The 256,244-nt window shown below is 39.9% G+C and overlaps 2 protein-coding genes and 1 long non-coding RNA gene across 5 annotated transcripts; 1 reads left to right on the forward strand and 2 right to left on the reverse strand.

Annotated features, from left to right (window-relative positions):
- Positions 1 to 8,619: 8,619 nt before the first annotated feature.
- CEP55 (centrosomal protein 55) lies at positions 8,620 to 43,535 on the reverse strand. 2 transcript variants are annotated; one of them, XM_067552974.1, is made up of 9 exons: positions 43,474 to 43,535; positions 40,271 to 40,465; positions 38,176 to 38,460; positions 26,560 to 26,625; positions 23,266 to 23,407; positions 16,937 to 17,253; positions 15,273 to 15,344; positions 11,706 to 11,831; positions 8,620 to 9,787 (listed from the first exon to the last, which is right to left on the reverse strand). In XM_067552974.1, exons 2-9 carry the CDS (start codon positions 40,451 to 40,453, stop codon positions 9,581 to 9,583), a joined length of 1,398 nt encoding a protein of 465 aa, XP_067409075.1. In that variant the 5' UTR covers positions 40,454 to 40,465; positions 43,474 to 43,535; the 3' UTR covers positions 8,620 to 9,580. The 2 variants fall into 2 exon arrangements, with proteins under 2 accessions (XP_067409075.1, XP_067409076.1); XM_067552975.1 differs by lacking the exon at positions 43,474 to 43,535 and adding an exon at positions 43,002 to 43,460.
- A 2,835-nt stretch (positions 43,536 to 46,370) lies between these two features.
- On the forward strand, positions 46,371 to 163,624 carry MYOF (myoferlin). 2 transcript variants are annotated; one of them, XM_067552858.1, is made up of 54 exons: positions 46,371 to 46,539; positions 67,470 to 67,525; positions 69,719 to 69,810; positions 89,481 to 89,589; positions 91,223 to 91,313; positions 95,873 to 96,033; positions 96,660 to 96,788; positions 98,517 to 98,579; positions 98,707 to 98,757; positions 101,175 to 101,205; positions 101,772 to 101,887; positions 102,938 to 103,064; positions 104,098 to 104,201; positions 105,631 to 105,699; positions 105,821 to 105,864; positions 106,797 to 106,879; positions 109,094 to 109,132; positions 113,810 to 113,934; positions 115,436 to 115,552; positions 115,984 to 116,161; positions 117,042 to 117,166; positions 117,714 to 117,820; positions 120,710 to 120,902; positions 122,206 to 122,361; positions 123,800 to 123,931; positions 125,939 to 126,102; positions 128,407 to 128,521; positions 128,901 to 129,006; positions 131,926 to 132,068; positions 132,397 to 132,573; positions 134,007 to 134,118; positions 135,955 to 136,032; positions 139,023 to 139,204; positions 139,301 to 139,459; positions 139,598 to 139,696; positions 139,982 to 140,143; positions 140,686 to 140,851; positions 141,904 to 141,980; positions 147,234 to 147,245; positions 148,487 to 148,585; positions 149,708 to 149,833; positions 151,097 to 151,252; positions 151,346 to 151,437; positions 153,158 to 153,328; positions 153,900 to 154,048; positions 154,324 to 154,463; positions 156,379 to 156,467; positions 156,555 to 156,650; positions 158,100 to 158,241; positions 158,643 to 158,742; positions 159,975 to 160,168; positions 161,429 to 161,538; positions 161,908 to 162,055; positions 162,569 to 163,624. In XM_067552858.1, exons 1-54 carry the CDS (start codon positions 46,452 to 46,454, stop codon positions 162,602 to 162,604), a joined length of 6,186 nt encoding a protein of 2,061 aa, XP_067408959.1. In that variant the 5' UTR covers positions 46,371 to 46,451; the 3' UTR covers positions 162,605 to 163,624. The 2 variants fall into 2 exon arrangements, with proteins under 2 accessions (XP_067408959.1, XP_067408960.1); XM_067552859.1 differs by lacking the exon at positions 109,094 to 109,132.
- LOC137156153 (uncharacterized) lies at positions 161,060 to 214,158 on the reverse strand. The gene is made up of 3 exons (XR_010920677.1): positions 214,063 to 214,158; positions 162,656 to 162,723; positions 161,060 to 161,530 (listed from the first exon to the last, which is right to left on the reverse strand). It is a non-coding gene; the product is annotated as an uncharacterized lncRNA (long non-coding RNA).
- Between the last annotated feature and the right edge of the window lie 42,086 nt (positions 214,159 to 256,244).

Here is a 256,244-nt window from a genome sequence, read left to right on the forward strand (position 1 = left end):
TGTGTTTTTGTTTTGAACATAAATTGTCTTGTGTTCACACACATTTTCCTCTTTATTCTTCATCTTATTCTTCATTAATGAATATGCTTTGGCAGTGACATAACTATTTTGTAAGGAGTTATACTGCTGTAAGGTTTGTTTGAATGCAGCCCCATTCTGAATTAACTACACTGCTTTAGATAGTCCTCCACTGCTGTCTCCCAGTGCATTGCTTCACATCTGGATTGGCCGGTCTGGGTACCTGTGTACTCTCCACTACACTGGGATTATCTTGACCAGATGTCCCCCTTCTGTGTAAATGCTGGCACACTGCCAAGCATATCTGTTTGCAACTCCAGCATGTAGCAAGCTCACAGGCACCAAGTCCATTAGAGCCACCATGCTTCCATGTGACTGTGTCAGGAGATCCTGAACTTTCTTGCATTCTGGGGAGAGGAGCATGTTCACTTCTATCTTTCCAGTAGCCACTGGAATGCCAAGCTCTACTGGTGGCTAGGGGAGCAAATGAAGGAGAAGGCGAACTCTTGGGACACAGGTCAGTACCAGTGCAAGGCCAAGTAGCTGCAGCAGAATGACAAAATTGTCCAAGAGCTCTGGTAAAGTTCCCAGTACATGTGCTTACTATGAGGCACTGGACTGGATTTTTGCCTGAGAGGCCCTCGCAGACCCTTGGCATATGTTTGACAGTTTGGCCGTGGCTCACGATGTGGCAGATATGCCTTCGAAAACCACAGAGGCAGCAACAGTCTCTGACCTGGAGGAAATTCCCTCGGACAGCCAAGATCTCTTGTAATGGCCACAGCTGGGATGGAAGGGATCTCAGGAGGTCATCTGGTCTAACTCCATGCTCAAAGCAGGACCAGCTCTAACTAAACCATCCCAGCCAGGGCTTTGTCAAGCCACACCTTAAAAACCTAGAGCATCATATGTCAGCTCAGATCATTAGTTGGGTGCTCAATGAATATCAGAAAGCGAGTTTAATGTTGCAGGTCTGAATCATGCACCATGGGATCAAAGAATTGAGGTGAAAACAAGGGTTGGATAGGCAGGTGATGAGTAGGGGATTTAACATCCTGCATGCTCTCTCTTGCACACACCAGCCTCAATGGATCAATTTATGATCTAGGATACAGCTGCTCATCAATGATTCATAATGGACAAGAAAAGGGCATTCACTACCCAGCTTTGCTGCTGGTGTGGTGCATGATGGCACAGCTTCTTTATTGCGTAGGGCTCCATGTGGCAATTCATTGTCCCTTCTCCCCACCTAAAGCCCCAGCTCCTGGAGCCATGTGATTACATCAGAATCTAAACTTTTGTCCTGATTGTTGGGAAGAAAGCCTTGAAAATGTGACCCACGGATAACCAGTGCTCAGGCAGCACCTTAGCTCGCAAGCTGCCTGAAACAATAGCTCTAAAATGGGAAACTGCCCAGTGGAGGTGTTAACTCCAAGCCCCGCTTCTCTAGGAGGTCCTGCCAACAATGCCTCATACATGACTGTGTGTGTGGCAGGAGAAGAGTGCTGGATGCCTGTCTAATAACCCCAGCAGATATGTCTTAACTGCTGGTATAAGTACAGGAGGCTTCCCCCTCACCCCCGCCGCTCCTTTGTGGAAAGTGTTACCTGCTGCCATTTCTATTGATGGAAGGGAGCCCCAGGCCTCTGCCTCTTTGAGAAGGGAGGGAAAAGACACCTGCCACCACTAGTTCCAAATGGGTGATGGGGTAGGGAGGTGAAGTAAGGGCCTACACTGCTGAGTTTAGGGGAGGAGCCCTTTAAACCTCATCTGCCTGGGAACTGTAGAGATGCTTTTGCATGATGCTGTGCGGTCAGAGGCCCTGTATGAGTGAGGTTACATGAGTTGTGGCTTGCTAGGGGTCCTAAAAGGAGTATATGGGTGAAAGGATGATGGTTTTGGGCTATATGGGGGCACAGGGAGGGATGGCAAATCTTGGAGTTTGGGACAGAGAGGAAAAAGGTGGGCATAGAAGCCCAAAATGACTTAGTCTGTGGCCCTTGAAGGTGACTCACCCTGACATTTCTGATTTATGGGAGTTTGATAAATGCTTATCACCTCCCACGAGCTGTCTGGCCTCAGAACTTCAAATGTGACACTCACATCTGAGCTTGAATGAGTGCCTTTTTCCATTTGCTCTTGTGGCTACTGATGGTGGAAGTTAAGCACTTCTGAATTAGATGCCTCACTCATCTGTTCGAGCTTATAGGGTCTGGAAGAGCCCCTTAATCCTGCAAATAAGGATTTATGTGTGCTGGAGAGTAGCTCTTCAGTGCAGCAATGTGCACCAGTGCAGTCTACTCCATTTTCAAGCAGGGCTAAACTACACTAGTGCAAATTATTGCTCAAAGTGGCTTTGCCTGTCCAGACGAGAAGTTTGTCGTCAGGGTAGCTATGTGAGCTCAGATCATCACTGGCTGACATCAGCCAGTTTGCAGCTTTAGAGCAATACAAAATAAACCATGAGACTCACTCCTGGTGTCATCACAGTTAATTTTGCATATGGTGAAATGATCACATCCATATGTGATTCAAAATAGCCAGGGAGGGATGGAATAAAATAGTATAGAATGGTTTGTTACCTATGGTTAACCTTGCTTTTTTGTTGGTTTAGGTCAGATGTAATATTATTTTAGTGAAATATATATGCTGTATACAGTACATATTTTTATATCCATATGTACTGTAAGTAAGAGGAAGGTCCATGCAGATACCAAAACTATACTGGTGAGCTTTATTTCAGCGGAGGGGGTAAAAGTCCCATTTTAGAGGCCCTTGTGCATAAAAGTAGTTTGTGTTGACATATAAGGTTGGCGCCTTAATTTATATTTACTATGTGGCTAAGTTAGATTCATAGACGTTACGGTCTGAAGGGACTATCATGATCATCTTAGTTTGACTTTCTGCACGTTGCAAACCACAGACCGTCACCCACCCATGCCTGTAATAGACTTCTAACCTCTGGCTGAGTTACTGATGTCCACATTTCATGGTTTTAAGTTTTACTGAGAATTCACCATTTAAAACCTGCAAGTGATTCATGCCCCATGCTGCAGAATAAGGCAAAAAAAACCCAAGGTCTCTGACAATCTGACTCAGCGGAAAATTCCTTCCCGATCCCAAATATGGCAATCAGGGAGACCCTGAGCATGTGGGCAAGACCAGCAGCCAGACACCTGGGAAAGAATTCTCTGTAATAAGAACCCACCCCATCTAATATCCCATTACAGGCTACGGACATATTTATCGCTAGTAGTCAAAGCTCAGTTAATTGCCAAATTAGGCTGTCCCATCATATCATCCCCTCCATAAACTTATCAAGCTCAGTCTTGAAGCCAGCTAGGTTTTTTGCCCCCACTGTTTCCCTTGGAAGGCTATTCCAGAACTTCACTCCTCTGATGGTTAGAAACCTTCATCTAATTTCAAGCCTAAACTTGTTGATGGCCAGTTTATATCCATTTGTTCTTGTGTCTACATTGGCACTTAACTTAAATAACTCCTCTCCCTCCCTGGTATTTATCCCTATGATTAGGGCCCTACCAATTTCACAGCTGTGAAAAATGTGTCACAGCCCATGAAATAAGCCCTTCCCTGTGAAATCTGATCTCTCCCATGCTGCTGACAGTGCTCCAGCTGGGGTCTTCTAGCTGCTATCCCAGGCCGGGCTGGAGAGAAACAGGACTTATCCTTCACTTGCACGCTGCTTTCAGTGGGGAGATCAGACCCTCCTCCAGGGGCAGTGCAGAAGTGGGGGTGGTACATCCTTACTTCTGTGCTGCAGCAGCCCCAGAGCTGGGCTTGTGGCTTCTGCCCCAAGGCTTCTGCAGGGGCTCAGGGCTTTCACCCTCTGCAGCTCCAGCTGGGGCTTGTGTTGTCCGGGCTTGGAGCGTCTGGGCTTGGAACTTCCACCCTGCAGCTCCAGCCGGGGCTCAGGGCATCTGGGCTCGGGGCTTCCATCCTGTGGCTCCCGATGGAGCTTGGGTTGTCTGGGCTTGGAGCTTCCGCCCTGCGTCTCCAGCCAGGCCTCAGGACACCTGGACTCTGGGCTTCAGCTGGGGATCAGAGTGCTCATTTTCCAGGTACCCCCAAATTGGCTGGGGCCCCGGGCATTGGCCAGGACTAGCAGTTAGGAGCTCTCGGCTGGGGCGCTCCCTGCAGCATGGGGAGATCAGACTCACTTCCACATCCGGGAGCCTCTTTCAGCTGCAGGAAGCTCCGCGGCTGCTGCCTTCAGATCTCAGCTCTAAAGACAGTAGTCAAATGAGGGTGGCAATCTTGTAAAACTTCTCTCCCTTCCCCCCGATCCCTTTTTGGTTCGGGACCCCCACGGTTACAACACCATGACATTTCAGATCTCAAATTGATGACAAGGTTCCGTGAATGTGGTAGGACCCTACCTGTGATGTATTTATAGACAGTATATCCCCCATAGCCTTCTATTGGTTAGGCTAAACAAGCCCAGGTCTTTGAATCTCCTCTCATAAGGCAGGTTTTTCCATTCTTTGGATCATCCTGATAGCCCTTTTCTGTACCTGTTCCAGTTTGAATTAATCTTTCTTAAACATGGGAGAACTGAATTGCACACCGTATTCCTGATGAGGTCTCATCAGTGCTTTTATAATGGCATCAACACTTCCCTGTCTCTACTGGAAATGCCTTGCCTAATGTATCCTAGGGCTGCATTAGCTTTATTCACAGCCACATCATATTGGTGGCTCATAGTCATCCTGTGATCAACCAATACACACAGGTCGTTCTCCTCCTCCTGTCACTTGCAATATATATGCCCCCCACTTATAATAAAAATTCTTATTATTAGTCCCTAACTGCATGACCTCACACTCTTAAATTTTATCCTATTTCTATTACTCCAGTTTACAAGGTCATCTAGATCCTCTTGTATGATATTCCAGTCCTCATCCATATTGGCAATACCTCCCAACTTTGTGTCATCTGCAAATTTTATTAGCACACTCTCACTGTTTGTGCCAAGGTCAGTAATAATAATGTTAAATAAGATTGGTCCCAAGACCGATCCCTGAGGAATTCCACTAGCAACCTCCCTCGAGCCTGGCAGCTCACCTTTCAGTATGACCCATTGTAGTCTCCCTGTTAACCAGTTCCTGTATCCGCCTTTCAGTTCTCCTCTGAATCCCCATCTTCTCCATTTTAATTAATAATTTCCCATGTGGAACTGGGTCAAATGCCTTACTGAAGTCCAGGTAGATTAGATCTACTGCATTTTCTTTGTCTAAAGTATCAGTTATTTTCTCATAGGAAGAGCTCAGGTTGGTCTGGCATGATCTACCTTTTGTAAAACCATGCTGTATTTTATCCCAATCATCATTAATCTCTATGTCCTTAACTACTATTTTTTTCAGAAATTGTTCCAAGACCTTGCATACAATTGAGGTCAAACTAACAGGCCTGTAGTTTCCCAGATCACTTTTTTCCCTTTCTTAAAAGTAGGTACTAGCAGTATCAGCAGTACTCCAGTCAGTTTACAGATTCATTAAAATCCTTGCTATGGGGCTTGCAATTTAATGTGACAATTCCTTTAATATTCTTGGATGGAGATCATCCAGGCCCCCTGATTTTGTCCCATTAAACTGTTTTGAGTTTTACCTCAGATGTGGTATTTTCTACCTCCATATCTTTGTTCCCGTTAGCCACTTGCCCCAACCCTAAAATCTTCATTAGTCTCATTAAAATCTGAGGCAAAATATTTGTTTAGGTGCCTAGATTATTTTTAATCTCCACCCCATTGCTTTTTGGCAATTCTCACTTTATCCCTACTCTTTCTGACCTCCAAGAGGTTGTTTTCCTTGCTGATCCCTCCCATCTTCTATTCCTTGTAGGCTTTCTACTTTCTCTTAATCACCTGTTTTAGATACTTGCTCATCCAGTTTGGTCTGCAACCCTTACCTATGAATTTTTTCCCCGGGATGGAATCAGGCTTCAGATAATTTCTGCAACTTCCATTTAAAGCCTCCTCCACATTCAGATCCTTGTTTTTTCAGTTCAGCTCACTTTCCTAGCTAATTCCCTTAATTATTTAGTTAGCCCTTTTGAAATCAAGGACCCTCATTAGTTGGTGTGGAACCATAACTTTGAATAAGGTAAAAATCTCAAGTTTTAGAATGTGATCACGTAGTAGCTTGTTACCACATCCTTTAATTTTATTCAGTCCAAACTGGCTGAGTAGATTTGAAAGCTCTTAAGTTATATCAAAACAGGATGTGACAATGTAAATCAGTTTATAGCATGCGACAGGTCAATATTGAAATACTTTTTACCTCAGCTCTGTTGGCACATTTTCATTGTGTAATCCTCCATGCCTCTATTGCTACATTTTAGAGGGAGAATCTGTTTTCCGTATATCCCTTGAAGAGCACTGTGTTCTTTATTTCCACGATTCTTTTCAGGTAAGCGGTGATGCATGACCACCTCTAAATATGTGTGTGGTTCAATTTGATAGTTTTCCTCACACATACAGTTAAACAGTCAATATTACTGGATTTAAATTGAATAGTTGTGTACAGATTGTTTATTGCATTCCTTGCATGAAGACATTTATAAAAGTCTTATTTGCACATGACAAATAAAGCAGCTAGGTAACACCCACAGAAGGTTTTAGCAAAGAAACGGAGATAAGAATACGGAATTCAAAGACGGACTCACATGAGCAAGCAGATGGTTAGAAGATGATATGGTGGTTTTTGTAGGCTGAATATCTTGGTATTTAAAAATAGCTGTAACTGAAGGGTTACTATGTAACTATTTCATTAAAGAAAAAAAATCTGTTCTTACCTATTATGAATGACAATATAATCATTGGGCCAGGGAAAGTGAGCGAGAATGACTCTATAGCCCGGTAGCTATGACACTTACCTAGGATAAGGAAGCCTAAGTTCAAGTCCCTACTTCAATGGACTGATTATAAAAAGTGGAACAGCTTCAAGAGGAGTGTGAGAAACTCTCATGCCAGAATATCCCATAGCCCAGTGGTTAGGGCACTCTCCTGCAGTGTGGGAGACCCAAGTTCAAACTCCTGCTACATAGTGGAGAGGGGGAAATAACTGGGGTCTTCCACATCCCACCTGAATGCTCTAACTACTAAGCTAAAGCTTGTAAGGGAGGCCCTCTCTCCCGCACCTTCATTCTGAAAATCCTGCTTCCTCTGCTTTTGTGAAAACGCAAAACAAAATATTTCATTTCAACACTGCTGAAACAGCTGGATTAGTCTTCACTCAAACTCTCAACTGATCACTGAAAAATGTCATTTTCAGTTTGACCTAAAATATTTTTTTGATTTTTCAGAATAGCCAGCAAATCAAACACACCATTATTCACCTAGCTCTACTTCAGAAGGACTTAAGCAAAGTAGGTGAATGAGCAGCATGATGACAGATGAAATGCAGTATTGATAGATACAAAGTAACAGACTGGAGGGGAAAAATGAATATGCTTACTGGTTTTTAAATTAATTATCAACTCAGGAAAGATACCTGGGCCCCAGGACAACTTGATGAAATCTTCTGCTCAATGCTTAGCTGTAGTTAAAAAACCAAACTGGATGTTAGGATGTATAAGGAATGGAATGGAGAATACTATGGAAAATAGTATTTATGCCATTACATAAATTGATTGTATGCACTCAACTAGAATAATGTGTGCCTTTCTGGTCCCCCCATCTCAAAAAGGTTATTGCAGAAATAAAAGGGATTCAGAGAAGGGCACCAATCAATTAGGGGCATGGAAAAACTCATGAAGGAGGAGAAATGGGATTGTTTGCTGTAGAAAGGAGACATGATACAAGTATATAAAATAACAAATGATGGAGAGGGGAGATCAGGAGCGTTGGTTCTCCCTGTCTCATCACACAAACAAGGGGACACTCAGTGACATTCAAATGTAACAAATTCAACACGGATAAGAAAATACTTTTTCACTTAGTGTGTAATTGGACTGTAGAATTAAACCACAGAGAACATCATTGAGGTCAAGAACTTGGTAAAATTTCAAAGGGATGGATAATGGTATCATCCAGCATTATAACAGTAAATGCAACCCAGATTTTGGAGAGACCAAAACCTCTTAGTCTTCAGGATTTAAGACAAATCTCTAACCATTAAAATGAGACCTTCATTGGGGTAGATTATCCTGCATCTCCCACTATGGAGGTCTTGCACCTGCTCTGAAGCATCTGGAACTGGCCACTGTCAGAGACAGGATACTGGACAAGATGGACCATGGCATTTCATCCATTATGGCAATTCCTATGTTCCTAAGTACTCATAGGTATATAGTAAGAAGTTAATCTTTTTATAAAAACCCACTGTTCAAGACAAACAATCCTAAAAAAGTTTAAGATGAATCTAGCGTTTAAGCACTAACTATTAGTTAGAAATTTCTAATTATATATATATATATATATATATTATATATATATATATATCCATTGCAAGTTCAAATAGAGCAAAACACTAATAATAGAGACACTTTTGCAAAGGGCAAATTTGCCATAGAGTTACTGACCAGCGTGCAAGACTTCATTAGTTTTTCTTATTATTTAAAAAAAAAAGTACAGTGACTTCAGAATGAGAAACCCAACTGCATTTTATTAGTATTAGAAAACTATTTCATTTTCAAAACAGGGACCCATAAAAACCCTCACAGAAGTAAAACAGGTTTTCTGGTAAGTTACATTTCCCAACTTTAAGCAGTAGGATAGAGAAGTGCAAACAGGAGTGTGCTTCAATATAATAAATTGACATTTTAGCTTCCAAAAAGGGGCCTGGATGCTCTCCTAAACTGGGGCTTCCTATTTTTCAGTAGACTAATATTTGCTGGGAAGAAGTTTGTTTTCAAGACTTAATATTGGTTTAAGAAGAGTTTGCACGTTGACAGCCGTTTCCATAACAGCCCTAACTCATGCCAAATTGTTTGATACAAAGGAGTGAGTGATGACTAGGACACGTGAAAACACCACCCATCAGTAGGAAAAAACATCTTGACTCCTTTTGCAAAATGGTTTATGGTATCAAGATGTTGAACATATTCTCTGGTGCAATGCAATTATTATATTAGGGCCAAAATCAAATTTACATAGAACCACCATAACCGAGAATGGCTATCTGAGAGGCCCTAGAAGTATGTCACTCTTCATGTTGAGGCCTTTTTATGTGGTGCAAGGTACAGAGGAAGACAGTTTATGGGAGTTAGCTGTGTATTTTTACTGGTCCCAATACATATCTGTAATAGTGCAAAAACAAAGTCAGTAGTTTACAATTTAAAAATATTCCTATTTCTGATAAATTCTCATTCACTGAATTTGTGGCTCCAGATAACTTTTCAAAAAAACGCCAGAGTGAAATATTTATATAAAGCCAAATAAATTACAATAATTTTCTTGTTAAATTGGAATATGAAACAGATAGACTAGTCTTTTATACAACCTTAAAAAAAGAAAAGGAGTTTAAAAAGCCATTATTTCCTTTTGTGGGATAGAATCCTGGCTGCATTTAAAATGCAGTATACAAATGGCAATTCCATTTGGAGCTTAATCAACACAGAAATCAATATGAGCAAGTAACTCTCTATGCTGACTTGTTGGATACTGTACTTTACATTTGGGACACTCAAGGAAGCTTTCATCAAGTAGATTTGAATGTTTCAGTGAGGGATTTTTGTCATTTATTGTCAACATCTCTTCAAATGCTGCTTGCAAACCATGTGATGGTTCTACACGTCCAAATTCTTGGAGTTTCTGGGAAAAAAAAAGTTTTCAATTGAAGCAATTAAATTCACACAAATTCAGGCAGCCTTAAAATGTAATATAGAGGGTGCATTTGACAGCACAGTTGCATCCAACAGGTCAAGTCCTACACACGCAGCATTTGGGGAGAGAATATTTAAAAACAGCAATGCAATTAGCTGTAAAACCACAAATATTACTAACAGGATCTGGGTGCAGTTGTAGTTCCTAACATTTCTTTTAACTCTTTTTGAATTTCAAGTTTGTGTCCCTTTAAATTACCGTGTATATCAATTTGTGGGGGAACAAGGAAAGTTTAGCACAGCCCAAGAGTATGCACCAAAGATGGCTGAACTATTAGTACCTTGTTCTGAAGAGCTTCTAGCACATAGACGTTCACAGCAGCTGGCTCGCAAACTACATTTATGTTGAAGTACAAAGTTGCAGGAATGTGGCAGCCCAACATTCTGCAGCGAGCAAGTTTCAGGCTGATTAGTAGTCTGCTGCCGTGCATCTAGCAGTACTACTGCGCTAGGTGCATTGAACACTAGACTCTCTGACAGCAGCTCCATTCCTCACTATGTGTCAGAAGTGACCTCTGTTCCTGTTAAAGCTGAGAGGCACTGGGGTATCAAAGACACGAATAGTTCTTCCCCACCCACCAAACAGTATACAGGTAACTGCTGTTTTTAGGGCAAGACCTGCTCTTTTAACCGAGACAACAAGAGCGTGGCCTGCAGGAGCATGGAAGAAATATAGCATTCGGGATAAGATACCACAGAAATACTGTTTCTCTTGCCCTTTCTTGTGAAGTGTCCTTTTCTACCATTTGGCAAGGGGGTTGGAAGTGAAGGAGTGAACATCTTTGAAAAAAAATCAAACACTTTTATTCTAGTGCCACTTGCCTGCAGCACCAGTTTTTTGCATGACTGCAGAGGCCATGGTATTAGTCTCTGAAACTGGCTTAAGATAAAACTACTCCAGTGCTCTCGATCAAGTGGCTTTGGGGGAGAGCAGGCAAAATAAAGAACAGATCAGTTTCTGACAAAGGACACATCACACATTGCTATTTACCTTAGGGTTATGCAGCCACTCATCACCCACTGAATTAGAAAGCAGCAGCCAGCTAAGAAAGACCATGATCTAAACTAACTAAACTAATGAAGAGAAAGATGCACAAAACCATGACAAATAAGCAGCTTCAAAAAATGTTAGTCTAGGACACACAATGAGGGGAGGGAGCACTTCAGGAATATCATGTAGCCAGGGGTTTACTAAGTTACTCTTACCTATTCCTCAGTTTCATATTGAATAATCTACAGCAGGGATGTCAAACTCATTTGCTATGGTGGGCCAGATTTGAATTAAATGTACTTCAAATGGGCCATACATACCATAAATCGAAATACTAGGCACAACCATTTTTATGTAGTATTGTATTTTATTTGCTAGATATCAGCGATATAAAAACTGCAGTAAATTCACTTCTACAACTACTACTATTTTACGATTAAAAGAATCGATCAATGATTAAGAATTATAGTACTGTGCAATGCCCCAAGACCACACTGTCCCTCTCCCGCCTTTTGGAGTGCTGTGTCTTGTGCACAGAGTACACAGATCTCGTGGCAGTATGTGATGCCGTGACATCTCGCGGCGTTGTACCCCCTGGCGGCAGCGTGCGACGCCGCAAGATGTCACAGCAGCGCGCACTACCGCCAGGGGCCGGACCAAAAAGGTTGGTGGGCCGTATCTAACCCGGGGGCCAGATGTTTGACTCTCCTGATCTATAGGCTTTGGGGTTTATTCTCCAACTGATGAATACAAGCAGCTCCATCACCTACAGGAGTTCCTTGCATATGTACAGGAAATCAGACCCCTGAGGTGAAGCAGACTGCTTGAATTCACCTGTTAGTCATTCAGCACTCACCAAGGGCTCCAGTCGTGTTATTTGCTCCCTTGCCTTGCGCAGCTCCTTAAGAACTTTATTCAACTGATGCTGCAAGTTCTGGCGATCAAGTTTTTCATTCTCAAAATCTGTAGTACACATTTGGATCTGGAAATCCAAAGAGAAAAAATGAGAAGTTACATAGCTAGACCTATACAGTAAAAATTCCATGGAGATAAATTTCAATTTTTGACTGTGGTTGCACATTAATCTATTCATTTTAAACTGCAGCACTATGCAGAGGAAGGCGAAAACCCCCCAGACACTCTGCCAATCTGCCCTGGAGGAAAATTCCTTCCTGACCCCAAATATGGCGATCAGCTAAATCCTGAGCATGTGGGCAAAACTCACCAGCCAGACAGCTGTAGGAGAGTAAAGAGTTAAAAGCTAGACAAACAGTCAGGACTAAGTTACAGGGAACGGGGTCATGGCATGGGCAAACCTTGTTTCTGCTAAATGGTATGAATTCTAGTTAGTCTGTTATCTCTCTTTTTTCCCTCCCTTCCTAGCCATTTGTGCAGGGGATGAGGCTAACAAAATAACTATCTCCCCTCCTGCTCAAGGCCTTTGGTGGGAAGAGGGCATTGTCTTCCTTCCCCCCTGGCGTACCTTTACTTCAAAAAAATGTTAATGTAAAATTAATAGGTTTTAAGGTGATGTATCTGCCCTCTGTATAGTAACCCTATAAACAACGTACAGGGGCGGGTATAATTGTATTCATCATGTAGTTGTTAATATTCATTTTATAGGTGTCAATGTAACCAAATAAGGGTCTATGGGGAGTTGCTGAAAATGTATACATTTACATACTGTTATAAATAAAAGAATTGTAAAGTAACCCCCTCGTTGCTCACTCACAGCATCGAGGTGGAATGAGCAGGCAATAAAGGGTTCCGTCTCCCCAATCCGCCCCAGGGACAACCTGTTTGATTATTTCTAACAACACCCAAGAAAGAATTCTCTGTAGTAAGTCAGAACCCCCCCATCGAACATCCCATCACAGGCCACGGACATATTTACCACTAGTAGTCAAAGATCAGTTGATTGCCAAATTAGGCTGTCCCATCATACCATCCCCTCCATAAACTTATCAAGCTCAGTCTTGAAGCCAGCTAGGTTTTTTGCCCCCACTGTTCCACTTGGAAGACTATTCCAGAACTTCACTCCTCTGATGGTTAGAAACCTGCATCTAACTTTAAGTCTAAACTTCTTCATGGCCAGTTTATATCCATTAGTTTTGTGTCCACACTGGTGCTGAACTTAAATAATTCCTTTCCCTCCCTGGTATTTATCTCTCTGATGTATTATAGAAAGCAATCATATCTCCACTTAGCCTTCTTTTGCTTAAGTTAAACAAACCACACTCTTTGAGTCTCTCTCATAGGGCAGGATTTCCATTCCTTGATTCAACCTAGTAGCCCTTCTCTGCACCTGTTCCAGTTTGAATTTATCTTTCTTAAACATGGGAGACCAGAACTGCACACAGCATTCTAGATGAGGTCTCACCAGCGCCTTGTATAACGGTACTAATATCACCCTCTCTCTACTGGAAATACCTCACTTGATGCATCCTAGGACTGCATTGGCTTTTTCCATGGCCACATCACATTGTCATGGTCACTCATGGTCATCCTGTGATCAACCAATACACCCAGGTCCTTCTCCTCAGTCACTTCCAACTGTTGCATCCCCAGCTTATAGCAAAAATTCTTATTAGTCCTTAAATGCATGACCTTGCACTTTCCACTATTAAATTTCATCCTATTTCTATTACTCCAGTTTATAAGGTCATCCAGGATCTTCTTGTATGATATCCTGGTCCTTCTCTGTATTAGCAATACCTCCCAACTTTGTGTCATCTGCATACTTAATTAGCACATTCCCAGTTTTTGTGCCAAGATCAGTAATAAAAAGGTTAAATAAGATTGGTCCCAAGACCGATTCCTGAGGAACTCCATTAATAACCTCCCTCCAGCCTGACAGTTCACCTTTCAGTATGATGCGTGGTAGTTCTCCCCTTTAACCAGCTCCTTATTCACCTTTCAATTTTCATATTAAATTCCCGTCTTTTCCAATTTAACTAATAATTCCCCATGTGGAACCTATCAAATGCCTTACTGAAATCTAGGTAAATTAGATCGACTGCATTCCCTTTGTCTAAAAAGCAAAACAAAAAAAATCTGTTATCTTCTCAAAGAAGGAGATCATGTTTGTCTGGCATGATCTACCTTTTGTAAAATGTGTTGTATTTTGTCCCAATTACTGTTACCCTCGATGTCCTTAACTACTTTCTCTTTCAATTTTTTCCCAAGACTTTGCATACTACTGAGGTCAAATTAACAGGCCTGTAGTTACCCGAATCACTTTTTTCCCTTTCTTATAAATAGGAACTGTGTTAGCAATTCTCCGGTCATGTAGTATAGCTTCTGAGTTTACAGATTCATTAAAAATCCTTGCTAATGGGCTTTCAATTTCATGTGTCAGTTCCTTTAATATTCTTGTAAGGAGATTATCCGGGCCCCCCGATTTAGTCCCATTAAGCTGTTTGAGTTTGGCTTCTACGTCGGATGTGGTAATTTCTACCTCCATATCCTCATTCCCATTAGCCACCTTGCCACTGTCCCTAAGCTCTTCATTAGCCTCATTAAAAACTGAGGCAAAGTATTTGTTTAGATATTTAGCCATGTCTATATTATCCTTAACTTCTATCCCATCCTCAGTGAAAAGAACACACATTTTAGTTTGTCTGTTCTTAGAGAGTGTTGAAGTTAGTTGATGTTTTAAAGATAGAATATTAGATTTTCATTTTAACTGACATAGTAGAGTTCACATGTTTATAGTTGACTATTAATTATATAGACACGGTAACATCTGCTTAAGTTACTGTATTAAGTTTCTCTAGTTCCTTGTTAAAAATTTGCTTTGACAAAATAATTCAGTGATGTAAACAGTCAGAACAAAAGCTTATTTCTTTAAATAGGTTGGAAGGAGAGGTTGTCTATTGAAATAGTTTGTTTATAAAACAGCATAGATTTAAGATTGTAAGGAAGTGTCCATATGATTTCAGAACAGCTTTAAAGCAAAATTGATTTTATCCAAAACCTGTGTATAATCGGTAAACCTGCAATTAGACTAATATTACCACCAATAATGTTGTACTACAGAGCAAAGCAATACTAGGGAAGGCAAAGATTATTTTCCTCCATGTGGGGAAATCTACTACAACAGCACTTTGACAAGGGTTAACTGGGGAACTAAAAATTCATATAGAATTTTTGCAGCCTCCTGTCAGAGAAGTCTCACATGTATATTTGAACTTTGTTCTCACAGACATTATACTGAGAACGCTCCAAAGTTAAAATATGAATGAATTGCTGCTTTTATCAGCCATCAACTACCAATTCTTAACTTGCACTCTGTAGACATCATATTTTAAAAACCCTTGTACATAACCCAATACGTGCATAATACAATTTAAAGATTTTAAGAGTCACAGGCATTAATATACCTTATTAAACGAACTAGAACTTTAGAAATGTAATTTGGTACCTGTTGTTCCAACAAAGCTATCCTTGTGTGTTCCTCTTGTTGTTTTAACAAAGACTTATGAAGAAGTTGGACCTGTAATGTGGAGAGAAGGCATGCAGTAAAACATGGAAGGCATTTGTAACAATAACTTCCACATATAGCAATTATTAAATCTCTAAGAATGACTAAAAAATTTTTTTTTATAACAACAGGATTGACTAGAAGTTTACATATTCCACTGCCACAGGAAATCTCTCTTACATAGTACCCAGGCCAGATTAACTTCCCTCCACTCCTCTTCAGTGAAATGAAGTTCCACTGACGGGAAACATGTTTCCTGAAAGTTTTTCTAGATGATTAGGATTCAAATCAATATCCACTGAAGTCAATGGAAAGTGTATTGACTTCAATGGGCTTTAGATCAGGCCTTTGGAATCCAAGAAATTAACTCCATGTTGCCATGTGCAAATATTCCTCTCATCCAAGGACCTGAGTCTGAAGCATTAGGTCTCTTCCTTCTCCTAGTTGCAGCCCTGTCTTAGTGGGGTACCCCTCAGAAACAGCAAAACATAGATATTGTTGCATTTCCCCTGAGGGAATGTTAGATGTTATGTGGTCATACTATCTAGCTACATGCAGAAGGAGGGGCAGGAAGCAGCAAAATCTTCAGCAGAAAAACCACTTTGCACAGGGTGGGTGGTTGTGTCACAATCTTCAAACTCCTCCACGCAGGGGAAGAGACTGCAGAATCTTCATGAATGCAAAAAACAAGGGGCAGGCAGTAGAATTTTTTAAGACAACCATACAGGAGAAAAACATGGTAATATCTTCCCCCATGATGGTGGTGGGGAGTAGGGAGTGAAGAGGAAGAGGGAAATAAGTCATAGGGTTCAAGAAAAAGGAGGAAGAATTAAGGTATCCATGATTTTTGTGAACACAATGAATTGCTCCTACTGCTTTAGCCAGCGTTTGGGATATAAAGGTACAGTGTACTACCACATGCATAAGTGAAAAATGGGGATGCGGGTGGTAATAGACACAAGCAGCAGCAGATAACAACAAACAGTTTTACTCCAGTAACTCTTACAGCATTAGAAAATTAGCTAAACTCTATAGAGTTCCCTTGGCTCCACAGAATCCTGCAGCCCTCATGGCATCTGTTGCCAACTGCTTGTCCAGACGCACACCCAGATTCCAGGTCAATATCCAGATGTGCCTCCCTTTGGCCTCTATATATAGTTTGCATCAGGTCCATATTCCTGCTGACCTAAGGTCCAAAGGGAGTCCAGCTTTGAGCAGTCAAGTAGTACAAATAGCACTGTGTGTCCTGTACAAGAAACCAATTTACAGTACCTAAAATCTGATACTGATGACAGTGTTTCAACAGGGCTGGCCAAAGCATAATCTGGTGGATTTTTAAAGATTCTAATAATTGGTGATGGTGGTGAAGAAAGCGCTAGAGGAGATTTCTAATGCTGTCTACACTGTGAATTAAGTTGGTTTAAATGCTTTTCTCAGCAGATGTGGATTCCTAGTGTAGACCAGGCCTAAATGTTTACGGAAAGCAGATGATGTTTAACAGAGTAAAACAGTTTAACCATTATGACACTCTTTTGTACTTAAGGAGTTGAAATTATATTTAACTCTTTGCTAATGTATATAAACTCTCATACTGGATCCATTACCTGAGATAAAAGATCTTCAGTCTTCTTCTTTTCTTCTTTGAGCTTTTCTCTGGTAGTTTCATTCTCTTGCTTTAACTTTTGTATTTTATCTCCTTTGATTTTATTTTCATCTTCTAGAGTCTGCATAGCAACATTGCGTTGTGACTGCAATACGCTATTTAAACTTATTACTTCTCGTTTTGTTTCTTCATATTTCTTTTTGAATTCGTTAAGTTCAGATGTCAGCTGGCTTATAGTTTGTCGCTCAGTATCAAGATCATTTTTGGCAGTCAGTAAGAGCTGGTCATAATATTTTTGTTTTTCTTCTTGAAGGTAACCTTCACAAGACAGAAATAAGAAAACAGTGTATTTTCTAAACCATTGTTTCTTTGATGACACTGGACTAGATTCTGTGTCATACCTTAGGGTAGCTTTATGCAATTTATATGATCTCTGGATTCTGGAATGCTGCAAGGGCCAGATCATCCCGCAGCATAAATTAGAATAGATTATGATGTTGCTTTAATTTATGGTAGCATCCTAAGAGCCGCATAGAGTGTAGCAACCCAGACCCCCTATAATGCTCAGTGCTACAGGCACATCCCCAACAACTCTTACATGGCAAGGCTTGTGAGGGAAGACTGCATTTGGACTGCTTATGTTGACCCCATGTGACTCTAGTGCTGGAGGAATTCTCCCCCAGACCCTTGAGGCTCTTGTATGGCTCCTATACACTAACACATTGGTATATAGAGGGTGGAGTGGTCCCCATCCTCCACACAGGATTCTCAGTTCTGGATTTAGGCTTCAGAATACAGAGGTTGCAGAACTCCTACAGTTCAGGATTTTGTTAAGTCAGCATGAACAGGGTAGAGTGTGAGCAGGCCGCCTACTGGCTATCACATGCCACCCTCTTCAGATTATACAGCATCAGTTTCTCCTTGACATGAGCTGAAGGATCTTGTGCTTTTGTGATCTGCACTGCTGCAGCTCAGAATACACCCTTTGATTGTAAGTGCCAGCTTCCTAGCCAATGACTATTGCTTAAGTCAGGGCTTGAAAAGTGTACCAGACACTAATAGCCCAAGAACAAGGCTTACTACCCAGGGTGAAAACACCAGTGTAGCCACACACTTTCCCTTGAAAGTCATATCCTCTGTAACTGAAAAGGAATGAAGAGAGTTGTGTAGTTTCTTGTACACTATATTTACCTATAACATCAGCTTTCTATTTAATAACTGTTTTAAAAATGTAACTTACTATTCAGGCTAATCACACTGTAGAAACAATGTTTGTTGATCATATTTAACAAATCCCACAGCATTAATCTAATCTGTTTACTGAACTGTGTTTGACCTCTTGGCTTTTAAAAGGGCAAAGGTTTTCTTCTGCTTTACACATGCTGCTATGATGGGAGGAAATTTGTCTCCAGTATCCTAAACTTCCCTCAGCTTTTTGGCTGCTTCAAGGGAGGATTCCTGCTACTCCACCTCTCCTTCACAGGCTCCATTTGGAGATCCCTTCCTAGAATATTCCCAGTGCCTTCCTCTGCTGTGGCTCATGAAGTTGACCTGACTGTAAATTTCAGTGCTGCCCTCAAGGATCTATAAAACCAGCAATGGAAACTTACATCTTCAGCATGTCAGCTGGAACTTTTGGAAGCTCAGTAGCAGCACTAAAGCTGTCTGCCTGCAGCCTGAAGAGCAGAGCATTGGATTGGTTCAGCTTTGGAAGGCTCTCATGGTGCATAAAGGCTAGAAGACTTTCTTATTTAAAATCAGTTTCTGCAGCAAATGACATCACCCTGCTAAGTTTCCTATTTGCCTGGAATGAGGATTTTTCAGTTCCTATCTTAAGTTTGTTTTGGGCAGGCTACCTGCTTCAGCAATACAGAAAGAGGGAGGGATGGGGGGGCTTTTTTTTTTTTTTTTTTTTTTTTTTAAACAAAGACACTGTTCCTGGATTCTGTTTGGGGGCTCTATCATATCCACCTCTGACTTGTATAGTAGGAATCTTATAAAAGTGAAACTCGACTCCTCTCTAGTTGTTTTTTCCCCTAATCCAGAGCCTCGTCGTTACTGAAGAGAGACGGGGGATTTTGCTACACTGACTTTTCAGATTCTCTTCTCCAGTGAATAGATCCAGTATGCCTGGGTCTAATGCTGCACTTAGTTTTTCAAGCAGCAGCACAGTGAATAGTGGCATACCCAGCGGGGGTTGGAAGGCCAGGCCCCTGGGTGCCGGTCTGTGGGGGGGAGGCACTGGGCCGGCCCTTCATGATGTGTAGGGTGCAGGAGGCTCTGAGGGGCACAGAGCCTCCTGTGCCTCCCACCCTCCCCCGACTTGAAGGGCTGGCCTAGAGCACACTTACCCACCACTCCAGCCCTGCAGCTGGCTCAGATGGGATGGCCTCACTCCCCAGCCTGGGAGGGTTGGGCAGGCCCTTCATGACATGCAGGGGGGGGGGGGGGCCGAAGCGGGAGCAGCTGCCCCTTTGCTTCCAGCGCTCAACAACACCCCCCCCCCCCCCATGAGGCCACCCCATCCAAGCCAGCACCGGGCTGCGGGGCTGCAGTGACGGATAAGTGTGGGGGGACACGCCAGGCCGGCCCTTTGCAATAGGTGGGGGATGGGGAGCGCAGGAGGCGCTGAGGGACGCCTCTGAGCGCCTCCCCCCCCACTGTGTCATGAAGGGCCAGCCCAGCCCTTCTCCCCGGTCCGAGCCGGCGCTGGACTGCGGGGCTGCAGTGGGAGAGGTGGGCGCCAGTAGTGTGTAGTGCTGATAGACCTCCCAACCACTTTTAAGGAGCCAAGTGAATTCAGGGGGTCTAACCAAGGTGCTTTTCATAAATACTCCAGTCAGCCCTGTGACTCTGCTTGGCCCCTCATAAAAAACCTGAATTTCTTTTTGACAGGCACCATTTGTTCAATCTATTAGCAATGTAACTACTTTATCCAATGCCAAGCATTCAAATACAGGTGTACTGTTTTTTGGAACAGATTGCCACTATTTACTGGTATCTGAACTGCTGGTTAATATTTAAAGGACCTGAATCAATATGCAAGTATTTTAAAAAGCAAAACTGCCTTTTGCTTAACTAGGTTATGGAGCAGTATAGGTTAGTGACAGACCCTAATAATATTCCACTGATGATTTGAAGAAGCTATTATATTTTCATTTTAAGAGTTAAAGTTCACATTTCAGTTATGCTAGAAAAATAGGCTAGGTGCAAACATATAGAAAGACCATGATCTCTCTCTGACAGTGGCTTTGCTTTTAAGGAGCTTGCTTTGTAATATTAAGGGTCAATAAGAACATCTGTTTGAAGCAATAGCAATATAGAGCTCTCCTGTGATGCTGCCTTTAATCTGGACTCTGTACTCGAACACACCACAGGGAGCCTAAGCAAGAGTAAAGGTGCAGTCTGAAAGCTTACCCGGGCAGGTTAACATCCAGGAGCAGATTTGTTTGTTTGTTTTTTTTATACCAAGGAAAAGGCAACCCTGAAATGCATAGTTAAGGAGAATCATGGCAAAGCAATTTCTTAGTTTTGCTTGGTTATTTGATAAATGAGAGAGAATGGTGCATGCAAGCATGTGGAAAATAGGCGGAGAACTTTCTAGTGACCCTTGGTCCCAAATAATTTTTGGCAACCCAATTCCATGTCAAATTTGAGATAAATTGGAAGATGCACAACACCTGTCTCTGGCCCATTCTCTTGCATCAGCACCAATTTACTTCTCTAAATAATCAGCACTCAACAATTGATATCAGTTAACTATTGTTTGAAACAGTGCTATGCTCTTAGCACTCCTCCTGCCCTTTAGTTTATCAAGTATCTGGTCACTTCTTGCAAGATAGCTAATCTTACTGCTTCCCAACAAAACAGTTCCTACAAACAATGAGTGAACCAGTCAGAAAAGCTATTCATGCAGAAAAGCTATCCTAACAAAATAAAGTTTTTATAGTTATGTCACTTGTAGACTATAATTCCTTGACTTTTATTTCTTCTTGTATTTCCCTCTCCGATATGTTTGTCAACTGATTTGTTCATGTGGTTCTACATCCAAATCATGACCACATATTTCATCCCATTCATTACTACTTTTTCATTCAGGTAGAGCCCCTTAGAAAGAGGGGCCTCCTCATCTTGGTGAGGGACAGCTTGTTTATCAAGTGCATAATCGCTGATGTCCACAATATTCATTTCTGTAGCCAATCTGGCTGGAAGTACCCAATGCAGCGCCTCAAAAACGAGGTCAGTTTGTCTGCTATTTACTTGTTGCACCTTCACACACTTTTTCCTGCCACGGAGCGGTAACGCAAGACAGACATGTGGATAATCTAAATCAGACTGAATGAGATCTATCATGGATACCCTGTTCACTTTTACTCCACTTCTTTCCCCAAAAAGCAGGTGTACTGTCTTGGTTTCTCTAAAATCTGTAGTAATGCAATTCTGCAACTCCCAATGTTCAAATATAGATACTAGGACAAGTGCTGCTTCCAGCAAAAGCTTACCAAATTTATACCAGTCCATGTCCTTAACTCATCTAGCCAAGAGAGCATCCTGGGATAGCAGTTCCCAAAAAACAAGTGTACAGAGTGGAACTCTCATCAAGTGGCAGTGTGTATCCTGGGATATCTAATTTCAGTTAAAGGAAGGAATAGCTTAACCAGTTACAGCAGTGTGGTTAGAAAAAATGTCGGGGATACAACACTTGTTCTGTGGGAAGGGCCAGACTTTCTTTTATTAGAAGGTGCAGTGGCTACAGTATGTTTATGACTATACAAGCACAGCAGATTTCCAATTGATGTCAATGGGATGTTAAGATCAAAAGGTGAAGTGTGGCATCATTGATTCAGTTGATTTAGCCATTAGTATCATTCACTAGGAAGATACACTCTCCTAGAGGACCACCATTATTTTTTGTTCTTTATTTCTCTTGCTACACTATCTTTGGAGTCTTTACTCTTTTCTTGCCTCCAGCACTTCCTAATTCCCAGCTCTATGGGTTTTACTCAAATTCTTCCTTATTCCATCCACAAAAACAATCAATGCAATAATATTAACATTTTAAATGTCATGAGGCTTTTGGGTCAACCTCTTAGTGAGCTTAATTGGAGGGAAAATAAAGGAAAGTTGACATCACACCTGCATTGTTTCAAGCTGCCTGCAAAGTCAGGAGAAAGCAGTACAACAGTTAAACTGGGTTCATATTTTAGTGTTTTCTTTGCAACAATGAGGTCTAGAAACTTGCTTCACCCCTGCAGATTCTGAATACACAATATAGGCAAAAAATCCATTCAGTGGGCTTGGTATTTGGCATACACTTTAATTCCTGTGGCAGGTTGGGTTAGAAGTATCTGACTTGGTTGCTAGAAGAGGTGGCACATGGTTCAGTGTCATCAATCATCAAAAAATCTGGTACATGAACACAAACCAAGGTTTTAGCCAATGATCAAGATGCCCTGGTTTGAGGCATGGTCCACCCTTGCTTTTTATAGGTCCAGATCAGGCAGCTGTCAGTGAATGGGAGATGGTCAACACCATTTTACAGAACTTTTCTTGTGCTGTAAAAATTGTTTGTTCTTAGATATGCAAACTCTTCGTACGAGTCATCTTTTACAGTGTGTATTTTGGAAAAATAAATCCACAACTAGGCAACACTGGTCAGGAGTGTAATGCACAGGATGAGTGGCAAATTGATGTTTGCTTAAAAGAGCACTATTTCTGCGAACAGAATGCCAAGTTAATGTCAAGAAAAAGTCCACCTAGAAGTTTGATTGCTGACTTTTTATGGTGAGTTTAGCACTGAGCAATAAAAAGTGTTTTCTTGGCACATGCTGAAGCAGATATGAATAGCAAGAAATTCGGGGGATTCAGTTTTCAGTATAGCAAGGTAGCAATAAACTCTTGAAAGTCTGGTACGTACAACCTTTCCCCTTCATCTTTCAGCATGAAGGAATTGAAAGGATTAAGCAATGCTTAAATTCTAGCATTAAATTAAGGATTTTTTTTTGTTTCTCAGACTTATTCTATCAAATGTCACAATATAATTTGAGAGACAAGGTGGGTGAGGTAAAATCTTTTATTGGACCAAATTCTGCTAGTGAAAGACAAGCTTTCGAGCTCCACAGAGCTCTTCTTCATGTCTGGTAAGAAGAGCTTTGTGGAGTGTGAATCTTGTCTCTTTCCCCAACAGAAGTTGGTCCAATAAAAGACATTACCTCACACATCCGCCTTTTGTCTCTCATATCCTGGGACCAACACTGCTACAACAATACTGCAAACAATAATATAACTCATGATTTTTGTGCACTTCTAAAGGAAAGTTTAAATTAATACCTTCTGCAGTGGCTTCTTTTGCTTGCTGTTGGTTAACTGTTTCTGACTGCTGCTCAAGTTCAAAGATCCTTGCCAACAGTCCCCTGACATATGCTTCACGCTGCTGGTCATATAACAGCCACTGCTGGTTTTTCTCCAGAGCCTTCATGGAGGGGAAACACAGTATTAGTCACATTTTTAGAACCTTACCAACCCATTTTCTTTCCAATACTCAAAAATACAGCCAAGGAAAGCTAGTTAATTTCTAGTCTGCAAGATCTAGTAAATTTGTTGCATTAAGTAATTTCAGTTTTATATTCACATCTCTGCTGCCATATGGAAAATGTTAAGTGAGTTTGCTGAAGTTCTTAATATTAGATTATAGTTTTCCACTGCAGCAGTTTGAATTTATCTACATCTGTACTTGTTCTGCTAGTACAGATTAGTTTATCTATTAAAGTAGGAAAGGCTACTTAAAGCCAGGTACTGAGGAGTTAATTTGAAATGAAAGAATAATTACCTAATACTTTTTGGAGAGTTTGATTTAAATAACAGTCCCTAAGGACAGAATAAACCAAAGCTAAAGTTTACATGGTCATTTTTGAACAGATTGTTCCACTTAAAAAAAAAAAAAAAAAAAAAAGTAGTTTGCAAAAGTGAAAACTTTGGATTTTTCAAGCTGTAATATATAAAATGCACCTTGTCTAATCAGTCCCCAAACATTCAGGAAGTATTTTCCTCTAAGAGGAGGTTATACATGAAAAATTAGTAGTAAATTAAAAGCTGAGCATATCTCAAACTCAAGCGAACAGCAGAAGGCTACTCACAAATTTAACTATGGAAAGAGTAATATTTCCATAATGTAAATTGAGATCCCCAAACATTGTGTTATCAAATTATATCATATACCAACACATCCAATCTTCAAGGTTTCTCTCGCCCATAGATTTAACAATATGTGTTTAATGAAAACTGTATTTGCTTTTTGATGCACTAAATATTGATATGCAACATCTCCCATTTACTAATTTCTTTAAGTGAAAAGTCTGTACTGTAAATATTGCAATATAGGGTGAAGAGCAAGAATACTGAAACTTCAGGATGTAAGTTTCCCTAAATGTACATCTCTGCCATAAAGAAAATTTTCTCTGTTTACATAGTTATCTCCCACAGAAACTGGTCTGCCAATACTGAAACCAATATTTCAATGTAATAAACAGTCCTCTGAATAGATAAGTGGGAAACATTTCACTAGATTTTGGAAAATTGTGTAATTTATGACACAGAATATGATAAACTTCAACTGAAAACATATTAAGCTACAGCTTCAGAGGGGACGTGGAAACATTCATATGTTTGATTATTGAATGTCCCAATTAGAGAGGACTCAAGTTTTAGTAATTCAGTATGTTAATATGCATCCTACCCTGTCCAAGATTTGGTCATAGTCCAGTTTGTTAGTCCTCAAGTAGAAAACAAAAAGTTAATTTTTTTACTTAGTCTTTTCCACTCAATGCCAAAAGGAATGTGTAAACATGGGTGCATAGTTTGAGATTTAAGTTAGCTATTGTTAAATAATGAAATTTTGTTAGTCAGGAAACCCTGTAAAATTAGGATGAGAGTATACTCGCCATCTGTTAGGAACAGTTGGCAGGGATTTCTGGCACAGATTTTAACTAATATAATATTTAGAAGTGTGTGTTAACAAAACTCAGTTGTCTAGATCCTAAGCTTACACTGATCAGCTGCTTGTTGGTAATACTGTATAGCTACATATATACAAAATTATCCAAACAAATTTAAATAGGAGATATAATGTTCCAGGATTAAGATAGCCAGGGTAAACTGCTATAGCCAGTTCAGACAAGTTTCTCTGTCAAGATCAGCCAAGGGTTGCTTATTTTATAGTGCAGTTTATAACAATGCATATTAAATGTCAAAAGGGGAAGTTTAATGTGTGCATGACATTATTTCAATACATAAAGATTATAAAATTAGTTACAAGGGTGCATGCATCACTATTGACTAAGATCTCAGATAAGATATCCTGGGAAAGTCCCAATGTTTTAACTCTAGTATATTTTGGAAATGCTAAATGAAGTCATAACAGATATAAGACCACACCTATTTTACTGTTTTAAAAAGCAGCAACAGCACAGTACTTTTTGGGGAGGAGAAGGGTATAAACTTACCTCCATTTTATTCATGGGAAAGGGAAGCAGAGCTGTGAAATTGACAAGAATGACAGCCAACAGCCGATGTCTACACAGACACTGCATCACCCTAACTACACTGACATAAACCTACGCCTCTCGTTGAGGTGGTTTTATTATGTCAGCATAGCAGGGGAGTTACATCGGTGGGAGGAGCATTTCAGTGTGTATGCATCCACTGTTTTGTTGACAAAACTATGTAGTGTAGACAAGGCCTAAGACCATATGAGCCGCAGCAGAGCCAATTTCTTGCTTTTAACCCAATGCTCAAACTTAGAGACAACACAAGCAATGTGGTCTCAGTTAATGGGTTTTCATATTTAGATCTGAACTTCCCCATTTCTGAACTTTAAGTAGGAGTTAAACATTGTATTTGAAAGTGCTTCCACTCCTCACCTTCCTTGTTAGCATGTAAGATTCCAAGATGGAATGCTTCCAAGGACCTGTCAGCAGATTCCATAAGTTTTTAGCAAGTTTGTCTTTGATTTGTGAGAAGGCAATGATTTTCTTAGTTCCTTCATAATGGATCACTGTCAACTTGATTTTTTCTTTAAGTGGGCTCATAGCTATTTTCTGATGGGCACTCTTATATGCCTGCATTTTTTTTAAATAAAGAGTAATTTAAATTGTATATGGGTTTGTTCTGCTCCACTAGTGATGTATTTTGGACAGGGCTGAAATCAACACAATGTGTTCAGGCTCCCCCTTTTTTCATTTGCACTCCTTGGTTCTCAGTTTTAGTGTAGCTATTACTGGCAAATACCCATTGACCAGGCCTGGAAAGAACACATGAGAGCAGTGGCATCCTAATAGTGCAGGAAACCTGAAGTACAATTGCAGGACAAAACTAATGAAACTGACTATATGCATAATGTTGTCAAAGGCACAGAGTAAAACTGCAAAAATAGCATACTATTCTTACGCCTTGCAGTTGTAGTAACCTCAAGGATTACTTTTAACAATTGTAGGTTTGATATTTTCAGTTGGAAATAGGTCTTTCAACTTTCATTTCAAGTGTGCTATGGATTGTTTACATTCTCATGCATCTTGAGATACTTACAATAGTGAATATACAATTTAGAATGTTATAAAAGAAACTTACATCTTTCAATTGTTTTTCAACTTCATTAAGATTACTTGGCGATGCAATGCAGTTCATTACAGCTTTCTGCAGACAAATAAGAATGTGTTAATCTGTTTTTCCTCTAGAAAAGTGTACTCTGTCAACTAATCTTATAGTCTTGTAAGACAGAAGCACTTCCAGTCACAGATAAAAACCAACACACATAATTCTGATGTCAGGAGGATGCCCAAAATACTCCTATAACCACAAATGTATTCCAAGTAGCAAACATTTTGATTCACATGCTTGTATTTGTCTGCAAAATGGACTTAAATTCTGTGGTGGAACCCTGGTTTCATAGATTTTAAGGCCATTCTAGTCCAACCTCCTAAAAGACACTGACCATAGCATTTTGCTTCAATTCCTTCATCATGACCATAACTTCTGGTTGAGTTAGCATATATATTAGAAAGACATCCAATTTTTGTTTCTGTGGCACTGCTGTGTTGTGCTGTAGCTTGTGATAAGGTAAGAAAATTGAGGGCTAGTTTAATATCAAAGTCAGTAAAGTATTTCTTGTTATGTTCAATTTTGTTCAGTTCTAGAGTTGTCACTGTGTTGCAGATTTTTTTTACTGATAATTCAGAACTGCTGGGGGAAGGTGGAGGTTTCAACAGCTATGAGAGGCTTTTTAGCACATTGGAAGGCACGGGAGCCAGTATGGGATTGTGGGAATGAGAGGGACAAAAGGCAAGGGAGGAAGGACATAATTAGCTAGGTGTTTCTGTAAAAATGATCAGCAGTAAAGTAGCACTGACATTTAAGCAGTCTGAGAGTTTCAGGGCTGAGACCCAACTATGACCCAACAGCAGTTTCATAGTTTATAGGCATCAATGAATTAGTTTACACTGTTCATATTTTGAAGAACCTTCCAACTGACATATACTAGAAGTTATTTTTTTAAAAAGATACAGGGGAGATTGTCAGAGGCAAAATATGTGAGCAGGACACCTAAATCCAATTTATATACATGAAGCATAAAATATTAAATCCTGAATACTTGTTACAGAGGTATTTTGATTAAAAACTTCTTGTTTCTATAAATATTAGAACTCAGTATCAATGACATCTGGACACAAGTATTTCCTCATTTTTTCCTAATGTTATACCTGCTACTCTTACACCACCTAGCAGTTGTAAGAAGCATTACAATACATATTTTCAAGCTTTTGAAGACATCCAATCAAAAAGTTTGTCTTTTATAAATGAAGTGCAGAAAAGGTAATTTGAAAGGAGAAGACTTCTATTAACACAAAATTATTTTGGTAATGAGTCTGCTCCACAGATAAAACAATCCCGTGTTTTTGCAACAATTGCTTCTGTGGTAGTTAGTCTGTTTCCATTCGGAATAACTAGCCAAGAACATGTGGGGTATTGTTTTAAGATTTCTGACAGAAAAAAGTAATCTAGTGGATAGGATATTATTCCACTCTTATCTGCCCTCTGGTACTTCGTATTTAAGATTAGGTAGGAATCCTTCAGATAACTGACTGCTAAGTGGATCTCTCAGCTATGGTTCTGCAGGAAAACTAGCACAGACTAGCAACAGAATAATTCTTGGGTCTATGACACAGCTGTAAAGACACTAAAAACTGGCTGCTGTAGGCACAAAAATTCTTTGCCCTGGCTCTCCAATGGATGTTTACTTAGGATTTGCCATCCTCAGCAGATCAGGCTTGTTGTTAAATAGGATAGCTCCTTACAGGGACAAAGTCTATTGCTAGTTATTTCCACTGAAGATTTATGCTGCACACAATGTAGCATGAGTTTGTTAAACAAGACCAATGCAAAAATAGTATCTTTCCTGCAGGCAGGCAGAAAACGCCACCTTCTTCTTTCAATCCTTCCCATTTTGTTGCAGAAATGCTAACTAGAGTTTAACACTGAAACCAGAGATATTTGGATCCATTGTCACATTATCCAGAAGAAAGGAAGCAGGCTACTGCATTTAACCATAGCCTTAAGCTGTGCACTTACCCCTGAGAATATCATGTTGCAGCTGCCGAACCTGGAGGGCATGAAGATGTATGACTATAGCCAAGTTATGACACAGAATGAAGTACAAGCTCCTGGCCAGCTGTGAATTGAAAGCTGCATTTTTGGAAACAGTGGCCAAGTATTCAGTAAGGAATCCTTAAGGATCCCGAAACTATGAACTGTGCTAGGTAACGGCAGCTTTCCTCAGTAGGTCACACTAAGATAATGGTTACTATTCAAAATACTATTTTTCTTCCCGCTGATTTTGCTCTGATTCACATTGTCAGTTACTTTTAATCCAGGAGCTGATCTGAGTTAGGCGCATAGATATTTGGTAGTGCAATTTTTACTTTGGAAGTAACTGAGAACTGGGCACTGTCAGTGTCTTGCCTGGCCTCAGAGAACATTGTAGGTATGTTGCACTGCAATGTAAGCCCAGGCTTATTGTCAGCAGACCCTGGGCTAGAGAACCCAGGGCTTAAGCATCTACACTGATTGTTAAATTTACATTAAGAATTTTCTCACATGGCCTCAAACCTGAGGCTCCAGTGTCCACAGTGCAGCAAACAGACCCAAGTCAAACCAACCATATCTGACTCCCTAGCACCCTCTCAAAATGTGGCCACTCTAGCACTTTGACCATGGCGCAGTGTGGGAAAACTTGACTGTACACCCTGCATGTTACAGGAAACTTGAACAGCCCACCAACACATCCTGCTGAGCAGTCATTTCGGTCTGTGCACTCCCAGCTACCAGAGCCAACAATATGGAGGAGGCGCCTTTTGAAGAACTCCTGTTGCTTGGGCTTTCACTCCTGTGTCTGGGAACAGGCAGAGCTTCTGTGAGATGCTGGTGGATATTTCAGACACACAAAAGGCACCTGACAGAGCTTATTATGGAGGACAATGACAAAACAGACTTGAACTAGGTGATGCTGCTCATGACATGCAGTACAACCACTGATGCCCCGCTGTAGGTAAGTGATTCTGGAGTAGTGCCACAAGCACAGACTGATGGGATCACAGAGTCATGAAGATCTGGGATGACCAGCAGTGGGTCCAGAACTTTCACATAAAAAAGCTACATTTCTGCAGCTTTGTGAGTAGTTTGCCCTGACCCTCCAGTGTAAAGACATGAATGATAGCAGCCATCACAATCTAGAAGTGAGTTGCTATAACGCTCTGGAAGCTAGCTACCCCACACTTCTAAAGGTGGGTAAAGTGATGGTAGAGGTCTCGGAGGCAATCAGGCATGTGGCTTACACCAAGGTGGCAGACATAAAAGATATTCCTGAACTATTGGCTTTGAGAGAATGGGATTTCTGTATTGCACCAGGGCCCCTGATGGGACTCACATGCCCATAGTTTGCCGTCTTCAAGGAGCAATACATAAACTGCAACGGCTACTGCTCCATTGTTATGCAGGCTCTTGGGGACCATAGACGTGGTTTTATGAATCTCGACATGGGTTGCTCTGGGAAAACTCATGGATGCCAGGGTTTTTCCACAATGCAGGAGTCTATATTCGTGGACAGGCTCAGACACTATTCCCACCAACTGACATTGTCATAAACAGAGTTACTATCCCCACCATTATTCTGGGAACCCCACGTACATCTTTGCCTTAGCCCATTAAACTGTATCCTGCTTTCAGAAGCCCTGGCAAAAGACAGTTTAATGACACTCAGCAGGTGTAGAATGTGGTGCTGGCAGATTGAAATCCTATTGGCGATGTCTACAGACACATTTGGATTCCAGTGTCAGTGCACATTACTGGGGCTTGCTTTACTCCTCACAATTTTTGTGAAGCCACAAGTGAACCATTTCCCCCCATATTGACCTATGACAGCAAGGGGCTGCTGAATCTGTACACATGGCCAGCAAGTGTACCACAGCTGGATGCACCCAGGCAACAAGTCAGGGCTGCTCCATGCTCCCACATGATGGGCTTGCATGGCCCAATGGAAAGAGGGAGACCAGTATGTTTATGTATGTGCTTGGGTGGGGATCGGACTCGTTGATTGTGGGGTGATTGCCATGCAAATACTTATGAATGACACGACCACTTATCAATAGGAGGGTAGGGGAGAGGATCAATTCACAGTATGGATTGATGTAGACAACTGTATTGAGAAATAATGTTTGCATACAAATTCCTAGTTGGCCTTAATCACGTATTATTATTATTTTAAGTACATACTGTATGAAGTGATACAGCGATAGCAGTAACCTTTCTTGATACAATAGAAAGCTTATTTATAAACATGTATTAGAAAAGTACAACATTAACCCATTGGCAGGCAGACCAACTGCCATTACCACACCAAAGCACCAGTAACAAACTTAAAAAAAAAAAAAAAAGGGGGGGGGGGAGGCGGGGGGCATGAACAAGAGCAAAGCTATGTAGAAGATAGAAACCCTGTACAGGGGTATATCCCATCCCCTGCCCTGGCATTTTCATTTCCCTTCTTCCGTTTGCTGCACACTTGGCACAGGGGTGGAGGCACCCACGGAGAGGGGGTCAATATGGAGGAATGCTTTGGTAGAACAATTTTCCTCCAATCTGCTTAAGAAGAGTTTCTTTATAATATTAGGGAGCCCACACTAAGTTCAGGGGCAAGTTCAAAGTGGTATGGCATCAGAAAGATAGGATATATACAGAGTATTATTCAGAACACAAAGCTTCCTTTGAAATCAAGAGTTGGGACTGATATTTGTGTTCTTATTCAAGGATTTGGCACAAGCCAAGTTTCCAAGAGTTATTCAGCTAAAACGTTACAAATTTAGGGTGAACAGCGCCATCTATTGAACAAGAGATGGAAAAAAGTCTTCCATCCCCATTCCCACTGTGATATATCAAGGGCAGAGGGTGGCAGGAGAGTGTGCGAAGGGAGGTATATCAGCCCCAGGATGATCAGGGCTTTATTCCCTGCAGCCTAATGGGAGTCATGAGGGGGCAATTAGGAGCCAGCTGGGGCCAGTTAGTAATCAGCCAGGTGCTCCATAAAAGGGCTCCGCCCCCAAACACTCAGTGCACAAGGTGGAGGAAGCAGAGGTGTTGTGCTGTGTGGAGCGGAATAGCAGACCGAAGTAGCGAAGTGTGGGAGAGCGGAGGAACCCTGAAGCGAGGTACTGAGCCCAGCAAGGGGCGGTAAGGACATAGGGCTGGAGAGGCTAGAAAGACTGAGTGGGGAAAGTAGCCCAGGGGAAGAGACTGCGGCTTCAAAGTACAGAGCCAGCAGTATACCGCTGCGGTTCATAGGGCCCCTGGGCTGGGACCCGGAGGAGCGGGTGGGCCCGGGTCCCTACCCTCTCTCCCCCAGGGAAGACGGGGTGACAGGCACTTTCCTGGCCCCCCCAACAGGAGCGAAGCACGAGATCCACTAGAGGGAAGCCGGCCATTGGCCACACCACCAAGACTCAAAGCACACTGACAATGTTGATGGCTGAGTTTTGCCAACTGTATGTGCATGCACTTCTTAGTTTGTACACATGCTTTTCCAATAGTGCAGACATGACAGGAATGGGAACAAAATACAAGGGGACTACCTGCTTTTATAAAGCTATCTGGACACACACTAGTTATTAACCATTCTAAAAGTAAGCAACAACTCACCATGGCATCCCTGCTATCCACAGCTCTAAAGGGAAGGAGAAAACTGGCCCTTAGCATAAGATTTTCAACAGTAATTACCAGGCCTAATACACAGAGCATTAATCAAAACCTGGACCCAGTTTTCAAATTAAATGTGGATATACAAAACATAAGAATTCCACTCTTCAAGGTGAAGAGTGGAAATCTCCTAAATTCAGATGCGAGATGGCTGCCACTTCACCGTAACTGTGATGTACCTTTAAGAAGTCCCCCTGTGGCCCAGCAGCATACGATTTTGCTGGACTTGAGGGATCAGTTTTGTTGGTTTGTGAAGGGAGTAAAGCTCGGAAGGAAGGAATAATGTTAAGTATTAATGCATCAACTAGGGCTTGGAAACAACAGTGAAGTGTTGCTGGGGAGGAGAGAAGACAGTTACCGTAAGAGGCTATTTCAGAAGTGCGGATGGAGCTTCCCCCCTGTTGGAATGAGCACTGCAGGATAGGAAGAAGAGTTGGATATTATCTCCCTTGTGCCAGGGTTAGAATTTCAGCAGAGTAGGGCTTTACTTGGAGGAGGGGGAAATGGACCTCTTATCCCTACAAGTTACATAGGAAGGAGTAAATAATTTGAAAAACAGAGTGAGAACCTCCGAGTTGACTGGAAGAGGGTGGACAGAGATAGAATGTGGGCTTCACATACACAAGGTGCAACAGAGTCAAGGATTGTGGAAGGTCTAGAGACTTTTTTCCACAGTCCTAGTGGAGTGATAGTGATATAAGAGAGAAGGAGCAATAGCAATGGTCCATAAAACTAGGTTTAGGAGGAGATGACTTATGTCTCATAGGGAAGGTGAACAGAGTTTTGAAGTGAGAGGCGCCTTTGGATTCAGAGAGGGATCATTAATGGATCTGTTTAAGGATTTCTAGCCTTGGCAAGGATCTTAAGATTAGTTACCACATTCCCCCTCCTCCCCCCATTTCATATATTTTTACTAATGGATCTAACTGCTAGAGTGTATAAAGCATTGATGTTTAAGCTCTAATAGTTCTCACAATACTGTAGTCACTTGTAAACCAAAGAGGAGGCAATGGCAGCACAATCAAATTGATAAAAAAAATTTCCAATCCTATATCAGGTACCCTACCTGAGCTATATATGCTTTACACTTTGAAAAGGTGATGTTTTTGTTTGTTTTTACTGGGAAGTCAAAGCTCTTAGAATGCAATCTCTGAAAAAAAATGATTTCCAGTTTAGTCCTTTGGGAGTTGTTCTTTACATTAGATTGAAAAGATATAGCTGTTTAGCTAAAGTCATTTAATCCTTCAGCTGCATTCACTATAAGAAGCAGCTCTGTTCTTCAAAAAAAAAAAAAAAAAAAAAAAACATTGCTGTATACATCCAACTGTAGAACATTGCCCATAGCCCCCTCCCCCCCTTGCAGATTGAAGAGGATTGGCCTGTCTTCTTCAGTTAGCACAGAATAGTCACAAACTGTTTGTGTGGCTTATATCACATACCACAGGTGACCAGTTCTCAGAATTGGATCAGCAATAAATAAGAATTCTTAAGAAATGGGGGAACTCAAAATATGTTTGTTTTTGTGACCACAACAGGGTCAGGTGGGAATTAGCATTTCTTTAAAAGGCAGTGAGAGATTGTGCTGCCCCTCTAACAATCTGGGAGCATGTGTAATTCTATGGGCAAATTAACAATAAAAAGGTAAAGGAAGGTGTCATTTGATTCGTAAAAATCTACAGAATCATAATTTCAATGGTGTCACTCTGAGTGGCATGGGCGGGGATGGGGTGGGTGTGACTTGCCACCCTGCCTGCCCCTTTCCCCGGCTCCCAGCTCCAGGTCCTCCAGTTGGTGGAAATTTTGATAATACATCATTGGAAATGAGCCATGTTTGGTACCAGTGTATTTAAATGATACCCAACATGGCAAACCTCTAGAACAATTATGCAAGTAAATGCCAATGTTTTTTAATTATACTTTAGAGGCATGCCCTCACAAACTTAAATTAGGACAGCACTGTCTTATCTGTTAATGCTCAGAACGATACCCAATTAATTTAACATTACAGATTAGTGTAAATGGCAGGGGAGCTTTGAGCTGATTTGCCATCATTGGCAAAAAAAGCAGCAATTCAGTGGAATTGATGATCAGCTTTGTTTATTATATCAAAAGAAAGTTCTAATAAGACACTGGTTAAGATATCACCATCCAGCCAGAATTACTGGAATTCATCCACAAACGGCACGCACACAGAGTATAGAACAGCGGTTCTCAACCGGTGGTACGCGTACCACCGGTGGTACTTCGAAGAAGGCTGGGTGGTACGCGAGCCGTACCGTGCCGCCGCATCGACCGCCGAAAGTCCCCCCCCCTCCACCGCCGCGAAACCCCGCCACCGCCGAAAGTCCCCCCACCCCAGCGAAACCCTGCTGCCGAAAAGGAGCAAACGGCAGCAGGGTTTCAGCGGAGGGCATTGTTCCCCTCATGTAACCCCACTGCCGCGGAAAGTCCCCCCTCCCCCTGCGCCACCGCCACAAAACCCCACCGAAAGTCCCCCCCCTTTTTTTTCCCCGAGTGGTACTTGGGTCAGGTACAGTCAGGTCAAGTGGTACTTTTGTGCACAATAGAGAGCTACAATATCACAGAATGGATCAAGCAATTTGATGAGGTTGAATCGACAGAGCAGCCAACTTTTGGGATTGCACGGCGATACATGAAGTTGGTTGAGTGTTTGCTACTCTTTAAATTGATCTGTCAGGACTGCTAATTGGAATTTGTACCTCACAGCACTGGAAGACTTCATAAAAAATTTTTTTGCTTTAGATTTAAGCAACTGTTCTGCAATGATTGCCTGGTATCTTGCTGAAATCAGAGATTAGAAAAATCTGACTGACATATGGGAGGAATTTCAAAAAGAAAATTGGGTTGGTACAAGGTTGCCCATTCCCTCCTATGCATTTGGTTCAGACCAAGGCTTAAAACCTGAAAAGAGCAAGGAAAATTATTGGGGGGCAGGTGGGCATAGAAGCATCCAAATGCTCTTTCCTAGTTTTTCTTAAGTAACCGGGCACCATTTAGACTCATATATACTGTCAAATGCCAAGAAGGGGCAATTTTAAAGCTACAGAATGAGCTTACTTGCACTTTCAACTCATTTGCGTATGTTCACTGATATTATGACGAAAGCACTCTTCAGTGATGAGATAGCTAAAGATGTCATTTGAATGAATACTTGGGGATGGATCATGACTTGTATGAAGAATTCAGAACCCAAAGAATTTCCAAGGCTCTGTCAATCCATGGTTTTCAAACAAGAAGAAAAGATTAAATCTGTGCTCAAATGCAAAGAAAGTCAGAGTGAAGCTGGGAGGGACTATTACAAAGCTAACTGCAGACAGATCATTCTTTGCTCATCTCCTTGTCATGTCCAGATCTCAGCTTGATACTGATCTACGTGAGACTCTGGGAAAGTACAAGTTCTCCATGGTACCACGACTGCTTTTCGCTTGGCACATAATCATTGTTCTGTCACATTTGAACTTCAATCTAATGAATATCTTGCATAGTCTTCCTAAATTAGTACCTACTGATAACATGACTGGTACCTTTTGCCCCCAGAAGTCTTTCAGAGATTTGGCTGATCAATTCATTATGAGGCTACAGAGAAAAATATTGGACTTATGACAAAGTTCACCTTGTATTTGATATATGCAGAGGAATTAAAAATATTACCAGAAAGAAAGACTGTGATAATGCACCTGTCCAGTACAAAAAATCATTGACTCCACATGTCTCCAGTGTCACAATGAAAAATCTGACTTGATACTTGCATGAAAATATTGTAGACAGGAATGTAGGCAGTCGGATCTTGTCAGAGCACTTGTGGCCAGGCCTAGCAGTCAGGAACTGGAGTCTGGAACAAGGCAGGAGGGCAGGAACCAGGAACAGGAAGGCAGGGCTCAGGAGTCAGGGAAGAAGGCAAGGTCCAATGTAGCAACTAGTCAGGGATTCACCTAGTTGCTCAAACAACTTCTTGTGCATCCTTCTGGCTTAGATAATGAATGACATCGCCTCCAATTGGGAGCTTTGTGGTGGTGCCTATGGTGAGCAAAGGTCCGCCAGCCCACACTCCCTGCTGATACCAGTGGGAGTGGCTGCAGGCTGGGAGTGGCTGCAGGCTGCCTGGGGACCTAGATTCCAGACCCACAGCCCCTCACAAAAGGATGAGTTAATTGCATACTTTGCTGTGAAAATGCTCCAGCATGTGAAATTCTTCCAGCAATTGTTCCTGATCCCATGGAGTAATGAAGCTGCTGACTTGCACAGTTCAGTGGAATTTCTTTGTAGTTCCCATGAGAAGGTTGACACTAAAATTACTAAAAATACTAAGATTATCTTGCATGCCATCAATGCCACAGAGACAGATGCTACTATATTCTGGATTTTTGCACAAGACACTGATGTTCTAGTGCTCTGAGACTCTGCCTATGACTTCCATAAGCTTTTGGTTTTGTGTTTGCTGCTGAGAAAAAGGATTGCTGTATATCCCTCAGATATGTGTTCTTATCACTCAGACCACTGAAAGCTGCCACACTGGTCAGGTCTCCATGTCCTTTCAGGATGTGACATTATTGGAAGGATGTCCGGAAAAAAGACTAGATTAATTTACTGGAAGGCATTTTATTCAGCCTCCCAAGAAGCTCTCCTCGCTCTGAAGGTGCTTGAACAGCTGGGCCAGTCACTGGTGAGGTCATAAATGCACTGGAGGAGTTTATATGCTGATCTTACCATTTGAAAGCAACATTACAACATTTGCAGAATTACATTGATGGACATTTTCCAAGAAGCAGATAAAAAGAGAAATTGCCACTGACAAGGGGTGAATTTATACCTTTTAGCAAGAGGGCAAATGATCAAGAAATGGAAAGGCTCCGGGATGATCAAGCATATCCAAAACTATCATCTCCTATAGAGCATGGCTAGGTCTTGGAGGATGGACTGATCAGTAATGTGTGAAATACCATGCACTCCAGAATCATTTGATGAATGAATACTTTCAGTCCTACATGTCAGGGGCAGCTTCCTTAGGATTACCAAAACAATTAATTTTTAAACATTTTTCTCAAATATTTATCTACATAATTATTCTAGGGTTCTCACATTTGATACCATTGTGTTCATGAGACAAAGGCATCATTCCAAAACCCTAACTCTACTCATTTGTGATGGCAACATGTTATCAACATTTCCACCAACCAGACGACTTGGAGCCAGAAGCCGGGGGGGGAGACAGTGAATCCTCCTGGCCATAGCTGCAGAGGGTAACACCATTGAACGTAGGATTCTGTAGATTTTTTTACATATCAAGTGACACCTCCCTTACCCTTCTATCGCTAATTTGCCCACTGAATGAGATTTTATTACATTACCCTCCCAGACTAAAGAGGCATAACACAGAAGTTCAGTGAGAGGGGAGCCAACGTGGCTTTGTCACCTTTGTGGCCTGGGGATTCCAGGCTGCTCAAACACTTCCTGATCAGTGTCTCAATTATGACCACCTCCCTTGACTGCCCTATGAATTTCAGACATGCCAGAATGGCAGATGTGGCATCCACTACAACCACAGCCCCTCACTCCCTCTGATGCCTTCAGCCACACACTCATATCACAGGGCAGTGTAAGCTGCCTTGCTCAAAGCCTGTGCTGGGGAACTCCTCAGATAGATATGGAGCTCTTAGAGACCTTTATAAGTTGCTATGGCAGCACAGAAGTACTGCTTGAGAGAGGAGACTCCAAATGGAGCTGGATTACTCCACTTACTGCTATAGTACAGTGTTCATACTGCCCTGTGTCCCTTTATATCTTATGTTGTAGTATTGTCATAAGACCTTTTAGAGAAAGGGAAGTAGTATATCCGTGCATCTGGCTACAGAATGGATTTCAGTGCTTAACAATAAAAAATTCTAAAGTAAACTTAAATGAGTAGGGTATTTGTTCAACATGTACCTGGGATAACTGGAAGGTGCTGGCTCTGTTTTCAAGTTCAGAGCATCTTGCAGTAACTGTAGATAAATTGTACTTCAAACGGTCCATCTCTTCTGACAGGGCATTAACTAGTTGTTCTCTCCTCTCTGCTTCCTTTGTTTTCTCTTCAAGTTGACCAAGTAGTGAAGTGACATCACTACTTTTATTTCTGGTTTTAAGCTGGTCTTTTAGGTTTTGGATTTCTTTTTCCTTTACCCCAAATTGGTGGATATATTTTTCCTTTTCAGTTTCAAGGGCAAGTATTTTCTACATGGAGCAAAATGAGAGTATAACTACAGATAATCCAATAAAAAATTACTACACAGAAATGTGATGGGAAGTCCACAAGAGTCCAAACTGATATTCACTTCTGAACGTTGAAAGACCAACTTTTAGTCAGTTGAGAATATTAGTTTTACTCTAAATAGAGAAGGCTACAGAGGTTACCTGAACATTTAACACATATGCAAAAATTTAAGTAAAAAAATTAGTGTTACCACTCAAGACAAGCTAGAATATAGCTACAGAATGTGAAAAAACACAGATACTGATTGAGTCTCCAGCAGATGTAACCATGGAAATGACATGAGCAATAAAATCTCATTAACTTGGCAGGTACCCATACTCCTATTATTCAAGTATAAGGCACAGAAGAAATTGAAAAAATTATTCTTCTAAATTATATAAATTTTAAAGCATGTATACCATGAAAACTGCAGAAATCTTTGGGGGTGAAGCATTTTTCATTGGCACATTTCTTGTCATCATAGCTACTGCATCCAGTAGCATTTTAGAGGCTGAGAAGCTCTTTTCAAGGGTTTCAATTTCAATAGAACACAGTAAATGGAGCCTTTCCATGTGGCAATTTAGCTTGCCAAAAACCCCAACACACGAACAAAAAGCATCTCCAAAACTACGCCAAAATAAATTAACAATAAAAATTGGTAAATAATGTCAGTGAAGAACAGCTGAGAGTGTGACTCTTAAATCTTGTATCCAGAGTTTGGTTTTTCAGCTTTAAACTTTGCTTCCCTCAACACTATCTTTAATTGTTGATGACTGACATTAGATATTATAAATGCACTTGAATGGGTTTTACTCTGTGCGTGTGCATCATTTCACTTTTGTACAGGTTTCTGTTTATTAGAAGCAAAGGTTCAAGCCCAGATACTTGAAACTATCAAGCCACTGAAAAACTGAAGCAGAAGTGGAGAGAGTGTAGAGGAGTGGGAACTTTAAGGTGGCTCACTCAAAGAGAGACACTGGTGAAGCTCACACACATGAAGCACCTATTGGGATCATGTTCTTTCACAACAAAAAGGACACCCATTATATTTCAGTCAGAGACATTGTGCCACACAGGAGGGACATAGCTTGCAGCTGATGGACTGTTCTTCTGGTTCAAGCTAGCAAAGAGGGCTTGAATGGAGCAGGGAATGGTTCAATGGAGCCACAAGGCTAAAAAGCAAGAAGGTCAAAAAGCCTAGCTGTACCTAACAAAAATAGCACAAACTATTTAAGCTAGTTAATAAAACTGAAATAGATCAGCAGGAGCAGCAATTGGCATCCCCAAGTTCCTGCTCTCTGCCTATGGTGGCACAAAGACATTTTATGGTGGTTGAGGCTGCATTCCCTTAGGTGAATCTGAATGGGAGCAGAGGAGCACAAAAATACAAACTAGGTGCATGGACATGCTATCCAGCAAGTTCTCATCTCACTCATCAAGGATGCTTATATCACCCAGAATAGGGATCTCCACAGGCAATGCTCAAATTAGTGACTTTTTTGATTACTGAAACAGTATTAAGACACAACAGGACACGTTTTATTGGGCTACTAATTGAGGCTCTGGGTATTTAACCACTTTGTAAAATAACCTGGAATTTATTAGTGCAGGCACAACTGACAAATACTTAAGAATGGGTGTACTGCATTAAGACTCTATGGTTTAAAAATAATTTTAAAGTTACAGGAAGAATAATCATGTGTTTTATAATATTTTATCTGTTGAGAAATGCAGTCCTTGAGCAAATATGGCACCATAGACAACAAGCCTGAAAGTCAGTGTGCTCATTACCTCTAAAAGTCTATTCCTTTCTGCATCTGTCATTTTGCTTTTCCCTTTAATAATTTCCTCCATTGACTTTTTGAGGGCTGCATTTTCTCTCTTATACTTCTCCAATTCAGTCTCAGATTTGGAATTACCAGATTTGAATCCCCACTTGCCAATAATTATATCTTTAGTGGCCTTTGATGTCATCTTCCAAGTGTTCTGTGAAAAACAAACAAAATAATCCTGTAAACAGTGGTCCCTTCCTGTGTTGAAAATTAAAGATTCCAGAGACCTAGCAAAAATAACTCTTTATACAAGTTTCATAAAACATGGTCTAGTGGTTAAAATTCAGGACTAAATCAGATTGTGTTTTATTCCTGGGTGACATTTTAGCACAGATTGAATGAACCGGTTTCCCTATTTGCAAAATGAAGATAATACTGGTTTTATCTACCTCACAAATGTTGAGAAGCTTCACAAACATTAGAGAGTTAAGTGCAGAGTTTCCCAAATACAAGGTACTATAGAAGAGAAAGGCATTTTTAATATCAGCTATTTTTCTATAGGTTATCATTGATAGCAGGACCTAAAAATCCACATCTCCCAGTGAGAGAGAGGACCCAATACATCAGCTTCTTCAGATTAAGCTTTGATTTCATTATTAAGTTTTTTGCCCTTATGATTGTAGAGGTAACCTTTCACATGTGAAAGGAGTGAGAAGTGATGCAGTGCTTTGGTCTTGAATCTTTGTCTGCCACCAAAGGCCAGCTATAAGTTCATCTTGTTGTAGCAAAAATCCTAAATGCGGCACAACCTGGATTCAGGCCAAGACATGAGATGAAAACAGTTTTTGTGGCCATGAGGGATGATCTCCTGCTATCAAAGCATGTTTGGCAGACTTCCAGTCTCAATTTTCAGACCTTTCTGCAGTGGATATTGTCACTTCTTTCAGGTGAGACAACAAGGGTCCAGGGGACTATGCTAAAATGGTTTAAGTCCTTCCTGGAGGGATACATTCCAGAAGTAGTGACAGGAAACAGCACCTCCATCATTAGAGGTCTCATTCATGCAGTCCCTCAAGAATCAATTCTCTCTGGTCTTGTTCAACATCTACATGCAGTCACTAGGTATATTGATAAGATGATGAACTTAAGTGCTAGCAATATGCATATGACACACAGCTCTACTTATCCTTCATATATGACAGTACCACTACCACCAAGATACACCAATGCTTGGATGAGATCAGGTAAAAGTTGCATAGCAGCTAGCTGCAACTGAACTCAAGCAAGACAGAGGTTATACTGGTGGGCATAGGAAAGCACTTGGAAGAGTTTGCATCTGTGGTGCAGTCTCTTTTGGTTGAAGGCAAACATCCACATTTGGTACTTTTAGAGTTGTTTCTGGATTCCTCACAGACACTAAATACTTACATAGCAGCACCTGCGAGTAATGCTTTCTATCAACTCTGGTAGGCTTGTATAACTGTTCCATCCTGGTGGACAATGATCTGGTCTCAGTTATACACACCTTTGTCACCTCTCATCTGGACTACTGCAATGGAGTATACCTGGGGATGAAGCCATCAGCCCTCAAGAAGCTTCAACAGCTACAGAACGCTTCAGCATATTTCCTCAGCAACACAGGCTACCATGAGCACAAGATTGTCCTTCACTCTCTACACTGGATTCCCATTGAATATCCAATTAAATTCAAGGTCTTCTTTCTTCTCTTTAAGGCCTTAATCGCCCAGGGCCAACATGCGAAACAGAACTCCATGATAAAGACCATAATCAACAACCGTGCTCCACAGACACAATGGAGCTTTCTACTGTAAGGGTAAAGCTCATATGTGCAGCAGACAGAGCTTTTGCAGGGCTGGTGTAAGACTACAAAACAAACTCCTACAGAAACTAAGGAACATCATAAACTTCTGCTCAGAGTGAAAGACACACTTCTTCAACCTTGCCTCTCCTAAGGGTTTATCTACACTTACAGCCCTGCAGTGGTGCAGGCGCACCGCTTTAGTGCTTAGTGAAGATGCAACCTATGCAGATGGAGTACCTAATGCTGACGGGAGAAACTCTCCCATCTCCAAGAGAGGCAGCAGCTATATCAATGGGAGAAGCTCTCCTGTTGACATAGTGCTGTCTACACCAGGAGTTAGGTCAGTATAATTGCATTGCTCAAGTGTGTATTTGCCATACCCCTGAGCAATATAGTCCTACTAACAATTTTGTGGTATAGGCCAGGGCTCACACACACACAGCAGCATGTACATTTAAAAAAACCCACAAAGCAGAACCAAAATATTACACTTGCACATACACACTTCTACCCCAGGGATTGCATAAGAGGGCAAATCAAAACATGCAGCAATGTTAGTCACATCACTTAATATACCACTATCACAGATACTATTGTGATGAAAGCAGGATATTTAGATTTCAAGTTCTTTTGGGCACAGACTGTCCTTTTGTTCTGTGTTTGTTCAGCACCTAGCACAACAGGCTCTTGGTCTATGACTGGGGCACTACAGTAACAGGTTAAGCTTTTGAGCTGGTCTCTTTCACTAGTAGAAGTTGATCCAATAATAGATACAGGGCCAACCTTGTCTCTTTAATACCCTGGGGCCAACACAGCTACCACGACCAGTTAACCCAGGATAAGCAGAGCCGCCTATGCCACATCTACACCAGTGGCAGCTTTTGTAGCCCACTGCTGAACACCGGATGAGCCCTTAGTGTGGCCGCACCTAGGGTGTCTACAACCCTCGCAGTTTCCCGCCTCCGCTCGCCGCAGGCTCCTGCGCCTCTTCCCCTGCGCCCGCCTCTTCGCCGATGCTCAGTGTTCGCTACAGGAGAGCGAGACCCGAGCCGGGACGTGTCCTTCCGAGCAACAGCGAGCCGGACCGCGGCGCGTTAGTTTTGCTCGGGGAGCGATGGGCGGGGGTGGTCCCTAGCCACAGTTTCGTACCCAGGGACCACTGGGGGAGGGGGGAAGGAGGTCTTAGCGGAAGCTCAGGGCGCTGCGGGGGGATGGTGAAGTTGGCCCCGCTCACAGGGGAAGCCGCCTGCACCGGGATCGGCAGTTCGCCGCGCGTCTGCCACCAGCAGTGCGGGCCCGGAGCCGCGCCGGGAGAGCTCTGGGCGCTGGGCCGCCGCCGCCGCTGCTGCCCCGCGGGTTCATGCCAGCAGCAGCAGCAGCACCGGGACACCCCCACCTACCTGAGCAGCAGCGGCGGCAAGAGACCGCTACTCTTCAACTCTCATCCCAGTCCTCTCCACTCAACCACCCCTCCCTCCACTTCCGGGAGTTTGAATCCCGCGCTCCAGTAACGTCATTTCCGCCCAGGACTCTTCACTACCGGAAGCGAGCTACGGGGTCTCTAAAGGGTCGACCGAGGAGGACGACGTGGAGGGCTGGGGCGGGCAGGCGGAACGTGGGAGTAGGCGAGGCTGAGGAGAGGAGGCAGGAGGGAGGCGAGGGGATGGGGCCGTGGGCGAAGAGCAGGGGCTGGAAGAAAGGGAGGCACGGTCACGGGACTGGCCGGGCCGAGCCGGGCCTGGAAGAAAGGGAAGGAGGGACGGGACGGGACGGGACGGGGCTGGGGGCGAGGAGCAGGGGAAGAGGAAGAGGATGGAAGCTGCTCTAGCTATCCCATTTCTCTGGTAGCGGGTGAAGAGCAGGGTGTAGAGGCCTGAGGTGAAATCCGCTCTTTGGCCAGCGAGACCAGCCCACTTGTTTCTTTACAATCCCTTCTTAGCAGCTGCAGGGTGTCCCGTGTGAATAATAAATCCATGTTACCACAACCTGCCTCCTTGGAGGTTTATTGAATGCCCATCACCCTGGCATCTGGGCGCTATGTCAGCCTGAAAAATGAATAGCTGCGACATAGCAAAGTGAGCACCCCCCACTCTGGACCGGGTGCCTGCGTTTATACGCCCCCAAGCTGTGGGGAGAAATGTCCGAGCCACCAATAATACCATACAAATAAGAGAAACGAGGTGACAAGCTGTGTATCCAACATGCTATTTGATGCAAAGGATTTTAATCCCTTCTTAAATGTCTAAAATTTTGCTTTGGAGATTTCTCTTTCTGACCCTTGAAATTACTTTTTAAAACTGCAAACAAACATGTTCCTTTGTGCACTGAGATTTCAAATCAAATTTCACTCTGGAGTGAATTTCTGTTTTGGAGTTAAATAAATTTCAGTTTATAAAATGTGGGTTTATATTAATTGAATAAACCATCTCATTTCACTGTAAGTAAATATCCTTATATTGTAAAAGTGTTTAATAAAATCCCTCCCCTCCCATCAAAAAGGTAAGATTGTTTGGGCAGCAGCCAAGGTTGGTGATGTTATGCATAAATATTGCTGTTTTTGGGGAGCCCACTCAAACTTGCATTGACTTCATTGGGAATTGAATCAGGCCTATGGTACAGACTGCAATGTGTAAGTATAATAGGGGGAAGTATATAAGGAATAACTCAGAGTTTACTTTCTTTTCTAGGAAATTTGGACCCTCAGTTATTTTAAAACTCATGTTTTCTGTTACATTTTTTTGCTTATGTATGCTACACACTCCATTCTTACTTGCATGCTTTTAAAAATTGTTGCCATGATTAGTGATGTGATTTTATCATGGGAAATTTTAGCTTAAAGCTATAGAAGCAGAGGTATTTCATCCTATCAGAGGTTGTATATCTGTCATGTAAATTAAGCCCAGCTGGAAAAAAACCACTTTCATTGGTTCTTGGAACCCTCTTACTGGCCTACTCTGGATTAGAATGCTCCTGCTTAAATCCCATGCACCCCTTGATCTTGCATTCTGGACAATTACATTAAGAAATCTGTATTTACACCAGCATCTTTCCACATGGATACAATTAAATTTGTCTGTGCTTCCCACCAGATGGTAACCAAGTAGGACAAGAGACTAAGGAAATGAACAGTCACTTTCTTTGTTAGCCTGTCCCATAATGCAAGTACTAGGGATAACATGATGAATGGCCAGTACATGTAGACCAAGTGAAATAAAATACTAACTTCATAAAACCTATAGTTAATATACAGAATGCACTACATCAGAAGATTAGCAGATACAATATGATGGCTTGCACAATTTTATGACTGTCAATAATATTTGCAGTTAACACATGCTAAAAATAATAACCTCTGAGGTTCCAGGTTATAATTTGATTTTTGCAGAGGTCAGGATGAAATTTATCTCCATGTACGTTTATTGTTCAAATAGGTATATTGTGTAGTTTTGGATTGGTTTTTTCCCCTCTGAAACATCAGACAGGAAACAGGACCGAACAGACTAATGGTTTGAACCGGTATATCCAATTCTTTGTTCTTATGCTTCAGCAGTTCTGGCTGGTTTCATTTTGGTGGATTCCACTCCCTAGTTTTCTCTAGTTAAGAGCAATCATTTATAGGTTACTGAGCAATAGACGAGGTCTTTTCTCCTTTTGGGTTAAAAACTTTCCTTCACACTCCATATTACATACTTTGTTTTTTATCATTGCCCCTAAAGGGGCTGAACTAATGTTTATATAACAGTGCAATTATTAAATGCAAACTATAGAATAGGAGAGGTTTATTAAAAACATTGTTCCTGAGCCCTACGGAATGGGGAGTACTTACACTGTTTTGAAGAGTAGATATTTTGTGGATGCACAAAACAGGAAAGAAACATGGAAAATGTATTAAACATGACATACTGAAAGCAAAGATGAGAAAACACCATAAAGCTCAATGACATGGTATATTCAGAAGCATAGCTAAAAGAGGGAGCTGTAGTGTGTCTGACTATTAGAGTTGTGTTTAATTTTTGCCGGCTATGTACTCATCTTTCCCTGATTACTTACTTGAGATTCATATACTCAGGCTTTTTTTTTTTTTTTTTTACTGTTTGCATTGTACATTTTTCTTTTCACATTATCAGACTTCACAGGTTAGTGCTTGCTTTACACAGGAATTATGGTGTCAGTTTACAGGTACTGTTTTTTTTCTCTATAGTCTTTAGTAACTAGCCCGTCATAGATCCACCCATCAGCTCTTTTTCACTGTAAGCAAACTATTCCTCCTCCTCCTCCTCTTAGCATTGCAGTCTGGAGGCAGTCAGAGGGCATCTGAAGTACAGACTTCCTTAAGTTTCTTTTCTGACAGCTGTGGTTTAATACAAGATTTGCAACAATGCTTCGGGTGATTGTGGAATCTGCTATCAATATCCCTAAAACTAAATTTGGAAAACCGGATCCTATTGTTACTGTTATTTTTAAAGGTAAGGAAAACTAACAAATGTACTCTATCAGATTTCTGTTTGGATATTTTTGTAGCTGTGAGGACAAAGTGTTCTATATTGGTATATTAAATTATGAAATACTGAAGTTTCACAAAATTGAATCGCACCATAACATTAGCAAAGACGTTTTTCACCAGAAAGACTGAAGTTACCGGCACAGGGCATGAAATGGGTGGAGTATGTTTGTGGGTGTAATTTTTTTTGTTGGCCTTCAGGGCTGCTTTCCCAAGACTCAGTTTCAAAGCTCCTGTAAGGATTTATTCCTCTGCTTTTTACTTATAAATCGATTTTTAGTTATAGTATTTATTAAAGCCTAAATTGTGCAACTGAGTTGCAATCCAGCACCTTAACCTGTGTTGTTCATGCTGAAAATCTTTCATCTTTAGTTTCTTTGTGATTTGGCATAGCAGTTGCTGCTCAGTGCCGATTTTGCTGCTGCAGAAGTTTCCCTTTAATTGTGATTATTTTATTAAAGTATTTTTTGCATTTTTTTAATGTTATTAATAGTGTTTGTTTTACTTGTTAGCTTACAGTTTTATTTTTGCTTTTTTTTTTTTTTTTTTTTTTTTACTTTTAAAGGAAACCTAACTTTCCATATCATACCATTTTCAGGGTTATCTACTGGTTGTTTAAGGGTGAAAGAGAAAACACATTAACTAATATTTATATGTAAGATTGAATGTTAATTTCATTTTGATACAGGTTTTGTAAGTCAGTGTTTCTCAACAACCAGCACCAGTCTCTGAGATCTCCCTGATGCAGTTTAGGAAGGCAGCAAACTGATCCCTGGTATCAAAAAGGTTGAGAGAGGTTTTTAAGTTTCTGTTGCTTCTTCTTCCTCCTCCTCCAGTACCAAGATAGATTCAGTTACAAGTTTAGTGTTATTAGCAAGATGTGCAGGACCCAGACAATCTTGTATCATGCAGTCCAGCAAACAACTGTGGCCAACAGTTAAATTTACTCCTGAGAGGAGTATTGCTTCAATATAAGATGAACTGGAAACAAAGTTTTCAGAGGATAAAAACAGTTGCTGAGATTTGGTACCTCATCAGAGTAAACACAAAATGGGGACTACATTGTGATGGTTCCGGAAGGGTGGTCCATTCCCTGAGAATATCTGAAAATATTGTTGCAATCTGGAAGCATTTTATTGCTAAAAAGATGTGCACCCTTTCCTCCCCTCTTTCGTAGGCCATGTCTATACTGCCGAGTGAAGTCGACTTACTTTAAGTTGACTTTCAGCAGCTGATTTTTAGAAGTTGCAGCAGCATGTATACACTACACTGTTTGCGCAGGTCTCCTGCGTTTACACTGAGCACTCTTAATTTGAATTGCAAAGCAGTGCAACGTGGGTAGCTATCCTATAGTGCAACTAGCCGCAGTGGCTGTTGGGATGAGTGTCATCGTCCCATGATGCAACGCTGCTTCCCCCCTCTTCTTCCCCCTCCCCCCCAAAACAAACAAACAGGAAAAGTATTTTCGCGCCCTTTTTTTTACTCCCGGAGCTCACCATTGCTGCAGAGACATGAAGCCAGCTCAACTCTGCACTATTATTGTGAGCATTACAAATACATCGTGGCTTATCATCGAGTATTTCCGAAGTAGAGCAAGAAGCCGAAGCACAGGCAACAGCGATGCCACCGAGGCTGCCCCGCTACAAGCCATAGAGCAGAACAATTCCCGATTGCTGCAGGCTGTAACGAATCATCTGCATTCCGTGGAGCACTGGTTCTGGTGCAGGGAAACAAGCACAGACTGGTGGGACTGCATCGTTATGCAGCTGTGGGATAATGATCAGTGGCTGCAAAAAGTTGCGAAAGGCAACTTTCCTGGAACTGTGCTTGGAGCTGGCCCCGTCCCTGAAGTGCGTGAATACTCGCTTGAGACAAGCTCTGACAGTGGAGAAGAGAGTCACCCATCGCTCTGTGGAAGCTGGCAACCCCAGACTGTTACTGCTCGGTTTGGAATCAATTCGGAGTCGGTAAATCTATAGTGAGCACCGCCATGATTCAAGTATGCAGGGCCATCAATAGACTTCTTCCACGAAGGATAGTGACTTTGGGAAATGTGCAGGAGGGGTTTGCCACGATGAGGTTCTCAAACTGGGGGGGGGCCATTGATGGGACTCACATCCCTATCTTAGCGCCTGCCCACCTAGCAACCGAGTACATAAACCGCAAGGGATACTTTTCCATGGTCCTGCAGGGGCTTGTGGATCACAGGGGTCATTTCACAGACATCTATGTGGGGTGGTCTGGGAAGGTGCATGACGCACACGTAATTCGGGGCTGTTCTCTAATATGCAGGTGGGCACTTTTTTTCCCCAGACCAAAAAATTCAAATTGCGAGTATGGAAATGCCCATAGTGATCCTGGGGGATCCTGCTTACCCCTTGCTCCCTTGGCTAATGAAGCCGTACACTGGTCACCTTGACAGTGACAAGGAGTGTTTTAATAAGAGGTTAAGCAGTTGCAGAATGGTTGTAGAATGTGCCTTTGAGCGTTTAAAGAGTAGATGGAGGAGTCTTCTCACTAGGCTGGACATGACTGAGAAGAACCTCCCTTCTGTGATATCTGCATGCTGTGTCCTTCATAATGTGTGTGAAGCAAGGGTGAGAGGTTCCCCCAGGGTTGGGCTGTGGAGGCAGAAAGACTGGCTGCCAATTATGAGCAGCCAGATGCCAGCACTATGCTGAGAGCTAACTGTGTAGCGCTTTGCATTAGGGAAGCTTTGAAAACCAGGTTCTGCAATGAGATGCAAGACTGATTTCTGTTCCTGTATGTTGTTTGACTTTGGTGAAACAAAAACCTCCCCCCCCCACCCCCCCATCAATATCTGTACCCGCAAAATCCCTCCAGAACAAGATATGATTTAATAAAGAAATGTGTTGAAATGATGCTTAACTTTATTTATGAACATTCAAGTCATGGGGAAAGGAGGGCGAGTGTTCATTCACTGTCTCAAGGGGTAAGGTGGTAGCTTCCTGGTCAGCTGTCAGCATGGCTGCTGCTACTTTCTGCTCGCCTCCACCAGGGTGTAGGCAAGCGTGTGCTGCAGCCTGGCCATTCTCCTCAGAGACCAGTTGGGGGCAGGCATCAAAGCCCTCGGTGGAGGAGCATTATAGAGGGGCTGCAGCGTGACTTTGTCCTTCCTCCACTCCTCATGAAGCTCCAAAAGCCTCCACAGCATGTCTGCCTGGTCCCACATGATTCATAGCATCTCCTGCGTGGTACTGCAATCATGGTCCAGCATTTCTCTGTGAGTCTCCCTGTCCATGTCCATATTCTGGGACAAGGTGAGCCACCATGCTCTTTGCTCTGTCTCTGTCTCTGTGGCTCGCAAAACATGTCATCTCGTTTGTTTTTCCTCTTTCTAATCTGCGATAGTCTTTCCGCAGCGATTCTTGAGGGTGGGGCCAAGGCCAAGGGGTCTACAGAATGAAAAAAAAAATAACAAGGTAGCTAACAACACTTTTAGCATAGTGAAGAAAATGGTACAACTACAACAATGTAGACAATAATCCCCTGCAACAATGTAGATAATAATCCCCATGCAGAACACAGGGCAAACACTGAGCCTCATTCCATTCCTGACGTCCCAGAAGGGTTTGCTCACTGTGCCCTTACAGAGAAGATCTGAGGACAGCGTGGTGCGGTGGGGGAGTCTCTGCTGGTATTTTAAACCCTTACAGAGAGGAACTGCAGAGAGCATGGGGGGGGAGGGGAGAGGGGGAAGTCTCTGCTTAAAACAAAGATTTGCTGGACCCAGGGGGCCAGCAGTGTTCCGCCATGATGCAGGCTCCCTTGATTGCATAAAAGTATCCTACCGTGGAGGGAGGAACAAGGCAGCCCTCCCCTGAAAACTTGTGTGAAGGATAACAGATTACATACATGAAAGTTTCTGTGAGATATCAACTGATGATAAACGTAGCATTTCTCATCACATAAATAAACTGTTCCCTGGGTAACCCCCGTACAGTCACCGAAACGCCTGAAATCCCTGGCATGCCCCCCCACCCAATGTAAAAGGACAACTGCTAAGAAGAAGGAAAAAACTCACCAGATGTGCCTTCCCCGGAATCATTAGTGCTGTCCTGTATGCTGCTGGACTGCTCTGGGGTCAGGAATGGATCCTGACTTTCAGTGAGAATAGACACCCCGCTCTCATGCATCCTGCTCTCCTCAGCCTCCTCCTCATCCATGGAGTCCTCATCATTGTCCATGGACTGTGACCTAGCGGAGGTATCGATGTTGTGGGGCGGCACCGTGGTGGGATCGCCACCGAGAATTGCATGCACCTCATCATAGAAGTGGTATGTTTTGGGCGAGGAGCCAGAATGGCTGTTAACTTCCCTGGCTTTCTGATATGACTGATGCAGCTCCTTGATCTTCCCACGGCACTGCTGAGTGTCCGTCTTGTGTCCCTTCTCCAGCATGCCCTGGGATATCTTTCCCATAAATGTCCAGATTCCTTTTGCTGGCTCTGAGCTGAGCCAGAACGGACTCCTCACCCCACAGCCTGATGAGATCTAAGACCTCTGGTCGATTCCATGCTGGAGCGCGTTTGGGCTTTGCAGTAGCTATGCAGAGAACAGTGATAAAGCTCTGTCCACACTGGCAGCACAGGAAATGAACATTCAAATCTTCCCGGGGCTTGAGGGGAGGGAACATTTCCTTGTAGCGTGACCACAGAGCAGCACAACGTGACCGTCCAGAGTGGTCAAAACAGGACATTGTGGGATACCTCCTGGAGATCAATTAATTCGATTTAAGTGAAGTTGTGTCTACACTGACACTAAATCGAATTAACAAATTCGATTTAGGTGCTACGCCACTTGCAGAGGTGGTCTTATTAAGTCGATTTTCAAGGTGACTTAATTCGAATTAACAGAGGTGCCAGTGTAGATGCAGGTGTACGTAGGTCGACATAAGTGATGTAAGTCGCCAGTGTAGACCAGGCCTTATGTTTTCAGGTGATTAAGCACTTCCTCAAAGCCCCTGTATTTCCTAATACCTGAATCAAGTCTTTCTGCATGGAACTTACAAGTGCTTTTTTAGCAGGATGGATTTTTCTCCCCATTTTCCCTTTGCCTCCTCTTCTCTTCTTTTTATTGCTTTTTCTCTCATTTCCTTTCTCTTCTCTCTCTTTGCTTTTCTCCCTAGTTATTTCTTCTTCCTACACTGTCTCTGTTCCCTTAGTCCCCATTTTTTCACTTCTCAGGGCTTGTCTTCACTTACCTCTGAGATTCTGCAGCAGTCGACCAGAGTTACACAAGCTACGCAAAAAACCTGCGTAACTCCCATCGACTTCTCTGCTTCTGTTCTGTGCCCCGTCTTCACTGCACTGCGCCACTTGAGAAGGTGGTCTTAATATGTCGATTTCTGGATTGACTGAGCGGGTCTTCACTGACCACTCAGTCGATCCAGAGAAGCCAATCTGACAGAGGCGAATTTGTTCTCCCCTTTATGCCCTTTACTGATTGATTTTGCTATCCTTTGATCTCTCTGCTTCCCTGATTTGGCACTACTTTTCATGACCAAGTCTATTCCTCCTTCCTGACCACATCCTGCTATCAATGCAAATGATCTTACTCCACTGAGTAAGAGCTCTCCTTATGCTGCTTCCACACTGCTAGATTTGCTTCTCAAGCTTGCAGCGTCGGAAATGGAACACCAGTGACAGACATTTAAGGAAGAAAGTTTGTATGTGTGAGTTGCATGTTAAAAACTATATAAACTGATGCTCACAGGCATCATCTACCATTTTCTTTAATGCAAGTTCATCCTGATTAATTTTTTTAGTAGAATATGTCATTTTTTAATTTTATACTGCATTCATTCTTATACAACTACATTACACATTATGGGCCAGATTCTATTTTTGCAGTCTGGTCAGCGTAGTGCAAGGGGCCAGAAAACAGCAGGATCTTGTCAAGTGTGGAGGAGGAGCCAGCTAGTTCACAATCTGACTTTCCAGTGGTGAGGGTGTGTCGGGGCATGTCTGGAGTGTGCTGACTGGCTGTGTTTCATATGGAGCCCATTTTTTCCCAGCATGTTCCATAATCTAAATTAATGTTATTGTTGGAAGGTGTAAGCCAATGGAGTGGCAACACCTTTATTCTACTAAATTTGTTCCAGACCCCCATATAGAAATAATAAATACAATTGGGAGAGTATACTCCAAAATGAAACAAGCCAAAACAAAAATAAACAAAATAAACTGTCAGCCACACTTAGACCCGTTTTGCAGGGTGTGTGGCTTTTTTTTTGTTTGGTTGGGTTTTTGAGATTTTGTTTTGTTTTGTTTTTGCAGGATTAGGGCCTAAGTGTACTTGTGCTCATGCTTAAAACTGTGTGCACCTGGATATTCCTACTGAAGTGATTGAGTGCAACACTGAATTGTAAAAATGTAATTTTATGATAGACTCATGGTATTCCAATCAATAATATTTTCTAACTTAAATTAGTCATTTAAAACTCACGTACTGGTCCTTTGAAGCATCAGGCATATGTAACCTTTATTGATTTCAGTATATGGTTAAGTTCTATGCGAAGACTTCAGTGGGAGTTGTGTGTACTCAGTACCTCTGAGGATCAGGCCTTTAGACATGCCAGTTATGAAAAACATTTATCAGTTTAGACCCTGATCCTGCAAACACTTATACACATGAGTATCTTTACAGATAAGCAAACTCAGTGTGACTATTCACATAAGCATTTGCAGGATCATGGCCTTAGCTTCTTTTCATTAGCTTCTGATGTGTGTATCAGATATAAAAAATAGAATTTTATCTACATCTTCAATAAACTTCATTAATATTTACATAGTAATGTATATCTTGTATAATTAACATACACCACCGTATTAAGTAAATTTTATCATGAGATATGCACAAACCCCTATAGACTTTATCTGCAGGAGTTTTTCTTTCCCCTCCCCTCTTCCCCCCCAAGAACTTTTATTCTAAGCTCTGTGAGCTTGACCTCTGTGTTTTATTTACATAAGGAACAGCTCACCATTTAAAGAGAATTACACACCCAAATGTAAACTAATGCTGCAAACACAGAGGCTGTAATAGAATTCTGAGCTTGTCATAATATTGCATAAAATGAAAGCATTATTGAAATGGATAAGTGTGAAAACATGCCAAAATGGCATTAAACACTAGAAGTTAAGGCAATAAAACATTTTTTTTCATGTGACAGATAGTAAACTAGAAAAAAATAAACTGAAACTTCTTTTAAATGTAATAGAAGACATATTTGCTTATATGTGTAATCAATAACATGACGTTTATTGACTTGCAGCTTCCTTTTAACATGTCTGTGTGGCATTCAATTCTCACTTAAAATATGATTTGGAGCTATAACATTAAAGTTGGGTTTTTAAAGTATATTTTGATAAGAAAGTGTTTTAGCCCTTATGATACCACTATTATGATTTCAAAAATGTTAGGTGATCAGGGTTTTCTAATGCCATCTGGTGCCTATTTCTGCTATTTTGCAATCCACTGAAGTCAAGAATGATGAATTATAATAATGTGAGTTCTGAGTGTGGGTTGATAGCAGTATGATTACTATTTTTAAGGATGGAACTGGTCATCCTAAACAAAATTCATATCTACTTTGAAATTCGGGTTATCATTCACATCTCACCTCCTATCAAGAATACTGACAAACATTCACACTAAACATGAATTACTATTTTCAATACAAAGTATTGGAAAATTATAGCCAGTAATAGTTGTCACACTGCCTGGAGTGGCTCACAGCCATGAATGCCTGCCTCAAAGCAGACTGTCAAAAACAGAGCAGATACCTCAAACTGGTGGTGTGTTCTAATATTAGATTTCACCAAGTCTGTAACAAACTGAACTCCTGGCTCAATGTAAAAGTCTCACCATGGAGTCACAGATAGTTCCCTGAGACTCTCCAGTCTATCTGGCAACCCAGGCAAACTGGACTAAGTGATAAATGATCATTTAAACCAATAATCACAAAATAGTCAGGTTGCTTCCTGTCCTAAGAGACCAGTCACTTACCCCAGTTCAATTTGTATCTTAGATCTCACACCAATGACAATGCCAGTCGCCAATCCTGTAATAAAACTAATTTAAAGATTTTTAACTAGGAAAAATAAATGGGAGTTATTTACATGTTAAAGGAAGGAAACATATACACAATCTAAATCTTAAGAGAAACAGAGATGTAGTGATCTGTCAATTCAAAGTGTCTTTCAGGGCAGACCCAGAGGCAACCTCTATGGATCTCTGGCTTCAGTTTGGTATCTCTGGCCCAGGGAGAGTTCACACAGCAAAGGGATGGAAAATTTCCCTGTCTTTGTTTTATTTCCTTCATTCTCCCTACAAGTCCATAGGACAACTTCCTTGCACATGGCGTTTTCAAGGTGTGATAGGGCCATTCACCAACTGATGTTCCTTGATGGCCCGTTTGATTTTGATAGTTCTTCTGGATGAACAGGGGGGAAACACTTTTTCCATTTGAATTCACAAGTTTAGATCAAACATTTTCTAAGTTATAAAGCAAAACGTACATATATCCTTATAGCATGGAATTCAGACATTACAAATAAGATTAATGCATGCAGCAACTTCCAGACATTCTATCAAATCTATACACTAAATACATTCTTATAAGACTAATACCTATTTTGAGTGACACTAGCACATAATTGAACTGGTCTGGTCTCCAGGTATGAGTTTGTCAGTTCTTAGCTAATGCCTGCAGTCTTGGCAAGAGCTGGCAACTGGCCTGCCAGCATCACTCCCCCAATTCAAAACTGGTTATAAGAAGGGGTGTCACTGATGCTCCTAAATACACTTCAGGATCTCCCCATTCTTGATAGGGCACCAGCTGCTACATTTTGCTTTCCCTTGATCTGAACTATTCCCATATGAAATTCCTGTAAAGCTAGACTCCAAAGTAATCTAGAATTGGTTCCCTTAGCTCGGTGCAACCATGTCTAAGGGGCGTGATCTGTCAAAATCTGAATTTTTTTATTAAACAAATAAGCTAATGGGCAGCTAATGAGAGTTTTGCAAGGGAGTTCTCCAGCTGAAGGAGGAGCAGCTACGTGATTCTTGGGGTGATTTTGGTGTCTGTAGTGTGGGTGTTTGTGGTATGCTTGCTGCTTGACTGAAGTATATCATGTGGTCTGTTTGTTTGGGGGACCGATTGCTGAGCCTAGCGGCCGCCTAGGCAACACTGAGAGCTTCTTAATGAGGCTTTGATCCCCAAACCCCTTTAGCACCCATCAACCCTTAACCAGGGGTTGGGCTACTCAGGGAGAACCACCGTTTAAAAAGCCCACCCCTAAGTGACCAGAGGAGCTAGCCTAAAGGGGAGTTTTGAGAAGGAATGGAGGAAGGGGTAGATACACTTCATTAACATCCTATAAACTAAAGACAATACCCCCCCCCCCAATAAAAAAACAAACAACAATAAAAGAAAGAACTGCAGGATTAAAAAGAGAATGCAGGCAGAAGTCTAGCGACAGAGTAGGGGCTATCCAATTTATTGCGCTAAATGTAATGTGATTACCTATCCTATGGGCGAGTGGCGTATGTATGCATTCGATGTGAGGAGCAACTGGCCCTGAGAGCCCACATACGGGCTTTGGAGGCCAGGGTGGCTGAACTGGAGGAGCTAAGGGAGACAGGTATGTAGTTGAGACTTTCCAGGACAAAGTAGAAAGGTCCTATCCCTGGTATGACAGCCTCTGTACTGTTGAGGAGGATGAAAATCTCAGGGAAGGAGAACATCAAACTGGAGTGCAGGGAAATGACCCCATAGTTGGGACACTTCTTCCAGATGATGTCATGGTATCCTCTTGCACTGAGGATACTTCTCTGGGGGAGGGAACTCCAGTTATTAGGAAAAGAAAGGTAATAGTGAGCTTGATCATCAGAAACATAGATAGCTGGGTTTGTGATAAATGGGAGAACTGCATAGTGACTTGCCTGCCAAGTGCAAAGGTTGCAGATCCCTCGAGACATCTAGACAGACTTATGTGTATGCTGGGGAGGAGTCGGTGGTCGTGGTACATGTAGGTACTAATGACATAGGGAAGATCAGGACACAGGTCCTGAAGGTCAAATTTAGGCTGCTAGGTAAGAGATTGAAGTCCAGACCTCCATGGTAGCAATCTCTGAAATGCTTCCAGTTCCATGCATAGGGACAGTTAGACAGGCAGAACTGCAAGCTCTTAATGCATGAATGAGACAATGGTGTAGGGAGGAGGGTTTAGATTTATTAGGAACTAGGGAACCTTTTGGGAAAGGGGGAGCCTATACAGGAAAGCTCCACCTAAACCAAAATAGAACTGGATCACTGGCATATAAAATTAAAAAGGTCATTAAAGCAGTTTTTAGGTCTGAGGGAAAGCCAACAAGTGCAGAGGAACACTTGGTTCAGATAGAGACATCCCTTAGGGGAGGATCTATTAATGGAGATTATCTATATCCTAGTGAGGAGAGGATGGAACAGGATATGGGTAGGATCTGATGAGAAACAGTCAAATGAAAAAGAGTCCCATTCAATTACATCACATAATGGCAGACAGCTAAAACATGACAATTTTTTAGGTGCTTATATACAAATGCTAGAAGTCTAAATACTAAGATGGGTGAACTTGACCGCCTTGTATTAAATGAGGATATTGATATAATAAGCATCACAGAAACTTGGTGGAATGAGGATAATCAATAGGACACAGTAATACCAGGGTACAAAATATATCGGAAGGACAGATTAGGTCGTACTGGTGGGGTACTGACACTATGTGAAAAAAAGCATAGAGGCAAATGAAATAAAATTCTTAAATGAACTAAACTGTGCCATAGAATCTCTATGGATAGTAATTCCATGCTTGAATAATAAAAATATAGCAGTAGGGATATACTACTGACCACCTGACCAGGATGGTGATATTGACTGTGAAATGCTCAGGGAGATTAGAGAGGCTATGCAAATAAAAATCTCAATAATAATGGGGGATTTCAACTATCCCCATAATGACTGTACATGTCACCTCAGGACAGGATGCAGAGATAAAGATTCTTGACACCTTAAATGACTGCTTCTTGGAGTAGCTAGTCCTGGAACCCACACGAGGAGAGGCAATTCTTGATTTAGTCCTAAATGGAGCACAGGAGCTGGTCCAAGAGGTGAATACAGCTGAACTACTTGGTAATAGTGACCATAACATAATAAAATTTAGCATCTCTGTGAGGGGTAGGGGGTAACCCCAAAGCAGCCCACCACAGTACCATTTAATTTCAGAAAGAGGTACTATAGAAAAATGAGGAAGATATTGATATATTGGACTTGGAAAAGGTGCAGAAAGGGTCACTAAAATGATTAGGGGTATGGAAAAGCTTCCATGTGAGGAGAGATTAAGAAGAGTGGGACCTGTCAGCTTGGAAAGGAGATGACTAAAGGAGGCTATAATAGAGGTCTATAAAACCATGAATAGTGTGGCAAAAGTAAATAAGGAAGTGTTATTTACTCCTTCTCATAACACAAAAACTAGGGGTCATCAAATGAAATTAATAAGAAGCAGGTTTAAAATGAACTAAAGGAAGTATTTCTTCACACAACGCAGTCAACTTGTAGAACTCCTTGCCAGAGGATGTTGTGAAGGCCAAGACTATAATGGGGTTCAAAAAAACCCCCACAAACTAGATAAGTTCATGGAGGATAGGTCCATCAAGGGCTATTAGCCAGAATAGGCAGGGATTGCCGTTTGCCAGAGGCTGAGAATGGCCGATGGGATGGATCAGTTGATGATTACAAGTTCTATTCATTCCTCCGAAGCACATGGCATTGGCAACTGTCGGAAGACGGAATACTGGGCTAGATGGACCATTATGACCCCGTAAGGCTGCTCTTATGTTCTTAAAGGTTACGTTGCCTAACAGCCCAAACGATGGCATAGCATTACTGCTTGATGACAGCATAGTTCTGTTCAGTATTGTTAGTTTTTTAACTCAAAAAGTCAATGGGATGCATCTTGTTTCTCACCCCATTCTGCATTAGGACGACACCTAACCACGTTAGAAGCATCAGTGCACAGCATAAATGGTTTGCTGAAATCAGGGCAGGCCAAAACATGCTCTTTAGACAAAGCCTCTTTTATGTTTTGAAAGCCTTTTTCACAGGCCTCTGTCCATACCACCTGGTCTTGTTTTCTCTTTTTTGTAAGATCTGTTGGGTGGGGCCACAATGTCACTAAATCCCTTTACAAATCTCTGGTAATAGTTGGTCAGACCAATAAAGGATTGGACCTGCTTCTGGATTCGTGAGGCAGGCCAGCTCCTAATAGCTTCTACTTTTAAAGGATCAGGGCAAACAAAACCTCTGCCCGCCCTGTGTCCTAGGTAGGATACCTCTGCAGCCCCCATTTTGCATTTGGAGACCTTGACAGTGAGGTTGACTTCTTTGAGCCTTTATAACACAATTCCCATGATTCGAGTGATCTTGGCAGAAGCTTCTGAAAATAGCCAAGTCATCTATAGAAGCCGTGGCAAATGTTTGTAACCCCTGCAGCACCTCATTGACAAGCCTCTGAAAGATAGTTTCTGCTTTGATTAATCAGAAAGACATATCCTTACATTCATATAAGCCAGATTCCATTATAAACGCTGATTTTTCTTGTGCATGAGCATCTAAGGGAATTTGCCAGTACCCATGAGTCAAATCCAGCGTGCTTATGAATTTTGCACAGAATAGAGCAATAGAGCCAGTTGGTCCTCTATTGGGGAGTGGGGTATGGGTCAGGTTAGGTGATAACTTTAGCTCTTTAATGTCCACACAAAACCTCATGGTTTTATCCTTTTTAGGTACTATCACAATAGGAGATACCCAGAGGCTTTTTGTCTTAGTAATTGCCCCCATTTCCAGCATGCTATTTACCTCTTCCTGGATCTGCATTTCCTTTTGCTGCATTTCCCCTTTAGCATGGTATACCTCGCTAGGGGCAGGTTGGGCTGTGCAATTTCAATGGAATGTACAATCATGTCAGTTAAACCTGGCCAGCTGGAAAATACCTGTTTGTGGTGCTTCAAAGGGGCCAGCATTACCTGCTTTTGGGTTGGATCCAAACCCTCCCTGAACTCAGTGCTCTCCAGGGGCGTTTCTTCCTGAACAAATCAATCAAAGGAGCATTAAACATTCCTTCATCAGCACAACAAATCACATTCACTGCCATCTCCCTTTTGTGGTAAACTTTTAATCTATTGACAGGTAATGTTTGCACAGCTCCCATGCCAGGGGGTTTCCTTGTGTCATAAGTGACCTCATTCAGTCTCTCACCTCATCAGGTCCTTCCCAACAATCCTGCGTTTTGTTTTTCCTCGCTGGAATTAGCACTAATACCAAATCACCAATGTCAAACTATCTTTCTTCAGTACTCTTATTATACTAAGCTTTTGCGATTCCTGACTTTCTTCAAAGTTCTGCTGCATTAATTGCATCATAGCCTGTAAATTCTCCTTAAAATAAGTGACATACTCTCCTGCAGGTTTTCCTGTCTCCTCAGTATTGCCCTCCCAAGAGCCTCAAATCAAATCTCGGAGTCCCCTCATCTGTCTCCCATACAGGAACTCAAAGGGGGCAAAGCCAGTATATTCTCAGGGAACACTTCTGTATGCATAGAGCAAATACTCATTCTCACCACTGGTGACATACGTTTTCAGCATCATTTTCAAAGTCCCACTAAATCTTAGAAACCATTAGTTTCTGGATGGTAGGAGACAGTTGTTAGATGCCTTACTCCACATAATTCCCATAACATTTTAAAGACTACACGCTACAGACATGAAGTTTGCACCACAATCTGTCAAGATCTCTCTGGGAAAAATCTACTCTGCTAAAAATGGTGAATAAAGCTGTAGCCACACACTCAGCTTGTAGTGCTGTGGCAGAATCATATATTTCTTTCCATTCCTGGGAGGTTCAGTGAAGGGGACCACAAACATGCACAATATGGCCCTTCAATCTCTTATACTTCTGACATAAGTCACAACTCTTACTGTCTCGAACATCTGTGGCCAATAGAAATTCTGTTTAAGCCTGTCACAGGTTCTCTCCACTCCTGTATGTCCTGTGAATAGACAATCATGAGCTAAAGGGAGAAGTTCTCTCCTGTATTTCTCAGGCACAACTGCCTGCTTGCAAACCTCACCCTCGGAACTTCGCTTTTTCCCTATAGGAGTCTCCCTATACAAAAATCTACCTTTTCCTCCCCCAGCTGGGGTATTGTTTTGAGTTGCAACCCCTCCCCTTGTCCAGAGAAGGGTCATCTTGTTGAGCTTTCACAAACTCCTGCACCTCACTTAAGTTTAGAGCTGACTCTGGCACAGCAGAAGAATCCTCAAATTCCTCCTTAGAAGCTACCATTCTCAATAGACAAAGGACTGAGGGCATTCCCCCTGCCCCCACAATTTTCCCTACTGTCCACAGACAGAGCAGGTGAGTCAGAGCCATACTCTCTCTGGCTGCATGTTATAACATGAACCTGCTTAGATGTGGCTAAAATGTTAGAGGAAAGCAAATTTTTTATGCCTACCCTTAAAATACTGCCACTCAATGTGGACTTTAGCCAGGGGCACAGTCACAGAAAATTCAGCCAAAGCTAAAATATTTAGACTTCTGCCAGGAAATCTGTCTTCTTCCCTTACCAAACTTTTCTTAACCAAAGTGACCTGGGATGCTGTGTCCCTCCAGCCTGGACATTCAATGGCATTCATTCTAGCACACTTTTCATAAATTCTTCACTACCTTACCAAGACTCAGTCCTAATATACTTTATGAGGCCATCCACCTCCGGTAGTTTCCTCTGGAACCATGATGGTTTGGGGTGCAGATTATGGGATGATTTTAAATTTGGGGCAATTTGGTTTTATATGGCCAGCCAAGGCTCCCACATGGGGGGGGGGAAGGGTACACTTTACCGGGCCCAGGCTGCAACCCCCATTACCACGAGGAAAAAAATGTTAATGGCTCATGAAATTGTGTGTATGGGATGAGGGATTATGGTATGTGTGGGAGGGGGCCTGTGTAACAAGTTTGTACTGGACCTGAAAAAATTATGCTTGGGCCCTGTGGCCAGGTGTCCCACAGTGACGGCAGTCTACCTGCTTTCCCTTAGGGTAAGAGGTTTTTAAAATCTGGGCTCCCTTTACAGTTTTTAACAAAAGTGGGGTTAAGTTTATTCCTAGACCCCTCCTCCCTCTTAGCTTGGAGAGCAGGAGCATTTCCCTTCCCCTGTGGTTTGTGCCCGCCATGAGCCCTTGGCTCAATATATTTATCAGTGATTTCTGCTGCCTCCAAAGCTGTGGAAGGCTTTGTGTCACAGACGGAAGCTTTTACCTCATCAGTTACTGTCTACAACAATTGTTCTTGAACCAGTTCTGCTGCAATGGTCTCTATGGCATCTTGGGAAGCGGGATGCTCAGACCCTCCTCTTTGCTCAAAGTCTATGAGCGAAGCACTCAGTTCCTGATCTCAGGCTTTCTTTTTTATGGGATAATCCCCTATTTTTATATAATTTTTCAAGGTTATTTGTGTCAACACTCTCTTATGACTGTGATTCACTCATTGTGACTAATCTTTAACCTTTGAAAACTCTCAATAGCAAATGTAACAGTGCTCAGGGATATGATCTATAAACCCAATTGACTTGTGGCATGTGAATCCTGCCAAGAATATACCAATTGCTACACTGTCTCGAGTGGCTCATGACTGTGTGGAGTGGCTCATGCCCTTGAGTGCCTACCTCAGGGCAGACTGTCAAAAACAGCGCAAGCACCCCAAACTGACAGTATATTCTGTAATTAGATTTCACCAAGCCAGGAACAAATGTGAACTCCTGGATCACAACAACAGTTTCACCATCGAGTCACACACAGTCCCCTTAGACTCTCCAGTCTTTCTTGCTACCCAGGCAAGCAGGACATAGTGATAAATGACAAAATATTCTGGTTGCTTCCTGTCCCAAGAGACGAATCACTTACCCCAGATCAATTTAAGACAACACCTGTAGCCAATCCTGTATTAAACTAACAAACATTTATTAACTAGGAAAAAGAAATGAGAGAGTTATTTACAGGTTAAAGCAAGGAAACATATATACAAGTGAGTTACAAACTAAATCTTAAAAGTGACAGAGTTGTTGTTATCTGCCAATTCAAAGTGTCTTTCAGGGTGGACCCAGGGGTAATCCCTGGAGATCTTTGGCTTCAGTTTGGTGTCTCTGGTCCTGGGAGAGTTCAAAGAGCAAAAGGATAGAAAATTTTCCTGCGTCTTTGCTTTATTTCCTTGAGTCCTTCAGTCCTTCAGCCTCCAAATCCATAGGACAAACTTCCAAGGTGCATGCGAGCCATTCACCAATCCTTTGTATTGCTGTGTTCTTTGATGGCTCATCTGATTTTGATAGTTCTTCTGGGTGGGCGGGGGGAAACACTCTTCCCATCTGAGTTCACAAGTTTAGAGCAAACATTTTCTAAGTTATAAAGCAAAATGCATACATTTCCTTATAACATGGGATTTAGCCTTACAAATAAGATTAATGCATGCAGCCACTTCGAGACATTCTATCGAGTCTAAACACTAAATACATTCTTATAACAATATTTTGAGCGACACTAACACATAAGTGAACTGGTCTGGTCTCCAGGTATGAATTTGTCAGTTCTTGGCTAATGCCTGCAGCCTTGGCAAGAGCTGGCACCTGACCTGCCAGCATCACAGTAGTACAATATCTCCATTTATAAACTGAAAGTAACAAAGAGAAAGCAGGGGCGATATAACCTGTCTTTATGTCTGGCATCTGTAAGTTAAGTTTGCTTTGTTATCAAAGAAAGAAATGTAAATAATATGCTATATTCTGTTCTTATCATTCCTTACCTAAAGGTGAGGCCAAAAGAAAAATAATGGATGGCCCACTGGCCCTATTGTGCAATTTATCCAGTTTTGATCCTCATCAAATTATATGATTTTGAATCTTGGTTTTCATGGCTGGGTTCCCAGCCAGTCAGGGAGGGAGTACCTGACATCCAAGCAACCCTAGTGGCTGAAGAATGGGTGCTGCTGAAGGGCTCCAAAGGGAATCCTCTTAGCCAAGAAATGTTGCTGTAGCTTGGTCCTAGGTGGGAAGGGAAAGTCCTTTGCTGCGGGTTCAGAAACATACAGTAAAATTAATGCCATTAAAGGTATAATAAAATAGACCAGTGTTTCTCAACCTTTTAGGTAGCAAGTACCCCTAACGTCTGAAAATTTTAATAAGTACCCCCTCCCAACATTCAATTTTCCACGGATCTTGTGTTTACAGACTAATGTAAGCTATATGTTGGCAGAAGGGCTGAGTATATAAGGCCATGATATGACAGATGTCAGATTTAGTGTGGGTAGGGTTACCATCTTTACACCAGGGGTGCACAACTCAAGTATGTACCTGGGCTAGAGGTGATGCTGGCGAAAGCTAGGAGGCTTTGAATGGCATGCCAATGGTGGAGAACATAAAGTGCCCCACCAAATTTTTTGCCATAGATTTGAGAGGAGGAAGGGGTGAGAGAGAGACAGGAAAAGAGGGTAACTGGTGAAATCTGGGGTTGTCATAGTTGTCAATTTCACTGCTCAGCTAGAGCAATGAAATTGACAAGTTTTCTGGGCACTGGGCTTTGTGCCAGGGAGGGAGGCTGTCATCTGGGCAAGTTGCAGGTGGCTGCCCCCCACCTCCCAGCTGGGAGCTGTGACTGGGCGGGAAGCTGTTTTTCCCCAGGCACCCCCTGCCTATGTCTCCTGTACCACAGATTGAGAAACTATGAAATAGACTAATACAAAGAAGAAACATAAAATGAAGAGAATAAACACTAAAAATCAACCTTGTGTGTTAACTCCACACATAGATTGACTCAAATTATGTATGATTGTTAACAAAATCCTGCTAATTTAACTCACACTCCCCAAAAGCCTTCTCATTACTCTCAAATATATGACATAAAATATTTTTTTCTCAGCATATACCCTATAGTACAGGATAAATCGAACCATGGATCTTATTTTTATTTTTATTTTACTATTATTTTTTAGTAACTAATACTAGGTAGTCAAGAATGAGCTCTCCCCCTTGTCAAGAATGATCTTAGCCAGTGTTTGCACTACACGGTCCCGCACATTACAGGATTGTGACTGAGAGGTGTTAGCTGGCTTGAGTGGGGATTGTAGTGCTTTTATCTATCAGTTCAGCCAGGATTGTCTCTAGGGTACAATTTCTCCATTACGAGGAACTGCCACTAGGAATGAGAGTATCCTTTCCCTGAGAACTCCACCTTCTGCTGTCCAGGAGCCCAGGAATCTCAAGATCTGTCCTGAACTCCAGATTTTCCACATAGTCAAGCTCAGCAGAGCATCATTTTTTATTAGATCACCTCAATACACAGGATTGTGAATAGAGCTGTGGGAATCATTGATTTTTCCGTTTGCTGGCATTTCTGTAAAATCAAAAAATAAAATAAAATAAAAAATAATAAAAATTTGTTCTGGGTCAAAAGGAAAGAGAAATATTTCAAAATTTTTGATCAACTAAAAATTGAAAAAAAATCATTTCTGTTTTGATTTTGAGCTTTTTAATATTTAATATAAAATTGAAGGAAATTTCTAAACACAAAGCCATTTCAAATTGAAAAAATCGAAACATTTAGATTTTTTTCAGAATGTTTGTCTTTGGTTTTCTTTTTTGACCAGCTCTAACTAGGAAGTGGAACTCAGGCTGATTATATGAGAATTAGTTCTTTGTTCTGCAAAACATGAGTTAACAGCACCATGGATTATAAATGCTGTTTCCTTTGTGGTATGATGTGAGTCAGTATCCTGCATAATTTGTAGCTAATTCCTGTTACAGAAATGTGAGTCAGTTCCTTGCAATGTACATTATGGGCTAATTTTTCAGTGCCTTCTACTTTTATCCAATAGAAAGAGCCACCAAAACCAACCACCCGAATAATGTGTAAACTGACTTTATATTGCCTCACAGACCTTCACGAAGTTTTACTGACAATGTATAATTGTAACTTGCAAATGACAATGTGCACTTGTAATATTGCTTCCCTAAAGGAGTGAAGTGAAGGCAAGGAATAAATCTGTAACTGTCATCTTTCTAGTGATGTCTCTGTATTCAATAACTGAACAATTAGTTCATTTAGTGAGAATGGACATGATAATGAGTAAGGCTAATATATTCTAGATGTGGTTTTACTTGTGTGGCACACTTCCCCATATAAATTTGTATGTGTTCAGTGAGTGTACTGTATTTTATGCTGCCAAGTGTCAAGCAAGAGACAATGTTTTCCTTCCCCCATACATATTTATATATATAGTCTTAAAATTAAACATAAAAGTCAAGAAAAAGTTAAGACACCAAGGATCAAAATGTTAGCCGATGTAGACTTGTTATACCGGTGGAATCCTCTTGGATTCTGTTCTCTGTATGGGTGAAATTCACACAGGTCTGAAGGGTTTTGTAAGGGTCTCCACACCACTTAAGCCTCATTGTGCCTCTGAAGAGGAGGAGCTTGGGTAGAATGACCATGCCAGACATAATCTACCCTCCTTGTGTACCGGGGATTTACCCCAGGTGAAATACGCTGGTTTACATTGATGTAGAGCCAGTGGCTGGGAGCCTCCACTTAGGGGATGTAACTATTGCAGTTGATATGCTGAAATGGCTGCCAGTGCGGTGATGCATTGCAGCACTGCAAACTACCTGCAAGTTGAGAGTAAGAATTCCATACACCTGACTCCCTAGAAACCTCTGCATGGAGCTTATTTACTCAAAGGAGTGAATTTCCCCTTATGTGCATGTGTAATTCTCATTATTATCACTATCTGCACATATGAAGCAGAGAACTTTTTACATTTTAACTCTACATTCCTCTGCCTAGACTTTTTTTTTTTTTTAATTGCTAGAAGAAGCTTATAAATATTAAGCAACAAGAATCCAGGAATACAAACAAGGGATTCAACAAAATGAATGATATGTTCTTATGAACAGAATCTGTTATATTGGGGCCACTATTAAGGCTGTTAATCTGGCCCCTTTCATCAACACTCAACTCACATCAAAAGAAAAAGGACTAAGACATATAAAGATTATTAGGGGAAAGGAGCTGATCCAGTCCACAGGAAACATTTGTTATGTGTAACCTAAATAAATGCAAACAAGTTACTGTGCAGTTAAACCAACTAAAAACCCTCCAAAGGAATTTTTCAGCAACAAAAAATACAGATACTGGATGGGCCCAGGCCCACTGACTACAATTCCGGGCCCCAGGGAAGAACAGTCAATGGCCCTCCTAGAAAGGGAGGGCTGAGGTCTAAGTGCGCTTCCCTGGGATATTTTTTCTTATTTATTATGTGCCATGCAGGTTTCCAGGTGGCAGAGGAAGCGGTATCTGCTACTCAGCTTCCTGGATCCCTTGGACTCCCCTTGGAGATTACTGATGAACCCAGGAAGCAGAGTAGCAGATACACCTCCTCAGCTGCCCAGGAACCTGAAAGACATATAATAAATAAGCTCCACTCAGGGGAGGGGTAGAGAGTGTGAGTGGTGGGGGCCTCAGAGGAAGGGGGTGTGTGGAGGAGAGGATACATATCTATCCTCACATCCTCCCAGGACCTTTTAAATAGCCGGGTCCCTGGGCAATTGCTCCCCTTTCCTTCCCCCTCCACTCCCCTTTGATGGGCCTGGATAGGCCAAAAAGAGTTCGATCATATTAAGCTTTTTTTTAAAAATCTCTGTATGAAAGAAAATGGAAAGATTCTATTATTATTTTACTTAATATTTTAATGTTTAAATAGTAGCAAACAATCACATTTTATTTTTATTTGCAGATGATAAAAAGAAAACAAAGAAAATTGATAGTGAACTCAACCCTATTTGGAACGAGGTGATCTATTCTCATAACATGTTTTGTTTTTAGTATACGGTACAGTGCATTATGTCTACAAAATTGGTATATCAGTATATTAGTCACTGCAGCTATGAATCTGAGATACAAATAGGAGTTAAAGTAAAATACTTTGCTATAAGGTGACAGTAAACGTGATTTGCAGCTGAATAAACAAAGTGGGATGGATGATCCAAGTGTACTTGGACTTTCAGAAAGCTTTTGACAAGGTCCCTCACCAAAGGCTTATAAGCAAAGTAAGGAGTCATGGGATAAGTGGAAGGTCCTTTCATGGATCAGTAACTGGTTAAAAGATACGAAACAAAGTGTAGGAATAAATGCACTGTGAAAACTGAGGAGAGAGGTAAATAGCAGGGTTCCCCAAAGATCTGTACCAGAACCTGTGGTGTTTAACATAGTCATAAATGATCTGGGAAAAGGGGTAAACAGTAAGGTGGCAAAGTTTCCAGATAAAGCAAAATTACTCAGGTTAATTAAGTCCAAAGCAGACTGCAAAATATTACAAATATATCCCACAAACTTAGTTACTGGGTAAGAAAATGGCACATGAAATTCAGTGTTGATCATTGCAAAGTAATGCACATTGGAAAACATAATCCCAAGTATACATACAAAATGGTATGGTCTAAATTAGCTGTTACCACTCAAGAAAGAGATTTGGGAGTCAACGTGGATAGCTCTGTAAAAAGACCTGCTCAATGTGCAGCAGCAGTCAAAAAAGCTAACAGAATGTTAGGAACGATTGGGAAAGGGATAATAAGACAGAAAATATCATTGTGCCACTATTTAAAGGCATGGTACACCCAAACCTTGAATACTGTGTGCTGTTCTGATGGCCCTATTTCAAAAAAGATATATTACAAGTGGAAAAAGTACAGAGAAGGGCAACAAAAATGATTAGGGGTATGGAACAACTTCCATATGAGAGATTTAAAATAATGGGACTGTTGAGCTTAGAAAAGAGATGACTAAGGGGGCATATGACAGATGTCTATAAAATCATGAGTGGTTTGGAAAAAGTGAATAACGAAGTATCATTTACCCCTTCACTAACACAAGAACCAGGGGGTCACTCAATGAAATTAATAAGTAGCAGGTTTAATACAAACATGAGGAAGGAATTCATCACACAACTCATAGTCAACCTGTTGAACTTGTTGCCTATAGATGTTGTGAAAGAGAAAAGTTTAACTGGGTTAAAAAATGGGTTAAATAAGCTCATGGAGGATACATCCATCAACGGCTATTAGCCAACGTGGTCAGGGATGCAACGTGAAGTCTGGGTGTCCCTAAACCTCCAACTATCAAAAGCTAGGGTTGGGACTTGATCATCTTCTCTGTACTGTTCTTTTTCTCTGAAGCATCTGGCACCAGCCACTGTCAGAAGACAGGATACAGGGCTAGACAGATCATTGGTCTGACCCAATATGGCCATTCTTATGTTTTTATGAGCTGTGACAATGGAGTCTTGTCTCAATTTAAGTACATTTCTAGTTTGTTTGGGGCCTGCTTATGTTGCCATTGAAGTCAAAGGAAGTTTTGGCATTGATATTAATAGTGGCATGATTGAGACTCTCATATGAGCACTGCCACTATGATAATTAAGTGTACACCAAGATTAATGAGAAATGGTAATGCAAGTTAGGGAGAGGCGTCTAGGGGAGTGCTATGAAGGTCAGTTTTAGCTCTAGACATGTTTAGCATTCGCTTTAATGAGCTAGACAAGAGATTAAACTGCATAGTCATGAAAGTCATGGGTCATCACTACTTACAAATGAGAAAAGGGTGTAGAAACACAAAGGCCTGAAATTGTTGGCAACCCATTTCTCCCCATGACTGCAATGGGAATAGGCCAGGTCTTATGAAGAAAAATAAGTTATTCATATTAGTACAAGGGAGGAGAACAAGTAGTACTGTAATATGGCACTATTAAGAAATTCTCCTTTTTAATTGTGATGTACCAATAACAAGTCAAAATGTACTACAGACATGTTCTGAAGTTTTTCACTTCATTTTCCATATATGCAGATAGTAAGATCAGTCAGGTTTGACTGTGTTACTAAATGTAGTGTTCATTCATGAAAAGTTTTATTGTTTGCCTTCATATTGTTAAGGTATTTTATATTTTAGCTGTATTGATCAGTTGTTTTTGCTCCATTTCTCTTTGTACAGGTTCTTGAATTTGATTTGAAAGGGATCGCACTGGATATATCATCATCCCTGACGATTATTGTGAAAGATTTTGAAACAATTGGACAAAACAAGTATGTACTTTTTTTCATTGTTAAACTCATCTAATTTTCAATGCAATTTAAAAGGCCAAACAAAAACTGTGAATCTGATATTTCACTTTAAAACAAATAATTGCTGTTATTAGATTGGTTGGTTGATTGAATTGGCTGACATTTTATTATTTTATTGTGCTCTAATGATTCTCTATACGTTTTAGGCCTGTGGGTTTCTCTTTGCTCACTGTGGCCCCTTACCAGTGTTTCCGTGTTGTTGCTCTGGAGGGAGACTTCAGCCTTCTCCATTCACTTGACCTTGTGTATATGTCTCCTCCTTTTTCTACCCCCCTTGAGAGACCAGAGATTGAGCTTCATCCACACAATTGATTTTCATGGGTTTTGGATAAAGGTGGATCAAATGCATCAGACAAAAACTCTTCCAGATAGCAGTCAGACACCCAGTTCTAGTTAGTTTCAACAAAATCAGTGTTCATAGGTAATTGTACAGATTTAGAAAATAAATGAAAGATAGTTAAACTCATTCATGCCTGGGTGACTATTTCAGAAAGCACTGATAGACTGACATTAAACTAAAAATTATAGGCTACTGAAAGATGGTCTTATAGAGCATTTATCTGGTCTCTCCCTCAGTGGAAGATATTTCAGAATGAGTGTGTCTGTGTGGTTTTTTTTACTGTTAATGGTATTGAAGAAATAGTCATGTTGTATAAAGGCAAGCTATCTTTAGATGAATGGGAAAAGACATAACTAAAAGGTCAGGTGGTAATGCAATGTTCTTTGTTTTTAGTGCTGGAAGTTCTGTATCCAAGAGTTTTTGTTTTTATCCTTACATTTTTATAAAATGTCAAGTAATAGAATGAGGGAGACAATACTGCAAACACCTAATAGAATAACTATCAAGCATAAACGCATCAGAAGTATTTAGTTCCCTGAATTGTTTAAAAAGGCAACCAATATATTTTTTAAAAACAAATATTTGAAAGCTAAAATTAAATAGAACATCTCAGTTCCTGTAAATGAAGTTGGTCAGTATAATTAAGACAAGTAAAATGCCACTGCACGGAACACTTACTAAAAAATCCAGAGAATCATTGTTCCCAGGGGGACAATGCAGTTCCTGGAACACAAAACGTTCATGTTTCGGATCTATGGTTATAAGCACCTTCCTAGACACGTAACTAAGATTTGCTATGTTGCAAAATGTATTTTGCATAAAACTATACATTATGCATGGAAAGGTTTCACTGCAATTAAATCATGGCCTTCTTAGTTACAGTGTATAGAGAACTCTGCAGTATGGATATTCATTGTTTTGTCAAAATTATTTATATTGCCATAGTGTGCATGAGCTCTAGTCATAGACCAGGACCTCATTGTGTTAGGCACTGATCAAATACAGAACATGTGTTCCAACATGTTTTTCATGGTTCTGAATGGCATGATAGGGCAATTAGTATAATCAAGGCTAGGGGCAAAATACAGATGTGTTGTTTTTGTATGATTAAAGCTTTAATGTGTCCTTAATATCAGAACTGAAAGTGTGTAGGATACCTGAAAGCAACGTGTATAGGCACACTCTATAAGAGGATATTTAACTTACAGAAAGTGAAAGTATTCATGATGGTTTAGTAACCTCTCATAGTATGCTAGTTATTTTGTGATTCATCATTCCCTGCAGCTAATAAGAAGGAAAGTTTCTTTGGAGAACGAGCTGGAAAGATATAATTTGTGCATAATATTTTTGTCTCGTTTTATATAGAGAGTAAGGAAGTGTGTACATTTGGGGCCCAGTCCTGCTCCCACTGAACTCAGTGGCAAAACTTCCATTGATCTCACTGGGGCCAGCATTTCATCCTTTATAATCATAAAAAGAGGAATCTTCATGTCTATACAGCATTTCTAGTCTTCTGCATTCACCAGTACCCTATTCATATAAGCCAAATACTGCACTCACTATAGATTCATTAGGGTAAGAAAATATATTTTATATGTTTTTATTTTAAGACTCTTAACACACATTTTCTGAGTCTCTGAGGTAAATCCTGTTCCTTGCACACACTCTAAATAAATGGGCTTTTTGCAGAGGTGTTCTGGGGTTGTTGTATATTGGAGCCAGTGGAGAATCCAAAACCTTTGCTTCAACATTTCTGCCTCTACAGCTGCTGCATTTCTGTGTTACAGGGCAGGTTTAGCCAGTGGATCCATACAGCATAGGCACTTTCCTTGATCCACCCAATGCTCCCTATGCCAGGGCAGATGGGATCCCTGCAGAGCATAAATGTATTATCTGTGCAGGCTGTCCAGTGACAATCTCTGCATTGCCCAGTGGAACCACTCAGTTCCCATAGTGTTCAGGGTCTTCTGCTGGATACTACTTGGGCCAAAGGATTTGTCTGTAAACGTTTGAGTGAACTGTCAAAGGAAAAAAAGGGGCCGAGTTTACTTCTAACCTCCCTATTGAAAACCAGAACATCCTTCAAAATCTTTAAAAACAAAACAAAACAAAACAAAACCCACAAAACACCAGAACAACTAGTCCAAAATGGGGAGCTATCTCCCCACCTCTTTCTATAAAGTGATTGAATGTTAATTAAGATCCATGCCACTATTGTTGGTCTTTCCTCTCCAGTATGGCTGATATTGTGGAGCCGTAACAAGCTGTGTCATAGCTCTATTGATTGCTCGCATTCTGTGGGAGGAGGCATAAAGTGAACATGTATGAAACACCCCCATAGTGCTAATGACAAGCAGTGGTATCACATGCAAGTGACATACCTCTTCCCCTCCTTTAATAGGGGTGCTGAGTGTTGCTATCAAAAGATGTCTGAGATTACAGAGCCTATTTTTATCTTATTTTCAGTTCAGGTACAGGGCTCTTATGATACTGAATATTGTGTAAATTCTGCATTGAGTGATAGTAGTTCCATTTTCACAGTGAACCTTTGTTCGCTTCTTTTTCCTCCTCTGCTATCCAAATGACACTCCATCATGGTATCCGTGGTAGGCCAGTTGTTGTAATCAAATCTCACATCTTCTGGAGGTTCACCAAAGTCAGAGGGGCCCAGAATACACTGCATGCCTCTGATCTCAAGGAAACCCCAGTAAGCATGATACTGGAAGAAAGAAATTGACACAGGAAAGTCTGCCAGCCTTGCTGAGTTCTTGAGATGGATTTTGCATAATATCACCAAAGGATGGGAGAATTCTTATCTGAACCTTTGACCAGGATCAGCTCAATATCTGGGCTAAGGTTCCAATTGATTTTTATTTTTTCCAAACCAGGTAATCCATCCCTCATCTAAAGTCATATTTGCAAACATCAGCTGTGTGTTATCATTTCTCATAAGCATGATCAAGGGCTGATCATTACAAATATTGACTTTTTTTGTTTATGGATGGGAGTTGGCTCACAGTTTTGTATTCTATGTACACATAAAAATGGAACAAAGACCCCGTGGGAAAGTGACGTGCCCTATATGGAGCTACAAAAAGCATATTTATGCAAAGTAAATAGGAGGAGGTGAAATAATTATTTCACAGTCACTAACTGCTTAAGGATCATGCACTAATGCTCATTTGATATGTGCACGTGGTACCCATTAATTTAAAAATAGCCACCATCATTTCCAAAGGAAAAAAAAGCATAAAACAGATTTAGAACAAGAGTCACTAGAGTTTCACACCATAGTCACCATAGGATGTCACAACATCAGTCTTTCACAACATCTATTTTTTTAGCACCATTTCATATTAAATAGTCCATATTTTATGTAAATAAGTAAATTTTTTTTAAAAATGTCCACTCACAATCAATAATATGGAAAAAATGCATTCCAAACATTCAGGAGATGTTAAATGTTGATATAAATTGCATTGTGGGCTTCCATGTTTATTGCATCTCAGTGATTCCAGGTGAAATCCATTTAATTTACAAATAATGAGATTATTTTCTTACTTGCCAGGCCAAGTATTTTCTTACTTACTCAAGATGGAATTTGAAAGTCACTCTGTGTTCTGTCTCATGCCTTATTGACCTACCTGAAATGTATTATGTGTGTAGTTAAAGTGGACAACTTGAGGTAAAAAAATCTTCAGCTGGAACATAAGCATTCTGCTGATATGCGAAACAATAATATTATGTGTTGGCATTACTGTAGCATCAAGATCCCATTGTGGTAGGTGCTGTACAAACACAGAATAAAGGGATGGTTCCTGCCCCAAGGAGTTAATAAGTAGATGACAGAGTTCACTCTCCAATAGGTGTGCTGGATCTATAGTGCTAACATGCATAAAGAGCACAGTTAAGAGATCTTTCAAAACAGTTACACGTGTAGTTCTTCTATGTTTTAAAGAAAACCAGTGCCTCACATTCAACAGCAACAGTACAGGGGTAGTGAAATGCAGGTTTTTGCTTCTTGAAATGCTCCACTACTGTGTAACTAGACCTGACTTTTTGCAGGCAGTTATGCACACTCACTCACAGTCAGGAACAGCTCGGGTGTAAGTTTTTTTCTTTGTAAGGTGTTAGTGGTATATTCCTAAAATGATTGAGACCTTTTTTTTTTCCCCTCCACAAAAAGCTCCCATGGGCAAAGCTCCCATTAACATCCATGGAATGAGGAATTGACCTCTATGCATAAATAGTCAGGGAACTATTTAGAAATTCTCCAGGGGTTTGCAGAAGTACTGAACGAACTCTACAGATCACACAATTCTGATAATTCTGCCTATTTCCTGTTTCTTTTTTAAATCTCTTTGTGAATCAGGCCAAAGAATAGGTTTTTAATTGTGAATGATTTTGTTTCTCCACAAGGTGAGCAGCCAAAATAATGTACAGAATCCTCCTGGCATGTTTCTTCTAATGCACCTCAGTCCTGAACTGCAACGTCGCAGAATTCCCAAGTGATACTCAATAGTAGAGGAGATGGCAGAACAGGCTGCATTAAGCTAACACATATGGCAGTTTTGGGATATGTGCAAACACGGTACAGTGCCTAGCACTGGCCTCTAGGCACGACTAATACAAACAAATAACCACAATGGAGAATAGGAGGAGATCATCACATTCACTTTGACCCAGAAAACTTGTCATGATTTGGACTCAAGCCTGCAAAGGTGAAAACCTCATATTGCACATACCCACTGTGGGCCATATCCTGTTCACCTTACTCACGAGTAGTTGTGTTAGCCTCAGGACGACTTTGAAATGAATGGAACTAGTCCAAACGAGTAAGGCAAACAGGATTTGTCCCTGTGCCAATATTCCCCCAGGCCCAAGGGTTTACATTATTATTCACTATTTATTTTGTTGTCTGATGGGGCAGTTTTTAGGCTGAACTTTAAGAATGGGGGAGTTTTCTTGCAAAAGTCTCATTTCTCTTGTGCTGGAGTAAGGTGGTTTATATCACCTGTTTTCAGGGTGCAACTTACTCCCCATCTGGCATTCAGCCAGTTCTGCTGGCTGGCACACAAGATAGAAGTGGAACCACAGGTCTCTCCAATCACCATCCCTCCCAACCCACTCACTTACAGGGAGTGTTATCAGGCACACAGCCCTAGCTCTGCTCCTCCATCCCTGGAGCAAAGATCTGGGTAGCTGCTATAGAACAAGGGCACAGTCCCCCAAAAACTTATACAGTAATTCACATAGGCCAGTATTACACAGTGCAGGAGAATGAGTGCAGTACAAGTTCCCTTGCTTTTACACTCTGCCAAAGCACTACTCATTGCTCTGGTATGTTTCTGCAATTTAGGCTAATGTGAACATTATGCATATTTTTCCAGAATTTACTACTATCTGCAGCAGCATTACTGTTAGAGCACCCTAATATTAAATGAAGACTAACGATTAAATATCATCATGACACAAAGCTTGACCCACTGGAAACGTAGTTACATAAAAAATCCCCAAACAAGATTACAGGGATAGACAAAAAGAGCTTTCACGTGACAAAGTGCAGAGCTGGCTTTTCCCATATAAAAATGTCTCAGAAAAGAACACATCTGTTTTCCTCTCTGTTGTTAGCTTAGTGTTTAAAATCTCTCCTTCCACTAGGAAAATGAATCTTTACACAGTTTAAAGAAAATGTAACATTTACAATGGTGTCAGCAACTGAAGTACAAAGGGTAGATTACAAAGTCACAAATACCACAGTCTACAGGAAGTTACAGTGTGGTTTGAGTGAAGTGATTTTATTCCATGTGTAGGAGGGCAAGTCACTCGTTGTACACATTTTTCCAGGATGAGTAGTTAGTAACCTGGCAACACAGAGGAAAAACAGGCTGGGCACACCCTTCTGTTTGGTGAAGAATGGAGTCCCAAATCTACAGCAGGAAAGGTTAACTGCAGCTCACTTTTGAGATACGGTTAGATTTGTAATTATAACTGTTTAATCCATTTCTTAACCTGGCACCAAAAATATTTAGACCCTCCTCCTACAATTGGATCTGTGCGGGGGGGAGGAGGGGACCTGTGTGCCTGACAATGGGGCAGTACACAGCTGTAGGGGTCCACCTGCATAGAACTGAATGCAGGTTTGGAGTCTTACATATTAAAATATCTTCTATTTTCCCCTGAAGATTTCGCTGTTGTAGATGATGTGCATGACATTTTTCTTTTCAAATCTATGCGCCAGCAAAAAGCAGTATCAAATAATGAAGATTAAAATAGTACTATTTCTGTTTGAACAAATATGTTTAGCAGCAAGAGGGAATATTAGAAAATGGAGGTTGAGGGTCTAGGATCGACTTTATCATGTAACAGATACAGCTAGCAAGAATGTCTGGATGTAGCCATTATAATTTATGCAGGAGGAGCAAAGCCTGACAAGGTGGGACTAAGGAGGGTCAGGTGACAGATTAATGGACACATGGGCATTATAAAAGGACCAAGTGTGAGCCCCCTCAGCTGGTGGAATCCCAGGTGTGCAGTATGCTCTGAGCCACGGCATGTAAGGAAAAGTGTTTTCCAGAGGGAAACAACATTATTAATTATTATTAATGATTATTAATGATCTGGAGGATGGGGTAGATTGCACCCTCAGCAAGTTTGCGGACGACACTAAGCTGGGGGGAGTGGTAGATACCCTGCAAGATAGGGATAGGATACAGAGTGACCTAAACAAACTGGAGGATTGGGCCAAAAGAAATCTAATGAGGTTCAACAAAGATAAGTGCAGAGTCCTCCACTTAGGAAGGAAGAATCCCATGCACAGCTATAGACTGGGGACCGACGAGCTAGGCAGCAGCTCTGCAGAAAGGGACCTGGGGGTAACGGTGGATAAAAAGCTGGATATGAGACAGCAGTGTGCCCTGGTTGTCAAGAAGGCTAATGGCATATTGGGCTGCATTAGGAGGGGCATTGCCAGCAGGTCACGGGAAGTGATTATTCCCCTCTATTCGGCATTGGTGAGGCCGCATTTAGAATATTGTGTCCAGTTTTGGGCCCCCCACTACAAAAAGGATGTGGACAAGTTGGAGAGAGTGCAGCGGAGGGCAACAAAAATGATTAGGGGGCTGGAGCACAGGACTTCTGAGGAGAGGCTGAGGGAACTGGGCTTGTTTAGTCTGCAAAAGAGAAGAGTGAGGGGGGATTTGATAGTGGCCTTTAACTACCTGAAAGGGGATTCCAGGGAGGATGGGGCTAGGCTGTTCTCGGTGGTGGCAGATGACAGAACAAGGAGCAACGGTCTCAAGTTGCAGGGCGGGAGGTCTAGGTTGGACATTAGGAAAAAGTTTTTTACTAGGAGGGTGGTGAAGCACTGGAATAGGTTACCTAGGGAGGTGGTGGAATCTCCATCTTTAGAGGTTTTTAAGATGAGGCTTGACAAAGCCCTGGTTGGGATGATATAACTGAGGTTAGTCCTGCTTTGAGCAGGGGGTTGGACTAGATGACCTCCTGAGGTCCCTTCCAACTCTAATATTCTATGATTCTAACATGGGGACCCAGGGCTCTACACCAGAACTGGGTAAGATAATGAGGCACAGACAGAACCCAGAAAGGGTTATGAGCAGGGCCCAGAGGGTGAGCTGAAGAGAAGCCTCAAAGGGCAGAGTGACCTTTTTGTGTGGTGGGGACTTCTTAGTTTGGACTCTTGCTACCCTGGAAGGGATTATATTTGTTGTGACTTAGCTAGAGGGCTGAGCCATAGCTCCAGCACAGATTTGTGTGTTAAAAGCGGAGTAGACTTACCTTGTGGAGGGAAACTGAGGAAGACAGCGCTGGCAGAGCTATGTTTGGCCATCAGGTGATGCTATGAAGGAGCCACATCTTTGAGATACTCCAGTTTACAGTAGGTGAGGATCTGGCAATCTCAGGAATACTATATAGAGGACTAACTTCATACTACAATAAAGAGAAATGTAAGCTTGTTAGTTAGTGCTGTGAATTAGGATTTCCTGATACCAACCATGGATGTGAAGTTTCAATTCTACTGGTATTTGGGCTTCTACCAGCAAGTATTAAGCACAGTACCAATGGATTAATTAGCTGTGCCGAAAGTACAAGGCTGTGTTTAACAGTTGCATACCTGTAGTTTAGGGATTTAATGTTGAGAAATAATTCTACATTTGTGATATAGGGGAAATATTACAGGCCTAACACAGATATCAAAAACACTTGAAATTGTGGATTTATCTTTTGAAATCAGCATGAGATTCAATTTAAACCTCAAAAGCTAAATCTGATTATACAAGAAAGTGTTTATACTGCTCAAATTGTACTCCTGGAGGTTTCCTATTGTGCTGTTTGAAACTTACAGCATATTCAAATGAGTGCACCACTGCAATTTTGTTTAGTCAGGGTAGGTAGGTATGAGGAAATGCAAGTTTAAATTAGAAAATTTCAAAACCATCGTGATTATATAGCTATTGTTGAACTAGTGTCATGGAATGCAAGGGTGTGGTTGATGAGACCAATCCAAATAATATGTGAGTCCAATCTTGTTATTTGGTTTTGTAAATTCTCTGAGGAGTGTACACACTTACTTACAGTGAATGGTTCAGGTAGCCTACCATTTCAAAAAAATAATTCCCAGCCTCATTAAGTCAAACCAGCAAAATGATATTTTTCAACAAGTAGACAAAAAAAAAAAAATCACTCCTGGTAAAGCCGCCGTTTCCCCTCAGAATCCGAGTTCACTTTATCATTTGTGGGCAGGCCTGTTTAATTTATTCCCCCCACGTGGGAGTCCCCAAACATACCAATTCCACTATGCACAGGGCTGGCGTCAGGATTTGAGGTTAACAAGATGATGGTTTGGAATACATCCCACATTTAACGGATTGATTTTTACATTAAAAATGCACGGAGATATCTTTAGGTCTCCTTTAGCCTTCTGCTGTAGAAGTGAAACTTGGTTATGAGTTCTTTTCAACCCCAGTGAGTCGTTTACATTTGTTAATATTGATCTTTAAGTTTTCAGGACTATCTTAATGAGGAAAGAGCTAGAAACCTATGTAAAAAAAAAGAGAAAATAGATGAATTTCTTCTATAGATTTCTAGCTCCCTTGAATTAGAGGGCTCCACAGCTTTGGGAATCACCGGCCAATGGGCAAATCCTCTCCGTCTATTTTTCTTTCCAACTTTGTCCAAGAGTTTCAGTGATTGTCTTCAGGACAGCTGATCTTCACATGGAAAAGATGGCTTGGATCCCTTTAGGGTTCTTGTTTAGTGAAAGCAAACCTAATCTAGCCAGCTCCATGAGAAACAGTTTGGCCAGTTACACTGGTGGGTGTGGTTTGGACACACTTCAGTAGCCAATTTTTCTCCTCAATGTGAAATGTCAAGCAAATATGGTCCCAGCTTGTTGCATCAACTTGTGAGATGCTGAAGCCACAGAAGCAACAAATTTTGTCTTTTTCTGTGGTAAACCATCTGTTGTCTCTTAGGCTGGGCCTATGCTAATATTTGAAGCCATGATTGACAGCACTTATGATCAACCACCATTACCAAATTTTGGTAACACAAATTTTAGCATAATTTGGCCCTCTCTTCTTAGTAGCCAAAACACAGTTGAAGGGACAGGTGGCAACCAGAAATACAACAGACCTTCTAGTACAATATATTCTGTGCATTCATTAAATATCTCTTTGTGGTTTTTCCTAATCTTGCTTTACCCAGAAGTGAAAGTTAACACAGATGTTTAAGGTATCTGTCTTCTGGTAAACTATGTTGTGTATGTCTACCTTCCTTGGTTTAAAAGACAGATGAGAGATTTCTGATTTACAGTAACAGTGAACCAGAAGTTACTCCACAACTGCTTGCTGAGTACTGAATGTCCATTTCAATGTCCAATGTCACTTTCTCTTAACTATCATGACCAATATTGCCCTCCTACATGTTTCACTTGCCACCTCAGCTATTGTTGAATATGCGTGCTGTTCTCTAACAGGTACAGCTAAGAATACAGCATGCTTACTCCTATAACATATAATATAGATATCACTTCCTAGTCCCATCCTCCAGCACATTCCTTAACAGCCTGATGAAGACATCTATGTTTTTAAAAAGTTGAAAGTAAACCTGTTCCAGTGAGATTTCCAGTCCAATTTTGCAGCCCTCTGTCTGAAGTTTAAATAGTATAATTCAGATCAAATCTGGATTAGCATCTGAACTTTCAGGTGTTTGTATGTACTGACTCCCTAATTCTTTGAGGTTTTGCCCATCGTTTGTTGTTATCAATAGCAATATTAAATAATACTGCAATATGAGAAATTAAATAATACACCGAGGCTGGGAGGGGGGAGATGGCATAGGGATCATCTAGGCTAGCTTTATACCAGCTGAGAGCTCTGCTGGGGAAATATTCAGCTGGACAGTATCTGGTTCCTTTGTACAGCTTGAGTGCTGCTTAGGTGTCAGACCAGGGAGAGAATCTGGCTCATAAATTATATTTCATAGTGTAACTGAGATGTATACACCCTGCCCATGTCATGCACCCTATCCATATGTTATTTAACAAGAATTGCCTTTAACATCCATCAAGCAATATCATAATACATCATCTCCTTCCCTTTAAACCCCATATATAACACAAGATAGATATTTAAAGTGATGATGTTACGTTTTAAATACAGATGAATGTAGTATGTTTTGCTACAACAAATTATTGTACCTTCAAGGTCTCTGACCGAGTATTGTCCTGATTGGTGGTCCAGCAATTTAGATTACTACAAAAATGCCTGTATTTATGGAGAATCCATTCCATTATCTGTGCTGGTCTTTTACAGCACTAGGTCATATAAATCCATTCCAGGTTTTGGTTTGCACTACTGAGAGTTTAGTTAGCTACAAAGAGAGCAGGAAAGCATCAACGTGAGCTCCACCCTGAGTCAAGTTACATAAGAACGGTCACACCATGTGGGTCTATGCTGCTGTAAATGACTCAGTTTTGGCATTTCTTCAGCTGCAGAAATATTTCAAAACACCATACATAAGGTCCTAGTTGGAATCCCTAGAGTTTTTAATGTGAGTGACGATATATTAATGTTTGGCTTTACATCTGAAAAGCATGATACTCAACTAGCAGCTATTTTTGAATGAGTACAGGAGCAGAATCTCATGTTAAACCCAGACAAATGTGAGTACAATAAACTCACATTAGAATTTTTTGGATACACATTCTCCAAAGATGGCGTCTCAGCAGATTCTAAGAAAATGAAGGAGAGTCACAATGCCACTGTGCCCAGGGACCCATCTGAAGTTTATAGCTGCTAGGGCTTGCAAAGCAGATTCATTCTGAGGTTAGCCGCTATCACACAGACTCAGAGACTTAACCAGGAAAGATTAAGTATGGGTTTGGTCAGATGAACCTCAGAAAAAATTTGAGGAACTAAAAAAATCCCTTACCCCTGTTGTAGTCATGTCATATTTGGATTCCAGTAAGAGAGCTGCACTTCTAATAGATGCCAGTCCTGTTGGATTAGGAGCAGTCCTCACAGAGATTGATCAATGTGGTCAAATTTACACCATTGCTTATGTCGGAAAGTCTTTCACCCACTGAACAATGATACTCTCAGACAGAAAGAGAAGCTCTTGCTATAGCATGGGGATGTTCCCATTTTTATTCATTCAGCGTTTATAGATGTCATTTCATGATTCTGACTGATCACAAGCCCCTTGAACTTATGTTTAATAATCCCTCTTTTCACCCACCAGCTCACACTGAGCGGTGGATGCTCAAACTACAAGCTTGTGACTACAAAGTTATCTATTGGCCTGGAAAGGATAACCATGCTGACTACTTCTCCAGGCACCCTATTCTTGAAACACTTAACAATCACAACACTACAGAGAAAGCAGAAGTACCTGTAAACTTCCTCCTCTTACACACCATTCCCAAAGCTCTCGTTACAACAAATAGAAACAGCCATGGAGTCTCTAAATGACCATCAAAACTATTTGAAGTGATCACTGTACAGAACTTCTGCATAACCTACAACATTTGACTTCTGAAATACAAGCTGCTCTATGATCATTTGCCCATGAGAAAGGTGAACTTACTGTCATGGATGATGACCTTCTACTCCAAGATACAAGACATGTTATTCTGCATTCATTGTGGGATCACACATTTGATTTGGTTCACAAAGGTCACCAGGAATCAGTAAAAACAAAATCCTTGCTCAGAGAAAAAGTCTTGTTCCCCAGAATTGATAACCTGCCTGAAACTCAGACTATAGTCCCTCAGACTATGCCAGGCATCAGTTCTGGAAAACCACATTCCTCCTCTACATGTCTCCTCTGCCTGCATCCCCATGGATGGACTTTAGCATGAATTTTTGTGATTTCCCTAATGGGAAACATTTACTGGGTGTTAGAAACTACTGTTCTCATTACCCAAAAGTTGAAGTGACCAGCACTACTTCTGCCAGTGCAGTTATACTCAAACTAGACAAGATTTTGTCAGCCTATTGCATACCTGCTTTCCTAAAACTGACAGTGCTCCTCCCATTTAAGGCTCACAGTTTGCTCAATTTGCAGAGTATCTTGGTTTCAAACATTGTAAATTTACTCTGCACTGACCGCAAGCCAATGGAGAAGTTGAGAGGTTTATGCAAACACTCAAGAAAGCACTATGAACTGCTGCAGCTGATGGATTGGATGTGAAACAGGAGTTATTTCATTTGCTCCACAGTTATCAAATCACTCTCCACTGTTCAACTAGCATGGCGCCAGCAACTGTTTTGTTCGGGAAACAAAGAACAAAACTGCCACAGGTTGAATTGGGTTGGAATTTCCAGATCTTCACCTGGCGGTTATAATAGAACTGTTGGGCCGCCTGTGCTTGCTCTTGGTGCTCTTGTACTATAGGGGTAACCCAAGCGATCCGGTCCCTCATCTGCATCACATGCTCAACTACGTTCTTCCCCAGTTGGGCTGCTCCTCCCATTCCTCTTTAGCGATGTCTAGAATGCCACGGGGGTGGCGGCTGTATAGCAGCTTGAATGGGGAGAACCCTGTGGATGCCTGGGGAACTTCCTGTATGGCAAACATTAGGTAAGGGAGGCAGTGCATCCCAGTCCTTCCCATCCTGACTTACCACCTTCTTTATCATGTTCTTTAGCGTTTTATTGAAGTGTTCCACCAGGCCGTTGGTCTGGGGGTGGCAGATTGAGGTTCGTATGGACCTGACGTGCAGCAGTGTACATAAGTCCTTCATCAGGTTCAACACAAACGGGGTTCCTTGGTCTGTTACGATTTCCTTGGGTATGCCGCACGAAGATCGGGAGCAACTCTTTTGCTATCACCTTGGATGTCGTGCTCCAGGCACAGCCCCTGGGTATCTAGTGGCATAGTCCAAGACGACGAGTGTGTGTGTTGATGGCCCCTGGCTGACTTCTCTAGGGGGCCCACGAGGTCCATAGCTATCCACTCAAATGGGACCTCTATGATATGCAGTGGCACGAGGGGAGCCCTCAGGTGGGATTGGGGGCTGTGTAGTTGACACTCTGGGCAGGAGGCGCAGTAGCACCGGACCTCAGCATGTATTCCTGGCCAAAAGAAATGTTGTAGGACCCGATCCAGGGTTTTCTTCACCCCTAGGTGCCCCCCAAAAAGATGGCTATGTGCCAGCTCTAATACTGCCCTCTGTTGCTTCTGAGGCACCAGGAGCTGTCTTACCTCTTGCCCTTGTACCTGCTCTACTCTGTAGAGTAGGTCCCACCTTATTATGAAGTAGGGCCCTGCGCCCTTGGTTCTTCCTTCTACTGCTACCTCATTCACTTCAAAGACTGCCTTCCTGGCATTGTCATATCGGGGATCATTCGACTGGTCTCTGCCAAACGTCTCTTGGGCGGGTCTGACCAGGCCAAGCCCTAGGGGGCCTGCTTCAGCTCCACCCCTGAGCTCAGTGTTGCTGGGGCCGGGACTAGCCTCTGGCTCACCCTGACCTTGAGCGGGTTCCCCTTCCTCAGCCCTAGCCTCTCTTCCCATGAGGATGGCTTGCTGGTGCTGGGCCAAGATTTTGGTCCCTAAGGCCTTGTCTGCCCTCCTCTGTCACCTGGTTTGCCAGGATTTCCCAGAGGTAGAAAACAACTCTGAGGAAAATTCTTCAAAAACAGGGTCTGGTTACCTGTGGTGGTGGTTATGGTGGTTCCGGGATTCCCCCCCTTTCCTCCAGTGGGAGGAGGCTTCCGAACCTAGGGAAAGTTTCAGCCTATGAAGACAGGGTAGAGGAGCCATGGGACCACTGCAGCTGCCACCTTGGTAGTGTTCCCCAGGACTGCAATCTGGATCTGGATGGTTGGGTAGTAACTAACGGACCCATGCATGCATGTGATCCTGGTGCACTTGGCCTGAGCTAGCTGGTGTTGTTTTACTGGTTGCCCAGAGACCAGCGTGACCACACTCCCCGACTGTCTCCACCCTGTTCAGCCTGACTGGTCAGGTGTACCTGTGGGGAGTCAGTGCAACCCCCACCAAGTGGATCAGGGCACACGGGCCTGTATGCTCTCCCAGACTACATTGCATGGGCTCTCCATGTTAGGACATTGGGCAGAGATGTGTCCTAGCTCCCCACATGTATAGCACCTATACTTTGCTCTAGGTGTGTCCCTAACTTTTGGGATGCTTGGCCAGCTCCTCCAGCCTTCCCCACCCAGGTCCCTCAGTCCCTTCATGGCATCTGGCTGCTCCTTGGCATCTTTGTTACCCAGCCGTGTTCAGCTAGTGTTCTCAGATGGCCAGGCCCTTGGGGTCAGGATGGGTCTTGGGAAGCAACAGGGTTCATCCCGGGGAGGTCATGAGAGTTCTCTGGCCATGAGTCGCCTTTCCACCAGCACAACCAATTCATCATAGGAGGGGCCATTCTGGCCTACCCAAGCTCGCAGGTCCAGGGACAGCCCACTCATGTACTGATCCATTACCAAGAGTTCTAGTATCTGCTCCATGTTATGGGTCTCCGGCTGCAGCCATTTCCACGTGAGGTGGATCAGGTCAAACAGCTGGGATCATGAGGGGTTGGCTTCCTAGGACCTCCAGTCGTGGAATTTTGGGGCCCTCATGGCTGTCATTATTCTGGATCTGGCCAAAATCTCATCTTTCAGCTGAGTGTAGTCAGTGGCTGCTTTGACGGCCATGTCCAAATACCCCTTCTGGGTCATGCCGCTCAAGAAAAGAGCGAGGATACTGGCCTACTGGTCTTGGGGCCAGGCCTCCCGTACGGCCGTCCGCTCAAATGCTAGGAGGTATACCTCTACGTCATCTCCCTCAGTCATCTTCTGGAGGTAGCTTGTGGCCCTCAGGGCATGCAACCTGTCATGGGTCTGGGCCCCTGTGGTCAGGGCCTTCAGCTGGGCCCCTACCTCCTGTAGTACAAATCGGTTCTGAGCGACCTGATCATTAGCAGTTGGTTCATCTCTTGCTGGGCGGCTGCCTGGATCAAGGCCTTGACCACGTCCTCCATGTGGAAATGCAAGCAGGCTGGCCACTGCACTGATGAGATCCCTCTCCTGACACCAATTGTGGTGTGGTGCTTGATGGGGCATCCACCCGGCACCCCTGGGTCCAGCGCTTCTCTAGGTGGTCACCCCTCGCCATAGCCTATAGCCCCAGCTAGGGCCTGTGGGGACTTCACCTCTTCTCTGGGGGGAACTTTGGCCATCCCAGCTGTGGCCAGTGGGGGATGTCCAAGCCCACCCTCTACTTCAGACACCATTCCAGGGACACTGATGGCAGCAGTCTCCCACTGCTGGCTCACCTAAACTGCTACAATCTTTTCCCTGAGCTGCTTTCCCACGCTGCCCTTCCTGGGCTTTAGTAGCCATCCTCCTGGTACTGGCAACTTTCCTCTACCGTGGTTCTGCCCCCTAGTCCACTTCTGGTTCCTTCAGCTTCTTGTTCTCATAGCTCCAAACTCTCTCAGCCATCTGACTGGTGCAAGAGCTTTTAATAGGTCTTAGGGGGCCCTTAATTAGCCCCAGGTGGTCTCATTAACCTAAGGCTACCCTTCCCAGCTGGCTGGGAACAGGGCTCTGACCAATCTGAGGCTTATGTATCTGCCTTCAGTGACTCTCTCATAGCCACTTGGCCATACCTTATCACAACATGTTGATCAATTATTGCTTCATTTACTCTATGCTTGTTGTATTTTATTCATTAAGTGTATGTATTTCAAAGTGGTAAATTTAATAATTGTTGTTAATTTAAAGTTTGTGGAAAAAAGGAAGGATGTTGTATTTATGGAGAATCCATTTCATAATCCGAACCGGTCTTTTAGAGTATCAAGTATAGCAGCTGGGGTCACATTAGTCCATTCCAGGTTTTGATTTGGATTGGAGAGTTGAGTTAGCTACAAACAAGGAAGCTGCATGTTGTGTTCAGTGAGCTACAGGATTCAACCAGTGGTCTGTGGAATCTTACTTTACTGCTTCTGTGTGATTCATTCCTGAAGCTCCTAATCAGTTAGCACACAACACATTTTGCATGAGTTCTGTTTGAAATGTGTTGGAGAAATGCTAGAGCTGCTGGGAAGAGCTTGGAGATACTTTTGCAACTAATAAACTGTACTGTAAATCATCTCTTATGCACAGGACAATTCCAAATACCTCCAATTCTGCAGCTTTTATTAAAATTAGTACATTGCTTTCTACAAAACAAATGAATCAGGTGTTAGTAATGTTAAACTTGGATTGTAAAAGATGTAATAAACTAGGACTGGGATTTTCAGAAGAACCTCAGGGAGCTAAGGCACCCAGCTGCCTCTGACTTTCACCCCTCCTCCCCCCTTCCAGGCTTGTGAGTTCAAGCCCCAGCCTAAACCCCTATGTTTACACAGCTGTTTTTAGTGCATAGCATAAGTCCAAGTCTGTAGACCCAAGCTCTTAGACTGCCACAGTTTTAAAATGCAATATAGACATAGCTGGGTGTTCAAGCTCCTGGCCCCTTCTGAAGCCTACAAGTACTGTAGGAAGTAAGCATTCTTAAGCTCTGAGGGATTGTTCCTGAAAAGTGCAGAGTGCAGCTCCTGTTGATTTCAAAGGGGCACTCAGCACTCTTCAGGAGGTGCTCAGTACCTTGGAGGATGGTGCATGTTCTGTTTTAATCATAGCATACAGTACTGAGATGCCTGGTTTTATAAATTACAGTGCTCATTGTCCACGATACAGACCTAGGTATAGTACTCCTAAAGGCCATTTCCAAATCTATGACATCAGTGCTCTCCTGAGAATACGGATTGGTTGCTTGCACTGCCATGAGGGACATCAAGATTTGATTCTTGGGCTTGCTCTCTTGCACCCCAGGTAGGATGTGACTGAGCTAGTTGTAGAGGCTGCATGATCAGCCCATGGGAAGAGTGAATGTACTTCATGTGCTGTTTCCCTTCGTCTAACAAGTCATTCAGGCTGAAAGTATACAGAAAAATATAAATCATGAATGGACTGGAGCAATCTATAATGTATATTTACATTGAATATTTAGTACATAATGAATCCGCAAGCACTTTGCAAACAATAAGCTAGGTGCTTATGACATACTTTACTAAGGCACAGAACAATGGCTCGGATATTAGATTTGCCCCTTGAATTTGAAAAGTCTATGGAATCCTTAGCTTCTGCCTGAAAAGCTGCCAATGGCTGTCCATAGAGATCGCAATTTAAGCTCTCAAATAAAGGATTTTTCTTACAATTTGGCAATTATACTGGAGTGTTCTTTAAAAAGTGTGTTATGTCTAACGTTTGCACAGTAAACTTAGCCAGGTTTATCTCATCTGTAGAAATCTCAGTTATTCTAGTAATCTACTTCACACTTTGAGCAAACCATCATGACATATGCAGAGTATAATTTCAGTTAGGAAATGCCTTGTTTTTTACATTTACAGCTAGGTTGCACTACCAAGGCTTGTATATTGTATTATCCATCTGTAAACACCTCATTATGTTCTTAGGATCAAATACATCAAATCTATTAATAAGACTTGATTTAGCCGTAGGATACAACAACTTCTTCCAGCATATCACAGGACTGTGAGCCCCAAGCGGTAGAATTCTGCCTGAAGGGAGGTTTGCACTGGCACAAAGTGTTCACAGCTGTCTTCTTCTGAGGGGGCTGGAGATGGTCAGTGGGCAAAGCTGGCTTTGGAGAGGGCATGAGCTAGCAAACTTCCTGGGCAGCTTCTCCTGGCAGGGCATGTGTTGAGCCACAGTCTAAAGCTGCCCTCAGAACACAAAGGAGGGTAGAGGGGCCTGATCAAGGGCATAGTCTATGCAGTTATTAGGTAGGTAGATTCATTCTGTGAATTCATTCAAGTGAATCAACTATAGTCATCTGTTTTTTTTCTTTCTTCTTCATATATACAAAGCTTTGAACCTAGCTCTGATGTAGTGCTTTTCATCTGTAGAGCTCAAAATGCTTTCCAAAGGAAAGTAAGTATTATCTCCGGTTAAACAACGGGAACTCTGTGGCTTGGGGTATGTCTACATGACTGCGGCAGCAGGGATGATGTAGCAGCATTGATCGAGCAAGTCTGTGTAGACCCATGCAGTTGATCGGAGAGCACTCTCCGGTCGATTCAATTAGTCCACTTCCTTGAAAGAAGTAAGGCTGCATTAGTGGGAGGGTGTCTCCAGTCGACGCAGCGCTGCGAAGACACCACAGTACGTCACCGTAAATACATCGCCATTATGTAGCTTGCATATCTCCTGCCGACTGCTGCCGCCAATGTAGAGCAGCCCTCAGACAGGTGAACTGATTTACCCCAGATATATAGCTATACACACAAGTTACACACACACGTTTTACTCTGTGCTGTACATTAAAACATTAATTAATAATATTTACAGAACTAATAAGTGCCTGTGCCTACACTGTGAAATGCATTTTCCTATAGCTGTAAACCTCATCCTCTCATATCCGATTTCCTCCCCGCTGTTTGCCAGCCTCACTCATTTAAGTCTTAAATTGAGACGATAAACTCTTTCAGATAGGAGTTGTCTTCAGTGAAACAAAAAGCACATTATGGGGTGCAAAATAAAAAATGAATAGTTAGTAGTCTATAATTGGAGAATATTTGCAATATGTTAGTTGCTTTTATTTGCTTTGAAGTCTTTACATGCTCTACTCTTTTGGACTCATTTGGTTATGTAAGGGACAGCAGGCCTTACCTGGCTACAGATAACAAGATGCTTCTGTCTCCATAAAACACAGAATATATGGTAATGTAATATCTTTTCCACTTTTCTTTCAGATTAATTGGCACAGCATCAGTAGCACTTAAGGAACTTGTAGGCAACCAGAGTAGATCTCTTCCCTTCAAGCTTACTCCCTTGCTAGATGAAAGGGGACAGAACATTGGAGTGAGTGATTTCCTTATCTCTGTTTTACTGTTTTATTGAATTAAATGCTCTAACAAGAGGGTTTAATATGAAACAAAAACATTTCAGAATCATATGTTTGCTTTGTAGATAAGATGATTAGTGATTTTATAGGCAAAAGTACTGAGTGGAGAGACAACCGTAATGTATAACTACATCAACACCATTTAAATGTTGTGCAGCACGGACAAGAACATTTTAATTAAACATGTTAGTTTTCAATAACATGTAGTAAGATATAGAGCATATTGTTAATGAGAATCAACCTACCATTAGATATTTGGAGAAAAAAATGGCATTTACTTGCTTAATTGCCAATTTGAGTTCCCACATGCAGATTTTGCTGTATACTTTGTGAAAATCAGTAACTGTGATGGCCTGGCTTCTGGAAAACACTCAATAGACATGTTTAAGTCCATGCCTGTTCAGAACCGTACTAATATTTTGACTTAAGCATGTGCTTAAAGATAGGCCTGTGGTTAATTGCTGTCCTGAACAGGGATGCTTTCCTGCATAAGGACCACAGTACGTGAATGCACAGTAGCTGAGTTAAGATACCCGGCAATACATGCTTATGTGCACAAGGGCAAGAGCAAGGCTTTAGTGCGGGGGTGTGCAAACTATGGCCCACAGGCTGCATATGGCCTTTCTGAGCTTTTCATCAGGCCCTCCAGCTCTATCGGTGGTCTGTGGAAAGGTTGCAGAACAAGTTTTGCAGCGTGGCAGTGGCCACTCTCCCTCCCAATCCTGCATCTTCCCCCCCATCCTGGCCTCGCACCTTCCCCCACCCCCCCCTTCTCCCACCATGTGGGCCCAGTAGCGCCCTGACTGGAGCCACTCCTGTCCCCAAGCAGCGCTGGCACAGCCACTCCCCCTGCAAAGCCCCGCCCCTTCTCTTCCACCCCTCTGAATGGGCCGCCATACAATTTCTATATGTAGATGTGGCCCTAAGGCCAAAAAGTTTGCCCACCCCTGCCTTAGTGACAATTTCAGGTACCTTCTCTGAAACAATTCAGAGTCATCTGTATTTTGTCATGTACAGTTTTGTTGACTCTTTGTTATAGCCTGTTAATACTTTAGTGTTGAAAAGTGCAATGAAGTGCTGCAGATCACTATACAATCAGTATTGTAATGAAAATGGAAAAGGACACAGTGCTCATGTATAGGGTTGAAGCATGGCCTGCAAGTTAGGAGAGCTGTATTCTACCTCCAGCTCAGAGTTGGTATCACATTGAGCGGTCACTCTCTCTCTGCCTGAAGTTTTCCATCTGTAAAATTGGGATAATACTGCTCACCTAGCCTGCATGGGTATTATGAGGCTTTAACTAATTATTTAAGGTTTATAGAGTACTGTTAAATAATTGGATCTCATTATGATTGTAGTCAATACACTTTCAGATTAGTTGCAACGTGTGTGGCCTGTAGTCTTTGTATGTATATGCTAATGTAGCAGGGGATAATGCCAATTTATTTATTTATATTTTTCAACAGGCTGAAGTTGTCATTGTAAAATGTAGTACAACTACTTGTTTGCTGTTAATATTGACTTGTAGGACCACTTGTTTACCCCGCTTTAAGTCAATTATTGCATATTTAACTGTACATTTCTATGCAGGCAACGATTAATTTGGTGATAGGATATGAGCCACCAGCTGGGCCTGCAAATCCAAATGATCCAGGGGGGACCGCTGCACAAGGCACAGCAGGTAGGTCATATTTCTTCAGACTATTATATCCAAAAGGTCATGCAAGGGAAAGATAGCATTGTTCATCAGAAAGAATGGAAAGTAACTGACAAGCAAGCATGTTTAAACAGGTTTATGGTAACGTGTTCAGACTGTAGATGCTTCAGAACTGAAGAACTGAAACTTTATTTCCTGTTAAAATACGTTCTATCTGAGGGCCTTATCTGACACCATTGTCTTCAATGGGAACAGTATAACTTAGGATAGTTTAGATCAAAAGCGTTTTAAAGGCTGATATGCAATATTTCTTTTAAGAAAGAAACTTTATTCCAACACACAGAAAAACTGCAATAAAGATATGTAATGCTGTAGTGAAGGCCAACAAAAACAAGGAAATGCATAGCTAGGGAGAATATACCCTAAATCCTTCACTACCAAGACACATTGGGAAAAAAACATCAAAGCCTCATCCACAGTAGACTAGGTTATTGGAGGATACTATTGTGTCATGTTAGGCCCCAGATTTGACTAGCTATAATTTTTATAAACTAGTGGGGAAAAGTCTTTGAACTCTAAATAGTTAATAAATATATTTTAATCGATCTCCTCCTGAGAATGTTTTTTAAAAATCCTCCAGTGTTGCAGACAGCAAAAGAAAAATGTGAAATTTGTTGCTACCTTTTTTGCAACAGCCAATTAACTAACAACCCCAGTACCCAGGTCCATGCTAACAGTGTGCACATAAGTGATGTTAGTGCACAAGCAAAGAAGGAAATTAAAAAAAAAGTTAAATAGTAGAAGGACATTGTTAGCAGGTATGATATAATCCACTAAAAGTTATGGCAAGAGTTCCATTTTATTTGAAGGTTTATGTTCACTTGTAGTTTGTCTATGAGGAGAAAGGCCTTTCTATTTTCTGTATTACCAAATATCAGTTAGATGAAATAAAGTCGCTGCCAAGTTTTTTCAATAAGACATTCAATAGTGTGGCACTTGTAAAAGCAATTGAGGCTCTCTTTTATTTAATAAAGGACTAAATTAAGAGAGAAGGTGGTGCTTTATTGATCTTTATTAACTTTAAATCATTAATCTGACATGCTTTGAGCTGTGTTTTATTTGGCAACAAAGCATTATACATGTGCTAATACAGATTTGATGACAGGAGGGTTTGTTTGTTTTTTTGTTAAATCATTCATACCTGCCATTTACACCTTGTGTGGATATTTTTACTTTGCTTATCTCAGGCAGTATTATTCAAAATCATGTATTATGTTTATGTTTTAGCTTCTTCCACCCCCTTGTTAATTTCTCTTGTGTATCATTGTCAGATTTTATTTATATACAAGCAGTACAAGCAGAGTCTGGCAGAGATTCATTGAAGAATATACAATATACTTAGTAAATGAAGAAAGCAACATCTATGTTATTTGTGTATGGTCATAATTACTGAGGGAGAGAATGACCTCTAAATTTCACAGCATTACGTGGGAGTTCATCTGTGTGACTCCCACTAATTTTAGTATAAATTATGGAGCTAAAACTGAAGGGTTGGGGTAAGTGGACAAGCAATTATTTTGTTTAGTTTTACCAGATACCATATCTAAATAGTAAGTAATAAGGGATATCCACTATAGCCAGTGTCCAAAGAGACTAACTGGTACGAGGCAGAGCAACAGGACCCTGACACTGTATTTGCAGCATTAAATATTTCCATAAGTTGAGGTGCCCCTAAGATCCAGACTTATTAGAAATTCCCCCACGCCACAAAATCAGAGGTCAGCAAGTTAACTGAACCTGTTCTCTGTGGATCAAATCCTCCCCTTACCTGTGTAGAAGCAGAGGGCCCTTCAAAGCAGAATCTGTGTGGTTCTGATGTTCAGTGAGAGAGCAGGATTTGGGAGAGGCATGTACTGTGCCCACATACCGATTCTGGACCTTTTCATAGCCTGAAAATATTACTTTTAATGAACTGGTAGTTTCCCAAGGAAACATGCAAAATTTTAAGATATTGCATATTTTTCTGTTAAAATTGATTGATGTAATATCATTTTGCTAATCTCCACAGTTTTTTCCCAGATTGGTCCTGTTTTCAAATTAAGTAAAGATGAAAGTATATGAAGCTATTGTTAGAGAGTTTTTGGATCTCTGGATTCTAGATATTAGTCCCCCAAGGCATCAGTTATGCTCTCTTTTCACTAATCTTAGTACTGAGTGGTTGCTCATCAGTCCTTAACGAGCCCTGCTGGATGTCTTTCACCTCATGCTGTAGCTCATTCTGAAACCTACTTATGCCTGAAACGAACTACTTCACTGTGGTGTTCAGCAGATACTGCTGAAGGTGCTTAATGTTGTGGTTTTGAAATCTCTTAAACCTTACTGAAATTCAATTGTTATTTCCCTGAAAGCCTGTTGCATAGTCTGCAGTATGCTGATAGGGATTTAGTGTACAGGTGAGAAGGGAGAGTGTTCTATGTAAAATATATACTTAGAGGCCAAGGCGTAACCTTTCCCCACAGTTACCAAAACCTGTTCCTCTAGTTTGTCTCTAGGGATGTGTTACCTGTAATCTTTGGATTGCATTGTAAAAAGTGAATGAAAGTTAGGCCTTTACCTGTTGACAGAGCATAACAAATACGGAAATTAAAATGATAGATTTCTTAGGTGAGGTCCTGGCCTCATTGAAGTCAATGGGAGTTTTGCCTTGAGGGGTGGGAAGTAGATACCATAAATTAACAAAGATTTTGGTGAACATTTCTAAAATTCAAAATAGCACTATGCAACCTTTGACTTGAACCACAAAAGTACTAATCAACATAAGTATGTATGACTATTTTAGATAGATAAATACACTTAAATGCAGTTACTTCTGATGTGATACAGAAATTCTAACAGTGTTCAGCAACTCAATATAAAACCTAGTTCAGCAAAAACAAGTTACCAAACACAACTTTGTTAGTTAACTTTTTCATATATTCAGTTTATTTCCCATAGCTGTGAAGTCAAGTTGACTGCCATGGTCCAGTCTCAGAAATGCAAGTGTAATCATAAATAGAGCTATGTAACCAGTCAGTTGCATAGCAAGTGTGGGAGATAGATCATTACAAAGATGTCAGCAAGATGGAACTGCATTGTTGAAATGTATAGATATGTTTAGTATATGGTACTTCACCACTAGGGACATTCCCAAGACATGATTAATTTTTTTCATTGACACACTAGGCTGGCAAATTACACACAGAAGTTCAGTAGAGGATAATTATGAATGCCAGCATATATAACTTTATCTTTCATAAAGTTTGTTTCTCTCTTGCTAAACTTCAGCCGTTTACCTGGAACAGTACTTTTCAACATCCCTGACTCCAGGTTCTTGGCAACTGATGGCTCTACTTGCCAAACTTCCATCATTTCAACCAAAATGAATCTCAGGCTCTCCTCAAGGACCCTTCCTTTAGCTAATAAATGTACAAGGCTCAGCAGCTGAACTATCTTTATGTAGTGCCCTTGTGACTCCAGATTCAAATATTACTCTCTGTAGAAAGAGGATATCAAGGTAATACCATATCACCTCATGTCCAGTGGGAAAATGGAGGGAGAGTTATGATACATACCTAAGGATTACAGAGCAATTTCTTGGCTGCACAATATACTGGTACTGGTCCAAGTTTTTCCCAAGTTCTCAAATAGTGTTGTCATTCAGGACAATTAAAAACCTTAATTGCACTCAATACCTTTAACCTCAGTCTGCAGTTTTGTAACTGTTTAATACCATCTAGGCAGTTCCATCACTCCTGTAAAGCTTATAGCATACACTATTCCTTAATCAACAAAAGAAGGTAAAAATGCTGTGGGAAACATGATTTTGTGGCTCAGGTTCTTGTGGAAGTTTTGCCAGAGTGGGCTATTAGTGGATGGACCACTGTCATAGTGCCAAATTTAATTAATTTAGAAGATTGATATTTAACTGATCTATACAGAAACCTTCCCAGATTCTTAAGTTAAATATTACAGGGACACCATCAGAATTTCATTAGATACAAAGATGAATGCACTAAGATGCACTTTGTGCACTGAATGCCCAAAGAAGAATGCACTAATTTCCAGGGGCAAGTGGGAAAGCCCATTTTCACATCTATTTAGAACAGGAGCCTGCAGTAAAAAGTTGCGCTATGTTAGGGCCCGATTTACTCCCATGAAAATTAACTTCCACTGGAGCAGAACCGGTCCCCTAGCATGCAGCTACTAGTCATGAACTGGTGTGGTCATGGTACTGCCTGGATTCTGCTTTGCCAACAGATTTTGGCAGTGGATTTGATAGATTGCAAGGGGACTCCCTTAGATAGTCTACATCCCGGAGGGGACATATACATAGTCATTGCATTTAAAATATAGAATTAGCTGCAGGTGGCCCAACTCCACTAGCTTTCAAGAAGGAAGGAGGCATGTTGATTTGAAAAATTAATTGTTATAATGAAGTAGCATGAATATGTTTTCTGTGCAAGTCTTTGATCTCATGCTTTTATTACTGTAATTTTAAGATTAAACTATTTGTTTACTAGTTGTGCTGCTTTTCCCTATTTTAGATGGAGAAGAAGATGGGGGTTATGAGGATGGGACTGATGGTACAGTTGGTGGCATTGCCCCAGCAGTTTCAAGTGATAGAAAAGAAGCCCAGCTTGCTCAGCGTATCACTAGAGGAAAGAAAACACGAAGAATCCTTTCTAACAAACCCCAAGACTTCCAGGTAGCTGAGTTTTAAATACTGTACTTTTTCTTTTCCTGTACAACCTGACATAATTATCTTTATGAGTATTTTCAAGATAACCTGAATGTCAGAAACAAGACAAGCTAATGCATTATTAAGGAATTCAGATTAGTATTACAGAATTGACTGCAAGTCCATCTTTCAAGTGTGTTTTTTCAAGCACCTCTGTTATTGTGTAAATATTCACAAAGTGAAATTTGGGAATTTTGCACAATTCTTCCTGAAATGTAGGGAGAAACTTATGTATTGTGTAACTATTGAGTTCAAACCAAAACAATAAAGATTTCAAATATAATTGTGGTAAGAGCAAGTCCAAAACGCAAGATGTTATCCTGAGAAAGTTGTGTTCCAGAGTTCTCTGGAGAATATTTTGTAAAATTAAGGTACAGGACAAGTGAGGAATTAAAACTAGAGTTGTAATTATTGTAGTTGGAAGGTCTGAAATGGCTAGTCATTCTAAATCTGCTAGCTGCTTTGGTGTTAACTTATTTTGGTGGGATAGTAGAAAGGAGAAATACTGTTGGTGTTAGCATGATCAGACAGGCAGACAGAAACGCAATGTAAAGTATCAGCTACTGCATGCTATCTGTATTTAATTTTTTCAGATTCGTGTTAGGGTCATCGAAGGTCGTCAGTTGTCTGGAAATAACATAAAACCAGTAGTCAAAGTTCATGTTTGTGGACAGACACATCGAACAAGAATCAAAAGAGGAAACAATCCATATTTTGATGAGGTGAGTATTTAGAAAATACACATTTAATTATATCTGAAAATCAGTTAGCTGACACTATCAAATCAACAAAAATCTGTTATTTCAGAAGGGATAGAGGGATCCGGTTCATAATGAAGCACCCCCAATCTGCTTAACAAATAAGCATTTGCTAACATTTTAAAGGTAATTCTGATTAATGTGCAAAGTTAATTACCTATTTTTTAAAAAAAAACCATTTGTTCACATCATAAAACCCATACCACAATTAACACCATTTCTGGCAGTCCCAGTATGACAAGAATCAGGGGCCCAATCAACCTCCCATTAAAGTGGCTAGGAGCCATCCTTTGACACAGCTGGTCATGTGAGATAATGACGATTTGGATAGACCCAATCACATGAATGGTCTGTTCTCCTAAGAGAAAAGAGAGAGTGTGGTGTTGAGCAATTGTTCATCTCTTGAGCTCAACCAGGTTCTATTCTGTCACCCTTCCTGCTCAACATGCATATGAGGTTTTGCAGGGATTGTGAGACAGTTTGGACTGTAATACCACCATATGGGGATAAGATGCAGCTCCTCTGTCTCCTTTTTGTCAAATCCAGGTGATGTGGTCTCTTTGCTTTCCCAGTGGCTGGCAAAGCCTGGGCTTGGATGAGAGTGAATTGGGAGAGGTGTAGCTCAGAATATCTGGAAAGTGATTCGAATCCTGGATGTAGGAGAGAATCTGTCCCACAGACTTTATATTGAGAGGGAAAGGTTGAATGTATATGGAAGTATTTAGTATAGGGAATCCACATAATTAATATTAACGACACGAGTGGCATTCCTTTTTGTTATTACAGTTTAAGAGAATAGGGACTAAACTCTGGCTTCTTGCACTACTCTGATGCAACAAAGGGGCCAAAAAGATGGATTAGCTAACCAGCTAAAGATTCTCCCAGCATGATAGAATCCCCAGCTTCTTGTCCTACACCACACCTATCACATTGCAGCCCCCAGCACAGGTGATATGTCAGTGCGCAGACAGGAAAATGGTGTATCTGGAGTACTGGTGAATTCCATCCATCCCTGCCTGATGTACTGGCCCCGTGAAAGCCATTACTAGCAAGTGCAAATGGCACGGTGGTTAGAACCACCCATTGTCCAGCCTCAGCAAGCATCAGTAAGCAAGCTAAAGGCAGAGTACAGTCACTTCTTTGCATCCTTCCCTGCCACTTGGTAACGTGCTGAGCAGAGCTTGGTTGTGCCTGCAGGTAAAGCCTGGTGTTTTTTGGTTAAGCATATTTGTGCAAATCTGTGCTACCAAAATCAATCTGTTTCACTTATGTGGAAATAACTATGAAATTTTTAGTGTATGTATCATCCTAGTTGGCACCAATTGTCATCCTTGCTGATAATTGCAGCAGAGAGGCTAAAGATTGATTGGACATGCAGACTGAACCATCCCCATCAGCTCTAGAAGAGGTTCTGCCAGAGCAGGGTTAAGGCATATTAGCAGGGCAATGCTGGGAAACTTGCAGTGTAACTGCCTGTGTTATACCTGTTCTATGGATATACAGCGGATTTCACTTTTCAGGGCAGTGCGTTAATGAGTGCTAAATTCACATGTAAAACATCCAAACAGGAAGCAGACAAAATGTCTATCAACAGATATATGCCTGGCAAGCTACTTAAATAATCATTTCATGCTGTCTGTAGCTGCAAATCATGACGTTAACATTCTAAATCAGTTTGTTTCATCTTCACAGATATTTTTCTACAATGTCCACATGGCCCCGTTAGAGCTGCTTGATGAAACCATAAGCATTCGGGTAAGGAAAAAAGGTGTTATGTTAGAAAAGCTCACTGGATGCACATGATGCTGTCTAACCATTGTCTAACCATAAAAATTGGAAGGGATTTCATTCCTTTTTTTTTTTCTTTTTTTTTCCCTTTTAGGTGTATAATTCTTTTTCTTTACGAGCAGACTCTGTGTTGGGAGAATTTAAGGTGCGTATGAGCAATCTTCCCATATTCTGCCTACATTTAGGGGTTCAAAGGAAGATTAGAGGAATAGTTAAAGCATCTGTTTTAAACGTATTAATACATACTGTGTTTGAAAAGGGACAAAAACTTACCCTTATAATGTTTTGCTTTTAATGCTAGAGAACATTTGCCTCTACCAGTAGCTTTAGGACAGTCAGTCCTATTGTTTTAGGTAGAAAACAATGTTATAATTATTAGTTGTTCATGAGAGGTATGTCTGTTATTCAGACCAAGTAACTTAACTCGCATTTTGCATTTAGTTATACCAATGTAAATATGGAGTAGCTCCCCTCGACTTCATTGAGTTAGTTCTCTTAACTGTGCTGGCTCTGCTACGCTAGCAGGCACAGACAGTGGTAAAAACCTCCATGTTACTGAAGTCAGGAGCTGTGACTGATTAAACAGGGAACAGATCTATTAAGTAAGATGGTGCCATTTTCACATAATCACTTTTCAGAATAATGTGCATTTATTGCCTTGCATCAAGTGCCTTCACAATCTTTTATGGAGATACTTGGGTGGTCAGCTCACACACTGTGAATCTCATAGACTCAGAGATTTTAAGGCCAGAAGGGACCATCATGATCAGCTAGTCTGACCTCTTGCAATTGCTGGCCACAGAATCTCACCCACGCACTCCTGTAATAGACCCCTAACCTGTGGCTGAGTTACTGATGTCCTCAAATCATGATTTAAAGACTTCAAGTTAGAGAATCTACCTTTTAATCTAGTTTAAATCTGCATGTGACCCAGGCCTCATGCTGCAGAGGAAGGTGAAAAACCCCCGAGGTTTCTGCCACTCTGGCCCAGGGGAAAATTCCTACCCAACCCCAAAAATGGCAGTAGTTAGATCTTGAGTATGTGGACAAGACCCATCAGTCAGATACTTGGGAAAGAATTGTCTGTAGTAACTCAGAGCTCTCCCCATCTAGTGTCCCATCACCAGCCATTGGAGTTATTTGCTGCTAGCAGTCGCAGATCAGCTACACGCCATTGTAGACAGTCTCATCATACCATCCCCTCCATAAGCTTATCAAGCTCAGTCTTTAAACCAGTTTTTGCCCCAGTTTTTACCGTTCTCTGTGCCTGCTAGCACTGCAGATCCAGCACAGTTAAGAGAACTAACTCAATAAGATCAAGAGGAGTTACTCCATATTTACACTCGAGTAACAAAATGCAAGTAAACTTACTAGTCTGTGTAACATACGTGCCTTTCATGAACAACTAATAATTATAAAATTATTTTCTACCTAAAACAATAGGACTGTCTGTCCAAAAGCTACTAGTCCAAGAAAAGAAAAAAATATTTTCAGTCTCTGAAGGGTAAAACAACTGCTCTGGAAAGTCTATCAGTTGTTCTGCATCACCTGGGTCTTGAAGGAGGAATTCAAACTGCCATTGGTTCAGAATATTATCGTATATTGCATGATGACATTCAGAATCTCAAAAGTACAGAGAAAGGTGTCCCTTTGATTAAATAGGCTTGTGTAGTAAAAGAGAGGTGGGTTGGGCAGCCCCTTAGTTGTGTAAATTGTCTTAGCTCCCTTCAAGTCAATGAAGCTGTGAGAATTTACACCTGCTGCGGATCCGCCCCAGGAAGTGGAGATGCATACGACAGGTGTTTGTATCCAAAACAATGTAGAAAAAATGTCAAACAGTTGTAATTCCTACTGGTAAAAAGCCACTCTTATAACTTCCTCAAGGTCAGCATTGGTATATATTTCACCTTTGCCAGTTGCATGCAGTAAATGCTGGTGGGGTAAATTAAATAGTCTTTGGAACAATTTAATTTGTATATTTATGTGTTTGCAGGTAGGTTACTTCTTGGAATATTTTATTTAGATAGAAGAGAATGCTTTTCTAAATGAATCAATACATCTCCTTCATCCAGTCCTGCTGAGGTTGCGTCCCATCCCTCCACTCAGTGGCACATTCTCCACCATCTTTCTAGAGCATCACTTAGCAGCATACTGCACAAATCAGTCCCCTTCTCTTCCCTCTGTTCTCTTTCTAGCCCTCACAGGAGCCAGGATTTTATTTTTCATAACATAGAAACAATGTAACAACAGTATGAAAAACTGAAGGGAATTAAGACCTAACCCCATACATGATTTCTGATGATAAGGGTAGGTAAACACTAAAATAGGTTACTAAGGGAGGTTGTGGAATCCCCATCATTGGAGATTTTTAAGAACAGATCAGACAAACACTTGTCAGGGGTGGTCTATACTTGGTCCTGCTTCAGGGGAGATGAACTAGATGGCCTCTTGAGGTTTCTTCCAGCCCTAAGTTTCTCAGAGTCTATGATTAAAGCCAAACACATATATTTGTGACTCTATTTTGCTACTTCTTATGATATAATATTTTAATCTTTATTTCAGGTTGACATTGGCTATGTTTATGATGAAGCTGGTAAGTAACAATCTCCTCAAAGCCTGGGTTTCCACTTTTCCTTTGGCTTGAGATTCCAAATTAAAATGACTGTGACTTTCAGCTGTGTTTCTAATGTAGAAAAACATGTCTAAACACATATGGATACAAAATTATTGAGATAGATGCTTCAGACCTTAATGCAGATGCAGACAGATGCAGCATCTTAATCAAAAAAGGCCACAGGCATTTAGCTCTTCAGTCGTCCCCAAATGCAACATAAGTATCTTACAATTTTTTCTCCAAAGGGATTTTAATTTTGGTATAATTAACTTAAAAACAAGAATTATTAAGTATGAAAAGTCATGCAAAAACATTGTGAGGGAATGGTGTGCCTGAGTTAGTATGCCACTCTGCATTTTAACATTATTGCACAGCTTCTTGTGGGTAGTGCTGCTGGCCTTAAGATAGAAGGAATTTTTTAATACTTTTTTTTTTTTTAGGGTAGACTCTACTTTCAGACAATTGGCCTTGATTGTATGACTTTCACTTTTACTTCTTGTGTAAAGGAGAAGGCTGATTGATGGATTGATTGTGCTTTATTTCAGGCCATGCAGTCATGAGAAAATGGCTTCTTTTGAGTGACCCTGAAGACACAAATTCAGGAGCTAAAGGCTATCTGAAAGTCAGCATGTTCATCCTGGGGGCAGGAGATGAGCCACCAGTATGTTTAGTTTGCAGATTTGTTTGTCTTCTAGTCATGTATCCAAATCCTTCTTTCTTAGACACTATTTGCTTCATGCTGGTTAATTCACTTTGTGAGCAATGCCAGGAACTAAGGCCAAGATTTTCAAAATAACTAGTGATTTTGGGTGCCTAACTCAAGGCACCTTAAAGGAGCCTGATTTCCCTTTGAGGTGTCTCAGGTTTGACAACAAAAACTCGAGGCATCCAAAATCATTAGTTACTTTTTGAAAATCTTAACCTTAACTATGTGGTACTAGCCAGAAACAGCTAAAAATATACGCCTCCTTACACTATGTTTCTTTCCCTGACTTCTTCTCACTCCACTACTGTCTTCAGTCCAAATACTGCCATACTACCTTTCACATTGCTGACATGCAGGCCTCTGTTAAAACCCCTCCCTGATGCCTCCTTGCTCCCATTGCTGCCTTCCCTCCCAATATCCCAGTGTTATCTCCTTCTGGTTCCCACTGCTACCTTCCCCTTCTCTGTCCTGGTGATTCTTGCAATCACAAGGATGTTTGTGGGAATTTGACAGTTTCCTATTTGTTTTAAAAGGGAAAGTTGTAAATTCTCCCAAATTACTTCACTGTTGTACACAGTTTCCAGCCACAGTAACATGCTTTGTCAGGAGACCTTGTGATGGGTGTATAAATTTCATACAGTCACCACTGCACAAGTGCAAAAAAGCATCAGAAACCTATAAACATCATATCTTCATAGTTTATGTTCATTATTTAAAAATAGCTATACAGAGGGCTAAGAAAAAAAGATAGAGGTTGCTCCCATTTAATACTGATGAGGCTGAAACTGAAAACAACACATTTCAAGCAGAACAAATTTTTATGGTTTTATAATTTTATAAATCCTAAAAAAAACCCTAATTTGTGCAAGTGCAGATAGATTTGAACCTGTGGTGGGACTAAAGGATGCTACTATAACCAATTATATGGCATTATACATGATTGTCTAGCATATGATGCCTTTGTTATATGGAGGTTGGTAATATATACCAATATATCTCCAACAGATAGAAAAAAGAGAGCGAGATAATGAAAACGATGATGTGGAGAGTAATCTTTTACTGCCAGCTGGAACTTCACTTCGATGGATCACTTTTCTTCTTAAAATCTACAGAGCCGAGGACATTCCCCAGAGTATATAGCTTCCTATTACTGGATTGGACATCCCTGCAATCGATAACCTGTAGAAATATCTGTGCTAACTGATAAAAAATAATTCCCATACATAAAACAAGCAATAATGTGGATTATTGCATAGTTTGAGCCCATAATTCTGTGATGATTTAAGCAGCCCATTTCTTTTTTCAATACTCAGTGAAATCTACATAACGTTGTAATGGGTAATGCAATATTATCTCAGATAATCTGAAATTTTATTATAAATGGCCATGATGTATTATTTGACCAACTAGTGTCCCTTTGTTCCTCAAACAGAGATTCAAGATGATAATTCAACTGAGTAGGGAGTCTGTATTTTTAATCCATCCTTTTATTCTAAATCGTGTCTCTGTTTAATTATTCTATGCTTTCTCCCAACCCCAAGTCAAAGGTTGTTGAGGAAAGTCCAGTACCCAAAAGGTCAAACAAATTGTTCCTAAACAAAGTTATTAAAGCCCATAATTTTTTCAAACTTATTCTAATTGCAAATGACACAAAATGAATACTAATCATAGTCTATAGATACTGGCTTCATAATGGGAGAAGGGAAGCAGTACCTGTGTGCAATACACACAATATTGTGTCTACCTGAAAATTCATTATACCTTAGACATTTGTGGTAACAGAATATGTCTGGCTTTTATATATTAGTTCTCTCTCTTTCACTGCACCCTTCCTATGGCTGGGATGACAAGCAGGCCACCTTCAAGACTGCTGATCTATTGCTACTTGCTGGAGGGTGTGAAAGGATTGCATAAACTCCTGTTTCCCCAGCTCTAGGCTAACATCAAAACTCACTGTGATCTTCTCAGGACCAAGATTTTAGAAGTTGTTTCTAAAGCTCAATTATTTTTTCATCCATTTTTTAAAACTGAATACATAGGGCTAGATCCTGACCTTAGTTATATTTATGCAGCTGCATTGACTTAAATAAGATTGGTAAGAAGTTACTGAGACAATCTTTAAGAAAAGGGTAGAAGTTAATTTTTGCCTTATAATTTCTCCTCAGTGGATGATGCTTTTGCACAGACTGTCAAGGAAATATTTGGAGGTGATGCAGACAAGAAAAACTTAGTAGATCCATTTGTGGAAGTTTGCTTTGCTGGGAAAAAGGTATTTGTCTGAGTTAATATTTAAATTCTTGCATTCTAGTCATATGTTTGAAAACTGTATTCACATGTCTAAGTATATTTTTAAGATGTTTGACACTGCGTTCACAGTGCACTGTCAACAAGAGACAATGACTTTCAGCATATCTAGTTCAACACTTGGCAAAAATGGGTAAGTATTGGTGGAGCTAAAATATAGGATCACACATGGAATATTAAAAAAATTAAGTCATGGGAAACTTCAGTTGATAGAAACTAAAGGTATTCATCTGTGTAAGGATTTACAGGACTTGAATAAAGCATATTCAATAGACTGAGGACATACCATAACAACCGTAGAAAGGGTGTTTAAAGCTGTGCTAATGACTCTAATTAAAAGAATCTAAGATCTAGGGGCTTGCCCACTTCAGTTTACCTGTTTATTGAGTGTTCCTTGTTGCTTTATATACCTGGTTGCATGGATTTACTGGGATGGACAAATACACAGATGTTCACACATCTGTGAGGAAGGGCACAGTTGCACATCCCGTGTATGTTAGTTGGCCATAATGACTTGCTTTCATTAAAAAACAAACACCACCCACACATCAATTCCATGTTATGGTTAGCAGTTAGATTATTGCTGGGTTTAGGCATAAGTGGTATAGATAGCTGCATACGATGCCACAGCAATGGGGCCTCTAGTAGGCATCAATAATAAAGGGAAACTGGTTGCCCGTACAATATATCTTTCATCCATTCCAACATGTAGACAAACTGAGCATGAATTCACCAGGTCTGATCATGCTTTTTTTTTGTTGTTTTTATTGCTGTTGTTCAATCATATCCGGGTGTGACTGTGGTAGCACTTTATTTGGCGTGGAGGAGTTGATGAGCTTTTTTTCCCCTAAGTTAGAAGCTCCAGTTCTGAGAACCATGGCCCAGACTATGGTGGAATAGTTTTGTCTCTTGCATTTATGTTGCATAAACAGATTAGCTCAGCAAAAATTACCAACCTAAAGCTAATGCCTCAAAAAAGCATGGAAAAGTGAATATTAAGTTAATACTTAGCTCACAAAGACAAAATCACGACCACCATAAATTGAATTCACAATCTTGATGGATTCATTTGTACAAAGCAATATCTAATGAGACAAATTTCTGATGGCCCTACTACTGTAGCTCAGCTGTTACTTCAATATGGAATGGAGGGCCTAAAGTAGGGCCTAAAAATAGGAGGGCCTAAAGCTATAGCCTTATTAGCCTATGGGTTAATCCGGCCCTGATATTAATCATTAGCTACTGTAGGAGCCCATGATGGCATACCATTTGACCAGCCTGAATACAATTTATCCTAAATTGTGTCTGGGTCTATGTTTTTTTGTCTGCTTTTTGAGCGTGAGCTGCTATAAAATGTGTTTCATTTTGGGTGTTTTTTGTTTTGTTTTTTGCAGGTTTGCACAAATATAATTGAGAAAAATGCTAATCCAGAGTGGAATCAAGTTGTGAATCTTCAAATCAAGGTTAGGCTTCCTGTTGCTTCTTTAAAAATCCATCATAAACTACTTATTTTTTTATTCAGAACATTATTTTTTAAAGTGAAAGATAATACTGAATAATTTTATTTTCTCTACTTTTTTCCAGTTTCCCTCAATGTGTGAAAAAATAAGACTAACAGTTTTAGACTGGTGAGTTTTGACTTTTTTGTATAAAGCATCAGACAAAATAAAATTGTGTTGAGTGGAATAAATTCTGCTTCTTTACAATTCACAGGTGTTTTGGAACCTTAAGCCCTGATTGTGTAAAGCACTTAAGCAAGTGCTTAATTACTCTTCCCAAATAGTGATGCTTTCCTTAATTGGGACCATAAATAGCATGGCATTGGAGCACCATCAGTTTCTGTGCACTGTACAATCAGCATTAGAGTGGATTAAATAATACTTGTAGAATAATTTTCTAATCAATTGTTTTACAATTCTTCCCCATTATTTGGCCAACTTATAGAGAGGTAGGCAAATACATACATGAATTCCAGAATATGTTTATTTCCAAAATGTAAATTACTATTTTTGTAATTATTTGCTTAACTCTAATCAGCAATGTATGTTATATTGATTAACAGGAAACTGGATGATATTCAGTATATCAAGCATATGTACAATTTTTGGAAAAGTGGGGCAAATATTAATATGCTTAAGTTATAAGTTCTATTATTCTTATTGTGAGTGTGATCGTGCCCGTTAGGCATAGTCCTAGGCTGGGGATGGAGCCACCCAACCCCTGGGAGCAGAGCAGACTACCCCTTAGAGTTCCCATGTGTGCAGAGGTTGCACACCTCTGGCTACTACACACCATTATGGGATGCAACTCACTTCCTCTAGCTGGGCTGCCAGTTCTGAGACTGAAATTCTGCCTGACCCTTACATGAACACTGCAACACTGGAAGAAGCTTCTTATGCTCTCCCCTCATATACACACAGCTATGTAAGCGCCAGACATCATCTGGTGTTTTCTTAATAAAACATGCCAGGTGGTCTAATCATATATATACTATAAATACATTTAGTCATTTGTAGGATGACCAGTGTTGCATTTAATTACAATCTTACATTTCATACAGGGATCGTCTTACAAAAAATGATGTAGTTGGAACAACATATTTAAGTCTCTCCAAAATTGCTGCATCTGGTGGAGAAGTAGAAGGTGAGTTATTCAGTATCACACAATTCAGCAAGTACTTTCTGTGTATGTAAGAGAAATAGCAAGAGAGTGTAGGGAAGTTTGTTTTGCTGGATTTCCCTGTGTTATACCAGTTCTGTGGCTAAAAGAAGAACTTCTGTTTTTAGTGCTTTCAAATTGGCCACTTTCCAGAACAGTAACTTTACTTTTAAAAAAATCTTATGGTGCTGAAGTATTAGTATTTAGTTCACAAAATTGAGAAAGTATTCTGTATATACTAGATAATTCAAAACTCAGTTTTCTGATACATATAGAAAATATTAATGAATATTTCAAACTCCACATAACTGATGACACTTCAGTCATCATAGTCCAGAGTGCTACAAGATGTTTTTAGTGCCTGCGGTGTTTATGAAAGGGGCCAATCTGAAGTTCACTATTTCAGAACCAGTATGGGATGGGGAGCTAGCAAACGTGACCTTGCCCTTCCCTTCTTTGTCACTGTGCTCAAACCCTGGTTTTGGAGAAACAGTCTAAAGTCAAGAGAGGAATAGCCAGTCTTCCTGATGAGACTGCCTATAAGATGCCAGTTGTGATGTGAACACCAATCTGGTAAGAAGTGGTCTGAGATCACCAACTCATTTCACCTATGCCACTAAACTTGTGGTCAAATGGCAACGACTCTCTTGGTTACTACTCAGACCAGTGATCTAAAAGAGACGGGCTCTGTATTTCATTACCTCAGCCCATCTAAACCCCAAATCACTGGATTCATTTGATAGTTTTCAATTAAATTATTTGTTGAAGTGGGCCCAAGCATAGGTCAAAGCTTTTCATTCAGTTCAGTCAACTGACTCTGCTACTTACTGGGAAAACGAAAAAGCTGAACTGATGATGGCTGCAAGAAAACTAATCTAGGTAGGCAGGGTTCCCATCCTCCTGAGATATTTTCTCTCTTAGGGCTTGTGTGATCTGTGAACTTATTGAAATATTGCAAGAAATATATACTCCAACAGGATTATTCTTCCCATTGATAGTTAAGGAAAGACAAAATTGAGATTTCCTTCCTGTTTCTGTTATGCTATGTTTATAACTATTTCAATATAGTCTAACCTAATGATTGATATATAATTAATTTCATATTCTTCTGATAGCAGGATCCCATTTATAGGTGGGCCAACTCCCTGCCAAGTGTTTTGTCATAAAAGTTTTACAGCATATTAACTGTCCCCATAGAATAGTTCACAGTAAATCATGCTTGATATTTATATAGCTGCCTACTGTAACAAGTAAGGTGAGTTAGCCTGAAGGAAGCTGGCCCCAAATAATTTCCATAATTTGAATTAGTATTTTTCTCTGATGTACGTAATGAAACATCCATATAGTTGTTGTCTAAGAACGGCCCTGCTTGTCCAGAAATAAGCTGCCAGATAAATAGTTTTAAGAAACAAAATTATATTGGCCCCAAGACTTGAGCATGTATTTAACTACATACATGTGGAGAACTACTACTGGTTTGAGAACCATAAAGTTAAACCTATGCAGAAATCTTTGCAGGATCAGGGCTTATGATTGTTCTGCCTTCTCCTCTGTTACAAAGTTATTTAATTTCTTCTGTGTTTCTGATTTGAAATCTGGGTGTTTAGTTACTGGAAAGTCTTGCTCAGATTACCATCTCTTCTGAAAATTGCTATTCCAGTGTCAGATCTTCAATATAAGATCCCAACTCTTCTCCCCTTGTGGTCAATGGCAAAACTCCCACTGATTTCAAGGGTGCAGGATTGGGTTCCAAGAGGCCAACTGATTAGAGCTAGTCTAATTATTCCAGTAAATGAAAGTATGCTAATATGCAATCTGTAGCATGGTTGTTTCCTTAAATGAAAAGCACTGTAGCTTTAAACAAAAACCAAAAAACTAGTTTGTATTATTTTAGTTTTTAAGATGGTAGTTAAAAGTATTTAAATAAAAATCTTATATGTGGGGCTCATACAAAGCTACTGAAACTGACAGACCACAAAATTGTATTTTGATGTCAGCGCTAGGCATGTCTTTCTCTGTTTAGAATGTATAAAACTAGGGAAATACCACACCCCATTTTATTCAAGCAGCAAAACTCCAGGCCACTACAGAGTTCACTTCAGCTTTGATTTAGTTTTAAAGCAGATTGCACTTTGACATGTTTAATTTTTAAGTTCTATAATTTCTTGTCATGTAACCTGTTGTCTTTTCATAATGTAGAATTTTCATCTTCGGGAACTGGGGCTTCAACATATGAAGGTTTATATCTTGGTCTGTAATTTGATTTTGCTGTCCAGTGCCCAAGCTGAGTAATGTCGTCTCAAAACAAAACGAAGCTGTTTTTAAAACTTTTTTTTTTTTTAATTAAAGCTAGTGATTTAAAAAATATTTTAAAGGATAAAATGCTACATTTGGAGACTATTAAATATGATTTTACCATTTAAATCAGTTTTGGCACTGGAACTGGTTTGCAAATATTCCTGTTTGGCTGATGTGTGGGGATGCAGTTTAGAGCTAAGCATGTAGTTGTTTCAGTTATTAACCACTTTGACAAATGGCTTGCAATTCTTCAGTTAGTGATGAAAGGCTCAATCATGTGTGCTGCTGCAGAACTCCCTATAAATAAATAACTGCCTAAAAGATTTCACAGCTGTTTTGCTTATGCTTAATTGGGTGGATAAATAGGTCCAAAAAATGAAACCAGACTTACTCTAACTATGGACAAATTGGTCTTTGCTAGAGTTGTTTCTGAAAATCATTAAGTTAAAATTGCATTTATTTTTATTCAATAAATGCAGATTAAATTTAAATACTGTTGAAATGTAGCTGAATGTTAATAAATTTATCCACCCAAATGCTTTGTTTTCTTATCTGAGATCCAGAAGTGCAGCATAGCTCACCAAGCATGGCTTAATGAAAAATAGGATAATAATGAATAAAAGCTGAAATCATTTTTCTGAAGCACTTTCAAGCATCTGTGATAATCAGCTCTTTAAACATACCTCCTTTAAAAAAAACAACATTGATTTCTTTACAAATGCGCTTCCGTTTGAACTTAGCAACAGCATGCAGCAGACATATTAATTCAATATAGAAATCTATTTTTAGAAAGAAGGGGTGTTTTTATTATTACTCCTATGTTTGCTTCTAATATCAGAGGCAAGTGTACCTGGGTCATTTAGCAATCAGTGGAAGATGATTGCAGTGGTATTAAGATGTAAGGCAGAAGAAACAAAGGATTGAAAGAAAAGTTTCTACTCCAGCTAAAATTTCTCACCTTAAGTCTGGATGCTTTTAGCCCTTTGCACAGAGCTGAATTTTCTCCACACTAAAGATTTACGCTGCTTCCATTCAATTTTAAAATACAGAGCATCCACAATGTTAACCAAAATTATGACTGTAGAGACATTCATTTAGAAAACCAGGTGCTTCATTTCCCCAAATATAGGTGATTAGTTTGCTGAAGCAAACTCATTTTAGCACTATATAGAATATATATAAATAAGACCCTACTTGAATTGCGGGAGGATTATCAAAAAATTGTGGCTGAATTGCAGACCAGCCATGGAAAATTGCAGAAAAGTAATAATGAAAAAATAAAGTCCATTATTACTTTTCTGTGATTTTTCCACTGTCAGCTGCCGAGGGCTGACAGTAGCTGCCGGCTGCTTACAGCGTCTACACAGGGTTGACAGTGGAGGCTCCTGCTCTCTGTCCTAGGGTGGCCAGAGCTCCCACTGTCAAAACTGCAGCAGAACCTAGGATTGCTGAATCTGCAATTTCTACAATATCGCAAGTTAAGTTGGACCTTATATATCAGCAATATACAAATTTTTACAGGACCATGCGTTTACCATTAATCTTTCCCAACAACATTATCCCTGTACATCTGCAACAATCAGGGCAAAAGTCAATGCTCAAATTAGATTATAGTAGTATTCCATTGTCAGGAAAGATGTAAATATGGGCCAAATTCTGTCTTCAGTTACATCTGTGCAACCACAATGAACTCTGAGGACTTTATACATAAGAAGAGCTGGGGCACTTAATTACCTTTCCTTATGCTCAATTATTCCTACATAAAAAGGTCATCAAGTCAGTTCCAGATTTTTTTTCCCAACAGTAAATTCATTTAATGTAATATAAAGACCTATTACTGAATCTCTCTGTGGTCCAAATCCAACTAAAAAGAAAACAGCTACATAATCTGAATGTAACATGAGCTATCCAGATGAATATTAAACTGAAAAAGCATTTAGGAGTCATGTGGCCCCATCCAGTCTCTATATAGTGTAGACATGAGAGAATCTGAACCACTCAAAACATTGACAAAATGGACAACGTTTACTATCCTGGAAGCTGATAAATCACAAGGCACAGAACCACCATCCTTTATTTTACATTCTGCAACGTTGACACAACTGCATTTGTTTTGCCAATAAGAAACATCAGGACATTCATATTTCCTCTTATTATCCATCTAGCTTTACATATTGCTCATAAGTCAGTGAGGGTCAGTGAAAGACTTGCATGATTTACCTCTTTATCTTCACATTCCTCTGTCTTTATCCTAACGGTAAATCCATCATTTTGTGCTACAGATTGCGCAAAGTAGTTTCTGAGAAAACTGATAGGTGTTGATGAAAGATCTGGAGCCTAATTCCGATCTCATTTACTCCAGTACAGATGAGGAATACCTCCATTAAAGACAATGGAGGTACTCCATGGTAAAGCTGAAGGGAGTTCAGAATCTTGCCCCGACTCAAGCACAGCTCCAAAAGTGGAGGATTTCTCCGCATGTATGTGGCTGACTTATTTCTAATTTTCTTTGTACTATTTATATGTTCATCTACCAATAACCTTAAGAGCACTTTTAGGGGATATATTCAAATGTTGCATAAAGGCACAATTAACTCCCTTAAATCCAGAGCTAATTAGAGAACAAAAGCCTGCTTCCCTTTACAGCCGTTTCAGTTTAATCAGTATCCTGTTTAATTCAATAAATTCAAGCCTGACTATAATTCATGTTGCAGTACATACGTACAAAACCAAATGGTAATAGGAATAAGATGAGTAATACGATTATCTAGAAATGCTTTTTATACAAAACATAAAATTTTAAAAAATTAGAGCAGTACTCAAATTAGAGAGGTAATATTGATATAGGTAAGGAACTGTAAATGTAAATTAGAAACACCTTTTCTTGTCTTTGTAGCATGGTGCTTTGAAATAGCACTGGGGTTTGGCACACATATTCTAAACCCATACTTTAAAACAAAAGGATTTAAATTATTTTGGCCATTTTGATTAAGAAAATGACAAATCCTTATGGATTCATTTTTGGTTTTTAGCTTTACAGTAAAATTGGTATGGAAATTGTATTGTACTGTATTCAGAATGATCAAAAATAATAATAACAAACAAACATTCATCTATGAAAAATAAGTGAACGTGTGGACTTTCACTCTTGAGTAAAATTTGAGTCCACTCAAAAAGAGTTCATAATATACAGGCTGAGCATCCCTTCACTAAAGAGGCAGTAATGGGAGCGACTAAGTTGCAAATTTTGAGTCTTATCGTGCATTCCTTTCTCAGGAAAAATTATTGAAATCTAGGCATTCTGTCATGGCAGAAATTCAATTTTAATTTTTTTTTTATAATTTTGACGGATAAAATTGATGTTTATTTTAAAACATTTTTTCTATTGACATACATTTACATTTTCACAGTTGTGCAAAAGTATGGGTTTTAAGCATTTTTTTCTATTTAAATTTTCACAGTTATGAGAAATTATGTGTTGGGGGAATCAGATATCTTTTTAATGACAGTAGATGCTGAGATTCAAAAAGTTAAAGCTTTAGAAACTGTTAAAACACAAATTGCCGACATTACATGTCAAAATATACAAAGTAAATATCCTTCAGTCAACAGATCATAGTTGTTTTTACTGTTCATTTATTAGTCCATTTGTAACAAGACTAATTCAAAAGTCTAAATCATTGGATTTTGACAGCTAAGTTCTCAAGCAGCAGCTTTCTGACTTTGCCTATCTGTATGTTTCTATTATAGATGGAAATATTTTTTCGTCAGTTTTCAGGGTACGATAAAATAAACATGATTGACATTTACTAATAAAAATCTAATCCTTCCAAGCCTAGTTATGCTCCAATTTCAGTCAATGGGAATTTCATCATTGACTTCAATGGGAGCAGGATTGGGACCTAAGAATACAGCAGTTCTTTTAATTATTGTGGCATAATGGAAAACCTTTTTTAGGTTAGTGCCCCCAAACCTCCTTTTCCCCCCTATTTTGCACAAAAAATACATTCTGTTCTTCATCCAGGTATGGTGAATAGGCTACATAATAGTGTTATATACTGTGGTATACTTTAATAGTTCTCTTTCTGCTAGTCCTTCTACTAACAGACATGAGCCACTTCAGCAGCACACTAAAAACAGTAGGATTAATTTAGCATATTCTGTGATGCTGACCACTAACCTTCCAGCTACTGTGTACATCTTTATTGTATCTGGTTAGCTAGAATATAATCCTTGGTACATTTAAGTGAAAGACAGTGGTATCTGGTATTCAGTTTAATCTATTTGTGAAAAGATGTTTTGACATTAAAAGTTTTACATTATTTTAAAATTGTATGGTCTTTCACATAAATGAAATTTTGTTGGTGGGAATGTAGCATAAGGTCAATTCATTCTGTGGGGTTTTTACTGCATAAAATATTATCTGATTTAAAAACCTTACAGCCATAGTTATTTTAAATACATATTACTGGGATACACCCATACAATAAAGTGTTCTTACTTTACTAACAATTACTATCTAACATTTATTTTATACTGCATCTGGATTTAAAGTTCACTGCTCCATAGCTCTAAAAGATGGTTAGTTAATTTCTAATGATGATGTTTGCCTATTAGTAAACACCGGGGAAACAGAGGTGGGCTTTTTACCAACATTTGGGCCCTGTTACCTAAACCTTTATGGAAGCCCAAGAGAATACACTGGATTCCCGGATCCATATGATGAACTAAACTCTGGAAAGGTTAGTTTCCCTTTTATAATACAAACAGCTCAAAACAACTGTTATCAGTAAGTGTAAACTATAAATGTGTTTTAATTATTAAGTTTAAGATAAATGTAAAGAAAGAACTTTTTTATTTTTGTTTTTGCAAAATAACATATGTTTAGGATGATGTCACTACTTAATAAATAGAATAGGAATATTTTTTCCATTTGTGGAAGTTTCAATTTTATATACCCTTTTAAAGAGAGAGATTTTATATACGTTTTTAAAGAGAAAGAGAGCTGGGGATCAGAGGGAGGGGGACACTGAGCCCTGTTCTACCCAGATGCCTCAAGATCAATGAGATTTTCCTATGGATCTTGATACATCTGCAAGTTTGGATGGCAGAGTCCCCTGCCCACTCCCAAGAAAAAATGCTTCAAATGCCATATATCATCCACCAGATTTTCCCCACACATGGAATGAAAGGAACAGAAAATATCTCCAAAATCTGCCACAGAGCTAGGTGTGAGCCAACATGGTTTCATCCTACCATCCTGCTTCCTATCCACAGAGCCTATATACACAAGCTATGCCCAATTGGACATCTGGGTTTTTGGAAAGGGGATTATGACTAGGCATGGCTGGGGGTAGCCACTCTTTTGACATTATCCCTTGGCAAACCAATGAGGTTTTCTCATATAAGTAAAAATACTGACACTACAGCCAACCATCGAGAATGATTTGGGACCAGGTGCAATGGCATAGTGATCCTGGCATGGGATCCCTTGCAAATTCTCCAGACATCTTGTATGCTCCAAGAGCTGTGGGATTTCCTTATGGATCTCAAGATATCTGCAGGTGGGGAGGACCATGGCCATTGCTTTCTCTGCACAGCAGTCAGTATTACTGCTGAAGCTCTGTAGTTGTTTAAAATAGGAGGGACGCACTATCCTAATAGCTAATATAGAAAAGCCTCAGCAGAAGGCAGCTGATTCTGCAGATCATTTAAGATTAAAATGCAACTTTGGAAGGATTAATGACTGTATGTAGGCTGAAGGATATAATTTATAGGAAAACCTATCTACCTTGGGCTGACAATGTGATCTCCAGTGGGCACTAATTACCTGTTTGATGCTTGCAGCATATATGTCCCATTGTCAGCACCTTTTTCAGCATAAGGGGCAGTAGTTTTCAATTACTCTACAAATCCATATATATAATATTTGTTTAATACAAATCGTTTTGATGCTGTTCAGAATAAAATACATAAAAATATTGCAGCTGTAATTTACTGTTTCTTATTTCTTAAATATATTTGCTCTTCATTTATAATAGAAATTAAAGCCCATTATTATTTTACATTTGTTCAAATATGTAAGTTTATTTACTATATTGGTGCAATTCTGACCCCATTAAAGTGAATGGGAGATTTGCCATTAACTTCAATGGAGCCAGGCTTCCAACTCCAATTTTGTTGGCCAGCAAAAGAGTATGTTTCATTAGCAATTAGATATAGAATTGTGTGATTGTCTTACAGGAGGAAGGAGTTGCTTATAGAGGCAGAATCCTAGTTGAATTATCTACAGAACTTGACAGCAAACCTGTTAATAAAAAGATAGAGGCGATCTCCAGTGATGATATACTGGTTGTTGAGGTAATTCCTCGTCCACTTGTCAATATGAATAGATGTGAAATGCTTAGTTTTACTCCTTTTGGAGAATTACATGACATAGTAAAATTGCAATAATTAAATCCTTTGTTTATTCAGTTCATTGATAATACAATCAGAAACCTCCACACAAAAACTACTGATTATATGGCTACAAAAATTACCTTTTCCGTTCCTCTCAGTATTGGAATTGTGATTTAAAAAATCTTTACTATTTCAAATGTATTATTTTATTACACAGTCCTATTTTTTCCTTTGCTTACTTGAATTTTATGTGTGTGTGTGAGTTTCATAGAAATTTGTAAAAGTAGTAAGGTAAATGTTGTTTCCATGTAGATACTGCTATTTTCTTCTACCCCTTTACCATTATATACAACTAATTAATTAAAACAAAAAAACCTTATAATACTCTACAGAGATATCAGCGCAGACGAAAGTTCAGCCTGTCTGCTGTGTTTCATACTGCTACTATGCTGCAAGATATTGGTGAGGCTATCCAGTTTGAGGTTAGCATTGGCAATTATGGAAACAAGTTTGACACCACCTGTAAGCCTTTGGCGTCAACAACTCAGTACAGCCGGGCTGTATTTGATGGTAAGTATGCTACAAAAGTGTGGCTATAAAGATACAGAATTTTCTTTTGGAAAACAAATCTGTTTACTGTTAAAATTTTAAATTCACAACCATCCTTGATTTGTTGAAACAATACTGAAGATATAACTGAAAGTGATATGTAATTTGTATTTGCTCTTAATATCTTCTGATATATTGTAGTTAGCTACACATGAAATCTGTCCAATTTGGGGTTGATACAAATCCCATTAAAGTCAACAGGCTCTGGGCGTCAATAAAAAAATTATAAACACATGCACACAAAAACTAGGGATATGAAAGAGGAAAATATCCTTTTGAACTTCCTGTGCATCCAGTGCTTAGACAACAAGGTGATTGGCATCTTAAAAGCAGACAGATTAGACTGATTAGTAACAAATATATAATACTTTTAATTTTTACTTTTAGTTATTGTACATTTTAGGCTGTTTTCAATTTTTTTATTTACTTGACAAAGCAAATAATTTTGCCCTCATAAAATGATTCTAAAACATTTTTATTCCAAGGAATATATATATATATATAAAACTACTTTCACACGTGAATTACTAGAGAGAATATTGTAAAAATGTTATCAGATGATTAAAAATACCTATTGGCTTTCTAAATGATTCCATTCAAATGCTTATTCTTCAAGGGGCACTACTTTACCTGAAGAATATAAATCCTTTAGATAAATTAGGGCAGGATTCTGCCACCTTCTCACTGAATCCTGCCTGTCTGAATGGGCCAACTGAAATCAATGGAGCTACTCACAGAGTAAGAGACTGCTCAATGGAACTAAGGATGACATGTCAAGTGCTTAATAAGAATGCATTCAGACCCATAAAAACGACTCTAACACATGAACATTTCACATCAGGTAACTACTACTATTACTTGCCATGGGTGAACACAAAGCCTGTAGTGACACTGACTTCCTTTTGGGAGGACATAAGTCATAGACTGGATCCCGTGAACCTAATCCTAACCATGGTTGAAAGACTGGTAAGTGACTCAGGACCTTTTTTAAATTTTATTTTCATGTTTTCCATCTAAATTATTTCTGTGAATTTAAAATTTAGGGATGAGGTGGAAAGGAGGGCTTTCAGAGGAAATTATGGAACCAAAGTCTGGGACACACGTTGTGCTCTCCTGAATAGACATATTAATGCTGCCAAAGCAGAGTTAGTTGTGTCTGTATTCTGGGAACTGAAGTTACAACCCCCTTCCTGCAGGGTGTTCCTGCCAGAAGGAGGAGTAAACTATACAGCAGGGATGCATAGGGCCACAGAAGTACATTTTAATTGGTAGGTAGGTGCAATATAATGTACTGTTAAGCATACTGGGCCTAATCCTGCACTCCTTTCTCAGCAGTTTTTCAAGGAGTGCAGGATCAGGCCTATTAAATATGAATTATGTCTTTATGGTCTTTGTGGGGGTTTTTTAAACAAAATAAATATTTTTTTTGCTGAGTGTAGGAGTGAAACTCACATTAAAACTAATAACAGAATGTAAGTGTATATGTGCTGTTCCTTTTCTTTACACCATCCAGCAATCCAACATAGCTGCCCTAAAGTCAGGAATACAGGCTAAAGTTTCTGAAAACCGCTTGGCAGAGATATGGCTGAAGCTGATTGATGAACTTGTAGAAGATACCAGGTAAACGTTATTGGATAACTCATCATTCTAGAGCTACCCAAAAAATTCACTGTTTTTTTTTTTTTTTTGCTGTGGCATCAGGCAAGTTCCAGTGCTTGCAGAACTGGTTACGCTTATAAGATGGCCTGAAAACTGAAATTCCCAAAGCCCATGAAGATAATACGACAGCGTGAAAATCACCTTAGAACCCATTTCTCTTGCCTTTATCATTCTATTTTACATTAATAATTAACAATAATGAAACAGCATCTTTTTAAAAAAAAGAATCTGTTGAGAGGACCATTCTTGAAATTGTCGGTGCTTAGAGCCCTTTGTCCTCTCCACACATTCACAATCACACTCGCAATCTCCCATTCTGAAAGTGTAATTTGGTTTCTGTGGCGTTATACATTCTGCTGTTGCCTACTAGGGATGTTCTGTTGATCTGGAATATCAGTGTCTTCTGTATGAGCTCAGACAGTTTGTAAAAATGTAGTTGAAGGATATTTTTTTTGTACACATTAGGACAAAATGCTGAAAGCAAATCAAACTGCTGAAAGCAAATACTGTTTAGTGCCTGGTTGCTGAAATTCATCAATTATCTATGTGGCTACACATGTTTTGACATAACTTCAGAGACTAAGATTTTCAAAAGTGCCTGAAGAAATTAGGTGTTTAAATCCCATTGAAAGACAATGGAATTTGGGTGCCTAACTCCATTAGACTCCTTTGAAAATTCTAGCCTGCTCTTCTCTCCAAGGGGCTGAGTTTTTAGGGGTGACATCACAGCACCAGCAAATCAGTATTTACTGAGAAGCGGTCCAGCAGAGCTGACGCTGAGTAGGTGGTTGGAATTTAGCTTGTTCAACCTGGTTAGACACTACACCAGGAGGGAGAAGAATCTTCTCTACCTGGCCTACCCAAGGGGAGGGGAGAGAAAAACTCAGTCTCTCCTCGGAGAACCAGGACATGAAAAATCTGTTCAAAAGTTTCTATGATGGAAAGGAATGAATGTGAGTCAATATGTTGTGTGTGTTTAGACAGAGCAATAGATGACAGTGCTGGAGTATGTTGGAGGAGAATAAGGATGAGGAGAGGAATGGGGGGGAGAATTGGAGAAGAAAGGAGAGAGATATTAATTGGCAGTATGAGAGAGAAGAGAGACTGAGCTGGAGGAGAGAGATTGAAAAATCATGGGTAAAGTGGATGAGAAAACAACATAAAACACAGGAAGAAGAAGAGTGGAAAAGAGGGAACAATTTTAGTCTAGAAAAATTGGAGAGAAAACATAAAAAGGGAGGAAAACGTTCACCAGGATATACAGCAAATGGAGAGAAAATCATAAGAAAGGGAAGGGAAAGAGCATAAAGTGCTGGCACAATATAGATCTAGAGACAGTTTGGCAAGAAACCAGGAATAGGAAGTTTAATTCCTAAATTAAATTTAATGACCCAGTAAAATGTTTAATAAGGACAGGACAGAATGGATGGCAGACATATTGACATATTGAAATTCATTTAGGACAGCACACTGTATAGGGTCAACCCTAGTCTCATGTCATAAAAGCCACATGAAAAGTGTGGGCACATCCACTTTTTATATATATAAAATCTCTCTCTCACTCACATGCACACACATTTTCTTTCAAACAATTCCTATAGCTTTATTAAATGCATTATTAAAATTTTTATTGTGGTTAACACCCAGGGGCCTTATGTAGTTAGTGTCCCATTGTGCTAGGCACTGTAACAAACATATAGTACATGACAGTCACCAAAGACTCTACAATAAACTTTTGAATTGCATTAAGAAAATGTAATTCCATACATTGTAAAAGAATTTTCCTTGGCACATTATATTTTAGATGAATAGAAATCTGCAACAGACTTTAAGGCCCTTTATGAACCTGAAATCTGAAGCAGCTTTCAGAAGGTAGCTGGTGTAGCCTGAGTTCTATTATATTTAGGCCCAATCCCACAAATGCTTATTACCGAGTGAAATAATAACATTCAAGGCAACAGGACTACTTATGGTAGTATGTAATACAGCTGGTGTTAAGGTTTTGCAGGGTCAGAGATTTTGTGAGCACCTGGTTTCTGTTTACATGGTTCAGAAAGTAGTAAGTCTTTTCATGCTCACCAACTGCTCAGGAAAATGCTGTGAAAAAGAGCTTCTTCTAATGCCATATTAAATGCACCTTAATGAACTGAGTGGCAAGGAGCTCCTATAAAAGGAATACATTTTAAAACCTCTGAAAAAGTTATCTATTGCTTTAACAAATCAGTACAATCACTTTTTCCCCAGGGTATGATGCTGTACTATTTCCCAGTTACATTAATTGCTTATAGCTACTTTGATGACTCACCAATTTCTATGCAGTGGATTTTTTATGCAAATTTAGATACCTAACTTCATAGCTAGATACTTAAATAAGCGGTTTACCTTTCAGAACTGCCGAGCACTCTCAACTTCCAGTCAATGAAAGGAACCTAAATGTAGTTTGAAACTGTTGATTTCACCTTTGAAATCCATTCCTAGATATGAATGTTCTAGAATAATGTGATATGTAGAAAAACTGAAAAGTGTAGCAAAAGAAATTACATCTAAATAAGGCTGTATTATGGTAGTGCTTATTATAAGCCTAGGCCTGCACTCAGTGGGATTAAACTGTAGTAAGCATGAGTCCCAGTAGGGAGTGTCTGCAGGACTGTACACTATAGCACTATTCTGATGGATTTCTGTTATTTTTGTCGCCATGAGGAAATACTAGTGATGTTACATAATATTATAGGGCTTAGTCTAATTTTTTTCTTTAAGTATGATAGCAATGCTTCTCAAATATCTGTTTAATGAAATTAGATGCTAAGAGGGAAGATGTATATTATTAAAAGTTTTTGTTTCTCTTTTCAGTAAACCATTTCCCCTCTTAGAAGGCAAATCCAATGTCACAGTCCTTGACACACAGATCCAAAAACTGCGCCTCAAGTCCCTAAAACTCATTCAAGAGGCAGCAATAAAGATGAGAAATGAAGCTACCGATGTGAAGGCCACTTTGGCAGAAATTGAAGACTGGTTAGATAAATTAGTGCAATTGACTGAAGAGGTCAGTACTTGAAAATACATATGATTCAGCTGGTTTAAAAAGACAGTTTCAGCAAAATAACTAAGATGCCTGCATATATAGCAATTTCAAGCTGATATATTGCACGGTACTTAAAAGAAACCTTCATCCATTCTTCTTTAATTTTAAAATTCAGAAGGTGAAAAATACTTCTTTCCAGGAATGTGTTTTAAATGTATTTTAATGTAAAGTTTTTCATTGCTATTGACTTCATTGAGAATTTTTTTAGGTAAAGATAGCAAGACCTAAAGACTTAATTCTAATTTAGAGGGCCAGCACTGTCTGCCTACTGAGCCTATCTGGAGTCCTCTTAAAGGGGGAGAATATTTTACTTTCATCCCAGAATTGCACTTTTCTTTAGTGGTTTGTGGGCTCCAGAATGCATCCAGAATTTCTGTGGGCCAGCAACTATAGAATCCAATTTAAATTGGGTTTAGACCCAGTTATTCTAATTTGTTTTAATCTCTTGATTAACTTTAGACCATAATAAATCCCTGTTCTCACATAGTCTCTTTTAATTTATTTTCATATCGTCTCCAATGATATTCATCTTCTCTTTGCCATTGCTAATTTTAAAAATCACTGATAAAAAACCATGATAACCAGTTTGAGACTTGCAATAAGCACACATTCAATGGATGTGTATAAGGGGCAGCATGGAGCAGGCAGGCTGTATACTTAGCATCTGCTAAAGTTCTTGTTGTAATTATTTCATCTTTAAAGGCTTGATTTAGGAAAGCACCTAAGTATATCCTTAAGTCCTTTGAGCAGGGGGTTGGACTAGATGACCTCCTGAGGTCCTTTCCAACCCTAATCTATGATTCTAAGTCCATCCTTATTCAGGAAAGCCTTTAAGTGTGTACTTAAATCCTACTGACTTTAAGCTCTTTGCAGGCCAAGAATTCCTCATTGGTGGAGCAGTACAAAAGGGACATAATGGGCCAAAGAATCTAACCTAGCATATTCATTATAGACCATCTGTGACTGAAAATGTTCTTAGAAAACCTCCACCTTTTTGTCAAATCTTTTTATAAGAATTATTTGGCTTTCCAGATACCTGATATTTTTTTTCTAATTATCATTTCAGAACAGCATAACATTTATTTGCAAATGAATAATTCCTCCCATATATTAGTATCATGAATCCATATTTCTGTTTTGTCTGAAATAAGTCCCTGAAAGATGCCTGCTTTTTGGTTTTGCTCTCCAAACACTGGATTAGTTTGCAATTCTGCTAACTGCAGAATATCGTTTTGATTCTTTTTTCCCCTTAAAAAAAAACCAGTCACAAAACAGTATGCCTGATGTGATCATCTGGATGATCCGGGGGGAGAAGAGACTAGCTTATGCCCGCATTCCTGCACACCAGGTGTTGTATTCTACCACAAGTCCTGAAGCATCTGGTAAATACTGTGGAAAGACCCAGACCATCTTTCTAAAGGTACTGTGATATATCACTGTGGAACTTTAAACAATAAAGCTTGAATTTAGAAACAATGTGCTATTTTTGTTAACATCGGAATTTTTCCTTTAGCTAATTTTATGTAAAGTTAACTCCATGAACGGCGTACGTACCTCCATTAAGATTCATAGGGCCATACTGTACCCTCCAATCCATAGCATGGAGAAAAGGCATTTTTAGTACAACTTTCTACAAAACAAGGCAGAAAAACTCATGGGTGGGTGACATCAGCCTAGTAGCTTGCTGCTGGCAGGATTTATAGTATGGCACAGACTGACAGCAGCACCGGAGAGGTGTAAGAATTCTGAAGTGGTGGAGTGATAAGACTCAAGCTGGGAGGTCAGCAAACTGCATATGCTTTCCCCAAAACAGCACCCGGCTCATGATGGGAAAGTCCATTGTAAGAGAGAATTAGAATCAACTTCTGGTCCATGGCTCAGAACCTTATTCAAGAGCTCAGAAGTGTGATCCAGTTGTTCTGTCAATGTGTGGGTTGGTGCTGCTAGCAGGCATGTGGAGGGATGTCGTGGGTAGAGACTCTTACTGGATGGGATTAGGGTAATTCAGAGAAGCTGCAGATAAATATTTAAACTTTTGGATGTTAATCTGACCCTAATACTTATGTCTTGTTTATATGAGGATATTTCCCAGCATAGCTATACCAGTATAATTAGACTGTTATCATTATACTAGTATAACTCTCTGGATGCACACCCTTATTCCAGTATTAGAGTGACTTTTTCTGGTTAAGTTTGTCTTTTTGAAAGTGATATAAATTAAACCAGAAAAGGGCACTCTTATTCCAGGATAAAAATATCCACTCAGAGAGTTATAGTTATACTGTTATAGTTACACTGGTATATCAGTATAGTTATGCTGGGACATTTCCCAGAGTAGACAAGCCCTTACCTTAAAACTTCCATTGTGTGTCCATCTGAGTACTGTGTATAGCCCTTCCCTTCTACTGGAGTGAAACATTCTTTCCGAACTCTGCTTTTCAAGCCTCTCAAGACAAAGAAATACTAATACCAACATTGAATTGTGAAGTTATAATAGTTCTCAGTGCTGGGCAGAGGGAAACTCATTAGTGAGTGAGACTTTGGAAAGGAAACACAGGAAAGGAGTTAAGCAACAACCTTATGATGTTTGGCTCTTACATGCCAGTAAATCAAGGGTTGGGTTCTACTTATAGGATGTTTTTCCGTGGTAGTGAACTCTTTTACTGCTGTCAAGCCCCAGGGGTTTTGTTGATAGAGACATTTTGAAATAATCACTGAAACAGAAAACTGCAATGCAGGAGTTTTTGGATAAGCCATGTATTATTTTCTATATGTCTGAGCTATTATGTACATTTATTCAGAACCTACAATTACTGTCTAAGATAACAGAGGATAACTATTCTTTTTACATATTCCAGTACCCACAGGACAAGAACAAAGGTGCCAAAATTCCAGTGCAGTTGCGAGTTAACATTTGGCTTGGGTTGACTGCAGTTGAAAAGAAGTTCAATAGCTTTGCAGAAGGAACATTCAGTGTTTTTGCAGAAATGGTATGCCTGCTGATATTAAATATATTATTCTTACATGAAACTTTGTCACTTACTCTGGAAATGTACTGAAACCCTGACATGAGATACTGATGTCATTTTACACTCATTTTGCACAGGTAAAAATGATTAGATTAGGTGCAAGTTAGTGGAGAGTCAGATATAACATCTCTTCCAGATTGACAAACTCATAAAACCAGATTCTGATCTTGGCTAGATAGGCAGAAATCTGGAGCAACATTACTGACTTCGGTACAGTGATTCTATTTTTATACTAGCACAATTAAGATTAAAATCTAGCCCATAGCATGTTGCAGTGTGAAGAACCTTTTTATTTTAATTGCTTGTTCATATCGGAGCAGAGAATAGATGTACATAGACTATATTGGTGAGTAATGGTTAATCCACAGGAGCAGAAAGATTCACTGGAACAAACATTACAGAAAAATTGGAGCAAACCCAGTGAATTCCAATTGATAAGAGAATATACCATAACATGGCAATATTAAGAGTTACCATGTGTAATGGGATGGTGAAAATTAGGTGAATAGTATTTAAAATAGCCTCCTTGGTATTCTGTAATTGCAGAGGCCATAATATTAGAAGAATCTAGACTAATCTAAGAAACAATTTTATTCTTCTGTTAATGATAAGCTATAGGCAGCCTTTACATGGCCTACCTACCAATGGACACTGAACCAATAATGGACACCAACATCTATATAGTTGCTGAACTGCTGCTCACATGACATCACTACAGCAGCTTGTGTAGCCATCACCCCTACAGTTAGATGAGTTGGTAGTACCCAGGCACCCGTAGTAAAAGTACTTTAAAATAAAAGGTGAATATCAAAATCCATAATTTTTGAAGTACAAAATATGAATGGTTATGGGACAGAGTTTTTGATGTTGTACAGTAATCCAAACATTTTCTAGAAACTTTACAAAGGGATTTAAAAAAACAAAACCAATCTGGGACCAAATTCTGATTCAACATACACCAGTGTAAATCAGGAATAATTCCATTAAAGACAATAGAAGCATGCCAGTGTGAAATAGTGCCTGCCCCCAATCAATTTGTAATCTGATTTTACATGTGATTCAACAAGAGGAAGAGGGGGACATGGTGAAGGACAAGGTTTACAGTAACAGGATCATGCAGTTATTCATTTATAGTACATGTTCTCATTATAATGATTCCATGGAATTTATTTACCAAAAGGTAAAGCTGTCTTTTGTAGGCAGCATGGAAGCAGTCAGTTTGTAGATCTGAATGAAGAAAGGATGTCGTTTAGATGGGGATTCACTGCATATAGGGCAGCATTGAAGAGGCACCAAGATGAGGGAGGGAAGAAGAAATGAAGGGATCATTGAACTCGTCAGTGGCAGAGTAGTGGTGATGAGGAAATGAGGTCCGAGATGGAGACAGCAGATATAGAGGAGACAGCCCCACTTGTTTCTGTCTGGAGTATGAAACAGTCTGAAGCTATGGTCCTCCAAAGGATTTACTAAGAGCCGTCCCTCAAGCATGAAAAGTAGGCTGTTAGTTACATGAAAAGTTGTATTTTAGGTCAATGGGGCAAACTTCTTAACATCATGTGCTGAAGCACCATCTTTAGCTTTTGCCAGTCACTAGTTCTGATACCATCATTCTAAGTGCCACTTTGCGAGGTTAGTAATGAATAATGACATGAAATAGAGTGGTGCCCAGCTGTTTGAAGGAACAAATATTTTGCCTGATTGACTTGTCTGGATTTGAACATGGCCAGACTTGGTAAATCAGTGTGACCCATCTCTGCTTACATGGTGCACCATAAATGGCGTGACATAGTGTTTGTAAGGCTATCTTACCCATACTTTTTATCTGGTCAGTTGGTTCTTTGATTTCAGATATGGGCCACATACGGTAGAATGTTTGAATTGTAATAATTATATAAATATATGCTTATATTTCCCTAAGAGCTTTCCTTTGGACCCTAAAGCGCTCTTTTATTCTTCTCTCTCAAACAGTATGAAAATCAGGCTCTTATGTTTGGAAAGTGGGGCACCTCAGGACTAGTGGGTCGCCACAAGTTTTCTGATGTCACAGGAAAAATCAAACTGAAAAGAGAGTTCTTTTTGCCCCCAAAGGGCTGGGAGTGGGAAGGAGAATGGATGGTTGCTCCTGAAAGAAGGTCAGATTTCTGATTCCTATACAGTTAAACAGTAATAAGGGGTTTGCACTGTTTCCTAGTTATTTAATTTCAGAATGTACAGAATAAACTCATCTGTTGGGTTTGTGTGTGGTTGGGCAGGTTTTAAACAGAATTTTTGTAGAAGGAGAGTAAATTAGCTTGTCAGCCAAAGCTATTTATTAACAGTACAATCAGTATTTACATCATTAGAAAGACGTATGAGCCTTCTGCTGTGAACATGCAGAAAGGATTTCCAGTGATTAGAAGACGAGTCTGGGACACTAAAGACATCAGTGCAATTTTTCAATTCCCTGCTCTGCAATAGACTTACTGTGTGACCGTGGGCAAGTTACTTAGACTCTCTGTGCCTCAGTTCTCCATCTGTAACATGGAGGTACAATCGAGGTGTTGAGAGGATAACACTAAAGATACACTGCAGACTGGGAAGGGCTCAGATTACTATAGTGATGTGGCTGTCAGTTTAACAAAAGCTTCTTCAGATTTTAGTTTACTTGGAGTCCATTATAAACCTCCAATTCACATCATATCAACACAGTATACAAATCTCCATCTAGATGGGGAGATCATCTGATGGATTTTTTAATTTGTATTTATTTGTTTTGTGTTTTTCTCTATATGCTAAGAGCTTCTGTGCCCTGTATTAAATGCTTATCACAGTGGAGTTAAAAGATTGAGATTGACTCTCAGTCATAGCTCATAATCCTTGGTTTATCATTTGCTAATGTAAATTCCAGGCCAGAAACTTTCTCCAGGTTCATTCTGAATTTTAAAGGTTTTACTTGGGATGTAGTCTAATAACAGTGCGTGGTCGCATACACAGGAATAGAATGAACTAAACTGTAATAGTTACTAGTGGTGACAATCTGGCCAAAAATTTCCATTCATTTCAGTGGGGCCAAGAAGTTCACTCTGGTGTTTTCTTCTGAAGTGAGCAAGCACAGAAGGACTGCTACTGTACAACAGGAAGATACCTGCTGTTGGGTCCTTCTTAACATTTAGCAATTAAATCTTCCTGTAGATGGATTGATTTTCAAGATTATTTTTTTCAGTTGATGGTCTATGACATGTGGAAAAGCAATAAGTATACATTTGGGAACAGTTCAGAAGATAAAGGAAAAATCTCCAGTACAAATATGAAATAAATACATTTATGCCTCATCTATTCCACTAGACAGAAAATAACCTGCACAGTTTGATTTGACCAGTAGATGGCATTAGAGAACAGATTTCAACTCTTTCTGAAATCAAATCTGACAGGCAATTAAAACAGGAGAAATTTATTTTTTTGGAAATAATTAGTAATCTTTTAATTATCATGTTTACAGTTTAAAATATATATCAGCCAAATATTTGACTTGCTTTTTAAACACCCAGTCACACCTTGGAGGTGGAGAAAATCAAGTTGGTCCAAATTCACAGTCAGCTAACATTTTTTGAAAAATGGGAACATTTGAGTACTGTATTGTAGATGAAAAAGTTTGATATTGGATGCACTTCAGCAACATTTTAATGAACAAATAAACTACCTGTGACAAAAGAATCAGCTGGCGGCCTATTTAATTGTCTTTCCCCTCTTTATCCTAAGTTAGCTGATGAGTAATCATGTGTAGCTTGTATGTAGTCTTGCTGATTTTTATTTTATGACTATCAATCTTTCAACTATAACAGTGATTCAGCTATTGTACTTAGTGCAGTTTAAGTGGACAAAATAGGCTAGAAAAACACCTGTAATTTATACAGAATAAATGAAAGTTCTGATCTGAGACTTGTTTATATTTTATGCATGTGTATATCTGATATACATGTGTACACATATGATATACATCAGTGTTTTATATATACATATACACTTTTTGAGAGAGTTCAAAGCAGATTTAGACAACACGGTAGTTAAGACTCAGTTGCTTCTTCTCTACATTTAAGTTCCCACTGTTGCTACCACTGATGGAATGCCCTGGAGGTAGCAATTGTGGGAAATTCTAGTAAAATAAGTCTTATACTGAACACTCTGGATATTTGGAACTTCATGGTGACAGTGCAATGAAACTCAGATCTTTGTGCTACAAAAGCACAGGCATCTGCTAATGTGGCTAAAGGAACATCTCCATTAGCTAATAGCAATAAGGCTTTGGCACACAGAATCAGATCTACTCAGCTATCAGGTGGAGGATGGTGACTTTTGTTTTGTATGCATGCACATGTGCACACACTCTACCATACGTCTATTCAGTAACTGGAATTTAGCGATTTGCTTTGATAACATATTTGCTTTCGACTTCACAGCTTGCTTACTGAAGCTGATGCAGGTCACAGTGAGTTTACAGATGAAGTGTACCAAAATGACAGTCGTTATCCTGGAGGAGAATGGAAACCAGCTGAGGAGACCTACACAGATGTGGTGAAATTCTTATAAATTAATACTTTTCATTTTTTAAAAGTATAGTTACAAGAGTTCTGCATAGCTGTGAGCTATTTTGCTCCCCATTTTCCAAATCTTTCACTGCATCCTGGGCTTTTGAAATGTCTAATATTTTATGTTGACTTTAGCAAAATGTATGTGTACTAAAACAAGTTAGTACAGAATAATACAGTTATGTTTTGCCAGATATTTATTACAAAAGTATTTGCTTTATCCTGAGTTGCCACTAAGAATGGGTGATTTGAGCCCACCACACCACCTTCCTCTTCAGTCTTACAATATGGTTATGCTACCTGTGAAATATTTACATCTTTTAAGGCAAAGTAACTCTTTGGGTTTTTTTTTTTCTACCTGAAAGAATGGAGAGAAAGCTGCACCACCTGGGGAGATTACCTGTCCCCCTGGATGGATCTTGGAAGATGATGCTTGGATATATGATATAAATCGAGCCGTGGACGAGAAAGGTAAGATTAAATGTTTATATTGTATTTATTAGGACAAACTCTTCACAGATAATCACATAGAAGAATGTATTCCAAAACTTTCAACAGGTTATGTCTCACTACAATATTTTGAAATACAAGTAATCAAGAGCATGTTAATAACAAGATAGAGGGATATTAGTGATTTCCAGGATGTTTTTATATTTCAAGGCTGATCTGTTTTCTGAAAGGTGGCTTTAAATAGAAACTTGGCTACAACCTTAATTTATGGAGAGTCTAGTACTTGTTTCATAATTTTTTTTAAAATGTGATGATGATTTAGGACTATCGAGTTTTGGAATAGCTATGTTATCACACACAGTTATAAAACCGTTACCCTCATCCTCCAGTTGTTTGTTACACTCACTTATTGTCTTAGATTGTAATTTGTTTTGGGGCAGGAACCAGCTCTTTCTGCATGTTTGCATAGTGCTTAGCTCAATTGGTCCCCATCCTGATTGGGATCTCTGAACACTTTCATAATGATGCTGATAATGCAGGTTGGTGTTGAATGAAATATTCTGCAGCTGCATGAGAAACTGAGAGTGTGTTATACTTATTTCAGCTAGTAGGGCCACAGTCATATTCCCCTTTTCCAGCTAGAATCATATTGCAGTTATTTTTAAGTTGTGATGGTTTGCCTGAAAGCTGGTGGTTCTTCATTTGTGTGTTACGTTGGATAATGCAGTGCAATGGGCTGAAAGGACAAAGTGTCAACTCACGCTTCAAAGGAATGATAATTGCATTCTCTACTCAGGCAAAACTGCCATCAGCCTTAAAATACAAAGTGATGGTTGAATATTTCCACCTGGGAAATGTATGGGCTGAAATAACAGAGGGTCCAATTCTACCCTCTAGACCGACATACTAAGGAGACCCTCCATGCACACTTCTCTTCCTGTGCAGAAAAAGGACTCAGCTACCATTCCTCTGAATTCAGAGTGCGCACAGTGGGTGTAGGGATCTACACTGCAGGACGTACATCAGCCCATACTGGCCTTTGGGGGATTTCTCCTAACAGGGTCAGACGACACTGTGATTAAAATGCCAATGGCCAATCTAGTCTAGGACGCCCAGCAGTGAAGATGCATTGGCGGTAGCAATATGGGAAATTTTAATGACAAATCTAGTGTAGACACAGCCACATGCTTCAAGTAGTTCATTATTATCTACTTTATCTTAATGACAATATTTACACTTAGGGGACCATGTACCAAGCAAACTGGTACCAGTTACAAAAGAAACCCACAATTAAAAATGCCCACTACCTACATCTATTCCCATTTATCCTACTTTTACTCACCCTCTCATCAGACTATCATCAGTCCAAAAATACCCCACTAAAATATGCAGCATCCCACAGTAGCACATGAATTTGCCATGACATTAGGCAAAGTGCTCGTAACAAAAGTACCTGGCCTCCCTTAGATCACAGGCACCACCATTTTGCACAGTATGTGAAATTTCATAGATTGCCTGCTGTGTAGGTAATCACATTTATCAAGCAGAATCGAAGAAGGTGTACTTTTTGGGTGTTGTTTAAGTTGTAAGCACTTATTGTCACAAGATAGCATTGACACCAAAAGCTTAGTAGGATTTTAAAAAGGGTTGATATAGATCATGAGATTTTTACATAGGCAATGAGAATATCCAGTTACATTAAAAGGAATATAAAACCTCAAGTTTCTGGGCATAACCCAATTCTGACTGAAAAGGGTCATGAAGAAACTTACATCAGCTGGTTCTAAAGCTGTCAGTGATGGGGTTTCCTGTGCCTTTCTATGAAACTTAGTGCTGGCCATTGTCGGAGACAGGATACTAAATTAGATGGACCACTGGTCTGATCAACTTTAGAAATTTGTAAGCACAGTAAGGAGACGCTCTTCATTACTAGAACTGCTTTTATTTCCACCTACTCATAATTAATCCAAATGTAAGATGGACCCAGAGATCCAGCAGCAAGTGGTTCAAGAGGGTGTGGCATAAACCATGTAATGAGATGATTATTACGATACTATAAGGGTGTTTGGAAGAAATATTTGACTTCAAACCTGCCAGTGAGCAAGGAATCTATGAAATATTTCTATAATAGTTCAAGAAACACATGACTTGGGAAAATAGAAGGGAAAGTTTTAAAAGAAGAGTATCTGTGAAGCCCAGAAGTCTGCAGAACTATCATGAATCTGGATGAATTCAAAAAATCCTGAAGACTCTCAGATAGCTGTTTTCTTTTTTAAAAATCCAGTGAAACAACTGGATGTTTGGCATCGTTGGAATCTAAGTTTTCTTACTCCTCTTCTGTAGTTTTACCACCTGTGCTAAGGCTGAGCCTTAGTGCACGAGGTCACAATACCTTCCACAACAGGAAATCAGACTCACTGAAAGTCTGGGTGTCAGAATTCTGACTGTTGAATTCAAATACTGTCGAGTGGAAATATAAAAACTCCCCACAGTGTTGCCAAATCTTGTGATTTTGTCATGTGTCTCACAATAATGGGTGTGTTTCTTAAAACCTGAGGTCATGTGATCGGTTGAATTCCAGCCTTCATTGAAAATAAAAAGTACTTTTCTAGCCCTCCTGGTTATAAAGCAGGACAATATACCCCAATGCACCGTAATGTCTCAAACCCTAGAAAGTAAATAAAAAGAACTCCAAGTCTATTGTTAACAATAAAATCTCATGATTTTTAAGCCAAAATGTTATTGTTTTTTGGGGGGGTACCTGACCCATAACTTTTAAATGTTTAGGTTTGGCACCACTAAAATAGTCCCTTATGAATTTTATTTTATTTCCAGTGAAACTTGACCATCTGCAGAACTGCTCTAACACTAATCCCCAAACTGCTCTTGTTTATAACTTACACTATTTATCTGAAAGATAACTAATGAATCCTGTTTTAGGGTGGGAATATGGAATTACCATTCCCCCAGACATTAAGCCAAAGTCCTGGGTTGCTGCAGAGAAAATGTATCATACGCACAGACGGAGAAGATTGATGCGAAAACGCAAAAAGGATCCAGCCCAAGCAACAACAGGCGCAAAGGTAAAAGGAGCAGGTTAGAACTGTAGTTAAGGGTTTCCATTTCTTACTCACAATACAGGTTTGTAGTGGTGAATGTGTTCAAAATGAATCTCACAGATGATGATTGCAGAGTGCAGAACAACATTCTGCTTATACCCAAAAGAAAAATATTTTAAAACGACTTTATTTTCCATGCAGTTAGTTACCCTTTCCTGCTGTAGAATAGTGTCTTTCACTTAGAGTTTATTGTGAAAGGGGTTGATTGTTTTTGCTGTAACCACTGCAGACTTTTTATGGCATTTATGTAAGTACAGTGTGGATGGTTTGTATTTCTGCTGATGTCTCCTAGGTAAGGGCGTCGCCCTATGAAGATCAAGAAGGGTGGGAATATGCATCTTTGATCGGTTGGAAGTTTCACTGGAAACAACGCAGTTCTGACACATTCCGCCGTAGACGCTGGAGGAGAAAAATGGCTCCTTCAGAGACACACGGGGCAGCAGCTATCTTTAAACTTGAAGGTGCTCTTGTAAGTAGTAAAATTGCAGCAGTAATTGTTGAATTAATAGGAAAATAAGTTTTAAACTAATATTCGAATGTTTACATGTATATTAAATATAGGAAGCTACTGTGTGAGACATTTTATAACCATTAAGTTGCTGTGTGGCTGAGGCATACATAGATTTCAAGGCTAGAAGGAACCATTATGTCTGACCTCCTGCATAATACGTATATTATTTGACTCCTAAAATTATTTATCTGTGAGCACAGTATGAAACATAGCAGCAGAAACTGAACCACTAGATGACCCATAATGCTGGAAAAGTGAAGGAGATGGTCCAACCATAGTAGAACTGCTTAAGAGTATAAATCAAAGAGTAATCGTGTCACTATAGGTATGGATGGGCATTGCCTCTGCTGGATATTTTGCATCTACAGGCAATCAAATAGAGGGATGGTACCAAATGAAAGAAGATAGAAAGATATTTATATGTTCACTAATAGATCATCAGGATTTAATCATTCCTTAGGTTTATTAAAGGATACATTGTAAATGCTAAGGCATTATCTGCAGGGGAGAGTATAAAATACATTGTGTAAGAAACTAATATATTTGATTAGGATATTGGATACTAAAAGTGAGGTGGCATCATACTAGGGAAAATCCAACTTGTAGCAGTGGCTCTACATTTCCCCCCATCCCCCATTTTGCATCATAAACAGCAAATAACAAGCATCTATTTTATAATATCTGTTTTCTTTTCTTCACCTTCCCTGGTCCTGACTCCATGGAGTTTGGAAAATCCCTTTTAGCATCTCTCTTTTGTTTAAGTCTATCTGTATTGGGCTAGACACAGCTCATAGTTACTGCCAGCTTTTGTCAGTGTAACCTAGGGGATAACGCCCCCAGCAATCAAAAGGTGTCTACAGGAGATTGGTAGTCAGTGTAGAGTGCATACAATCGCTCCTGCAGTAGGGCACCTGCAGGCAGGTCCATCGAGAAAAATTTGGGGCCCTGATACATCATGTTCACTGGGCCCCCCCTCCCATTTCCCTTTACTTACACAGATGTTAGACATTTTGGGGTCCCCTCAAACTCAGGCACCCAAAACAATTGTTTCCCCTTTCCCTCCCTTCTTGTCAGCTCTGCTTGCAGGTGGCCAGTTTATTCCCCAAAGCAGGCAGCATTGGACCACTAGGGCTGATTTCTATAGCACTCTGACTCCAACTGAGAATTGTCAGAGGAGAGTGGTGGAGCAAACACCCTTGCCTGCACCCAAGCATGAACCTCTTCTGGAGTATAGTAAGCCTCATTTATTCAGGAGGGTACAATTTGCACCTCTCCCTGCCCCAACAGGAGCAAATGAAGCCCACTGTATACATAAGAAGCCACTTACATGAAGATCAGATTTCTTCTGCATATGTAAATGCCAGTGAATTTGGTTTTGTATATGATTTTAGGGAGCAGACACTAGCCTCGAAGATGGAGAGGGGAAAAGCTCAGAAAAAGCCAAGGAGTCTGCCACACGTGTATTTGGTGCCAACACTCCAATTGTTTCCTGCAGTTTTGACAGTAGGTTTTTACCAGATCCTTTCTTAATGACTCACTTCTGTAGTTATGCATACTAATCACTGATAATTGGTAGCCAGGTAGGGAACCATATTGTAAACCCAGCTAGTCTACATGAAATGTACTCATATTATTGCTACCTCATTCTCCTCTCCCTCACACTCCACCAGTTTGCTTGTTCATCCACTTGTTGCATATTGTTATTAATCAAGATGGTAAATTGTTTGGGACAGGGCCTGTATTTTAACTATATGCTTGTACAGCTCCTAGCACAATGATGGTCTGATCCCTGACTGGGGCCTAGAGTGGCTACTGGAAGACAAACAATGCATAATATGACTAAAAATGTTTAACTTTGTCTGTTTCCATCATTTGAAGATCTAAATATAAATCATGTCCACAGAAAAGTAAATAAAAATATTTGAGTGAACAGGAGCAAAAGTAATAAACTGGATTACAGAATATGTGTTAAATCTCTAGTAGCTCATAATTATATGAAAACTTTCACAGCCTTAGGGATGCTTAGTTCCCAAGTTGATAGTTGCTTTACAGATACCTAAAGTCAATTGATAGATAGGATGTGCCATATTAGTAATAATGCAATACAGACAGTTCTGCTATTGATCCTCCATTCACTCTATTCTTTTGGAGCCAAATGCATGTTTCAATGACTACACAATCAGAGCAGCCAACCAGATTTTCCCTTGCCAAATCTGAATACAAAACTGAGCTGCATTTCAGCCTCAGACCCTAATATAAACAAAATTCAGATCTGGACCCAAACAGTCATCTCTCTCAGCTCATCTCTTCCTGTTTGTACACACACTCTTATTAGTCTACTGGTACTTCTGAGTCGTCCTCTCTCCTTTCCTTTTAATCATAGACAAATAAGTCTGGGAACAGCTTGCTAAATTCTACTGTAACAAAGCAACAGTAGAAAATGAAGAATTAGCTCTCCTGGTCATAACATACACTTAGGGGGCCAGTCAGAAGAAGGAACCAATCAGAGCTTTGGTTTGCAAGCAGTTTAGCTGGTTTTCAGGATTCAAACAGGATTTAACTCTGAAAATAAAAAGACAAGCAAAAAAAGAAAGAAAGAAGTTTAGGCTTTTGTCTGTTTACTCACCGATCTTTAGATATTGAGCTAAATAAAACTATTTTATGGAATTTTATTATTTTAAATAACATTTCTAATATGCTTAAATAGACTCCTGCTCCCTTTGGAGTCAATGGCAAAACTTGTATTGAATTCAGTGGGATCAGGCTTCACCCAAAATAAACTAATGAACTGTATTGACTAACATTTTGGATTTGGGGAAGAGAGAGGGGAATTAAAAAATGTTCACAAATATATTCAGGTGCTGGCATGCTTTTGGGGTGAATTCTGCAGTTTTCAGTGCTACTTCTACCTTCAAAGTCTTGAAGAAAGAACTGTTGGTCCTGACCTCTAATCTCACATAATTACAGACAGACTCATGAGAAGTTACATCTGATTATCAGACTCTTTTGAATAGAGTAATTTGTTAGGACTTTTTAAAGTCTCCTGCAGAGTTGGGAGTGAAAAAGCTGAATGGAATCCATTTTATCCCATTCTAGTGATCTTCCTCTACTTTGTGCTAGGCTGTAAAAGCAGTTCCCATATATTATTAGCTTGATAGTACTAGTACATTGGTCACAAACCAAATTAATACATGGTACTAAAATTGCTCGTGCTTTGGTTGAGAATAAAGCTATTTATTGAATGCCTGTTTTATAAACACAAAATAGCTTAATTAAAGAAATCAAACCATTTAATTTTAGTCATTACATTTGGACTCTCTTTTTGTTTATTTTGTATAGGAGTGCATAATTATCATCTTCGCTGCTACATCTATCAGGCAAGAAGTCTTATGGCTTTAGACAAAGACAGCTTTTCAGGTATGAAAAAATACTATTCAAATCTCAGCACATTTCCATAACAACAAACCCACTCCCTACAATGAATGAATAGCTTGTTTCAGCTATAAGATAGCTTGATTCACCTGCTGTAGGTCCCTATGGCAGTGATTCTGCCTGGAGGGAAATTGCAGCTTTACTGAGGGGATCTGGAGCTGGCCTGCATATCCCCAAAGTACATAGTACTGACCAATAAGGAGGGGTGGCTAGTGCTTCCAGGGAATGTACTGATTCAAAAATACTCCCTTGACAGCTCCACCAACCCGCTTCCTCAACAGACTCCTGTAGAGAGAGTGGCAATGCAAACATTGCCTGTACTTCCCCCTGGACAAATCTCCCTTGGGCCCTAGCTTCTCTATTTGGCACAAGGCTATGCAGTTTGTAACCCAGCCCCCTCCCCACACATAATAGCAGAGGTGAATCAATCTATATCTTCATGTTGTATCTACAAATTATTGCCTTAGCTAAAGTTTTATATTAATTTAGCACTAATCTTGACTTGTATGGAAATTGCAGATTTTATGTACCTTATTACTAAACATGGATCTTGTTCATTTCTACAAAGGTATTAATTGGTGTTTAATTGTACAAAAGGAACTAAAAATGTTTTACCCCTCAATAGGTAATATTGCCACATTATCTATTTTAAAGATTTATAAACTGTAGTAGTTTATCCAGGATAGCATGACGAACAGATAAATCACGTTAACTTATGCTATCCATTTGTATGACATTATCATAAATCCACAGGGGAAGCCTTAGATATTTCTACCCATGTGTATCAGTCTGTATCTTTGTAATCAGAGTAAACTAATAGTTAATCAGGTACCCAAGTATTTAATTTTTGTTGATTGTAATGAAAAATTCCACTGGGTGGCAGAAATGGGATACTGTATAAATATGACTTTTACAGATAAGCTAGGGTTAGGATGAATACACGGTGAATGGCTTTGTTTGAGTAAAGGGAGGACTGGGGTTTTTCATTTTTTTTTTGTTTTTCTATGTTTCCATCCTCTCTCTTCCTACTGCATACCTTAATTAGTTATAGAAACAGAGACTGATGTATACTGTAGCAGTGATGCTGTTTTCTCACTTGTTGTTTGAGTTCAATTTCTATGTACATAGCATATGTCACTGTTTTGGACTTATTTGACTATGCAGCGATTAAAAAGAAATACAAAGAAACTACAACAAACCTCCTAATTGGTGCATGCATAGTTCAAGACAGGTACTTCAGATGCAGACACATGTAAACTAACACCTAAACTTGTACTTCTACAACACTGATGTTTGAAGAGTTACACAAAGTATGTAAAATTCTGATTAGTTACTTTGCTAGAGGCTGTTGAAGCTGACCTAAAGATAACCTTTAAAATAGCCTCTGGTGCTTGGTAATGGCAATTTGTACAGGAAATGTTAATATCCATCATCAGATACCTTCTTCAGAGATCCCAGTGATTTAGAGGTCTACCTAATAGTAGGCCTAGAACACTTTAATCATTTCGTTCTGTTTCACAAGAGGAAGGGGCTGCCATAAATAAGCATGTTTGAGGCCAAAGCTTGATCTGTAGAATAGCCTGCTAAAATTTATTGTTCAGCAACTAGTCAGAACTAGAACGATCTCTTTGTATTAGGTATGAGTCTATGGAGTTATATATCAACAGAGGCATCAGGCCAAGCTTAGATAGAGGATATATATCAGTAATTTTAAGAGGAGGCTAGTATAGCCAAAATTACATTTTAGTTTTCAGACTAATTTTCTGATTCACAGAACATTTTAATCATTACACATATTATTGTGGTGTTCAAGATTGCACAGAGCAAACTCTGCAGTAACCAAACCCTGAATTTGGTATGTTAAACATTCACATCAGTTCTGTGTTAATTGTTCCATTGCGTGTGATGATGTATTTGTATATCACGAAAGGCTTTGAAAAGGGGACCAGATGGCTCAGGGAACTGGTAACAAAATATGGAGCTTTTCACCTCCAAGTTATAGTTTCAAATCCAGGCATGCTTGATAGTGAAAAATATTACCAACCCCGTAACAGCCTAGATTCTGCCACTGGATTCACCTGGGTGGACCCACAGTGACTTGACGGCTCGAGGGGCTTGGATAGAAAGGAGAAGTTTTAATATTGCGATGCAGCATACACAGAGTGAAGAAATTTTTTTAAGGAAAAACTGTGACACCTGTCATCATAAGGAATTCATAGATGAATTTTGACAGCTATGGGGAGCAAGTGCAGAGGGCAAGGGATTGTGCCTGCATCTTCTCCCCTCAGAGTTAGCTCAGATAAGCAACTTTTGGTCTGCAAGACTGGGTTAGAAATCTCACCAGAGGTTTCTGAATATTCCTTGTGTATAGCCAGGTCACAATTATTTATTTTATTTATTTTTGTGTGATAGTGTAAAGGCACATGTACTTCTGATTCAAGCTGGAACAGGAAGTACTCAGGCATGTGAAAGTGAAGGAAAAATGGTAAATTTTTCAAGGATCAAAAAAGGTTCAATGAAGGACTAGGGGACGGTTCAGGTCAAACTAGTTTTCATAGCTCACATGCAGAGGTTCATAGATAACACCCTTCCACTGAAGAGGGCTACATGTTCATTACAATGGGTGGGGAGTTATGTATCTAGGTATTTCTACCACACTTACACTGTGGTGTCTATGAATATTATAGTTGAGAGTTACATGCATTACTTTCAATACTAGATGGGTAAGATTTTTCTAATCAATACAGTTGGATGTTATACTTTGTAATAATGTTGCTTGCTGTCTGCTATCGTCATCTATAGGTGTTTGTTATGGATTGAGGTATAGAAAATGGAACTGGGAAGAGACAAAGAGAGAAGGAATATAACGTGGGCCGGATCTTCATCTGGTGTACATTGGCCAATTTCCATCAGCTAGGGATCTGGCCCTGTTTATTTAAAAAGTATATCTTCTAAATCTTTGTGTGGTATTTCAGATCCATATGCTCACGTTTCATTCCTCCATCAAAGCAAAACCACTGAGATCATCCATTCAACTCTGAATCCTACGTGGGACCAAACACTTATATTTAATGAAATTGAAATCTATGGAGACCCACAGACAGTGGCACAAAATCCACCTAATGTGGTTATTGAACTTTTTGACAATGACCAAGTGGTATGTGAAAGTTTTTTGTCTTGATTCCCCTTTGGTTGTTTACTTGGAGATAGCAGATAGCTAAATTTATGATTTCTGATTGCCTAATTTGTCCAGGGTAAAGATGAGTTTCTAGGAAGAAGTGTTTGCTCTCCTATGGTAAAGCTAAACCCAGCAGTGGACATCACACCTAAGCTTCTCTGGTATCCTGTCACGAATGGAGGCAAAGCTTGTGGGGACATCCTTTTAGCTGCTGAGCTTATTCTGAGGGAAAAGGTAATTTAAAAATATATATATTCTTCCACACTGAAGGACATATTTGAAACAACTACAGTTGTGTATGTTTTAGTATATACAATGCACTGTGTTTAAAAAACAGGAGAGAAACTTGTGCTTCTGTGCTTGTCTTAATAGGATGGCTCCAACCTTCCAATTCTTCCATCACAAAGAGCACCAAAGCTTTACATGGTACCTCAAGGAATTAGACCTGTGGTTCAGCTCACGGCTATCGAGGTACTGTGAATGCTGCTTAGATTTATTGATTTAGGAATCTCATCTTGTAGGTAGAAAATGTCTTTATATATTCGCTTCCATAAATAACTGGTAATGAAATAAATACAGATGGCTTATTTTCCAGTATAATTTCATTAACATTTTTTGGTAAAACACCTTGATGCATATATCAGCCATACTTAATAATTGGAAAGACATTGTTTCCCTCTTTCAGTTATTATTGCAGTATCAGATTTAGCACAGTGGTTTTCCCTTAGTAATGCCTATATTGGATTTTATTTACAGATTCTTGCCTGGGGGTTACGAAACATGAAAAGCTACCAAATGGCTTCTGTTACTTCTCCAAGTCTCATTGTAGAGTGCGGTGGTGAAATGGTGGAGTCTGTAGTGATAAAAAACCTCAAAAAGACACCTAATTTTCCATGTTCTGTTCTCTTCATGAAAGTGGTATGATGCTAAACTTACAGTGCAAAGATTTTTAGTCGATTAAATGTTCTATACTATACGTTTCCTTTTTAGTATAAAAATCAATAGAAAGAATGAGCGTATTTTTATTTGACTTCATGTAAGACATTCATCTTTGAGTCTGAAAGTTCTCATAATGATAATTAAACATTTCTGCACAAATGCTGACAAAATAATATATCCCCATATGCTGCTAATCAATATGACTCTGTCGAGGATCTGTCTCTAGATCTGTCTAGGTATTTATATGGCCCTCATCACTGGGATATCTGAGACTCAGGAAATCTTACGTTGAGGCAACAAATGTATTTTAAAAAGATTGTTCATATTGACATTTATTTAATTAGCACAGTATGGAGCAATATGTTGTATGGAAATATACATTCACAGATCATGGGAGTTCAGTATTAAATTATTGAAACTGTGACCTGATCCTGCAGTCTTTACTCAGGCAAAAACTCTTTATTCTCCTTATCTACCATGATTCTAAACACAAGCAACTAAATTCTATTTTTCTCTTCTAGCTTTTGCCCAAAGAGGAGCTGTACACTCCATCATTAGTTATTAAAGTGATAGACCACAGACAGTTTGGACGGAAACCAATTGTGGGACAGTGTACCATTGATTTTCTGGAAGACTTTCGCTGTGATCCCTATAATACTAACGAAGACATTGCACCACAACTAAAAGGTAGGCAGCTACAAAATGATAACAATTCTCCCCCTTTCCTGTAGAAGACAGGAGTAATCTACCATGAATGTTCACTATACATACTGTATAGATTTATAGGCACCTTGTGCTGTATATTAATTTAGTGACAGGGTGGTTTGACTAGAAAATCAAACCCACAGTATTAATCAGCAATGCGGTAATCTACACAGCCTTAGAAGAGAGACAACAATCTACAAGGCAATCTCTGTACTGTTACAACAGACAGTGTCAGCCTGTTGGACCAGCTGGTACCTCCGAAAGGCTTCTGTAGCATGTATATGCAATATAACTGCCTTTAAATGACTGTTGTAATTGGTAGTACTGATATAGAGAACCACTGCTCAAGAGAAAGATAAAAGGCTCTGAAAGCTAAGAGGGAATTATTACAAAGATGGCTGTACATTTTATGGGTAAATTTATTTTGAAAGCCATTGTTTATTTAAACCTCCCACCTTTTACTCAGTTTATGTTCAGTTCTCCTTAGAAAGCCATTGTCATTATTCCAGAGAATGGATGGAAATACCACAGGAGCTTTTAAAAGAAGGCAGTGGCCAGGAAACAGAGGACCTAATCTGCTCAATGCATTTTGACCACATAAGCATCCACACGGATCAGCCTGAAGACTGGGCTCATAATGCATCACATCAGTTGACTTTACTGTATTGTCATGTTATGCATCTAGGCCACCATTTTTCCATTGCAAATTCAATAGGAGTTAGGCACCTACCTGCCATTTGCAACTTTGAAAATGTCCCTTGTATTATTATTTTTTGCAGTTATTGCTTTTTCTTCAATCTCCATTGCATTTGATATGTAGGTTTGTGTCAGAGAGAAAAATATGTACATAATGCTTGCAAATTTCTTTAAATAGCTAATCCTGAGTAGCGGTTAGCAAAACATAGCAAATAATTGCTTGCTTTAAAAAGTCAAACCATTGCCAAATAAATTCTTTTACATCTTCTAGAACATTTGAATTCCAATTAGCAAAACTGACTAGCATATTTCACCTAAAGAAAATGTTTCATTTACAGTTAGCCTCCTGTCTGCTGTGCCTCGTCGGGATGTGGTCATTGAAATGGAAGACTCTCAGCCACTACTAGCAGCTCAGGTAATCTTTGCAATTTGATGCTTGACTTTCGTATTTTGGATGCATGATTTACTAATAATTGCTTAGCATACAACTTTGGATTTCTGTAAGCTTTTCCTGTAAGTCGGAGAAGCATCTGCAAAATTGGTGGAGCCTTTTGGAGTGTCATTTAAAATAAATTTGTATTGTGGCAGGGGAGCAAAGGAAGTATCTTAATTATTCTTACTCTTTTTTGTATTGAAACCATGTATTGTATTGCATGCAAAGTAGAACTGAGTGAATATTCATAATAATGTATTTTCAATCAGTTTATTCAATTTGTTCATGAATTGTCTGTGAGCAGTTTATAACTTTTCAAATTTAATTCCTATTCTGAATTATTCAGTAAATACTTTTGGTGAGTAATTTTTGGTCTCTAGATCATTCATGAGCAGTTTGTTGCAAATGTTCTGGTTTGAAAGTCTAGAAGTGTTGATTGGCTTGATTGGACTCCTAGGTCATAGGGAACATTTCTGTTTCCTGATTAGATGAGTTACACTTAAAATCAGGTTTCTGTTGTGAATATTTGCATTTACAAGTTGTAAACTCATGCTTGGTGAATATTCTTGAATATTTATTTAAAATTCAAAATGTTTTTGTGACCACTCCTGCCAGTAAACTCATTGTCTAGACTATTCAAGGAAAGCAACCACAAAAGCCAAAGTGAATTCAACAGTGGTGACAACTGATGTTGAATTCATGTTTTTGAGCACGCATTTGCTGAACATTTCTGAGCTATTCACCCAGATGTAATGCTTAACACACTAAATCTTAAACAACTGCTTCTGTGCTTATTTACCTTCTTTTTTCTTTTTCGGTTATTGGGATTTGCAGTTACAATGTGCATCATATTTTTTGAAATACTGCTTTTCTTGCTTTACCGAGGGTCCCTCTTTATGCAATCCGTTTTGTCTTTCATGCAGTGTAGCTGCTCTGTAACTGTGCTATAGAAACAGAGCCAGTGAAAGCAGCAGATGTTTATTACAGGCATACCAGGAGTGCTGCCAGACTCCTCTATAGATATATCAATATGTTCAAGCAGCTAACAGTATACAGTATACATTCGTTCCATCCCCCAACCTTCCCATTTGTCTGTTTGAGGCTGATCCTATTCACTGACCAGGCAAATATGGAAAGCACTTGTAGTTTGCGTGTGGCTGACCAGGCACAGCAAAATATTGAGCTTTCTATGTTGTTTCCATTTTAAAATATTTTACCTAATTTGGCTTGAAGGTTGTACTATGGATGTGAGAAACAGAAAAACAGAGAGGAGTCAATGATGTCCACAGGTTATTTTCCTGAGCAACAGATGGTTATGGTGTTAGCAGTAGTAAGAGAGAAAGCAGGAAGAGAAGAGGGTTTGGAGAAAAAATAAGCGACAATTTTTAATTGTAGCCACACTAAGCTTAACGTTTTTGGTGAGACATCCAGGAAATGGCAGATTTGTGGATGCAAAGCAACACAAGGAGTAGGTAGAGGCATGCAAAATATAGTACCAGTTAACAATTATAGTGCTTTCCAAACATTTTAAAAATAAGTGGAATAAACGAAATGCAGGGGGAGGGATTTCTCTGGTCAGCTAAGGTCCTTGAACCAGCCAGAGATAGCCAGTGGAACATTCCCCCTGCACAAGGGAATTCTCTGCCTCCTTCTGCACTAACTCTCCATCTTTCCACCCTCATCTTGGGCATAAGGGGAAGGAAGGGGCATGTCAGGAGTGCAGCATGTAGGTAGGGGGAATTGTGATGAAGGGGGTGTGGCAAAGAATTGCCCAATCTTCCACAGGTGTAAATTAGAGTTGCCACTGGGGTTGGGAACTCCTGAATCAGGGAGCCACAACTGGAAGGAGTGTAGAATCAAGACCATGGTATAAAGGATTTATTAACACTCATTTGGAATGACAGGTGTATCTCAGTCATGGCTTTGCCTTTCCCTGAGTATTGTAGCCATCCCAAACTCATGTCAAGTGAAACCTGTCTGCTGCCAAGCCATCATGTATTTTTCTTTCTAGTCTGTCTTGTGGATTTCCTTAAAGTACTGTTCAGCAATCCCATTATAAAACCTTATTTTACAGGTATTCATAATTCAACTACAAAAATTTGCTCTTGGCTAAAACCTCATGTCAACTCCAACTAATTTCAAGTTTGCAAAATTCGTGCCTTAGCTTGTTGGCTTTTTTAAAAATTACTGATTGCAGATGCTTTTAATTAACAAATTTCTAAAAAAAAAAACAAAAAACAAAAATGCCCTTTAAAAATATTAAGTTATGCAGGCTCTTAGTCCATAATGTTAATAGCAATTTTTCTTAAAAAATAAAAGCAGAAAGATAAAATTCATATTTAGAAGCCAGATGTTTCACACATATAGGAACTTTCTCGCCATGTTTTTTTTATGCACTTCCATATTAAAGTTAAGCAGATGTCAGGAGTTTCAGGATTGACTTTATTTCTTTTTGCTGGTTTGTGTGGCTCCACCTTTTCCTTTATACAAATGCAGATTTTTTTAAGGTTACAGAGGCCACATATGAAAACACTCCAGAACTTTGAAAAAGTTCAAACTCAGATCGAAATTTTGTGGCTTGGCCCTATTTCTAATGTGTTCATTGAATATACTGTACACATCTGTCTTCCTTTTTCACTACTCATTCACTATCTTAGAGTCTGAAAGGGTGGACTCATTTAAAGACATCATAATAATGCATTTCCTTTTATTCTATTTCCTCACACATATGGACCCGATGTTTAACGTAAAATAATAGAAACAAAACTTTTCCACTAATTTATCCAAACAGGCCTTCTGTTCTAATCATGTCAATGCTTTCCAAGTTCCCAATCCATATTAGGAATTTTTTCGTCAGTTAATAACTAAAACAAAATAGACTCATAGGGTTAAAGTCCTGGCCCAGTGAAGTCAATAGCAAAATTCTCATTGACTTCAATGGAGCCAGGATTTCATCCATAGAAGAGAAAACTTATAAATGCTGTACAGTGTGCTCGACAACTTCTTTTAGAGTTGTACATCAGTTTAGCAAATGTAATATACTGCATTGCAGACAGTAATTGCATCCATATGAGATAAGGACTCTGTAGAAGAATTAAAAGTACATTTTTGGAAAGCAAGTGATGTGCAGATAACACACTAATGACACAGATGTAGAAAGTTTCATCAATTACATTCCAATTTCCAGTGCTTAAGCAGTATGTCAACAGCACTCAGCAAAATGGCTTCTCCAACAACAGTGCATGTATGTATGAAGCTAATGCATGAAGATAACCACAGTGGGGATTTAGGTGCTTTGGTTGTGCGGCTTTCACTTCTTTCAATTCTTCTGTAGAGAGATTTTGGAGTGAAGGAAGCTGTTTATATCAAGTACAGTAGTGTATTTACAGTCACTAGAGAGTTCTTCCAGGTCCTTTACATGTCATATATCTATACTCCAGTTAGAAGTGGAAATCTACCCCCTGAACATTTCAGAATTGACTATTTGTTTATCCCCACTACCAATATTTGAATTTTGTTTAAAATTAGATTTCCCAGGGGAAAAACACACTGTTGGATAAAATTAATCAATAGTAAGTAATTAAATAAAATATCATTCTGTTACCTTGCTAAGACTCAATTGTACCTGATAGTACAGGGTCTCCATAACTTGGAGCAGATAAATAAATAGCCGTTCAATACTTGTTATGAAAAAGCATTTATAATAATACATAATAAGGTCACTGGATAGCTAAAGAAATTGGTCATCTGTTTTACCTGGTCTTTGTCATGTGAATATTTCTCTCCAAAATCTCAATTTATCATATAATGATTTAAGTCTAAATCACTGGCATTCTATGAATGAGCCTTGCTTATTAATTGTAACAGCATCCAAAATATAGATTATATTCACAGTTTGCGGTGGGGAATTGTGGGATTTGGATTTTAAACATTTTTCAAAGCTATTCAAATTTTGTTTGAAAAGACATTTGAAGGTATATCAGGAAAAAAATTAGTTTTAAATCATTCATCACCTGGAACATTATGTTCTAATGAAAGATTCAGAGACCATAAATAATATATTTTGTGGTAAATCCCCTTAATTTGGAGTTATTAAGAATGAAACTTGTTGCACACTAATGCAAACAAAGTTGTTTCCTTGGAAAACTGTCATTCAGCTGTCTTCAATATTGTCAACTAGTATTGGAAAAAAATGTAGATTAAAAAATGCAAAGTGACTTAAATTTATTACATACCTGTAGGTGAACAAACATGTAATTAGAATTTCTGAGGGCAAACTGCATCTTTAGAAATTGTGTCTGATCCTCATACAGAATGAAATAATTTGTTATCATGGAATACTTCTAATTTTATCTTAAATTAGCCATGATGACTGAAGTATATTACATTTTAATATCCAAACACAATAATGGGTACTATAAACACAGAAAATCACTAGTGGTAATCATTGCTTCCAAATAAGTCTGATACAATATTTGCTTTTAATGGAAGATTCTTATTCATAATGTGATTATATAATTAATTTTGAGATTGTGAAAGTTGTTGCATATATTTATAATTCTTAACATTTTTTTGGACTCCTGAATGTCCACAATTTTTTAAAACCACAATTTGGCAATAAAAAGACAAACAAAAAGACTTGTGAGCATTAGGAACTATTTTATAAGCATGTAAGGAGTAAGATACGAGAGTCTTCAAAAAGAGCAAAACAACCCAAATTACTGTATGTGAAGAGCCTTTGGAACAAAATTTCTGTGGAATTAAAATGATTATGTTTGGTTTATAGTTAGGCCTGGACACCCTTGTAAGTGAACCAATCAAGTTAAAGTATGGGGCAGATTCTGCACTCCTTGTACACCCAAAACAAGTCAATGAAAGCTGTGGGTGTAAGAGGAATGCTGTGTTAGAGTATAAACACACTGACAGACATTTTCTCTATTTACTTTTTAAAAGTTTGTTACAAGAACCAAAAAATAAATTTCCCAATTCTGAGAACTTTAATTTTTTCACTGGGTATGTAATAAATACTGTAGTTCAACAAATAAACCAACAAAATGATCTCTGAATAATTCCTAAATACTAAGTGAAACATTTTGTGAAATATAAAACTTCTATATGAAAACTGAACTGTCCTCCTTTATCCTCCCCCGTCCAAAATGTACAACATTATAAACCCTGTTTCTTATTTACCCGCTTTTTTTTGGTTCTTTTTTATGAATGGATCCTAATGAGCAGCTTACAGAAAAGGTAATTAAATGTATACAGTATTCATTATTTATAATAACATAGTGCTTTCTTGTAAGTTTTCTGATTTTGGTACTTTTCGGGGTTGGAAGAGGGATTTTTTAACTTTTGAAAAACATCAAAATAAAATGATATCTGCACTTTCTGACCAGAATGAACAATTTAGGAACATTATGCAAAATGGAACTGTGAACCTCCATAGAGTCCAAAAGTTATTAAAACAGAAACAGTTATTGATCAGAGTACCACTATTTCCCTCTATAAATGCCAGGATCCTCTGGTATTTTTCATATGTTTACAATGAATAAAAACCATTACTAAGTGGATTTTTTCTCTAGAGTGATTCCTTTCTACAAATAAGAGATGACTGTCAGTGTCTAATCCCTATACATTTAGATACACAACAGATCCACGATAAGCTGCTGGCAAAATAATTGAAAGAAACCCTTAAAATTATTTCCTTGCCCACAGTAATGGTGCAGCACTAGGGACAATAGATGTTTCTTTTGCACACAGTTGTGAAGTATAAGGGGAAAGAAAGGTGAGGTAATGGTTTCCAGAATTCATTCATGCTTCCACTACTCCTTCCTAATGGCCATAACCTGTAGACTTTACTCTGACAAAACTTCTCTTGAAGTCAATAGGCCAGATCCTCAGCGAGTGTAAAGTCAACATAGTTCCATTGACTTTAGTGAAGCGACACCAATTTACACCAGTTGAGGATCTGGCCAATATTATTCTAACTGTATCAATACTATTGAAATCAATGGGAGTTTCACCTATGTCAGGACTGCTGGATTTTATGACCGGTTTACTCTAGGTATTATAAATTAATTAATTACAAATTAATTAAATGTATGCATTTTGGAGGAGACAGACACAACAATATCTAGAATTCATTGCAACAGCCAAAATGCAGAGATTGCTGTGGCTACATGCATATTCAAGAAGAATGGCCAGCCAAAGTAGAACGTGCAGCTGGAGGCAGGATGCTAGACTAGACACGCCATTGGTCAGCTCTGGGATTGTAAATTCCTCTGAGTTAAATAAAACAGTTTAGCCCTAATTTAAATTTCATTGCTCTTTTTGATTCAGCCCTTTATTATTATTTGAATAATAAGTTTTGTTATATTTTAATTATTCATTGCATCTGTTTTATATTAGGACAGAAAGACGCTGGAGTGCATGCTATAAAGTTTATTCTTGCTTATCACTAAAAGGGATTTTCCTTTTTTTTTTTTTAGGAAGAAGAAATTGTTGACTGGTGGAGCAAATTTTATGCTTCAATAGGACAGCATGAAAAATGTGGACAGTATATTCAAAAAGGATATGACACTTTAAAGGTACTACCACAAGATAAATTAAAGGACATGTTTTAGTAGGCCCACAGTGTTCCCTCTATTTGACATATAATTATTTGTATGTGATTGTTTAGTCTCCAAAACAAATGATTAAGTCTTGTCTTTTCAGATTGCCATAATTGTAAGCAGTCCAACCTATGGCAAATTTCAGATTTTAGTGAGGGTGGAATTGATCATCACAAGTTTCATCTGAATTCTCTCCAAAGTATCACATTGTGCATACCAGAACTTGAACAGTGAAACTGGCATTTTTGTACAGCTCTAAATGGATTGGAGTTAGTTTCCCGTTTTCATCTGGTCAAAAAACACAACACATCATTTAGATATCTATCTACTGGATGTGTAGTGCATAAATTGTTATGTATCTCTATTTGCAGATGCAGCTGCAAATAAATGCAGGTACAAAACCACCTGCAATTATTTGGGGTATGCAAATAGGGAAGCCAAGATAAAGACCCATAATATCCTCCTGATTTTAATATTGTAAAAAAAGTTGTGACTTTTCTCCCCTCAGATTTGCTACTATTTATGCCAAAGGGCACGTGAGGAGCAGAAGGGGATGGGAGTGAAAGGGGTTTCAGAAAAGTCTTGCACTTTTTTCCTCTATTGACTAGACGCAGATATTAAGGGCTTGAACCTGCACCATTGATCTCAATGGGAGTTTTACCATTGATTTCTCTGGAAGGAAAGGTCAGAAGCACATTGAGAAGATGGAGTCTGCAGTTCTGTATGTTTAATTAATATTTTTCTTTGTGCATCTGTGTAAGTTGGAGCCAGAAATATCCCTTCTAAGACTACTCCCACCTTTTCATCTACACACCCATGGGGAGCACAAGTGAGGTTAAGGTTGTAGAATGCAGCTGATTTAGGTTTTGATTAAAACACAAATGGGGACTGACAGCACCAGAAACAACTCACATTTTCCAGATAGATTCTATTCTCCTCCCCCTTTAAAGAGGTAAAAGTGCAAATAATACTGAATGGTTTTGTGCCCTAACATCTCCTAAAAGGAGTAAAGCTTTTCTGCACCAAAGTGACGCTTGCTTTTTAATGGATCTGGTGTGTGTGTTAAATTTTTAAATGTCACTTCAATTTTACTTTAAGGTGTACGATTGTGAACTGGAGAACGTACCTGAATTTAAGGGCTTGACAGACTTCTGTGATACATTTAAGCTGTACAGAGGCAAATCAGAGGACAATGATGACCCTTCAGTGGTAGGAGAATTTAAGGTAAAAAAAAGTATCCTATTTTGCATCAGAAACGAAAAAGTAACCAAATGCTGGATGCAGCGCTTTGAGTGTATCACTTTCACATACATGGAGACTACTCCTGTGCAAGACACATTCTGTTTGATTCTGATAGGTGCATTGCACCCACCACTCCTACTTAAGCTGTGATTTAGCAACCCTCTTAAGCATGTGCTTGAATCCATTCCTATTCAGCAAAATACTTAAGCAAGTGGTTAACTTTAAGAGTGTGTTGAAGTCCCATTGACTTCATTGGGACTTAACCAATTGTATAAGTGCTTTGCTAAACAAGGATCTTTGCCTAAGTGGGAACTGCAAGTGCTCAGAACCTGTCAGGACCAGGCTCTCGTTTTCAGTGACAGAGGGCGAACAACATAGCAAATATCTCCCTCCTACAGGGATACCTTCATGTTAATTCACGCATACATGTTGAGAAGCATGTTATTTTTCAGTGGTTACTGCTATAGGAAGCTGCCCTAATACATGGTTTTGAAATAATCTGTTTAAAATTAAAAGATCAATTAATTATCCTCCAAACCATTTTGCTGTATCTGTTGAAAATACATTTTAAATTATTATATAGTTAAAGAAAATAACAGGCCAGACTGTCAGCTAGAGTGAATAAGTTTAGCTCCATTGAAGTGCAGTGGAGGAAGGCCAGTTTCATCAGCTGAGGACATGGTACACAGTCTCTATTTTAACATAATGAAGTGAAAGGCTGGCCCCACTGAAGTTAATAACAAACTCCCACTGAGTTTCAGTGGGACCAGGATTTCACCCATAATGTTTCTCAGTAAGGTGTACTTAAGGATTGGAATCCAAGACAACCTATGCACTCCTTTTGCACTATTTTTGTGACTTTGAAAATATTTTTACCTTTAAAATTTGTGAACAATGTGATTTACACACCGAAAGAAACCTGCAGGGACGGTTTTTGGAATGGTGAAATACACATAAACACACTGGGCCAGATCCTCAGCTGGAGTAAATTGACATAGCTCCATTGAAATTTAAAGAGCTAAACAGATTTAAACCAGCGGCAGATCTAAACCTACGTACATTATGAGCTTGATCCAAAGTCCATTGAAGTCAATGGAAAGATTCTAAGTGACTAACAATCAAGATCATGATCTAAATTGTGTGTGCATAAGCAAAGCAGTCCCTCCCTAAAGCAGGAGATGGACAAGATAAAACTAGCAAAAGGATACATATTCTGATACATACTCTGATACATATTCTTTTTAGGGCTCCTTTAGAATCTATCCCTTATCAGATGATCCCTCTGTACAAGCTCCTCCTCGTCAGTTCCGGGAGCTACCAGACAGCGGACCTCAGGAGTGCATTGTGCGAATTTATATCATTAGAGGCTTAGCTCTCCAGCCCCAGGATAACAATGGTCTGGTGAGACTTTACTTTTATGATGTTTAGGAGCTAATTTTGTGCTTAAAAAAAAACCCACCTAACAGTATTATTTCCCATCTTGTTTCCAAACAGTGTGATCCTTATATAAAAATAACCTTAAATAAAAAAGTAATTGAAGACAGAGACCATTATGTTCCCAATACTCTCAACCCAGATTTTGGCAGGTAACTCATTTTCTGATGTTTTTTATTTGTTGTTTTCCAGAGGGCTTTTATAGTCTCAGTCCATGATAAAATCATCACAGTACCACCAGACCCTCAGTGCTACACTGCACTCATCTTATTTTTTTGTATATTTTAAACTCCCTGACATCTTATTCACAATAGTGTGGTGGCTGTTTATTAGGGCCCAATTGTATAAAGTTCTAAGCATCTCCAGAAATATGCTGATCCCCCACCTCTTGCTTTGAAGTCAATGGAACCGGTGTGACCCGTCTGTGCCTAAGGTAGCCACCTGAAAATGCCAAGGTCAGGGCAGGCTGTAAAAGGAGGGCAGATTCTCCCAGCACTGGTGGGTGACACTGAAGTCAGACTTCCCAACCAGCGACAAACAGTGCTTCTGATTCCCCACACTGGTTTATAAAGAAGCCAAAATAAAAATATACACAGCCCCCTTTACTGCATTTCAGTCTCTGGCTTCCAATCAGCCATTAGGTCCAGTAAAGAGACCAGTTATTTAAAACTCTATGCTCTTTACCAAAAAGGTTCCTCCTGACCCCAAAGGGTCAGCCACAGTACCAGATCAATACAAGTTTAGATCTTACCTAAAATACCACACTGCCAGCCAATCCTTTAGTAACTAAAACTAAAGATTTATTATAAAAGAAAGAAGCAAACTATAAAAGAAATGTTAAAGGACTAAATCAATCAGATACATACAAATGATTTGAAAGTCCATATATTTCAGGTTTCTAATAGAATTGTGGAGTTTGCAGGCTTGTATAATCCCTCTGGTGTACCTGGATGGGTCTCAGTCCTTTGTTTCACAGCTTCAGTTCAATTCAGTTGTAGATGAGTTGATCCAGAGGTAGGCTAGAGACTAAAGACAAAATGGATGTCATGCAGGTGCCTTTTATGTCCTTTTCTCTTTGCCATGCTGCTTGTGGAATTTTACAGGAATAAGATGGAGTCCAGAGTCTCATGAGTAAGTCCTGGTGACTCATCCCTGGCTTCTCCCCCTGGGCCCATTGTACCTGTTAATTTCCTTAATGGGCCATTAAGCAGGCTAGTGCTGCAGCCATCCTGTCTGGGGTGTCACCCAGACACAGCACAATTTGAAATACAGATATATCAAACATATCCATAACATCCATTACACATATAACAGATGAACATAAACATCATCATCTTACTGAGCACATTATAGCCTTTCTAATAGTACCTGACATGGCATATCTCACATGAATTACTATGATTTTGACATATTGATGTTAAACAACATAATAAATGCAAAGAGGAAATTTAGAATAATCATCACAATTACAGATTGGACAGATAATCCAAGGCAAAACACTTAAAGTTTCTTCACCTACAAAAAACCATGGATTAATAACCATGAATTTTAAAAGTAGCCATTAGGTCCCAGACAGGGTCTTTGGAAAAGCATTCCCTAATGTGTTGTTAGCTGGTGTCTCAGTCCCAACTCTGGTTGCACATGATTACAGTGATTTTAAAGAATCTGCAAGAAGCAGAGGTCGGATCCTTAAAGCCACAGTACCCATATAAATACATACAGATTTATTAATGTGTGCAGGCACATAGCAAAACAGCAATGGCAACTCTAATTTTAGGTCTATCAGCTGGAAGGGTATTTCTTTAAATGTCTTTAAAAATGTCTACTTCTCAGAAATTACCATTAATGTTAACTGGATACTTGTACATTTAGAATGTATGAACTCAGCTGCTTCTTGCCTCAAGAGAAGGATCTGAAAATTTCAGTCTATGACTATGATATGATGACTCGTGATGAAAAAGTTGGTGAAACCATTATTGATCTTGAGAACAGGTTCCTCTCTCGCTTTGGAGCTCATTGTGGCATACCACAGCAGTATTGCATGTAAGTCACGCTTTTGTCTCCTCAAACATTGTGCCTATAAGCTAAGATCCCTAATCACTGAAAAAGCCAGGCTTTCTTCACGCTCATGTGGTTGTAAAAGAAAGTGCTATGGCCTCTCTGCTATCTGTTTGGTGTACCTATAGAATCATCTACATTGTAAAGAAAAACTGCAATTTGTTCGGAATAGCCTTTTTGTTAATGATAATAAGTATTACTTGCATACAGAGAGAGAACGTTATCAAATTACCTGTCAAGCACAGGATGTTAAATACAAAAACATGAGTTGCAATAAGATGAATTTGCTCTAAATTATTTCTCCTTTCCCAATACACAGAGACTGGGCTTAAACTTATCTTAGCATGTGAACAACATGTACTGAGTAACTTTAACTGACCTTCAATGAAATTTTATCTTTACAAAACACTCTCTAATATAGCAAAGACAAGTGGCAACATTTAGCCCTGGTGTAACTCCACCCACCAAGTATTAGCTATATCAAATGCATTTTTATATTTTTAGGGGAAAAACAGATTAGTGTACTAATTCCAAAATCTGCTCTATTTCCTAAAAGTTCAGGGGTGAATACCTGGCGAGATCAACTGAAACCAACACAAGTGTTGCAAAATATTGCCAGGTTTAAAGGCTACTCTCCTCCTATCCTCTCAGAAAATGGAAGCAGGATTAACTACGGAGGACAAGACTACACCTTGGAGGAATTTGGTGAGCTCACTGCTATTTATCGCATGTTTGTCTCTTTTGAATGCATAGATTTATAGAAATATACACTTTAATTTATAACAACATGAAGAATACATAAAGAGCCATAAAGAGGTTCATGTTGTACTAAAGTTTGCATTCTCTCTCTCTCTCTCTCTCTGCATGGACAGGTAAATACAAGAATGGTTGTTGTTTTAAAAGTATAATACAGTCAATTACTAAAGGCAAATTTTGGGTCATGAGTTCAGTCCCATTTCAGTTCTTTCTTTTTATTTCAGAGGCTAACAAAACACTGCACCAGCACCTTGGGCCAGGTGAAGAGCGTCTAGCCCTTCACATCCTTAGAACCCAGGGCTTAGTGCCTGAACATGTGGAGACAAGGACCTTATACAGCACTTTCCAGCCCAACATCTCACAAGTACGATAAACTCATTTCACCTTTGATTTCTGAGATGCAGAATTCTAGCATACCTAGATTTACAGCACATAGTGTTACTAGAATTACTCTGGGGGTACGTGAAACACAGGCAGGGGGTACCTGGGGAAAAACAGAATGAAGGGCAGGCAGGCAGCAGCTGCCGACTTCTGGGGAAGCTGGGCAGCAGCAACCCGCTTCCCACCTGGTCCCAGCTCCCAGCTGGGAGGTGTGTGGCAGCCCCCAGCTTCTGGGGAAGGCATATGGCAGCCACCCACTTCCCGTCTGGTCCCAGCTGGGAAGCGAGTGGCAGCCGCCTGCTTTTGCGGGAGGCGAGTGGCAGCCACCCGCTCCCCACCGGGACCCAGTTCCCAGGTGGGAGGCCGGTGGCAGCCTCCTGTGTCTTGTGACCTGGGCTCGCAGCTGGGTGGCAGCCACGCATGTCCTGGCTCCGAGCCGAGGGACAGCCTCCAGTGCCCCGGCTTGAAGACGGGCAGCAGCCGCCTGCCCACATCCTTGGGTCCCAGCCAGCGTGGAAGCCTCCTCTGCCCGAGCTCGGATTGGGTGGCAGTCGCCCACCTCCCGGGCTGGCAGCCAGGCGGCAGCCACCTGCAACTTGCCCAGGTGTCAGCCCCCCTCCCTGACTGGAAATCCAATACCCAGAAAACTTGTAAATTTCACTGCTCTAGCTGAGCAGTGAAATTGACAACTATGACAGCCCCAGATTTCACCAGTTACCCTCTTTTTCCTCTCTCTCACCCCTTCCTCCTCTCAAATCTATGGCAAAACATTTGGCACAGCGCTTAATATTCCCCAGCATTGGCATGCTGCTCATAGCCTCCTAGCTTTGGCCAACTTCACCTCTAGCCCAGGTACATACTTGAGTTGTGCACTCTTGGTGTAAAAATGGCAACCCTACCCACACTAGATCTGACATCTGTCATATCACGGCCTTATATACTCAGCCCTTCTTCCAACATATGGCTCACGTTAATCTGTAAATATAAAATCCCATGGAAAAGTGAGTGTTGGGGTTTATTTATTTATTATTTATTGGGGTATTTATTAAAATTTTCACAAGTTAGGGGGTACTTGCTGCTTAAAAGGTTGAGAAACACTCAATTAGAACAGGCAGGGGAATACACTGGTTGAGTCCTTCCCTGCTGTAGCCTCTGTCCCAGAGGAACCCTGACGGGGATTATTGGTGTAAATTCCACCTGACTTCACCTTGGTGATGGAGCCTCTTCAGGGTACAGTGACCCGTGTTGGCATAGCAAAGTCTAAATTGCACTTCCTTGTGCCAGCAGGATGAATCTAGCATTCACTAATTACAAGTAGGTGCTCTATACAGATTGTCCTACATCCACCAGGAAAGGCGTTCATGAGAGGCACTGGAGAGAATGAATAGCTTCTTGTTATGGTTGAGGAGTTACTGATAATGAAATAGACTTTCAGTGGGAATAGAGCAGAAATCTACTATGGTCATATTTTGGCCTTTTAAAACTAATCAGGATGACCTCATCTAGCTAAGAAGTGCTTCACGAGCAGGGACCGGTTATCCAGGCAATATAGCCATCTGCTGCAAAACACCAGGCACACTTATGGGGCCATATAATATCATAAAACAAAACAGTAATTGTGATTCCTTTGATTTCAAAATTTGTCCAACTGAGGGCCCAGCCTGCTCTGATTAAGGACACTGGCATTAGTCACTTTGTCACTGGCATCAGTGGGAAAAAGTCGGGCCCCAAGACTGCTGCTAAAATTAGTTCTAGAGATACTTTCAGACTTCTGGGCAACCTCACAGAGTCTGCATTACGTAATGTAAAACCCTGGGGCTCAATCAGAATTTTCACACCTTGATGTTTTTATGTTGATGTTTTGTGTAATCCCCTATTTGACATCTTCACTAATTCAGGGAAAGCTTCAGATGTGGGTGGATGTTTTCCCCAAAAGCTTGGGACCTCCTGGACCTCCCTTCAACATCAATCCCCGCAAAGCCAAGAAGTGAGTAGCATTGATGGTGCACTGTACAGACCTTGGGGTGCAGACTTGGCCAATTAATTCTCTTTCCCCAATCATTTTCTCTCACAGGTACATTCTGCGGGTGATTATTTGGAACACAAAGGATGTCATTCTGGATGAAAAAAGTATCACAGGGGAAGAAATGAGTGACATCTATGTGAAAGGGTAAGGGTACCCTCCCTCTGACCTACTCATGTGAGAACGTGTAATGAGATCTTTAAAATGTCTAAGTCTTATGTCAAGTACCTGTAAAACCCAATAATAAAATAATTCACACGCAAAGCCCAGCGCTGACATGTTCTAAGTATAGCTTCAGTGTTGTGAGATAAAGCCTAAATAACCAGTAGTGTGATAAGCCAGAAGCTGACCTGGGCTGGAAATATGTCTAGAGATGGGAAAAGATTAAAACTGTAATTACTTTAACTTGGCACCCGTATCGTAACACCTGAAGATTCTGGTTATTGAGTTTCCTTGACTGCCAGCTAAAGGATGAAGGGCGGCTGAGGTGGGTGCATGTCTCTCGAAATTCCACCCTGGACTTAAGAAAGTTTATATATTTCCATGATAGGTTTTGATTTCAGACAAATCTGCATTTTCCAACAAAAAAAATGTAGTCCAAAAATTCCTGACCAGCTCTAGTAATTAATCGGTGGCACTCACTGCCACAAGATCTCATATGAGCTACACAGCAGCCGGGATGTCTGATTCCCAAGTCAGGTGGACGTACACGGACTAGTTCTGCCTGAGTTAGTGCACTAAAGTTAGCAGTGTAGCCGTGGCTATATGGATGGCAACTCAGGCTAGCTGCCAGAGTACAATCCCACCCAACCCCTTGGAGACATACTTAGGCGGCTAGCCTAAGTAACTAGAGCCACACTGCTACTTTTAGGCGCTGTCTCAGGGGTTCTCAAACAGGGGGTCGTGAGCTATCAACCCCTGTGCATCCCGGGGCTCCGGCTGTCAGCCCGAGCCCTTCTGAGCTGGGTGGCTGGAGAGTAGCGCCTGCTGGCTGGGCACCCAGTTCTGAAAGTAGCACCGCTGCCAGCAGCAGCGCAGAAGTAAGGGTGGCATGGCATGGGAGGAGGTTGTCACTTTTGGGGGGGTCATCCCAGCTTATTTTGAAGGGGGTCCCAGCAAAAAAGTTTGAGAGCCCTGTGCTATCTCAAGGAGAGATAGCGTGAGTACATCTACCCCAACTAGGAGTCACACCTTCCAGCTGCTGTGTAGACGTAGCCTATGGCTAACGGCTTAGTACAATTCACAAAGGATTAGGCATTTATATAGATACGAAAATAAACACTCACATTAGATAGGAAAAAAAGATATTAGGGATATAAAGACTCATGCTTCACAGCAACCACTAAGTACTAACAGGACATTGGATAGATGGACCAATGGTTTAATTTAGTAAGGCAACTCCTATGTTCTTGTTTGTTTACACTGCTGGAATGGGACCAAACTAAAAGGGCCAAAATCTGTGTATCAGTCTCCAGCATTTTACAATACAAATCCTATTCCTCATGTTTGTAATCACCGCAAAATGTTGCTGCAATATAAGCAAGCACTAATAAGGTTAGCTGTGCCCAGCCAAATACATTTACATTTTACTTTCAGCTGGATGCCTGGCAATGAAGAAAATAAGCAGAAAACAGATGTACACTACAGGTCATTGGATGGTGAAGGGAATTTTAACTGGAGATTTGTTTTCCCTTTTGAATACCTTCCAACTGAGCAACTCTGTATGGTTTCTAAAAAGGTGGGTTTCTAGAGTTCAGTATAAAGAATGCACGTACTCAGTCTTTAATAAAGCATTTTGAGTTAAATTCTGCCCTCAGATACATTCATCCATTAAAGTCAACAGAGATGTATGTGCATATCTGAGGGCACAATTGGGCCCTGTCAGCTGATTTTGCACAATAAGGGACCCAGCCTATGCTCCTTACTCAAGTAAACTGCCATTGAGTTCACTGGGTACAAGTCTGCCCTTAGTTACAGAGATGCAACTCCCCCAGTGGGAGTTTTCTGTTGGCAAGGAGGGCAGGATTGAGTCCTTAAATCCACGTGTCTGAAATCTGCTGGTAAGATCAGAATGCTATTGTGCATTTTCAATTCATAACACATTAAAGATGTTTTTAACAGAAATTATTTTACTCCTAGGAGCATTTTTGGAGTCTTGACAAAACAGAGTTCAGAATCCCACCCAAAGTGATTATTCAGATATGGGATAATGACAAGTTCTCCTTGGATGACTATCTGGGTATGTCTTTCACGGCTAAGAATTATCATCATTGGAAAGTTAGAGATCACAAATGAACATTTACAAGTTACAGTAGAAGGACCAAATTTTCAAATGGACCTCTACCAAATGTCCATCTGTGCACGTATAATTTTGCATCCTAATACCTCTTGTGCATATAGCTTTTGTACTATCATTTGTGATCACAAATGGTGGAATTTTGATACACAAAAATTCTGCAGGCAAATCAAGCTCAGCTGTTTTTCACTCATCTATAGTTGCATTGTATATACAAATGGTTGCGTGCAAAATCTGAATGGACAGATAATTTGTTGCATGAAAAGTTGCATGCACACAAACGGAGACAGGATTGAGGCCCTCTTCGAAAATTTAGCCTTTTACATGTCTCTAGGTTGTTCACTGAGAAGGAGTGATGATTTCATTAATACTGCCTTATTCAGAAGCCTGCATCTCAGTGTTGGTATTTCCTGCCAAGTAATGTCAGCATTTCTTTACTATTTAACATGTTGAGGAAAAATCGGATTCTTTCTGTGCAGTGCACAGTATATAAGGCTTCTTTATCACAGGGCCACTCCTACACACTTTGACATATTTGAATTCTGATCTGCATTTTGCAGCTTGAAGCCAAGTGGGATCTTGAGGCCTGATCCTGAACTGCACAGAATACAGGAGGTGTTGTGCAAAGGCATTTGAAAGCTCAGTCCCCATTACTGCTGCTACGCTATGCAGGTCTGACCTCCCTGCACTGTTAGGATAACCCTCAGGATGCTCTAAATTTATGCTGTGCTGCAAACAGCTACAAGAAGCTGAAAACACAATTGAAAATTAACTTGATCACTCTGCTAAAGTAACTAAATCATATAATTAAATATAAAAAGTGTGTATAATGTTTTATTTGGTGTATTTTTCTCTTTAATTTTGCCCAATAAGTTTTACTGACAGCACCAGTTTAAGACTAACAGTGCTTAGGGGATCGTCATACAGCTCCCACTTCCCAGGCATACACCTCTATCCTAACTACTCTGCTACACAGCTTATTGTAAGGAGAAATTACCATATATATCATATGTTTAATGTTGTTTTAGCTAGACAGAATATATGTCCACAGGGATCTAGATTGAAACTAGAAACCCCATTTTATGTATGACCCAAGTAAGATTTAACTTGAACTGCTATGCTGTTTGGCCAACTATGTTCTACAGAATGCTTTTCTCTTTCACTTTCTCTGGTAGGTTTTGTTGAACTTGATTTACACAACACAGTTGTTCCAGCAAAAGTTCCAGAAAAATGCAATATAGATATGATTCCAGAACACAAGGCAACCAACTCTCTCAAGGCTCCCAAGAAAGCCTCGCTCTTCGAACAGAAATCCATGAAGGGGTGGTGGCCATGTTACGCAGAAAAGGATGGCTCACGTGTTTTGGCTGTACGATTATTTCCTTGTATAAAGTACCTTGCTTTTTATGCTTACTGCCTGCCTTTCTAGTTTTGTAATGATCCTTGAGCTCCCCTGCAGCTGAGCGCCTTTGAAGATGTTAATAGCTTCATTGAGCTTTCAAGCTTCTAGACAGATGGACCGACTGATCACTGGGGGTATTAATACACACAGAGTTTTTGGAAGATTTGCTCTGTGAGGCAGTTATTCCTTTTAAAGTACTTTTGAATGGTGTTAGTATTTACTATTAAGTACTTTTTAATCTCTAGTAGAACTCAGAAAAATATTGAGCCAGACTCATTCTGGTTATATATCCCCATTAAAGCCACTTGAGTTATTCTAGGGGTGAGTTTAGCTCATTTCGTCTCACTAGGAATAGTTGGCTCCTGTGTACATGTGGAGTACAGTAAGGGGGAAAACTTGAAACCAAAGCTTTTTATGACATTGCACATATAATTTGTAGTTAATGAAGCCGGATTATTTGCTTGACCATCAGGCTAATATAAATTTAAAGGTCAGGAACTATACCTGGCTCAGGAGGGACTTGTTTTTATCCTTTAACTGCATAAAGATGGCTAAAGGTGTAATCCTACAAAGGCTTATGCACATAAGCATCTTTACACAGTAGTAGTAAAACTGAACTCACAGGTCTACTCAGATGAGCAAGTGTTTGCAGGCTCAGGCCTTAAGAATTTATGTTTACCAATGGCCTCTACTGGTTACAGTATCAGCTTTTTTTTTCAAATGTATCTGATTGTTTCTTCCTAATGACTTGCCTTTAAGCCCTAATGCTAGGATGAGGGTAGATGATGAAATGTAAGTATTCACCGACACTGAATTGATTTTTTTTTAAATGTTGCCAGCAACATTATAGAAGTTGAGATTTTTATTAATTATGAAAAGACACAGATCTTGGCTTGTCATTGGAAGAAAAGTCGAATTCTTTCTTTCACATTATAAATATACATTTTGCGGATATGAAGCAAAAAAAATTGCTTGGAATCCAAACTGGGGCTCGATTACCAAACATAAGCTGTATTTGTTTACATTTTTATCTCCAGATTGGTATCATGTTGTGACAATGTCGTAATCCAGAAGCACATTTTGAGATAGCAATTGAAGAAAATATGAAGAGGGAGCTTATCCAAAACAGTACAAGGAGATTTAAAGCCAAACAAACACTTTACACGTTCTTTAAGTCAAATGTTTATATATGATGTCACATGTTTAACATGTCTTGATTTACTGAAGGGTAAAGTTGAGATGACTCTGGAAGTCCTCAATGAAAAAGAGGCTGATGAAAGGCCGGCTGGTAAAGGAAGAGATGAACCCAACATGAACCCCAAGTTAGACCTACCAAAGTGAGATATATTTTTTCTTTAGTTACTTTGAAGACTGCTCTGACACCCATATAAAAACAAAAAATATGGTTTATGAATGACACATTTGACAAATGATGCTTTAGATGTCAGCTGTAATTTGCCAAATTTTATATATAGAAGGCTATTTTGTTCTATCTTACAGTTCTTTCCATACTCATCAGAATAAAAATGCAACGTTTTCTGCATAGTTGTGCAAATTTAATGAAACTTTCTTATACTAATCAATTATCTATCTCTTTTCAACTCCACATAGTTAATTATTAATTGAATTGTATTATATTCTCAGACTGAAGTATTTATCTCTCCCTGTTTGTTAACATGATGAATATTTTTTCTTTCAAAATGCAGCCGACCAGAAACTTCCTTCCTTTGGTTCATAAATCCATGCAAGACAATGAAATTTATTGTGTGGCGCAGATTTAAATGGGTCTTCATAGGCATGATCGTCCTACTGATTGTGCTCTTGTTTGTAGCAATACTCTTATATTCATTGCCGGTAGGCATTTTTAAATATTACTATGTTATTCTTCAATTGTGACATAACTCAGGTCAAAACTCCTTATTCAGGAAAGAATAACTATCGACTGGTTTAGTAGGGAGTGCAGGACTGGACACATATCTACAACTTCTTAAAATTTAATACACTTTTCAACCTACTGGTTAATTACTTATAATGAACGCATTGATGGAAAGAGGATTTTGATTGGTTCTAAGCAAAAGATCAGGCAGTTAAGAAGTCCCTTGGAAGTGTTTTTAGATTGCATTATTGCAGGAATGCAGATAGAATATTTTGGAGACTGTGGATTTCATTCAAAATACAATATATGATAAGCTAGAACAAACAACTATGCAATAACTTACCACAACTGTTTTTTCCTGAGAGTAGTTATAACATACTCTGATCTGATTTTAGTACTAAATTTGCTTTGTATAATATTCTGCATGTTAAAATGTCCAACTTTTTTTTTTCTGCCTCTGCTTATTGTTTCTTTCTTTCTTCTTTTTCTAGAATTATTTGTCAATGAAGATCGTGAAGCCACTCTAAGGAAGAAGTGGATTTATTTTTACATTTTGAATAGCAATAAGGTAGTTTTACCTTAGGCTGTGGACCAAATTCAGCAAGGCTTTCTTCATGGTTTGAACCTTGTTCTCTTCTATGTTAAACTAGGAAATAGATAAGAGACAAGAATTTAACCAAGGTTAGCTAATGTTCATGGGGTCATGATTAGTGTAAAAAGTCATGTTCCATTTGTGTTTTGACTTCGATAACATCTGTATGTGGTAAGGTTCTGTCTTCCTTGCTTTTAAACTAGATTTTTCATAAAAATTCTCCAGTTGCTTTTTTAAAAAATGGATACTTTATTTTGAGAATTATTTTTTACGTTGCCTCTTGACTTAGTTTAAAAAAAAAAAAAAAAAGAGGCCAACAAGCACTACTTATATTTTTGTACACCAAACAAAACGTGCAATAATGCTCTGCCACTGTATTTCAAAAAAGTTCACACTATTGCTACACTTAAAATCATTGTTAGAACATTATACTTCAAACTGTAGCATAGAGATGAAATAAAACTACTAAATCACTGTTTACTGTATGAGTGTGTTAATTAGAGCATTTTCATGATAAAAATGATTAAATACCTTACCAACAAAAGAGAAGAATCTCAAAACTGGCAAACTATTTTTTATTGAATTCCAACGATGTGCTTGGCACCGTAGAAACTCATAGGAGGCATGATACAAGTCCCAAGGAGTTTACAATCTAGTTATCTTTGTTAATTGATGTAATCCTTCCTGTAACAGATATTTTATATTCCCTGATAAAAAACAACACAGTAAACTCTCCTGCTTAAAATTTATGTATAATTCACTGAAGTCCATTTCCGCTCTTGCAATTCATTTTTTGATTAAATTATTGATGAATATTTTCATTATTGTTCCTTGGAACTAGAGATGATCCTGAACCGGCACTTCAGAATGGTTTACAATCCAGACCCAAATCCAGGTGTGAATCTTGTAATTGTATCTTAAGTTGAACTAGAAAACAAAATTCTAAATATCCCGCGCTAGCTTGACCTACACAAAAAAAAAAAAAAAAAAAAAAAAGCGATTAACACCTGAACCCAGATCCAGTTTATGATTTGAGCCTGTCTTTATAGTGGGCCATACTGAAACCATTCATCTGACCATGCTCAAAGAAGGGTACAACATCTGCATTTGAACCTATTTCAACATTTTGTAATGCAGTCCCATTTCTAACTGAATCAAGACTTGTGCTGTCATTGAAGAGAGGACTATCACAGCTGCAGGAATTAATGAATCGGTATTGAAAACCTCTGCCATGATTCTAAGAAATGGCAAGTCTGCCACTGAGTATATCATCAACTGCAGTAAAAGACGTGTGTGTTTGTCAGTTTTCAGCAAGACTGGTCAAATGATATTGACCTAATTCCACTGAACAAACTGGAGTAGAGTTATTGCATGAAATAATTTCCAGAGTGTGGAGCCCTACTGGCTGGGGTGAAACAACCAGCAGTCACCCTGTCAGAAAATAATAGCTCCCTTATTTTTGGTTGTTAAGAAACTTCTTGAGAGTCTTGACCTATAAATGATAGCTCAGAGCTGGAACTAATCACCATCCAGATGAATTGTCACTTCACTATTGACAAAATAACACTTTAGAAATAAGCAGCAATTGCATCGGCTAATGTTTGATCATTCAGTATTAAAATATCTCTCAATCAATGCCAGGAATCTGACGGGGAAAAAAAAAATCACAGTAGGCTTGTTTCTAGAAAGTGTGCCGCTTATAAGTGTTGTAATTAGACAAGCATTTAACTTTAAAGAGTTATTTAAAGGACAGCATTCCTCAGAAACAATTATGAAATAGGATAAGAGATCTGAACAATCCTGTTCACCTAGAATTTGAAGAGTGGCAGGTATTGCCCTCCTCAGCTCAACCTTCTCCAGAGAGCTCTTTGTCCAAGCATGCACAGGCCTGGCAGTTCCACTGCTATTAGGCAGATGTTATTAAAAACATAACTAAAAAGTTTCAGAAACCATGCTGTCTTCCAGCCTATGTCACTTAAAACACCATGTAGAGTAGGGAGCAAAAAGCTGGGAGAATCAGTCATTAATACAGTGAGAAGATTTTTTAATAGCATCTTTCCAGCTGTAAATCTAGCAGAGGATTCCTCCCATGTGGGGGAATCCCCCAATGATGTAGCAATTTCTATGCCACTCTCATTCTGCCACAGCTGTGGGGATGTGTGTTGGAAAACAGAAGTTTGGATAGGATATCTCTATTTTCACCAGTTCCCAGCTGCTGGAATCGCCCTGTGGGGGCCACAGGCAGCTGGACAAAACACAGAGCAACACTGTTCTACTTATGAGCTAAGGAGTACCCCTGGCCAGCCCCAAGACTGAAGAGCAACCTCACAGCACTATCCATGCTGATGTTCCCTCAAACACAAAGGCCTACAATCTCATGTCTACTCTATCAACCGTGGGATTCTCCCAGATGGCCTACAGGCCCGAACACACAGCCAGACACACCCTCACGACCTTCAATCTTAGTGTAGGTGCTGACTCTTAGGAGCCAAGAATCCCACTTCTGTCAGACCACTTCCTCTTCCAAACCAGTGTCAGAACTCTTCTACTTCTCTTCCACAAAGGGCCTGTAGCAGTTGTACACTCCCTAAACACTCATGGACCCAACCAGTTTTGAGAATATAATAATAGACATGCAGCCCAGCTGAGGGCACCAGCCATTGCTGGACCTGCTATCCACAACAATCAATAAACAGCCCCCTAACTGCCACTTCCATCCCATCGTTCCACAGATCACCTGTATCAAAAGAAGAACGAAGAGAAGAAACTAGAGCTCTAGAGATGCAAAATGAGAACTGAATCCAATAGGCTATAGCCATGAGAGAGAGCAAAAGATCTTTCTTCTTCTCCGCTATAGCCTGCAGAAATATTCTGGCCTGTAAACTGATTGCCCTTCTTTCATTTTTTAACTTTCACATTGCAAGGCCTACTTCACAGATAAAATTATCTGGATGCAAGATGGCCTCTACATCTTAAGAATTGAAACCAGCGTGTTATCACCCAGTTTTCCCAGGGTGTGGGCAAGAACAGGATTTGGAAGAAGAATGGCTGATTGAAACTCAGTCTGGGCAAGAACAAGGCAGAGGTGATGCTGGCAGGTGGAGAATATTTACCAATCACAGACATGCATCAAGGTATTATGTAGTCTCAGGACCCTTCTGGGTTATTCACTGATCTTGTGCGCACAAATGGTTGCAGCAGCTAGAAATGCTTTTAATTGACTCAGCTGCCCAAGAGGCAGTGTGATTTCCTGTCAAATGCTAACCTACCCAGGCTGATCCATGTGTCAGCTCCAAGCCAGACTACTACAGTGCGCTTTCCCAGGTTAACAGTCAATGCCATGAAAACACCCCAGCTAGTATAACATGCAGCAACCTGTCTTTCATCTAACACAGGGTGATGCAAACACATCATCCATGTTCTCTGCACTCTGTGGCGGCTCCTGATCCCCATTAATTACCTGATTGGGGCTTCTTGGCAGCTGGCCGATAACGATAGAACACCCTTCTCCAAGAGCTTGGCATGACCATTACTTTTCCCATTTTCAGAGCAAAATGCAAGACCTCTCTCTCTCTACACTAGCTTTTCCACAATAACTTCCCTGAAGATGTCAAATAAAAACTTAAACAAAAACCCAGCTTTGCCACACACTCTCAGCATGACATGAGAGATGACATGAGACTGATGGTTTATTCTTTCTCATCTTCTTTGTGCTCCGATACTATGCCAATGTACCTTACAATTAGATCAGTTAGACAGAATATGCACGGAAGAACCACAATACTGTTCAAAGAGGAGAATTTGCACTGAAAGTGGTTTGAGTTAAAAGAAAAAATGAGCTCACCACCACACTCTGATGAGCTTGCATTTCATCAGTAATCCACAAGATGTCATTGTTAGTATCACGTTTCCACACAGATATCTTCAGGGGAGGAAATTTTACTTGTACTCTAACCCAAACTAAATGCCTAGCAATGTACTCCAATTCCTTAGTTGTGGAATGAGGTGCACTTAAAATTTAAGAAAATCAGTCCAGGTTTAAGGACAATTCTTTCTATGGGTACTGTAGAAAGCAAAGCAGTTGACAACTAAGTGAATCTTTTGTTGTAAAGAGGCATTTATATGGAAGCCTGAGGAGAAAAGATCAGAGTGAAAGCCAATGAAGACAGTGGGAGTTTGCCACTGACATTAATGGAGTCACGATTTCAACCCCAGTGTCATTAGAAGCCTATATGTTTATTGAGACCCTGAAAGCAGGGTGAAGAATGAGATGGTAGCATTCACTGATGAATTTATGGAAGTTTGTGACTCCTTCACATTTAGGAATGATGATAATGCCTAGCTCCTATATATGACTTTTTATCTGTCAATCTCAAAGCACTTTCCAAAGGAGGTCAGTGTCATTATCCCAACATTACTGATGGAGAAATAGTCTCCAAAGAGGAGCTGTGATGTGCTCAAAGTCATGCAACAGGCCAGTAGCAAAGCTTGACAAAGAACTTATGTCTCCTGAGTCCCAGCACAGTGCTCTATCTTCTATGCCAGACTGCTTCCAAATCCGGAAGGACCTAACAAAAGCATGTGACTGGGTAATATGATAGCAGATTAAATTAACTGGAAACAAGTGCAAGGTGAAGGGGAAAAATAAACACTTGAAAACACTAAAGAGCTCTGAATTTGTTGTAACAGCTCAGGAAAGGATTTTGTTCCAGTGATCACAGCTTAACATGCTTAAGAAAAAATTAATAAGGGCTTAGACTCCATTTAGTAAGGGAGAGAGATAAAAACAGAAGCTATTAGAATGCTATTGTACCAATCATTGCTGTATCCTCACTTCAAATACTATAGGCAGTTTTGTCACAAGATCTCAAAACAGGCATATTACAAAAGGAGTTAGGGCTCAAAGAAGGGCAACAACAACAATTAATGGCATGGGGGGGCACTGGAGAGCTTTAATACAAGGAGAAATGTAGGGACAATGACTATTTTAGCCTGGGAAGCAACAGTGAAACAAGCGAAAGGAGAAAGCTAGCAGCAGTTAAATTAATGACAGGTAGAAAACATACCTCTTTATGCTTTTGCCATTATACAAAACAAAAACAAACCACAAGGAACAGAAACTAAATGGAAAAAAATGTAAAACAGCTTGAAGAAGACATGCATTAGTGCAAAGTTTAGTTAGCCTGTGGAACTCATTTGCACAGGTTATTATTGAGACAAATTATTTAGTAAAGTTTTAAAACCAGCACCTTCAGTTACATTCGTTAGGTGAATATTACAAGTCCCATCAATCCTTATGCTTCAGGGAGTAAGATGATTATCAGCAGGGATCCCCAGAAAGAAGATATTCCATGAGCAAAAAGGAATTTCCCTGACAGTGCATAGGATTGCACAATTACGAGTACTGGTATTTTCCATCTTCCTTTGAGGAATGATGCTCTGACTACTGTCTCTACCAGGTATTGGGCTACATAGACCATTGGTGTGCCCCTTTGTTTTACAAATCAGGGGGCATCAAACTCATTTTTGTGAGGGTCAAATTTCCTTTTTAATGAGGGTCTCTGGGCAGGGGCACACATTTAGGGAAACACAGCAGATCTCCCAAGCACAAGCTCAATGGTAGCATATAGCCTATATGTATTAACTAAACTTTTCAGAATCATTATTATTTGTTAAGTTGCATTCAGCATTATTCATTAGGGTAAATATGCTCATCATCTTGTTCTGCTTTTGCACATTGCCTACCACAATGGGATATTTGTACATGACTAGGACTCCTAGACAATACAGTAATTCAAATATTAAAATAATACCTTCACTATCTCCTTTCTGTTTCTCTTCTCTTGCCCTGTCTTTGTGCCTCTCCCCCTTTCTTCCCTCTGCACACCCTTCTCTGCAGCAACTCCCAATTTTCCCTCCCCATGGGCTTCACTCTCACCCAGTTACTCATGCCACCTGATAAAATAGTCAGTGATGAAATAAGTTATGATGTCCTGTAAAGGGTCATCATTCATCTTCACAGGCAACAGCCCAACAAGATTAATTGAGGTAGGGGCGTTTTACCCCAGATCAATTTCGGGCTGCATGCAGACTCAGGAAGACAGCACTGCATTAGTTCCACTCAGGTCACATTCAAAAGATTTATTTATTTATTTATTTTTGCAACCATGAGGGGTTTTTTTGGAAGTTAGATTCTACAGCTGGGCCACATAAATAAATACATCAAATGATCCAGATCTGCCTGTGGCCAGATGTTTGCTACACTTCTCATGTATCATCCCAGTAAATAATTCCCTATTACAGAATGCTCTTGCAAGATCCTACCTACCACAAATACGCTACTAATAAAACCCTGTTTCAAAGGGTCCACTGAGGCTTATTCGGGTCCTGATCCTGCAAACACTTATGCATGTGTCTAACTTCACTCAAATGAGTCTGTAACAATAAGCAAATATGGGAGTGTTTGCTAGAATCAAGACCTTCGGTTGTTGGGCCTGATGCAGTCAGCCTACACAAGGGCAGATTTCACCCTGCAGTAGTAATTTAAACAATGTATTCCAGTGCATGGGGTTTACAGTATTCTGTTGCTGTCTGGGTCTTGATAGACTTTTATCAGAAAAAACAACATTACCTATCAAGACAGCCTCTTTCCAACTGTTATTTAGGTATAACTTTGAAAGATTAACTGGTGAGGAAAACAAATCAGAGGTAAAGACTTCTTTTAAGTGGTTCAAAATTTATTCTAAAAAAGTGAGAAACAAATGTATTCATGGCAAGATAACTAAAGTTACAATTACCAGCAAGACCCCGAATGTCATGTGATTGATTCTTCAGTAACACAACTGAGCTGCTGTGGCAGTTTCATTGCCATTTTGTCTGATGCCATGGAGAGTTTTGAGATATTCTTTTGCACCTGAATTTTCCCCGTCTTTACCCCAGGAGACACAAAGTATTTGTTTCAATTAATTTAATTAGCAAGTTTATTATTCAGATATCTGGGTCCCAATAACTGGGTATTGGTAGCAAGGCTAATTAGTTCCTTCATTTAAGGTTTTATGTCCTGATTTGTAGAATTCCTGAGCACACGTGGAAGTCCAAAGGGAACTGCAGGTGTTCTGCACCTTTGCGAAATTTAGCCATTAGCTCCTACTCTGTGTTCCTGATACCCCCATGGTTTGGGATAATCCACCCCTGAAGAGTTGGTCAATTTCAAAGATTTCTTTGTCAGAACTAAAGATTCCTGTTTGGGAACCAGGAGCAAACTGATAAAACTTTCAAAACTAACCATACCCACATTAGATTCATCTTGCTGAAAATATTTAAATTCACTACATAAATCTCCTGATCTCACATAAAGGCCTGTCTGGTATCTTTGCTCTTTTTTAATATTTTAATTTCACCGTTTATTAACAAGGGAAAAGATTGAAAGGAAGGAGGAAGATCAAACGCGATTTCTTTGAAATAAAGTTAGTTGAAAGTAACTTAAAACAGTGGGCCAGCTGTTCAACTAGTCAGTGTAAATCCCTGGGAACCAGCAGAAGATTCCTAAAAGTAAACCTGCTCAGCCAAGGCTCTGGGAAGGAGAAGGTCACAGGGGGATAAGGTTTGGAAGCTATTTTAGATGGCACAATTCTCCTTGCAGAAACACTGTACTCTCTGCAAAACCAGTCGGAGTTAATCGTTCCTAGCACTGGCTCTAACTACTGTACCACTCTGCTTTTGTCCCTTCATGAACATGTGTGAAAAAGTCATCACAAAATCACAACTATTCTACTTTTATTCATCTCTACAGCTTGGCCACTCATTAGCAACTAATTATGTGAAACCATACATTAATACAGCCTTACCAATTAGTTGGCATGGGACACAGATCCGTTGCTGGATCGACTGGGGAAGGCAATGGAGTTTGGGGAGAGATTTGGAGGGATACTGAGTTTGCATAATTACCAGAACTAGTCTGTGAATTGAAAGGAAAAACATTTGAAAATGATGATGATGCCTCTATGGAATATGAGAAAATTGAGCGATGTACGTTTCATAAAGGCACCATTCATTTCCCTGCCATTCCCCAGATAGGGATGTTGATAATTATATTTAAAAACTAGAAAAATTAAGGTGTGGGGAGGGCATCATGATTTTGATCAATTGATCTTTGAACATTTCAGCTTCTCTTTTTCATATTAGGTGGCTATTGTTTTATTTTATTTTATTTTTTTATGGTTGGGGGTAGGTGCTGGGTTTCCGATTTTCTTCGTGATTTTCTTTCATTGGCCCCATTTCTAATTTAACTAGTTATGTCTTGTATCACATCCCAGAAAAATAAAAACCCTGTTCAATTCCTTTGCTATGTAAGGACAAATCCTGAACCTGTTTGTCTTACTCAGGCAAAATTCCCATTGAAATCAGGGAAAATTTAACCTGTGTAAGATGAGCAGGATTGACTCCTAAACAGGAATAAAACTGAACAGGGCTCTTACTTGGCATTAAAGCATTCTTGAAAATATATATTTAGGGGTTTCTATTTTCAGGGTTTAGTAATATCATTTTTCAGGGTTTATTTTTAGCTATTTTTAGTTTTATGTAAATGTCCAAACATCAGGGGGATTCATGGCTTTCTCTTTATATATACTATAATGAGTAATGTATATTATATACAGTAGTATATAGTTATAGACAGTAGTATATTCTGTAATGAATAATCTCTTTGTAATGTTCCTTCGTGTGCTTTAATGCAGTATTGTTTCAAACAACACTATATTAAAGTGCACTAGGAAACCTTTAGCTCTCACAAGCAGGGTCTACATGGACCAATTAATGCACATCACATTAGTGCACTTTAGAAATCACATCCCTGTAGTCTGCATTACTGCTCCATGTGGACAAGCCCTGAAATACAAGTAATCATTTCTGGTGTTTTTCCAGAGTTTAGTGGATAAACACCCATTTCTCTCTCTCTCTCTCTCTTTCTTTTTTTAATAGGGGCGTTTTATCTGTGTTTATCAATTAAACCAAAAATCAGAAGCTGTATATATGTTATTCATTTCTTGAACCTTTTACAGGAGGAAGAGTGAGGGACACACAGATTGCTCTGAGGCTGTGCCACTGGGTCCATTGGCAGGTGATTATGGCCTTGATTCAATTATCATTGAAATTAATGGGAACCACTATATTGGCAAGCAAGCAGGCTATACTGGAGAGGAGCTGGGCTAATGATATGAGATTTTCAGTTATGTTTTGATATTGTGACTCTTAAATTGATGTAAAATCTCCAGGTCGTATGGGAATTTATTGTTGGTTTATCGAATTAAATAAGTTAATAATCACATTGCATACATTTCAAATAAAATCAAACTCACTGCAGCACGGTCTCAGCCTCAGAATATCATCTTACCTTTGAAGACATTCATTACTTCAAAAATCTTGTTCCCAATGATTCCTTTCAGAAATTGCAAATGCCTAACTTTGATGCAAATGATTATCCCCTACAAACTCAGGGTTCTAGCCTGTAGTTAATATGATGTTACTAATGCATCTATAAATGCTAGGCACCAGACTCAGGACTTGAATTTGAGATGCTGGATCACAAGTTAGATATTTCTTAAGTTCACCACACTAACATGCTGTCACTGGTAGTGTTTGACAGTTTACATTACCTGCAGACACGAGCTTGTGTCAATTCAATTAAGAAAGATTAATTTCAGAACTGACAATGCATACATATTTTCATATTACACCTGGTCTCGTTGGCAGTACTTGCCCTATGACTACCTTTAGATGAGATAACATGTCTTAAGCCCCCTGGGCAGAAAGTGAAATTAACAGAAAGGTGAAAGAAAAAAAATTTGTGAACTGAGCACTCCCCACAGTATAATCTGAGTCTGTCCTGCTTTTTGCATTCATTTATTCAGACTAAACATCTCTCTCTTTTGCATATCAGAGAAATAAGGAGTGGGAAAGATTTTCTCACCACAGCCATTGTCAGAGATATCTTTACTATAAAGATTTATTGACTGGAATGGGCCTACATCCTATCTTAAGTGTAATTTGTACACACTATTGCTCTGGAAGGCAGTACGATGCCAAGGACACCATCCATATATGACATTTACTTTCACGAACAAAGATCTGGTAACTCACCAGTGGCTGCACTCCTGATGAGTAAAGAGAAATGCCACATCAGACTATGCCATTATATACTCTAGTGAAACATTCTTACCACTGTTCTTAAACTGCTGAAGCTATGTATAACAGCAGCAACACCAGCAACATCACCTAGACCTCAAAGCATTTTACAAAGGAGATCAGTATCATTATCCCCATTTTATAGATGGAGAAACTGAGGCATAGGACGATGATGTGACTTACCTACAATCACCCAGCAAGTCAGGTTAGTGGCAGGGCTGGGAACAGATCCCAGTTCAGTACTCTACCCACCAGGCAACACTGCTTCTCTATTTTCAGTTGCTTAACTAAACAATTTCACAAGATTATTTATTTATTACTGTATATTTTAAATTTGAGAGATTAAGGGTAAAAATTCTCTGTGCTGATCTGCTCCCTTTGAGCCACTCAATCAGCACAAGCAGAAAGGAAATCTTCACTAAAACTCATGCTGGGGATATTCCCGGGTGTGGGGGAGGCAACAACAGGCACAGAGCTGATGGGACATGGGGTGGGGAGAGGCAATGTGCTCCCGCAATCTTCAGCTTCTATATGGACCTAGGGGACGCCAGCTATGACAACTTGCGGTCTGCTCCTTCTGTCATGTCATGTCATGGTATTACGGCGGGGTGAAAGCCAGAAGGGACAGAGATTCGGCTAGGATAAGCATTCAAGAGTTCATTAAGGCCAGTCCTACACTACAAACTTTCAAAAGTACCAATGCTTACCCAAGGCTTTTCTAAATTATCTGAATCCTTGCCTTATTCTAGAACCTAGAGTACAGTCTCAGCAATGTACCAACTGCACTTCATCGTTGTGGTCCAGGGAGGTAAGGGGACCCAGACTACATCCCCTGCCAAGGCTAGTTAGCCTGTCAAAGGTGATGATTAAATCAGCAACCTCAAGCTTTTAAAAATCAAAAGCCATGTGCTTTTTCACAGAAGTTGTGGCCAACCTCAAACTGTCCCTGTCACTATTTCGCCTATTCCTTTTTTGATATAAAAACTAACAAATTTCATAATTGGGAGTAATTCAGGGCTGTTGGGGTCCATCTACACTACAGAAACAACTGAGTCAGAGTAACAAGCTACAACATGGTTAAGTTTGTAACGTAGGTTCATTCATCAGGGTAAATTCCTTGATCTTCTCCAAAGTTTCAGCTGAGTTACCTTGACCTGATTACTTACAGCACCACTAGAGCCTGTTCACAACAAATTTTAAGTGTGTTGTAACCAGGGCAAATAAGAACTCTGTTATAACCTGGTCTTATGATCATCTTTTGGAGTAGAGAGACTTCAAATACTCATTTGTCTTAGGCTGTCTTGCCTTCTCTTAGGCAAAACTGAGCTATTACTGATATAGTTTATTCCAGTGCCAAAGAGAAATAAGCTATATTGCCAAAATCCCAGTTTTAATGGTATAACTGTGTCTACATAGGGCTTTTGCCAGCACAGCTATGTCAGTCAGGGATCCCACCACTTCACACCCGTGGCTGGCATAAGTTTGTAGTGTAGGACTGGCCTTAATGAATACTACCCCAGACATACTGCTGTGCGCTCCTGAAAATACACAGCAGATTGTTAACAAAGATAAAGGGCACAATCATTTACAAATTGCATCCTATTTTACATGTGATGGGGTAAATAGTCTCTCTGCAGGCAGAGGAGATCTATGGAATAGATTCACAATTTAGATTTCAAGTGTGAAGACCATGAATAAAAAGTTCAGATTCCTCAAAGCAAAAGGTCACAACCTTTAGTTAAAACAGAGAAATCCAATTACAGAATCTTTGTTTATCAAAGTAGGGCAGAATGGTAATCCAGGGTGCATTCTGGACATGCCTCCTACAACTTATCCTTGCCCCCAGCTCATTTTAAAATAACTTAAGGCAAGATAGTAAGGTAACACTGGTTTTAAATAAGTCCTGTCTTCTGACATCTGTTTGCACAATGGTGCAGAGGGGATCTTTATCACTGCTGCCCCTAGTGCCAACAAGATCCAGTAAAGCAGTTTTATGTTGCAGTAGCAGGCACCAGTAGTATGGTTGCTAAAACAGATAAATAGAATACAAGGCTGAGGCAATAAAAACATGTCAATGAACTATGATTTACCCTGCTGTTCCTGGTGAACTCCTGCTCGCTGAGTGACCTGATGTTATCTACTGCCTTCCCACTCAGGGTAGTCTCTGGTTGTAATTATACCATCTAAGGGCCTTAAATATTGGAACGGGGTTTGGTCAGGTGACAATAAGGAAGATACACTTTGAAAGCGAAAAACTGTTCCAGACTGTCAGCAGCAACATAACAGCCTGCATGTTGTTAATTGCATGAAGTGTATTTTAGAGATCTTGAAAGGAAAGCACCTTCAGTTCCCTGTTCATTCAGCTGTTTGAGACATGCATTTAGCTGGACTAGAAATGATACTACAGCAAACATTAACACAGCGTTATCAATGGCACTTCTAGATGGAGATGACATTCCAGGTTTGCAACTGCAATGTGCTCTCATTTCTGAGTCAGTAATGAACCAATCCCTCAGCATAGTGTTAGGGACAGACTGCCACAAGAGCTGCTCTCTTCTGGATGAGATGTAAAGCAGAGATCCTGGTCCCTCATGATCATTAAATAAATCATGGCTCTTTTTGCAAGCATCTTAACTCTGAAGGTGTGCTCAGCCTTGAATGAGGCACAAAGTCATGGGCCCTGATAAGAATGAATTTACATAAGAGTGCACTGGGTGACCAAAGGATGGCAATAAGCGCTACACCTTTTAACCCCTCTGCATTTCTTATACAAACCCATTGTATAGTGTTACCATGCACTGTTAAGCAGGTCCATGGTCCGTCCATGAGGTAGCTGCATTTTGTTGGGGAAGGCTGCAGAGCTCTGGGAACCTTTGGAATGAAGGCATTATCTATATGTAAATCGGAATGCTTCCCCTGATGATGCTAATGGTAATTACCGTACTAGTGTTTCTCCAACGTTCTCGCTCACTCCATGTGTGATTTCCTCTAATATATACGAAACAGAATTTACTTTTCTCCAGCAGGCTGTCTTTAGATCCCTTTAGTATTCAGAAAAAAATTAAAATTGAGTCAATAATGTAATATGTGGGGTTTTCAGCTGCAAAGAAATCTCATTACTCACAATGGGGGAGGAGAGTGTCTCATGTTTAAGAAAGAGAGTTTGGGACATGGAGCTTTGATTGCCAGATTCAATCCTTGTGTAAGTAGTTATAACATCAATGTCAGAGAAGTCATGCCTGCTTATAACAGGGCTAAACTTGACTTAATTCTATTTCTGACACTGTCTTATTTTGTGACTTTAGGCAAATCACTTAATCTTTCTGTGCCTCAACTTTGTCCACCTGTAAAAAAAAATACTAAACCATCTTTGAAAAGCACTGTAGGATTATAAGCTGTGTAAAAAACAGTTTTCTTGTCCCTTGAAAATTTTTGAGGCATTGAAAACATATTTTGCCCTAAATTGGGATGAAAAAGCTCAAAAATTTTCCTGAACCAAAAATCTAATTTTTTTTTTCCAGTCAATGAAAATCTTTGGTTTCAATTGTGATCATTGTGAATTTTTTAATAATTTTATTTTAACGACAATTAGCTTAAATTTCAAACTAAAAAGTCATTTCAAACTGGAAAACTGGAATTATCATTTTGAAAAATGTCAAAACAAAATGTTTTGATGATTGCAAAACCTTTTTTCAAAAAACAATTTTGAGTAAAACAATGTGTTGAAACTGACTCTCCCACAAATGCTTTTGGTCCCTACCAGCTCTACTTAGGATCCTTGGGTGAAAGATTTTCTAATAAAATATAAAATATTATTATTACTACTGCAATGGAACACAAATATCAGTAATGATAATGTGTGTGGTAGTTATGGCCAAATCCCTAATGGTTCCAATGAGTTTATTGAATGTTTTCAAAATTTAAAATTCAATTAATGATTTAGGGGACATCTCGGGTTAGTTTTTGTATAATTCAAATTTATTTTACCCATCCACTACAATGTGAGAACAATCAATGTGCACTTTTTTCTCAGCTTCTACAAAACCACTGTTAATGTGAGCCGCCCATTCACACCCTACAAAGCTGACAAATGGGTCTGGAAATGTACATCTTCCCCAGTGTTCTTAAATATTTGTTCCACAAAGAAGAGTGGAAACTCCATGTTTCAAAATCTCCCTACTCCCTTCAATCCCTGCTCAGGTTGCTCTGCTGCATAGTCTGTTTTCTCATACAGAAAATAAATGATCAAAAGAAAAGTGGCATGAGTGCAGTAGCAGAAAACTGTCATTGATTCTGGACTTAAACTAGCTCACAGGTCTTGAATCAGATCAGCTGAAATATATCTGTGCTGGTATAGCTCTTTGGTTCACTTAGTAATTGTTCTGGGTGTGTTAACGCACTCTCTTCATTAACAGTTTGGCAATTCTTTAAAATAGGGTGATATTTCTGAAGTTGGGACATATACAAATATATAAAGTTTATGTGAGATGACGAAATTAGTCCATTTGGTGGGATTATGTAATGCATCGTTTTTAACATAGTAAGAAAAAACTACAGGTGGCATCTAACAAAGTGGATTGCAGCCCACAAAATCTTATACCTGCAGAAATTAAATTTTAGTCTTTAAAGTGCTATAGGACTCTCGTTGTTTTTGCTGTATACAGACTAACACGGCTACCCCTCTGGAACTTTACAGGTGGTGTGAATTTTGCATCCAGATATTAGCATTTCTTGATATGCCACATTTTTTAAAAATCAGATTAGCTACAATACCAGATTAGATTAGATCAGATAAAATATTGGCAGGGATGGTAAAATCATGTTTTGTGAGGTGTTGGATTGGGATTAAAATGTCATTTGTGACTAAAGCTAATGTTCTTTATCCTTCTTCAGCACCTCAATATCCATATAGTAAAAGTAAATCACAGTTGGGGATATTGCTAAGGCTGGGAGTCAAACAAGCAGACCCAGCAGCTGTGTTTTTGGTTGGGGATGCACATGGCAGGCCACGCCATCTGTCTCCTTTGGTGGTGTGCTCTGCTCTTGGCAGCAGGCAGGGAATCTACACTGCAATACACTGCAGGCTCGACTGCAGAGAAAACCAGGAAAGGTGAAGGACAGTGCAATTTTTATGGTTGCTGTACACAGACGGTTCATGATCGTGTAGGAACCCAGTGGCTCAGGTACTGCTGGATCACCCAGCAGTCTAATTAGCACTTTTATCAAAAGCATGGGTGTTTGTCAAAGGTTCTTAAGAGATGAGGTGTAATTACTCAGGTCACGGTTTAAAATAAAACCAGTAAAAATAGGAAATAGTTACATTTCACAATGTGAAAACAGAAGACATTTTTAAACCAATGTAAAAATAGAAAAGGGTTAAAAGCAAGTAAAACATAGAAGTCAGGAAAAGGTTAATATTAAGGGTATGAAAGGGTTAACTAAAAGTCAACAAGGGCTACAACCAAAAGACAGATATGTACAAGTAAAGAGACTAAAGTAAACAGGAAAAAAAGAAAGAAAATATGAGCAGAATAAGCAAGGCTGGCCAAACAAAATCATGGACAAGGATAAAATGGAAATATATTAAAAAAATCTTCCTCCCCCCTTTGTATTTTCTCAGTTTAACTTCTGATCCCTTCAGTAAAGGAGCTGCCTTATACATTTCTAAAACACGCAGCATTATAGCTTTTGGACACTATGGAAATAAATACTTAGAGTGAATCACAGTGCAGCATATTTGGGGCAGATGTTCATGGATCAGAACAAAGCAGGCTGTGAAAGTATAATATATTTAAGCTACCTTAATATTTTGAGTTTGTTCACATGGAGGGGTAGTTCTGACCCTCTTGGAAAGGGGAGGGAGCGGAACACAAGCATCGCTCCTGAGCAACCTCCAACAGCTAGCTAGTCATAGACCTCCCTCTTAGATGTTTAGATCCCTGTATGTTTTCTTGGGTCAATCCAATATGACCATGGGGAAATCTACCATAGCCATGAATGACATCAAACAGCATATTTTATGAGATTGCTTTAAAAGCGGCTATTTAAATAATAGTTGGCCCTCACTCCAATGTTACATTTTGATAGCAGTTCTTTTATGAAACATAATGAGCAACACTGAATAACTCTGGATTTTCATTCATCATTTTTAAAATATTAAAAAATGTCATCCATTAAATTAACCATTTTCCACGCTTAATCTTTTAAAGAAGTTCTCTAACCATTCGTATCAGGTCCTGATATCCGAAGCCTGATAACTAAACTATCCCTTTCAGATCACAAAAGTTCATTGTAGTTTTTAAAAGTTCATTCTTGGCTGGGTTGCAATAAGCACGGTCATTTTAAAGAGCTAAGAGGAAAACAAACCAAACAAACTTTGCTCCTTGAACCTTTCCGTTTTGCACCATTTACCTTTTAAATTGCAGATGTCTGCGCGTTTTTAAAACATGCCTCAGCAAGTGCCACTTGTCGATAGCCGGATTAAAATATCACACTGTGATTAAATAATGTGAAAGACCTGGCTTAGAAGGAAAAGGGCAGGAAATTCAAAGTTACAGCTGACACTTCTCTTTAACTCAAACTGCTGGGGAAAGAAAAGGCATGAGTTAAGCCTGTAAAGACCGTCTCAGCTATGACATTTATTTGAGAGTTTTAGAAGGGGGAAACACGTTAATGTCTGCAACTTGTACCACCTCAGACTGTGATCTCATCAGCTCTCAGGAGCCAAACAGGGCTGGGCTGAATGGGTATCTGGATGGGAGACGACCACTGAAAACCCAGTGTGCTGCACATATCAGCGTTAACAATTCAGTAGGTGGCACTCCCTTCCCTCTGAGACGCTGAATCATTGTTAGGGCTGATCCAAAGCTCACTGAAGTGAATGGACAGGCTCCCACTAACTTCACCGGACTTTGAGTAGGGCTTTTATGGCCCATCATGCTATTAGGACTGCCATCTTTCAGAAGAGATGCATAACCATGCTCCGGACTGTCTGCAATCATAAAAGATTTCAGGGCATTTTTGTATGAGTAAACATGTTGGCACTGGTGTCCTGGCAAATTCCCAACTAATCAGTTATATTTTTCATGTCTACGCTTTCTCTGCAGTTTCACTTGGAAAAAGTATTTTTCATTCCCTTTCCTGTAGGCAAAGAGGTGATGATCACTGTTCAGTTGCCACAGTCCATTCCAGGAATGGCTGATTTTTGGGGAGTGACAGCTTAGGCACTACCAGCTGCAGTATCATTGTTGATCAAAATTATAAGCCTAAAACTGACCTTAAAATAAAATCTGGGCCATATCCTCAGCTAGTATAAATAGACATTGGTGCCCCCTCTGGGGATCTGGCCCACTAATCCTACTCTGAGATTGTGTATGCTGAATTTCAGACAGGAGGGAATTTTTAATACACATTTAATAAACATTTATAATAATAATTTATAATAATGTTTAATAAACATTTATAATGGAAACATTTTACAGGAATTAAGTACAAAGGTGCAGGTAACACAACTTTCATTAGCCAGTGTTAGCCATTTTAAATGGATGCATAGTTGATGCTTGGTGCTTGAATGGCGCACATTTTAAAGTGGAAACATAAGCATGAGCCACTAGCTAAGTGTAACAATGTAATATGTTTATCCACTTAAATTCATGGAATATGATGTTAACAATAAATTGGCCAACTCAAAACACATCTTGATCATCTTCTCAGCAACACTGGTATTAATCAGGAATAACTCCACTGAAAGAAGCTAGGTTCAAGTAGAATCAATGTACATGAGAGATAAAACAAACCTAGTGTGACAACATATATTCACCAGTTTAATGCTAACATCATATGTCCTAACTTTCAGCTGCCATTACACAGCAGGTGCCTTAAAAATTGGTACTGTTTTCAAAGATTCTTCCATTTCTAGAAGAATTCCCTGTTATATAAATAAGGAATATCATGGAAACTAATCTTCCAAAAACAGCAGTGTGTCACGTTCACACACTGTGTTACATTACCACCATTATGTCCACGTCAAGTTAAGTTCCATTCTTGTTTGTATCTCAAAGGCGTGAAAGATTCAATTTCAAATGAATACTCTAGCAGGGGTCGATGTTCTGTATGGGTTTGAGATTACGTCAATACAGAGAATTTAAGCAAGTAAATAACTTTTTTTGTATTCATTTTTATTTCTTAAGCTGTTTACGCACTTAGTATAGTAATATACTTGCATTTTAACATTCAATTACATCCAAAAAGTTCTTGGCAAACTAGGGTTTTTAAATAGACGTTGGGTCTGGTTCTGCACGCTCTCACACATCTGAATAGTTCCATTGCCATGAAAAGAACTGCTTATTTCAATTTGGGGATTCAGGCCTGGGCACTTTATTTAACAAGATTATTCTATCTAAAGAAGTGTTGAAAACAAATTGAAGGAGCAAATTCTGAGGAATTAATCTAAGACCTGTTTGAGCAGATACATTTTGAAATTACCAGTTAGAATCAAATTAAACTTTTGGGGCTTGATTGTCATTTACACTAAGGACATTTTATACCACTCCAGTGGTATAAAAGGGGACATCAAGTGGGTGAAAACACAACTTGTAAATGAGAATTAGGCCCAGGATGTTTAAATTCCATTTAGCAATGGTTCCTTGAGACTGAATGAGGAGGAACTGTGACAATCAACCTGGAGGAGATGGCCGGGGGCCTACAAAGAAGTGAGACACACAAGTGTGAAAAAGTTATGCTCTCCAGCAGAGAGGAAAGTGAGGCGTGCAAAGACTAGAGCATCCCACTTCATACCAACTGTCCCTATTTTTATAAACACATGACATTTTTACATTATGACCCTCCAATAATCTCTCTCAGGCTAATATATTTCAGCGCAGCAGAACGTTCCAATCATTCCTACTTACATTCAGGTGTTCTCGGGTGATAAAATAGAAAGACAAAGATGACCCACTGGCGTATGATCTGGGATGTAAAGAGAAAGGAAAGAGGGAGGTGGAGCTGGGAGAGAGACCCAGAGAAGGGGGATCCTTCTCCTTTACTAACCCCACCTGCTATTCCTTCAGCTCAATTTACAGCTGTGGATTGGGGGCCAAACAGCCTAAATTATATTTCCAATGGTGCAGATGTGTTTAGTTGAGACTATGATGACCAGTCACAGGTTCATTAACAAACAGCATCAGTGAAACTAAGAGACTGAGTCTTAGAAACAGTCACACACTGAAAAATAATTGTCCTACAAGAGAGTGAAAGACAAACCTCTGGTTGCAAAAATAGAGGCTCTGTCTCAGAAACACAGAACTCAGAACTCCAGAAGCAGAGAGATGGACAGGAAACACAGAGAGAAAGACCCATAGGAGCAGAGACAGAAACATGTGAAAGGCTCAGAGGAGAGAGCCTGCCTGCCAAACAAGAGAGAGCGGGTCTAGCAGCGAAAAGAATGTTGGCTAAGAAGAGAAAGTAGAATGCAGGACACTGAAAGCAAAAGAAAAGAAGTGTACCAAGGGGGAAAAGCTAGAAGGAAAAAGGCACAACAGATCAGCCCTACCAGGGAAGAACATGAGAAACACAGACAGTATGGTAATAGGTCATAACGAGACAGGGAGATTAGGAGGAATCTGGCCTCATCAGTGTATAAATCACAGCAAGTTAGACTCCCTTGCACTCCTGCAGGTGGCTGGCAGTGGTGTAAGGGCACTGAAATTACACCTTACACACCACCTCTGAATTTGACACACGGAGCAGTGAAGAGGAGAGCATCACCAATGTGGCCCACCACCCCGGAAGCAGTGTGGATGTACGATGGGCTTCTGGTAGCAGAGAGGAAGCATAAAATTGACACTCAGTGAGAACAATACAAAGCCCTGCAAGTAGATAGACTCTAGAGGAGACAGAATAGCAGGAAGGGGAAGAGAGACAGAGAGGGAGACTGTATGTACAAGAGTGAAGTGAAAGTGAAAAATGAGAAAGGAATTCTATTTTGTAGGGAGAAGATGTGTCTGGTACATGCATCGCAGGGAAACAGCCATTGAATGAGTCCCAGCCAGGAGTGCTGGAACAATTTGTATAGTGGGGGTGCTGAGAGCCATTGAACCAAACTGTAAACCCAGTATATAATGAAAATCACTTCAAGCCAAGGAGTGCAGCAGCAAACACCCCCTATACCCCTAGTTCCAGCACCTATGACTCCAGCTCTGTCCACCATAAGTGCTAGAGATCTGAAATTTTATTTTACTTATGTTTATTTTTTCAATATTATACTATATGCAGCAGAACTAGTTATTTAGTTTTGCTGATATTTAAATATGAATTCATTAAACAATATTTGGCATGATATAATGATCCCCCTATCTTCATGAAGGAGACATTTCACCCACAGATCTCAAGATAATGTGCCCAGTACAGCACATTAATAATTATTGTATATTATTATGACTATATTCATTTGTAAATAGAATCAAACAACACATGCTCTTTGATGGCAGAGGGGATATGGGGTGAACTATCAATGGAAGAAGATATCAGCTTTAGTACTTAGGCTATCTCAATGCATAACCAACCATCCTAATCAGCCAATTTTGACCAAAATGAAAACTTGACACTACTGAAAAGTGACGCTGGCAGTCCAGGAAAAACATGTTTTTTGTTGTAATTTTCTGTGACTTTTAAAAAACCATTTGGTAAGCACTCAGATATTTAGAAAGCCTAGAGGTTATACAATATCTACAACTCTTTTGGCATCTCCTATAAGAAAGCTAGGTCAGGACCTACAGAGTTGTTTTAATACAGCTATAATCAGAGCAAGAATCCTTTGTGACACTAGACCAAAAATTATGAACATTGCTGTTATCTGAATTCACAATTATCAATACATACTTTTGTGTCACTATATCTCAGACACTTTGTTTATTCCAGACTCTGTGAAATAAATTGTTTATTTAATGTTTCATAACAAATGACAAAATCTCATAATCTATTACTGATATTTGTATAAGATTAGGATGTCTTAAAGACTATACATAAAGCTCCAGTAAATTGGAATAGTCCATATCTCTAAAAGAGGTTTCATTATATGGGTCATGAATAATATTAGAAAGGATCACTGTGCCTCAAAATTACACATCAACAAACCAGGAGAGCACAGAAGGGAGGGAAATACAATCGACCAAAAGAGGGAAACATACATCCAAGGCACTATGTAACTGGACTAATTTATTTATACAAGAGAGTTTGCCTGCAAAGAGCATTAATTTAGATTACTTTTTAAAATGGTGCAGTATTATATCAGACATATGTCCTTACTTAAAAGAGAGTAGAGGCAAATGTGTTTATTTTTATTAGTTTTACATCTAGTTTGATTAAAGTGTTGGCTAACAAGAGAAACCACTTAGAAAAGATCCTGTATACAGAAATGGGAGGTATGAGGAAAAATTGTTTTAATCACGATTTACCCAAAAGGGAGTGTAAAATTAACATAAACAGTCCCGTTTCATTTTGACTCTCTCTAAATGTTTAATGTGAAAAAAATGTGATAATTAATGTTTCTATACTCATATGCTTAAGGAGTCATTACAATCAGCCTTTGTTTGCTCCAGAGTTGGCAGCACTGGCCTACTGCATTTGAGAAGGGAATGTTTTAGGGTCATTTAACATTATATCACTCTTGGTGATCCAAGAGCTGCTATAATTCTGCCAAAGAGCATAGAGGGTTTCCCAGTCAAGTTTCATCCTGATTTTGATTATTGTTTATCTCCAGTCCATGTCTGAATAGTTGTAGCAAAATAGAGGAAGTTTTACTCCTGAATTTGAGGTCAGCTTGTAATGAACCATGGTTTCAATCGCATGAACAGCTGCTTCTTTTATAAGCAAAAAGGGTTCACTTACAGTTCAGGGTAACACAGTAATAATTTAAGGAACAAGGAAGCTTCTATTCATTTCTTTATTTTTTTATATGTTTTTTTGAAACGTTTTGACACTTGAGTGCCTGCAGCGGACTTGTCTGAGTTGAGCGTAATATTGACACTATTCTACTTTGCAAAAAAAAGAAATGAACAAAGTGAATTTTAAAAACAGAAATACAGTACATCTAGACCTATCAATCATCATATAAAAGCCTTTTTCATTGAGAGCTTCATTTTTTGTAGGGAGAAAAACTATTATTAAACTTTTTAAAATGTGAAGCTGGATCTACAAAGGACACAGATAAATCAGGCATAGTCTCTGAAATGGAGATCAAAAATATTTTTAAATGGTTGAATAAACTAAAGCAAGAAACTTAATATCGGTTACTAAAATCAATAGGACAGAAAATTCTTTTCATCATTGTAACAAGTTTCTCAAAAGACAAAGGTTTAAAAGTTTTGTCAATTTAGTTTGCAGATATATTTTTCAAATTTCATAGTTCTACAGTTCATAGAAGTGAGTCCTAAATGAAAGAAGATTAACTATCAATTTTTCATTTATTTTCTTATGTTCATTTGTCCAATTCAATTTTGTTACCATACTCTTAAATCAAGTGGGTTTAAAAGGTGAATTTAACAGCCTTTTGGCATTTGTCATCTCTACATATTAGGATTCCCTATTTTTGCTGAAATCCATGTAGATGCTTTTTAGTTATCTTGTTTGCTTTTGGCAGTGGATAGGTCACTGAACTGGAAGCTAGGAGACCCAGGCTATTCCTGCCACTTCCACTGATATGTCATGTGGTCCTTGGCTATTTGTTTAGGGACAGATTATAAAACCTTTACTCACACTGATGAGCACTTACTCAAGTCATTTCATTGGTTTTGGTGGGACTATTCTCACAATGTCTTACCAGTGTGGGTAAGAGCTCCACAGTCTGTCTCAAAACCTGTGTGCGCCTCATTTTCCCCATCCATCAAATGGAGATGGTACCCATCCACCTTTGTAAATCCCTTTCAGACCTAGAGACCCAAGAGTTTTAAAAGAATTGGATGAGAATGCAAATTATCCAGTCCTGCATAAGCATGTTAGATGGTACACAAATGTGCTCTGTGTTGTTGAAGAAAGTACCCTCCTACTTGGCACATGCCCCCTCTCTAATTGGGGAGACTACATCATGGTGCCTGATATTCCCCACTGCACCCAGAATAGAAAAGTAACAGCATCAAATTGTGAGAAGGTTCTATTTTTGATTTGTTTGATTCTGCAGGGAATGTGCGAAGCATTTTTTATCCCCTTCTCTAGACAGCTGACAGTGTTCTATTTAAGTGTCATATTCCTTTTCAGGCCCATTGACTGCTTGGTTTAGGCTCACACCATAAAACTCATTAAACTGCTGTCATTCCATTTTAGTTGTGTGTTCATGCAGGGCTAGGCAGAAAAGTGAGTGTACTGTAGTTTCTCCATTGTGCATAAGGCACCAGGCTATGCCAGATTGACTCATTGCTGTGAGGTAAAGTAGGAACAGGCATGTACCAACTGACTCATTGCCCCTTATAACATCCCCAGTTCCCACAGATGTAGAGGTACTTCAGTTATTAATGCAACACATAATTTCAAGAGCAAATGGGGATACAAAAGCATCACAAAAAATGTGAACCTCTTGAACAAAGGGAAGATAAATCTTTTCAGTAGTAGGACCCACCACCACCTAACAGTAAAGATCCCATATCCCAACCTACTAACTTCACTTCCATTTTGTTTGGAAGACACTTTAGTAAGTTTGCCCTCATCCAATTTCCAATGACGGCTTGCTTTTCTAGTGGTTGGCTATCTATGCTTAATGGAAATGAGACACAAAGCAGCATGCCATTAGCATTCTGATGACATCACACTCCAAATTCTCTCTCAGTCTCATTTAGTGGCCTTACATACCTACATATCTCTCCAGAAACACATGACCTGAATCCCAATGTAGTTAACTGGCAGCAAGAAACAAACAAGTAACTGCATCACTCCCCCAAAAAGTGTATCTAGTAGGCAGTTCCACTTCAGAGGCCTTCCTCCCAATTATTTGTTTAGCTCTTGAGACAAGATCAAGACCACCGGTCCTCACTGAAACCCAGATTGTAAATAAATTTTAGAAGCTGAAATAAAACATACTCTCTAATGAGTCTTCAGTTTACAATATAAGAAGGATACCTCCCACCTGAGAAAGACTAAAGAATCCAATACTAAAGATCCCCAGGACAATGAACGACAGAAAAAACACTTGCCACCAGGCAGAATGGTGCACCAATTCAACACTGCAGCTCGTGCGCTTCCCTAACATACAGGTGGGTAGGGCAGAGAGATTAACCTTCTCCAACACCATTCATCAGGTTCTATGCATTGAAACCATTGAGGCAACTAAATTCACAAGGACAAACAAAACTGAAGTCAATAATCAAGACTGCAGCATTTTACAGGGTCAAATGAAACGTATGAGGACAATTAAATCTACTACGATTTCCAAAAAACAGGGACAGCCTGATTCTCCGCTCCTTGCTACTGCACTCTACGGTTCTGGTCTGGTAGCACTTTACATCCACGTTACACAGGTTTCAAGATGAAAGATATAGGATAATCAAAGCCCTGATCTGTTCCCCACATCTGCACAAGATTACTAAAAATCTGTTCTAAATATAGCTTTATAAATCTCCCTTCTAAACACCACTCCTGATATTCTTTTATCCCTTTCACGCTTTTCACTATGAGCCTGATTCTCCTCTGACGTAACACCAGTTTTTCACCAGCTTAACTCCATTGACTTGAGTGGATTCACTACTCATTTACAGCAGTGAAAAGGAGAGGAGGACACAGCTCTGCTTTATTATTTTATGGTTTCCTTTTATTATTCACATACATGCATACATCCTTCCAGTGCTATGTTACTGACATAGCAAGTGCCTTGAGTTACACTGACCACTATAAACAAGACTTCACTCACTATCAATTGCACCCCGCCCACACAGCAGAGTCTGCCACTTCCAGCCATTCATCTAAATGTATCCACTCTCTTTACAGTTTACTCTAATTTCCACTTATTTCCTCTCCCTCTTTGGCAAATGCTCTAAGTAATCACCTTCTAGTTCTAATTTTGTTAGCAGCAACATCACAGTCTACCAAGAGTTCACCAGAGTTCAGTTCTATTTTATTTGGCTGAAACAGAATCAATCTCTGAAATGTATTTTTAGTTCTGTGATATGAGGGCAAATCCAGCTGCAAATATTCTTCCCAGACTGTTATATCTTGACATATCTTTATCTGCTGGTCAAATGCAAACCTATATTAAAGGAAGATTGTGGAGCCTAAGGCCCGGGATTTTAAAGGTATTTCAGGTATAGCTGCGCTCAGTGTTGCAATGCCTAACTGATTTAGGAGACTAAGTTTCATTTTCAAAAAGGATTTAGACACTTAGGAGCTAAAATCCCAGAGGAGTTAAAATCTGGGCCTAATTCTAATACCTTAGATAACTAAAGGTCCCATCCTGAGAGGGCTCAACAGCCTCAAACCCTGATTTTAAGGAGCATTGAGGGCATTTACTGTCTCCCAAGAAATGCTTCAATTCTCACATGATCAGGCTCTAAATGAATAACTTTCTCCCTGAAGACCTTTCAATGGATTGAGATGGGAAAATAAATAATTTTCAGGCTCCCAAACACAGATGAGGGGAACGAGCCAGCTGAATACAGGGTACAAAGCTACATTGAAATGGCATAGAGAAGCACTTACGCTGGGGGTGCCAAATTTAAGTGAAGACACTGCCACCATTAGGTCGACACAAGGCAGCTTTTATGTCGACCTACCCCTGCAGTGTAGGCTAGGCTTAAGCCTTTACGAATGTTGGATGACAAATTTCTGAGATTACCTCACATTCTTTTATTCTTTGCTGCATGTCATGCTGTTGTAGGGAGTGTCCTGTTAATGCTTTTACGGTTACTCTTTTAAGCAATGAGCACAGCAACAGATATCTTCCACATCTTCCCTCATCCCACCTAGCCAGTCCCTTGGAGTTTCATATACCCTAATCAATGGATTAAATTTGAGAGGGGAAACTCCAAGCTCAGTCCCATTTTTCATCACTGCATAGATGACAAGCATATCAAATGCTAGGGAAGGAGGGAGAGGACATATGGGGAGCAGCAAACCTCTTCAGTTCTCCCCTCCCCAATTCTAACAACACAGTAAATCGCTGGAGTGTATGCTCTTGGCCAATGGATAATTGTGAATTCTCTATTTGTACCTGTCTCTACCTCTGCATGCCAAGGATAAAGAAGCCCTGTGGGAACAGCAGTTTTACATTTCTCATTTTGCTTCTTGTCCAGGCCAGTCCAGTTTTATTCTATTCCTCAACATGGCATCTTGCTTTTCTACCTATGATCCTTCAAACAACTGGCACTACTTCCGAAAGAGATGCATCACTGATGGTGGGATTGGCAAGGTTTGTTGCTCACAATTGCCTGCTCTGCTTTGATACCCAGAGCAGTGGTTCTCAACCTTTTTTCATTTATGGATACCTAAAAAATTTCAAATGGAGGTGCAGGCCCTTTTGGGGATTTTGAACGGAGATGTGGACCCCTTTGGAAATCTATTGTCTATATATATAGTTGAATTCTGTTCAGTCAGGTTGAGAACCACTGCACTAGAAGATAACCTTCCATTCTAAGTAGAGTCACGGGGCTTAATTCTGATCTCCCTTATACTGGATTGACTACAATGTAGTTGTTATTCCTGGTATATAGGAGATTTGAATCATGACTCAGGGTCTCCTGGGAAATCAGATGCCCCCTCCAAACTGAAGGACTGTATTCTGTCTTGTTATATAAAATGCAGCTTCAGTTTTCTTTAATTTTGAATGTAAAGAGTAATTTTCATCCCATGTGCTAATCTGGGGCTGAAAGTACAGCCTCTTGTTATGGGATGGGGACAGGCATAAATTTTCCAAGATCAGATACCTTTAACCTCTGGAGCTGTCTCTTCAGTGCTTGCCATCCCTGATAAGACAGTACAACCCAAGGATGTTGCTCTGGCCTTTTATGAGTGATAAGTTATATTTTCATTTTCAGTAAGTATGGTTATCCTAATGTGGTTTGCTGAGTCTCAGACATGTTTTTCCAGTCTCAGACCACAAAGTCAATTATCAAGATCTGAACGAGAAGTTAGCGCTGCTTGGGAAAAGTACCAAATTAATGGCTCTGGAAGGCGAAGACCTGTATCTGACAGCTATTGCTTCACAAAGGAGTGGGGATTTAAGGACCATCCATGGATGGTAGGGTGGGTTCCACTGAGGGGGAAGAGTGAGTGTTGTTAGGGCTTATGGACTGGTAGAGCCACTCTTTTCCCTGATGCTCCTTATGCTGCTGCTGCATTACTGTCTCCCAGGGACTGGAAAATAGGAATTGCCATGCTGGATCAGACAAAAGGTTCATCGGTCTGACGGGGGCCAGTACCAGCTGCTTTACGGGAAAGTGCAAAAGCCCTGCAGTGAGCATTTATATGGTAACCTGTCCCTAGGGAATATTTCTTATTCACCCCTCATATTTAGAGATTATTTTATATCCTGAAGCATGAAGATTTATAGCCCATCCAAAACTCAAATATTTACTCTTCATTCTATATATTGTTTTTATTCACATAAATGTCCAACTGTTAGTTGAATTCTGCTAAGTTCTTGGCCTCAATGGGACCTTGTGGCAATGAGTTCCATGGGTATTTTTGTGTTAAGTGAAAAAGTATTTCTTTTTAATTACTTTTTGAATTGCGCCTCTGAATTTTATTTGGTGTCTTCTTGTTCTAGTATCAAGGGAAAGAGTGAATAGAAATTGCTGATCTAACTTTTCCATACCTTTCTTAGACTGAAAACTGACTGAACAGAATTCAACTATATATACAGACAATAGATTCTCAAAGGGGTCCGCACCTCCATTTGAAATTTTTTAGATGTCCATACATTAAAACAGGTTGAGAACCACTGGTGTAGTGTATCGAAGCAGAGCAGCCAATTGTGTATAATTTTACCACGTCCCCTTGAATTTGTCTCCTAAGATTAGCAGCCTCAGTCTTTCAGGAACTTGCCTGATAGGATGAAAGGGTAGAGGGAATACCCATTGGACCTGTGCCCCCAGATCAATTCCTCTGGGGAGGAGGGAAGGGACATGGGGAGGTGCTTCTGTAGGTCTGCTGTGCCCCCTTTTCCTGATGCAAAGGGACAAGTGACAGCTAATTTGACCCATGGAGGAATGTGTTTGTAACTTTACAGGGTTTCAGGGGAAAGAGGATCTAGAATAGAACCAGAAGTTTGTAATGGTGGTAAAACTTCTAAAGATGGAATTGCCTTCCCACAGTGTCTGTATGACATTTAAATGCAGTCCTCTCTGAATGGCTGGAAGTTCCCTTTGAGTTTGCTCTGGAAACCCAACTCTCATTTGTTGTTAAAGAGCATTTTCAAGGGGCCTCCTTGCATCCCACAGATTTTTGAGTGCTGGACTTTTATTAGTTCAGAATCAAGTTTCCAGGGATGAGATGGTTTTATTAACTCCTGTTTTCATTCAGATAAGACTCAATTGTACCCTGAGTGCTTGACTGCGATACCAAGTTGTTTGGCACAGATGAGGAAGGGAGAGTAAAGATGTCATTTGCAGTTTTTCCCATCCCAGATCCTGGCAATATCTACCATCAGGCTGGTCTGCAGTATAAATTAGAGCAGCCTGAGGCCTGTTCTAATTTACATAGGCCCATTATGGCCATATGGCAGCCATTCTGGGAGTCCAGGATCACATAAGCCTATGAATGCCTTAGCCTAGGGCTGTCCCCCAGTCATGGCCTCTCTCTGCTGGTGGTCATGAAGGCAGAGGGTGACAAGGTTGACACTGTGGCAACTCTATACTGCCACAGGCTTCCCCCTCTACTATGGGGATGCTCTTGAGGTTGGATAAGACTGCTTTAGTGCTGCTTTGTGCCTCTGGAATGGCAAGAGCTAGTCTTAATGTGGGACAGGTTCAGACCTTAAAAGTCTCTCCCCAGACAGATAATACCTGCAGTTCCCAGATTCATAAGAGAAGCATATCTGTTACTATGTGCCTTGCAGTCAATGTGCCTGACACTGATGTAAGGGAGAGGAGATTTGAATCCTGTATCTGGACCTTTGAGAACCTACTAGTTTATTTAATAATTCTCATCAGAGCCCTGCTGTTGGTGGGGCCTCTAAAGAGTAACACAGATGAAAGAACTAATAGCCCTTTATTTATTATACACTCTGCACTGTATTGCACTCAGTACCTAGGAAGATTCTTCCCAGATTTTAAACACTATCCTATGCCCACTCGCTGAAATGAAGTTTTTAGGACTCTTTGGAGCTGTCAAGAAATGAACATAGCTTCTGCAAACTAGTAATTCTAAGTGGCTTTTTAAAAAAGATAGGGTTTTATGATATCAAATAGTACATCTCTTCCTTATTGCTAATTTTAGTTTAATAGGAGACTTATTAAGGCAAGTAAAGAGACTGATAACGAGTAAGTATTAGCTGAAGAAGAAAATGCAGTTCAGTTTTTAGTCTGGATGTTTACATTTAAAAGGGTTCAATCTGATTTGGATAAATATCTAGGATTCTAGGACAAGATCCCTGGATTTTTCCAGGACACGCTGTAGCAACGGAAAATGGGCTGTAAGCCAGGGTTCCATTTCCCTATTTCTTTGGCCTGACCAGGGTCTGAATGAACCCCTAATGTAAATCAGAGCAATCTAAGGATTGGCCGAAGATTTTACAGTGCACTCTGTCTCCTGATGCTCAGGCCAGGAGCTCTTTATGACCGGTAGTGGGAAGGAGGTGGCATGGAGCCAGCTATATTAAATTTTCATTTCTTGGAAATTTCCCCTACATTAGGACCTCCCTGGCTGTCCGCTCCAATGGCATCAAAGGAACAGAGCTAAAATCTGGCCAATAACTTGGATGTTATCCGAAATGCATTTAAGCATCTGTGAGCCACTTTGGTCTCACACCTGGGCTGCAAATCTACTGGAAAGAAACTTTTCTATTTCCAAGTTGGCCAGACTCTCGAAGGACCAGAAATCTCACGCCAGTCTGGCCAACTTGGAAATAGAATCATAAAAGGTTAGGGTTGGACGGTACCTCAGGAGGTCATCTAGTCCAACCCCCTGCTCAAAGCAGGACCAACCCAAACTAAATCATCCCAGCCAGGACTTTGTCAAGCTGGGCCTTGAAAACCACTAAGGATGGAGATTCTATCACCTCTCTAGGTAACCCCTTCCAGTGCTTCCCCATCCTCCTAGTGAATTTTTTTTCTAATATCTAACCTAGACCTCCCCCACTGCAACTTGAAGCCATTGCTCCTAGTTCTGTCATCTGCCACCACTGAGAACAGCCTAACTCCATCCTCTTTGGGAACCCCCCTTCAGGTAGGTGGAGGGTGCTATCAAATCCCCCCTCATTCTTTTCTTCTGCAGATTAAATAAGCCCTGTTCCCTCAGCCTCTCCTCATAAGTCATGTGCTCCAGCCCCCTAATCATTTTTGTTGCCCTCCATTGGAGTCTCTCCAATTTGTCCACATTCTTCCTGTAGTGGGGGGTCCAAAACTGGACACAATATTTCAGATGTGGCCTCACCAGTGCCAAATAGAGGGGAATAATCACTTCCCTCAATTTGCTGGCAATGCTCCTACTAATGCAGCCCAATATGCTGTTAGCCTTCTTGACAATAAGGGCACACTGTTGACTCATATCCAGCTTCTTGTTCACTGTAACTCCCAGGTACTTTTCTGCAAAACTGCTGCTTAGCCAGTTGGTCGCCAGTCTGTAGCTGTGTATGGGATTCTTCCATCCTATGTGCAGGACTCTGCACTTGTCCTTGTTGAGCCCCATCATATTTCTTTTGGCCCAATCCTCTAATTTGTGTAAGTCACTCTGGATCTTATCCTTACCCTTCAACATATCTACCACTCCCCCTAGCTTAGTGTCATCCACAAATTTGCTGAGGGTTCAATCCACCCCATCATCCAGAACATTAATGAAGATGTTGAACAAAACCAGCCCCAGGACCGACCCCTGCGGCACTCTGCTTGATACCAGCTGCCAACTAGACACTGAGCCATTGGTCACTACCCGTTGAGCCCAATGATCTAGCCAGTTTTCTATTCACCTTATAGTACATTCATGCAAGCCATACTTTTTTAAACTGCTAATAAGAATACTGTGGGAAACCATATCAAAAGCTTTGCTAAAGTCAAGGTATATCATGTCCACCGCTTTCCTCACCTCCACAGAACCAGTCATCCATCATAGAAGGCAATCAGGTTGGTCAGGCATGACTTGCCCTTGGTGAATCCATGCTGACTGTTCCTGATCACCTTCCTCTCCTCCACATCCTTCAAAATGGACTCATTGAGGACCTGCTCCATGATTTTTCCAGGGACTGAGGTGAGGCTAACTGGTCTGTATTTCCCTGGATCCTCCTCCTTTTTCTTTTTTAAAGATGGGCACTATATTTCCAACGGTCCGGGACCTCCCCGATCACCATGAGTTTTCAAAGATAATAGCCAAAGTGTCTACAATCATATCAGAAATACCTTAAGAATAACTCTAATTTAGTACTTCTGCTTTTAGTCCCAGCTAACAGCAACAAATAAGGAAAAGGAATATCCATCAACAACAGTAAGAAGTTAACTGAACTTTGGGAACCTCAAAAAGTTGCAGTTTGATTCAAGCTTTGGGTGAAGATTAGGATTGGCTCTAGCTTTACCTTAATTCCAGGTGATATGATGAAAAAAGAATTGGTTTGGAATGTATCATTTAAGTACTTTGCAATTGAAAAAAAAACAACTATATAAAATACAGTTTCTAATTTTGCACTGTTTGGTCACAGGATTCTAAATGTGAGCTATTCAGTATGATGTCTTAACATCATGTTTTTCAGGCTTCTGTTAATCAAAGAAGGTATTTATGTATTTGAAAAGTATCACCCTGTCAGAGCTATGACAATCACCTTTGGATATTTATCTCTTCAGTGTTCATCAGAAATTAAAAAAAAAACATTTCAATATAAAAACAGAGCATGAACAGAACTGGAAATTATGAACTGGAACGGCAAGTAATGAACAAAACTGTGATTACATTATACCCATATCTATCATATGTGTATTATTGAAGCCCTAACAAAGATTAGGGACCTTTTGTATTATGCACTGCATAGTCCCTGCCCTGAAGAGTTTACAATCTCAACAACACAGACAAAAGGGTGGGAAGGGAAACAAAAGCATTGAAAGCTGAAGTGACTTGCTGATTGACAAAACACCACCACCACCACTAACAATTTGTTTGATTAATATTATAATCACCATCTATAAAGCTGATCATCCAGTGAGTTATTCATTACATAAGGGGAAATTAATATATGGACTGAAGTTTCATGATTATCCAACCAGCTCTACTTTACAACAGACCTGAAGATAATCCTGTTTGCATGTATATGAAGATACATTAAAGTTAACTTTTTGAAGATTCCTAAACAAAACACATAAGGGGAAATTTTCAAAGGCAAAGGGCAGTTAGATACCAAAATCCCAGTGAAAGTCAGTGGGAAATAGGTTCTTAACTCCTTAGGGCTCTTTGAAAATCTCTCCCACAGCCTAGTTGACAAGCAATACAGCACATCCTTCCACTTCTATGCTCCATCAGGAAGTGGATTCAAGCCAAAAGGTAGAGCTTATGGGTGTCAGGGACCTTGTTCCTCCAGGTATTTAAAGAAATCTAAAAAGAAAGGAATTACCATTTTATGTTTTTTCCTTTACTCAACCTTATTAGCATGCTGCCTGTGCCATAGGAGGCCAGTATTTTTACTCAGATAACCAAGACCATGTAATATAAAATATCAAAGTCAATGTGAGATACATGTAGACAGTTAGTGGGGCCCTGTGCCCAGCTTCATTTTTGGGCCCTCCTGGGGACCCAGCCAAGAAAAAGAACATTCTCTTTTATCCCCCCCCCGTTTTTCATTCTTTTTTTTCTTTCATCCTCCTCCGTTATTATAATCGGAAGTAAATGAAAATAAAGTGAAGTACCTTGATCGGTTTTGTAGTCTAACTTTTTTTTCACAGACCACTTGGAAATTGCTGAGAGTCTCGGCGGACCACTTAATGATCTTTCCAAATGTTGTTCGTACCGTTAGCTAACTATTGTAAAGTGCTTTGGGTAAGAGCGCTTTATAAAAAAAAAATGTAATAAGCTTTCCTCAGTCCACCTGAATGGAGTTCTTGGACCACAGTTTGAGAACTTCTGGTCTAGATGAAAGCTTGTATTTGCATTACGCTAACATGAAAAATGTGTAAAAATAAAAAGTATAGATGACACATGAGTGGAAAAATAAAAGTCAACTTACTCTAAAGAAACTTATTGAATTTGGAAAAAAAATGTATTCAGATAGCTTTTTTCCTACACTTTTTCTTTATAAAATCATCAATTAAGTCATCGTAAGTAATATTTTGTAAAGAGGCACTCCCAATTGTCAATATTGCCGAACTTGTCAAATATTTCTGACACATCGTATTTCGCAAATAATTTTTAACTTGTTTCAATACAGAAAAAGAACGCTCACCAGAAGCATTTATGACAGGTACTATTTGGTATTATTTGGACAGGTATTATTATCTGAGAATATTTTTAACATTTGGAAAGGTTGCCTGCAAACTGTCACCTACAAGTCTATACAAATCAACTGGTGATCTCGAAGCACAGACCTCATCATTTTCGATAAAATTAATTAAATGTTTCACTTCATCTTCAAAAAGATTTGTGTCTATGTCCTCTCAGTAGAATTCACTTAATTTCATACTGTAGTGACTTTTAGCATTTTCGTCCATACTTCTGTCAAAAACCACGCAAAATAAATCAACAGTTTTCTTTAAAGATTCACCTCTACTCTGCAATTACACTATTATTGTGTCACAAATAACATTGACGGTCTCAACAACGATCTTCTCTTTACCTTTTAAATTGATTTCATTGTCTCTAGTTTCATCGAAAAATAACTTCCTGCTTTCTTTATGCTTCTCATCAGATATATCTGAGGAACCTATATTCTGTTAATGTTACTGCCTCTGCTTTCACTGAGCTATAGTCATTTCGAACTTCCATGACAAAACTTTGAACTGAGGTTAACAATTGTGCAGCATTCAATAAATTTGTATCAACCTTTTGCAGCAATTTGCTGATGGCATTAATTCTTTGAAGTAAATGGTTCCACAAAAGAATAAAAACAGCAATATCATATTTCTCAAACTTTTCTGCCAAGGATTTTGCTTCACTTTTCACACGTAGTTTTTCAGAATTTGATGTGGCTATGTCTAATAAGGTTTTCTTTATATCATCATAGCTCATTTTCAAAGCCAAAACAGCATCTGCACGAGCAGACCACCTGGTGTTACAAATTCTTTTGACTGTCAAATGCTTTTCATTTGCCTGCTCCAAGCGTGATTGTAGCATACTCCACCGATGTGTGGAAACCAAAAAAAACACGTACACGTTTTGAACGAAGTCAAAAAAATGTGTAGCTCGTTCACAAGATTTGGCTGCCACATTGCAGATTAAATTTAAGGAATGCCTGAAACATGGTATGAATAAAGCAGAAGGGCTTGCGTTGTTCAGTCTTGTCTGTGGATCTGAATATTTTCCATATTTGCGGCATTATCAAAACTCTGCCCACGACAATTTTTGATGTCCAAACCTAAATTTGCAATGATTTCCAAAAAGTTGTCTCTAGACATTCAGAAGTGTGGGATTTTAGCAGAACAAAACAAAGAAATTGCTCTGCAACTTCACTATTGCTGCTCACATATCTTAAAATTAATGTTAATTGGTCTACATGACTCACATCTGGTGTTGAATCAACTATTATGGAATAGTACTTGGCATCCTTTACTTCATCAGTCAATTGGTTTCTGAGCTGCTCTGCCATTATAGTGATGAATTCATTGTAGGTTTGGTGTGTTAAAAAGTTGTTCTTCCCTAAGCCACAAGACTGATAATTTTTCAAATGTACTTTGAGAAAATTGTTAAATTCACTAAGATATTCAAGGCAGGTTAAAAAATTACCTTTTCGATTTGATAATGACGACTCATCGTGTCCTCTTAAAAGTAATCCCAGAAAAGATAACAGTTTTACCGTGGCAACAACGTATCTCAGCACTTTCCTCTAATAAGAGCACTCCTTTTCAAACTAAGCCGATAACACAATCAATTCTTCCAGATAATTTACACCTTTGAACGAATTTACACATAGCATTAATATGAGCTTTGGAAGTTTCATGATCAGCAATATCTCTTGCAATGTTTCTCCAATTAGAGGGCCCATCGAAGAATGTTTGTTTTCCTTTACTATGGTCAGGGAACAATTTGCAAACATAACTGTAGACTGCTTTAGTGATTTCTGAAAAAATCAACCAAATTCTCATTTCTATCATCCCATTTTTCTTCATCTCAGAAAATGGAACTCATGAAAACCTCTAAATTGCTTTTGTCCTCCAACCTCATACACTTCTCTCAAATTTTCCATATTACCTACGTTTTTCAGTTTATTTACTAAGAAATATTCTATCATATCCAATGAAACAGATTTTGGCCATAATACAATGTCTTCTGGGTAGGTTTCTTCCCTCACTTCAACAAAATTACCAATATTTTGTAGTTCCATTGTCACTTCAGAGTCCACTTGTTCAACTTTTGCAGTAGTTGTGGTATTCCCACAACTCGGCAAGTAATCAGATAATTCAGATGTTTCTTTGCCCATGCTTTTTGATGAATGTCCACTATTCAATATTTCAAGCTTTTTAAAATAAGATGACAAACTGTCTTTTTGCTTAGCTTCGTCTTCTTGCCTTGCCTTCATTTTTTTGCGTTTTTGACTGCCAGACTCATAGTGTCGCTTCATTATTGCTAAAAAACTAACCTTGATTTTAGGCAGATTAAAAATGTCTGAAAGAGCAGGGGCATAGCCACGGGTGAGCCTGGGTGGGCCACAGACCATCCAGTTAGGTTTAATGCAGTTAATCCTGCATTTTTAATCAGGCTCTGTAAAAACAGGATTTTGAATCATTACATACTAGTGACAAATCACGGGCATTGTTGCAAAGTGTGGGAGAGGGGACTATTAGCCCCTTACCGGAACTTAATGGGTCTTTTTGGTTGGCCATTTCTTGAGGAAGCAGGACCCTGGAACGGACAACCCCCCGGGCCAGTGGGGAGAGGCCAATGTGCCAGGTCAGCCTGATTGACAGGGTAGACAGGCCAGTGAGGAAGCCAGGATGGTGAGCCCTCTCCCCCATATGAGCTGGAGCTGCCTGTTTATGCCTGGGCAGAGAGCTGGGCCAAGCTAAGGACAAAGCAGCCAGTGGCTGGGAGGCCAGAGAAGCCAGCCCAGGGAGCTGAGTTGAGCAGAGTGGGGCTGGGGATAGAGCCGTCTGGAGCTGATTGCAGGAGGCCAGAGAAGCAGCCCAGGGAGCTGAGCTGACCCACAGCAGAAGGGCCCGAGGAGTGTCCCAGAGAGCTGAGCAGAGCCGAGCCCAGCCACTCTGAATCAGGGTGGGGCTATGGCTGGAGCCCTCTGGAGCCCGGGCGGTGAGCAGCTGGGGAAAGCAAGGAGGACCCTGAGCAGGGCCCAGTGCAGGGGGACATCACCAGCCAAGAGGCCTCGCAGACCAGACTGGGAGGGGGATCACGACTCCAATAGGGGGGCTGACACTGGGGAGAAGGGCCCTGTCCCCTAGAGCCTCGGGGAGTGCGGCCACCGCCAGAGCAAGTGTCTGACTCTCTGCATCCCTGCGGCGCAGCCAAGGCCTGGGCAGATGGCCTGCAACGTGAGATGAACATCCTCACACCCCAGAGACACTGTGTGTGGTGCCCCCGGGCCAGAGGGCGGCACTGGGCAGGGCCGGATTAACTCTCCTGTGGGCCTGGGGCTATTAGATTTTGTGGGGCCCCCACTCCACACTTGACAAACGGGGGTCTAAAATGCCATCACCCTCCCCCCTGAATTGTGTCTCTCCCCCACCCCCCTCCCTGGCACTGCCCCGTTCACACAGCAGTTCAGTGTCCCCATGCTCTGCCCTCCCTCCGCCACTCCCCTGGGCTGCCCCCTCCACAGGAGCCCCATGTCCGCCCCCTGCTCAGGTCACAGGGGATCCCTCGGGCTTTCCCCGGTGCTGTTGTGTTGTCACTGCCCTGCAGAGCTGTTCCATCCATGCCTGCCCTGCGTTACCAGTGCTCCAGGCAGGCCCTGGCCAGCGCGTCCCGTGCGCAGCCAGCAGGGACTGGCAGTAGCTGCTCAGCAGCCCAGGCAGGTGCCAGGCCAGGCACCACAGGGCTGCTCCTGCCCAGGGGCTCAGCCCCGAGCTGGACGAGTGGCTGCAGCTGCCCACTGCAGGTCCAGGCAAGGAAGGTTCCGTAACCGGCTGCCCCGCACGCCACGAGTGGGATCGGTAGCCAGAGTCGTCCCGAGGGAGGTGCAGGGCCCAGGGGCAAATCCACTAGGCTTGCGCTCTTGGAGATGTGAAGCGCGGGGCCCAGTGGCACCCGGGGGGCCACTACTTACATTTGTGCCCTCTCCCTGTTGGCGGCAGCGCCCTGCGGGGGCGGGAGGGTTCTGCGGCCCATTTCCCGCTCTCCCTCACTCTGCCTCCCCACCACTGTGGGGGAGGTGGGACCCCAGGGAGTGGGAGTGACAGGGGCAGATAGCCCTGAGCTCCTCGGCAGCTGGGGGCGGGTGTGACAGGCTTTGCCCCAGTGCCCTGCCTTTGCCTGGCCCCTGCATGGTTGGGGTCCCCGCAGCTCCCTCGCTGTGCCCAGCATGGGGGTGGAGGGGTCTGGAGGAGCTTGCTCCCTCGGCAGCAGGAGCTCTCGGCCACTGGCAGGCTGGGGTTGGTGTGGCTGCCTTAAAACCCAGCAGCCCCTGGCTGCCTGCATCAGTGGGAGGCAACTCCTCCTCCAAGGGCCTGGCCCATGCCCCCTCCAGGCCAGCACCCACTGTACCCCCCATACGTCACTAGTAGGGTGCCCTGAAAATTGTGGGGCCTGGAGCAGTCACCCCAATTCGCCCCCCCTCCCCCAGGGTGGCCTTGCTGCCGGTGGCCAGTGCCAGGCTCCCCTCTCTACCCACGGGTCCCCCCTTAGCCTGAGGCCCTGGGCTGCAGCCCCTAAAGCCCCTGCATTAATCTGGCCTTGGTGTTGGGTGTTTTCCTTTAACCTTTCTCCTCTTTTCTTATTTTTTTATTTGATTTTTGATTGCTGTTTGTTTAATAAATTGTATTGCTTTGAACTATATGGGTCAGGGAAGCGCCCAGTGCAGAGTTAGTACCCCGGAGTGGGGACACCCTAGCCCTTGCCCTAGGTGATTACAAGAAGATTGGGAGTTGAGCCCCCCAGGAATCTGGGGCCCAGCCTTGTCGGGGTTACAGGGACTCCGCCACACAGAAGAGCGGGAAGGGAGCCCTCAAGGTCAGGCAGGCCTCTGGGTAAAGGGAGTGGGAGCAAGGACTCAGATCCTTTTGCTAACCAATTCCACCGAGGTAGTATATGAGCCGGGATAATTCCCCACAATAGTGGGCCTATTCCCCCTCTTACACTTAGTTGCTGTTATGCTATTGCCGAGAGAGTGAAAAAATGGCGATGCAAATTCTTTGCTAGACTACTTCAAAAAACCATGTTTCACAGTTTGCAGAATAAGTTCGCACAATGCAGAAAGCCTGGACCGCTTCGCGACCTACAACACTTATTAAGTTCAGTCATTTGTCAGATTTCTCCTGAATTTTGGGGCCCCATCATTGGGGGCCCCGTGCCACCGCACTGTTTGTTTCATGGTAAATCCACCACTGGGTCAACTCCTAATACTGTTACAAAAAGATGTGATACAAAGAAATAAATCTGTGGCAAGGTTAACACATACGGTATGTATAACATTTTTAGTTTGATTTAAAAAACTGCCCTATTCTTTCATCCAAGTCAACTAAGAATAGTACACTACAATGGAAAAATGATTCTTCACAATACAAAGTCCTTCTAAAATATAAAAACAAGGAGCAACATATAGACTAGCTCAGTAACTTGATTCATAGCCTGAATTTCTGAGCTAAGTTAAGTGCTATTATTTACATTTGCTGATAATTCCTGCTCCTACAGCCCAATCAACCAAGAATGCACCTCTACCTACATTAATTACACAGATTGTATAAGACAGTTCTAGAATAGTATTCGTGAATCAATTGCTTTACTAGGCAACATCACTTTGTCATTACAAACATCTCAGTGAAACAAGCCATTAGTTCAAACCATATTCATCATAGTAGCATGAGACAGTGTACAGACTCATCACTCATTTCTCTCTTCTCTGTCGGCTGGTAAGTTTATGATCTCACTGGGCAGTCTTTAGTTCTCCTGTTTTTGTTACCATTTACTTTTCTTTTTAATCGTTCACAGCTTTGACATCCCTTTGACAACTTGTCTTTGATGGGACAGCCCAGAAGCTGATGCCGGATATTTTGAGGACGCAATTTACAAGCAGGATGTGGAGAATCATCAGGAAGGACAAAATGAGCAACACTGAAATAATCAAATGAGAGAACTACATATAGGTAGAAAATGTAACCTTAGAAAAGAGGGGGTGCTGGGAGGGACATACATGAAAAGAGACATGCCCAAAGGGTAATATAATCAACTGGCAAAGATCACATTAGAAGATCAAAACAGTGTGGAAGATATTCCGGCTGAAGAGTGATGATAGAGACTGCATGATCTGAAAAAGTGAAAGGATTAAACCTGTGGCATCTATGATCGGTATCATTATTACAAAAATGACTAGCCTTGAGTAGTTAGAACACTACGTGCCATCAAAAGCACTGAGTGAAATTCATGAGAGACAGATACACTCTGTTCCTGGTTAAAAATATGAGAGTTTTTTTTTTTTTTTTTTTTTTAAAGGGAAAAATTATCTCTGCCTACAGTTCTGGAGCCTTAAAATTCCAGCTGCTCTGCAGGAAGGGATGGTCTCTTTTACAGACACTCAGTATTATTCAGTGGAATTTACCCAGCATGGTAGAAGGAAATTTAAGGTTCCAAGATTGTACAGAGGAGCACTGCGAAATTCAAGGCCCCATGGCCCAGTGCTCCATCTCAGTCCATGTCACTTTGTATTCTGCTTTTATGGGACAGAGAATACAAAGTACAAAGGTGGAGATGTGTGTATCTGACAGAGGAGGGATGGTTTTCCAAGCCTAACACATAAAACAATATTAGACACAAAATATAGTCACAATTTGGAGAAATTGTACAGGTTAAGTACAAGGGAAAAGACATAATGAAAGGAGACAACTTTAATAATGTGATATATGTGCAGTATGAAACACTGCCACTAGTTGTACTTCAGTATTAGACTAATTAAACATTAATCATTCATTTTAGAACCAGAGTTATTTAAATGAATAGTCACCTATGTAGAAACAGGCCAGAAGTTTTCTCTGCACCGACAAGGAGTGGAGGGGCTCAAAGAACCAGGAAATGGGTGCCAGGGTCTTGAACCCCACAGAAGGAGTGGAGTAGTAGCTATGTATGTGTCATGCTCTTCATTCTGTCCAAAGCCCATGAACTATCTGCATGAACACTGTACGTTTACACCCCAGTGGGTTACGACAGACATATCCAGCAAGCACATGCGTTAAAGTCATTTCTAAGCTGAAATCCACATGAGAGTTAATGTCAGTCACTGTGGGCCAGATTTTGCCACCCTTACTTATGTTGAGCAGTACTGCTGAAATCAAAAGGGTAGAATGTAGCTTTACATGAGGGAGGCACCAGACCTATTAGTCATCTGCTTTCCTTCTTAAAATGGGGACCAACACCAATAGTTAATGAACTGTTGGACTAGAATGAATATTCTCCACCAAATCAGAGGAAGTTTCAGGGCCTCTGTCCTAGAGACGAGTCTCCTTTACTCAGACAGAGATGAGTGCAGCATGTTCTTTTTTCTCATGCAGTTTAATGTGTCTCAAGACAATGGAAATCAGAAAAGTCTGCAAAGATTTATGAATGGATTTCAGAAGGCTCATGGGATGCTGCCAATGATGAACTAGTTTGTAGACTGGGAAATAACAAGACTTTTTAAAACATGGGAATCCTTGGCTAGCTACATTAATGTAAAATAAACTATTATTTTCACTGTGCTCCCCATGAACCCAACCGTGCAATCAGATCTGTGAGGGTTGATCCTTGTGCCTGCTCAGACCCCATTTCAGGACTGGGGTCTATGCTTATAAAAATCAAAGTCCTGCTACATATAGCAGCAATTTCCAATACTCCTTTGCATACTTATTTCAATAAATAAATATTTTCTTTTTTTTAAATTGCTACCAGATACCAAATTTGTTTCACAGATATCTTGTCCTTCCTCTCCCCAACATTTGTTTGTTCTCTCATCATATTCCAACACTGTAAGCTCTTTGGGGTAGGGGCTATCTTTTTATTGTGTGTGTGTGTACCACAATTGGGCCCTGGTCTCTGATTGGAGCCCCTATGTGCTACTGCAAAACAAAAACAAAACTACCACCATTCTGGATTTAAATTCAGCCTATCAGCATATTGCAATAACCATTGTTCACATTCAAATCGTGTAATCCATGTTAATCATGTAACTCCAATCTAGTTTAGAAATATAATATTATTAAAACAAAACAGCTATGATTTTTTACTTTCTCTGAGGCAGTAATGTTGGACAAGGGAGAGTAAAGCCACTCTATGCAATGAAAAATCACCTGGAATGGCTGTCATTTAAATATAGAAGGTAAAATTCTGCAGTCAATACTCAGGCAAAATTCCTAATGAAGTCAATGGAACTTTTGTCTGAATAAGGACTGCAAAACTTGGCTAGTGGTGAGATGGCTAATACATATATTAATTTCATAATTTTAAAGACTTGAAACAGACTTTTAAAAAAAAAATCAAAAACCCAAAAACAAAAAAGGGTTACATTTCTGATCTTTTTATCTTAACACAATGCACTAAAATCTTATTTAGAAGACGATTTTTCCTTTGAGACTTTTTCCCAGTTTATAACAAGACATAGTAACATTCACTACTGCTTCAGTCACTAGTCACGCTATTTTATTGTACATCATTTACTGGGTCACAATGATCATATCCTTCTTTTGACCCCAAACCTTGGACAATCCCACAGACTGTTAAAATACTTACAGTAAAAGCATCCATTTAATCTTGCTACTAGAGCAAAACAGTGCACTCTATCAGGAATGAAAAACTGGTTCACTGAGACTGACTGAGGCTCACTTGACATAGGAATGAACCCACTGAGTATGGAAGGTAAAGACAAAGGGTGTTAAAATAGGAGTGAAATGTTGCAAGGAGCGTTTCCCCTTAATGAATTACTGGGAGATTTGTTGCAGGCCAGCCGGGGTAAGTCTTTCAGCATGTGTATCCAGAAGTGTCATGGACTTGCTGCACTATATCGTTGCTGCCCTTTCCATGAACTGGGCAGTTTCCTTTCACCAGTTTATTTTCACTTCTATTCTGGCAGCTGTCTACAGCAGTAGACATTTATCTTAAATAATTTGCTACTTGTTTGAGAATTCATGCCAGTGGAAAAAAAAGGGGGGGAAAATAGCCATTCTTGGTGCACCATGTCATAACAAACTAAAAAGAAAATTCAATAAGGATAGAAGAGATTTTCCACAGGTTTTTTCTCCACCCACCAAGCCAGGCAAATATAATTTCAGATTGGATCTGATATATACAGGTACCTCATTTTTATAAGAAAATGAGGCAGAATTTGATAGGTTTTTCTTTGCAGTGATTTTAATCAGTGATATTTAGGCACATAAAAATGGGACGTTGTTTACTTTCACCTAAACTTTGCAAAGGCATTTTGGCTTTTTGCAGAAAGAAACAATCCGTGATTAGTATCTTTTTAATCATCCTATTATTTCATACAATAATGAGGCATAGTCTATGATTCATAGGTGTATATTGTTACATTCAGCAATCATTTTTGAGATCAGACACATATTGGAACACAAATATAGGACAACAGAAATAAAAAAGATAAGAGGAAAGTTTAATTGAGATATTTTTGTTGCATTATCTGGTATAATGCCTTCATTTCAGTAGTGTGAAAAATTATATCTGCATTATGGAACTTATATAGTTTGTAAAATGCTTTGGGAGGAAAGATGCAATGTCACTGGCAGGTGTTACTATTTTATTTTACAATGATTTCAGTGATTCAAAGCATTGCTGAAGCACTAAAAAGACAAAGGTAAATATTTCCATTTCCCACTGGCCAAAATTACTGAACCCTGGCACGAGTTCGTTGATCCTTTGCTGGCCTTGTTAGGTCTTTAATAAAAGAGTAGAAAGTTACCAAACAGGAGCAAAAGCAGAATGGGAAGGAGTGAAAGTAGAATTGAGTTCATGTACTAGACATGAAACCCAAGGGAGCAACGGGTACTCCAAGCACTGGTTGTTACGAATGATTTGATGGAAGACTGGTTGAAACACTCCCCTGGACTTTTATACAAATTCTGTGAAGTTAAACGTTCATTGCAGCAGGTGAAATCAGACGAGTCTCACTGACTCTCATCTCCTATAGTGTGAATGCATTTGTTTACACTGATTTGCATATTGTAGTCCCACAATTAAATGAGCACATGGAAATAATTCAATAATTAGAACAGTTCATCTTTCCAGATTAAAAACTAGCACGAAAACTAACTGTGCTACAGCTGCACAGCTAACACTTAGTGCTTAAATTACACATGCTCTACATTTACAAAATACACATTATTCCTATTCCACTACCTCAGAACGAAAATGACTAATCGTTTTAAATTAAGGGGGAAAAATCATAAAACGGATTGGAAAACAAAAATTTTCTTTTTGCCCTAAAGTTTGGTCAACTGCTACTGACATTCTCCAGACTAGACGAGCAAACTACAACATTCAATGTGATGTTCTCCAAGCCAATCATTCAAACTGATAATATTAAAACAAGGGACCTAGAGGAACATTTGTGGAGTTGGGCCACAAATGTCGAAGCTCAGATAAGAGTTATGCATATCATCGGAATGTGCTGTACTAGTTATGCTGCCAAGGTAAAATTTTCAAGAACGCCTATGTCTCATTTTCAAAAGCACCTAAATCAGAAGTTTTTGAAAATGTTACTCTCAATGTTTAAACCTAAATTGTGGAGAGCAGATTATTGATCCTCCCTCTGTACTTCACATCCCAGAGCAGGTAGGAAGCAAGGCAGGTGTGGACATGATGATGGGCAGTTGGTATTAGTGATGGAGCAAAACCAGAACCTCAAATCCAAGGTTCTGATCCAGCAAAGCACTTAAGCGTGTATTTAATGTTAAACATATGAGTCATCCCACTGAAGTCAGCTACCAACCCCACCCACAGCTTTGATTTCAGGTCAGAATCAAAGACAGAAGGAGATTATTTCCCAGTTCTAATTCGGATGCAGATAAAATTTCATGAGAACTAGAGTTTTCATGATGCTTCAGCTTTAAAGTGTGGAAATTTTACAGCAACAGTTAATCTTGAGATGATTCCCCTATTTTAGGCCAAAATCTTACAAACTTCTGGTGTCATCTAATCTGAATTTTAGCTTCAATTTAGCCTTGAACCTGGATCTTATCTAAACATATCCTACATCTAAACACTGCCTCTTTGGTCCATCTCTACATAGAAAAAAGAGGAGGATTAGACCAACTATGTTCCATACCTTAACGCTCTTGCTTAGCTAAAAACATCCATGTTAAAGATACTAGAGTGGTGCTTGGAGGCTGCTATTCATATTCAGTTTGGATTTTGAAAAATATTTTCTAATAGATGGCTCCCATTAACTCAGAAGCTATGCAAGGTGTCGCTTACAAAAACGTTACGTCTTGGGCATCCAGTAACTGGCTGGCATGTAATCAAAACTCTAGAAGTTTTGTTTCCACAGAACTTTAGGAAATGTCTGCCTCTCCCAACATCATTCACTTCCCTCCCCCACTAAAAACAGCCATTAAACTTTTCACTATCCTTTATCTTTTTCTACTTGAAGCAAATGCACGTTCGGCTTGCAGGTTCTGGCCTTGATGATCTGGGTTTGGATGGGAATCAATAAAAATTATTTGGATTAAAGTAGTTCCTAGCAACCACAATCAAGGATCAGGTCTCTTTGTGCTAGGTGCTGTACAAATATGTAGTAAATCAAACAATCATTGTCACAGAGAGTTTTCTCTTATTTGTTTTTTACTAGGAAGTTCAGGGAACTCTGGAGCACTAGTTAGGTCTTTAACTCATTTCTAAGGCCTTTGGGGACCCATTAAAGGTTTTAAATATAATTTTGTGGAAATCATTTTGTTAAAGGGTAAAGCTAACAGTCACCAAAATGGCTGCTATGGCAGTGCAATAATTAATATACATTGGGGCAGTATATTATTCAGACCGTAGGTTTATTCTGAGTTTTAAAAAATGCTTTCAAATATATAAAACCAATAATTATTGATAACATTACCCAGTAATAGATTCATCACTTGATGACAATATATCTTAATAAAGTGGAAAGGGATGGAGTTAAATGATCATTTTACTCTAAATTCCAGATAACTGCATTTCAGGGATATAAATTCACGCATTTAACATTGCATTCCACATGTTTTTGGCTCTATACACTTTACCCAAATGAAAGGTAACTGGATAATCTGAAATAGCAGTTCTTAATTATGCAACTGATAAGCTTTTCAACTTTTTAACAGGAGTATTTAAACAAAAAACCAAACATATAGAACTGACAAAAATAAATCATATACTTGGGCAGCAACTACCAGTATGTGTCATTACTAAGTGATAAGCTACTGTTACAAAGCAAAACACACAAGACAACATAGTGAATATATATAAAGTAATATTTCCAGAAGCTAATCAAGTGCACCATACTTATTCATAGACATGAGGCCACCTCGAATGAAAACTGAAATCTCTCCATCATTGCCGTGTGCCATATTTAATGGGTGCAATCTCTCTCTCCTTGGCTCCCAGAAAAAAAAATTCATGGTATGCTCACAGTTTGAATACTGCATGCGATTCTGGTTGCCCCATCTCAAGAAGATATATTAGAATTGAAAAAGGTACAGAGAAGGGTATGGAACAGCTTCCGTATTACAGAGATTAAAAAGACTTTGACTATTCAGCTTAGAAAAGAGATGATTGAGGGGGAATATGATAGTGGTCTATAAAATCACGAATGGTGTGAAGAAAGTAAATAAGGAAGCATTATTTACCCCTTCACATTACACAAGAACCAGCGATCACCCAATGAAATTAATAGGCAGCAGGTTTAAAACAAACATAAGCAAGGACTTCACGTAATGCACAAGCAACCAGTGGAACTCATTGCCAGGGGATGTTGTGAAGGTCAAAAGTATAACTGGGTTTAAAAAAGAAGTAGATACATTCATGGAGAATAGGTCCATCGATGGCTTTTAGCCACGGTGGTCAGGGATGTAACCACATGCTCCGGGTGTCCCTAAACCTCTGACTGCTAGAGGCTGGGACTGGTTGAAAGGGGATGGATCAGTTGAAATTGCCCTGGTCTGTTCATTCCCTCTGAAGCATCTGGCACTATCCAGTGTCGAAGCACAGGATACTGAGCTAGATGGACCATTTTGGGCTGACCCAGCAAGGCCAGTCTTGTGTTCTAAAAATAACCAGCAGGCAAGAGTAGCACAGAGCTGACTCCCTCTCCTGTCACAGCCCCTCCACATTTAGCATTTGCTAACTTTTTCAGCTGTTGAAATCTGTTTGTGTTAGCTTGTATTTAAATGTCATTCACATAGTGTTGATAAGCAAAGCACCTCAAAACTCGATCATGAAATGTAAGAAGCCACCATAATAAATAGGATGCCACAACTTATTAAGCAGCAATTCAAAAATACATTATTTGGATTGAAACCCCTGAAAATTGGCTGAACTTCCATGTTAAACTTCAGTTAAAACAACGGCCACCTAGAAAGGACAATCTAAATTGTATAGTCTCAAAGGTTAACTCTTCTGAGATGAATAAAGAGCACTGTGGAACATATATCTTCAAGAGTGCTTTTGAATAGATGGTGCCTGCCAGTTCAACACTTTAAAGGTCAGCAACAGAATTTTACTTTGAACATGGTATTCCACAGATGATCTGTTTAGCCAGACCAAAAGTGGTGTGACATGGTCACACTTATGTGCTTTCAAAACTAGAGGAGTATCTGCATTTTAAATAACCTGCAAAGGACCAGATAATGTTCCATCAGGAAGTCCTATTAGCATTGCGACACATAAAGGCCAAAGTGAGGAGAATTTTGTCAATATTGTTGTAGACATAAAAATAAATTGACCCTACTGACATGTGAGGTGACCAAAAAAAGGCTGTTACCAAGGAACTTGCATTTTGTGCAAGAGAAAATAGGAAATAAAAGGAAACTTGAATATCTAGCAAAATTTGTGGAGACAGTTTCTATGGGTCAGATTCTGCTCTCTTCCATCTGAATTCAGCCCTATCACTCTCCTGGTAAGATGACACATTGTTCTTTGCAAAGAAAACATACTATGGTCACGTTTATTTTAGGCAGAGCTGGTAGTGACACCTTGAGTTGAGGTTGTTGCTGAAAACAGGGTCTTATAATGGGAAATGCTAAACTGTGTGTTATATGCAGACAGTATGAATCAAAGATGGAGCGGAGACTTTAAATCTCAGGGGGGTGTGCACAAGAGGGGAGAGGGGGGCAAGCAGGGGCATAGACATCCCTCCCCAGTAATCGGCAGGGAGTGCACAAAGCTCCTGTGGCCCCCAACAGGGGCACAGAACATGTCGTCCCCCCCACAAAACCACTGAAATTCAAATTCCTGCGCCTGCCTACAAGTCTCAGAATCCAAAAGCAATATATCCAAATTAAATGAAACAGCATCAAAACTACACTATGTGACAACAATATGAGTCTATCCTCTCCCACAGAAGCCAAAACATCCATGAAAGGTTTGGCTCTACTGCATTCATCACTTCTGGATTTCTTTCCCATCATGTTTTCCCTCCCATAACAGAACCTGTGCAAACAGATTGTGATACCCCCATTGACTGAGCAGGCGAGAGAGACAAAGCCAAAAACCAAAAAGCTGTTACATGGTTTATTTACTTAGAAAAACATGTTTTCCCTGTAATCTGAGCAAGGCTGGATAACTACATGCTGGGAATAAAGAACTCAAACTCTGTGTTTTTAATTTTTTGAACAGAGTTAAACCTTTGAAAGATGCTGTATGGTCTAGTCACAGTTGGAGGAAAGGAATAGGAGCCATTGGGACCCTGGGTTCTAGTACAAATTCACAGGACTGACTTGCGGTCTGATTTTGGCCAAGTCCCTTGACCTGCTTGTGCCTCAATCAGTCCAGCTGGAAAACTGGGTATGAAATCAGGAACCATTCCTGACAACTAGATTATGCATCTAAAAGGAGCTCCTTGATAAATCAAATACCACACAAATGTGTTTTCTATATGGGAGTTGCCTTCTTACAGTTGTCTGACCTGGAACAGAATTTAAAAGTCTGCGACTTGTAATGTTCTGATGCAAGTGGTGAGGGAAAGAAGGAAGATATGAGATAAGCCAGGAGGCAAAATGTGGAGAGAAATAAATGAATACAGTCAGTATCTGGTGGTAGCACAGGTGAACAAAGAAGTTAGGAAGTAAGGGAGAGTGGGTCTCAGTTGGGAGAGGTCACTTACACAACCCTTCTGGTGGAAGGGTGAGCAGATATTTCCAAGTAAAAATTACAGATGAAAGAACCTCAAAAGGTTTGGCTAGGTTAGATTAGATTAGGTTAGAAAAGCCCACCAACAGCCGGGATGCATCCATCCTCCTTCTCAACCCAATCATCTAGGTAAATCTCACTCAGTCAATTCCCTGCCCTTGCAGGGGCCTCGGGCATTGGTGCACCTCAGTTCCTCCTATTTTATGTCTGTGGAATACAATAGCTTAGTGTCCTGTGTGTGGGCAGCCATGCTTTGGTCTCAGTTCAGTTGCTGGGTTTGGTGTGCAGGTGGCTGGGTGGTGCTGATGGCTTGTGATAGTATGGAAAGTCAGACTAGATGATCTGCTGGTCCCTTCTGCCCTTAAACTCTAGGATTCCATGAACCAGATTCTTCTCCAATTCTTGACCCCCCTTCTTCCCATCCTACTTGCCTTCATCCAAGTATAATCATCTCTGTTTTCCCCACACGTCTTTCCTCCCCAATATCTGGCTCCTTTTCTCGAAACTTCCATAGGCTAGCCCAAGCTGTAATGATATTTGCATAAGGATGCACACTGGGGTCTCACTAAGGGCCCTGTTTTACAAGGTTCTGTGAAAACCCTCAACTCCAGGGAAGCCAACAAGAGTTAAGGGCGTTCAGTACCTCTCAGAAGGCACTCAGCACCTCACAGAGTCAGAGCCTGCGTCTGGTACAGTCTCTGCTAGGTCCAAGCAAGTGGGTTCTCTTCAGCAAGTAATGACAATGAGCCAGATTCTGGCCCTCACTATAGCTCCTTTATGCTGCTCAGATACCTTAAAGGAGTTAGAATGACTCCCTGGTGAATTCCACCAGCATATGGCTGATGTAGGCAGTCCTATGCCACCTTCCTGCACAGCCCTCTGTGCAGGGGCAAGGAAGTGTGTGTTGAGGGCAAGACTGGGAGTGGTAGGAGCACTCTCTACTCCAGCTATCGTGGACTACAGAGGAGCCCATAAGCAACCATGCAAGACTGCTCCAAATTATGTCAGATACACAGATTAAGGAGGTACAAAAGGTGACTATAGCCACCTTTGGTCCCCCACCTCCCTCGGGCACTGCCATCTGCATCTTTGGCACATCAAATAAAGAATAAGTCATTCCCTAAAGATGTGGTGCCTTTAATACAGACAGCCCCTATATTACAGTGTTGCTGAAGTAGCACTGGGATTTTTAAATGATATTTAAGTAATGCTAAAGCAGCACCAAATCTGAGGAGGCAAGGGAAGGTTGCTAGCAAAAATACCTGAATTTAGAGAAAATCAATACCTTCTGTGAGTACATAGTCCCTAAATAGTAACAGCAACAGAAACAAAGCAAGGTGTTATCTATGTGACTTAGGGAGAAGTGGGGATAATTCATAAAGCTGGTTTTTGGTGGTGTTTTTTGTAAGAGCATCATCCAGATTCACCAGCTTCATGAGAAAAACAACCGGCAAAAAAGGGCAGAAGCAAATGAGGTAAAACATGGACTGAACAAGAAGTCAGTGACAGTAGGAAAATGAACTATGTGGAACAGTGAGTATCTGAGGGACATCTATCCACAGACTTCCCAGTGAGTAATTTAAAGAAGGGGAAGACATTTCCTTGGACAGACATTATAGAGCCAAAATAAATTGAGGAACAAGAATAGAGCTATCCAAGTTATGATTGAAACATAACATTGAAAAAGGGAGAACACTAATGCAATTGACCAGAAGAGCAGCTGTGAGAGAACTAGCAGAGCTTATTCAAATCATTAAAAAGCAAACACAAGTAAAACTTGAATGTTAAGAATTTGTATCCAAATCCCATTGCTTAACTGGCAACAAGGTAGCTGTTCTGTTTTTTAAAAGAAAAATATCCTTAGCAATACATCCGACCAACAACAGTAAAACATATTCATGGACAAGATTAACATTGGTCTAAATAAGTTACTTTTTATATGATTCTAAATAAAATCTTTGAAAGAAAATTCAAGTTAAAAACCAGGTAAGTCTGAGATCTGCGTTTAAAGGTTAACACTGAAGAAAATTCACCCATCAAATGTCATTTGATCTTCATTATAAACATCCCGATATGAAGCATTTTCAACAAAATTCATATTCCCAACCTCTACAGTAAGATCCTCAGGGTATTTTACTGAAACAAAGTATTACTATAAGCAAGTGAATACTGGGAGAAGATGTGCATCTAATAAGGGGGTATGTCAAAATTTCCAGTGGAACTTGGACTCCCATGAAATATATCTCTATCAGCTACAGTGGATAGCACCCACTGACAAAGTGAAACATGCAAATGCACACAAACACTGTTAGCAATACATTTCTTATCAGGAACAACTGTTAAATAAAACTGGCTGTGATGGAAGTCTACCCTAGTGGGTTCTTGGACAGTGCCACTTACATTACAGAGATAAAGCCCCAGAGTTTTTACCTTAGGAGAAACAGCTCCCTGGGGTTGGTTTGAATCAAGGAGAAGACAGCAATTCTGTAGGAAGCCATCTTGGAATCAAGTAAATGAGGCTGTGAGTGTCACTGATTTATAACCTCACAAAGCGCCACCTGGTGGCAGAAATGAAGCACTGCAATTTCCGAGGAACCTGTGGAAACAAAAATACTGTTTGTTCATTGTTACTTTCGCACCCTGTCATTTGCCTGTAGTTTTTCATTTTAATATGGGTAGTTGGTAGTTCCTGATTTCCCGCTGGCCAGAGGAAGCTAAAGTGGTAGGTTATTGTAATGGCTAAAAACAAAAACACATTTAAGAAAGAAAGTAAATAACTAAACTATGAGGCAAAAACAGCGCAGAAAGGAGGGCAGGAGGCAGCTAGTTGGCTGAAGCAAAAGCGTGGTGGAGCTGAAAGCTTACACAAGATACAGTAGTTAGGTTCAGGACTCAGTTCAATCTAATGCGCTGCTCCTCAAACAAAGATAGATCTACTGAAGAAAATTTGGTCCTTAGTAGTCATTAATTTAGATGCTGCAACGTGAATTTATTCAAAATGATTCTATTTAATTTGCTATGGAATTTTAAATTTAAAACATATGATTTTTCCTTCTTGCCCTTGCTGCACTGAAGGCTACAGCCTACTGCTCCCTTGCTACATCCCTAGTGTGGCACAATAACCAGCAAATAGGCAGTTCAGTTTCAGACTTCTGTGTGAGAGGAAATAAAGGTAGTTTGCTATATGTGCACAAAGCCAGTGTCAGCAAATTCTGTAGGATGGGAAGAAGGTCAGGGCTTAGCGGCTCTATAATACCTTCAGAAATGTGAATGTAAAAACCATGCCTTATCCCTAATGCAAATGTCTTCATTGCAGCCCTTTCCTAATAATGCTCTGTATTATACTGGTCAAATTAACTTCAAATATCTATAGGGAGGTTTATTCTATTGTCTATACATGTCCATGAAATTAATCCCCACTTATCTATATACATATCGCTATATCCCTCTATTGTCCAGAATATACCATATTGATTTTAGCAGCAACAGGATTATTGTCTTCTCCTGCCTCACACAATTAATCTGCTGTAAGTGGCCCTCCCTTTGCTAGGAATTTATGAATTGCCAGTCTGCGTCAGAAGCAAGGGCTATCAGTTCAGTACCTGTCGTGGACAGTGGCTAGAACCAGATATTAGAGAGAAAAGGTGGGTGGGGTCATATGTTTTATTGGACCAACTTCTGTCGGTGAGAGAGACATGGGACTGACATGGCTATGACTAGAACCAGATATGCAGAGGAAGAACCCCAGTAGGCAGCTGTGGGGTAATCTGTCTCCAAAATTAGGTCGCATCCTGATGTCTCAGAAATTGGGTTAAGACATGAGGCATGAGATTTAATTACCTTTCCAACATTAATATTAGAATTAACTATTGTAACTAAATAATCTTTTCACCCTTTTTTCCCTTGTGTTTATCATCATTCTACTTACAGTCACCCTTTCAAACCATGCTGCATGAGCAAAGTGCCTTAGTATTTAACCACAGCTGTTTGGCAGTAATGCAACTTAAAAGGCAAACACTTGGCAGGTGTCATCCAGTGCAGTGTTTCCCAAGCTTTTCTCTGCTGTGGGACACCTTAATTATTTTGAGGCAGACCACCATATAGTCACCAAATGAATTCATGAATATTCATGAGCCAATTCAGAACTCTTCAAGTAGTTTTTCAAAAAATTCCACATCACATCTGCTCAGGCCTGACGGCAAACACTGATCTAGTGGGAAAATATCCCAGTGCTGGTTTGAATTTCCCTGATAGTTCCACTGGCTCTATGAAGAAACAGAAATGATCACTATTGTTAGTTTTTACACAAGCTGGCACGGCCCTGCCACTGCTTGGCTTCATTGCTTCTTGGTAGGATGTGATTTATCTTGTTCACTGCTGGCTTTTGGAAGCACTCTCTGTTTCTAGTAGTACTCTATTATTCAAACTCCTCAATGGTCAGAAGACCATGACATTACTTGCTCTCCAGCTATTCTAGAGACTGTAGTCCATGCTCTTTCTTTGGTAGGCATCCATAGCTCTTTTTCAAATTCACTCAGGTTTTGATTCTCTGTCAGTCTCCAGATTATTTAATTAATTGATTGATTTTATTTTCAACAAGAAGAGAGAATGGGGAACCTTTCCTTTAAGTTAACAACTGCATTTTACAAGCAGAAAAACCTAACAGCCTCTGTGGCTATGTAAATAAAGGCTGTTAAATTAGTAACATTAAATTAGTAATGGGTGAATGAGTTTGGAAAAGTATGCACATTTTCCACCCTTCCCCCTCCAAAAAATTGTTTTTGAACATTTTTATTTCAAATCTAAATGGATCCTTTCTGTGAGATCAGAACTAGTTTTCATTTTTTGTTCTTACACCCGTAGACAGTAGAGCCAAAAAGGTCAAAATACTATTGGAAAGGGTGTTCTCTGGTTATGTCCAGTAACATAAAATACCATTAATCTCATAAGGAAGCTTCTGCTTGCATGGTTTCCTGGCAAAGTTTGCAGACTCAAGAGCTTTGTGTACATTTGCAGCCTTTCAGGCACCTATCCATGGGACAGGCAATGGGCTTTTGTGCCTGATACATTCTCAGCACTAGTGAATACATATAATAACAATAATATGATGGAAAAACCTATTTCTTTTGTTATTCTAATATTCATATAAAATGTAAGGAACACTATGTGCTAGCAAATAAAAACATTTCTCCCAAGAACTGTCTCTGTACATGGGAAACAGATTAATCTAACCATTCCAGTGAAGAGGTAGGCAGAGGGAAAAAATGAGTTATCCCTGATGTAATTTTATTGACTGCAATAGTATAAGAGATAAATTTGGCCTGTTATATGAACTTGTAATATATGTGTTGGAGGCCTCCTATACATACTTCTGTGAAGCTTAGTTACACTAAGAGAGTTCTTGGTCACCCAGTTCCTTGAGAGGACTAAGACATGTCATGGGAAGTAGGGGGGGGAGGGATTTAATAAAGTAAGGGCCTCTAGGTAGAAGTTCATTCTCTTGCAGAAGCACACAATGGGCTTTTGTCTCTCTCTTCCCACAACATCTTTGACCCTCAGAGAAATATACATGTTACTGCAGAAAGCAATTAATGCATCCAAATTTCATTTTGTTTATCAACGTTTCAATTGTCTTATTAAACATTCAAACTTTACTACATCTGATGTGTAGCAGCTACCCATCATCTGTTTAGTAGAATTTCACTTTAATACTGAATCACACTGAAAAGTTTTCACCTACTGGTAGATACCACAGTAGATTAAGCAGACCATGAACACATATATTATGCAGGAGATGTTTCATAAGGAAAAACATCCTACTCTCCCAGTCTTCTACTGAACGTGAAAACCAAAAACAAACAACCAAAAACCACCATATTAAGTGAACGTTGTTAGTGCTCCAACCTGGTTTCAACAAAATAATCCCGTGGTGTGGATGGGGAATAACTATTAGTTTAAACCAGTTTTTCTAACTGCTCCCTTGGTCACACCCCCAGGAGGGAGAGAGAAGCAATGTCCTAGGGACACATCCCCCTAGTCAAGTGGAAGGAGAAAGAAATAACCTCTCCTTCCTGACTCTCCTTCTGCAATACCAACCCCGAGGCCAAGGGCACTGCATAGTCACCTCTAGCAGATGTTCAGAATCTCTGTGTTGGACTCCAGGCAAAAGCTGAATGTGCAGTCCTCAGACAGAGTTTAATCATAACATGGGATTTTGGCCCTGTCTATACAAGGTGAAACAGCATTACAAGAAACCATTGCTTGATACATCTTCAGCTTGCAACACTTGTTCAACACCTCAGTGAGATTCTGTGCTGTGTCTCTAAGAGGATCAACAGAGAACTCACAGCCCAGGAGAAGTGTGTGTATGTGTGTTGGGGTGAGGGTGGGGCTGCTTTGTAGCTCTCAGCATAATTTAGACAGCCCGGGGACCTGTCTAAATTACAGGAGGCTGCCTGGAATCTTTGTGGCCTTGTGGCTCTACCTCTGCCAGCAACCCCACCTCAAACATCTCCCGTATTCCAGGATTTGCCAGGGGGTCCGCAGGAGACAACTGCCCTCAGCCAGATAGAGCTTTTAGCACCACTTTGTGCTGTTCTGGCCCACACACATTGGCTGTAAGTGAACCATCATGCCTTGGAACAGGTCTTTAGCGCAGGTATTTCTGGCTGAACCAGTGCAGTGTACAATGGTTTCTACCCAGGGCTGGCAGAAAGCCACGAGCATGAGTTGTACTCTACAAGTTCAACGTCTTCTCCCAGATCCATAATCCCACAGTATAGTGCGTTGCATTTAGAAGTTAGCAGAAAGCTCCTGCTTGCAGTAACAGAACTGGGCATCAAGAGTTGTGTCTTTCAGGAGTTCTGGAATTAAAAAAAAAAGTTGTAAATGGTGCTGTGGGTGGAGGTACCACAAGAGCCCTGTCCTACACAGCAAGACTATGGAGATATAAAACAGCAGACAAGCCATGCAACAACTCATTACATGTAATGAGTATTTCTTCACTAAGCCTTTGAGAGACTCCTCTTGAAAAAAATGCATCTGGGCATTACTGAATCTGTAAAACTGCTGAGGATCTCCACCGTACTTGACATTCTTTCCTTTCCCTTTCCATTAATGTCCACAGAAAACAGGACTCCCTCTTCTCACCTACCGTGTGGATTTTATTTACATCTGGCCCTTATTGATTAATATAGCAAAACTGCTTTGAGCAATTCCATCACTAAAATGGACTGTTTATACCAGTAATGAACAACATGTACGTTGCCAACTCATGACTTTATCACAAATCTCACGTTATTTGGTGTTTTTCTTAAAGCCTCAGCTTCTGAAGTCCTGTGATTATATGAGAATCATAAAGAGTGAGTTTCTAGCCCTCATGGTTGTGAAGAAAAGTTTGAAAACATGAACCCTAAGGGCTCAAAAACCAGAAAGCAAATAAACCCCCCTAAATGTTGTTGGTTTTTTTTAAATCTCCTGATTTTTAGGCCTGATTTTAGGTCCTGGAACTCCAGATGCTGCCACACCCTTGAAGTGGCTTCCATCTCATACAGGGTTTACAGTTTGTTTTAGTGGCTCTCAGCACCCCATCATAAAAATTGTTCCAGCACCACTGCTATCTTATGTTTTTGAGGACTAACCCAAGATTTTTGAATGCTTGGGGTTGACAATCCTGTCATGTACATGTGCTATCTCAAATTCAAGATTTACATAAGGGAAGGAGACACTGCTAACCCGAAGAATTGTCAATACTGCTGGGAGGAGTTTATACATGGCAAAAAGTAGTTGCATTGTACCTAACAAAATCTACTGTCTGTTTGCTTCTGAGGCTGGTAAATTTCTAGATTTTAAAAATAGCATTTTACAAACTGCCTTTGTCTATGCATTTTTATTTATCATTCAGTTAGTAGATGAAAACTGAATCAATATATTTTCATTCCTAATCGCTTTATGCTCCACAGACGCTTGTATAACCCACTCAACTCAAGACTGTATCATGAGATTACATGGATTCAAACTTTAAACAAATACATAAAGCCATGACCCATTTGTTTTGATATTCTGCACTGTTCCAGACAGAGAGAAAAGCCATCACCGAAATTATGAGACAGAAGACTTCACAATTTATTAAGAAGATTAGCTGGGTTTAGCTTGTGCACTAATGATTAGTCACTGAATATGTGTAGGTTTGAAAGCCTAAAAGGTCAGGGATCAAGGAATTATTTGGTTTAATTGTGTTTGTTTTTCCCCCATCTTTTGATATTTTTAAAGGTTTTTTTTTTAAATGAAGTAAAACTTGATGAAAACAGAGCTCCAAGTATATTCAGTACAAAACAACAAGTGCACCTTAAATAGTGTATGTTATTTCACTTTGGGATTATATTTGTAGAACTGCCTGCTGTGAAATGACAAAGTTCATGGTTCATCTGAACTTTTGAACTCAAGTGAGTATTTGACACAGCAAAACAATCTAAATGAACCTAACACAAAGTTTTCATAGTTTAAACCTAGCTTTCAGGCCTTTGTCTGTGGCAATTGGGTAGGAAAGTTCTTTATTGATGTTGTAAAAACTACCAGTTTAATAACAGGCAGAGAGAGTGGGGAAATCAGTGGAAAGAGCACCTTAGCATTTCTGAAATAGTGCTGGTTTGATAGTTCATTGAACTTTACCTGACCCCATTATGAAGGCTTCCCCAGGACAAGTTGTAGCAGGGTTTGTGACAAGACTGAAGCTTCCTATCTTATTTCAAATGCTCCAGGGCTGGGAGTTCACAGATAGTGTCGTTTTTAACAGTGCACATCGAATTCACTGAGCTCCTAGCATTGCAATTCTATTTTCTTATGTTGCTGCGGGATTCTTGTTGTCATTTGAGGGGAAGGGAAGTTTTCACAGAGGGTTGGGGGTGGGTATTGTCCAAAAAGAAATGCATTGTCATCCACATTCCTGACAAATAGTAGAAAGGGATTTTTTTAATAACACCATGTTTAAGATTCTTGTTACAGTTTCTTTCCTTTCCCCAATGCTCAGCTTAGTTGTATGTGAATGTTCACCATAGCTCTGCAGCATGACAAACTGGAACCGTGGTCACTATTCGTCTTCCTACAGCGATTAAAGATTCAACAGTAAAAGCAACACGCCAGTTAGTTTTTCCACTTCTTCCTTATTGTGTCTCTCCCTGTTCAACTCTATGAAAATTCTGCAGCATTACAATGGTTTTTACATTATTATGACCTTACTAGATGTACTTCAATTCAAGTTCATGACCTGTTTCTTACCTCACCAGCAAGTATAGGTGATAAGGATCTTTTATGAGATAAAAAGTGGTGGTCACTTGACATGCAGTGATTCAAATGATTCTAAAAAAAAGTGGACTTTAAAGTATTGCTGATGAAACACTAAAATTGTTTTTATTCATAAGAAGTCAATCATATAGCATACAAATTACTACCCCCAGCTGCTAAGAATGTAATAGTTCACTGTTTCCCTCCACAAACAAAAATGTTTAAAAAATAATCTAATATCACTCTTGGATAGTGAAATAACTGGAATAGAGCTAGGATTATCATCACATTCAGCAGTGATAGTCACTAGTAAAATTAGCATAGTAGCACCACCCCCCAAAGTAGCAAGTCAACTAATGAGAACTGTAGGTTATTTTTTGTTTTATGTAGCTGGAGGGTGATGTTAAGACAATTTGTGGATACTAGAAAATGCTGAAGCAGTTTTAGGCCATAAGGCAGGTTTTTCCCCCTTCTTACTACAGCTGTCAACTTGCTAATGCCAAAGAGCATTTCTATGGCTGCATTTTTAAAAACCTACTTTTTTTTTTACCAGGTTTTGATTCTAAGATCCTCTTTCCCTTCATCTGTGCCCATGAGATTAGAGTTTCTTGCAGGAATAGAGAAAGGAATTTCTCCCTCTGGTGCCTCTTAAATGTCAGCGTAACAGGACCCATTGGAGATATGTTAATGAGATGTGTTGTTCTAGAATGATGGAGCCAGCTACTCGTTATCCTTCGATGATTCCCCCTAAGTGGGTCAGAGTAGCAGGCTCATTGGACAGCCCTGAAAGACACAAGGCAAGTCAGTTGTCCTCTGTAAATTTGGGTACAGAGAGTGTGTTTGCAAGGCCACCAGTTATAGAAAAAATATGGGAAGTATAGAAGCTCACATGGTTGTGCTCAAGAAAGAGACCTTGACTTTGGAATATGAGCATCCTGCCAGGCCTCCCCATTCCTCTCTCTCCCCTCCTCCTCCCCCCCCTCCCCCCGCCCCCGGCACCCCAAAGAAGACCTGCAACCATATGTAAAAAAAAAAAAAAAAAAAGGCAGGGAAGGGGATTATGGACTTGTATAGAGGCCCTGTCAGGTCCTATTGATGGTGACGGAGGGAAGGCAGGGAGGGCACATCCTCAATCAGACATTTACAAGCCATTATAAAGGAAAGGGTTTGATCCAGTTTGTCCATTCTAGTTTACGCTGCATTTACTGAAACAGACTTCGACTCTCAGATGTGCACAAAGCATTAACATGTCTGACCCACCAGGGAATTCCTCACACTATATTAACCAGGCTTTATACTTTCTGGGCCTGCTACCAAAGACTATCACTCCATTTCTTATTCTGTGCATTAACGGGCTGTACAGATGCAGTGCAGAGAGTATTACAAGCCGTTATTTTTAGGCAGGAACTCTAATTTTGAACCCACCGTGAGCTGCAGACACACTTAATGTGAGGTGCAAATCAAGCATATATCTAAATGCTTTATATCTCCAATTAGGAGTCCCAGTGTCTTTTAATATTGTCTTCAGTGGCAGTTGAGGGCACTCTGAGCTTCCCAAGAGTTGCTCAAAGGACAGGGCAGTTAGTTTATGAGACATGGTGCTTTAGGAGCTGGGGTAGCTGACTTCATATTTAGACACTGAATGAAGCCGGTGGGGAGCAGCCTGCAGGTGGGCGCGGCTGTATTTGTGAAACATTACAGCATGGAGAGGCCCTCAGCAAGATGTACCATGAAAATGGCCTCTGACCACTGCCAGGATACCTAATTACCTCTAACAGAGGAGTGGACTTAAAGGAGCACCCCAGATGCTCCTAACCTTCTTATAGACACCCCTTAGGCCTAGGCAACCTAAGGAATACGTTTAACAACAGCAGAGGTATTGCCTAGGTAACTGCTTAGGGCACTGCGCCTAGGATATTTACAACCTTTACTGCCAGCCATAGTGAACAATTGTTTTGTTTGAGCCATGTATCTGAATACATATTGGGACCAATCAGGTGCTACAGCCTCTAAAACCTAGCAACTGAAGCAGCTTCAACACTTCCCTCTGAATCATGGTCCTCTTGACATGCTACTAAATACCTGAGGAGATCAGGTGTCCCGCAGCGCTTGGTGACCCCTCTTAGTGGGGACAACTACACTTGTTTCCTTGTCGGGGCACAGGAACTTCCTGGCCATTTCCTTACTTGGCTGGAGGTGGAAGATGGAGTAACAGCTTCCTTTTCCCTCAGGGGTGCTCTTCTAACCTCCTTATGCAAACTATTTATATCTCTGCTCCAACAAGCACTCAGTTAATACCTTTTTCATGTATCTTAGTTTGGGATAAGTACACCACCTCACACACCTTTTATTAAGTATACAGTATCTTCGTAATTTGCCTCCACAACCCTCCCATGCTCACCCTCAAATAAACAAATAAATAAATGGAATATCTCAGCAAGGTCAATAAAACAAAATTGGAGCTTGTAAGTCAAGCCATTTAGGAGCTATGAGAATTCCCTTTTGTCTTTTTCCTGCCCCCTACCCCACTCCCAAACAGGGCATTTTTTTAGTAAGTTAACAGAGAAATTTAAATACTATAAAACTCCTTTATGAATTATTTCATTAGCAATAAGTAACACTACAGGCAGGCAGAATTGTAGAAAAGAGGTATTTATTTGACATATTGAGCATCCAGGGTTACATGTTGGGGCTCAAGTTTACATGCAAGCAGCTTTCCACTAGCATGTATTCTTGGGCCTCTGGGGCTACACCTAATTAGGTTCCCTCCTGAAACCTATCCCTCTTTTCCCAGTTCCAACCATCATAGTGCACTAATTTTAGGCAAACTCCAAAAAAAATTATGTTAGGGTGAGATGTGGCAGGTGAAATTTCAGGAAGGTTGTTTTCTTGGGGGGGAAAGCCAACCTTTTAGGGTGAAGCTAGCATCACCTAAAATTTACAGTAGCTACTGCTGCTCCATAAAATACTAGAAAAAAAGATAATGATGAATGACTGCCCAAGTACATGAACGACAAGGGCTTGTTGTAAATTTCTCTGTACAGGTATATTCCAAAGTAGCTACATTTAGTATACTCAGATATTTATATTATGGTTATCAGATCTGCAAAACATCAGGATAATTTATTGCAGCCTCCTATATCCTTATGAGGCAATTTAATTCTTGCCCCAGAAGCTGCATGAGGAACCTCCTTACCTTCACTGCGAAAATCAGTTAGATCCCTTCCATCACCTCATATAACACTAGACATTCCTGGCTATTTGGATTTGTATGAGGCATATCATATTTTTCCAAAATGTCTTTGTTTTTCTCCAGGAAGGTGAGCTGTGTGAACCATGCAGGACTTGAGACTGACATCAGAATATTGAATTAAACAAGCAGACCTGGCTGAAATATTTGTGTAGAAGCACATAAACCTCAAAGCCTGGCTTTGCTGAAGTGGGTAACAGGTTTTTCAAACATGAGGAGAAGGTAGTTTGCACAGTGAAGACATCTGGGAAATATCCTTTCCTGCAGTCAGCCTTTGTCCCTTCCAGCACCCCTCCGTGTTTCTCTCAATAAGCTCAGCCAATTTACTGGTGTGATTTTCAAGAAGGGTCTCAGTGTTGTTCTCTCTCTGGGCCTTAAGTTGAATTTTTCTTGCTGCTCTCTCAGCTTCTGTCTTTGAAGAATGGCTAAGAAAGACCACTGCCACCATTCCACGCCCCCCAAATATTCCAAAGGTAACCGGACTCACCTTCCATAAGGCAGCTAACTTCCTAGTGTATGATTCTAAGGAGCCCTTAAGGGTTGTCTAGCTATTGTACTGGACCTCGATGAACACAACTTTCACTTTTAAACCAAGACTGCTGCAGTGCAAGACAGAGGACTCCTTTTTCCTTCTACCGTGTGGGAATGATCAGGCAGCTTCCTTGGGATGAGGGCTGAAAGATCTCTTCCTAGCTGAAGACAGAGAAGCAGCAGCTTCCCAAGATCAGAAAGAGAGCTACCTGGGGTGTCTTGAATGGTGGTTTGAAAGGATTTTTGTTGTCAGGACCCGTACGGCTGCTGTTATCTTGTCAATGACAGGTAACGGATGTTTTTGTTTATGATGTGTTTAATTCTCCAAATCCCCTTGTAATTCCTCTCAGAGGTTTAGAACAGTGTGTCAAAGCCATTCCCAGTTTGAAACACTGAATCCTGGGTGAGGTGTAGGAAGTTGACCCTTAAGCCCCTGCTCTCCCATCTCTCTCTAATTTATTGTAGGAATAATATTGGCAACCTATTACATAAATAAATATCAATCAAATCAAAACCTAAGATGAGTGGTTAGCTTGCTGTGTTGATCCATCTTTCAAACAGGGGTTGTATGAGGAGAAACTTGGAAACAGACAGAACGGGGTGGTTTTCTGCTTATTTGATTAATTCTGTAGTGAGTAGACAGCAGTCAAACAGTAAAACGTACGGAACAAACACAGAGTGTGATTTTGTAGATATGTAAATGTTCCTGACCTGTTATGATTATGTGTTTGATGTACTGCATCTTTAAATGCAAGGAAATGCTGGTTCACCTAATAAATGGTTGATGGGAAAGAGTTAGTTCCAACAAACCCCCTAATTTGAAAAAAGTTCTGAAATGAGACCAAAAAAAAAGTTTTGTTTTCCTGTTTGAAACATTTCATTTCAAAATTGTAGTTAATATATTTTTAATAACTTAAAAAAGTCAAAATAAAAACAAAAAACATTTTGAAATTGTCAAAACAAATATGGTGGATAATCCAAAAAATGTTTTGAATTGGGCCTATTGGTTCATGAAAATTTGAGATTGACTTTTCATTCCAATTCGGGATGGGAAAATAAATGTTGCAATCTTGAAAATGTTTGCTGGATGTGGTCTACTCCTAGATCTACACAGCCCACTGGGCTCTCTCTCAGCCACTCAAGGATATTTATAGTTTTCTGCCTTTGAATATGGAAAACACACAGGTTCCCCTTTATTGTCTGCAGCTTCAGATATTACAGAAACCTCACAAGTAGTTGTAATGGCAAAGTGTCTCTTTCCTTTGGGAGACATCATTTAGGATTATATTAAATTATTCATGTTTAGGGCACCGATGTCCAAAGTTAACATCCATTCAAGCACATGATGTCATGAAGTCAGTCAACTGAAACTTTCATGGTGCATCGTGACCTTTTTGATTCTGTGACACTGGTTCTGATGTATTTTGGTGAAGCACCTGTTTCATGTCCTCCCGTTCCTTAGGGCCATCTAGGTTTCTGTCAAACTCTCTGGCTGTACCCTGGCTATCTTCTACAGGCACCTCTGTTGCCCCGACCTCTTGGATTTTGAGAAGACATGTACTATACCTCTGTGGGTTCTTACCAATCTCTGACAGTATTATGTAGGACTGCACCTATGCAGGAATTTAGATGTGCCATTCTACTCAGAATGTTCTGGATAATAAACTCAAGGACAAAGGCTGTTTTAGTATGTGACCAAAATACGGGCGGTTTTCCATTTGGCATTTGATAGAGTGTTTGTTAGAATTGTACTCAGAGCTGTTTGAATAATAAATAGTCTATCAACATTTGAATAATAGTCTCTCAACAATAAATAGTTCTTCCCATTACAGAGAAGTTAGTCATTCTCTGTTTCTTCCCCTCTGACTTCACCCCCATGGCTCTCTTTGCATTTCTATTATCATTAAAGGTGCCTTTTTTAAAATTTAGACTTTTGTTGCATGTGGCTTATGCCCTAAGCACATATATTTAAAAGTAAAAGAAAGCCGCCCTCACCTTCATTAGCTGTCCACTTACATACACATGTCCATATATATTTAATATATATTAATAAATATATATTTTCATTGTCTCATTTTGGCATTTCCAGTACTGATTTTATATAGTCAGGTCCAACAGTGTTAGCACATCTGCCAGGAATATGCATTTTTGCACAGCAAATGGGCAGTTTTCTCCTCTGACTTCAGCCTATATTGATGCTTCGTCTCCAAAGCATTCTCTCTATGTACACTATGAATCATATTTCTGTCGGTCTCCCCCAGCTAACCACAATATCGATGTAGATTTGGTCCCTAACCACTCCTCTGAATATATATTCCAGTGATTCAAAATATCTGGAGATGAATTTAGTGCTGTTGGAAGTTGCCGAAGGATGTGTGAAATATATGTATCTTAGCAGTTTTGTCATCTAATTGCAGCTACCACAATCCACATGATGCATCCGGTTTTGTAAAATGCTCATCCTGATCCTCTCACCAGTTGTTTCTTCCATTGTCAGTATCTGATGTTGTTCCTGCATTAGAATCTCATTGAGAACTTTGGGATCCATAGTGACATTCTGATTTTCCCATTCGGATTTTGGGTAAACTCAATGGCCTGTGTAACCAGTCTTTGGGCTCTTCTAGTGGTTTTAGTTTATTTATTCTTCCCTTAATAATCCTCTGAAAGGTATTGGTACTTGTTTCAGGGCCTATACTATTGAATAATTGGTCTTTCAAGTGAATGCTATATGTAAAAGAGTGAAGTTTCAGTCCCCTCAAACCTATAAGGAAAGTTGTGCCCAGGCCAGTACGGTTGCTGCTTCTGCAGCTTGGTTTGCTTGCAGATCATGTCACTCTTGCATCATTTGCTATAAAATGTGTTGCATAGCCCCAGTATGTCAGAAGCCATGATTGCACCCAGCAGAGATTCTTTCCCATGAAGTGATTTCACAGAGTTGTGTCTACCTGTGTCTCACCTTCCTACAACAGGGTTGCAGGAGTTCCTGTTTCTTTAAGACCTTTGGTTTACCTATTTTTAGCTCTTTCACATCTCCTCATCTGATCATGTTTGCTTTCAGTCCTGCATGCAGCTTGTTAGAAGTACTGTGTGGTTAAAAACAGCCAGTACCAATCACAGTTAACTGCTGCCTCCTTTTGCAATGAAGCATGCTGTGCTGTCTCTGTATCTATTGCCCCAATAAACAGCACATCTGTGACCTCAGCATTCCTCTCCTGGGAAGCACATTTTTGCAGAGGGAAATTTTCATTTCCCTTTTGAACATATTTTACCATATGTTGGGTATTTTTTAATGGGATGTTCCATACCACACCATCTGCAATCCTTCCCAGCTCCATTCTCTCTCAGCCTCCGCTCAGCGTGCAGTATGTTGTCGGTCTTTCCCCTCCTAACAACATTTTCCTTATTCTGCCTCATTTATGGGTGAGACTTTTGCATAATCTGCCTCAAAGGTGCATACTGCTTTTCTATTAGGCAGGATCCACCACCCATTAAAGTCTGCTTTTGCTTTCAGTGGGCTTTGGATCAGGCCCTTAATGTGCTAGCCTAACAGATTTTAATTGTATCTTGCAAAGTAGGCACTGGCTAAATAAGAGCTCTCAAGCTTTTTTCTGTTTACAGCATAGACTTCCTGATCTCTTATCAAGAGGACCTTATTTGACCCCACAATTGCAGGACTAATCATTTAACCGTATGTCTGTGAAGAAAGCATCAAAGGTTTCCATCAACTGCTGTATGAAATCCATAGCATTCATATATATCATTCCTTTTCAGGGAACAATATGCATTTTTAGCCATTATGTCTAAGCTGTCTGACACAACCAAAGCAAGAAGCTTTGTGTACACAAAATGCAGCTCCGTTTACAAACTAAGGCCCAAATCTGCCTTCACTTAGGATGCTGCAGTCTCATTAAAGATAACAGGATTGGATGGGGTATAACTGAGAATAGAATTTTGCCTGAAGGAGCAAATCCTACTTGCCTTATTCTTGTGAGGTGCCCCAGTAAAGACAGTGGGTCTACTCACAAGAGTAAGATGAGCAGGATTTAGCCTTAAATAAAAGCCTTCTACAAAAGACTTCTCCAATTGCTATAGTTTTCAATCATTGCAAATGCTTCTTCTAACAAATGCTCATCTATTGAATTTACATACTTCACTGCTGGAATTCCTCTTTGATTTTCAAAGTTATGTTCAACATTTGAATATGTTTAAGCTACCCCAAAAATGTAAACAAAGACAAAGGTGAAGGTGTTCCACAGACACAATTGCCTAAGGCAACTGTCAAATGTAAAATTCAGTGGAAAGTTTCAGCATGTCTCCAGTTTAACGGAGCTGAGGAATGCAGCAAAAACAGGTGTTGTCTGACACAAGCAATAATTATCTTTCACCTTGATGGATGTTAATTTAATCTGTTTTTTACATGGTAGCTAGGTCTCAGCTGAGTTACTGCCAGAAAGCAGATGAGATGTTTAGAGTAGTTTGTATGTGACAATTCACAAGACAGTTTCTACTCCCCTTTTTTATTTATTACACAAAGCAGTTTTAATGTTCTTTGCTGTTTATCCATTAAAGTAGCTCTAGATACATTACATATTGCACTATCAATATATGTATAGTCTCATTAATAGGTTTTAAATGAGCTCATGATGAAAGTGATAGCTTTTGAGGACTTCACCAGGAAAAAAAGCTAATTATCAGAATGTCCTTATAAAATATGGATAGACCTTATACAATATTTACAAAGAAAAATTGCTTGAAGTACAAGGTCACAGGAGCAAAGTGAAACCATCACTGTTGTCCTGCCATGGCCTGTACTTAAATGAAGTCAAAATGCGGAAGCAACAGCTCTCATCCAAAATTATTAGTTACTTTCTAGCATCCATTGTTTACAGTACATCCTTCATTTGTATTAAGTCATTCCATCAGACAACACCCTACCTATGGCCTTGGGCAAGTTTTCTTGCACTACTGGCATTGAAATGGTCGATAATCCAGGCACATGCTGACCTTGGCAGTGGTTCAGGAACAACCTTTACATAAACAGCTCTTCAACCCTGTCTTCCATGTTGTGAGACGTAGCAACAGTAAGCTTATCATAAATACATACATTGCTTTGGTCTGGCAATGTTTTCTATTGAATTAAAGTTGAGAAATGTACAATAGAACATGTGTCATGCAGAGTGCTTGCTGGTATTCCCCACATACCCAGCTTACCTGTAGAGAGGTCTGTTGGCCTCCAGGAATATTGTACACTCAGAAGATACCACTAGTAAGGATAATTTCATACCATCACTCATTACTGATGGAGGAACTACTTCAGCTATCCAGCATTAGTGCCTTACAGTCATGATATAAAACGTTATGGTACTATTCAAGAAGATGGTGTAAAGCAGGAGCCATGGGAACAACTGAAAGAAACTCCTGTTAAAAGTGGATGACAAGAAAAAGAATGCAAACTGGTATACAGGCAAGATCACAAAAACTCCAACAGTCAAACCAGAGAAGAAAAAGGATTGCTAAGAGGTCGAGAAATTTTCCAATGAGAAAGCAGGACAAAGTGCCTAAGGCATCAAAGACATCCATGAAACTGAATTCTCTATTCTGCATAAAACTTCTGTAACTATGAAATCTGTATTTAAAAAATGAAAGATCTGTAGTCTAAAGGGGCTGGAAGGAATGGGAGCAATCACAAACACTTAGATCCTGCAGGAAGGTATAGGACAGACCTCTACCCATTGGCAATAGAACAGGAAGGAGATAATTAATGGATGAACCTCAAAATGTTAGGAGGTTGGTTTTAGCTTGGGTAAGCATATTCAAAAGTCTGGATGCTTATCTGAACTATCTAAACATCTTGGGTGAAATCCTGGCCACATAAAAGCCAATGGGCATTTTGTCATTAGCATCAATGGAGTCAGGATTTCACCCCTCAGGTATACTATAGGGCCCGCAATACACTGCCCAAAGCAAATTGACTATAGTTGTGCGTACAAAGACAGGCACTTCATTTTTTTTTTTTTAGCATGAACCAGCAATCCACTGAAAACATAGTCCTTGATGTCAATTTGCCTGCAAATGCAGTCCCACAATTGGGCATACATTTTTCCATGTGGCTATCAGGCTTCTTCTTGAAAATCTGGCTCTCAAAAACCAACATCTCTGTGTAGATTGGCCTGATGAACACACACTCATTTTTCCTGCTCATAGAAAGGACAGAAAGAGTGATATATCTTGTATCAGATTCACAGGTATTTAATTAAGATACTTAGGCGTCCAAGTCCCATTTTTAGGTACCACTCTGATCCACCAACTCCTCCTTAGCTGCCGCTTAAACTCACTTGGTGCCTAAGTTTTTGCAGTAAAAGTTCCCTTCGTGCTTATGTTCCTGTCTCAACGCATGTGCTGCTGCCTCACTGTAGGCCCTTGAGTGCCTATTGCCGGCTTAAGTCCCAGAGCAATCCACAAGCGAGGAGAAGATAGGTGTTTCTTCATCTAAGTCACAGGCAGGGTCCAATTCAGGAGGCATGCTCAGAGGCCACCTAAAACCACACAAAACAGCTGCAGGGGCAGGGGAGAAAGAAAGCAAGCGACTGAGTCAGTCATTAGGGTACTCACCTGGAATGTGGGTGACCACCAGTTGAAATATCTCCTCTGCCTGATGAGCAGAGATTAGAACAGGGATCTGCCACATTTCAGGTGATTTTCACTGGTCCAATTAATATTTAATTTTTCATTTAAAGGGAAACAAAATCCAACAGCAAAGACTGAGGGACACCCACATCAGAATATCCCAGAGCTCAGTGGTTAGAACCCTCACCTAAAAGATGTGAGATCCCTGGTCAAATCCATTCTTCCCCTCAGACAATGAGAGAACTTGAACCAGTGAATTCCTATGTCCCAGGGAGCACCCTGACCACAGGGATAAAGGTAATAAGGGAGGCTCCTATCCACCAACTGTTTTGTGTGGAGTTAGGCAGCCTCTGAGCACGTCTACTGGATTGTGCTCTGCACATACTTTAGGTAGAGGAGTGCCTATCTTCCCCTGGTTTTTGGGTTGCTAGCAGATATAGGAACCTCCCTGCAATCCCAGACTAGGACAATATCTCTTAGAGAGTGCAGGGCTTAGCATACACTGCTCTCATCTGTGTCTGTTAACATGGCTCCCCACCTAGCATGCTGGCTTTGCAGACTGCAGTCTAAGGAACCGATCTCTCCCCATTCACTGTACAGGGAGCCTAGGTGTCTGTCTCAGGCTTTGTGGCTCACAGTGTTGTCCTGTGATTTTTCCAGGCACCTAAAAGTTAGGTGTTGTAGTGCTCCGTGTTTCAATGCCCAAGTCCCTCTGGGGATCCGGGTCCTACTGACAATGGTGAGTGGGTTGTGAGGATTACAGAGAATGGGCAGAGAGTAAAAGAAGTGGGTTCAAACAGTTGCAAGTGTAGATGGTTCATGTAGTATGAATTATTTCTAGAACAATGTCGGATGTATTTATAATCAAACCTGAGAAGTCTTAAAACAGGCAACGAGGAATGTCTGAGAAAGAAAAGGAAGAGCACCTTTCATATGAAAGATCACTCAAGCTCCTGGTGATGAGGAATCTGCTTCCATTTTTTAAACCAGGATCATGATTTGTTTACAGTGGCAGGTGGGAGATATCATTGCTATTGTTTGTGTCCATCCCATGGTAGAGTTGTTAGACCCAAGATTTTCTAAAAGTGCTTTCAGTTGTATTTGAATATTGCCATAGTGGGCAGAGGAAGTGCATGAGTGTAAAGCAAGAGCAGGAACTGCAACTGTGCAGACTGAAAATTAAACAAATTAAAGGGCCTCAAATCTGTACACAAAATTGCAAGGATTTTTTCTGAGCGCAGAATTTTTGGGTACCCAAACACCTGGGCATCCAAAATTGCATGTGCAGAACTCTAGGTGTTATATGCTGCTTTTGAAAGTTATACTTAGTATGCCTTTGTACAGTTTATAATTATACAGAGAAGAAGAATGGTGCAGTAATTTGGGTACTAGCCTAGGACTTGAGAGTCCTGGCTTCAAGTACCTGCTCCATCACACACTTCTGTGTGACCTTGCACAAGTCACTTAGCCTTTGTGTGCCTCAGTTCCCCATCTGTAAAATTAGGACAATACGAGAACAGCCATATGGGGTCAGACCAAGGGTCTATCTAGCCCATTATCCTCTCTGACAGTAGCTTTGAGGAGAGTGTACAGAACAGGGCAATTTTGGAGTGATCAACCCTTGTCTTCTACCTCCAGCATCTGAGAATCAGATATTTATGGCGATCCCAAGCATGGAGTTGCATCCCTGACTATCTTGGCTAACAGCCATTAATAGACCAATTCTCCAGTAACTTATCTAGTTGGTTCATACCCAGTTATACTTTATAACAACACTTCCATACCTCACAGTGGCCTAGTGAGGGTAAATCCATTAAAAATTGAGAAGTGCTCAGATACTAGATGATGGGGGTCACATAGTAGGAACACCATGAATGTGCCTAATGTAGCAGGATATCAGAAGCGGCTGCTTGGGAGGACTTGGATAGTGAAAAATGCACGAAGAATGACTGGTTTGTGTGTACTTGTGGAGACATAGTTCAGCCAGTCTTTCTGTAATATATCCGTCTCTGGGTACAGTGCATTACTGAGAACTTCAAAACATTTCAAAGGCCTATACCAATATTTAACTTCAGTGCCAAGAGTTACAAAAAAATTATTTAGATCTTGGAAAAATGCCAACCCTTGGACTAGAATGAAGTGGATATAGGAGTTAATGGAAATATTCAACTCGGCGAAAAAAACGTTTTAAGGATAAAAAATAACTCAGATAGAATTTATATAGGAAAATATGGCATCAACTAGAGTAATAAAAATTAAGGAGCCAAGAAAAAAAGAAAAACAAAAGACACTGCTTAAGAAATTTAGCTCAGAGGCCTCACTTGACGCACAGCAGAAAGATCCAAATATTAAAGTTAATGAAGAGTGGAGGAAAAGACCAACCAAGGGCAGATAATCTTTTACACGTGCTAAAATATAGGACCATTAGAACATAATTCCACACCCAACATTAAGCTGTACCTCATTCACAATGAACTTGAAGAAATCCATTATCCCAAATCAGTACATGCAGATTCTAACTGAACAACTGGTGCCATGAGTTCTAACGTATTCTATATTAAGTACAGGACAAAAAACAAAGTTTAAAAAATTTAATTCAAAAGTAGAATCATGGGGCAAATTTTGGTCCACACCACACAACTAGAGGAAACAGACTTTGAGAGAGAACATTTCAAGTTTGGGTCAAGAGATTTGAGGCCAAATGGGGCTGAACATGAATTCTAGATCTACTGCTCCAACTCAACCTTTGAGGAATTTCTGAGCACGATTTATATCCAGACTTGACTGTGGGCTCCTATTTCTGTAGTGAGGAAAACCAAAACTGCATATCCAAATACCCCTGGTGGTTTTTTTGGCAGGGGAGGGGGGACACAAGCGGGGGGGGGGGGGGGGGGAACAAGCTCTGGAGTGGGTTCCAGACTTTGCAGCTCATCTGAATTTGTATCTATATCCTTTTAAAAGTATTTTGGGATCATTTGGGATGAAGAAACTAACACTATTGTTGGCAAGCTCACTCTTTTTTGATGGGGGAAAGAGAAGCTGGGGTATAGGACTGTATTGTGGCTAGGGAAATGATGATTTTGCCCATAAGTTGGTGGGAATCTCTGGTAGATACTTTCACATATGACTGAGCTGTTCATTCCCTTAAAAATAGGTAAGGAATATGAATTTTTCCAATATATGTTGTTAGTGTTTAATTTGTAATGAAAGAGGTGCTGAGGCTCAAGCCATTAGGTGTAACGCTCAAGCAATTTTTTTACTTTCATAACTGATGCAGCAAGCCCAGAGGTGTCGAGGCTATGAACTGCTAAGCCTAGAGGTGCCAGGGCTTAGCCCTGGCACAAATTAAGCACTGCAAGTTGTACTTCTCAGATGCCCAAATTCAGCAAAAAATACCTTTCCATATCTATAGACATTACTGAGTCTCCTACGACTTCCATGAATGTCATAGATGGAGCAGAGGAGAATGATGGAGAGTGAACCTTTATACTGTGAGCTGGTGAGCTCTGGCAGCCTTCAAAGCATAATATATCTTTTTTTAATTCTACCCCCACAAAGCCACAGACTGGAACATGTAAAAATAACTGGAAGAGACTGACAGCTGGAAGAAATCTCTCCAGTTTTGTAAAATGATCAGGTCTGCAGCTTTGGAAGGGTCTTTTCTTTTTTTGCTAGTCGGTCTAAAAAAAAAAAAAAAAAGGAATCATTTTCGTTTCTTCAGATCAGGGGTGAATTAGATGGGTTTTTAAAATGTGATTATTTCTGCTGAAAGTCAATTCCCATTAATTAAAAAGTTGTGTGTAGTTTAAAAAAAAAAACCCCACAAATACAGGGCTTCTTACATATCATGCTTCTACGGCAGCTACCTTTAAAACAGAGCTAAAACCTCATTATTTCTGGCATTTCTTCCAGGTATTACAGATAAATTCTGTAGACTGCTATATTTCCTATAGTTATAATATCAATATAGTTTTTCTATTGTTAAATACTCATGTTAATATTCCAAATTTCTGATGCTTGGACACAATACTTCCACTCTTAACAAATATTTTGCTCATGTATTATCGTGATAACATAAATTGTATTGTAGTGGTGAATAAGACATAAAAATGTAAAAGGAAAGACATTTTCACTTAAATGCAAAACTTCAAGTGGAAATTTACTTTTCATCCTTTTAAAAGAAAATGCTAGAGCGTTGCAAAGAGAACACATGTGTGTGAACTTTTTTCCTCTTGTCTTGCAGCTGATCTATTTAGATGGGTCATTTTGACATCCCCTTGAAAGGTATGAAACTCCCACATCAAGGAAATTGCCTATGATTAAGGGATAATATGAAAGGATGTTTAATCTCTTTTCTGGGGCACCTAACATATGTTAATGGCCATCATGAAGATGCCAACATTTTGACCCTCTCTTGCTAAATGAGATGAGACCTTATTTTTAAAAAGAGAATGTGATGTATTATTCCTTATATTATGTTTCACAAAAAATACAAATATGTACACAGATGATAGAATAAAACATACACTGTATATCTTATATCCCACAATCTTAACTGAGTGTAAAGTACCAAATAGTGAAATTATTTAAGAATTAATAATTTTGCTGAAAAAAGAATTTTATTATGCAAGATTAAATTATATATAGCACAATATATTAGTTACCTATTTAATATATCTGTATGTCATATGTAACAAAGAATTTCAAATTTAATTTAGTCTTGATTATGTTTAATATTTTTAGTCAACACAAAATTAATGGAAACATTTGTCTACTAAAAGGCAGTAAAAAAATAAAGAATGTTGAATTTTTTCTTTGTTTTGCAAGTAGCCTCATTATCAACAAACAAATATATTAAAATCACAATAAAAAGGAATTAAACAGACATTGAAATCAATTAAAGTAAGAACACAGAATTAAAATAGGTAACAAGAGCAAACATACCCGATTATGTTTAGTTCATCCGCTTATACAGCATGTTATATGTAGGATAACCTACTGGTGCTTTTTACAGTGCCCAAGCATAAGCACATACTGTTATCAAAATTTATTCTTGTGGTTTACTTGCATATGCTTGTTTATATTAGCATTTTTTTAAAATGACTGACAGGAAAATAAATCTTGGAAGGGTTAGGGAGATGACAAAAAATGGTAAGAGCTCAGGAGGAGATTGTTTTTTAAATTCTCTAATTATCTAACTTCAGCAACCTTCTGTTATATAAATGCAGTTTTCTCAGACATTTAATTATGTCCAATAATAATCATAAGGTATAATAGAACATTGCTATACTTCATGATTTTTCCCTCTACTTTTATAAAGATAGTCCAAATTAAATATTCAGCTAAAACACCTAGAATGGAAATAAGAGAAGGACCTTATGATGTGAAGAGCAAAAAAGTGTTATAGTAAAGAACAATGTCCAAAACACATCCATTTATGGTTCGTGTGTGTAACCTTAGCTGCACTATTAGTTATTTACATTCTGACTGGCAACGCTGTTAGTTATATGGACATTGCATTCAGGAATTAGCAAAGCTTGTTACTGGTTGACATAAAATGTGACAATTTCATATCATTTGTTTCTTTATTAAGGAGTGCATTTCAGAATCAGGATATTTTGAAGAGAACCACTCAGTCAACTCCACAGTGAAGGCATAAGACTAATATTTTGAAAACCTCTAATTCAAAGACCTGTTATCTTTACTTGACCTTATTTCCTGTCATTGGCAAGAATTGAGTTGCTTCTATTCACTCTAATAGCCATATAGTATAACCCTTGCTGTGAACAACTGCTATTTATGCATCCCTTTGTAGAATGCTACAATCTTGGGAAGTCATATGTCTGCCTCAGAAAGGGTCATTTACAAACAGCCTCTCGTTTGACCTAAAGGATACCTCACCCTGTACTTTTTACCTTATATACTGTACTTCCTTCCTCATGTTTAACACAGCACAGATGGTTCTGCGCTTCAAAACCAGGTGTCTGAAGTTAAAGTCATTTGCTGAAATATTCACCTTATTATTTTTAGTTTGGAATTCAGATCTGATAGTACTACAAAAAAAGTTCCTTTTTGGACAGCAAACTATTGTTTATGGCATCTTTTCACTGCAAATGGGTAAAACTTGATGCTTCTTCAGTCAAGTTTTTCAACATTTTTAGAGTGCATGCAGTCATCCAAAAATAAAGATATTTTCATCCTATTGCATCACTTCTCAAGGCATTGTTTGAAGCTGAAAGGAAATTTATACATACAACTATAATGAGTCTGTACCTGAAGAAGCAAGGAGTTCTCCACTGTTAAAGGAAAATGGCTAATATATTGAACATATTCTATAAAGCAGTCTAAATGTGTAAGCATTTGTGATATTTTCCCCCTTTTTTTAATGTAGCACACAATTAACACTGAAGAGGTAAATTAGAGCTGCATGGAAATTATTCCATTGTAGACTTAAAAGAGAATTCCTCTCTTCACCCTTCCCAGTTTAGGTTGAAATTCTGATCTCAGAATGTGTCTGTCTCATATATGTAACTCTGAGAGACATGCACATCATAAAAATCCTACAGTGATAGCGTTTAAGTATATAGATTAGATAGGAATAGATGGTTCATCTCTTCATGCTCAGTACAACTTTGACCTTTGGTGATTAGTTATTTATAGAAGGGACAAATGAATTGTACCAATTATCCACTATAATAATCCAGGCTGTCTTTAAGGAAAACACACACACACTTTAGGGCAAAATCCTGAATTCCCTGAATTCAATGAAGATTGGCCGCTGATTTCTGGGGACCAGAATTTCACCTTTAGTGAAGAATATAGTGTTTCATTCCAGTTCTCCCCTATTAACACCTAAGCAGTCAGATTGTCATTTCCAATAGTTTCTCCTGCTATTGCATTTTATCCAGATTGGGGGGGAGAAAGGTCCATTTGTGGAGCATTAGCAAAATCTAGAATAACCAATCTATGCCCTTAAATAGTCCCACCATCAAGATATGAAATGTACATACGTATCTCATGAGCTATATTGATTTAAACGGTAGCTTTGCCCAAATAAGGACTACAGGGCTTCTATTTGAAAATAATGAGAAAGTGGAATATCTGAATTTTTATTTATTTATTTTTAAACAACATGAGCAGAGCTCCATCTCATTATTGATCTGAGATGAGCTATGCTGTTCACTGATCACTTGTCAGATCACTCACTATTTCTCGGGTGAACTGAGGATTGTTTTGTATAGGAGACTGAATATTTGATTTGTGGCTCGTACTTCTGTGGCATCTCTATTTTCTATTAAAGCAATTGTATATCTCTTCAGAAGATACACGTGTTAAACATCTGGGAATTGATTAAGACGTTAAGTCTAAGGGTAAATGATATTGCTTGGCTAAAATTACTACATCACTTCTAAAACAAACTTAGCTGTAAAGCAACAAGGCTGAGTTAGAAACCTACTAGAAACAACTGTTCCTTTTCCCCATTGATACTGAAGATAATAAACTTGGTAGTCTCATACGTTTCACAAAGCAATAGTAAAGATAGAAATACATTATGCAAAAATCTTGATTTTGGTTACATATTGAGTGCAATATGCAGGTACATCCAAAAGAAAACATACCATCGGATGTGGAAACTGTAGACTGATTTTTTTTTCTAGTCATCGAGAATACTTTAGTTCCTGTTTTCTGTGACATATAACAAGTTATATGCCAGTTATTAATCTTTGGTGATTTAGAGCCCAATCCTGCAGCCTTTTCTCAGACCCATGAATGCTCCTTACTCATGCAAGTAGCTTACTTTACATCAGTCAGACTAGCTATGTGAGTAAGGACTGCAGGATTGGACTCTTATTTAAAATATAGAAATGAAATGAGCATACTGAGCAGAACAGGGGGCTGGAGCACAGGACTAGGGGGCTGGAGCACAGGACTTATGAGGAGAGGCTGAGAACTGGGCTTGTTTAGTCTGCAAAAGAGAAGAGTGAGGGGGGATTTGATAGCGGCTTTTAACTACCTGAAAGGGGGTTCTAGGGAGGATGGGGCTAGGCTGTTCTCGGTGGTGGCAGATGACAGAACAAGGAGCAACGGTCCCAAGTTGCAGGGGGAGGTCTAGGTTGGACATTAGGAAAAAGTTTTTTACTAGGAGGGTGGTGAAGCATTGGAATGGGTTACCTAGGGAGGTGGTGGAATCTCCATCCTTACAGGTTTTTAAGCTGAGGCTTGACAAAGCCCTGGTTGGGATGATATAGCTGAGGTTAGTCCTGCTTTGAGCAGGGGGTTGGACTAGATGACCTCCTGAGGTCCCTTCCAACTCTAATATTCTATGATTCTATGATTCTAACATGAGGGAATGGAGAACTTACACTTTCCACAGATCTGTAACAATAAGGCAATACATTTTCCAGATTTAAAGATTATGGATCAAGTCCTCCTATCCTATGGAATACTATCGTGAAAGCTCCATGTCTGTGGACACCTGGAATTGCTACTGTAGTCACTTTTTAAGGTGAATTTTCCCAGGGATGAAGGGGGTGAAGGGCATATTTAGACATCTAAAGCCTGACGATTTATAGGGAAACTTGGTTCCTACCAATGAGATTTCAGGGCATCTCTGTGGTGAGTCAGCCCCCCCATTACTGCTCCCTTGCCTCCCCTTTAGAGTTCCTCAAAATCATACTGTGGTGCTCAAACACCCCTCCCACTGCACTGTCCTGGAAAGTCACCATCTGGAACATTTAAGCTAAAATTTCTTAAAGGATAAGGCTTGAGGTTTTCAGCTCAAACTCTTCTTGGTGCTAGGCCTTCACCCTTAGGAATGTGCTCCTGTCAGAAATTCATCTAACCTTGATCATGGCCACACTCAGAAAGCTCAGATGGCAGAGATCAGATACTTCGGTTATGGGTTGCAGTATAACCACCCCCTTATATAGACAGACACATCTGACCCTCTCCATGTTATCGTCGCTTCCCACAACCTACTAGTGCCACATCAGTCTTATGCAACCGGAGCTTCAAAGCAGCTCCCTCTTATCCATACCCACATTAGGAAAGGTGCTCAGTAGTACTGTCTGGGTCAGGTGAAACAGAAATTATAAATCTCGGTATTAGAAGAATGCTGAACACAGCGTAACACATGACTATCATCTAACCCTTCCAACATCCCACATATGCATTTTACAGAAGGGGAGAGGAGATGGAACCCTGTGAAACCCCATCTGTGAGCACCATTAGAGAGGATGAGTAACTGCCAAACACCAGCCACTCAGCAAGGAAAGAACGAATGCAGTTGCCTTAGAACAGCCTCTCCACACCTGCTACAGCCAACAGATAAGTCAATAGCGTTTTGTGATCAAAGGAATTGAAGGTAACTGATAGGTCTCATTTCCCACTAGCTCAAGAGCAGTTCAGTCAGTTCTATTCATCTTGCAAGTGTAAATGTGTTAGCTTAAGTTATTATTTATATATAAAGATATTTATGCCTAACATTGCTGGTTTTACCCTAGGAAGAAATCTTTTCTTTTCAATCAATATATTAAAGTTACTTATTTATTTATTAAAGTTACAAATAGTTTTCTATAGACCTAATATTTCCCTCTCTAATGTGTTGAGACTCATGATAACATGAGAGAGAAGCTCTCCAGGAAAATTATCTTGGCTGGATTAGTGTACTTGGATGGTAGATTCTTTGGGGCAGAGAACCTAGTATTTGTTTTGTGTTTGTACAGCACCTAGCACAGTGGGGTTCTGGTCCATGACTGGAGCTGTTAGACGCTACCACAATACAAATAATAATAGTATATGTAAATAAAGATGGCCATTCTAATTGACTGTAAGCAATGGATATGTTGTGGGTTCCTGGATGAGTCCTGTGTGAGATCCTGACCCTACTGAACTCTATTGGAGTTTTGCCATTGACTTAAACAGGGCTAGAATTTTATAGTTTGCCTTACAGCTAATACATAAAACAATCTCTTTTGAATCGATTGGAGTAAAAAATGCCACCTTGACAACATTTTTGTTATCTATGAACTTGATTTGACTGGCTCAGCAAATTTTTGGCTTGGTAAAGTCAATTCTAAATCACAGGAAATACACAGAATAAAATACACAATCTGGATGGGGTTTTTGAAAGGTTTGATATGGGAAAAAAATGGTGTAGCAGACTGCCAAAAGTGCCAAAAGCACAGTCAGGATTCTCTTCTGATTGTTCTCCTAAAATTGCTTCCTGTCAGAAAACAAATCCCTCTTCTACAATACAGAATTTACAGCTATGCTTAATAGCTGCATAGCGTTTGATAATTCTACCAGAATACATCAAAATCCATTTTCCCCGGTGTAGTGGGTCCTATTTTGCCATCATTTTCATATGGCACAGAATGGCATGATTGTGTGTGTGTGATCCATGACTTTAAGAAGCTTGTCCATCTGTTGTGGAAGTTATACACCGACTGTGGACTGTCCATTCCAAAATGCCAGCTACCTTTAAGGGTCTGTCAATGACACAAGGAGGCGCAGGGTTTTCAGTAATACTAAACAGGCTTTTGGTCTTATCCTGAGGAAGTCAGAATTTGGTAATACTCCCTTCAGCCCCTACTCCCAGAAATGCTGTTGGGGAGAGTCACTTACTATTCCTTCACTCTGATCATACCAAGATCTGCAAACATGCTTTCCAAGGGAGAGCAGCATTATCCGTTTTACAGATGAGCAAGGCGAGGGGACACATCAAGTTACTAGCAGTATCAGGAGGGGAACCCAGGTCCCCTAATTCTCAATCCGTGCCCTATCCAGAACATGGTGCACCTTCTCTTTTATGTAGCAAAGAGTAGTAAAAAAAATAAAATAAAAGATGTACATGTGTTCATGTGTACTGATTAGCTCCATCTCGAAGTTATGCCATAATTTCACACAATAAATGCCCAGCAACCTCTGCATGAGATTGTCTGGCTAGAAGAAACTGCTGAACTATTTATTTGTAAACCCAGTTTGAAATGCTAACTGCTGCTATGGAGTGTTTGTGTGAGTGATAAACTGTTTAAGAAGAAACCTTTGATCTCCAATCAAGTAACTACTCTGAGAGTCTGGGGTAGCCGCCCTAAAGACCTTTGTTTCCAACCATCTCTGGAGGAGGGGGAGGGGAGAAGCATGTTACTCAGTGACTGTCCAGGAGTTTGGATCAGCTCATAAAGCTGAAAGGTGAAAGGCCAACCTTCCCTCCCACCTCCAAGTTACCTAGCTCTGGTATAAGGCAGTTCTTAACTTTAAACTGGTTACTTGGGTTTAGTTAAGAAGGTTGTTATCAATTAAAAGGACAGTTTAAGGGATTGATAGTATGGCGGTTAAAGAAGGTTTATAAAAGAAAAATTCTAATGAGGTAAAATTAAATGTGGCCTGTGGTATCTCTTGTGTAGGACACAGTGTGACATTGTCTTACAGTCCTGTTTGCTTTTAGCATTGGAATGAAAAGGACTTTGATTTGCATTCTGGTGGTGATAGAAGCCTGTTCATTTTATCATTTGATATCTGAGCAACTGTTCCAATGTTTGCTCATGTGCTAAATGAAGTTACCTCTTCAATACCACTCATCTTAAATTATACAATCAGCAAAAGACAGAGTGAAAGATGCAGCACATTCTGTTCTCTGAATTGCCCTCCATTCACCAAAAGGGATGTGGTAGGTATGATCTTTACTCTGTCAAATACAGAGTTTGGTTATAAAAAGGCAATAACCATGATCATCTTTTATATTCCTTGACTTTTACAATGCCACTGCTTATCTCACCTATGTGAAGGCAGATGCCAGTGCAATTCCAAATTCTGAAGGGTAAATTGCAGTGCTCAGTGCATCTCTTCAACTGGAAACGTAAACTACATTTATAGGCATTGTCCAGATGTTCCCAAGTGCCAAAGACTTGTCCTAGAGTAGAGAGAACATCTGGGAAACAGAAGAAAGCTTTGTGGAAAGGGAAGAGTGTTAGGGAAGGTAGTTTTCTTCTGTGGTATTTTGCTTTAAAACTAACACTATGTTTGGGCCTACTGACATCAATTAATTTCTGATCTACGTTGTACCAACTGGAATGAAGGCGTTTTTTAGTGTATTTAATGCTTGTGAAATATATTGCATTAGCAACAAATCACATTTCTCCAATCCTTTCTCCACAAAATACTTCAAATCTTCAAACTTCTATACTTCAAAACTTCAAATCAGGAATTGATTCTCTAAAGGGCAGATGGTAGTTCGTTTTCTGTCCAATTTAGTTTCTGAGACTGCCAATTGAGGTGCAGTTGCTTTATGGTATCATCTGTTTACTGAGGACTGGATTGAGACCGGTAACTTGTTTTACGTAAGTCACTGAAGAACCATCAAATGGTAACAACTTTTAGCTACTGCTCCAGAGGGCTGGATATGAAACAGGGACCAGTGGGTGAAAGATGCCCTGTACCAGTCTTTTAAAGAGACTTATTTTACTTATCTTCTCTGCACTGTCTGGGAATATGTGGCCAGTCACACTACGATGACATTCTAGTTAGAGAATGTGCACATAGTGAATTTGGCATGAATGACAGCCTATCTGTTCATTACAAGCAAGTTTAAAGTATCTCATGATATTTTGGGGTTTATTTGAATGAATCAGTAATATTCCCCAGTAACTCCACTGGAAAAGGTTAGCACACCTTCTACATGGGTGGTCAGAAGGAGAAAACCTTTAGCCTATCTAATAGGAGATACTACCTGTGGAACTCAATATATTAGAGTCTTAATTAAATTCAGTGGTTACATATGACCAAACATTGATGGAGGCAAAAGGGGCAGTGAGAAAAGGTGAGCTAAATAATAGACTTTTCATTCACCTAGGAGTCTCTGACCATTAGTTCTGCACGGTTTGTCTAAGAGTTTGGCTAACTTCATATGTAACCCCATAAGGTGAAAGTATATTTATGCAATGACTTTGTAGGTAAGAACAGCTTAGTTAAGTGCTTACTAGTTTGTCCTTTAGCTGACTTTATGGAGCTTCCACCTCTTGGCTATGCAGCCCTAGTTCAAATCTAGATTTAGATAGTGGGCATGTCAGAAACAGTACAATGATAGGAAGGAAAACTGTATTAGTCAAGTAAGTGCACTCACTGTGTATGGGTACTGACTAGCACATCTGCTAATGGGCCCAGCATTTGATAGCAAAGAAGCAGCTCTCAACCAGTTTTCCTTTGGGAAAAAATATTTTCCTAGGATTTGCATATATTGAGTCTTTAGTCTCTCAAAAAAGAATTAGCAACCCAAGTCAATGAACCATGCTTCTTCCTGAATGACCAACAAGTACACAACAGACTCAGACAAAACAATGAACCAATTCAACAGAGATGCAAGTCAGTATCTCCTGAGCATACATTTTCCCCTTCAGCTCTTCCTAGTACTCTCTGGAGAACAGAGACCCCACCTGTTAAATCCACTGGTTAAGGGAAAGAGTGTCGCCTGTTCCCACTTACTGGTTCAAGTGCACAGCTGCTTCTCCTCAACTCAGACAAACTTAGAATGGAGGAAAGCAACTGCAGCTCCTTGCCTGGTGGCCTGAACCCTTTACTCCAGCTGTTTTGGTTGCAGGACAGGATGTTTCTTACTCAGGAGGCCAGACCCCTTCCATAACCCCTGAAAATCCTGTGCACCTCATCAAGATAGCATTCAGGAAATGAATGGGCAAATCTTTAATTATATAAAAGTTAAAGTTTTCTTTAACTGTATAAAAAAGACAACATTTTTTTGTAATCAAAGTGAAGGCCTTTGTTCCTTAATACAAATTTCACACTCTCATATTTGCTCTCTCTACTGGTCAGCAATAAGCTTAAATTGCCAGTATAGTGTATCATTCTGAATGTGTTAGCATGGTAAGTTACCAGAGTGGAACAGCATTTACTTGTCCAGTGTAAGTAATGCAATGCTAAGAGCTTTATGTATCTGGGAATATACATTTACATAGTGTCAGTAAACTTTCTTAATAAACTACTCTGCTATGATCAGAAATTTCAGATATGTTCATATAGTTAGGCAAGAAAAGACCTCCCTTCTATGGGTTTCAGAAATAAAAGACAGGTCCTCGATATCATTTCTATATCACTTGTGTACCATGCATCATTTAAATATTTTCCATCTGCTGAAACTAAGTGAATGTTACCCCAAAAGAATACTTAACTGCAGCTAAACACTAACGCCCAGATCCTGAAAGGTATTTAGGCTCTTCATTTCCGTTGAAATCACTGAGAGCTGGGTCTGAGACCCCAGAGTAGGACTACTCATGTGTATGAAGTTAAGCAAGAGCAGAGGGCTTTGCAGAATGAGCCCCCGAGTTAAGATTTCTGAATCTTATAAAGAGACTTAGGACCAAATCTTTCTCAGTTAACGGTACATAAATTCAGAGCAACTCCAAAAAGTCAGTTATTCTGGATTTGCACCACTGTAAGCAAGATCAGATCTGGCCTTGTATCTTTCCCATGTCTGATGGTTTACATAGCTAAAACCTGGAGGGTTATGTTTTCTGGTCTGCTCCAGCTGCTTCATGCTGCTCCAGCTTGCTAAGCCATGGTGTTTCACCAAAGCAGTCAGAATGCACCAGTGACTCTAGCCTACTGTTTGTTGTTGTAAAACTTTTGCTTAAAAGAAACCCTTTGGGATAAGAAACAAGTATTTACCTTCCTGCCAGGTGTGAGGCTGCACTCCTGTTGGAACAAGGGTAACTGACCCTAGTACCTAGATACTGCTTTTATGCTCAGAAACTCATGGTGGCAGGAAGTATGGATAAGAAACCTTCAAAAAGCACACACCTGCCTTCTCTACCACACAAGCCTTATTAGTGTTAAATCTCATGAAGAGGCATTCCAAGGGAATATTTGGAAACAAGGGATTGACTACAGGCATTGTCTTTGGTGTGAGACCTAAAGCACAATTGACCTGGTGTGACTGGTCTTTTGGGATTAAGAGTAACCTGAATATTGCTGAAAAGTTCCAAAGAGGTAGCTGTGTTAGTCTGTATACAGCAAAAACAACAAGAGTCCTGTAGCACTTTAAAGACTAACAAATTTAATTTCTGCAGGCATAAATTTTCGTGGGCTGTAACCCACTTCATCAGATGTAAGGAATAGAAATCAGATAGGAGGTATATATATACATCCAAGGGTAAGGAACAACAATGGAGAAAATAGGTATAAGCAAAGTCCATTCAGTTAGAGTAGTTGAGTCCTATTCACAACCATTGATTAGGAGGTGAGAATGTGTGAACAGTGACAATTAACTCTTGTAATGAGATAACCATTCCAAGTCCCTATGCAGACCCAGTTTGATTGTGTCAAGTTTGCATGAGTTCCAGCTCTGCAGTTTCTCTTTGAAGTCTGTTTTTGAAGTTTTTTTGAAGAAGTATGGCAACTTTCAAGTCAGCTACAGAGTGTCCTGGGAGATTGAAGTGCTCTCCGACTGGTTTATGGATGTTACCATTTTTTATGCCTGATTTGTGTCCATTTATTCTTTTGCATAGTGACAGTCCGGTTTGGCCAGTGTACATGGCAGAGGGACATTGCTGGCACATGATGGCATATATTACATTAGTAGATGTGCAGGTGAACGAGCTCCTTATGGTGTGGTTGATGTGGTTCGGACCTGTGATGGTGTCACTAGAGTTGATGTGTGGGCAGAGCTGGCAACGGGGTTTGTTGCAGGGATAGGTTCCTGGGTTAGTGTTCTTCTTGTATGGTGTACAGTTGTTGGTGAATATTTGCTTCAGGTTGGGGGGCTGTCTGTAAGCAAGGATAGGTCTGCCTCCCACAGCTTGAGCGAGTGAGGATCATCTGCTAGGATAGGTTGTAGATCCTTAATGATGTGTTGGAGAGATTTTAGCTGGGGGCTGTAGGTGATGGCCAGTGGTGTTCTGTTGTTTTCTTTGTTGGGTCTGTCCTGTAGTAGGTGACTTCTGGGTACCCGTCTGGCTCTGTCAATTTGTTTCTTCACCTCCCCAGGTGGGTATTGTAGTTTTAAGAATGTTTTATGGAGATCCTGTAGGTGTTTGTCTCTGTCTGAGGGATCGGAGCAAATCCAGTTGTATCTTAAAGCTTGGCTGTAGACAATGGATCGTGTGATGTGTCCAGGGTGGAAGCTGGAGGCATGAAGAAATTTATTGCAGTCAGTTGGTTTTCGGTATAGGGTGGTATTAATGTGACCATCCTTTATTTGTATTGTAGTGTCCAGGAAGTGGATTTCTTGTGTGGACTGGTCCGAGCTGAGGTTGATGGTGGGGTGGAAATTATTGAAATCACTGTGGAATTCTTCAAGGGACTCTTTCCCATGGGTCCAGATGATGAAAATGTCATCAATGTAGCATAGGTAAAGGAGAGGTGCTTGGGGATGAGTTTTGAGGAAGCGTTGTTCTAGGTCAGCCATAAAAATGTTGGCATACTGTGGGGCCATGCGGGTGCCCATAGCTGTGCCACTGACTTGAAGTTACAGATTGGCTCCAAATCTGAAGTAGTTGTAGGTCAGGACAAAGTCACAAAGTTCAGCTACCAGGTGTGACATATCATCATCAGGGAAAATGTTCCTGAAGGCTTGTAGTCCATCTTTGTGTGGAATGTTGGTGTAGAGAGCTTCTACATCCATAGTGGTTAGGATGGTGTCTTCTGGGAGATCACTGATGGATTGTACTTTTCTCAGGAAGTCAGTGGTATCACGAAGATAGCTAGGAGTGCTGGTGGAATAGGGCCTGAAGAGAGAGTCCATATAGCCTGACAGTCCTGCTGTGAGAGTGCCAATGCCTGAGATGATGGGGCATCCAGGATTCCCAGGTTTGTGGATCTTGGGTAGCAGATAGAATAACCCGGGTCAGGGCTCGGGGGTGTGTCTGTGTAGATTTGTTCCTGTGTTTCTTTAGGGAGTTTCTTAAGTAGATGTTGTAGTTTCTTTTGGTATTCCTCAGTGGGATCGGACAGTAGTGGCTTGTAGAATGTGGTGTTGGAGAGTTGTCTGGCAGCCTCCTGTTCGTAATCCGACCTATTCATGATGACAACGGCACCTCCTTTGTCTGCCTCTTTGATTATAATGTCAGAGTTGTTATTGAGGCTGTGGATGGCGTTGCGTTCTGCATGGCTGAGGTTATGGGGCAAGCGGTGTTGTTTGTCGACAATCTCAGCTTGTGATTCTTGGCGTAAAGGGCCATTTCTTACAGAGATATGCTCACCAGGGTCGCAAGACAGACCAAAGTACTCAAGGGGACTGTCTGTGACTGTGTATTAAGGCTGTTAATGTGCCTGAGGAGTTTGCACTTGATGCAGATACTTGGTGAAAGCTAAGTTTAGAATGCACAGCCAGTTTCGGGTTGTGCCATGGTTTTTAACAGTCTATCCGGAGGTTGGTACTCACACTCTTGCTTCACCGTTAGTAATATCACCATCACTGCTAAGTCCTGCCAAATTCTTCTCAACCAGTCCTTACCTAGTTTGGGCCTTTCCACAAGTCCCCACTGTCACAATGCCCATTCAAAATCAACCTACTCAGGGAATTATGACACAAAGTGGAATCCATATAAGAAGAAAATATTCTAGGAATAAAAAATTACCAAGTCTCAATAAGCTGAGTGGTCATTTGTGGCAAAAATTGTCCATTACCCAGCATATACTGGGAGTTCATATTCCTACTGCTGAAGGCCAGCCAGGATTTAGTGTCTCACTTTTTATAAAGATAATTTTGGAAAAGTTTGCAGAGTGTAGATTTCCTCTGATCTAATTTGCAGCTCAAAGGATTAAACTGATCAGAGCAGCAGTGAAAAGCACGACATTTATTTATTCATAGTGGGTGATCACCCGTCTTCTTGCAACCCCTCCCCAAACTGGCTGCTAGCTAATTCACTACCATCTACAAGCTAATATAGCTGTGTGCCAGATATGTTTGTTTGTATGTTTATCACTGCTGATCCCATCTGCAGACTGCAGCAGCATAGCAATAAATTGATGCAGGGTAAGCGAAGAGGAAGAATCTTTGAGAGAGAGAGAGAGAGAGTTCCCAGCACAGCTCACTCCTTTTTCCATCCAAGTACACTCTCTTTATTATGTTCTTTCCTAATGTTTTGGTGACTTTCTTTTTCCCTGCATGCTATGGTAATGGTGCTGAATGCTGATGAGAAAAACAGGTGCAATCCATGGCAGTTATTATTTTGGTACTAAAGCCTGCATTTTTCAGGGACCAGCTGGGTATTTTGGAGGTACTGGTGGGAACACCAGTTCAGTTATATAATACCTGCTCCTCTTGATCAAGAATAGGATCTTGTATTTGCATATTGTCAATAAGAGAAAATACTCCCCTTGCCTCCACAGATGTATTTTTTTTCTTTTAGGTATTTCATCCACTTTTAAATGTTATGTTAATGTTAGGATTTTATATAATTCATATAGTATTTACAGGCACAAAAAAGTTAACTTCTTAACTGTAGCTTTACTCTTTTTATCTTTGCAATTTCAATTAACTGTTCTAAATAACTGACAACTTGGAATATAAAACATTCCTGCAACAATGTAAGACTAACAGCAATTACCTTGATTTACTCTGGACCATGTTAAGTTCAGGGAGTGGGATAAAGAGACAAGAGTTTAAGACTTCTTTCACACTACTGTAATAAATTCAGTACATTGCTTTAAAGTTAGGGCAAAATAGCTGGTAACTGAAAGTAAAGAAAAAACTTGTTTTGTTTTCCACTGTGATGGAAAACAATAGATTATGGGAAAGTTCTTCAGAAGGTGATCAGAGGAAAAGTTCACCAGCATCTATCATGAACTGTGTCGCTGGGGTAGGAGGAAAGGACATAAAGGTGTCAGCAGTAGAGCTGATACAGTAAATCACAGTGGTGCTAGTAAAGTGTAATGGCAACCTAGTGTAACTGCCTTCAAAGTTCTGTTTCTTTTTTGAGGTTGTACTCAGGACGTCCCTCTTTGTGATCTCATTCCTGGGGAAGCATGTTGTGCATTGGTCTTTCCTTTTTAGTTTGCAAAGACTAATCTCTTAGCAGGTTAATAAAAGGTGAAAAGAGCAATGGCCTAAGGACCATCAAAATAAATTGATGGTACCTCATAATCTGCATTTTACTTTGCAAGGATTTTCCTGCCTCTCCATCATCATGCTCTGCTTTTCTCTTTCTCCCACTAAATGTATTGATCATAAGCACATGCCAGCCACTGCTAAAAAAGAAACATATACAACACTGAGCAAAACAACAGGACAACAAAATAAAACATTTCCCTTAGAATGTAAATTTTTTTTTAGGAGATTGTAGTTTCACTCTGTAAAAAGTACATTTCCCTGTGTTTCTACATGGCTGAAGTTTGAAATCTTTTCAGAAATAGAAAATGAATAAGTTAATTGAGTGACCAATGCATCGCAGCTCCAACCACAGTAAAGGTCCCCATTGAAATATCACAGATCTGATCCATTTCACTTTATACAATGAGCAAAAAGGTCATGAGCTACTTCTAATTCAAACTACTTGGTGATAGACTAATAAACTTTTTCCTTTTAACGACTAGATTTATAAAGCATGCACTATCTTGTCTACAGTGCTGGAGGAAGCGTCATTATCATCAGTAATGTATATTTAATATAATGACACTGTGTAATGAGCGAAGTTAAAGAAGCATGGCATTAAAGTGCAAACAATCGATAAATTATGTGGCCAATTCTGGCAAGTGCCTGGGATCTGTACAGGGCTAAAACAACATTGATGTTTGCCTAAATCTAGCTGGAACCAGCTCTGAGCACGTACATGCTTCTCCCCACTACCCTCCCAACCCCTTGAAATCTAGCCCTATGAGAAGTTGTAATAATCCACGAAGGGGAGCAGGTGAGATACAAGTGGTTATTGCCAGATCAGGGATGTATGCCCTTTATTATGTGGAGGGTAGGCCCTGTTTGCTATGCCCCTCATAAAATCATGTTTTACAAGTGAGATATATTGTTTTACATAAGAGAAAAAATCTTGCATTGTCTCCAGCCCATTGTAGGATAGAGCTTGTAATGCACTAACCACCTCCTTCCTTTCCCATAGAATACAGTCCAGTTTTCAAGCCAGAGTGTGTACTGTCTCAACACAAAGATTATTATGTAAATCATGTCTTATCCTTCAGCTTTCTGTCAGCAACCAACAGGTTCAGCAAACCAAGCAAATGTGGGAAATATTTTAAACCAAATGAAACCACAACTCCACAAAAGGATTTTTGCTCTGCTGATAATTTATGGATAATAAGAAATGCTATATACTAAATGCTATACTATACTAAGGAGATACATTATTAAAATACATCAGAATAGACTATAACCTTCTTTGCAGTGTAGAAGAAATAGTTTGGTACTAAAAAAAGTATGGTGATTGTGATTCTCTGTGCAGACTGCTTTAATTCAGGCCAGAGCAAGCCTCAGGATCAGAGAGCACAAAGGTGTCTGAAAACTATCTGTGCACATCTACACACCCTTCTCCTTCCTAAATTGCATGAAGCTTTCCTAGGCCACAGTTTAGGATCTGGGCCCAAGAACTGCTACTGATATTGTTATCCATCAGTTTCTATTGATCATGAGATTGTTGATTTGCCTGCTACCCTAATGGGTGCAAAAAGCCTTTGGGTGGCTTTGTTTTTCTCTCTCCAAGAAAGCCTGTGAGAGGCCCTCAGTTTTGGAATTTTATTCTCCTCCTTTGGTCCAAAATAGCCTCCAAAATTAGTTGACCCTGAGGGGATGCTGTAAAGTCCACCTCTTTATCAAGAATTTGTGGTGGGAGGGACACAATAAGGACTGGTATTTGTGAGTCACGTTCAGTAGTACATTGTCTAGACTTGATTTCATCTCTGCTTAGTTGTTTTCTAGTACTGTTTGTGTTATCTTTTATGCCATTGTAATTTTAAGTGTGTCAAAAGTAGTTAGACCACAAGCGAGACACTTTCGTTTTTTAAATTGGTTATAAATTAACATAAATAAATAAAATCAGATAGTCCCTAGGACCTATAATGTATTTAATGAATACAATGAGTTTGCAAACAAGTACAAGTATGTGACAAGTCACCAGTGCTAAAACGATCACCCTAACCTTGTTAGTATTGCAGACTTCATAAACTCCACACATTGGTTTAGGGTAGTAAAATTGCACAAAAGACAGAAGCAGAACAATAGTGTGGATACTAATAAAGGAGCCCACAATGCCCTTATTAGCTGAATATACTCAATGTATTAGCTGCTCATACTTCAACTAAAAAGGCAGTTGTAAAAGTCCATTAAATTGTAATACAAAAGTGTCTGCCACCTTTTAAATATTTTAATCAGAGACTCATTAAAACCTGTCTATGCTACTCTTATTCTTTGGATGGAGACAGATCTGTGAAATATTTTATCTTTTACCCACCCACGAAGATAGATTCATTTACATAACTTAATGAGGGCTGCATTATTCATCAAACTTCTCATATGACATTTTCAAATGATATTATTAAACAAGCTAGGCAAGCCAGTCCAGTAACGAACCTTCTCTAAACTTGCTGCCAGTTATGTTCCCTTACTCCTAATCTATCATGCTAATGGTTGCAACTAATAAACTTTAAGAATCTTTGCCACTAATCTGTATATGTTTTGCAGTGGATTCTGGATGTATAGCTTGACACAGAGAATTTACAATAGAGACCACCTGGCAAACAAAACTCCTTATACTAACAAATGCTATCCAAAGCTGCCCACCCCATTTTTATTACACAGAAAAAAAATAGTCCCTTACATGAAGGGGGGTTCCCATGAGGATGGAGTGAGGCTGTTCTCACTGATGGCAGATGACAGAACAAGGAGCAATGGCCTCAAGTTGCAGTGGGGGAAGTCTAGGTTGGATATTAGGAGAAACTTTTTCACTAGCAGGGTGGTGAAGCACTGGAATGGGTTACTTAGGGAGGTGGTGGATTCTCCATCCTTAGAGGTTTTTAAGGTGAAGCTTGACAAAGCTCTGGCTGGGCTGATTTAGTGGGGAATGGGTCTGCTTTGAGCAGAGGGGTTGGACCAGATGACCTCCTGAGGTCCCTACCAACCCTAGTCTTCTATAATTAGCACAGAGCCTTTCATCCCAAATGCTTTGCAGCCTGGAATAACTGTGACCACTTCTGGGGTGGAACAAAATCTGTTAAACAGTGCAAACACCAAATAGTTAAACACACCAAAAACAATATTTGTGATAATCTTTTCATGTCTGAAACATGGCTAGAATATGCATGGATTAAAGTACGGTTTGAATCTCTTTGACACTTCAATCATTTTGTGCTTTCAAACTTTCCCCCCTAACTTGCATTCAGGGGCTGCACACAAGCTAAACATGAGACCATATTAGCCTCATCTGACAAAGCTAATTAATACCAGATGTGTATTAAGGCCAAAATTTTCAAATCTGGTTGTCTGCAGTTAGGCTCCTAAAGGCATATGTAGGCACTAAAGGAAAAGTGGCCTGATTTTACATAGACTTAGGTGTTGAGTGCTGTAGTTCCCATTGAAATCAACGGTAGCTCTGAAGTTTGAGCACTTCTGAAAATCAAGTGTTATTTAGAAGCTGAACTATAGATTTAGGGGCCTAATTTTAGGCACCCAGGTTTACAAATGTTGACCTAAATCCATTGTGATAGAATCTTCCAATGGTATTCTTCCTGATGAATGCTGCCAATAGGTAAAATTTTCAAAAGTGCCTAAATCCAATTTTCACAAGTGATTTAAGTACTTAGAAGTACACTTTTTTTCTGTAAATTGCTAAGTATTTTTCTCATTACTTCTCAAAAAACACTAAGTCATCAAAGGGAATAATATAAGAAAACATTATGCAGATAGAAACTAGTGTGCACAGCAGAACAATCTTACTATCAAAATGTGATCTCTGAATTTCTAGGAATCTGTTCCTAGCTTAAGTCTAAACGAAGTGCAGAATGTTGATTGTAAAAGAAGGTTTCAAGTGTTCTAGGCTGTTCAGTTTTTTGTATGTTTTAAAAAAAAATAAATTAGCAAGTAAAATGCCTTTCTATTATTCACCTGATAAAAAACAGTCTGACCCTTGTATAATTTCACTAAGACAAATGGCAATCAGTAGGCTGAAACTCTCTTTCAATCAAACTAATTTTTTCCCAATTCAGTTTTCAGGATTCATTACATTAAGTTTGTACAGTTGTTACTTATTCACAGAATCATTACTTTTAAATTCAGCATTACTCATCTACATAAGCAGTGTTGTCATAGCTGTGGTGCTCCCCGGATATTCGAGAGAAGCTGAGTGAGGTAATACTTCTTTTATTAAAACAACTTCTGTTGATATTACCTCACACAGCTTGTCTCTTTAATTACCCATCTATGACCTTAGCTAAAAATGTTGCGACATTTCAATCAGAAATCAGGTTTTTTGGAAAATTTACCCTGTGGCCCCACTGTTTAGTTATAATGCTAAAATTGTTTGCGGCAGACCCTTAGCTAGTGTATATTGTCACAATTTACAGCAGCTGAGAATCTGCCCCAAGATATCTTGACAGATCCTGATATAAATACAAGAGGTATGAAATTTTATCTCCAAACACAAATTGCTGCCATATGGCTCAAACTTGACCAATAGTGACACAGAAAACATGTTACTATGCTGCAAGTGCAATCTTAGACTTACACTATGATAAAGCCATTTACTCACCAAACTTAACTTCAGTGCTTACAGTTGCCACTATTTATTAGAGAAGTCTGTATGGCTGATACTTGGTTAAAAATATTGGTAGCAAGTGCACTTGTTGTTTAAACCATTATGTAAGAATAACATGAGTCTTTAGTTTTAAAAAACCCTTCATTTACAGATATTTATTATCTAACATCTATTTCTATTTCCAAACTATTGTAACATAGCCATTAGCGGACACTAGTACTACTTCTTAAAAGTGTGTGGCCAGTCTTTGCATTACACAAGCTGCAGATGACTATAAGTGTTTGCAATCAAAGGACTGATTCTCTTTTATACCAAGGCCACTTTACACAACTGTGGCAGTGTAAAGGGGTGTAAAATAAGTATAAATTGCCAAGTGGTGTAAACAACAGGCAGACCCAGAGAGTTGATGTAGTAACTGCAATCTTAAAATTGGGCAAACTACCTCTGAAATGTCTTATCAAACAGTGATTTTTATAAAGAGGGCTCTTAAAAATGTATGCAACAGCATTAGAAAATAAAACAGAGCTTTTTAATGAGACAATATAAAGTTTTCTTCTAGAACTTAAAGTCACTTCTAATCTGTGATCTGGAATAATCTTAAAAGCTATTCATTGTAACAGACAGTGATTGTTGTTAAAGTCCTGCCCTAGAAATCAGTATTTTGATGTTTAGCATTAATAGATTACAAATGCTATTATACTGAGTAGAAATATTCATAAGACTAAGTTATTTGGTGACGGAAACACTTGCAGTGGTTTAGAGGCAATTTAGAATTCTCTCTCCAACTCCGTGAACTCCTTCCCAAGATCAGGAATAAGAGAAAAAAGATCACCCAAGAAATGTTCAGTATAAGGAGTAACTAAAGTGTCAATAAATATGTTAGCAATGTATGTGATGCTCTAGTGTGACAGTTCACACTTTTTAGATTTGTGCAGCCAGCCTGTCCAGCTAAGCCTTTGGTCACATTTCAACCCTGTCTATATTCCAAAACTTATTTTTTAAGGTTAGCCAAGATTGAGGGGGAGTCAGGCAAAGCACATTTCCTCTGTACTGATCCCATACACCACTAGGACACGTGACAGGGCCTGATTCATTGCTAACTGCTTTTGTATCTTGCCTTTTATTTTTCTCTATAAGACATTCCAGCATTGTCAGATGGCAGACCCCATCCTTCTTCTAAGGCATTTGCAATCTCAACCATTAAATAATTTAAAAAA

This window comes from Emydura macquarii, unplaced genomic scaffold (genome assembly GCF_026122565.2).
Source record: "Emydura macquarii macquarii isolate MOO-44397 ecotype Brisbane River unplaced genomic scaffold, CSIRO-AGI_Emac_v2 contig_1390, whole genome shotgun sequence".
Lineage (NCBI taxonomy): Eukaryota > Metazoa > Chordata > Testudines > Chelidae > Emydura > Emydura macquarii.

Coding starts and splice junctions, on each gene's coding strand:
- CEP55 (XM_067552974.1), bottom strand. CDS start 40,453: ATGACATCAAAGGCCACTAAAGATATAATTATTGGCAAGTGGGGATTC. Junction 38,461..40,270: donor AAAGGAATAGACTTTTAGAG/GTAATGAGCACA, acceptor TGCTCCATGTAG/AAAATACTTGCCCTTGAAAC. Junction 17,254..23,265: donor AAAAGAAGCCACTGCAGAAG/GTATTAATTTAA, acceptor TGTCTTGTGAAG/GTTACCTTCAAGAAGAAAAA.
- MYOF (XM_067552858.1), top strand. CDS start 46,452: ATGCTTCGGGTGATTGTGGAATCTGCTATCAATATCCCTAAAACTAAA. Junction 123,932..125,938: donor TCAGTGTTTTTGCAGAAATG/GTATGCCTGCTG, acceptor TCTCTCAAACAG/TATGAAAATCAGGCTCTTAT. Junction 156,651..158,099: donor AGTGACATCTATGTGAAAGG/GTAAGGGTACCC, acceptor TTTTACTTTCAG/CTGGATGCCTGGCAATGAAG.